Raw genomic sequence first — 276,164 nt, forward strand, 5'->3', positions numbered from 1 at the left:
CTTGCTAAGGTTATGGGAAGGAGAGCCACTGTCACTCCTGGACATGCAGCAGCCGGAGCAGGTGTTCCCATGCCTTGTCCATCTTCCACTACCTAGGACACCTTCCCATCCTCAAAATACTTCTAAATCTAATAGAAGTATGGTAGATTCAAAAATTAAATAAATAACCACTATTCAGAGTGAAAACAAGTAACAAATCCATTTAAGAATAATAAAGTTGTGTTCCTTCACTTGAACCCTGATCCCAGGAGGAGCTGATCCCATGCAGTTTTCCAGGTACCAGTGATAACTACAAAACTCAGCTGATGTTTGCAAAACAGCCTTTATTTTTTTTTCTTTTTGAGCATCAGTTCTTGGGAAGTAAAACCCACAGAAGGAGCTACAGAGTTCCCGTAAGTGGCCTCAGCTTGTTTTCACAAGCTGATCAAGGGAGAAGGGTGCGAAAGTGAAGGGACAGGAAACAGCTCCCAGTCACGTGGAGGCTGAGCACGGTCTATAAAAATCCTCAAAACAAGCACTGAAACTGAACTCTCCTTCTCTGACAACTTTGTACAGAGTGTAGCTTATGAGAGACTGCTGAAGTGACAACAATTGAATTGTGTGAGGTCAACTCTGCCCGTGAGCATCCTCCCCTTTGGAAGGGGACTCCTTGCAGTGTGTAAACATTTATTGTGTCAGTGACATCACAGAGAACATTTCCATCGATCCCAGTGCATCCTACTCAGCCCAAAATCATCTTCTCACACCTGGGAGGAGAACTATGACAGCTTATTTTGTTTAATCAGTGCTTTGCCTTTTAGTGGGAAATGGTTGTTTAAACCCTCATTCTTGGCTTTCCTCCCCACCCTTTTTTGTTTTTGTTTTGTTTTTTGGTTTTTTTTTTTTAATTTATTTTATTGGACAGAGAAGTGGGAAAACACAATATACAGAAAGCATTTGGCTGAGTTAACATTTTAACTTAGTGGAATTGAATGGTTGGAGTTAAAATACACATAGCAAGTGTTTCTGGTATTTCTTCTGGTTTTGTAGCAACTGTTGCAAGACTGTACAAATTGTTCACATTCTTTTGAAAATATACTGATTTCCAAAGGCAATAAACTCGTGACTGTTCAGCCAAATCCATCCCCAGGTATCACAAGATACCCTTGAAGTTACAGAGTGGATGGACTCGGCTGAAGAGCTGTAACTAATTAAAAAGAATCATTCCTTGTCCCTGCTTTGCATAGCTACCTAAAAATGTAAACATTAGGATCACGACAGGACCTGGTGGAAAAAAAATCACAATAGTTTATGACTTTAATTTCTGGTCTATCAGTGAAATCACCTTGGTAAGGACTTCTCTCTTTTTTAAAAGATGCATCAACTGAACAGGTTGAGCTGAGCTTTTTTGGGGCAGATTCATCTCAGGTACCTCTGGACTGCACACAGAAGGGAGTGAGAACCTGAGTGGTATCACCAGCACCATCAAACCCACCTGCACTGACCCCAGGACCACCATGGTCCTGCCCCAAGGGGTCCAAAGGCAAAAGCCACCTGCCCATGTCCACCTTGCCAGCTTGGAGGGGAAGAAAGTCACCTGGAGCAAGGGCAAAAGCCACTCTCTGGATGTTTGAGGAGAATTTGTCTTGCAGAGGGTCTTGCATCAGCTGCAGGTGCAAGTTCTGGGATGTGTCAGCAATTAGGGAGCAAACAAAGGTCGGTGAGGAGGGAAAGGAGGAGCAGGGCAGGAGGGTGAGTGCGGAAAGGGGGAACAGAGATCACTGGTGACCAGTGGGATGCACCAAACCCAGGAGCACAAGGAAACCACCTTCACCTGTCCACAGCCCCACTGCACAAACCACAATGTCCTTTGGTTGCTACTGGCCAGTTTTAGGTTCTTGTGTGGTTTTCCCAAAGATCCTTCAGCAGATGTCAGTGTATGAATGTGGGATTTTCTCTGGCTGGATCACAGAGCCTGCAGCTGGAAAAATAGAAGAAAAGTCCAGGACTTTTCCACCATTTCCCAGCAAAAGCTTTTTCACTCCCTCCTGTGTATTTTCTAGTCCAGTGAGGTCAGGTGGGGGTGGCACAGGGAGGGGGACAGGCACATCAATTGGGTCACTCACCAGTTTCCAACACACCAGTCTTAGACAAGGTTTTATCTTCTATATACTGAAAAAATTCCACTGCCACAAAACTCCCTTGGACAAACCTGCAGGATCTTCCACAACAGAGTTGGTAATGGAGTATCCCAGACCAGTCTCAGATTTCACATGAAATAGCTTAGTTTCTTCCAAGTGGCTTCCTTGTCATTCCTTCATCGACGAGGCGCTCTCTTTGCTCATGAGCCGGCTCCGGATGGCCATGCTGCTGTGCCTGGAAATCTGTTCCTGGAACTCTGAAGTCATGAAGAAATAGATGATGGGATCCAAGCAGCAGTCGAAGCTGGCGAGGCTCAGGCAGAAGGGCTGGGTGTAGAGCGTGATGGTGCTCAGGAAGCAGTCGGTGATGACATTCTCCTTCACCAACATGTAGAAGAAGAAGTTGATGTGGTAGGGAGCAAAACACACACAGAACACAATGGCACACATGGAAACCATCCTGAGGGCCTTCCTCCTCTCCCCGCTGTTTTCCTCTGGGATATGGAAGCCCCGGATGGAGTCTCTTGTTTTCCACGTGCAGAATAAGATGATGACGAGCGGGCCCACGAATCCCAGGAGCTCGGCGGCGCCGGTCATCAGCACCGTGCCCACCTTGCTGTCGATCGGCTTCACCTGCAGGTCTGCAAAGCAGCTGGTGGTGTTGGCACCCAGCCCGTGGCTCCTCATGATGGGGAAGGGCACGCAGAGGGCCCCCACGACCAGCCAGACCAGGGCGCTGATGGCCGCGTCGTAGCGGCGCTTCCAGCCCTTGGCTCGGAAGGGGTGGTACAGGAAGAAGTAGCGCTGGATGCTGATGCAGGTGAGGAAGCAGATGCTGGCGTACATGTTGAGGTACTTCAGGTAGAAGCAGAGCAAGCACAGGACATCCCCAAAGGGCCAGGTGTGGTTGATGTAGTAGTAGATGCGCAGGGGCAGTGACAGGACGTGGGCCAGGTCGGCCACGGCCAGGTTGATCATGAAGATGACGGCTTTGCTCTTCCTGCTGAGGAAGCGGCACAGGACCCACAGGGCAGCGCTGTTGGCCAGGAGCCCCGGGATGAAGATGAGGGTGTAGGTGGTGGCATAGAGGCTGCTCTTGAAGGTGATATCTTGACGGGAGCAGCTCTGGTTGCTCTGGCTCATGACTGGGCTGCTGGAAGAGGCTGTGGTGGTGTAGGGTGGGTGGGTCATTCCTGTGGAGACAAAAACGGGATGTGAAGGCAAAGGCTCTGCAGGAGTTGTCAGTGCTCAAGTCTGCATTTCCTATTTGGCTGTTCAGCACAAAACAGCCAAATAGGAAAGCAGAGGTTTGGGAATATTGTCTGCATGAAACATCCTGGAATCATGTTCAGAGTGCCCTGTCAGAGATCCCACTGCTCCTTCAGGCGTGGGAGACCATTCCTGGTGTGTCAGTCCCAGGAGCACAAGTGGAGCTGTGCCACACTGATCACAGAGCAGCAGGAGAAGCTGCCCGTCCTCTGGCCATCTCCTCAAGGTCTCAAGTGGTTTGGTCTCTGGAAGCAAGGTAGGAAAACATGGATGAAAGTGGCATATCCCAGTCTCCACCATGGTCATGGCCCAGTGCTCAGAGTGTGGAGCACTGAATCATGGAATGGTTTGGATTGGAAAGGACCTTCAAGCCCATCCAGTGCCACCCCCTGCCATGGGCAGGGACACCTTCCACTATCCCAAGCTGCTCCAAGTCCCATCCACCCTGGCCTTGAGACTTCCAGGGATATGTTGGGCTGTGTTTGGCATTATGTGGGGGACAGGCCTCCGAGCCCCTCAGAGGACCTCATGGACCCACTTTCTCTGGCATTACGGGCACAAATCACATGCAGAAGGGTAGCAGGGAGCGGACTTGGAAAATGTGACTGTTGTGAACACAGCCAGTGCTGCTGAAGTGTTCTGTTAATGTATTTAAGCTGATGGAACACACAGAGACCTGGTCACGCCACCAGCTTCTATTTCTCATCACCATGGCAGTCTCAGTCTGACTTTTTTTTCCGTCAGATAATTTTACTTTTTAGGTACTGCCAATTTCTGCCTCCCAGTCATCAGCAAAATGCCACGTGTTGAGCTGTTGGGCCACTTTTCTCTTGCCAGCTTTTGTAACCAGGACCAGTAAATTTGATAACTCGTCCTCAGCAAGGCAACACAGGCAGGAGTTGGGGTTTATTGGGGGTTTCCTCCCAGCGTTATCATTCTCATTACAGTGATTCCCTCCTATGTTGAATATAACGGTTGAAAATCAGCTTCATATGGCACTGCAGACACTGATTCACTCCACTGACTCATTTCCTGCGAGAGGCATTTGCCAGAAAAACTGTCTCTGTAGGTAGAAATTAGTAACTCCTACTCTGTTACTGAAGCTTTTTCCTTCGTGTTACCAAAAGAGTTGAGTTTAGAGCTCCTGGTGACACAGAGCACAAATTGCTGGGTTTTCAGCCTCTTAATCATTGTGGTGCTTACATTTGGCAGCTCATCCAGACTCTGTCCAGGCTGCCAGGGAAGGGTTGGGATTCAGCCCCCAAAACACCCAGACATGGCAAGGTCCCACATGGGACACGGGCAGAGAGCAGGGCCTTGGAACCCTGAACAGATTCTTGCATTTCTTTCTCAGCTTTTCTCTCACATTCCCACACCCCTCAAAAAGCAAGGTCTGTGTGTGTATCTCCTAAAACCTCAGCCTCAGCAGCTCCAGCTGCTCCGAGCATCAGGGAAGTGCTGCCTTTGGGAAGCTCTCTGGTTCATCCCCTTCCTTCCAATGCTGGATCCCGGGCCCTCAGAGCTGCTTTTGTCCCTCCAGCTCCATCCCAGTCCCCCTCCCCACACACAGCTCCGGGACAGGATGCTCTGCTCCCTGTTCCCCATCCCAGCACACCACAGCCTTGCTCCTGCCACGAGGCCAAAACAGGCCCAGGAGGACGGAAGAGGCTCGAAGTGTGACAGAAACACAGGAGATTCATCTGGCTCATGGATTTACCTCCCCTGAGAAGAAGCAATGGAGGCCTCCTGCTCTCCATCTGGGAGTTGTCAGGACAGGGAGTGAACAGGGGCTGGAGCTGTTCCTCCCCTCAGTGTGGGGGATGTGGGTTACACCCCATTTCCTGGGAGAGCTGTGAATTGCTGCTGCTCAGGAGGTTTCATCCCTTTCCAGCTGCTGTCCAGCTGGCCATGGCCTTGTCTCTGGTAAAAGCACACCCACTGCACCTTCTGTCCCTTCAGGTCACCTCTCCCTTTGCCAAGAAACCATTTTCCAAGTCCTCACGTGTCTATTTTTCCTTGGATATCAAAGCTGGAAGGTCTGGCTTGCTGCTCCTCCAGACACAGCTGGTGGGTGGCCATTAAAACCACACAGGATTAGGTACAACTGCAAAATGTTGTATTTTAAAGACACTTTTATAATTGATTATCTAATTAAATGCTGGCCAATGTGTGCTTGTTCTTCAGTCCAATGAGTGACAGCAGGCAATTTGCTTGTCAAGGTTCTTAAACACAGCTAGGCCTTATTTAGTCCCTTCCAACCCTGAATATTCTGTGATTCTGTGACTTAGGTCTCATGTGACACTAAGAGAAATTGGGGTGATGTGGTGAAGGTCTGCTGACTCAAACTGGGCTCTGACCAGAGGGTTTAGGGCAAACTCTGTGTCCAGCATGTGTTCCTGGAACACGAGGGTGATGCTGAGGGCACACACTCCATCCCGGAGCTCAGCTTGGCTTCCTGGTGGGATAAACCCTGCCCAGAGCATGGAGAACTTCCCCCTCATCCATCACCTCCCTCTGCTAATTGTCCACAAGGTGTCAGAGTTCATCCAAATCTCATTTCTTGGCTTCTCTAAGCTATTTTTCTCACCCCAAGTGTTGTCTGAGTGGCAGCAGTGGGACTCTCATGCGTCCACCTTGCCATCATTTGGGAGGAACCCAAACTGAAAATATCCAGTGTTGCTGAATAACTGATATTAGGGAAAAAAATACTCCTAGGAGTGGGCCTGGTTGCTGGTATCTTTTCTGATGATCTTTAAAGGTCTTTTCCAACCTAAATGATTGTGTGATTCAATTTGCAGGTAGAAGAATCCTGAAAAGCTGCACTTTGGTGGAGAGCATGGAGCTGTGGTGAACCTTGGAGCCAGGATGTTCCAAAACCCGTCCTGCAGATGATGTCCCAGCCCCACCATCCCAGCAGATCTAACTCAGAGACTGGGAACAGGAGGTGGATGCCCTGGAGTCAGAAAATCCCTCTCTGCATTAGGGAACTCAGGGTCTGAGCAGGGTGACCTGGCTGGCAGTGTGCACAATTAATACTTTACTACAATTAATATGCATGGGGTGGTGTCTGCTGGCTCATCAGCAGGGTCTTTCTGAGGATTAAGAGTTTCATTGCAAAACCATAAAAACATAATTAAGTTAATAATCTCTTTAATAAAAAGGCACCCAGACATGCACAGTGCACCACAAAATTACTGCATTTCCACCTTTCCTCTCACTTTGGCTCAGACTGAGACTTAATCCCACAGCAACCCCTTCTCTTCCCACTTGTGCACAAAAGCAGACACTTGAGATACCACTGAGGGTCCTAAAATTGCATCTCCAAAGTCCTCCACTGCATGGTGGGTGTGCAGCAGGGGCTGCAGAAAACTGAAATCTTCACTGGATTTCACCAGTGCTCATTTACATCCTGCAGAGACATGGCTCCCTCTGCAACATTGCTTTCAGAATATGAATTTCTAAAAAAAAACAGTATCAAATAGACACACTGAGATCCAACCACTATTTTTTTAATATTTTTGTGAGATTCTGCATCCCTGATGCTGTTGCAATAAGGATACAAGAAGTGAGCATGTTATTACTGGAGCTTTGGAAACTAAGCATAGCATTCCTAGGCAAAAGATGTTCATCTGGATAGGCTGAGAAGCACAGGGATGTCATTCCAGAGCCCTGGATCTGTCTGAGGTGCCCATCAGAGCCAGGTTAATTGATTGGATTGGGGCACAAACATCTCCACACTCTGCCCTCAATGCATGGCCGTGACGCTGAAGTGAAACCTCTGCGCTCAGAGTGGAACATTTTACAGTTAAAGGTGTTTTTTTGGGTTCTCTTTCACAGAAAAAGAGCAGGTCTGGGCTGTCTGCTGTATTTTCGTTTTGCAGCACTGGTGGAACTCTTTCCGGCAGCTCCAGCAGAGACAGCAACAGCCCACTCGAGGCTCTGGCTCCAGGCTGGGCAAGGGCTGTCCCACGGATGCACTTCCCTCGTGGATGGAATTCCCACAGCTGATGATGCTGGCACTGGAGCCAAAGTCCCTGCATTTTCACTTGACACCAAAAATATGCCCTTGAAAAGAACCCCACTGTCCCTGCACAGCTCCTGCCCCAGCCTGCTGAGGAATCCCCTCCTGCAGATCCCGACATCCTGACTCACCTTCTGTGAGATTCCCTCTTGATCCACCTGCAGAAATCCTGGATTCAGGGGCCACCCACTCTAAATCCTGCCTGTGAGCACCCCACGGGCTGTTTGCTGGGCTCCCAGCAGAGCTGAGCTGAGCTGAGCTGCTGGTGCAAATGAAAGCAAAGCCAGCAGAAAAGCACCTTTTACAAAGTACAGCTGGAAACCTGCAGACCATGAAGTCAAGTTTACAGCCTTCAGCCCATGAAGTTAAGTTTAAGACTTTCAGCCCATGAAGTTTAAAACCTTCAACCCATGAAGTTTAAAACCTTCAGCCCATAAAGTCAAGTTTTAATCCAGACTACAGCCTGAAGTAGGAATTAAAACCACCTCAGAATCCTCATTAGCAAATGCAAGTCCAAGCAATCCTGCTATTTTTGTCATCCTGTGTCCCCTCACTATTATCAATTTCCTCCTATTGCTGCTCACTCACAGAGCCTCAGATGGCACAAAGATGGGCAGCACATGGATTTTATTTTATGGCAATATAAATCTCTGTTGGAAAAAAACAGATTTGCGTTTTACCCTTACTGTCAAATATGACTTTAAAATAAAATACATTCCCAGAGGAATCAGGCAAGAGACAGAAATTATCCCTGATAATGACACTGGAGAACAGTTGGAGCACCGCTAATTGCCCACGCCTGACATTTGTTTTTGCAGGCGCAGCAGCCGCTGTTTGAACTCCTCCATGTGTTCACCCTGAGCAGTGGCACACAAGGAGAGCAGCGGCTGCAGCTGCTGCTGCAGGGCTCCAAGTGCCACAAATCTCCTCCTGGCAAGAGCCATCCCCTAAGGAAAAGCCTGAGGAAAGAAAGGGACGCTTCTGCAGGAAGCAGCACAGGCACAGTTCTAGATCTCAAAGAGAAAGTTTAGAGCAGCCTTACCTTGGCAGGCAGAGCCGTGCTCAGCGCAGCCGAGTGCTCAGGAGGAAGTGGAACGTCCCCTGCACCACTGTTTACACGAGCGAGGGGACCTGGGTGACATCACGAGGTGCCACAAAAGGTGCTGCTTTTGCCAGTGCTCGGCTGTGGCTCCAGCCCTGCTCCCAGCCCTGCCAGCTCAGTCCTGGTCAGCTGTCCCCACAATGACCCCAGAATGGGGTTACGTGCCTTTGTCCCAGGTGTCTTCTGTCCTGTAACTCTGCTGGGTTGGCTCGGCACCCACTGGGAAGATTCCAAGTGGAGTTGGGTGCAGGATACCCCTTCCTCCTCTCCAGCTCTTCCTCCCCTCCAACTCTTCTTCCCCTCCAACTCTTCTTCCCCTCCAACTCTTCCTCCCCTCCAGCTCTTCCTCCTCTCCAAGCACAGCTCTGAGCAGACCATGGAAACGCTCCCGAGGTTTCTGCCCGCTCCTGCCTGGCAGCTCAGCCCTGCTGTCCCCTCCTGCCCGTGGGGCTGAGGACCTGCTGGGTGCTCTGCTCCAGCTCAGTCTTCCTGCAGATGAGATCTGACTTCCCAATGGCTTTTTTTAGCACAGTGTGAGCCTTGCCTGACATTTCTCCTGAACTAAATAAGTCCCCAGCTCGGTTTACACTCACTGGATCTCCCTGCCAAGGGTGGCACTTCTGACATTGCTTCAAGGAATGGGCACAGATCCAGCCTCACCTTATCCCAGGGGATAAATACATGACTGGGGCTACAACTTTACCCCCTCAGAGGATCTCACTGGATTTTCAGAAAGCCACCAGGAATCTGCCCTGCTTTGCCTCTCTGGTATCTGGCTCTCAGCACTCGACTGTCACCAGATGAACTCTGCTCTGCTGTGGTCTGAGAGTGTGAAATCAAACATCACAGCAGCTCCTTCCTGACACGGGGACAATGTAAGTGTGGAGGTCTGACAGCTCAGAAACCTCAGAAACCCAAAACTGATGGCTCATCCAGGTAATTCCACATGAGCACCCCCTAAAGTGCTTTCTAGACAGTCTCGTTTCCGTCACTTATCAAAGGAGGTTGGTAGAAGTTGGGAGCTTGCCAGGTGTTTATTTTAAAATTATTTATATGGACCTTGTGAAAAGCAATAGTGAGGTTTTGGCCGGTGCTGCAGTGTTTATCAGCACGTCCTGTTTAGCTGATTTTTTTTTCCTCAGCAATGGAAACATATTTGTTGGAATTTATCCAATCACAAAATTGTCTTTCACATAAAATCACCGCACTCTGCAGCCTGGCAAGCTGAGAATTTGGGAACAGCAGTTCCCTGACTGACCCCACCAGCATCTGTGGAAAACAAACATTCACAGGATCACAGAATCATGGCATGGTTTGGAAGAGAAATGAATTTAAAGCTTATTTTGTTCCGCCCCCTGCCATGGCAGGGACACCTTCCACTGTCCCAGGTTGCTCCAAGCCCTGTCCAGCCTGGCCTTGGGCACTTCCAGGGATCCAGGAGCAGCCAGAGCTTCTCTGGGATCCTGTGCCAGGGCCTGCCCACCCTCATTATCAGCACTTCTGCAGATGCTCTTCTCTGCATGAATCTCCATCTAGGACAGGCTTGACTGATCTGAGCAAAAGCCACAATCCTTGTGAAAAAAGGAGAGGGAAAAGATGCAGCTGCTGTTCCTGCCTTTCCCCATGGCCATAAATTGCTCTGGTTTGGGGCAGGTTATTACATGAGAGTTTTAGGACCAAGTAGGAAATTTAAAAGTGCAACTCATTGCACCTGCAGAATATACTGCTGAATTTCTCCTTCCTTAAAGTACAGTTGCAGAGGACCTGAGCCCTGTTTACTGGGGTGGTTTATCAGTTATCCTGCAGACAAGGGCTCAGGAAGTGGCTTTTTCTGCTGATAAACCAGAACTGCCTAGAGATCTTGCAGACAGTTATGTTGGGTCCGATGGAATTTCCCTACAGAGCTCTTTGCCCTTATTCTGAGGGTAAAACTTTGGTTTGTGCAGCATAAAGGCTCTTCTTCCTCTTGGTTATGGCTTCCCAGAAATATTCATTACCATAATTACCTGGATTAAAGGAGAGCTTGGATCCTGCAAGGCCACCTGGACTTCGGTGCCACCATCATGTGACAGATAATTGAGCAATACCATGGTTTTTAACCCAAAAAAATAGCTCCAGCTTTGCCTGTCTACTGTGCAGATGCTGGGTTTGATGTACAACAATCCCAAATAGAAGTTTCCATGCCTTTTCCATGCTTCTGTTTCCTTCCCAAGTTTTCTTCCCAAATCCAAAATTAAGTGGCTGCTCTGTGGCTTTTTTGTGGTTTAGTCCATAGAACTGTAACTGTTTTTTTAGAGGTTTTCCACATCTATAAGGGGAGAAATCAAATAAGGAAAAACCCCTCCCATAAAACAGATTACAGCCCTTCAGTGGGAACCAGAGGAAAAGCAGCTGCATTTCTAAATTATTATTGAGATAGGTAATTTATGAAAATGTATTATTTAGTATATAGAAAACATTAATATAGTACATTGCATAGTATTATTAATATAGCAATATTCATAATAGTGCGTAATTATTAAAATTTTTCTAAAATCACAGAAACCCAGGAGGTTTGGATGTGAAGTGACCTCAAAGTCAATTCAGCTCCACCCCCTTACATGGGCAGGGACACCTTCCACTAGTCCAGGTTGCTCCAAGCCCCATTCAGCCTGGCCTTGGACACTTCCAGGATGGGGCATCCAATAAAGGATAATAATAATGGATGGAGCAGCCAATAAATAACATCAAGATTTAGATTTTATGTCAATTTTTTTTTTTTGTTGTTGTTGTCAAGTCAAGCCTTTGGAGTGTAGAAAAGCAAACATTCAACAAAAGATCACACCAAGAAATTTATATAAGTTTGGTCAAAAGCTGTACTCTGACAAGGGGAAAATAAATAATTGTATCCTGATTCAGTGATTCTTCCTATAGAGAATATAAAGTATTATTTCAAGGTGAATGAAATGTATATGTGGAGGTTAAACTACATAATAGTGTTGTTTACTTTAATATATCAGATAACAGAAAGAGGAACAGAGAATGACAAACATTTCAAAATTCTTCCCTTCTATTTCTGTTTTTTTCCTCAAACTGATAATAATTTTTTTTTTTTTCTTGCAACAAAGAGGAGCAGGAGGCACATGGAAAGTCAGAACGGGCTGTTCTGGGAGAAATAACTTCTAATTACCTGCATTTTCTGGCCACTGAAATATCATTGCTCATTAGTGCCCCTCTCTCTGCTGTTACAGAGCTTCAATTGCACCACGTCGTTAACGATTTCCTCTGCCCCCAGTACAGACACACACGTTCCTCCTGTCCAAAAGAGAGGCTGATTCTGTTCCAAAGGAGTGGATTTTTAATTCAAACCAGCTCTTTTCCTAACAGAGCTGCCCGGTAGCTGTGTCTCAGCCCATCCCTGTGTCCCATGACAGCCGTTCCCTCCCGTGGGCGCTCGGAATGGGGATAAGGAACGAGCTGAAAACACACACCAAGGGTTTCTACAGGAACCAAATATTCCCCCCTGACAGCAGAAAGAGAAAGGAGATCTTGGAATCCTGGTGGCCAAACCCTTGGAAGGTCGCCCTGGGTTTTATTCAGAGCAGCTTGAATCCCTGGAGCTGGAGGAGAGTCTGAGGAGCTTTTCCAGTGGGAGAGCCAGGGTTTGCCAGTGCTGGCCACAAGGATTTGCCCATCAGAACCATTGCTCTTTGTCAGAGTCATTTACTTCCTAAATTTGGGTTTTTAGCAGAAACTAAAAAGGAGAAAATGTGTCTTCGCCTCTAACCAACCAGAGCCTCTGAGAAGTATTTTCCATGCAGCTGATGCTAAAAATAATCATTAGTTTTCTTTGTTGAAACTTCTCCTTCATCCCTTGCAGCTCAGAATCCCTTGACAGACAGATTCCAGCAGCCTTTTTGGAGGTGATAAATGAACATTTTGAGGGAGAGGGACCTGGGGAGGAAGATGAACTCTTAGTTTTTCCTGTGGTAGTCTTAATTTCTTTGCCCAGTTTAATTTCTTTACAAAAGTTCTGTTCCCAAGGGGGTCTTTGTAGTGGTGAGTTGCCCTGGAGCAGCTGCCACAAGCTGGCACTTGAAATTCCTCTTCCTTACGTGCACAGGGAATTGAGTGCATTGTTTGTGATCCTTCTGGAGTTTATGCTAAAGCCATTGATCTCGTTTTCCTGGGGGAGAATCATCAGCACAATCTGGTGAGATCCAGCTAAATGTAAAGGTTATAATTTGTGAATTTAGAGCTTCCAGCAAAAAGAGCTACTGGTGTTGGAACATCAGCCTCAGGGAACCAACTCAGCCTGGAAGTATCTCCTGGAACTCTGTCACCTCTGACCCACAGGTGACTCACCCCTCTGTAGAGGCAGGACAAGTCTGAGAGTCATGGCACATCCCAAACCATCCTGGGATTCCATGATCCAAAAGCCAGTGTCCCAGATATTGTCTGTGACACTGATGCAGCCTCCCCACTGGAAGGCTGCAAAGAGAAGGGTGAGAATTTTCATGAGAACTGGAAGGCAAACCCAATTAACTCCGTGGGGAATTCCCGAGACCGGAAAACCCCCTCCCAAGAAATATGATCAACCCCAGTCATGTTCTTCATCACATTTTCTTCATGAGGCTCTGCTTCCCCTTTCACTTCGTCTGGAAACAGCACCAAAGACTCCAGCAAACAGAGAACTTGCTTGCATGTAAAATGAGAAGACTTTTAGATGAGATACTGGGGAGAAATCCTTCTCTGTGAGGCTGGGGAGGCCCAGGCCCAGGGTGCCCAGAGAAGCTGTGGCTGCCCCATCCCTGGAGCTGTCCAGGGCCAGGTTGGACTCATTGTTGTCAGGTTTTTCATGGAATCACAGAACTGTTTGGGCTGGAGGAGACCTTAAATCTCATCTCATTCCAACCTCCTGCCATGAGCAGGGACATCTTCCAGGTGTCCACCTAGACTAGGTTGCTCAAATCCCTGTCCAGCCTGGATTTGGAAGCAGTCATTGTCATGCAGGACACATGTGGGGTGTGTTACAAACATGAACACAGGCTTAGGCCTGGGTCTAACATATAAATCTGGTCAGAGAAAAAAATTAATTCTGCAGCATCAACAACTGACAGCAAGAAATCAACAGCAACAGTTGTGTCTCAGGTCTGCTCTGGGTGCTCCTGGCTGGGGAAGGACTCCAAGGAAAATGATTCCTGGGAGAAAACAGCCTCATGAGACCTTTCATCATTTCAATAAGATTAGAAAGACTGGCAGCACGTACAAATCACAAAGCTACGGCCCAGATTTCACTGGCTGATTGGAATAATGAAAAGCCACGAGATGGCTTTGCTTTATCTCTGCTTCCCAGGACTCTAAACAAGCAGGACAAGGTCCTGGAGCTGGTTTGATTTCCCTGCCCAACAGCAGAGGTGCAGTAATGTGTGCAGATGTTGATGGAACAGCTTGATTTTAGCTCTTCCTGAGAAACATTAGCTCAGCATCATCTGCTTGGGGGTTTTTGGCTTATAAAGCTCTTTTGTCAGCTCTTAGTCCTGCTCCAAGTGCCTGGATGGGTCTGGATTCTGCTGAAGCTGAGCCCCACCAGTCACAAACTCCAGCTTTTTACCCTCCAGAGCTACCACTGAAGACCTTCAGTTCAGCAAGTTCTCAGCAACAGCAAAGGAGAGCTGGGAAGGAGCTGTGCCATCCCACAAGGTGCATTTGTCTCCTGGAGCTGATGGGAGGAGCAGAGCAGGAGCCAGCAGCTCCTGGAGCCTTCTTCCCATTTTGGAACGCGCTGTCCTTCGCTCACATCCCACAAGGATGTAAATCCAGCTGAGTGTTGGAAAGGATGAGTAAGTCTTTTACTCTTACAGAGTTCCTTTGGATAGAGGAGTCAAGATTTCCTTGGCAGCCAAAATTCACTGGCCCTGTTGGATTTTGCTTCTTGTTTTGATGGTTTCTCCAGCAGCTCTGTGTTTAGGTTCACTCCTTGTTTCTATTTTCTCTTTCAAATCTGTCTTTCACTCCTCAGTTTTCTCTGACACCTGGGGAGGAAATGCAACACAATCATGTCTAAGCTGTGTTTGTACCATCCCAGTCTTGCAGAAAGAACCCTTCAGATTCTGGGATCAAACAACAGTTAAGCTACACTCTGTTTCTCCAGTGTTTTTCCTTAATGTTTTGCTTTTTAATTTCATTTTCTATCCATAACGTGGATTGCATTAAGCTACCATTTCCTTGGATAGTATTTCTGAACAGGGGGTATCAGTTGCTCTAAGGGACTTACTCTAAATGGATATTTTTAACCATGTTTTCCCAGATTCAGGAGTTGGAAGAAGAAATATTTGCTGCCTTTGAGTCAGTCTGAATTGATTTTCCCCCATATTCCAGCTGTAGTCAGAGAGGGAAAGCACAGCTTCCAGTTCCACTCCCCTTGAACCAGTACCACAACTTTACTGGGGCAAAATCCAAACCTTAACTGGCAAAATCCCTTTTTTTTTTAGGGGCATTTCCTGCAGACATATCCCACAAACAATTTGCAGTTTAGATGAGATACCTCCTCAAGGCACCAGATCCCTGGAGTCCTTCCTTCCTGGAAAAAACAAATATCCCACCAACTTCCAAAGGGTTTTCATTGGATTGCAACTCTCAAATCTTGCTGCTTTTAAATGAGAACCTCTGAGAATCCATTTGGAAGTTTGAGAAGAGGCATTTGGGATTGGGATAACTCCTCCACCTTTAAGATCTGTTGAGAAAATGGAGCACAGGGGAGGCTCCACATGGAGAACATCCCAGTGAGAAGTGAGGGAGAAAAACCATTCAGAATTGGCTTCTTAAATCAACTAATTTTAGACTAAAAGCAAAGTTCCTTCTTTCCCTTCCTCCCTGAAATCAGTGGAAAAATCCACAACAGTCCTATGATTCCCTCATAAATCAGGCCATAGATAATCCCAGTTAGCACTGGGCTCTCACTGGGAAATGATAATGATTTGTGAATTAAAACGGGACTTTTCCCTTTCTCATTTCAGGCTGAGTTATTGGGGTTTGGGTTTTTTGTTTGGGTCTGGTTTGGTTTTTTTGCTTGCTGAGTTTACATAAAACTTTGGGGTTGAGTTTTTTCCTGTCTTGTCTTCATAAGCAGAACCCAGGTGTTTCCCAGACTCGTCAGTAACTCTCAGGTTCCTCTTCCACCTCGATATCAGCCCCATCTCTGCTTTTCCCATGGTGTATCATCATTTTGTGTCTGGATAAAAAAACCTTTGTAGCCACCACTTGCAAACACTTTGTAGCCACCACGAGCAAACACCTCGTCTGGAAGAGCTGCAGCTCATAAATTCATTTTGCAATCATTTTATTCTGAGAATTCTTGTACAGGTGGAGGAGGAAAAAAAATTATGAAACTGCTGGTTTGTGGTCGAGACATCAGTGAAATTGTGTAACAGTGTCAAGATGCAAAGATCAGCTCTGCTAATTCCTTTTTCTTCCTTTCTTTCTAGCTGGAAGGAGAACTGAAGCCTGGAAGAAACACCGGGCAGTCGCTGGATCAGGGATTTTGAATTAGCCTCATTAGCATGCATTAATTAGATTTCTGCAGAGCCAGAGACAGCAGGCTTCAGGAAAACGATATCCTGCCTTTTGTCAGCAGCCTCACAGATGCCCCGGAGGAAGGGGAGCTGTGCCTTCCCTGGGGACAGCAGCTCCGGGGCAGGAGGGACATTCCAGAGGGAGCCCCAGAGGCTGAGCAGCTGCACCAGCTGGGGATGCTCAGGCTGCCCAGAAAGCAAGAAGTGCTGGAAGATGCTGCCGTGGGTGTAGGAAAGGGATAATCCTGTCCTGAGCAGTCCTGGGCTGGCAGGTGGCAGCAGGGACACGGTGTCACCAAGGCCCCTGAGCAGTGACAGACACAGGGTCAGGTGCAGGTGAAGTCAGGTGGAAGCTGCAGGCAGGAAATGCCCATTATTTGCTGAAAAGTTGTTTTTTCTCTTGCCAAAACCACCCTTCAGAATCCCAAGTCCTTTTTCCAGCTTCAGCCTCAGTGTCTGGGAGTGTCCTTGCTGAATGAAAGGTCACCAGGGAAGACAGCAAAGGATTCCCCATAGAGGTCTCCAAAGACAGCTTGGAGGGGAAAATGCTTTTTTCTAAACAAGAGAATAAGCTTGGGCAAAAGGCTGCTGAGACTGGCACAGGGGCCTGCCTGAATTCCCTGGGGTTTCCCATTCCTTCAGGAAATACTCCCTTTGGAGTGGCAAGCTGGGAATTCTGTCCCTTTATAGAAATTTGGCCGTTCCTCCCCACTGCTCATCCTGATGTGTTTGACTGGAGTGTGACTGCCTTGGCCAGAACCCAAGGGCTAATCCCACGGGATCCAAATCCCTGTGCTGCAGCACCTTGTGAACCTCAGAGTGCTCAGCACGGAGCAGGAGCTGCAGGAGCACACAGAGCAGGAGGTGTGGGGACATTTCTGCAGCTTTGTGGGCATTTCTGCAGCTCAGAGCCTGTTCTGGTTTCGTGCAGCTGTGGCTAAACTGTCATTAGCTCCCCGGTCTGTGGGCCACTGAGCTGTGACAGAAGTGTCTGTGCATTAGATAAAGATTCTGATTAATGATCTGAGCACCTCGTGGCCTTTCACAAGCTCAGCCTGCCCGGAAAGGCTGTGGGGTGAGCTCTGTTTCACAGATAGGACCAAGAAACAGCAAGGGCTAAGATATTTCTTAATTCTTCTTCTAATTCCTCATGTAGGGCTTGGTCCCTTTGTCCCCTGTCACTGCTGGTTTGGCTCTGCTTTGGAGCTGCCTGTCCTGATGAGAGCCCTCCCCGAGGCCATGGGCCAGACCACAGCCCCCAGAACATCCTCATGGATTTTAGGGTCTTTTAACCTTCCTGAAGACCACAGCAGTCCCAAATCCCTCCCTCTGGAGCAGCAGCAGGTTCTCAATCTGTTCTCTGCTCCATCCAGAGAGGGAAGCAGGGATGGATCCCAAGAGCTCTCCCAAACTTCAGTCCCTGGCCCCATCCCCAGGCACCTCCTGCCCTGGGCTTGGCGGAGCCCAGCTGGGACCTGCTGGAAGTCAAGGACCAGTCCTGGACCCACAGGACACATTCCCAGCCTGGAATCAGCACTCAGGGTGGTGGTGAGGAGAGGAAAGAGGCCTCAGTTGTGCAGATGAGACCTGGGTTTGCAGGAAAAGGAGGGAGGATTTTAGGGGGCTGCTGGAAGGAAGGAAGTTTGTGTGGGAGAGACTCTCCTTGTGGAAAACTCTGGAAGCTGTAGAGCTCCCCAGACCCCAGTCTGCAAACAGGGATAGTCAGCAGCTGTTCCATACAAACCTTTGCAACTTCAACACCCCTTAAAGGCCCTGAGCAGCCTCTCCTGGAGCTGCTCACAGCTCCACGTCCCCTTCCTTGCCTTGGGCACACTCAGCTCTGACCCTGCCTCCAGCACAGACCTTTCAGCATGTAATTTCCCTCTGGGATGAGCCCTTGGAGGCACATTTTAATTTATTTCCAGCTTGGGTTTTGATCCTGACTCCTGGGGGAAGTTTTGGGGTCTTGTTGTAGCCTTGTCTCCAATCCTGGCTCTGTTTCCTTTAATTCTGGAATTCCTGGCTGGACTCTGGCTGGGATTCCTGAGGGACTGAGCTGCCCCTCCAGGAGGGTTTCAGGGAGGGCTGGGGGTGTTCCCTGGGCTGGGGTTTTCCCTGGATCCCAGGTTCCTGCTCTTTTGGGATCAGCCACCCTCTTGCTCAGCCCAAGGCTGCCCCCAAATCCCTGAGGGTGCCTGGAGCTGCTGCCTCCCAAAGAAAGTGCTTGGAGCAAATAATGGATTCCAAGGCTGGTGTTAGAGGGGGAAATTTTAGGATTTGGAGTGGATGCAGGGCTTGACAAGGTGTTGGTGCTTCCCACGTGTTCCCAGGGAAAAGGAAAATATCTTAAGATTTCAGCTCCTCAATTTCCCTTTCCATGAGCTGCCAAAATCCTTTCAGGCTCTCTCCTGGCACATTTGGCATGAAAGTCAAAGCAGGGCCCCTTCTCCTTCAATCCAGAGCCTATTTTTTCCCCCCCCTTTTAAGCATGAAACCCCCAATAATGCAATGATGTGGCTCTCCCTTCTTCCCTGCCACCCATTTCTTGCTTCTCTGGAGTTCATCCCAAATACAACTGTATTTCCAGGGTAAATAATTTCTCTGACAATAATTTTTAGCTTCTTGGGTTGACTTGCTGTTTTAAGTTTATTTTTCAGCTCCAAGCTCTGCCTAAATAGACTTTCCCTTGCTGAAAATGTGCCTTCAGAGCAGGAAGGAACTTGACTTTGTGAAGATTTATGGTCCTTTTAACCTCATTATGGGACTATTTGTAACAATCAGCTTCAGTTCCACTTGAGATAGTAAAATTTCTGTAAGCCCTTGTTTGCCTCAGGCTGGAAGGTATCAGCTACTGAAAAGCAATGAAATGAAGGAGTTTATCCACATAAAACATTGCAAATGTGCTGTTAAAATCTGGATTCTGTCCTGAGTTTTTAATGCAGAAGTCTAAGAATGTGGAGTTGGGAATAAAATGGAGGTGGAGAAGAAATAGAAGAAAATGTTAATTGCTAAAAATACCAAAAGCAACCAAACAATCACAAAACCCCCTCTGCTTGAAGTAGTTTTAAATGAACTTTTAATGTTTCCTAGCTGAAATGGAAACAAGATGAAAAGGTGTAGGGAAAGAAAAGTTGTTATTAAGAGGATTTGAGAGGAGGAAAAGATGTTTTATTGAAAAAAGGAGCCTGATGAAATTTTGATACAAAGCACTTTCACCACTTTTGGTCTGACACTTTTCCATCCAACCTGAATTTATCTTAGCAGCAAATACAAACCTGAGGGGGTTTAAGTAAAGACTTCTCTCAGCACGTGCTTCATTTTCCCCTTTTTCCTTCTTCTCTGCAGCTGCTGGTTTATCTTTAATTAAAAATAGATTTAGAGGGGTGCTGATAATGGGTGCAGATAATGGGATGCTTTCCAACCCAGGAGAGTCCATGACACAACTCATTTCCCAGAATTTATCTGGAATATCCAATATCATTATCAATGCTTTCAATTTAGAATTAAATAACTTTCCAAATAGTGTGAAAGTGGTGAGGAGACAGAGGTATGTTCTGTAAACCTCAAGGGAGAAATAACTTTGCTTGGGCTGACAGTTTAACAGGTGTTTTTGGTGTGTTGGTTTGGGTTTAGTTTGTTGGTTTTTTTTGGGTTTTTTTTTGTAATTTTAACCACTTCTTTAAAGCTGCATCTGCTTTGAAGGTCAGAGTGTCCATGGGAAATGGGATGATTTTCAGGCTGTGTCTGCCTGGGATGCTCCTGATTTATTGTGGAATTATGAAGATAGCAAAAGTTTGGCTTTTTCATGCCCATAAACTGCTTATAATTGTTTGAAAAATCTGTTACAACAACCAAGGGAATTTGGATTCCCTTTGAGGGCAAGGACAGTCTGGATGAAGGGATTCATGAGGGGAATCACTAAAAACAGCACCTGTATTTTTAGGGTCTCACACTAATTCCCAGAATTTCTGCCTCTGGGATTGTGGCTCTGCTGTCTCAGTGCCAGGGGGTGACTCTGAATTGTGGCTTTGAAAGAATTTGATATCTGTGAGCAATTTCTCAGGGGAGGGGGGGATGGAAAATGGGCCCAGCTGGGCTTGTTCCACACCTGAGCCTCATCCTCAGGTCAGAACCAGATGGGGACAGCAGGAGAAGAGGAGTTTGTGTGATATGAGTGGTTAATAATTGGATTTAAGGTAGCTCTGGGTGGTTTTTTGTCTTCTGACCATCTTCCCGTGGATTCTCTCGGTGCCATTTGAGGGGAGGGTTTGCTCCACACCCTGAGGAAGTACAGCAGTGTTGTTGGGGGGAAATTTTCTTTCTGTAGGGATATTTTAGAGCTTATTTGGACAAACAGAGCTGCCTGGGGCAATAAACCCACATCAAACATTGTGCCAGGGAGTAGCTGGTGGTACAGGATGAGCTGAAGGGGTTTTCACCTCCACTTGGAGCTGCTTTGAAAGTTCCTTTTCTTGCCCAGAGCGTTTTCCTCTGGCTGTGGGATGGCAGCAGGTGCCTCAGCACTGCTTGTGCCAGGTCTTTGTGGGAATAATGGAAAGCAAACTTTGGCAGGCTGAAGGTGTTGGGTGTGTCCAGCCTGGAGGAGAGAAACTCCAGGGAGATCTCGGAGCCACTTCCAGTGCCTGAAAAAGCTCCAGGAGAGCTGGAGAGGGACTGGGGACAAAGGATGGAGGGACAGGACAAGGGGGAATGGCTCTAAGCTGAAGAAGGGCAGGGATGGATGGGATAATTGGGAAGGAATTCCTGCCTGTGAGGGGAACAAGGCCCTGGCACAGGGTGCCCAGAGCAGCTGTGGCTGTCCCATCCCTGGAAATGCCCAAGGGCAGGTTGGACAGGGCTTGGAGCATCCTGGGATAGGGGAAGGTGTCCCTGCCATGGCAGGGGGTGGGACTGGATGGGCTTTAAGGTCCCTTCATCCCAAACCATTCCAGGATTCTCTAATTCTAATCCTTTCCCTTGCAGTAGCTTGGAAGAGATAAAGCAAGGATTTATTCCCCCGTGCCTAAATCTCTCCCTTTCCCTTAGAAAAATGCGATCCATCCCTTATTTTCCCCCTTTAATTAATTTGTGCCCTTATCCCTGACACTGCTGAGCTTCCTCCTGGGGCTGTGGCTGTTTGAATCCCGGTAGGATTTGGGCAGGATTCCCTGGCAGATAACTCAGATCTGGCTGTGACTGACACTGCCTGCAGCTCAGGGCACTGCAGTGGCAAAAGCCATTCCTGGCACGGGAATAACAAACCTTTCATCAAAGGAATCTGTCAGTATGGAATAAAGAAGATGTCCCAGGGGAGCAGGACCCTCAAAGCAGCTGGAGAGGGAGAAATGTGAATCAATAGCAGAGGATTTGCAGCGTCTCAGGCTGCCTTGGATAAGCAGCTTTTGCATGAGCTGGTTTTGAAGAGCCCTCATGAATTTTTTTTTACTTATCTTCCCTCTACTTACAGGGCTCATGTGGATGCTTTTCCTACAAAATACCCTCAGGTTGTGATTTGTTGTTTTGGGGTTTTTTTCTGTCAGGGGATGAAAGCAGCTCTCTCTGCTGTGTTTTCCTGGTTCCTGTGAGCTCCAAGGAGATTTTTGTGTTCCACGGCTGCCCTCTGGTGCTCTCTAAACCCGGAGCAGGTCCCTGGCTGTCACTCAGCACATTTTCATAGGGATTTCATAGCCTGCAGCTACCGAGGGCTTGTTTCACGTTGCTTCTCTCGCGCCGTTACTGCATTTGAAAGTATAATTTAGGACTGTAATGGACATCCCCTAATGCAGACACTGTTTTGTTATAACAGATCTCTTTTTTTGCTAAAATGTGGTTTATTACAACTGCATTTGTGTTCTTCATTAAATGTCTCACAGTTTCTGCACCCCTTTCCTTCTGATTTAACATTTCTTTTTCATTTCTGTCTTTTTTTTATACATATAACACTTTTGTGATGCACTGAACTTCACACAGGAAAAAACCCCACAAGAAGTGGCCCTTTTCTTTAATTATGCAGCAATTAAAACTCTGTTCCCTAGAGTGGGATGATGCTTTTGGTCCAGAAAGCCAAGCAATCAAATTAAGGAATTTGGGAGTACCTTGGATTTGCCCTTTCAATGTGACTGAAATGAGAGGCAAAAAACCTGTGAAATTCAAGGCTTAGAAGTGACATTTTTGTCCCTGAGTGCACATCTTTACCTAACTGTGAATAAATAATATTTTTTCAGGAGAAGAGTGGGAAAATAAACTCTGTAAAGAGCATATTCCAGCTTTTCTAAGCCCCAGAGAAGAACTGATGGTGTGGATGGAATTATTTATCACTGGAGAAAGCTCTCCTTGTACTCAGAACCCAAATCATGACATGGGTAAAACTGAGGAGCATCCTTTGGACCTTCAGGGGTCAGACTTTTACAAAAAATGCCTTAAAAAAAGGAAAGCTCAGTGGGGTTTTGAGAGCTGTCCTTTGGGAAAGGGAGCAGGGATTTGTGTCTGCCTTGGGGAGAATCCTGAAAACCCCAGGATGTTGAAATCCAGGTCTCATCACAGCACTTTCCACCCTGAAAAGGTTAATTAATGAACCCAAGTCCTAATGACAGAGAGGGCAGAGCTCCCAGTCCCTCCCAGCCTGTGAAGTTTATTGACACAGAATTCCTGCAGCAGGAGAAGGACAGGGGACAAGGCACTTGTGCCTGCTGGGAATTGAGGCAAACAAAGCCCCAGTGCTCCCACAGAGCCCTGGCCACCTTCCAGACCCCTGGTGGGAAAAAATACCGATTGAAACTCGCCAAAACCTCCTTTCTGGCATTGCTGAAAGGGGTCTCAAACAGTCCTGGTTTCTAAGGTTTAATGTTAATTTCTTGTTTCAGTCTGTCATCTGTGAATTAAACGTGCTGCACTTTGGAGAACAGGGGTTTGGTTTGCAGCAAAGCACAGAACATATCCCTGAAAAATCCCTGCTTTTCCAGGGCTGGGAGTGGTGCCCCCCTCACCTGCAGACTGCAGGAGGTGGGGGGGTGGAAATCAGAATCTCCAAGTAATGGAATTATGACTTGTCACCTCCTGAAGCTTTTCTGAGCAGAACCAAGGATAAAATCCTTGGAGAGGGGAACTGGCAGGAGCCAGGGTGAGGGAGCAGCCCCTTCTCCCTGGAAACACCTCCCTGGATGCTGCTGAGTCTCAGAGAGCTGCAGGGAGATGAGTTTGGGTGGGAGTGGGGTGTCAGTCACTCCCTCACCCACCCTTGGCTGTCAGAGCTCTCCTGATGGATCCAGGAGATCCAGATGGATCCTGAGGAGTTTGGAGCTGGGACAGCTCTGGGGCTGCTCAGCAAGCAGGCCCAGGAAGTCTCCGGGAGAAGGATTATGCAGAAAATGGGATCTGGGGATGCTGCCTGGGCCCTGAGCGATTCCAGAGCAGCTCAGAGTAAATCAGCAGTTTCAAACTCGAGTAAATCAGCAGCTGCCCTCCCCAGCAATCTGCTCTGGGCAGTCTGGGCTCATTCAGTCTCATGAGCAGGGGTGTTGTAAACTCGTAGTAGCAGCAGTTCAGCAGAGTTCTGCTCGGCAGAGCTGTGCCAGGCTCTCACTGCCTCTGGCAATTATTTAGGGGTTGTGTCTGTGACAAGCAGTGATGGGAGGTTTCTGCCTGCCCCACAGCCCCCCAAAAGCAGCTGCTCTTTGCTGAGTTTTGGCACAGGCTCTGGTGTGTTTGTGATTCCTGCCCCGTTACCCCAGCACAGTCATTTCTGCAGCAGGGAGCAGGATGGGCTGCTGGGGTGTGGGTGCTTTTTGGGCTGAGAAATGTCTGTGTAGGAGGTGCCATTTTCAGCGACTCTGGCCCTGCAGCCTCTGCCCTTTGCGTGGTGCCTGGCAGAGGCAGTTTCAGCCTGTGATGGATGGGCTGACTATGGCAAAGTGACTCACGCTGGTTTAACTTATTTTGCATTTTATGCTTTGTTTAGGGTTTTTCTTCCCTATCTGTCCTACATCACCTTCCTCTTCTGCCCTGTTATATTTGTTTTCTAGCCAGCTCTGTCCTTCCCTCTAGTTCTTAGAGGTTTCCTTTTGATTTATGTCTTTATTTTTACCCTTCGTGTCTTTCCCCTGTTGTCTGCACATCCTCTTTTCATCTCTCTCTGTTATTCCTTGCATCCTTCATTCCCTTGGGATCACAGAAGGACTTTGAACTGTCTCCTTTATTTTTTAATTAGGTAAAGCCTTCAGCCCAGCTAAGCTGATCCCACCCTCTGATTTTCCCGTGGGGTATCACATTTAACTGGTAAAACCATGCTCAGGGTAGGCTGAGGAGATGTTTGGAGAGCAGCAGGTGCCAGGCAATATCCAGGTGGATTTCCAGGGGCAGGTGGATGCTGGAAAGGCAGAACCAGGGCTGCTCATACCTTTAAAAGTGCCCAGGGCTCTGTGAGCAGGCCCTGCCTGGAGTGGGTGACATCCCTGTGTCCCCAGGGCACAAACACAGATTTCTGATGAACTGTTTGTTGTGGTGTCTCCTGAGCCATCCCAGGGACATCAGGTGGAGGAGTGTGCTGAGTTATCCCTGAGCCCTGTACCAAGTATTTTAACCTCAGTTCTCTCTTGAAATGTGCACCAGAGCATCAAAGCCCAAAGAGAAACACTGAGAGTGCCTAGAAATCAAATTTGTGCTATTTTGAAATAATTTCAGAGCTTTTTGTCTCGAGCTCCAACACCAAATCCAAGGTGGCAGTGCTGGTTTGGCATCTCAAGACCAGGCAGGCTGAAGGTTGTGGCTGAATCAGAGGCCACCCAAAGTGACCCAGGGCACAGCTGGGTATTCACAGCCTCTCTCTCACCCCTGGGTTTTTGGAGGGGAAGAGCAACACTGTCCCTACTGTGAGAACCCCTGAGAACCCCTGTGCAGGTGCAGGGGGAGTTTGGCACCCCAGGTGTCCAAAAGGCAGGAATCTGCAGGCTCTGGGGTTCTGCTTTGGTTGTACAGCTCCGTGTCTGGGGGTTGTTGTTGTTTAAGGAAAATTGTCTGGATCACTTCCATGGTTTGGGAGAAACCTGGAATGTGGGGAAGGGCTGGGAGGGAGCCCTGAGCCTGCACTTGTGACAGCTCAGGGTCACTCAGCAGAGCCCCCCGAGGCTGCTCCATCCCTCTGGATTTGGGGATGGCTTCAGGAGGGGCTGTGCTGGGGTCACATCTGTCCTGTGGCACAGCTCTGAGGCCACTGCTGGGCTGTGCTCAAACCAAATGAATTTGGGCAGCCGTGTGGGTTGGTTTTCTTCTTTTCTGTGTATTTCTAAGCAAGCAGTACAAATTCCAGTCCTCCAATTAACAGAGAAAATCTAGATAATTTAAAGGGAAATCAGGTTTTTGTCAGCAATCTGCCCTGGCCTTTCCTCTGTCCATCAGTGTGACTACAAATGATAACTGCTTTAACATCAGGGACTACAGCAGCAAAGATTAATTAACAGTATTTCTGCAAGATTCCCTAGAAAATAAATCATCATTTGCTGTCTTGCCCTGCATCTTCACCAGAAAGGTTTCCATTTCTTCTCTTGCATTAGGAAGCACAAGTGCTAAGTGATGTGTGGATCTACAGGCAGTGGGAGCAGACCAAGAATTTGCAGCTCCCAAAAGGAAGGATTTTCACATTGGATTTTCACCTTAGAAGGGTTTTTACTTTTAGCCCAAGCTTAAAAAGAAGTTGTTCTTGGGTGTTTGGCAGCAGCTTTGCTGCAGAAGTCAGTAATCAGGCATTTAAATAATGCCCTTTCCCCTTTGCCAGCTTTTCCTGCTTAAAAAGAGTTGCTATGGGAATCCCAACTTGCCATAGGATTAGAGTTTGACTATGAATCAAGAAACAAAGGGAACTGGATGAAAAGTCTTTTTTATCTGAATACACATCTTCAGCAGTGATCACTTGTAATCAAAATTCCTGCCCGATTTCCTGCTGGAGAGCCCAGGCTGGCTGCAGGACAAGCAGAGCTCACAGAGGTGATTTTTGGTCGCTATGGAGCTGGGAATAAACAGCCTTTTCCTTAGGATGGCCTCCAAAACACCACTGGGGCTTGCTGGCTAACACACAGTTCAACCCCTGAATTATTTGCATCCCTTTGTGTTTCAATTCATCCTGGGTTTCCTTAGTTAAAATCTTGATTTTCATGTGGGGACGGAGCTTCCTTCCTTTTTCAGGAGCAGAAATCTGCACTTGCCACCAGCTTTTTAATTTTTTTTTTTTCCCCTGAGGAATTAAGTGGCAGCCTCTGAGCCCACTTGTTTTTAGCGGAATGTGGAATGTTGGGCTGCTGAGCTCCAGTGTTACAAAAATACCTGGGCAGGTGGAGGTTTGGGAGGAACAAAATTATTTAAAAAACAGTGTAATGACTAAGGAGGGAGGATTTTTTTTTTTCCCTGGTGTGAGACTGCAGCTGGGCTCTGCTGCTCCATGCAGAGCAAGATGTGACCTTGAGCTGCCCAATCTTCCTGGATGTGATAAACCCCCCTTAGGGGGCTTAGAGGGTGTTACAAAGCTGAGCCACAGCTTTCACCAGCTCCAGGAGGTGTCTGCAGGCTTCTCCCAGAGCCCAAAAATTAGCTGAATTCTTCCTGGGAATGCATCCTTCAAACTGGGACAGGCTCAGCTCATCCAGTGCGTGTCACTGATCCAGACAGACACCAGGCTCTGGCTCTGGGCTTTATCCAGAGCTTATTGCAAAAAGGAAAAAAAAGGTGGGGGGGTGGAAAAAGGAGTAAAAATATGCTTGATATGTTTTCCTAAGAGAGCACTGTGGAATAGGATCTTTCACTTCAAACCCTGCAAGGAAAGGAAGTAAATTTGATCTCTGCTCCTTGCCTAGAGCCCTTGGGCTGCTTTCTGGAGCAGTCAAGTGAGACAAAGCCAGGAAAAATAGATCCTGTTGAAGCCATTGGTCTCCCCCTGCTCCAGCTGCAAGTGCCTGTTCAGCCTCAGCAGAGGAGATTTTCCTGCTGGAGCTGTGAAACTGAGCTGGTTTTATGGGGAAGTGCTTTAAATCTCCCGTGTTATCCATTTCCCCCCCTGAAATACTGAGCAGAAGAGCAAAAGGGAAGAGCAGCCCAGGAGAGGTGTGAAAATCCTGCTGCTGGCAAAGTCCCTGTTTGCTGGCTGGGATTTCCTGTCTGGGGCAGGGACAGAGCTCTGGGGTGATCTCTGGAACCAGGTAAAGGTGCTGTTCTCACCTCTCAGGGTGAGGCAGCACTCAGGGAGCTCTGCAGGACTCAGGAGAGTGCACAGGCTGCTGCTTCCCTGGAGGGAAGCATTAGGCACATCCCCATGGGGCAGAGAATGTGCTCCCCTTATAGGATCCCAGGGGATTCATGGGGCCTCAAAGCCCACCCTGTTCCACGGGCAGAGACCCCTTCCACAGCCTGGGAGCAGCCAGGGAGCACCTTTGGCTGGGATTGGGGTTTTAGCAGCTCTCAGCTCTCAAACAGCTCCTGTCAGCGTGGAAACTCTTGGATTCTCCCTAAATACAGAGAGAGATGTAAAGGTTGCACAGAGCTCCCACACACGAGATGAGATGCTGAGCTCAAGGGGAATTCCAGCTCTTGCCCACTCCACACACCACAGGTTTCTCTGCCTAATCAGGATTTTTTCCATCTCTCTGCAATTTAGATCCACTCCTAGCACTGCCCTTGTACCAAGATGTCCTTTCTGAGCCGTGGTACTTCAGTGTGTCCTTTCCTGTGATATTCCCATGGCTGGCTGTCCTGCAGCACATTTCTTGGGGCCAGGCTCCGTGGGATCCCTGCCAACTCTAATCTGCAGCTCAAGTGACTTGGCACCCAATTCCCACAAAGCCCCTTGGCATCCTACACCTCCAAACACATCCCAGATACTCAGATTTATCTTTCCCTGATTAGGGCTCGTCTGTTGGGGAGTTTCTGCAGATGTTTCTTTATTTAAACTGTGCTGGATGAAGGGAAGGAAGGAGAGAGAGACCCCTGAGGAGGAAGGAGAGGTTTCACAGCATCCTTTACTCTGCAGCAACTCCAATGCCAGGAACACATGTCCAGTGCTCATAATTCTTTTTGTCTCATTTGTTCTTCCCTCCAAAAAAAAACCCCAAACAGGAATTCCCTGCTTCCTCCCTTCCTAATTAAATCTCCCTGCCTATAATCAAGGAGGTCTATCCATGTGGTCAAACGATGGTTGGATCAGCTCAGCAGGAAATTTGGTAGGAAAATTCAGCTTCAGCAGCTTAGCAGGGTTTATTTTTAGGGCCCGTGAGCTCGTTGAGCTCCGGGATGCAAAGTGCCAGACTCCCATTGTTGTCAGATGGCTCCTGTCCCACCAGGCTGGGTCAAACCTGTGACTCACAGGAGAGGGGGAATGGTTTTGCAAACCGCCTGGGATTTTTTTTTTCCTTCCCCCAGTCTCAGATGATGACGATAAAACCTCCAGTTTAAGACAATAAAACTTGTTTGCAGAACATGTTCCCAGCTTTTTCTGATTAAAAAAAGAAAAAAAAAGTCCTGTTTGTAATCAAACCCCCGCTGCAGTGTTTGAAAAGCACCTGAGGTTTTGGGGCTGGGGGCTCCTGCAGATGTTGGGGCTGCTCTGCTTGAGGCTGGCCAGGTGTGAGCCAAGCCCCGAATGGAAACAACAGGGCTGTGTGAGCTCAGCCCTGTTCCCTGGCCAGAAATCCTGGATTTATTAAACCTGGAGCTGTGCTGAGGCAGGATCAGGTTCAGGTGTGAGCTGCTGGGCACCTGGCCAGCTTGGCAAGGGGAGGTGACCCCTGTGGAAGACTCAGGTCTGTGAGTTATTTGGGGAGATTTATGATCTAATTCTGACACACAGCCTCCCTCCTCTCCCTCAGCCTTCATCCTTCCAAATCATGGAATTGTTTAGGTTGGAAAAGACACCTGAGGTTGAGTCCAACCATTAACCCAGCACGGCCATAAAGCATGCTCCCAAATCCTCACCCTCCTTCGCAGGACAAGCTACTCCTCCTAGAATCCCATGAATTAGTTCCTGGAAATGCTCATGGAGTTATCCTGGACTCCTTCCTGCTTCCCTTTCTGCCCTTGTGGCTCTTCCAGCACTGTGTGGGACACAGCACAGGCTGGGGTGCAGCAAGGATGTGATGCCAGGCCATCATCCTTAGGGATGGGAAAACCATACAGCATTTCTGGGAAGTTTTGGGAACAGACAAATGCAGGTGTGTTTTTCAAACCCTAAACACCCAAAGTGCTCTGCAGTTTTAATATCAGTCCCAGTCTGGCTCAAGGCTGTGGCAAGTCAAGGACTTCTCAGGAATTCAGGCACTTATTCTCACTGCTGGACAGGGGTTATCCTGGTTATTTTTTCCCTTTTTGCCTTGTGACTGATTCCCTCAATCTGCCCAGCTATGTCTACCAGGAATCCAGAGATAACTGTCCCGCCTCAGCTGCTGGCTCCCAATAACCAAAGGATGTTTTTAGCAGTATTTTTCATTTCTTTCCCAAGGGCACAGTGCTCTATTAGTGGAAAGACTCTGCTGTTGTGAGAGCTGGAGTGCAAACCCAAACAGGTTCAGCTGATGAAACAAAAATGGGAGAAAGGGGTAAAATCATGTGGGAATCACCCTTTAACTCTGATTTAAACCACGGGTCTCCAAGGATGAGGTGGCTTTGAAGGGCTGGTGGTGTCAGCCAGGCAGTTTCAATGTTCAGGAGTTGTATTTAGGACTTAATGTGGAAATAAAAGTCCAACTTCAGCACCCCCCTGGTGTTTGTCCTGGAGAAGGGCTCTGTGAGGCTGCAAAATTGGCTTAGAAGTTCTCTTTGTCCTCCCTCCATGGGCACCTTCTCTGTGCCAGCACAGGGATGGATGGGATAAAGCTGTTCCCAGGAACCTGGTTAATAGATCCAGGATATAAAAAAAACCCTAATTCTGGGGGAGGTGGTGGAAATTAGAATTCTGTTTCATTTTAATTTATTTTGCAGGGATCTGGGGGACAATGTGCCCTCGCAAGCAGGTGTTGTACAGCTCAAGGCAATACGGAGAGGAGAAGATGAGGCAGCCTCCCAAATCAATGTCATTGTCCTCCCCTCAAAAAACAGAAGGACAGATGTCCTGTGAGCCCTGGATTTAGAAAGTATCAATGAAGGAGTTGTGTTTAAAGGGGGAATTGGAGGATAAATATTTGGGAAGGAGTCGCTGTGGCAGGACAGTGTTTTACAGGTGTCTCCCCATCCTCAATCCTGTCTGTGATCCCTCACTGCTGTGCCAGTTTGGAATGATGAGGTAATAGATGGAAAAAGACAGGAATCTGAACTGCCAAAAAGTCACTTTTATGCCTAAATTATGACAAATTTCCCCAGTATTCTCCTTTCCCTTGGATCAGGATGTTTCCATCATCTGTGTCATCTCTCACAAGTGGGAATGGGGCTGGAAAATGCCAAATTATTCTCCTGAGTAACCCTGAGGGAAGGAGCTTTTCAAATGAAATCATTTGCAATGCAAAATCTGGAGGTGAGTGCAGGAATTTCAGTGGGATCCTCTGGGCCCCTGTCTGTGGCCTCCAGCTGTCCCCGTGCCAGGGGGAAAACAGCACCCCCGAGCCAGAAAGAGAAAATTCCTCCTCCAGGTATTCCAGGATGTGATTGTTGGACTCTAGGACTGAAATTTGTCCTTTAATAAACCTGAACCTTTTTCCTGCCCAAAGCTGAAAATGAGGCGAGGTCTCAAATCCCTTCCTGGGCCTGTCCAGTAGTTCCAGGCCAGGCTTAATCCAGGTTTTAAGAGGACTTTTTGGTCATGTGCTGGAAATTTGGGTTCTGATGGCTCCACAGTTGTGTGAGCAAATCTCAGCTCCACTGTGACCTGGAGCTCTGAGTGGTGCTGATCATGTTATAAATAATAGAATATCCCTGGAGCTGCACAGTCAACACCTGGCCCTGATGGGTTATGGCCTGGGCTTATCCCAGGAATTATTTTGGGGAGTTTTCTTTAGTCCAAGCTTTCAGTGTGTAATGGGCAGTTACAGAGCAGCCAGAATTCATCATGTTAATAGTGCCACAGTGCCACTAAAACAGGTTATTTTTTTTCTTTGTGTGACCTATGTAAAATTTGTAAATGATCTCCCAAGACTCTTTATCTGTGCAGCAGGAGATCTGAGACACCTCTTTCACAGCACTCTCCTCAGCTCTCTAATGCAGCTAATATTGATTTAGGACATAAAATAACACCTCCCCTGGGAATCAGCTGCTAATTCGGTGTCATCCATGAGGTTCTCAGACTCCCTGAGTGAGATTTCAACCCTCCCTGGTGCTGAGAGGGCTTTTATTCCATGGCACTTCCAGGGATAACACAAAAGGCCAGCTTTGGAAGCAGCACAGCCCTTCCAGTGGTCAAAAGATATTTTTAAGGTTAATTTTATTCTGCTAACAGTGTGTCATCCTGTGCAGGAAAGATGAGAACTTGGGGAAATATAAATTAAAATAGGTTCAGTGCAACTGCTTTGGTTTTTTTTGTTTTTTTTTTTTTCTTTTTTTTCTGTGTGTTGTGGCCAGGTAAGTGATCTCAGGAATGAGTTCCAAGAAAGTATTCCATGACTGCAGAGGTGATTTGGGTTAATGATGGAAGAAATGGGGGGATTTGTACAAACCACGTAAAAGGAAAGACCAGTTTCCATGCTGAGGGTTTCCAGGAAAATTTCCATGTGTGCTGGATGTACCCAGGATTTGAGAGGGCTACAGAGAAAGTGAAATTTAAATATTATTCCAGCTAACACTATGTATTTATGTAAGTCAGGGTAAATGAGAACACTCACACGTTCTGTTTTTGCAGAAAAAAACTTTCCTTTTTCATTATCCACACACATCCACAGAGATACAGAAAAGAGCAAACAGTGCAAAACATGGGCGTTGGTCACTTCTATACAATATTTACATTGCTCAAATCCCCCAGGCAGGGAAAAGCCAGCCCAGGGTTTTCTTAGGAACTGGACAGTTTTCTTGGAAAACATATGCCAAGTGATCACAAAAAGAAACCACCCCACTCCTTGCTTGTCCCAGTGATTTAGGGGTGTGAATGTCCTGGTGTTTTGTATGGAAATTAAATTTAAGAATTAAAATCAAGGACAGCCAGCAGTGTTAAATGTTAGTTTTAAGTGATGTTAAAGTGTTAGTTTGAAGTGATGTTTTCCAGAGGGAAAAAACAGGAACAGCTCCATGTTTTGTTGTGAAACGTGAACATTTTATAGGGCTTAAAATCACTGTCTTAAATCATGGAATGGTTTGGGTTGGAATTGGCCTTAAAGACCATGGGCAGGGACACCTGCCACTATCCCAGGTTGCTCCAAGCCCCATCCAGCCTGGCCTTGGACACTTCCACACGGGGAGTAACGAGCCTTTAAACACACCCAGGTCCTGACAGAGCAAACAGGAAAGGGAGAATATTCCCATGGTTGGAATCTGTACCCAGAGAAAAGGAGCTTTGAGCACTCTTGTGGGAAGCAAAGATGTTCTGGGTAGATCTTCCTCACTTGCTTGAACCTCCCACAAACCTGATTTTCTCCAAGTGGCATCTCCATGGTGCAGAATTTCAGGGAGGTGCAGGAGTTATGTACAAATGTCACAACAGGATGAGAGGGAATGTCCCCAAGTTGTGCCAGGGGAGGTTTAGATTGGATATCAGGAAAAATTCTTTCACAGAAAGGGTTGTCAAGCATTGAAACAGCAAAGTGGTGGAGAGTCCATCCCTGGAAGTGTTCAGAAAATGTGTGGATATGGCACTTGGGGACATTTGTGGTGAACATGGTAGGGCCAGGTTGATGGTTGGACTTGATCATCTTGGAGGTTTTTCCAACCTTAATTCCATGATTCTAGGGGTGATTTATGGTCCTTGGAGTGTCAGAGGATGTGCACACAGCTCAGACCAGCCTGGGCTCTGGGGTCAGCCTGGGGGAACATTCAGAAATAAAAATTACAGCTTTCCTGGAATTGCAGCAAAAACAAGGCTTGGGCTGCTAATCCATGGAGAACAACTCTGCCTCTTTCTTCAGTTAATGCTCAGCACCAAAACCTGCTTAGTGAAGTGAGGGCTGCTTTGTTCCTGTCCCCAAACCCTGCCCCAAGAGCTCTGTAGACACAGCAAAGCTTTGTGGTTGCCCCAAAGGACACTTTCACAGGACAATCTCCTGCCTGGACAGCAAACCATCCCACTGGGAATGGCATGGAATGTCACGGGGAGCTCTGCAGGGCCACAGCTCCTGAGGAGGCTGTCAGAGGTGCTGTGTCTCTCTGGCACAGGGAAATTCCTTCTGGGTCATCCATTTATTTTTGCTGGGTGAGGAGTGGAGCCTCCCTCCCTCATCCATGGAGAACTTCAGGGAGAACCACCAAAAAAACTTCCCAGGGTTAGCTTTAGAGGGATTTCAAGGCTGGATCCATGCAGGGAGCAGGGATAGGAGGAGCAGAGCCTGGCTGGCTGATGTGCATGTGCAGCACAGGGACTTTCCCTCCCTCTGGCTCATCCAAGAGCTAATCCATGACTTTTATACCTGATTTGTGCTGCCTCTTTGCCCTTGTGGTTCATAGATGTGGCTCTGGGTGGTTTGCACTGATTCTGTAAAGCCAGTGGAGATTTTCACAAGATTTACCCAAGACCTGGCACCTTTCACCCATTGTAGGTGCTGTGGTGGCACCAAGAGGAGCTTCCCTGGGACTGGAGAACAAAGCCCTGCTTCCCCCTGTGGATTGGCACAGAATTTCACAGGTGTGGGAATTCCAGGGTGGGTTTGGGCTGGGCAGAGGGCCCAGGAGCCTTTTGGAGCTGCAGCTCCTCCAGCTGGGCCATGGGTTGCAAAGCTGGTGAATGAATGTTGTGGGAGGACTGGGGAACGGGAACGGGGAGCTGGCTGGGAGCAAGGAAATCCATGATTAAAGTTTGTTTAGGATCTCTGGGTCCTGTCTCAGCCTCAGCTAAAGGCAGTGACTTTTAATTAATTTGATTTTGTTTTTAAACTTGAAGTTGTGGTGTTGTCTTTGCTGACAGCAGCCCTTTGTCAGGGGGAGGAACACTCAGCTGCCCCTCAGCCAGAAAAGCTGGGAATCCACTTTTCTGCCACCCTCTCCTCCCAGCCTGGCTTTGCTGTCATCTGAAAAATGACTTTTCCTCTCTCTCAATGCATAATTGGTTATTTATCCACAAACCATGGAGTGTGTACTCGGTGTACCTGACCTAGAAAAAACCAGATTAGTCAAGACCTGTCCCAGCAGATGTGAGTGTCAGTCATTATGTGATCTCCATATAATTTATGAGGTCTTAAATTACAAAATAATGGATCTTTTCAGTTGGCATTTTGGCACAGGATGATAGGATTACATTTTATGTGAGAGTATCCACCACAGCTCTTGCCCCATAAAACTGCAAACAGAAATTTGTAAGCATTGGCACTGGTTTGGCTTCCAAAAAGACACCCATTATGCTGGGATTACAGGCAGGCCATGGATGTGGGGCCTGGAGCTTGGCCAGTCCCAGGCAGTTCTTTCCCTCCTCTCTTCCACCATTTCCTTCAGAAGCCCAGACAGTGGTTTCTAGCCTGGATTTTTCTTTCTTCCCTTGGATTTTACCAGAGGAAGGCCTGTGGAGCACACCCAGAGCAGAAGGCACCTCAGGACTCTGGAAATGAGAGATTCTGCAGCCACCGGGCATGAGAACAGCCCTGTCCCACAAAGCTCCCAAACCCCACAACCTCTGGAATCTTCTTGCTTTGCAAGTGTAAAGCAGCAGCTTTAAATTAAGATTTCCAAGCTGGCAGTTGATGTTGCCTGCTGAGAGCAAGCTGAGTGTAAACAGGTTTCTCATCTCTGTAAATCTGAATTAAGCAGGGCTTTGCCTCAGAGAAGAGCATTTTCTTATGTTCCAAATAATTTTCTTGCAAGGAGGAAGATGTTTTTAGGCACAGGGTGGGATTCCTGGGGCTGTCCTGTGCAGGGCCAGGAGTTGGATTTCCATGATCCTCGTGGGTCACTTCCAGCTTGGGATGTTCTGTGGTTCTAAACGCACCCTCAGTTTTTTAGTGAATCCTTCTCATTCTCGTTCCTTCTCTCTCCCACCCCTAGAAATTAAGTTTGTTAATGAATTCTTCTTGCTCTTTTTGCTTCCCTCTCTCATCCCTAAAAAATGCAGCTTGTGTCTCATTAAGTCCAGTTCCTGGCAGGGTTTGGGATGGGGTGCTCCATTTCTCACAGAGTTTGGGGTGTGTCAGAGCTGCTGATGGTTCCCAACCCTCCTCTCTGCCATGGGGTGAAGGATTTGCTCCTTAGGGAGAACCTGCCTGTAGGGAAGCCTGGCAAATCCCTCTTTGCCTTTTTGATCCGAAGGGAACAGCTTCTCTGAAATGTACTCATTTCATGGCAAGGGTTGAGATGGGCTGAACAGCCAAAGGAAATATGGATTTTAAAATTCCCTGTGGAGAGTTTGGATGCAGTAGGAAAAGGGGCACAGGCAGGAAAAGGGATAAGGCACTGGTTAAATGGCAAATACTGCTGCTTCCTAAAGCCCAGCTCATCCCCTGGGCTGGAGGTGAACCTTTCCCAGCTGCTGACAAATTCCCTGCCATAGCCTATCCCTTGTCCTGCCACACTGACCTCATTCCACCAACTTTTTTCAATGAACTCTCCCTGTTTTCACATTCTTCTGCTCCAAAGTGCAATTGTCTGTGGATTTAATCTCCAGAAAAGCCTCCCAAGCCAGTCCTGTGTGCAAGTTTCCAGTAAATGTTGCTGTAACTCAGAGCTGAAATAGAGTATTTTGGCTGCTCTCATGTTCTCTGTGTATAATGAGTTGATCATATGCTTTTCTCCAGTAAGTGACATTTTAGGGCTGAAATAGAATCATTTTTGGGGTCTCTCAACCTTGGTTAGCCACTGACTTCTTTATTCAAAGTGAATGCAGTGCTAAATAAATATTCCCTTGGAAGCATTAACATTTTACAGCTGAATTCTTCTCACACTTAAACCTCTGTTGCTTTAAATGATCACATTTGAGGTCCTGCTCTGATATCTCATGAGGCTTCATCAGACAGACTTAAAATAGAGTTGAGTGGAAAACATCTGCTCAATTAATAATTTGTCTCTTTTTTTGGCAATAATTCCCTAGAAGTAGCTTTGCCATGGTAATGTAGCTAACAAGTTGTAACTTTATATTTTTTTCAAATGAAATTGTTCTCCTCATTTCTGTGTCTTACACTTAAGAATGAACCAGCCTGGGAAGGGCTGTAAAGCTTCAAACACGAGCCAAGAGCTGGAGAAAGGAACCAGGTGGTAAAATGCAACACATACAAATAATTAATTTTCCATATATTTCTGTAATCTATAAAAAGAAAGGTAATAAATTAATTGGAAAACAAGACAATATTGCTGTAACCAGCTAAGAAAAGAGTGCAGCAAATTGGTTTTTGAGTTACCTTGAGGCCCTAAAAATCCATTAAGCAATCACAGATCCTCCCTCAGTTGGGTGCTGTGACACCACTTGTCCATATTTCAGTGGGGTCAGCACTCCTGGGCTTCAGCTGCCTCAGCTTCTGGATGGGAGCTTTGCCCTTGGAAGAACTCTGGAGTTTCAGGCCCTTCTCCAGCTGACTTTACAGCCCAGCCCTTCCCAGAAATAGTCATTTAATCCCCTGGGATATAAAAGCCCAGGTGCAACAGATCATTAATGAGCTCTTTACTCCTCCCCAGATGTGGCATTAAAAGTAATCAAATAAATTAAATGACAGCTTAATCTGATAAAAATGAAACTTCATCTTTCAAAACTGTAACAATTATCTTTTTTTCTTATTATCTTTTCTGTCACCAAGCAACTCTTTTGCCTAATTGCTAAAAAATTATTTACACTTCAAAGCTCTCCATAAATTCCAGTCTCTAGGAAAACCAGGCTCTGCACTCTGGCAGTGGAGTAAGGAAAAGCCACAAGCTTTTATTATGCCTTTGTAAGCAAACATACATATTGTGGGAAGTTACTGAGTTAACATATGAGGATGAGGATGCACCTGCAGAAGGCAGAAATATTGGCAGTAATCTCTAAAAAAATGAAATTTTCTATTTCCCAACTGGTCCCATGTCAACTGCTGAGGGGGAAAAATGCCAAATGTTGGCATCTTCCGGTTAAAGAAGCTGTTCTGTTCCCTCCTGAGTTGATGCATGTGTTGTAGCCTATCCATAATCTCCAAAGGGAGATCCACTGGGATTTTCATACTTTGTGTTCACCTGTGGAACATGACGGGACCATCCCAGTGCGAGGATCCGTCGTCCCCCAGCAGCTTTTCTTCATTAACCCCACGTGTGAACCCCCATTTTCTGGAGCTGCTCTTTGCCACGTGGTGTTAATCAGGAGTTAATGGGGGGTGACTCCCTGTGTAAACATCTCCCTAGAAATGGGATTCAGATGTGGGATCTCCTCCGTTGGTGATGGCCTGGTCACTGATCTCATCCTGCGGCGCCGGCAGTGCCGTCTTTGTGAGCGGCATCTCTGTCTTGAAAAGAGAATCCATTTTGATCTGGGTTTTGATGTTGAAGGACTTCTGGAAGGACTCAGAGGTGAAGTAGTAGATGAAAGGGTCAAAGCAGCAGTTGAGGGTGGCGATGCACAACGTGATGGGATACATGGTCCTGGCAAACCTCTCCAGGGAGCAGTTGGCGATGGCCTGGGAGCGCACGAGCGCGTACAGGAACAGGATGGAGTTGTAGGGGACAAAGCACACGACAAAAATGGCCACGTGCACGATGATCATCTTCAGCACTTTCTCCTTGTTCGTCCCAATCTGGGACAGGGTGGCCGGCTTCCGTAAAGTCCGGAGAACCAGCGAGGAGCACGTGAGGTTGAGCAGCAGAGGGATGATGAATCCCACCACCTCAATAAATATGGTGATCTTGGACAGGTAGGTTTTCCAGATCCTTTTGGAGAACCCTTCAAAACAGGTGGTGCTGGTGTTGGACACATTGGTCGTGGAGAACAGCGAGGCCGAAATTCCGCCGCTGAGGACCAGGATCCAAACGCCGGCGCAAACGATGGCGGAATTCCTCCGGGTGCGGATGGTGCGGGAGCGGAAGGGATACACGATGGCCAGGAAGCGATCCACGCTGATGCAGGTGAGGAACAACATGCTCCCGTAGATGTTGGTGAGGAACGCCGTGCCTGAGATCTTGCACAGGCTGTCCCCGAAGGGCCAGTGCCTGTTGAAGTTGTAAAAAATCTTGAAGGGCAAAGTGAACACAAAAAGCAAGTCTGAAACCGCCAGGTTGGTCATGAAAATGGCCGTCTCGCTCCGCATCTTCATCCGGAAGAGGAAAACGAAGAGGGAGGCGCAGTTTGTGATCAAGCCAAGGATGAAGACCACGCTGTACACGGCTCCGTACAGGTTGTACTTGAAGGAATCATCTGTCAGGCAGGTATGGTTGTTGCTGTGGTTTCCCATGCCAAGGCTGGGATGGGCTTCCAAAGGTCTTCAAAGTCTACTTCAGTGACATCCATAAAATAAGGCAGGGAGCTCGTCCCTTCCCAAAGGAACACATTCCAAGGAGGTGGCTGGACTCCTTCCTACCACATCTCCCTCATGGATCCTTTCATCCTAAAGGAGACAGTGAGAGAGAACTGCCATCAGTCTTGAACCAAAGTGGTTGTGCAAGAGAAATTCCCAAATTAATGGATGTGCAAACAAAAGCAGGAATTAGTTTTCAAGCGAGTCTTTATAAATTCCACTATTATTGGGTTTTTTTTCCCAATTGGAGACGGAATTTACTGAATCTGGTCTTTTCTTTCCTTCCATCCCTCCCTCATCCTCCTGTTTGAAGGAAAGTGATTGTTCTGAGCAGCCAGGTCTATGGAAGGTGTCCCTGTCCATGGCAGGGGTTGGAACAAGAAGGGCGTTAAGGTCCTTTCCAACGCAAACAGTTCTGTGATAATTCAAACATTCCCCTTGGAAAGGTTTTTCTTTAGAATCTGAGATGTAATTGGCCCATTATGTTTGAAAAGAAATTTAACAGGATTAAACATCTGAAATTTTGCCCTAAACCTGTAAAGGAGGAGAAAAGCAGAAAGTTGTAGTGTTTGCTTAAACTGTGCACAATGGCAGGTTGGATTTTCAACCTTTTTGATGCAAAAATATTTTAAAAACCTACCAAAATCTATGATAAAGAAGAGCTGCTTTGCCTTTTTTCCTAAATGAAAATAGGAACATCCATACACATGTTTTCCAAAGTGGAAAACTGTTGTAGTTCAGAAATATTTACCAAAAACACTTCCCAAAGCCATGTTTCCTTTTTTTTTCCCTGCTTAAACACGTCTGCAAATATGGTATTACTTCCAAAAGGAATTTTTTTGCAAGTGTAAAACTTTCCCAAGAAAAATTTCTCTAAGCTGTACCAACAGCTGCTTTTCATTCCTACTCTTTGTCGAGGTTTGGAATGTGAAGTTTGGGAAATGTTATGGACTACGCTCTTATAACACTTTGTCCCAACTCAACAAGCTTTGGAGACACGTGAAGTTAGCATGTTTTTACTTGGACGTAGGTGCTTCCTGAACTCCCTGGATCATCTCTCCTGGCTATTTCAAGTATTTTTAATGCCTGTGAGAATAATCCCTTGGAAAGTCTCCTCGAGGAAAGTCCCTCTGGAGCAAGGAGGGTTTGTGAGCTGGATCATGAGCTCAGCACTTCTTGGAAATGGGGAGCAAAGTTGGGTCACGAAGGGAAAGACCTTTTCCTTACAAACTCCAGCCAACCAAATAAGGACTAGTTTGGAATCTCCTCGTAATCTAAGAAATTTAGAAGCTACAACTGGGAGTAGTTTGGAGGCGAAACCCTTGTGCAGAGTGGGATCCTTTCCAGAGTGAACTCCTGACAGAGGAGTTTCAGCTCCAAACCTGTCACTGAGTTGTGTTAAAGGTTGCAATGGCAACATATAAACAAATAAAATGGAAAACAAATCATGTTTTCGAGACAATTTGGGATGCAAATGATCAAAATCAGATGTTTTCCGTAGGTTTTCATCCTGGGAGTTCTCGCATGCAAGCTGACAGCCTTGCTGGTAAAATGGCAAGTGTTGGGAAAGCTGGGATAGCCACGGCTTTGCTGGGTGGAAGGGGCAAATTCCTCACCTGGGAATGCCTGGAGAACCACAGGATTCCCAAGATCTGGTGCTGTGACCCTGGGAGCAGGCAGCACCTCACGTTTGCACCTGGCATAGTGAGAAAGGAGGATGCCAAGATCTGCCTTCCCAGATGACTTCATCCTTTGGACATCCAAAAAGATGAACTGGAACTCGGAGGTCTCTCCTGTGGAGAAGGTTTTTCCTCCAAAATTCATGGGTAAATGAGCTTTATTGAGAAACAAGCTAAAAAACCAAAATCAAATATTTAAATTTATGGGAAGAACAGGAGCAAAATCTTAAATGTGGAATTGAACTCACTTTCTCTGGATCTGTGGTAAAAAGAAAAAAAAAAAAGGAAAGGTCTTGCCTGAAAGTCCAAATGCCTTTAAACAAGAGCAAAGTTGGATTGGAAAGCTCACATGAACTCCAACAGGAATAGCTGAGCTTTGGCTTAACCTTCAGCCTAAAGCAGTCAGTCCTTGGCTTGGAGCTCCCTCCCAGTGCAGACCCTCCCTGTTATCCCATCAGGAGTTTGTGTTCATGCTGGAATGTGACTCCCTGGGTGGGTGAACCCCAAGTGTCCCACACTCTCCTGGTCCAGGGTCCACTCTGGGTCCTGCTGGGGAGATCTCAGAGGGGTTGGGTGTCCTTGGGAACCTCACTCAGCCCGGGAGCCCAGCGGAAACCCCACTTTCCAACCTGGCCTGGATTTTGGCAGTTCCTCAAGAGCCAGGTTTGCAAGGTGCCTTTGGAACTCTCACCTTTGCTCCTGACCAAGTGCTGCCAGCAGCCTGGCCCAGATATTCCTCACACAGGAAAAAGGATGCTCCATCACCTGACTCTTTTCTCCCTGCTCTGCTCCAGACAGCCCCAAGGTCAAATCCCGTTTTTTCCAGTGTGTAATCTCTGGGAATTGCCTGCCAGCAATTGTCTAGTTAACTTATGGGCTTTAAAATACAGCCTGCCTTGTTTACCTATGGAACCCTGAGGTGTTTAAACAAGCTGACAAGTGGCTTTGAAACCCAGCCATGTGCTTTAAATTCTGTAGGACGAGTCCACAGATTGAGTTTTCCAAGTGTAAAATTCTCTTTCCTTCCTTTCCACTATGGATTAAAGCAGTGAGATGCTCTTCATGGACACCTCAGTCACCACTGTTGTTGCCTTGCTGGGAAAAAATAAAGCAATATATTTTTTAAAAACTAGTAAATACGGGATGACAAAAGTAGTGGGGGTTTTTTATATTTCAGGCAGGGCAAAGCTTTAAATCCTATATTTCAACAGGGGGCCAGTCCAGGAGGAGAGGAATGTAATGGAATAAACCTCCTGTTTAGTGTGATAAAATTCAGAACATTCTCTCTCCTAGCAGGGATGGTATCAGCAAACCTCCAGCAGCCATCCCTCACAAAACCCTGTAATTCAGAGAGAGATTCAGTAGAGTAGCTCCAGGCTTTGCTCTTTTATAGTACAAATATCCCATCCTCCATGGACTGAAAAGAGAGGAAAACTTGGTGTTACTTCCTATGGTGCCTGAGTATCCTGTTTACAATTCCTGTATTTCCTCCTCCCAGCACCCCAAGACACCTCCAAACTGCCAGACTGCAGCTCCATCCAGAGGAGCTGTTTGTTAGAACAGGAATTACTGCAGGGGAAAAAACAAATTTAAAATCAGCCCCTGTCATTCCATTATCCCATTCTTCCTCCTCCACACTGATCCTGTTCTCCACATGTGCAGCAAGCTGAGGTCAGAAAAACACCAGCGTGAAGTTTGGGGCTGGCATTTTTGGCATCATCACATTTTCTTTTAGTCATGTGAGATGTCAGATGAGTGGAACTTTATCGGTCTGGACGTGAAGGACGCCCTGTGTGTTCATCTGAACTCTGGGTTTGGGGAGTCTGGCACAGCCCTGATGGGAAAACCTTCCAGAGCTGAAGGATCTTTGCTGGATTGTCATGGTGTGTACTCAGGTTATCTCTTAAATCTTGAGAAACAAAGGTTTATAGGTAGAGAAGGCAAAACCTGCAGGACAGTGGGGTTTGGGGAGGTTTCTCTGGGTTTTATCCCAGGTCATGGCACCACTCCTTGTGTTTTGATAGGGTCTCAGCCCCCGGCATGGAAATAAATCGGGATTTTCCTGGGGCACAGCAAGAGCTTTATTTCTGCCTTCTCCTGACAAGAATTCCATTCACTCCAGGGTTTGCAGCTCCCTGCTCCTCACCCCGTTGCTACAACGCCTATGGGATGTGTAACTTACTCCCACCACGGAGCCCAGGGTTACAGCTTTACAACAAACTCAGCTCCGCAGCTTCTTGGCATTTATTTCCTTCCTTTGTTCCACTTTAATTAGGCAGAAGGTACAAATAAGGGGGTTTTTGTGGGGACATGTTTGGGGTTTTGGCAGATTTTTGCAGAGATGATAATTCTGTGTAAGCCTGTAGGACTTGGGTTCTTTCAGACTGGTGACTATAGATAAAATAAGATTAAACTGCAATTGTTTGAATAGATAAAATCAAAACTGTTATATGTTTTTTAAAAAAACAAAACCTTCTTCTATCTGAAAAACTGAACATCTCAGTTCCTGCGGTGGAATTTCCACTTAACTTCTACCTTCTTTTCTCAGTAAAAGTTGGTTTTGTTCAGGGAGAGCTCTGAGAGTGTGAACTGGCAGCAGCTTTAAGGACAAACCTCCGGTCTGGGGCAATCTGGTGGCTGATTTTTCCCTGCTGGAGGCTGCCAGGGCAGGAGCTGATGCTGCACAGCGATGCTGCCTCTGCTTTCCCAGCGCCAGCAGTGAGGGTTTATGGAAAGCTGGAGCAGGTGATGCTGGATCTGACTCCTCCAGAGGAAGGTGTAGGGATGGGAAATAGCTCGGGACACCAATTTTGGGGTTGGGCTTAGCTCGCTGAGTGGCTGTGAGTGCTCCATCCTCCCCGGAGCTCCTGGCAGATTCCCAGTTTTCTTCCCCGGTGCAGCAGGAGCGAGGGAAGGCCGGGATTAGAGGGTGGGAAGCGGAGCAGCTGCCCGTAAACAAAGCTCCATTGACGATCCGAAGCGCTGGGAAGGAGAAACGCTTTAATCTCTTTCATTTCCTAATCCTAAGTGATGTACTGGAGAACAGTGGGGAAAGAGCAGACACAAGTGGGACTTTGAAGTCCATGGAGGTTTGTGGAGCTTCAAAGGGCCATTCTTGCCCGGGGAATGGGGACGTTTGCGGGTGATTAGCCTAAAAAACAGGGCAGGAAGGCTCTTATTCATGGCTTTGACACTTATTGTGCTCAGTGTCACCGGACCTGACAGTCCCCAGCCCTTGCTGCGGCTCCTGTACCTGTGGGAAGCTGGGTTTGGGAGCGGCTCGCTTCAGTCAGGTTTCAGCAGCTGGTTTTTCAGAGAAAAACCCGAAACGTGGGGTCGCCTGGGGAGGCATGGCCTGTCTCAGAGCCGGGAGTGAGCGCAGGGATGGGGTGGGAGCCACCGGGCGCTGCTGTCCCTGCTCCGAGCTGGCCTTGGCTCCTGGGGACCCTCACAGCCCTCCGAGCTCATCAGCTCCTTTCTCTTGTGCACGAATGCAGCAGGACCCCATTTAATTCTTCTCCAGGATGGAGCAGGGAAGGAAACCTGAGCCTCTCAGCCCGAACCCTAAAGGCGCTCTCCTTTTCTCTTCCCTTTTTTTTTTTTTTTTTTTCTCTGTTTTAATTGCTCAGCACCGCCGTTGTCTCCTCACCGTCCTCTGAGACTTACAAAGCATTTCCTGCTCGTGGTGCCTTCTCTGGGCTGTATCTGTTTTGGATTGAGCTAATTAAAATGTTTCCTTCAGAAGAGATTCGCGAACTGCCTTACCCCATATTCAGCCACTGATCCTCGGGGCATGACTCTCCTTTTGTTTGCACTGAGAATGTCTCTCTCCATTTACATCACCCTTTAACCCTTGGCGTGCTCTGCCTTTCCCCATCCCCAGCAGCCCCCAGAGGGGCTGGGCCGCAGCCAGGAAACGATGGGATTCACCCCAAACTTCTCGGCGAAGTTTGCATTATTTAACACTTGTAAGAGCGGCTTTTTGCCCGGCCTTTGGTGCTGGAATGCTGCTTGTTTGGAGCCCCAGGGATTGCTGGATAATGGCAGTGCTGGCTTCAATAGAGAAGATTTAGATGCAAAGAAAAGCTGATGAAGTGCTGAAAAGCAAAGTTACCCTGTCTGACCAGGTTGTTTTCACCCAGGAATAATGTTTGCGGTAGAGGTTGCCGTGTCCTTGATGTAGCTCTGGTTCATTACAAAGTGCGGCTAAGGAAAAAAAAAAAAAAAAAAAAAAAAAAAAAAAAAAAAAAAAGGAAAAAAACCCCATAAAAAATAAGGGACTCCTGTTTCCCTAAGCCACTGGGGACTCCAACAACAGGCCTGGGTTTATTTGCTCACAGTTCCAAAAGGTTCCCAGTCAGCAGCCTGCCCAACAAGCTGCCTTTCTTCGCTTTCCCTGACACAATTTCCAGTGGTTCCTCGGCCATTCCTTGGCTTTTTGGCTCCTTGTTGCCTTTCCTCAGCTCCTCTGAGCCACGTGGAGCCCTCCTGTCACCCCATCCTCATCCCCTTGGGCTGGATCCTCTTCGCTCCCTTTGCTGAAATGGGAGAGCTGAACTTTCTCCTCCCATTGTCCAGAAATTATGGGCTTTTTTTTGCCTTGCCTTGCTCCAAGAAGGTGCCAGCACAGCAGCACAAACACCAATTTCACCCTGGCAAGGTGACCTGGTTGGAGGGGCTGGCTGGATTCCTTTGGGTGCTGGGCCAGTCTGTCCATGGGTCTGGACAAAATCCATGTTTGGGACCTTGAGGGATCTGTGCCCTGCATTTATTTACTGCAGGGGGTTGATATAACAGGGCTTTATTCTCTTAAATTGCTTTATCCTGAGGGGAAAAAGGGGAAATTTTGAGGATTGTAGAATCCCAGGAAGGTTTGGGTTGGAAGGGAACTTAAAGCCCATCCTGTTCCATCCCTGCCATGAGCAGAGACACCTTCCACCTCCAAGCCTTGTCCAACCTGGCTTTTTCTGTAAAGTGGTAAAATAACTAAGAAATTACTCCACAATGCAGAAATATCCCATCTCAGCTGGCCAGCAAAGCTTCTGCAGTGAAACTTCTTAGAAATCACATTTCTAACTATAAGATGAGGGCAAGGCAATGACATTTTGGCATCGTGCAAGGGCTGGATGCTGCTTTTCCTGCTAAATATGGTTATATCCATCTGTAAAACATGCTGGGGAGGAAGAGGGTGAGTTGTCTGCAGGTTCAAGAAAGGAAAATGGGAATATTATGAGAGGAAAAGAAGAGGTCTGTTGTGGCTGTGTCTTTGCAGCATCACAGGGTCTCTCAGCCTGATGAGCTCATGTTTTGACCAGAGAAAGGATCTGCCCTGCTGCCAGAACACACCTTTGTCTCGGGGCTCAGGGACTGATGAATGTTCCTTAATTTTACTTGCCAAGATAAAGAGATCTTCCTTTTCCTACCTACCAAACACATTACAAATAATCCAGCAAATTTTCCTGCAGCCAGGGTCAGCTCAGGCTGGTCTGGCTCCGGAGCAGGGTGGATCTTTACCCCCTTTATGGGGCTGCACTGGGAGCTAGTGCAGGAGGAAGCCTTGCAGAGCCACTGTCTGCTCTGGGAATAAAGAGCTCCTCTTTTCAGGGAGAGAATTTCCCTTCTGTGCAAAGTGGTGGCTCCCCTTCCCCAGGACTAAATCGGATCCTTATTTACGGAGGAGGAGCAACGTGTGGAGGAGCAGAGTGAGGCTCTGCACGCAGGCTTGACCTGGAAAGACCTACTGAGGGTGGCTGAGTGCTCCAGGAGCCATCCCCACCCTGCCCAGCCCGCGGGGACGGCTCCCTGCCGGCTCCTTTGGGATCCTGGAGCACTCTGCAGCCACACAGCCCAGCCATGGGGAAACAGAGCCCCAAATCCCAAATGTGCTGTAAGCAGGGCGAGGGGCAGCGGCACGGATGGATCATGGACATGGCATCCACCCAGATGGCTCCAAGTGCCACAATGACAGAATCCCAAATTGCTTTGCCACGTCCCCTCCAACAGGGCACCCTGTCCCCAGGACCTGGCCCAAGCTCTGGATAAAACTGCTTTAATTCCTGCTCCTGTGCTCCAGCCATGAGGTCACTGCTGGAGGACTGATCCATCTTCCAGCTGGGAGAGCATCCTCTCCCTGCCCAGGGAATGTTTCCATCCCTCCTCCTCAGCAAGCCCAGGTGCAGTTTTGTGCCTCATTGCAATGCCCTAAATGAAGCTGAGTGCAGACTGGGGCATTTCTTGTGTTTGTGTGGAGCTGAGCTCTTGACCCTGGAATTTGGAAGACATTGATTTTTATCAGTTGAGGAGGATTCTTATTTTTAGCCTCAAAGGATTCCAGTGAAATGTTTGTTCAGCCTCCTCTGTGTTTCAGGGCTTTCTTTTAAAATGCAGAGGCTTTGAACCCCCCAAAGTACCAGGGTTTCCTGCCTGTTTTGTTTTTAGGGAATGCTCCTAAGGACAAGAAGATGGAAAAGTACTACAAGGGGGGAATGTCCTTATCACCGAGCTGTGAACTTTGCACTTCCCATCCTCTGGATTTGGCTGTTCTGTTCCTATAGGGCAGCAATACAAAAACCACACACAATTGTCTCCTCTCAAACAATGATTTGGGAATGTCATTAAAACCTCCAAACTCTTCCTGCAAATTTTTCTTCCATGTGCTTATATTGTGTTAAATCCTCTCTCTTCCAAACAGCAGTATCTTTACATGATGTTGTTCATCGTTCATTTTACTTCAGACACCCTGGTTTTTTTAGAGCTGTATTTGAATTTTTCTCATTGAATTTTGCAGCTTTAAGGGAGTAGATTTTAGTAATGAATGGAGGCTGAAGCGAAAAATCAAATTTTTAAAGTTTTCAGTATAATATTTATAACTTAATTCCTAATTTTTTAATATAGTTTGTGGGAACCAGCCCTCCATTAAACGAAGGTGAATGCCACATTTCTATCCAACCCATTACAAGCCTAAAGTGTCTTTATGACACTGACTTCAAGTACAAAAGGAAGCTGTAACCAAGGGATCCTTTTCACAAACACGCAACAAACAACAGGGCAGAAAAGTCCTAAACTTGTCACCTGCAGTGCCACAACGAGAATCTCGATGGCAATGGAGAATTCCGCTGGGAGTCAGAACCATTTCCATGCAATCTGCAGGAGTAACTCGCACGGGAATTACTTTCCCAAAACTCGGAGCTCATCTTTCTGCCTTTAAGCAGCCATGGCAGGGCTGGAGCAGGAGGAAGGGGAGTCGCCAGCGCAGGGAAAACACCGCGGATCTCCAGTGAAACCCGGCGGGATTCATCCCCCGCATCCACCCGAGCCGCCAGACCCCCACCCGGAGCTGCCGTGGAATCCGGCCGCTTTTCCTGCCTCGGGAACGGGGGGAACTCACCGGCACCGCCACCATTCCCACGGCTCGGGGCTTCCTCGGGATCCCTCCCTGACAGTCCTTTGTGTCCCTGGCACACGAGCCGCGTTATTCCCACGCGGAAATCCCACTTTGTGCAAGTTCAGCCGCTCATCCTCAAACTCCGCGCCGGGTGGCAGCTGCCCGGCCTTTGTTCCGAGCGGGATCGGGGCTGCCGAGCGCTGCTGCCATCGTGTCTTGGCAAAACGGGACGCAAGAATGGGCCCAATGTCTGGGCAGGGGCTGTGGGCAGGGGGAACTCCTGGGGGTCTCCATAGGAAACGCTTTCCATTGGGCAGGGATGTGTTATTAGCGCCGGAGCCCGCCCCGCCCCGGCTCTCCGCTGGGTCCCTCTCGCGGGGCTCTATCCATGGATTCCCTTCCAGAGCCTCTCCCAGTTCGGAATTAGCAGCTTAAGGACAGCCCGACAATGAGCAGCGCGGATTTCCTGAGCAATTAGCCGGGGGACCCGGCCTGGGAGAGCGTGCCCGATGGGAGCGAGCAGGGAAAAGCTCCTCAAAGCTCGGATTTTCCTTCCCGCGGCCGTAATTGTTTTGCCTTCCAATTAAAAAAAAAAGTGAGGAGCGGAGGGGGGAGCGGGGAATGGGGAGAGCACTGGGTAAGATTAGGAAGCTGCAGAGCAAAGTTGGCCGTGGAAATAAAATAGCAAACATTTCCCTGGGCAGATTTAGAAAGGCGCTGTTTGTTAGGCTGGGGGTTGTTGTTTTGTTTTAAATCTTCTCAGAGGAGCTGACTGGAACAGAGCCTTGCCCCGAATCGCTGGGCTCCTGCTGGAAAGCCGGTCAGCTTTCCTTCTCCAGGGCCATAATTACAAATACTCAGAGAAGCGTGGCTGCGTCTGCCTGGGAGCTGCCCCCGAGAGCCGCGCGGTGAATCTGCCCAAAAACTGCTTCTTTCCCCCGCTTACCTTCGCTATCAGCCCTTCAGGTAGGGACGAGGCTCTTCTGGCAGCAGCAGCAAGGCGGCGGATGGTTCATTTTATTCCCTTTTCAGCCCTCTCTGCTTCCATAGGGCTGAAATGCCGGGGCTGCTGCTAAAGCCCAGCCTCCCCCCTAACGCGTCTCGCTCGCATTGTGTTTGTCTCTCCTCTTCCTCCGCTCTCCTTGGCTCTTCCCACAGGCAGCCAAGGCCAGTAAACAACTCATTGTGAAGCTGCGGTGGATGTAATTCCTTGGGCCGGTGGCCACCGTGGCTGAGTCGCCTCTGCAGCGCAGCCGGCTGCTGCCACAGGCTTTTATCCCTCCATGCAAATAACTTCCTGAATATCTCATGTAACAGCCCAGCAGCTCCGGGCTGCTCAGCCTCAGCCTCTGCGAGCCCCCGGCTTCAACGAAACGCAAAAACAGGAGCGTGGATTCGGAGCGAGAAGGGTGGCGGTGCAGATGTTTCCTGCTCCCGATGGGCAAAGGTCCATTTTTATTTGTTTAGTAAAAATAGAGGCAGGAAAATGTGGGGGAATGGTGGCGGCGTGGCCAAAGGCATCGCTGTCCCTGAGTGTGGGGTGGCAGAAGGCTCAGGATGGAAAACCCGCCAGTATCACCAGTAAATTTACACAGAAACCCAGTTTCGTGGCTGGTGGGCATTTTCAGGCGGCTCCATGGAAATGCTGATCCCTGGGGGGATGCGGCTGCTTTTGACACCCATTCACATGCGAGGGTGAGAGCACCCATTGACCAGCATTCGAAAGCTTTTTTTAGGGAAAGAAGGATATCGGGAGCTGGGTGCTCTGACACAGATTAGGATAAACTCAGTGAAACCCTTTCTCAGATTAACATCTTGAGTCTGAGCTTCAAAACTACCCGGGCTGGGCAAACCCATTAGAGAGGAGAGTGATGGACCCTTAAAGATTAAATGCAGCATAAATCTTAACCCAAAACTTCTGTGCCTCTTAGAGAATTTAGGCAGAATGTGGTGATTGTGCCAACTTTGCTGCTGCTGGAACGGACCCAGGCAGCTGTGCCTGGCTGGGATGTTTGCTTTCTCTCCGGAGTTATTGGTTTAATTAAACTCTCCTGACAAAAAGTCTTCAGCTGTTGGGAACTTGAAGGCCTGGGAGAACAACTCTTTAAAATGTTACAGGAGATTGGGAATGGGATTTATGCCCTTTGTGAAGTTCATCCTTCTAAACCACCGCAGTGATTCCAGCTTTGTATCCTTCCGTGGTTGCCATTAAATCCAGAAATTGTAGTGAGCAGGTTATTCAGTCACCACTTGGTTTAGGATTTTTTTTTCTTTTATAAGGAGCATTTTTTCTGCTACAGCCAGAACTAGAAGCTGGAAAAGTGCAATCTGGAGGTTGAGCCATAATGGTGTTCTCTAACCTGTAGAGATCACATAAAAACACGAAAATTCCAATTTTCTCCCTATGGAACATAACATTTTTGGTATTGATGAGAAAGAAAACATCCCCAGAGCAATATATTCCTGCTGCCCTCTAAGGCATTCAAAGTAATCCATGGATGTCTTTATCCCTCTCCTCCTAAATAGGCCAAATGTTGTGCTATCAACCCACTCTGTGTATTTTTATTTAAATAAATAAAGTACAAACATTTCCAACACAGTGCCCTTAAGAGAGGTTTATTTGCCAAACATGAAGAAAGGAGGAGGCTGCCTCTCTTCTTGGTTCCAGTTACAGGAGAGTGTTTGCTTTAAAATGGAAAAACAAGGAACAGACTCCTGGGCTCTTCATCTCTGCACAACCCGTTTGGTGTCCCCACCCTGATCCCATGGTGTTCGTCCTAGACTTGGGACAGGGTGGGATTTAGTGAACCTTCCTTGTTAAAACATTGGCAGGACATCAATAATCTGGAGTTATTTTGGAAAACAAGGGAAACTGGGCTGTTATCTTATTGTAAAGTGTGGCTGCTGAGAAGGCACAATGTTTGGAAGCAGAAGTTTTACCCCCCCCCCACTTTGCAGAATTTGCTGCCCGTGCACAGAAACCCCATGGAAATGACACTTCTGGGCTGTCTCTGGTTGTGTCAGTGCTGGAGTGGCTTTGGGACTGGGATGTGCAATTCCCATTGATTTCAGCCAGCCAGGAACACCTGAATTTATGGGATAATTTTGCCTGGAAAAGGAGCATATTGCATTTCCCGGTGATTAACACTTAATTATTCTGCTGTCAAACCTGCTGAGTATTTTCAGTCAATTGAGGCTTTCTTGTGCCAATTTTCCTACTTCAAGGCACTTAGGAGCCCTCCCAGGAGCCAAAGAGCAGAACCCAAATCCAGCTGGCATTTGAAGGCCACTGGAATGTACGTGACCAGGGCATTAATTTTGTTCCTTTATTGCTCCTTCCCTTCCTGCTCTTTCCTGCCCCAGCAGAACTCGTTTGTCATTTGGGCCTTAAATATTGCATGGCTTTGGTTCATCCTGAGGCTTCCATGGAGCCTTGCATCCACAGAATCCATGAACAGGCTGCTGTGGCACAAATGGAACATCCAGGGGTGGCTTGGTGGCATCTGAGTGGTTTAGGAACTCTGCCTGGGGAAGGGAGTACCCCCATGAACCCAAAATGTCAACTTTGTGCCTCAAATTGTTGTATTTGGAAATTTTTGCCTGTCTGCAATGCATTCACGATATCCTGTCTCGTTCTCTCATCCTGTGGCACAGCTTCTAAAGGTCTCACGCTTTCAAAGCATCAGCTTTAGGACCACAACTCCTGCAGAATAATGTTAAGTGTCTGGGTGACCCCAAAGGATCATTATTGGGGTGATTAAACCAACAGGTTTAATTGTGTTTGAACAGGGTGTTTCATTGAGGGTTTTTCTGGGAAAACTAAAGGAAAGGTCAGTAATAGTGGCATTTTTCTGGGAGAAAAGAGAAAAAACATCACTTTACAGAAACCAAGGTTGGTGGTGGAAAATATTTTAAAGGAAATTCCTGAACAGAACCAGGTTGGACAGGGCTTGGAGCAACCTGGGATAGTGGAAGGCATCCCTTCCCATGGCACGGGTGGGACTGGGTGAGATTTAAGCTCCCTCCAGCCCAAACCACTCCAAGATTCTGTGATTCTCTAACTCATTAACGCTGCAGAATTCCTAATGTTCCATGGTTTGTTAGGGCTTCCATTTGAAACCTTTTTTGAAAAGTTTTATAACACAGCAACCAAAAATCTCTTTGGAATCAAATGGAAGCACAAAGCACCATCTTTTCAGTTTTGGGGTTTTTTTTTAATAAGCATTTAGAAGAATTTTTAAATGATTTTAAGTGCTGTAGAGAGATGGAAGAGAAGAAAAACAAAAGGGAAGTGCTCATTTGAAGCTGTCCCCTTGCAATTTTAAAAAGGCCTCATTTAAAAATCTCGGTTTGTTTATTTACCAGCACTTAACGTTCCATTACTCTCCTATCCAACAGAACTTTTTGCCAATAGATGCCAGGATATTTCTTCTCCAAATGTTTAGACCTTTCTGTATTTAATGCACTTAAGCAAAGGCAGGATCATGAGCTGCTGAAATTGGGGAAAAGGTAAAATAAAAATTTGTGCTGTTTGCTGGGTCAGGTAAATCCAAGCCTCTGGTGGCACCAAGGGCTGGACTTGAATATCCCTCCAAACCTCCCATATTGTCCTCAGCCTTTGTTTTTATTTTATCCCAAATAAGCCAGGAAAGTCATCCCTGCAGACAGAGTCCTCTCCCTGTCTCCAGCACTGATTGCTCCTTTGCTTTCCATGTTCTGCAGGAATTTCATCTGGCTCTTCCAAGGCTCTCTAAGTAGTTTCAGAGCCTTTAATTCCTCTTGTTGATGGAGAAGGGATTCATTTTGCAGACTTCCCTCTCATTCTTCATCTTTCCCATAACATGGAGCAATTTTCAAGCACGACGACATCAAGCCCATGGTGTCTCCCTGCAGAAATCACATCCAGGAAAGAAATTCCTGGTTATTCTCTTCTGCAGAATGAGTTCAGAAACTCCCCATGTCTGTATTTTCTGTGGGATCTGGGCTTGTTTGCTCCTTTTCCCCAGCTCTGCTGGGACAGATCCCTGTGGGAATGGACACTGTTGTTTTGACAGGAGGATCCAGCTACTCCGAAATCTTATCCCTGGCAAAGGGAGCAGGTGTTTTCCAGCAGAGCCTGCCTGCTCCAGCTGGCCAGAGCCTGATTCCCAGGCTGTGACATCACTCCTGCCTGATGGTGCCCAAAGGGACACCAAAACACTTCCCTTGTTCTTCCCCTCCTGCAGAGCGGGGTTTTAATGAAAACTGGGAGAAGTGGAGTTGGTTTGTTGGGTTTTTTTCTGAATCCTGGTGACTGCTCCTATTCCAGACATGGCGGAGCCAGGGTTTTAGGCAGGGACAGTGGATTGGAAGGTGGTGCTGCCCGTGGCACAGGGGTTGAGCTGGGTGATCCTTGGGGTCCCTCCCAAGCCAAGCTGTCAGTGACAGCAGGAGGTCCCGTATCCACATTTCATCCCCCACAGCTCCCCTGGGCTGATGCTGTAGGATGGCTCTACCTGGAACATGACATCAGCAAGTGCTGCTGTTTTCCTAGAGGAAAATGAGGAGTTTTTTTCACAAAAAAAAAAAAAAAAAAAAAAAAAAAAAAAAAAAAAAACCAACAAAAAAAACAAAAAAAAAAAACAACAAAAAACCCCACAAAAACCTGGCAAATGTGGAGCGCCAGACTGGTGGGAAGAGCTACCGCAGGGCAGAAATGAAGGGAGAAGACACCAACAGAGGACATGCCCAGGGCTGGCTGCTGTTCCTAGGCAGAAATACAGAGGGAGGTTAAATTTCAGCAAATCCCAAGGACAAGAGAAATTTGGGAATTTATCCTGTGTTCTGACAGCAAAAACTCCCAGTTTAAGAGGGCTGGGAGCACCCCAAACAATCGAGGGCACAGCCAGGCAGGAGCACAATTCTGCTGGGCATGAATAGAAGGAAGAAGCAGCTGAATATCAGGAAACGTTTGGAACAATGCAGAGATTGGGCTTCGCTGGAGGCTCCCAAGGGAAGTGGTAAAAGCCACAAGGGCTGAATAATGGAAAACCAGACAAAACCATGGTGTGTATGTCATGGAGAGAAATCCTTCAGCACAGGCCTGGGGGATTGTCAGTCCTTAGGGAGCACAGCATTGCTGTTGTGTTAATAATGTCTTTAAGTTTGAGTCACAGATTGAAGAATCCTTGTGAAGGAGGGAGGTGGGGAGGCCCTGGCACAGATTGCTTGGAGAAGCTGTGGCTGCCCCATCCCTGGCAGTGTCCAAGGCCAGGCTGGAGCAACCTGGGACAGTGGCAGGTGTCCCTGCTGATGGCAAGGGGTGGGACTGAAGGAGCTTTAAGGTCCTTCCCACCCAAACCAGTCTGGGATTCTGTCTCTTAACCCCAAAAATGAGGCAGTGTGCAGCCCAGGGCTCATAGGGAGCTGTGTGATTGGGCCCAGCTGGGGTCAAATGCCCAAATTGTGCCTCACTTGTAGGACTTGGATTAGCAAAGCTCATTAGCAGAGCTAATCTTGCCCAGCCTGAGCTTTGCTGGTGCACAAACTCCCAGTGTTATGCAAATCCAAGCAGGTTTATTTGTGTTATGCCACCACTGCTTCACTCCCACTCTCCAGTTGTTGTTGGGACTTTGGCCTCCCCTCAGCCTCACTAATTGCAATTAAGCTTTTGGCAAAGCAGTCAAGGCTGTCTGCTCTGGGTTTGCTCCATATCCCTGAAAGATACAGATATGCATTTCCTTGGGAATGGCCCCAAAATGCCTCCAAAGTGCCCATCAGGGAGTCCTCACACCCCCCAACCCTGGTACAGCAGGACCTGACCTTCTTCCTCCCAACCCTCCCTTCTCCAGCCTGTAATAAACACTTGGCATCCACTGGAAGTCCAGCCTGAAGTTTAGATTCATCCCAAAGCTTGTAGTTCATGACCCAAAATTCCTGCCCAGGCTGACTTGTGTCCCACAGGATCTCCTGACAGGAGATGTGCATTTCTTCAGGACCACCAGGTTGGAAATGGAGCACCAAGCAAAGAAATCCAGGAGATAAACCAAATAAAAGCTGCTTTGCTAAAAATATTTTGACTCCTGAGGGAAGAAGAGCTTCTCCATGCCAGGGAAAGGCCTCCCTGTCCAGGAGCTCCCTAGATAAGGATGGAATTCCTTGTGTAACCTTTCCCTTTGTTACCAGAGCTTTGTTATAAAGAGGAAAGCAACCCCAACAGGGCAATGCCTCTATTTTTGTCCTTTTGCCTTTCCTCCTGATGTCCTTCCAAGCCTGGGGAAGGCACGGCTGCCCTGTCACCCCCCTGTAGCAACGGGGAGCAAAGACACACAGACCTCCTGGTTGCTCCAAAGAAGATCATTCATTGAAACAAACTGAGTCTTTTTATGCCCTAAACTTAACCAAACGTAACCAAATTTAACCAAATTTAACTGAAACAAGCACTCACTGGCTGCCTGCCACTGTGGTGTTGTTGTTTTTGTGTCCCTTTATCCAGTCAGATCTCTGTTCCTGTGGTGTCCACAGGTCTCCCATGGTGCCTCAGGTTTTTAGCTTTTATATTTTTCATGTATTTGTAATCCCGCAATTCTTTAGTGTATAACTCTAAACTCCATATAGAGTGTTAGCTACTGTCCTCCCCTTTTGGGCAGACACAACAATTCCTCTCCAGGTTGGCAATCAAGGACACCTTACTGCCTCAGGCTCCAAGAGATGGAAACAAAAGTTAATTGTGGGGAGCAAACTTGGGGTAGATGACTTCATTAACTGAAGCTGTAACTGGAAGATTAACCCCCAAAATGCACATGGACCAAACTTGTAAAAGTGTGAAAAGCTGTGACCCATCATCCATTTTTGGGTGTAGCCCCTCAGGGACTTTGTCTGCCTGAAATGTCCCTGAAGGCCCTTCAATAAATACAACTGCTTTTTATTCTCTTAATTTTGTCTGCCCTCTGCTTTTGGGTAGCCCCAAAAAGGCATCACCCCAACCAATGCACAAGGCAACCATCAGCCGACTGTCCAGCCCACAGCTGAATCCTTCCCAGAGTGCTTTCTGGTGAAGAACAGTGAAAAAGATCCTTATTCCTATTTCCCACACGTCCCCACTCTGGGGAACAGCTCTCCATGAAACGTGAGACCCTCTCTCATAATTCATGGGCTTCCCATTTTATCACCACTAAGTGACCAGGGAAGGACAACTGCACCTCCTGTGACTTGGAGCCAATACAGGATTTTCTCCTGGGTTCCTGTCTTCCCTCCTTCACTGTCTTGCTTTTCCTCTGGGAAAGGATTTACCTAAAGCAAGGATTTTACTCAACATGTAATAGTGGTTGTGTCGAATGAAGTGAATAGACTGAAGCAAATCAACCCCTCTAGCTTTACAGAGTCTGATTGAAGTCTTTCCTGCTGGTTTCTTGTTTCTGGCAATGCAATTTCATGAATTATTAATCATGCTGGACTCCCCAGGCCAAACTGGCTGTGGAATGGGAGATAATAGAATGATTTCTTGTTTATAACAGCACCTGCAGCCCAACTTCCATGGGACCTGCTGCCCTGGAGTGTGTCCTCTGGGCTTGAGGATCCTTCCATCCATCCCTTTCCCATCCCTGCCCTGTCACAGACACAGATCTGCTCACAAAGAAGAAATGTGGGAGGATTGTCCCTGTTTCCAGCTGGACAGTGACACAGCCATGGCCAAAGGTTTGCTGAGGCTTTGATGGAGCTACTCTGGATCTGTTGGAAGGGGCTTGGATTGACCTCATGCAGCCAAAAAGCCAAATGGCCCAATTCCAGACTTCTCCACCCTGGGCCTGCCTGTCCTGGGGAGGGTTGGGAAGGTCAGGGAAGTGCCTGGTGGGCTCCAAGAGGCCATGGCTGGTCCCCAGTTGGACTCAAGGTGGGTTTGGAACAGGATGGGATGCGGAGACCGCCAGGATGTGCTGAGTCCTGTCAGTGCTGTGAGCAGAGCTGAAGGCAGATCCCAGCCCAGGAGCCCCCCAGGAGCTGCAGATGGAGTTTCCTCACAGGGATGGAATCCAATGAGCTCCCAGTCAAGGCAGCACCTTCCAGCAGCTCCCACTCCATGCCTGGGGGCATCCAGCTCTGGCTGCTCTGGGATCCAGGACAGGAAGCACAAACCAGCACACCCAAAGGGAAGCACCAGAGGAATTCAGGGAGACAGAAAAAAACAGCCTGGAATATGTCCAGGTCCTTGTGGTGGTCACCCCATCTCCTGCAAAAGGACCATGAGTGGCCTTTGTCCCAGTGTTGTGTCTCCTGAGATAAGTGCAGGGAACTGGGACCAGTGCTTGAGGTGTTCCTGGGTGCTGGGCCAGCCCCAGCTCCAGCTCCAGCTCCAGCCTCAGCCCGTGCAGGGCAGTTTTCCACAGTGGCACAGAGAGGTTTTCCCTTGGGAGCTCTGGCAGTGGCTGCACTCAGCTGTAGCTCACAATCAGTGTTCCCATGAGAGCTCAAGGTGACTTTTCGGACCATTGCAAGCAGGTCCTATATTTATCCTAACCCTGACACATCTTTAAATAGCACGGACACATGGCAGGTCCCTGGTCAGAGAGTTCATCACTGCCAGCTTCCCTGAGCGGGGTCCCTTGGAGCACTTGGTAAAGGAGCAGATCCTCCCTAAACACGGATTTGATGCCACATTCTTCTGACCAGCAGGAATTGCCAGAGCCTCTCCCTTCTCTGTCAAGTCATTGTTACACCTCTTCTGCAAACATTCTTTCCCCTCTTTCTGTTCTCTTTAGCTTTCCCAAAACATCCCTCCTGCCATTGTCCAAAATCCTACTGAGCCTCTCACAAACTCCCAGAATCACTGAGGCTGGGAAAGCCCTCCAAGGCCATGGAATCCAACCTGTGCCTGATCCCCACTTGTCACCAGCCCAGAGCACTGAGTAACACCTTCAGGTGTTCCTTGGACACCTCCAGGGATGGGGACTCCAAACCTCCCTTCCAATGCTTCACAACCCTTTCCATGGAGAAATTCCTGCTGCTGTCCAACCTGAGCCCACCCTGGCCCAGCCTGAGGCCATTTCCTCTCCTCCTGTCCCTGTTCCCTGGGAGCAGAGCCTCCCCTGGCTGTCCCCTCCTGTCAGGGAGCTGTGCAGAGCCACAAGGTCCCCCCTGAGCCTCCTTTTCTCCAGCCCTGCCTTTGCCCAGCTCTGGAGTTAAACTTTCCCCTGGTTCCAGGAGAACACATGGTTTTGCTTAGCTCTGCCGAAGGAATTCCGAGCCGAAAGTCGAGGATGTGGCTCTGCCAAGGTAAAGTAACCTCTGCTGTGAACTTGGACAATCAAAGCTCGGCCCTGTTTGTTTTCCTACGTATGGATTTACCAGCTGCTGCTCTCTGACATTCCCTGATGTTTTCTTTTTCCCAATCCAGACGTCATTGCTGGGTTTGTCATCCCACATGCAGCGGGTAGCCAGGTATCCCACAAGGCTTCTCCTCCACCCAGGGATCCAGCAGGGAATCCCAATTTACTGTTTGGACCAAGTTTACTCTGAGGGGAACAGGTACAAGCAGCATTTTACACACTCAGCCCCCAGAAAAAGGCTTGCAGAAATCTTAATAGAAGCTGTGGAAAATGCCAGGTGATCCTGGAAAAACTGATGGGTATTTTATATTATTTTTTCTGAAATGTTTTCTTCGAGAAATTTATTTCCTTGGAGATTTCTGGGTTGGATTAGAGAAAAAAAGGGGAAACCTGACTGTAAAAGTGTGTATTTTCTCTTATGAGACATCTGACTATTCCTTGGGATTCATTTTGTTCTATTCTGAGGGAAACCTTCACACAAGGAGCACATCCTGGAGCTGTCACAACCACAGCTTGAAGCTTGTCATTGGCAGGTGGGCATTTTGTTCCCAAAGTTTGGGATAACTCCCAAAGGCTCCCTGGTTTGCTGTGTGTCTCTTGTCCTTTCCAGGGGATGGTGTCACTTTATCCACACCCACATCCATGGATTGGCCACACTGGGTAAGGACAACTGGCAACACTTTGTGTTGTTTGGGATTCAAACCAACAGTTCCCCACACACCTTACACTGAAAAATTGGGGTTTGAGCCTCGATTATTGGATTTGCACAGCCTGGGCAGAGCTCAGGTGTGGTAGGACCCCCTTGGAAAAGGATGAGAAAGATTTTATAAAAAATAATTGTGTTTTACAAAGCTGCCTTGACACAAATGAGGATTTGGGACCATTTTCTTGGCTTGTAGAAGTTGCTTCTACCAATGACAATGACTTCACACAGTGCCATTTATAATTTGTGTCCTACCTGGCATCTGAGAGAGCAGTAGAATTGATTTAGGCTGCAAACAGAGCCCTGTAAAGCTCAGAAATGCCACAGTTTCAGTTGTCTGCTGGATTTTTGCACCAGAAAATGTATTTTCTGTATATTTTCTCTGAATTTTCTTCCTATGGTTTTCTCCACAAGCTGCCACTCTATTTGGGTTCACAGGATGAGAAACAGAGCTTGAAAACCTTGCTAAGTCTTTGTAAAGAAAGTTTCTCCAGTTCAGAGCTTTTTATAACTTGCCAGGTGTCAAAGGGTTCCTCAAGTGACATCAGTGCAGATTCTTGGGTCAAGTTGAGAAAATGACATTTTGAATGAAATTTGGGAGCTGTTATCAGTGACCTTTAGAGTGCAGAGAAAAAGAGGTTTGAGATGTGGGTCCCAGCTCTCCCTGTTGATTTCAGTGACTGTTTGTGTCACTCCTGGAGATATCTGAACACATTAAAAACAAAGAGCACGTTCAGGATCCCTGTAGCCCCAGGGAAGCATTGGGAGCAGCCTGGCTGAGCCCAGCTCCTCACCTGGAAAACCTCAACCTGTGTTCCTGGCACGTGGCTTGTCTCAGTTCCAGAGATCCACAGGCAAAAAAAAAAAAAAAAAAATCATCTGGCACCAAGCCTGGTATAGCCTCAGGGCCAGAATCCAGGGAAAAGCATCTTCAGGGAGCAGAGCTGGGAAATGGAGCCTCTGAGGGAGTGGGATGTAATTCCCAGCTCCAGGCAGAGCTGCCTTCAGCCTGGCAGAAGCACAGGGGACAATGCCTGTGTCCCTGTTTTCTGAAGGGAGGTTGGAAATTGAGAATGGAGAAAGGAATTTTCTGCTCTGTTTTCTCCCAGGGAGAATTTCCTGGGGAAGAATCAGAGGGGAATCCTACACAAACCAGTACAAATGAGATCAAAACCCTACAGAATGAGCCATGGAACACAAATACAGCAAAATCTCTGCCCACCAGAGCTCCCCATGACATGACCAGGAGCAGATGGGCTGGTGGCTGCCCTTTGTCCCCAGGCTTTCCCTCAGCCCATATCCCTTTGGGTTTGTTTATTTGGGTGAGTTTTCCTTAATCTGGAAGGGTTCAGGAGCTATATTGAGCACTGAGGCTGCTCTGGCTCTGGGCTGAGCTCCACAAACACCCAGGGCATGGAGAAGTGGCCGGGCAAAGGCTCAGCCCTCCGACCTGATGGGTAAAAATAACCCGAGCAGAGTCTGGGAGATGAAAGCACCCACAGCACGTCCCCAAACACAAACCCTTTAATGAGGTCGAGCCACTGGGGCTGGCCCAACCATTTTAGGGGCTCTGGTGGCCAGGGTCCCCATGAATAGAGCACTTGTGGAAGGCCTCCTGTGCCACAAGAGGGGAGACGGCGCAGGGGAGAACAAGGCTCAATGAAAGCTTTTAGAAAGCTCTGCTTTTCCAGGCCACGTTTAACATTTAAACTGCTGCGAACTTGATACCTCTGCATTCAAACTCGTTTCATGACAGCAGCACACAGAAAAAGGGAGAAAAACCTGTTTGGCTTGATTTTCAGGTAAACTTAGACTTCTCCAGGAGCTTTTTTCCTGGCTTTTTATATTAGTGGAAGGCAGGTAATTGAACACATTTTTACAGGCTCGCAGCAGTGTCAGGGCTGCTCATGAGGAAGACACTGAGGGGCTGGAGCGAGTCCAGGGAAGGGAAGGGAGCTGGGAAGGGGCTGGAGCACCAGGAGGGGCTGAGGGAGTGGGGAAGGGGCTCAGCCTGAAGCAAAGGAGGCTCAGGGGGGACCTTGTGGCTCTGCACAGCTCCTGCCAGGAGGGGACAGCCGGGGGGGTCGGGGTCTGGTCCCAGGGAACAGGGACAGGAGGAGAGGGAACGGCCTCAAGTTGCATCAGGGAAGATTTAATTTGGATATTTGGGAAATTTCTTCATGGAAAGGGTGGTCAGGCATTGGAATGTTGGAATTGGAATAGGTTGACCATTGGAATAGGTTGACCAGGGAGTTACCATCCCTGGAAGAGTTAAAAAAATGTGTGGGTGTGCCACTTTGGGACGTGGTTTAGTAGCAAATTGGCAACTTTGGATTCACAGGTGGACTGGATGATCTGGTTCCTGGGAGATTTGTGTTCATTTGCATGTTTGCATTTGCAAACAGCCTTGTGTTAGAAATAAACACTGCAGATATTCCCAGTGCCATGATGAGGTCCTGGCCCTGCCAGGTGTTCCTGTGTCCCCTGGCAGTGCCACGGCTGGAGCTGAGGCAGCTCATCCTGTGCTAATTAACTGATGATAACGAAGCAGGGGAGGCTGTTCTGTGCCAGCCCTGCTGTGTTCCCACTCTGAGGGACTCTGTCCAGCCCAGGTGTCCCTGCAGAGGCAGGACAAGCTGTGAGCACCCCTGGAACTCACCCAGGAGCCCAGGTCACGTCCTGCAAACCCTTGGAGCCCACAGAGCTCTGGCAGCCTCCCCAGCTCCCAGAGTTTGTTGGGTGTTGCCATGGAGAGCAGGAGCTCTTCCTGCCTTTCCTCTGGCTGCTTTTCCAGCCCGTGCCGAGGGCAGGGAGCACAAACCATGCAGGGAGGCACGGAATGGCCGGAGAGAGAACAGGCTGTGCTGCTGTCCTCAACCAGCAGTGTCATCACCCACCTGCAGCCCACAGGTGCCTCCTTTGGGATGATAAATAGCCCTTGGTGGCTTTCCTGGATTAGTGGTGGGGTGTCCAGGTGTCTCAGAGCTGCCAGGGGCAGCCTGGAGCCTGTGGATGAGCAGGACATGCAGTGGAGACAAGAGGTGCTACCTGGCTTAATTTCCATGAATTGCTGTTGCCTGAGAAAAAGGGGAGATTCATGTTGGACATCAGAAGGAATTTCTCAATGGAAAAGGTGATCAGGAATTGGAAGGGGCTGCCCAGGGAGGTTTGGAGTCCCTGTCCCTGGTGTCCAAGGAAGGCCTGGATGTGGCACTCAGTGCTCTGGGCTGTGACAAGGTGGGGATTGGGCACAGCTTGGCCTTGGTGATCCTGGAGGGCTTTTCCAGCCTCAGTGATTCTGTGAAAGTTGGATTGGGCCCACAATGCCATGTGGATGCTCAGTAAATTCCTGCTCTCTTGGGCCAGGGGCGGTGGGAGATGTCACTTACTCATCCCTGCAAGTGTAGAAGTTCCAGCTTCCACTTTTTTCTGCAACAGGCAGTGGAAGGAGAGTAAAACCCTCCCTGCAGAGCTGCCAGGGGTTCTGCTGGGTTATTTCAGTCCTTGGACATGGTCAGGCAGGAGTTTGGCAAAGGAAGGACTGGAGCCAGGTGTAGCTGTGGCACCACAGGAGCATCCCTGAGCCTGATGCTGCTGGGATGAGATTCCGAGCAGCCTGAGAGGGGCTCTGGCAGGGAAATTTGGGAATGACTGAGGCAGGAGTGATGGAATGACGGGGAACAGCCCTTCCCTGACCTTGCTCCAGTGAAAGCCATGGATCAGGGGTTTAAATCAACCTGGTCTGGTTGAAGTTTCCCTGCCCACAGCAGGGAGCTGGAACGAGATGCTCTGGAAGGTCTCTTCCAGCCCTGGGGACCTGCAGCAGGGTGTGGAGGAGCAGGACACAGCCCAGGCTCCCTCATCCCAGCCTGAGGAGCTCCTGCTGCTCTTGGCAGCTCCCAGCTCTGCCAGGATTTTGGGAAGTGCTGGATCAGCTGGGGGTGGGACTCACCTGTGCTATAAATAGCTGTCCTCTGCCAGAGCAGCACTTGGGCTCAAAGTCAGCAAAACATTCCAGCACATGCTCACTCACACCCAGCCCTTAGCAGAAGTGGAGCATTTGCTTATTTTCAAGCCTGCACTTTTAAATTTTGGGGGCTGGAGTGGTGCTGCCATGGGATGGCCAAGCTGGATGTCAGTTATGATGGGTTTTGTTGACTACCTGGAGCTCCAGGGAATGCTGCCTTCAGCTCTAACACTTTAAAAGAGCAACAAATAGTCTAAAGCTGAATATATGGAAATAAACATTCCCACAAGTCATCTGCTGTTCATTTAAAGTCAAATCAATTCATTTTAATCCAAAAGCAGCAGAGCAGCTTTCAGCCTCTGAAGACCATTGAATATTACACTTGATATAATCAGCAAAAAGGATTGCAGGGCATGTTTTATTTCACCAAGAGCACTGAGTGCTTTGCCAAACGCTGTCTCCTGAGGGTCACTGCAAATGTGTTCTCCTGCTTTTCATACAATGTGATTGTGCAACTCTTTAACTATTCCTGCAATTCTAGCTTGGAGGCTTCTCTAATGCAAATGTGTATCTTGGTCTCACAGATTTACCTCCCCCTAAACAAATGAATTATGAACAACCTTCCTTACTGGGCCTGAAGGGGCTCCAGGAGAGCTGGAGAGGGACTTTCCCTGGAGGCACAGGACATGGGGGAAATGGCTTTAGGATGGAGAAAGTGAGATTTATGTGGGATATTGGGAAGAAGTTCTTGGCTGTGCAGATGGAGAGACCTTGGCACAGAGCAGCTGTGGCTGCCCCTGGATCCCTGGGAGTGTCCAAGGCCAGGCTGGACAGGGCTTGGAGCAGCCTGGGACAGTGGGAGGTGTTCCTGCCCATGGCAGGGGGTTTGTAATGAAAAATCTTTCAGGTCACTCCACATCCAAACCATTCCATGATTCCATAACCTCACATGTGCCATGCTGCCACAGGAGATTTTTACCTGAAACATGGGAACCAATCACTTCCCAGCAGAGAAGGTGCAAGGTGAGGAGCTCACCTAAATCCCTCAGACAAGCTGGACTGTGCCAAGCCTGTGTTAAATTAGATCAGGAAACAGCAAATGGGCTTTGCTTGCTTTACACCTTCATTTGCCTTTTCTTCTGCCTCACTTGAGGAAAGACCTTGGTGGGAAGCAGGAACATTGGGCAGCTGCCTCTGAGCCCTGGGTGTCTTTGCCATGTTTGATTCCCTGCAGCTGCTCAGGGTGAGTTCATTTATCTCCTTAAAGGAGGAATTCCTATTTTTCACAGGGTAATTAGCAACCTGATGGAAGCATGGAGAGAGCAGAAACCCAAATATTTGGGCAGAGCCATAAAGCACTTCCCAGAGCCGGCCCCGCAGCTGCAGCAAGCGCTGGTGGTTTTCGGCTAGATACATTTGTCCTAAGGGATAAATTGCTGGAATAGCTTGAAGGGAGCATTGCCTGGTGCTTGCACGTCACTGTTCAGGGCAGAGCTGCACTGACAACCACCAACGGGGCGCCCTGGCCACACTGAGCTGTTCCCAGTCAGTTGTTGTTGTCCTGGTGTTGGGTCCCTGTAGGAATGACGGATGTGGTGGAGCCGTGCCAGAACACAGCAGCTTGGCTGGGACCAGGGACAACCCTCTGGGGGCAGAGAGATCTCAGATTTTGGGTAGCTGCAGGTGTCTCCCCATGGATGTACTCCAGGGCTCCTCCTCTGGCACATGGATGCTCATCCTGCCCGCGGCAGCGGAGCAGGTGCCAGCCCAGTGCAGTGCCAGCTCGCGCACTCCAGATTTAATAAAGATCCATAGTGCTGCTGCTGCTGAAAAGTCTGAATCAGTCTAGTCCTGCTTGATCTCTCCCTCCCTTTCAGCCTTCCCAGCTAATAATGGGCACATGGAAGTGATTAACGGAGCCTCGTGCGGCTGTTCCTTGTTGTTTGTGCTCCCTCAACGTGAGCTTTATCTCCCAGCACGAGGGGGACGTGTTTGGCACGTTGGACCGGCCAGCTTTGCCAGCTGCAGGGAGAGCACCAGCTCCTCCCCGTGCCCCTGGAGCAGGGAATTTCTGATTTTCTCCTGGTGATAAATGTGTGGCTTTAACAACCAAGATAAGCTCAGTCTTTTCCTGCTCTGTGCAGTCTTTGTGTCGCTTCTCCTTTGCTGAGCAATGCCTGAGGTGGGATTCATCTTGAGCACATTCTTGTGGCCCTCCATGTCCTGCCACCCATCAGCAAGTCCAGGTGGATCCATGTCAAATGCCAAAATTGAGGATAGAGGGGGAAAATCAATGAAAACCTTAGAAAAACTTTCCATGTCTGTTAAGAAATCTCGTTTTCTTTGACACACATTTACTAGAAAGTTGGAGCTCAGCTCCATGTTCTGTCCAGCTGGCAGCCAGTTCACAAAGTCATCCAGAAATTGTTTGGAAACCCTGTTATTGACAACAGTAACCATTAACACACCCAATGAGCTAAAAAATAATGCACATATGGGTGAAAATAAATGCAGGGCATGCATCTATTTTGCAGAAATTAAAGGAAATTAAGAATCATGTAATCACAGAATGGTTTGGGTTGGAAGGCAACTTGTTCAGGGGTGGAACAAGAGCTCATCTTGTTCCACGCCTGGCCATGGGCAGGGACACCTTCCACTATCCCAAGTTGCTCCAAGCACTGTCCAAGCTGGCCTTGTTGGTGATGGTGAGGAATCCTGCCGTGAGGTTGGGTGGATCTCGCACAGTTTCAGATCTTGGTTAAGTTCTGCCAATCCTTTTCCTTTTCTACCTTCTTTTGACCCAACTTGCTCCAAACCCTTCTCAGCTGAAGAACAGCCCCCTGGAAGGGCTGCTGGCATGGCTGGATTTTCTTGGGCTTGTTTGCATAACTTTGGATGTGCTCTTTAGGTCTGGAGTGCTTGTTTTGATCTTTGTTTGAATAATACTTGGAGTGTTGATCCATGACGTGGTTTCCTACAGCCTCCAAAGAGGTACAAGATAATAAAAAAGATATTGTTTGGTTTAGGGGTTTCTTTAATTAATACTTTAATTTCTGTCTTTAACCCAGCGCTGCCAAAGCCACCACTAAACAGTGTCCCCAGGTGCCACACATCTTCTAAATATACAAAGGGCATTTTGTGGCAATTACAATATAACTTAAATGATTTGGTTTATCTTTCTTTGTGGCTGGAAGTCTTGGAGCTTTTGGGAATTTCTTAAATCCATTAATTTATGGGAAGAGCACCACTGAGTGATTGGGAGCTGGGGAAAATCCTCTCAATGTGAAAAGCCAAACCTAAATGCAGAGACTGAAACAAACGTTCATGTGCTGGCAAAACAAAATGGTTCTGTTTTCCTTTCTAATTCCTGCATTTCTGGGAAAGAAGTGAGGAATTGTCAGTTAATAATGCATTAAAATGGTAGCAGAGATTAAAGAACAGAATACCCAGGGCCATCACATCCATCCTCTCTCCCTGTTCTGGGCTTTCCACCTTGGAGTTGTGGAAACTCCCCATTTCCACCTCCATTTCCTTGGAGTCTAACCAAGCACAGCTTCACCTCATGGGAGTGTTCTGGGGGCTCTCCCTCCAGGGATGCACCTGCTAAGAAACACAAGGAAATCTGGTAGGACCCCCTAGTATGGGAAGAAGAGGTGACCCAGCTTCTCAGCACAAAAGGGAACACACGTTGTACAAAGAGACACGCAGGTGTGTGAGGACTAATGGGATCTCCCCACCAAAAACCCCTTTTCCTGTCTGTTGGACCACAAAACCCAGGCAGCAGAAACACCTGGTGCTCCAGGGGCCGTTTTTCAGGTTGATAAAACAGGAAAGGAGCAGTTGTGCCATGAAGACAACACAGCCCAGCAGCACCCAGGTCAGCACACACCTCTTCAGTTCCACTCCTTGTGCCAAATCGGCCTTAAAATGGGCTGAAGTTGTACTTTTGTTTGGAAATAATAAATGGCAGAGAAATGCACTCACCAGAGAGCTCTGGTCTGATCCCTGGGCTCTTCCACATGATCTGCCCTCATCCACAAAGTACAGCTGATGCCTTTGGAATATTCCCTTGGGATTGCCTGGAGTGCTCCTGTCCAAGGCAGAGCCATGGCTCATTTGCTGGGCCAGCAATGAGTCACAAAGATCCTTTCCACGAATAAAAAATTCCCAATTCTATATCAGCATAAGATTTAGTCCCTCTCCTTGCTCTGAGAGACTCTTTGACTGTTTGGAAGGAAGTGATCAGGTATTCTGGAAATTCAATTAATTCCCTGGGTCACAGGGTAGTCCTAAGACAAGGAGTTAAACTTGTTTCCTTTTCCCTTGTTTTTAAGCTCATTTTCATTGTGTCCAGAGCATAGCTGAGATAAGCTCTGCAGTAAACACACATCAGGACCACATTCTGCAAGGAAACATATTTTTGTCCTTTTTTTCCCCTTAAACCAGGGCTTTAACTGGATCCTTGTCTAATTCTCAAGGTCATTGTTAAATATTTTAAATACTTGGTGAAATGCCAAACTATTTTCATTGCCTGAAGTTTTCTCCTTGGAGAATGCTTGCAGACAAGGAAATGTGTCATCTTCAGCAGTTGTGTCAAAGAGAAACCTGCCTTGACAAGCATTTTTGTGACTCGGGAACTTGTTTTATTTATATTGAGTAGGGCTCAATATTTATATTATATAAAGTTTTATTTATATTGAGTAGGACCAAGTGTCTTGGCATGTATTTACTCACCAGCAGCAGCATTTAATTTAATTTTATGTATTTAATCTCTGCAGCAGGACTGTGGTTATTATAGGTTTTATTTATTAGGGAAAAATTGTTTTATTGCTGTGCTTTGTATTAAATCTAGGCTGAAACCATCACCAGGCTTTAGATGGGCCTGGATGAAGCAGGGGAAGGCCTGATGGCCCCTCCTGCTTAGGGCACATTCCCTCCCCAGGAACATCCACAGGGCTGGGGAAGGCAAATGGGACAAATGGAGAGAAAAGTGGATTTTTCCTTTCTTCACATCCAGTTGTGGGAAATCATTTTGCACTGAAAGCCTCCCCAGGCAGGGCAAGAGCTCCGTGGTGGTTTGGGTCAGGCCTAATCTACACTGGAATAATAATGGATGAGCAAGGTTGAGCCTTGCCACAGCTTGGTTTTCTCTTTTCCCAATTTTATCCTGGAAAAAAGGAATTAAGATCTTTCTGTGACACCCTTTCACCATCAGTTTCCTTGGAGAAGGAGCTGAAGGAGCTTAAATGAGGTTGGAGTTGCCACCAGGCCTGTGCTCTGGACTGAGTGTGGAGATTGATCAAAAAGGATGAATTTATGGTTGGTCTGATTGGGAATTCTGATTTGATTGGAGGAAGGAACAAACAGAACTTTCCAAAGTTGGATTATGAACAGGTAACACATTTGTGTTCCTTTTGTGAAAGCAAGGGAGAATTATCAGTCAGAAAAAAATATAACTGGACTAAACCCAGTCATTTTTATTTCCTTCCAAACCCTAATTTTGATTTCTGCAGGTGAAATTCCAAAGTCTCTGGAAGCATTGGGCATTATCCCTGTTACAGGGCTGGGCTGGGCTTCATTCCCCCTGGTTTTTCCATGAACAAAGCTGGTCAGGCATGGCACAGCTGCGCATGTGGCACTTGGGGACATGGGGCAGGGCTGGCTGAGGGAATGGTTGGACTTCATTATCTCAGAGGGCTTTTCCAGCTTAAATGATTCCATGAGCCTGGGCTGGGGTTTAGAGGGCAACGTGCCCCATCCTAATGGGCCACTGGCTGTGGGGACAATGTGGGGACAATTTTCTCCCAAGTGTGGACATTTCTGGTTGGCTCTGTGACAGTGAGAAGAGCACTGAGAGGGGCAGGACATGGTGTGGGTCTGACATCTGCCACTGTCACCAGCAGAGTGGCCTCTGATGAGGCAGGGAAGGGCTGCCTGGAGGTGTCTGTTCATAACTGAATAACAACAGCAATCATCTTGAGGGATTTAATGAAAAAGGTTACAAAACGTGGCTTGCTTTGTAGAGAAAACAAAGATCTTTTATTTTGCAACTAATTAATCCTTTCTTTCCCCCTTTGTGGCTTTTTTTCCCCTTCCCAGGAAAGAACAGAGTAGAAATTGGGATTAATTTCTTTAATTTCTTTGTCCTTAAGAAAAATTTAGGGAGACCATAATTCACATGAGCACATTCCATGGAGGGAGGAGAGAAGAGGGAGGGGAGAGGGTGAGATTCCCAAGACTTAGCAGGTGGAGCCATCACCCAGCCCCAGAGGAGGTTGGAGTGATGCTTTTTGGGGCTCTTGGCAGTTTTGGGGTATTGATGTGGCTACAAACTGGCACAGCTTTAGGAGAGAGGCAAAAGGTGATGACTAAAAACCTGACTGGATAAAAAACCTGACTGGATAAAAACCTGTCTGCCTAAAAACCTGACTGTATAAAAACCTGACTGGATAAAAACCTGTCTGCCTAAAAACCTGCTCTGACCAGCACTAGAGATGGTTCTGGGGAGGTGTCAGTGGGGATATTATTTCTTTATGATCTCTTCTCTGGCCCCCTCAATATTTGTTTTACACAGCTGCCTCCAACATCTGCTTTTCATCTCTGCTCTCTGTCCATGTAGGTATTCAAAAATGCCTTCTTCTTCCAGCTGCTTTCTGTGCCTCCTGTCTTGTCAATGAAATGTGCAGATAATTTAATTTAAAAATCACTTTAAAACAAGTTATTGAGTCTTTTAAACTCAGATTATTAAAGGAGTAATGTCAGCTGCCTTCCACACAACGGAAGATGGGAAAAAAGAGCAGAATGAGCCTGAAATTTCTCAGGAATCTGAAAGGAGGCTGAAGCCATTCTGTAGTTCAAATTTGAGGAGTTTTCCCACCTTTCTAGTGTATGGATTTTAAGTTGTTTCCCAACCCTTCCTCTGAGCACTTGGAGCAATCAGATCCCAAGCTGTGGTTCAGCTGTGGTGGAACCCAGGGTCCACCTCTGGATCATTGGGATTCCTGGGAGAGCAGCTCCCTGTGCCCACGCATCCAGCCCTGGTGTCAGAAATCCCAATTCCTCGGCTTTTGGCACCAATTAGCATGAAAATGTCTCCGTCCTGGCACGGCAGGTCCTGGCAGCTTCACCCCACTGGGAGGGGGGAGTTGCACGAGTGGGGGTTTGCAGTTATTCCATCTCACTTTCAGCCTGAAATGCTCTCCCTCCTCCCTCCTCCCCGGGACACGCGGGGTTGTTGCTCTTGGATTAAGGAGCTGCAGCTCCGAGGCTTTTCTCAAAAGCAAATACAACTTTTGACCTCAGTGAGGAGCAGATTTTGCCTGGATCCAAGGCTAGCAGCTCCATGAGGCTCCTGATGCCTCCTCCCTCTCATTCTCACTGCAGCCTCCTTGGAGAAAAACCTTTTTCTTCACAGAAAATCCCTCTGCTTTTGATGTTTTTCCCATTCTTTTTTATTTATCTCCTTGGGCAGAGCTCGCCCTTGGAATAACACCCCTCCACACTGCAGTACCTGTGTGTTCCTGGGGCTGAGCTTCTCCTGCATCTTGGATCAGCCACAGAACAGGCAAATCAGTGCATTTCCTCGTGTAGGTGATCAGCAGAGAGGTTTGTAGCCACAGGACTGAAAATTGTGCAGAAAATACTCCCAGGCTCAGGGAGGATGGTCTAAAGCATAACCCACCTTCCAGCCCAGAGGAGAAATGGGGTTTGTATCCCTTCCTTCTCCTTCTCCTTCTCCTTCTCTTTCTCCTCCTCCTCCTCCTCCTGTTTTTTTCTCCTCCTCTTCCTCAGAGTTATGACGGGCAAACAGTTCATCATAAGGAAAGGAGACTGGGAAAAAGCTGCCAAGTTATGGCTCTGATGTCTAAAAGGTATAGGGGATTTTAAGAAAAGTAACAAGGAGCAGAATTGGGGCCAGGTGGGATCAAGGTCTGCAAGCCCTGGAGGTCCCCAAACCAACCCTGAGTGGAGCCCTGAGGTCAGTGTCCACCTGGATTCACATCCCCTGGCTTTGTTTAGCAGAGGAAAATCTCCTGTGCTTCTGTGTTTTCCTCCATCTGAAAATGTAAACTATGGTAAAGTATCTGCTTATAGTGTGACCTCTTCACTTGAGTGGGGGTTCTGTTCTGGGGTGAATTCCAGCGAGCCATGGTGTTTACAAGGAAAATGCCTTTTTTTGGCATTCTCATGCCCATTAAAAATCCTTGGGGGAGAAGCTGTAGAGTTTTCATGGCTCACCCAGGGAACTTGAAAGAATAAATATTCCTACTCCACTGTTTTAAAAAATAAAAGAAAAAAGAAATTAACTGAAATCAGTTTTAAATAATTGTTTGGTACCTCCTGTGGTGATGCATCCGCTCTGAGTTTTAAACCAGGGAGGTGCTGGGTTTTCCACCCAAACTCAGGTTTGCAGCAAACAGGAACAAACTCAGCTCTGCCAGGGCTTGGAGCTGGCAAGAGGTCGGGTACCCCAGGTCACCATTTCTAAATTCCAGGAGGGATTTAGCCCGCTCTGGGGACAAGGCTGTGCTGGACAGACAAAACCCTTCCCGAAGGATTCTGGCTCCCCACCGTGGCAACAGCACGAGTTGGGCTGGGGAATGAGCCAGGGGAGGCAGCCCTGGGTGCTGAGGCTGGAGCTGCACGGGAAGGTGATGGATGGGGCTTGGAACAGCCTGCTCTAGTGGAAGGCAACCTGCCCATGCAGGGGTTTGGATTAGAAGGCCTTTAAAGCCCTTTCCAACAGAACCGTTCTGAGGTGGCCACTGGCAAGTGGGAGTCGCAGCCCCTGGGAGGTCCAACTGCTGTTCCAGGAGCTGCTTCTGCACAGGGCTGGGGGAAATGACAGTTCCTGTGAGGGACAGGCAGTCCCACACTTCCCCATGGTCACCCGGCTCTGTAAACAAACTTCCATGTGCCTGGAGACAGATCAGAGCCCGGGACTCCATCCCTCTGCTGCTCAGCACGCTCAGGGAAAAGCCAAGAGCAATAGATTTATGGAATCCAAACATCACAAATGCAATTTATTTACACTGCTGATGCCAAAAGGAGAAGCAGATGCTTCTGGTTTGGATGCCTGTCCAGCCTAATTTCAGGAAAACATGGGGGTCAGTGTGAGGGAAAGGAAGGTATCAAAACATTACTGTGTCACCCCCAGTTACAGTCCTGGTCCAGCTCTGTCCCACCCTCACAGCAGTGTGTGCCTGAACACAAAGCTCAGCTCTCCAGGAGCAGCCTCCAGAGCACACACAATCCCATTTTCCCTAATTCTGCTGTAAGAAATCCATCCAGGATGCCTGTGCAGGGTCAGAGGGCTGCAGAGCAGCGCAGGGCTCTGGCTGACTCGGTGTGGCAATGGCTTGTTCTGACTCAAACCATCCTGGGCACAAAGGAGTGGATAACCAGCCCCCGGGGGATTTACCTGGCAATTGCAGCGTGCAAGGGAGAGGTCCCAAAACAAGGTCTGAATAAAGGGGAATTGTGTGGCCACTGAAAGGTGTGTTGGGCAACCAGATGTGGAGCTGGCTGTGATCTCCTGTGCCCCCTTGTGGGATCACAGCCTGGTCCCTTGGAAGAGACCTTAAAGTTCATCCAGTGCCACCCCTGCCATGGGCAGGGACACCTTCCACTGTCCCAGGCTGCTCCAAGCCCCATCCAACCTGGCCTTGGACACTTCCAGGGATCCAGGGGCAGCCACAATTTCTTTGGGCACCCTGTGCCAGTGCCTCCTCACCCTCACAGGGAAGAATTCCTTCCCAATATCCATCTAACCCTGCCCTCCTCCATCCTAAAGGAGGATCCATTCCCCCTGTCCTGTGCCTGCCTTTCCCCCAAGTCTCCAGGCAGTGCCAGAACAAAGCCGGGCTTTCCTTCGGGCTGGTTTGGTCCGCCTCTCCCAGCAGAGGGCACGATGTGCAAGCGAGAGCGATCCTGGTGCTCCAGGAGCGATTCCAGGAATGATGCACAAACGGGAACAAGAGCCAAAAGCTCTCAGACGGGACGTGTCGGACACGGCGTGTGGTTGGGGTGGCCAGGGCCACTCACTGCTCCCAGCCGGGGCCAAACACCTTCTTGTGCTGTCGAGAGCGCTCGGTTTCGTTATTAAACACCCCTGGAGGTCCTTTAAGTGGCATTCGGAGAAACGGCTGTGGATTCGAGAAAATGGAGCCAGCATCTGTTAGAAGAAACCAAATTGCCCCTAATTTTCCGGAATTTTGATCTTGAAAGAGCAACATTTCCTGAGAACGTTCAATGTCTTTTAACATGATTTACTGCAGGGAGCAAACCCATCTCCTCCATTCAATTTGCTCTGTGGGTGGTGTGAGGTCTAAATCCAAGTGTTTGGATTATTGATGCTTCATCTCTAAAAATGACTAAGTTGTAGGAAAATACCTTCCTGTCCAAGTCTTTCCTTCTCCCTGGATTATTATCAAACTTTCTTTGAAAGAGGTTTCCCAGCAATAGTAGGAGAAAAATTCCCTTCTTGCCTTAATCATTAAGTAAGGTCAACATGCTGTGTAACCTCAGCTCTAATTTTAGGATTTTGGTCATTCCTATGACATGGGAATTTCCCTCTCATGGGCACCCTTACGTATCTGTTCCAAAAATTCTTTTATTTCACCTTTCTGCTTTCATGGTGCTGCTGCAGTGATGCAAGTCCTGGCTGACAGTCACTTACAAGCAGTGAAATCTAAATAACTTTTCTTCCAAGAGGCAAAGTTTACACAAATCCAATGTCCTGGGAGAACCTCTTGTGAGAGGGAAATGCCTTCCTTCAGCTGCCCCATGCCAGCTGTGCTCCCACTGGAATTCCCTTTTGCAGGGATGGGTGCATCTCCCTGCACCCCAGAAAAGGCTTTTGTGGTCCTGGAGAGGATGGGTTGGGGGTTTGGTGCAGGAAATAACTCCAAGATAAACACAGGTGGTCTGGAGAAACTGTGGCTGCCCCATCCCTGGAAGTGTCCACGGATGGACGGGGCTTGGAGAAACCTGGGATAGTGGAAGGTGTCCCTGGCCATGGCAGAGGGTGCATTAGATCCACCCTTTCCCACCCAAACCATTCCATGATTTTGTGATTCCCAGCTCTTGGCAAAGGCAGATTCTGAGCTCTTTTGCAGAGAATGGCCTGACCCCACAGCCACAGCTACATCAACCACCAGGAGCCAGCCAAAGCGACTCAGGGAATCATATCCAAGTGGAAAATAAAAATAGCTCATCTGCTTTAGCTGAACTGTACAAAAGCCTCTTTATTTCAAGGATTTGGAATCTTCAGATGAGGATGTGAACAAGGGGAATGGAGGGTCTGTCCTTGACTGTAAAGTGCTTTGGGTGTCCCAGCCATGCAGATCTTTCCAAGCCTGGTGTTCTGCCCCAGAATTTCCTTGTGGAGAGTCTCCTTCCCTTTCGTCCTGACCACTGCCACAAACCCCAGCTGCTCTCAGGGGGGACATTGGGCCATCAGAGAATCATCCAGGTTGAAGGGATCTCCAAGGTCACCGAGTCTAACCTGAGCTGTTCCATGTGCAGAGATGGCAACAGCCAAGGGAAAAGTCAAAGGCTGCTCATTCTCCTGGGAAATCACTTCCTCCCTTTCTGGGGGTGTGCACAGGGCAGCTCTTGGTCCTGAGGGACAGCAGGAAGGGCTTCCCCCCACAGCACCCATCAGCAGCACAGCAAAACCACCAGCAGCCCCTGGGTCTTCCCTGGTGGCTTTCTGCTCAGGGGCAACTCTTCCATTTATCAGTTTGATCATCCTGTGCAGGGTTTTGTTTCCTCTCCATCTGTAAAGGTGATCAGAAGTGGGGCTGAGGGGGACCAGCTGCCAGGAACTGCACCACAGCAAGACTGCTGTGAATCTGCTGAGATAGAGCAGGAGATAGAACAGCCCTGGTGTCACTGGGTTCTCTCTGTCCCTCTTAGCCAATCAAGCAGTCAAACGTGGTCTAAATGTTCACTATAAAAACCTTGCCAGTGTGGGCGGTAACAAAATAATCATCTCCTCTAGATCTCTCTAGCAGAACCTCAGCAAAAATACATAAATAATGTCCAGGTTTTAACAAAATGCATTTTTATTAATTACAACACTTCAAGTAACATTTCATCTCTCCTGGGAGTCTCTCACTTCAGGCTCCAGGAGCAAGAACAGCTTATCACAGTGCATCAAGTTATTAGGACATCCTTCCTGCTGACGGGATCAGCTTTGATTGGGAATGTTCATCCAAGGCTTTAATTGACTTGATTACATTCCTGCTCTGCTTTTACTGATTCCCAGCCCTTGGCAGAGCTTCCTTTTGAGTCTCCTGAGAAGCAAAGTCAGCACTCAGCACTTGCTGCTGGTGCTGCAGCCACGAGCTGGGGATGGCAGAAAGATCTGGGAATGGCACAACGATTTGGGAATGGCAGAATCATCTGGGGATGGCAGAATGATCTGGGGGTGGCAGAAAGATCTGAGGATGACATAATATCTGGCAGAAGTTCAGTCTCTCCTCACCACAGCTGTACCTGGAGGTCCCATGGGAATTCAGGAGGATTTGGAAGTGGCCATGGCCATGTGTGCGTTGGGCAGTGTCAGAGGTATCTGGAACACTTCATGCTTTGCTGATAAAACCCCAGAGTGTTGAGGAAATCCCAGGAATCACCAGCTGGGAACAGCTGTCACACATCCACCCAAGCTCCAGTGTGGTCAGAAGGACATTGGTGGCTGTGATCTTCCACACCACTGCCAGGGCAGGTGGGACAGCTCTGGTAATGCCAGCAAATCCCTCCCTGCCACTAAAGCCACAGCCATGGGATCACTGGAGTTGCCTCTGGATGCAGTACATGAAACCCTCCACACAGGGGAGTTCTCAAACTCCCTCTCCTAGGGCTGAAGCAAACAGCTGCATTCCAGCTTTCCACCCTTTTACTTCCGAAGAAGGATGTGAGTGAAGTTGTTGCCTGCTTTGCTGTGACAACCTCCCAAGAACAGCTCTGGGAATGTTCCAAGGTCTGGCATCTCAGCACAGCCATGTCCCAGGAACTCTCCAGGTGGGGCTGATGCCCTGAGCCCACCTTGGACATCTTGGTGCTTACCTTGTCTCTCCATCCCACCGGCAGAGCTTGGGGGTCACCTGAGTTAGGAATATTTTAGGACATAGATCCTTCAGTAAACAACTACACAACTCTTGGCTCAACAGATCCCTGAGAAAGCATTTAAGCACCCTTTTTATATAAAAAATAGTGGGGCTGATTTACAACCATGAAATGTCTTTCGTTTCACTTCTACAGTGAATTAAGTCTAAATAAACACACACCAGCTGTGGTGTCTTAATGCCAAGGGGCTCCTCAGCCCCAAACTCTTCTCAATAACAGCTGAACAGTACCAGGAATCAGGAAGATTTAAACTCCCTGATGGGCCTTGGTCCTGGTTATTGAACAGTTTCCAAATGGAATTGCGTTGAAGGGCCTTGTGTTGTTCCAGCATTCCCAGAAGGAACATCCTACTTGGATTTGAGTCTAGACCTGGGAGACATGCTGAAAAATATCTTGTAGTAGATGTAGACGTTGATAATCCTCAGCAGAATTCCCAGGATGTAGCTGAGGGACCTGAGCAGGTCCGCAGCCGGGCTGCAGAGCTGGAACAGGAGCCCCGAAGAGCCGCGGGAGGGAGCGGAGGCACCGCCGGCCCTCAGGTGATCATCCATGAGGAACAGGGCACACTCTGCGGCCACCAGCCCCCAGATCACCCTGGACACCCGCCTGGCGTTCCTGACTGTCCGCAGGGGCCGTGACTCCGAGGGCAGGAAGGTGATCATGTAGGCCTCCAAGGCCACACAGCTGAGCAGGACACAGCTCACGTGGGCGTTGGCCGTCAGCAGGATCCGCGCCACGGCCGAGGCCGCGGGAGAGACAGAGGCACCAAAACTCCCCAAAACCGCGTCAGAAACAAGGCTAAGCAAAACCAGGATGTCTGCCCGGGCCAGGCTGGAAATGAGGACTGCAGTGGACTTGGAGGAGACCTTGGCAGACTGCAGGAGGATCATGGTGTAGGTGCTGCCCAGCAGGCCCAGGAGGGTGCTGACAGCGTTGGAGGAAGACAGGACGAGGTATTGGATATACTTCAGTGCCAGGTATCTTCTGAGATCTTTCATGTGGTCTCTCTCCATTGAAATGCCAGTTAGGGAAGAATACCTGGAATACATATAAAGAAACCCCAGTGATTAAATGTAAAATTAGCAGGATGGATTCCAGGCAAATTATGAAGGACCTGCGCTTGCACAGGCACATTCTGGTGTCAAGAACTGCTTGGAGATGATGCCAGCTCAGGATCTGGGCTTGTATTTACACACTCATATCGCAAATAGGAATGAAGTTTGTAAAGTGCCTGGATATTTTTAGGTAGCAGCATAATTTTTGTAATCTTGCACTGAAGGGGTGTAACTGTGAATTATCCCTGTCCCTGAAAGGGAGGAGCCAGAAAATTATAAGCTGCAGTTCCTAGAAAATACTAAAATCATCTCCGAATTCAGTTCTAACAAATAAACAAGGAAATTGTTATCTAAATGAGAGAGATGAGATAAGGAAGAACAATGTGGGTTTCTCACAGATAAAGCAAATTGATTGAGCCCAGCTTCCTCCTGTATCAGGGTGATCAGGTGGGAACCAGCCAGTGTCCCATAGCTTGAATTTTCTCAAGAGTTTCAATATTGTTTCATGAGGTATTTTTAGGAAGGAGCAAGGTAAGAAATTGTGGGATCTCAGCACACCACTGTGGATGTGCAGAGACACCAGCCTTTCCCCGTGTCGGGGCAGAGACAACAGCGGACCCCGACAAGAAATGTGACCTAGGTGAAGCTGTGGTTAAGTCATACACAGCTGCATGGGAAATTGAGGGAAGGCTCTGTTCTCAGGAATTTGAGGAATGATGTGTCAAGTGGGGCTCTGCAGAGATCTCACATTTTGTGGTTTTCATGAACTGCAAGAAGGAACTCAGCAGAATTTAGGCCTTGGCTGAGGTGTGTGACCAGTTTTGAGAGCAACAGCTCAAAAAAGGTGTCACTGAAGAAGTTCCAAGGAGGCTGATCTTCAGAGATTGAGCCGAGTGTAACAATTCCATTTCCCTCCTATTGAACAATCATCTCCATATGTAAATTCCCAGAATTCTCAATGTCAGCACCTTGGAGCTGGCGTTACAGAGTTTTTCCAGTGCATTACCCAGCAGGTCTGGGTGCTTGCTTAAGTAATCACTTAATTTAATTTTGCTGGGATGATGGGAAGATGATAATCCCGAGTGATTCCCATGAAATGTACAGAGCCAGGTTTTTGAGACTGGGATTCCCATTGCTTGTAGAGACTTGACTGGTACCAGGTTGACTCATCTGAGATTCACATCTGCCTGTTCTCCTTTGTCTTTGAAATGTCTGATCCAACTTGCTGAAGGATTACTTTGGGGAAGAAGTAGGAAAAGATTTCTCCCTGTATTTCAGCTGACTCAGCTCATCCTACCCTCCCTTCCCACAGTGATTAAGTGGAAAACGATTCTGCATTTTGTGGCAAAAGCAAATGATCTTAGAGGTCTTCTCCAACCTTAATGACTTCATTATTGGTTTGGCCCTTTGTTTTGATACAGAGCACCAAAGCAATTCCAATCTAATGGAACAAACCCTGAACCCACAACATGGAACTCGTGCAAGTCCCCAGCTGCAAGAGGAGGAGAACCAAGCCATGACAAGTACAGCTGAATCCTGATTTATCTTCTTATCTTCAAACAAGTTACTCCTTTGAGAGGTACATTAAGGATCTCCTGTCATTATTTTTTTTCTTGCAACCTACTTCTGTGTAGATTTTCATGAATTATATTTTTGAGGAGATAAATCACGTGCCTTGATAAAGATCTTTGCTCATTTTAGGGTCTGAATTTACAGCAGATCTTATCTATATGGAGCATTTGAACTCAGAGCTTCTGGACTTTGGCTCCTACCTCGCCCCAGGGTTTGGTGATGAGTCCAAGGAGGAGCGTTAGAAATCCGGAACAGCCGGAGAAGCCAGGGGAGGTGCCCAGGGCAGAACCCTGAGGAGCTCAAAATGTTTCTCCCATCCTCTCTTCTTAAAACTTCAGCATTTTCCATAGCGCTGCCAGCATTTTCTGAACACCACAGTGTGCTTTGGGAAGGAGCTGGAGCTTCTGGCTGGAAGGTGCCTTCCTGCTTTCTGTTGGTGACAGCCAGAGGTGTCTGTCCCTTCATTCCACGGCTGCCCCTCGAGGCAGGGTTGCTGCCAGGGCTCCCTCCTGCTCCCTCCTCCTCTTCCAGACTATAATTTAGGGGTTAAAACTGTCATCCAGAATGCAGCAGAGCCAGGTTTGATTTCCTCCTTCGCCTCAGGGGTTTGAGATGTTTATCTCCTGTGGGTGGATGGGGATTGTCCTCGTGCCTCCCAAGGAATCTGGGCACAGTGTGAGAAAACAGGTGACACCCCTGGCCAAGGGTCGGGATCAGGAGCAGCCCCATGGATCACCACACAGGCATTTGCACATGTTTGATAGGGAAGAATCATCCCAGTTCCTGGCACTTGTTCCAAGTGCTGTTTGGATTCATCTGCTCCTGTGAATGAAGCAGAGCTGGGAGATGTTCCCAGGTGCTGGAGCTCCATCCATGGAGAGCTCCAGAGGCCCCTGGCAGAGTTTTGGCACTGCCAATGCACACCCTCCATGGGGACAGGGGCTGGGCTCTGGCAGGAGGAGGCAGGGAATGATGCCCACCCCACAAGGATGCTATGAGGGCACAGTCCCTGCTCCTGTCACCAAATCAGTGCCAAGAGCGCCCTGGGCACAGCCCTGGTCAGACACAGCCTCTGCACAGGTAAGAGAAAGGTAAAATTGGGTGAAGAGCTGGTGCAGGAAGAGAGCACAGGCAGGGGCTGAAGCCACACACTCCTCCTGTGTGGCTCACCTGAGCTCCCACTGCCAGGATCCCATCCATGGCTTCCTCAGGTGGGAAATCCCACCAGCCCACAAAGACATTTGGTGAGGAGAGAGCAAACCCTTCCCTCTGCCTGCACCTGGGCAGGTGGGATCACACCAGGTGTGGGAACAGGAGTGGGAAGCTGTTTCCTGAGTGTTTCCTGAATGGCCACACTCAGTGAAGGAGGAAACCTGAGCTTCACCCATTTATTTACAGTTTCCAAAGCAGCTCTTTTGGCCTGTGGTTCAGGTCACCCACAAGAGGATTCCTGCACATGGGCAGGGACACTTGGACAGTTTTTGGTCAGATGAAATCTAAGTTCAAGCTCACAGAAGGTTTCCTGGATGAGCACTTGGTATTTTCAGTGCACTATTTTTTTATTTCCACAGAAATCTTTCCTGACACACTTCCCAAATTCCAGATAATAATAACTACTCATTTGTCATAAATACATTGTTGTAGTCTCAGGGGTACCCAAAAATACCTCCTGCTCTTAAACAAGTAATTCCTTTCAAAATTCCTCCTGGAATGATGTCAAAGAATATAGAGAAGAGGAGAACAAATTAAAAAGGCAGATTAGCACTGAATATCCCAACTGTAATGAGGTGCTATTCCTTATTTGAAAAGGAAAAATACTTACATTTGCTGGAAGAAGCAGCCAGGGATAGTTTTCTGCATCCCTGCCCTCTGTGTGATGTCTCAGCGGAGCTGAAATGTGCCGTTTCCCTTGGAATGATTCCTGGTTTTTATACAGAGCGCCCCGTGTTCGGCTCCACGTCAGAGCTGGGGCCACGGGATTTGTTTTGCTGGGTGACTTCCTCCAGAGCTGGTTTCACAAGGATTACTCACTGGAAATCATGGTGCCCATTAACTTTCAGCTGTCTGGAAAAACTGATGGCCTGAGTGGAAAAGGAGTCCCAGACATTTCCTCACACACAGGCTGGAGCAGATCACAGGGAGCCATCCCGGGCTTGTCTGGGTGCTGCGTGGGCCAGCACAGGTTATCCTTGAGAAAAACCCTCTGAGCACAGGAAGGATGTCCCTGGCACGGCTGGACTGGGCTATCCCGGGATTGTTTGTGTTGGCGTTGCCTGGGATACCCAGGTTTGGTGCTGCTGACGCTGCACTCCCGCTCCTCACTGTTCTCCAGGGTCGGAGCCGAGTCCTTCCCTGTCTCAGGAAATTTCCTCCCGGCGCATCGGTGAGCAGCAGAGGGGCAGAGGAGCATCCCACAGGCACGGTGGGGAGCAGCCAAGGGACACAGCCCCAGCCACACACGGAGCACAGCTCCCACGCTGATCCCACACCTGCCCCCAGGACATGGAAGCAGGACATGGAAGGCAGTGACTCTGCCTCGGTTCTGATCAGCCAGGAGGGTTCACTGCTGCCCCACACCAGCCCTGCCATTCCCTCAGCGCTTCCTGAAGCCATGGAGAGCTGTGGAAGGATAAAGCAGCGTAAATTCCAGGTGCTGCAAAGGATGGTGCAGGGAAGGAAGCCCAGTGCTCTCCTCCTCACCTGGGGGGAACATCTGCCAAAGGCACCCTTGGAAATAGGCACTGGGCTGGGTGGCAATTAATGGAATTTGTGCTTGGATTTCGTGTGTAATTATTCATTTTTGTATTTGATTCTAAGGAGTGGATTTTGCCAGGGACTCTCCGTAGCAGTTCTGTGTTTTAAAACTTTTGCTATACTTCACAACTTCTATTATCTTTTAAAAGTCCTATTCTATTTCACAACTTCTGTTGGATTTGCTTATTTTTCTTGCCTGCCACGATGATACAACAGAACCAGCAGCTGCAAGAGCACAAATTCTGCAAACTGGCCTCACTTTTCTCAGCAGATCAAAATTTCACAATGATTTGGGGACAGATAAGATGAACCCACCATCTCCCAGGGCACCACCCTTTTGGTGAGAGCTTCCCCTGTGCCACCCACCCTGTGAAAACAGCAGGAAACTCCTTTTTGGGGGGAGGTGGGAGGCTGAGACGGGGGATCTGAGACAGGGGCCCTGGCTGTGCCCAGTTTCACCAGCCATGGGGAAGGTGCTGGAATCTTTAATCAGCTCAATCATTTCATCTATTCATCTTTACCTCCCCCATGGCTGGTCGCTCCTCCTTGAACCCCCCCAGTGCCTCCACAAACAGAACAAACAGAGCTTTCCCAATTAATTTCTGTTTGCTGGAAGCTGGTTCCCAGTATTTTTCCATAACCTGTTTATTTTGTGCTACACCTTTGTTTGAAGGCGGTGCCCTGCAGTGATTACAGTGCCCTTTACAGCTGAGAACTTTCTCTTCCTTTTTTTTTTTTTTTTTTTTTTTTTTTTTTTTTCCTCAGCTACTGAAGTTAATTAGCATTCAGGACTATGTAAGAAAATTTCAGTTTTCTTCTGTCTGAAGCCCTTCACTTTTGATCCATGAGGGTTTCCAGCACTTTTCCCTTGCCATCTCATAGAATCACAGAATAATGGAATCACAGAGTGCTCTGGGTTGGAAGGGAGTTTAAAGCTCATCTCATCCCAGCCATGGGCAGGGACAGCTTCCACTTTCCCAGATTGCTCCAAGCCCCATCCAGCCTGGCCTTGGACACTTCCAGGAATGGGGCAGACACAGCTGCTCTGGGTCCAGGGCAATGGCATCATCTGAATATTTTGTAATTTTAGGAAGTTTTTTAAACACACTTGAAGATTTCGAGGAAATTGAGGAAGGACAATTTTCTTTGCAAATAACTTTGCAGTTTGGTGCCACAAACCAGGTCCTGATTCCTGTTCCTTGGTGCTTATCCAGTTATCAAGTCCTGATGGTTCCATCCTGATCCCTGGGCTGATTGATGGCTCTGCTACTCACAGTCTGGGCTGCTCTTCTTATGGTTTACTTTGGTTTTATTTTCTCTTGGTTTGTTTGAGAAACCAGAACAGCTCCTGTCAGATCTTCGCCCAAGATATTCTGGTTTTCCCCTCATGAAGGGTCTCCTGCCTGGACATCTGACTTGACATCATTTCCCATCTTTATTTTCCTCAGAGAATGTGCATTTCTTCAGCACCTTTTGTGATTCCCCCCGAAGTTCTGCACAATTCCGACTCTCCCTCACCTGGGAGAGTTCAAGAAGCTCCTTTTCAAAGTCAAACCCAACTGAAAAATTGTCTCTTCTGGCTGGAAAAGGGAGAAGGAGAAGCCAGGTAAGTATTTGCAGGTGTGAGGAGGGGTTGGGTGACACTGGGCAGAGTGTGGAGGGCAGGAGTGACCTGTCACAGCTCCCATTGCCACAAAGCCACAGCCAAGGCTCCACTGGCAGCAGAGCAGCAGGAGGTTCCCAAAAGTGCTGAGCTGACCTCCATGCCCTTCCTGATGGGAAACCAGCAGATCCTGCCTACTGAAGAAGCAGGAACTGGCAAGGGTCGATTGTCCCTGCTGGCTCAGGTGTGGATGTGTGACCTGAGTGAACCCTGTCCCTCTCTCAAGAACATGAGTTTCCCTTTTTCACCTTTTGGAAGAGCTCATCAACAAAGGGAATAATCATCTCGCTTGTTTTATTGTCATTATTCTCCATTTTCAGGGTAGAAAAGGAAATTACCTTTTAATGAGAGCAAATGAGGGATAAAGCATTACTAATGGAATGTCTGTGCCTTGTAGAGAGCAATTCCAGACATAAAACAGGATTTCATCAGCCCCTTCTCAAGAGCTGGCAGGAAAGATTTCCTTACAGGGAGACAGGGACAAGGTTGATGGCACAATCTTTTCTATTAAGGTGTAGAATGGATCAAGATTACAGAAAAAGTGCATAAAGAAGCGGTGGTGATTCATGGAACTGGGGGGAAGGACTCAGTGCTAGACATTTAATGCAAATCTCAGTGTGCTCTGCCTTCCTCCTTCACTAATTCCCATTTCCAGTGCGGAACAAATCGTGGAACAGCACTTTGGGACACGCCCTTCTTATAGGAGCTGAGGTGGAAATTCCCACTGCTGCCCTTAGATGAAATTTCGGGAATAGCTTGAATAAGTTTGGAAGTTCTCAGCAGACAGCTCTTCTAAGGAATCGTGCAGGGAGGGCTGAGCCCCCTCAGGGCTCTCATCCTGCTCAGCTCAGCCCCTGCCTGCTCCAATCCCTCCCAGGAAATCCATGGAGCTCCTGGACTTGCCCTGTGCTGTGCCAGGGTCAGACCTTTGTGGGGTTTCTCTCTGCTCCTGTTGTGGTTTTACCTCAGTCTCTCACTCCTGTTCAAACTCTCCTGCTCAGATCAGTCTGATTCCAGTTAAACTCTGTGCTTTCCTTTGAGTCACAACATTCCACTGCTCAGCTCATCCCCAGGGATGAGGCTGGCAGGAATTTCCCTGGAAGCCACAGATTTCCTCCTTTTTTTGCTGAACTCATCCACCTTCCCCACCCTCACACTCCCCCCATCCTGGCAGGGCTGTCTCCATCCCCACCACAGACCCATAGCAGGAAATTATTTCCATACAGGGTTTTCCTCAGCCACAAATTTTGCCACTTTTACCATTCCAGTGCTCTCCTCCATCCCACCAGGAGGGAGCCAGAGGAAGTGTGGTGCTGGGATTAATCCAGGACGTGGTGCCAGGGCCACTTCCCCAAGGAGGTACCAGCCCAGAGGGGCTCAAGCAGAAGTGACATCTTCCCATGGCTCATCCAAAGCAGATTTACCTGGAGTAGGGTTTCTCCAATTTTTACACCATGTTGCAAAGTGAGAGCAGAGCAAACACTCATTGCAGTGGTGGGGGGTAAATTCAAAGTCATTGGAAAAGCCCAAAGGATCTTTTGGGATTGGAAAAGGACGGTGAAGGAATGGCTGGGGCATGTCAGGATTGGAGCAGGTGAAGCCTGTGCTGAGCAGGGATGTCTGAGAGCTCCCTCAGAGCCCAGCTGGGAATCCCAAACCACTAGGGACAGCTCCAGAGCCATGACCCATCTGCATCTGGATCATCAAACAAAGCAAACCCTTCCTCTACAGGGAGCTGAAAGCAGTGCATGAGGAATTACTGCTCACAGAAATCTCTCCTCTATGAATATTGGTTGTCTTCAGCTGGTGAGGACAAAGTTGTCAGAAAGAAAAAATTATTATTCCTTTAACACACAATTCTAGGAGCTATTTTGGGTGCTATTGTTGCATATAAGAATAAAAGAGGAAACAAATTCTGAGCTATATTCATGCAATTCCCATATCAGCAAATGTGTTTGCTTTGGACAGATGACAGGAATTAGGAAAATGTTTCCTAGTGGGACCACACAGATGGATAAAAATAACTGGTAGAAAACCACCTAATTAATAGAGTGACCCAAGTGTGCTGCTGCAAAATTTTGGGATATCTGAGCTGCCAACCTGGGAAAATCCTTTTGGATCATGAAAATCCTCAATTCCCTGCAAAGTCCAACTAGGATTGGGTTTTTTATGGCAAAGGCCAATTAGGGTTGAGAGCTGGGAGAGGTCCCAAAGAGCTGGGACAGCTTTAGCTCCTGTGGTCTGGGGGAATGGGAGGAAACAGAGGAAGATGTTGGTTTCTTCTCAAAGAAATTCTGGTCATCAGTGCAAGTTGGTATCAGGATTTCCGGGCCTTATCACTCGGCAGGTCGCAAACTCTGCTGCAGCTGATAAAAGATCTGGGGGCAGGGGGAGAGCCACATCTGTTAAACGGGGCATTGCCACACATTTTGGTGGGGTTTCTTAGGGCCTTGTGAGGGTTTTTCAGAAGAAACTGCCTTTCCCTGGCAGCTGAAGCTGCACAGATGTCACCTGTGTCCCCACAGACCCAAAGCAGTGCCAGTGGTCACCACCACAACCTGCACAGGGAAGGCTGAGGGTTTCCCAGCTTTCTGTAGCTTTTTTGGGATTTGTTCTTCCCTCTCTTTTGAAGAGAGCAGTGGGACATGGAAAATAGGACCTGTGAGCCACCTGCTGCTCCTGGCAGTGGCTGTGGAGAGCCAGAAGTTCTGGGGCTGCTCCACGGCAGGGTGAGCCAGGTGCTCGTGCTCACACAGCCCAATGGATTTGTTGGACCAGCAAATCCTTCCCAAATCTGTCTGGAAAACAAAAATAAAAGCTAAATACTGCTGCTCCTGTTCCATGGAGTCCTGCTGCACCTCAGGAAAAAGCACTTTGGGAAAAAATCAGAAGGAAAACACAGTATAGAAAGAATAATGGGAATAAAGCACAACTAAATAAATTACGAGGCAAGGCAATCCTCAGCTGAACTAATGGCTTGTGGTTCCTGCAGGGAAAGGTTGGGAGCTGGGAAAACAGCTGCCTGATGCTTTTATAATTCTGTTCCAATATTTAAAGGCAGGGATGAGAGACTGAAATTTGATTTTTGAAGCAATAGAGAGACTTGATTGTGGATGGATTAATTATAAGATAATGCAGAAATCAGTTGTCAGCCTGGAAGCTCAACAGAATCAGAGCTGATGTGACTCAGAGAGCCTCAGATGGCCAAAAAGGGCCAATTTTGGTGATGTAGGGTCTGCAGGGAGCTGGAGTCAGCCAGAATTCTGAGATCAGAGAGAGTTTGCACAGAAATCCTCATTCTGCCCAGAAGGGGCTGGGGTTGGGGTCAGTCCAAGGTCATTCCCAAGCCTGACCTTGCAAAGGCAGCAGGGTTTTGATGGACAGACAAACACAGACCAAACAGACAGAGGTGTGCTGAGGTGATTTATATCTGTGGGTCCTTAGACTGTGGCAAAATGGAAACAAAATCTCACAGAAATTATTTCAGGGAGCTCAAAGAAAGTTGGCAAAAGACCCAAATCCACCAGTGGCACTGACTGGAGTGAGCTGCACCTCTCTAACTCACAAAATGATGGCTCAGCAGCAGCACAAAGAGGAGTTTCAGGGGATTTTTGGCAATGGGTGATGAACACCAGGCTGTACCAGGTGGTAATTACAGGAATCCTTCATCTCCCTGCTTCTCAGCTCTTGGAAATCCATTGGAAAGGGTTAAAAAGTGGATCATTCCAACAGAATTGTGTCCCAGTTTTGCAAAATCTCCACTGATACCAGAGTTATTTATCACCCACCCCCATCAGAGTTTTTCTTTGCCAGCAGTATTTTTGTGTTTTACAGGATGTAAGAATGGATGCAAACAGCCAAGTCTTCTTTGGCCTTGAAACTGCCCAAACTCAGCCTTAATATGGTCATAAATCTTCAAGATAATATATTTATGTATAAATATTTGAGTTATTAATATTAAGTTATGCGTTTAATTGCTGGTTTGAACTGGAGATCAACACCCATGAATCACTTTTGGAATGTTGATCCCAGTCCTGACTGTCCCCAGCAGGGGCTGACAAGGGACACCAGCCTGGGCTGGGATTGTCCCCAGCCTCCACCACCTCCTGGAGCACCATTTGAGACATCACTGATCACAAGGGAGATGATCTTTTGTGTGATATAATTTTTATTTTTATTTTTTTTTTAGGAAGAAAGCTTTCTCACTGGCTGCCTTGGCTGCTCCCCTGTCCTTTCCTAACCCAGGTAAATATTCCATTTTAAAACCGATTCCTGGCATTTTATGGGCCTGGGCTGCACAGAGCAGTTGAATCATAGCAGAAAAAGAGTAAAAACCTTCTCCAGTGATCATTAAAAGCACCTGAAAGAGCCATTCTCAGCACATGAGATAAGAGCAGGAAGCATTTTTGCTTCCCAGAGGAAGCATTTCTGGGCTGATCAGGAGCTGATAGCTGGCCTGGCCTGAGAGCACGTCATGAAATCCAAGCAGAAAGGATGGGAGGTTGTGGAGCAAACAATGGGAGCAAAAGCAGCTCAGTGTGGTGGTGTAGGCTGGTACAGACCACACAACTGCTCGCTCTGATGGAAAATGTGAATTATTTTCAGGCAGATCGACTGGTGACATTCAGGAAATGAGAGGTGGTAACAATTAAAACCAAAACTTCGATTTCATAAAGATTTCTGGTGATATCTGCTGCAATCTGCTGTAGAAGCAGAGCTGCAGGAGGGCTGGAGACGGGCACTGCTGCTGTAGGAACATCTTTTCACAAATTCTTGGTACTTGGGGTGTCCTTATCTGCCCTCAACTCTGCACAAAGAGCCTGGTTAAGTCATCACTCATCAGGGGCTTTCTCTTTGCATTTTTCCTTTCAAGTCAACAAGAAAACAAAACAAAAAAAAAGCCCTCAAGATGAGAACCCGAGTGCTCAAAGAACAGGAAGTTTCTGACACTCTTTCCTGTGGTGTTTTTAACCAAACACTTTGCATATCTGATGCTCCAGATCCCTCAGTCTGGAGGGCTCAGTTCTTGTTGTCTCCAGTTCCCGTGCTGCAATTGCAAACCCTGCTCTTGAAGAAGGGAGAGTCCCTCAATTCCTTAATGAGGAATTCTTCAAAGAGGAACCAGTGTGTTGTTGCCACTGTGTGCTCCAATTTATTCTGCTCCAAAGTTGAATTTTTGGGTTGGCCTTGGCTGCCCTGACGTTTCCCTTGGCTGAAGAACCCGGGCGTGTCCAACCCCAGGTTCCATCCTTCCTTCTCCTTTCTCCAACAGCTTGATTAGGCTTTTCCCGTTTTACATTGGCTGGTTTTTTATTATGTCCCTCCAAGTTCTTATCTCTGTCCCCATTCATGCAGGCTCCATGTGATCCCTGTTTATTCCTTTGGGAATCAAAAGCCCAGGACTGAGCTCTCTTGTATTTCTGGGGTTCCCAGAAAAAGGAAGGAATGATGCATTTATTTATTATTTTATTATCTATATTACATTAAAGAATACTGAACTAAACTATGCTAAAGAATACAGAAAGGATACTTACAGAAGGCTAAAAGATACTAAAGAAAACTCGTGACTCTTTCTCCAGAGTCTGACACAGCTTGGCCCCAGTTGGCCAATAAGTCAAAAACAATTCACATGAAACCAATGAAACAATCACCTGTTGGATAAAGAATCTCTTACCACATTCCAAAGCAGCAAAACACAGGAGAAGCAAATGAGATAATATTGTTTTCCTTTTTATCTGAGGCTTCTCAGCTTCCCAGGAGAGAAATCCTGGCGAAGGGATTTTTCCAGAAAATGTGATGGTAACAGAGCTTCAAGGCTGCTCCAAGTGATCTCAGTCTGGACATGGGGCTTTCCCTGTCAGTCAGTAACAGAATCAACCTCGAGGTACTGATCATTTTATCACTCAAATACAGCCCAGAAATCCAGGAATATTATCCTAAAAATAAGTAAAATGGTACTTGCGCACATGGTCTTGGCTTGGCAGTGCTGGGTCATGGTTGGATAAATGACCTTCAGGGTCTTTTCCAACTTAAATCACTCTGTAATTCCAGTTCCCCTGGTGGTTAATGTGAAGTAGTAGAAAAATGAGGTTTCTCCTGGGAAGTTTTCTTGGCCTTGTGTTCCCCATATCTTCCCAGGGCAAAACTGTGAATGAGAAAGAGAGCACAGGTGCAAATAAAATAAAATGGGAATAATTAAAAGGTTAATCCCATTGCAAAGTATGTTTGGTCATCAAAGATTAATTATGGAGGTTTAATTGACCTGGTATTTCTTCTTAATAGCTTTTAAGGAAAATCTGACTTCCACATGGCTGTATCTCCACAATTAAAATGGAGCTGTTCAAATGCAAGGCAGGTTTTGCATCCTGATGGATTTTTCCTGAGAAAAGCCTTTGGCAGGTGCTGCAGTTTTATTCCAACACAAGATGTTGGACATGATCTCTGGGATTCTGTGGAAAATACTGAATGTGTGCTGTGTCCCAGATAATTCTCTGGCCATGCTCAAATCCCGAGCACCACTTCAATATCACAAGCTGCACTCAATAAATCCAGGCTCCAACTGTCACCCATGACAGTTGAATTTGGGGATCTTTGAACTCTTTTCCAAACTTACTTATTCTATGGTTCATTAATTCACATGAATTTGCCCCTCTGTTCAGATTTGGACAAATTTCCAAGAGCTACAAGCCCTAAAAATAATATTGATGCCAAAAATCCACTTACTTTCATGCTGTTTATTCCAATCCCTTTCCCAAAAGAGAATGCCAATTTGCACAGGCTATTTCTGGCTTTTCAGTTTACTTTCCAAAAGATTAAAGCAAAACTTATCTATGAGGAATTTTTGCCTTTGTGCTGTTGAGTTTTCTGGGGAAGTTTGTTTTCTCATCTTCCAGCAACAAAGTCTAGTGGATTTTGGTATGAGAGAACTCTGCTGTCAAAAAATGATCATCAGAGAGTTAAAATGTTACTTTTGTGTTTGAGAAAGGCTCCCAGTAGCCCCAGTTGGGAGGGTTAAAGTCACTGGTGGCTTGCAAGGACCCTCACACCCAGCTCCAGCCTGAGGGTCAATAATGTACCTTTTGGTCTGCCCCATTCTGAGAAAAATATTAGGATGAAAGGATAACTTGGAGAGGTTTATATAATACAGACTTCCCACTGATACTACAAAACCAGGAGAATTCATAGAATTTCCCAGCTCCTCATAAATAAATCATGAGGGATGGGGAAATGTTTTCAGGCTGTTTTTCCCTGACAATGCTTCATCTGAAAGGGACGCTGCAGATTCCCTGAGTGTTTTTTCTGTGATGGGACTTGTGAAATACCAGAGGCAGAACTCAAACCCAGCCCTATCTGCCCCATCTGCTGCAGCCCTCGTGTTCCACATACAAAACAGGAAGGGGAAGCAGCAATTGGCTCTATCAGAACAGCATCTCCAGTCAGAGTGGCTCTTTGTTCTCACAGGTTGAAAACTGTGAAAAAAAAACCCAACCAAGGAAATGCAGCTTTTCAACTCAGCAGTTCAAAGGTTTTTGATGATAATGGCTTTAACTTTTTCTGAGGTGACCTCAGACACTCAGGATGCTTTTCCTGGCACCCAGCACTTCTGGACTCGGAGGTGTCCCATGCCTGGTGGAGCCCATCCCATAATGACTCTGGAAGTGTACAAGTTCAAGCCTTCTCTTTCATAAAACCACATGTAGAGTGTGACCATCTGACTGCACATGGGCCAGTTCCTGCTGGGTCCTTCACCCACCAAACCACAGCAGAAGGATGGCTCAGGATCCTTGTTTGGAGGTTTGGCCTCACGAATTGTCCTTTGATTAAAACATCATTTCCAGAAGTTTTCTTTGGCAGAAGAACCTGACATGTCTGTCCTCTGTCCTGAAGATCCCTCCGAACCCAGTGTGGACCACTTTAGGGAGGAGTGGAAGTGCAGCTCCAGGAGCTGTGGCAGTGGGGACAGCCCTGTCCCTGTCCCCGCCCCGTGGCAGCTCCACTTCCCAGAAAAGGCCACACAAACTCTCCCTGTTGGGTTTTTGAGAGGAAACCCTGCCAGTGAAACAGAAACAATCAGTTATCCCTGGCGGATGCCTTTGGTGCTTCCTAGATTTGTCATCCATCTCCATCCCCACCTCTTTTTCTGGGGAGAAATCAGCGTCATTCTCCAAATGTTTGGGATAACAAGGGCTGAACGTGGTCCATGCACTCAGTCCTGGCAATAATTTATTTTATTGATCTCAGCAGAGCAAGGGCTTTATCCCAAAAAATGCTGACTGGAGACCATGCTGAAAGTGTCCAACTATCTCCCCATCTTCCCTCAGTCCTCTTTCCTCAGCAGCCACTCAAAAAGTTGAATTTGCAGCAGGATTTGATGGGCTGAGTGACAAGGGGTGAAGGTTTCCTTCACAGGAAGTTCCCCAGTTCTGGTTTCCCACAAAAAACAGGGAATAGAGAATTTTGTTGGCCTCATGGCTTGGAATGGAGCAGCTTCTCACAGCTGCCAGTGCGGGTCACTCATTAATATCAATCCCTAAAAACTAAGGGGAGATGGGGGCAGTGTTGGAAGTGTGACAACAACTCAGATTCCCTCTGTTGGAGCTGGGTGCTGATAACACCAAGGGTTTGACCTCTGGATAAGCCATTCGCTTAAAAGTTGGACTTGATGATCCTTGTGGGTCTCTTACAGCTCAGAATATTCTGTGATTCTGTGAATTCCCTGTGTTGAGTCCAGGGAATAAAGAGATCCAAGTTTAGGTGAGAACAAGGGGTGATCCCCTGGAGAAGCCACTCCCACTGGGGGAAAGGAGCTGATACAGCAAAGGGGTTCCACACCCTTGGCAAGCAGCAGAGATGACTTCTCCAAACAAGGGGAAGCAGAGGAGGAGGGATCCAAAGCCATCACCCAGCAGCTGCTGACAGCGCCGTTCCTCTGTGTGGTTTTGTGTCACCCAAGCAGTGACCCAGCCAGCCCGGGGCTGACCCTGCTCGGGGGATGGCCCTGACCCAGCACTTCCCGGGGCACAGCCCCCTGTTTCAGAATCACTGTGGGCTGCCGGCCTTCAGGGCACAGAATTTATTGCATTGAAAGGCCCTTCATATGCACTGACACTGGGGGGACACCTCCAAAGCTGCCCTTTCCTCTGCTTTCCCACCCCTGTGCAGTGGAAGCTCATCCCTGCTCCAGGGGCACTGTTCCAGTGCAGTGCCCTCATTAACCCCCACCAAGAGCTTTCCATCCTCCTTCCCTCTGTTTTTTTGGGGTTTTTTTTTTCCTTTCTGCTTTCCTCCTGTGCTTTATTCGATTCCAGGAGGGACATTCCTGGGATGATAACTGAAGCCATGTACATTCCAGGTGTGGCTGGCTGAGTCCAGCTGATCAGGACAGGCAGAGCATTCCCAGGTCTCCATGCCTGATTTCAGGCATCTCCACAATTCTGCTTTTCTGGAGAAATCCTGCAGCTGACATTGCCCCTGGGAGTTCCCTGCCAGTGTCACACAGCCCAGCCCTCTCCAAATATCTTGGGGCAAGTCTGAAGCTGGGACACCATCCTTATCCCACGAGATTCCAAGAGAAAGGAATTATTTGGGAAGTCACAGGAGAGGAAAGAGAATGCAACATTGTTAAGATGTTTGTTTCCTCACGAAACCCCACCTTTCTGCTCTCCCTGTCTTAAACAGCCAGAGTGGAAATTGCCAGTGCTGGAGGGATTTTTCATTCGCTCTGGGAAGTATTTAGGCTTTTAGGAAGTTGTCTGGAAGTCCTGCAGCAAAGAGATAAGCAGTGTGCTGGATCAGTGGCATTCAGGACACTTGAGGAAAGGCTCAAGTTTTGGAATCTGGTGCCATTGGAAACTTCCTGGAATCTGGCAGGAGTTGCAGGAATTTGGGGTCCAGGGGGAGAAGGCAATGGAGGATCAATCCATGCTAAGAGACAACCCTAAAGCATGGTCAGGCTCCTCCCAGATTTGGATGGTCCCAGACAGATTTCCAAAGCCTCATTTGTGTCTTTATTCCTTATCCCATTTTCTCTAGAAAGGGAATCAGAGGAGTTACAACCCGCAAATCAAATTGCTCTTATCAGACCTAAAGTGGATTGCTTTGCTGGGGTTTTCTTCACCCTCATTCCTCTGGGAATTAATCCAAGACTCCTTTTAGGAGTCCTCCCCTCCCCTTGCTCTCCTCTGGATCTCCTCACATGTTGATATATCAGGGAGGTACCGCAATCCTGCCACCCAAATTCCACGTGTCATCTTTGTCCCATCATGTCAGAGCTGCATTCTGAGCTCCTCCTGGATTCAGCATGGAAACCCTCCCCACCAAAACTCTGGCTGCAATTCCAGCACATCTGGAACAGCAGCAGCCTCCTCGATCCCACACCAACCACAGTCTGACTTTGCAACTAGAAATCTTCCTGTTCTTGAGAGTGAAAGGCAGAAAAGAAAAAGGAAGAGAAAAAAAAATATAAAGGAAAGAGAAAGAAAAGGACAAGGAACTGAGTGGCAAAAAGCAGAAGGAATGGCCAGAAAAGGCAGCAAAAAAAGCAGAAGAATGGCTGAATAACAGCAGAATGTGCACCACAATTAAAACAAACTCCAGAGGCAGCTCCCGGCACAGGAGATTGCAGGCAGTGCAAGGAATTGTCCAGTCTTGGAGGCTTTTGGACCTCCATCCTTGAAAAATCTTCAAAATCAGGTGGGACAAAGCCCTGAGCAGCCTGGCCTGGATCAACTGGAGTTGCACTGGAGATCTCCTGAAGTCCCCTCCAGCCTGAATCATCCCATGATCCTGCCATTTGACTGTTCCCAATATGCTGCCAAGCAGCTCTTGGGAGCTGGACAGGCTTCCTGGGCACAGGTGGGTGAGGAAGGGTGGGAAGCTCTTGGGAAGGGCACAGGGAAAAGGTGCATTTCCTTCTCACACACCTTCATTGTTCATGGAGAGCGAGGTCAAAGAGAAACTGTCACATCCACAGCACCGTGGCTTTGGAAAGTCCAAAAGCAGCCATAGGAATGGAGCTGGGGCAGGAAAAATGGCTGGGAATTCTCCCAGGAAGTCACACAACAGCAGCACCATGGGAGAGCTGTGCTGGTGTGGCTTCACAGCTTCACAGAAATGTGGGGTCACTGGAGCAGAGCTGGACAGGCTGAGCCTGGGGACATCAGCAAGGTGGGAGCCAGGGATGGCCATGAGGACACGGAGATGTCCACGAGGACAGTGACCCACGTGGTGGGTTCAGCAGGGCTGGCTTTAATCATGGAATGGTTTGGGTGGGAAGGGACCTTAAAGCCCATCCAGTGCCACCCCTGCCATGGGCAGGGACACCTTCCACTGGAGCAGGTTGCTCCAAGCCCTGTCCAACCCAGCCCTGGACACTTTCAGATGCTCCAGTGCCACTTGGAGCTGTTCCCACCATGCATAAAGGTTTCTTCTCCCAAAGGATTCCCCACTGCCTTGGAGAAGCCAAGAGCTGCTGGCTCCCACTACCCCCTGTGACCATCCACATTCCAGTCAAACCTGGGGATGGAGAATAGAGGAAATCCTTAACTCCTTGGCAAAAGGTGGGAACAGCATATTATACATCCTCAAAAGAAAGCCAATATAATAAATTTAAAATTCAGAGTGGGACAGCCAACACTTAAAATATTCAACATTTAGAAAAGTAACACTTCCTTTGATATAGCCATGGAGTTTGTTTGGTTTTGTTTGGGGGGTATTTTTTATTTTTGGTTTGGGTTGTTTTGGTTGGGTTTTTTTTATTTTTTTTTTTTTCTCGACAAAGCCACAGTTGTTTAAAAACAGATAGACAAATATAGAATATTTTGAGATGCTGGAAGAATGGAGATTCGTGAGAATTCGTGAGAATTCTGTTTTGCTTCTGTTGAGACCAACATCAAAAAGTCTCCTAAAAGCTATTTCGAAACAAGTTTGTTAACACTGATGTCAGAGGTGAGCTCCCTGCCAGTTACAAGCAGGAGTAAAAATACTCACAGAACTAACACAGGGAGGGGACCCCGCCAGTTCCCACCAGACCGGGGGGGGCTTGGGCACGGCTGGAAGCTTCCAAGTGCTGTTTCCTAGGAAGATGGGAAAACCCTGGAAAAGCTGACGGTTTCGGGATCCCGGTGGGGCCGGGGCGGGGCCGGGGGCGGGATCGGGGGCGCGCCCCGCTTTAAGAGCGGCGGGAGCGCGCCTGGTACAGATCAGCGCCCGCTCCGACCCGCAGCGCTCCGGTAAGGGCTGCACCGGGGCTGCATCGGGGCTGGGGGTCCCGGGGTGAGGGGTGGGGGGGCTTTGCTTCGGTGCCCCCGTCTGTGCCGTGTCCCGGTTTGAGCCGCTGGATTCTCCCCGGAGCGCAGCCGCGCCGCTAATGAGCTGCGGCGTTAATTAGCGGCCGCGATGATCGCTCCGTTCCTGTCCTGTGTCCCCGCGCCGTTCCCTCGCAGAGGGGGTCTGGGGCTTGTGAGAGGAGTTTGGTGCTTTGGGGCATTCCCGTCCCTCCCCAAACGGGGAATGCAGAGCCCGGAGCGTTCCTCGGGATGGGGATGTTTCGTGTTAGTGCTTGGAACGAACGACAGCAGCGGCTTTGTGCTTTTGGGTTGTGTAATTAAATTGAGTGTAATCTACTGGGGGCCAGAGATGCTCCGAGAGCTGGAGTGCCTCTGCTCTCGAGCCAGGCTGGCAGAGCTGGGGATGCTCGCCTGGAGAGAAGAAGGATCCAAGAAAACCTTAGAGCCCCTTCCAGAGCCTGAAGGAGTTCCAGAAGAGTTGGAGAGAGACTTGGGACAAGGCATGGAGGGACAGGGCATGGAGAATGGCTTCTCACTGCCAGGGGTAGATGGGATATTGGGAATAAATTCTTTCCTGTGAAAACCGGGCGCAGGGTGCACAGAGAAGCTGTGGCTGCCCCATCCCTGGCAGTGTCCACGGGACCTGGGATGGTGGAAGGTGTCCCTGCCCATGGCAGGGATGGAATGGGATGAGCTTTAATGCCCTTTCCAGCACAAACCAGTCTGTGACTCTATGACAAGCTATAAATTTATCTGTGCTGCATCAGACTGGGAGAATAGCAGTAGTTCAGGGTTTTGCTCCCTTTGGGAGCCTTTTCTCATCCACTGCGGTTCCCTTTCACCCCGTGAGCTGAATTCACCAGCACACAAATAAATGGCTCAGTGAACCATGACTGTACAAACAAAAAAGTGGCAGAAGCAATGTTTGTCTTCAATTCATGATGCAAATGTAAAGCCTCAGCTGGGAAATGCTCTTTTATGGGATTCTTGTTGATTTTTACAGATGCATTTCTGGGTGTGATATTCTCTCACACTTAAGCAGTTGGATTGTGAACATCAGTTTCCTTTTGGTTGCAAAACTCAAATTATGTTTAGAAATAAAATAGAAAACAAGTCTTGCTTGTTTTTTTGACAAATACCTCGAGTAGTTGTTTAAATTGTGGGCAGGTTGCTGGAGTGAAGGCCATAATGTAATAAAAGCATAACAGATCCTTGACACGTGGACTGGTGCCTTTGTTCAGGATTTCTAATGAACATCAGTGCCTCTACCCTCGGGTGGTGACAGTCCCCTCACTGACACCTGCTCAGCTTTCGCTTGTTTGTGCATTGCAGATAATCAAAGTATTCTTTTAAAAGAGTACAAACACCAAAATAGCTGAAATTTAACTGACACCTGGAAGCCTTGAGCATCCCAGAGCAGTTCTGAATTCTGACTTCAGTAAGTCCTGGGGGCAGACAGAGAATCTAATAATGCCAAGTTATTTGTATGGGTGAAAATATATTTATCAGCAATTTTGAGCATATTCATGGTACAGTTGTGGGTTCTCATGGCTGATCTTGACCCAGCTTCTGCTTTTGTTGTTGCTATGGTGTCCTGTTATTTCAGCTGGCTCTTGTCCTGAAGTTCTGGTCTCAAGCTGCAAGGGAAGTTCTGTGTTTGTGCCATTAGAAACTGAAAATCAATCAAAAAATAAAAAAGAGGATAATCAGGACTGAACAATTATTAGGGTCCAGGACCACTCCTCCTATTTTAAATTCCATAGTGCTGTTGTCACCTTCATTATCCCTCTCTGCTGTTTTGCTGAGTAGCTGCCTCAGTGTGTGAAGAGTTAAGAGATTTTTTGATAATTTAATGTCCTGATGTCTTGGTCTTGAGTGGCACCACAGGAGATTTAGATTGGATGTTAGGAAAAATTCCTTCACCAAAAGGCTCATCAAACCCTGGCACAGGCTGCCCAGGGAGGTGCTGGAGCCATCATATGCTCCAAAACGTACGGATGTGGCACTAGAAGACATGAATTAGTGGTGATCATGGTGGTGGTGCTTGATGGTTGGACTTGATGGTCTCAAGGGTCTTTTCCTTAAGGATTCCATGGTCCCATGATGTGATTCCATGACTCTGCCACATTTTGCCACTCATAACCAGTTGTTGGTACCTGGTGAAGAAAGGTGAATGTAGTGGGGATGGGTCAGATCCACACCCCTTCTCAGCTCTCTCCTGAGACAGATGACAGATTTCTCCTCTTACTTCCTCATAGATATTTATTTCCCTGTCCTGCTTTGCTTCACTTTCATTTCCCCCCCCAGGCCTGACACCATCCCCGGGGAGTTGGTGCCTCAGCCGGGCACCATGACAGCGCTGTCCCCCAACCTGTCGTGCCACCACCACTCCATCGACGACTTCCGCAACAGCGTCTACTCCACACTCTACTCCATGATCAGCATCATGGGCTTTGTGGGGAACGGCGTGGTGCTCTACGTGCTGATCCGCACGTACCGGCAGAAAACGGCCTTCCAGATCTACATGCTCAACCTGGCCCTGTCCGACTTCCTGTGCGTGCTCACCCTGCCCCTGCGCGTCATCTACTACGTGCACAAGGGCCACTGGTTCTTCAGCGACTTCCTGTGCCGCCTCTCGTCCTACGCGCTCTACGTCAACCTCTACTGCAGCATCTTCTTCATGACGGCCATGAGCTTCTTCCGCTGCATCGCCATCGTCTTCCCGGTCCGCAACATCAAGCTGGTGTCGGAGAAGAAGGCGAAGTTCCTGTGCGTTGGCATCTGGGTGTTCGTCACGCTGACGAGCGCGCCCTTCCTGCGGAACGGGACGTACCAGCTCGGCAACAAGACCAAGTGCTTCGAACCGCCGGAGAACTCCCAGAAGACAAACATGGTGGTGATCCTGGATTTGATCGCCCTCTTCGTGGGCTTCATCTTCCCCTTCGTCATCATCACCATCTGCTACACCATGATCATCCGCACGCTGCTGCGGAACTCGCTGCGGAAGAACGAGGCCAACCGCCGCAAGGCCGTGTGGATGATTGTCATCGTCACCGCCACGTTCCTGGTGAGCTTCACGCCGTACCACGTCCTGCGCACGGTGCACCTGCACACGCTGCGCCTGCGGGGCCCCGGCTGCGGGGACACCGTGTTCCTGCAGAAAGCTGTCATTGTCACCCTGCCCCTGGCAGCTGCCAACTGCTGCTTTGACCCCCTCCTCTATTTCTTCTCCGGGGGAAACTTCCGGCAGAGACTCACCACGCTGAGGAAGGCGTCCTCCTCCAGCTTGTCGCAAGCCTTCAGGAAAAAGATCTCCGTGAAGGACAAGGAGGAGGAACCCTTTGGAGAAACCCAGAGGGAGAATGGAAAGGCAGCTGTGGCTCCTTCGTAAGGAGGTTAAACTTTCCCCTCAGAGCTCTGGTGGGGGATGGAGATCTCTGAACTCTTCCAGAAGATGGGACGGAGGCTTTCAAGCCTTTGTAGCAGTTAAATAACTGTGGACAGCCGCTGGTTTGTGGTGGCAGAGCTGCTGCTGGGGCTGGGCAGCCCCTGGGACCCCCAGAGCCACGTGGGACAGAACAGCCACCACCAGCAAGCTGTGGAGCTGCTGCTGAACTCCCCAACCCCTTCCAAGGCTGTATTTGGGCATTTGCTTCGTTTCACAACTTTCCAAGAGCGTTAATTCCCCGAGCCAGCGGGAAATGTACACAAAGCTTGCGGCGCGTGGGGAGCTCCTGATGAACAGCGAGGGCAGAGTTTTCACTGCAGCTTCAAACAGCCGCCAAGTTATTTACACAGCGAGGCCAGGATAATTCCTGCCCTGCTCCCAGCTGCCTCTGGATTTTGGTTTTTATGATCATTATGTGTGTTTTAGGCTCCCAGGGCTGTGCCTGGGCTGCAAATCAGGATGGGCCTCTCTCTCACCCCACCAAGCAGCTCAGGAGGCTTTGGTGGGCAGCAGATTTGCCAGTGTTTTCCCAGTTTCTAGAAAAATCCATGGGATCAGTTGTAGAATTGCAGTATCCTACTGTGCAGGATAACTTAGGAATAAGGATAAGAGGGAACCTTGTTTCAGTGGGACTGGTCCTGAAGTGATGGCTGCAGGATTCAGAATATCACTCCAGTTTTTGGGGAAGTTTTAGGTAAAAGTGGAGCTCTGCATGCTTGGAGTCAGATTAGCCTTTCTCAACTATTGGCCAAGGGTGTTAAATTAATGATAAATATTTAAAAAAGCTCTCCAGGATGTTTGATTCTGTTCCAGAGTGTTCACCTCACCCACACCTGGCAGCAAAGAGGCAACATGAGACCCTTGGAAAGACTTTTAGGAAGAGCTGGAGATTCAAAATCTGAGTCTGGATGAGATGTGATGCTGAAAAAACATTGGGCTCTTTTTCTTCTGTAAAGAAAAACTTTAAACTCTTGGATAGAGGGAAATATTCCTGTACTTTTCCAGGGGATCTGCAGGAAGGTAGCTCCAGCTCTGCTGGAGCAGAGCCTGGCCGGAAATGTGCGACACATCCCGGCAGAAATAGAAATTCTTGTGGGATTAAACCTCGCTGGTCCTTCTCCAACTGAAAGTGTGTTTGGATATAGTATTTATGAAATTACTCGATGTTATCTTCAATAAAGAAAACAGTTTTAGTAGTGAAGAATAACAGTGAGCAAAAGGAGTTTGGCTTGGACAGGCATCTGCTGGAGAAATTATCTGTACAGATAATTGGAGTATGAATTCTCTCTTGGCACCACAGCCCTAGGTCAGCAAAAGGCACTTAAAAAGCCAAATTCACTTGCAGGATAAACGATGGATGTGAATTTCCAAGGAGATCTGAAATTCCTTTGTTAAATTTGAAGGATAAAGCAGGAGAGGGCTGAAAGCTGCTGCTGTAGAGTAGAGTTAGAGACCCCCATAAACGCCCAGGAGGGCAGAGTCAAGAGTTCAAGCCAGAACTGCAAATTGTTCAGGGAAAAAATGTGAATGAATTGGCTAAAACTAATTTTCAAGGGTCAGCACTGAGTATTCCACTTGTGTCTCCAGGCTTTAAAGGTATTGTAAAACTGTAAAAAATCCTCATGGGTTTTTATTTGGAATATGCAGAAATAACATGCCCATTCCTAAAGTTTAAAATATTGTACAGTAAAGCTAAGTGTTTATATATATATGTATATATTGCAAAGCATTTTTTTTTGTACCAGATGTATTTTTTAACCTTTTGCCCTTTTTATTTGAATGAGACAATGTTAATGGCAAAGGAAATGGCAGCTTTTTTCTTTTTATTTTCTTTTTTTTTGTGCAATAGGAATGCCTGTTTTAAAAAACTACTGAAAGCCAAACGAAAACATTGCAAGTGAAATTTTAATTACTGTTTTCGGTGGCTCATTTGAAAGTCTCTGTTACAGATTCTTCTTCTCTACAATAAAACTTTATTTGCACACAGCACCAGAGTGTAATATTTGCTTAATAATAATAATTTATAATGGTGGAATAAACACTAAGAGCAGCACAGATGTTGGTGAGATGCTGGGGAGTTATTTTGCTCCAGCCAGACTGGACTTTGCCATAGCCCAACCTCCTGGAGCTGCTGTCTGCGGAGCCAAAACACTTCTGAGGGTCTTGGTAGACCTTGCAGTGGTGGAGCAGTCCAACAAAAAGCAGCTGGAACCTGGATAAATTGGGATTTACAGACAGAAAATGCTTGGAAGACAGTTGGAGGGGCAGGGATGCTCCCGGTGAGGGGGATTTTTGTCTGTTCTGTGTGGTCACACATCACAAATGCACAGGAAAATCTGCTGGGAATATTTTCTCCTTGGAGTTCCCCAAAGCAGGTGCAGGGTCTGCAGGGGGGTGTTTGGTTATAAAGCTCCAGCCCAGAGGGGTGAGGAGGAATATATATATATATATATATATATATATAAAATTATATATTAATATTTATTATTTGCCACCAGCTCCGGGTGACAATGTCCCCGTGTGTGCCTTTGTGGACACAGCAAAGTGCCACCCTGGCAGCAAATCCCAGGCAGGTTCTGCTCAGGAATAGGAGCCTGGAGAGAAAGCTGTGCAGAGAAACAGGGATTGGTACTGGGATGGGGCAAGTGAGGAGTTGTGGTGGTTTTGGGGCTGTACACCGTGACAGGAGCTGGGAGTTGGGGACCAAGTGTCACTCTGGTGCCAGAGACACAGAAAAAACCGAAAGTGAGTGGGTTGGGTTTTTCCTTGAAACGGGGCTATTTTCTGCTGCAGTTTCTGGTCCAATGGTGTCCCCTAGTGCTGAGCCCTTCCCGGAGCCTGTGGCTGCCGAGGTTTCCTCTTTTCATTTAGTCCAGCCCCACTTGCTCTCCTGTCATTGTCCTGTTTCCTCTGGTGCTGACCCCTTCGATCATCCCCTCCCACCCCAGCCTGTGTTTTATTTCACAATCTTTGGGGTTTCCCTCTCTGCCTTCCTTTTGGATTTTCCTATTTTTCAGGATGGATGTTCCAGCTGGGAAGTACCTAGCCACAGAAGGACTCAGTACCCTCCTCCTGCCTTGGGCTCTAATTGCACCCTAGACTTTGCCTAAAAAACGCTGATTTTCCATAGGATGACTGTTCCAGTATGGACCTGCAGAGCTGCCACTGGGAGCTGGGGGTGAGTACAGCCCTTGGGCATCACCTCCCCGTGCCAGTTTGGCCTGGGTGTTTCTGGGAGGGTTATTTCTGACCAAAGCACTACAGCTGTGGGTGAAAAGCTCTGCAAGAAACTGGTTATCCGTGTGGGAAGGGAATGGTCCTGCCTGTCTCCCACCAAAGGAAAGGGAGCTGCCACACAGGCACAGCTGGGGAGTTCACAAATGGCACATGGGACATGCTCAGCCTAATTCCATAAACTGCTTTCCCATAAAACTCCTGCAGCATGTGAGAAGCCAGCAACCCTTCAGTTTAATGAGTAATAAAGTCCAAGCACTGGCAATAAAGAGAGATTTCCTCTCATTCCTGCTCCGAGCATGTTGCCTCCTGCCCCCCCCCCCCCCATCCCTGAGCATGAATTTTGGGGCTGGAGGGATCCAATCCATTCCCACTGCCTGGATTCCCCAGGGATCTGTGCACTGAGGAGCTCTGGCTCCCTTAAGCAGGAGTTAATTCTCAAGCTGAACCTTAAATTAGCATTTTTTGCCCAATTTCCACTGTGGTCTGACGTTAGGAGAGGGACTTCTCCCACATGGCAGGAAGGAGAACACCAGGCTCTTTATCCTTCTCCTACACAGGGTATGACCTGATTACCAGGGGAAAAAACTAAGGAGCAAAAATGAAGGAAAGCCCATCAGATTTTGAAATACCATCAGCACCAAAATCTCCTAGAAACATTCCTGAAAGCAATAAAATGTCTTAGAAACATTCCTGAAAGCAAACCTGAGGGATGAAAAGCCCAGCCTGATGCTTGGGGTTACAAATCCCTCTTGGGATCAGCAAGTTTGGGAACTCAACCCTGCTTCTCTCAAACTCTCAATTCCAGCCCTGCGAGGGGCTGAGCGTACAAACAACTCTGTGGAATATTTGCAGGCTTCACTGGAGGGGGAAATGTGCCTGTTTTGTTCTTCTCAGTGTGGTTTCTTACACTTCAGAGGAAAGCAGCAGCCCTGGGAGCAAAGCAAGAGCCCTTTGTTAGGTCAATAAATACATTCCTGATGGATCTTCACCAGGTTGGGAGGGATAGAAAGAACGAGGCAGCAAAACCCCACATTTCTGATCATTTATAAAAACTCCAAGTGCAGGACCACTGCTGCAGGTCTCTGCTGGGCAGGCAAAGACTAAGCAGAGTTTGGTTTGGGATTGGCCTCTTAAAATCCCTTTATTTGTGAGGAGCACAACTCCCTGGTGATCTGCTTGAGTTTCATTTCAGCAAGGTGAGGTCACTTGGGTTGTTCAGCCTGGAGAAGAGAGGACACAGGGGAGACTCCTCAGGAGCTGCATCTCCTCCAATCTCTGCTGCTTGTGACAGGGACAGGAGCCAGGGAACGGCTGGAGCTGTGTCAGGGGAGGGTTGGGCTGGATTTTAGGAAAAGGTTCTTCCTCCAGAGGGTGCTGGCACTGCCCAGGCCCCCAGGGCACAGCCCCAAGGCTGCCAGAGCTCCAGGAGGGTTTCGACAGCACTCCCAGGGAGGCACAGGGTGGGGTTTTTGGGGTATCTGTGCAGGGCCAGGAGCTGGACTCTGACCCTTGTGGGTCCCTTCCAGCTCAGGGTATTGTGTGACCCTGACAGGCTCCCCACAGTCCCTGAGCCCCCCAGTGACACCTGGAGGGCTCAAGGGCAAGAACCAGTGTCACCATGTCCCTGCTGCGGGGACACTCAGGACAGGAGTGTCACCATGCCCCTGCTGTGGGGACACTCAGGACAGGAGCGTCACCATGTCCCTGCTGCGGGGACACTCAGGACAGGAGTGTCACTGTGTCCATGCTGTGGGGACACTCAGGACAGGAGGTTCCTGCAGGTGTTTTGTCTGACCAGCCCAGAAGGGCTGACTCTGGCTCTGGGAGCAGTTATTGCAAAAGGCAGCCTGTGGCTGGACTGTTAGAATTGCATCTGTCCCAGGATCAGAGAGGCTTTATTTCCTTTCTGAGTAACCCTGAGACAGCCCCTTCTCTGTGCCCTGTCCTCCCCACGTTACTCATGGCAGGAAGCTGCTTACGTGAGTGAGGGTTGGAAAATGCTGCACTGCCCTTTCACCACGAATTTTCAAGGAAAAGGGAATGAAAATTCCCCCAAACTTGCCTTGAGCCGCTACCTCCTGTCAGCAGCATCTCCTCCCACACTCCCCACGTCCTCCATCACCCCGAAGCACCGTGCCAGAGGTTCACAGGACTCCAGAGCTGCTCTGGCTTCCTCCTCATTTCCCAGGTGGGAAGGGCAGGGCAGCAGCTTCCCTGCACACCTGGAGCAGCATCCTCACCTCTGGGGAAGGCTTGTGGTCCCCAGCTCCAGAGAAGAGACTGGAGCAGGGCTGAGAGCCCTCGGGGAGGGCAGCCAGCCCCAGAGCTGAGGTGGCCCAGGGCAGATTCCCGAGCTGTGCCCGAGGAATCCCAGGCTGGGCAGGACTCCAGGGGGGGCAGAGGCTGAGCTCAGGTGGATTTTCCTCTTGGGATGCAGTGTGATGAGTCCAGTCAGGGTTAATCATATCCTGTGGGAGGAAAAAGAGCCCTCAAGGATGTGAACTAATGAAACAGAGGTGCTGAGGAACGGATGTCAAAGCCCTGGGGGACAGTCCTGCACATCCTCAGCTCCTGGGGTAGATCCTCCTGGGATCTATCTGCTCAGATCCAAACTGTGCCACTAGCACCAGCTGATGGTCGAGTTTGCTGCCGCTGTAATTAAAACTAAAGCTAATCAATAGAATCTGTGGTTGTTCTGAGGGTCAGCAAATGTCCCTGGTGCATCTGCACATGGCAGAGGAGACTGGGCAGTGCTGAGCAGGAGCCTCCAGAGCCACAGAGAGTGGCACCAGTGATTCAACTCAAATTAAATGTCTAATTATGATAACTCTCTCCCATGGTGGGAATTCTGCTGGTGAAACAACCCCAGCAAAAAACCAATATTACACTGAGTTTATGTAAACTCAGGCACAGCCTCCACAGCTTCCAGAGAGGTGCCCGAGCTCGTGGCCTCCTCCAGCAGCACTGACCCCTCAGCAGAGCTGTATATTTTGATTTTTCCCTGTTTATTTCTACTGGATGTTCCTCTGAAACAACTGTGCTCCAACAAGGACTGCTGGAGGAGGAGGCAGATCTTACACTCCATACTCAGGGAGGGCACAATTCGTGGTTAAACTGACTCTGAGAAGGAAGGTGGGAAAAGTAGAAATATGGTTTATTAGCCATCAAATCTAGAAAAACAACACAGCCAGGAAAACACTGCCCTCCCATGAGCCAAGGAGAGTGATAATGAAAAGTTAAAGCTGAAGTTTCAACTCCAAATGTAATTCAGTTACAAGAAAAAATATGTAAATTATTCAGCCCCTGCTTTCCCTGGAAAATTGAAATTTCTACAAAATACCAGCTCTTTATCCAAACTACAAGGGTTGTGTCAATACAAACTGCGGGATTTGTAGGGAGAGGGAGGAGATTTGGGGCTGTTTGAGAAAATAGTAAATTGGGGAATATTTTTGTTTGTTTCTATTTCATGTTAAACTTCAGGGGCTTTTCTTTAAGTCCAGTGCAGCAACACCACAGGAGTGCATGACCTTTGCCATCCTAACTCACACAAACACGGTTTGGACTCCTTTTGGATGGAGGGATTTATATTTAAAGGCTGTTATTGATGGTTTTTGCTGGATTTTATGTAGAAATACATAAATAGGAAGACCAGGGGCAGCGGTGAAAAAACAACACTGAGCAAGACCCTGACGTTGGTGAGGCCTTTTCTGTCCCCTGTCCCAAAGCTAAAGGGGTCAGGGCCCCCTAAGGAGGCACTGACAGCATTTTATCCACCAGAAGGAGGATTTTAAAGCCCAGTAACCTTTGATAAGAGCAGGGATTACCAGAGCTCCTTGAGTGACACCGTGACAAAGGGCCAGCCCTGCTCATGTCCCACACGCGCTGCCCGGGGACGCTGCTGGCACCGTTGGGGGAGAAAAGATGAAGTAACAGCAAAGAGGGGAAGTGAAAAGGAGATTGCTTCATTTCTTGATGAAACAAGGGTCCTGTAGTTCTCTCAAAACATGTGTTTGTTTTTGGAGAAACTGCTGGAACAGACACCGAGGCCCCACGTGTCACTGGGGGAAGGATTTGGTGGCTCTGCAGGGTGAGCGGTCACAGGGGGCACTCACAGGTACAAATATTCCATGTCTGGAGGCTTTCCCTCGGCTCCAGTAGAAATGCTGAGCATGATTAAGACCAAAAAGAGTCATTCCTAGCTTTTTATTGAAGGAGGTGCTGCAAACACTTGGTCTCAGGAGGTGGGAATGGGGCAATGCCACTGCTGGGGTTCAGCCACCCCATCCCTCACCAAGGCAGAGGAACTCTGGCATCAGGGGTCCCAAATCCCTTCCTGGCACTCAGGAGCTGCTCACCTCCCTCTCACAGCTCTACCACAAATCTCTCCTCATCCTGTCATGCTTATCTCACTCCAGACAAGTGGGGATTCCTGACTGCCCTGGCAAGTGGGAAGTGACTTATTCCAGGTGTGTCAGTGAGGCAGAGGGGCAGGGGCTGATGCTGGAGCAGCAGGCCATTCTTCACCTCCTTTTCCAGCAGGAAAGTTCATCCTGAGCTCACCACCAGCTCAGGAAGAGCACCTGGTGGTCACCAGGAGCACTCCCTGCAGAGACAGCTTCAAGGCACATCCCAGAAAATGTCACCCTGCTTCCACCCCTCTTTATTCGTTCTGCTTTTCTCACAGTGATTGGAAATCCACTGCTGGAGCGTCACAGACAATCCCCACATCAATCCCCATGGATGAGCTCAGCTGGCAGCTGCTCCAGGCCCCATTTGCAGCCTCTGGAGCCACCAGCCCCTTTTCCAGAGCAGGGAAATGGCAAAGCCAGCACTCCTGGAGCAGAGCCTTTGGAAGGGCTCCCTGAAATTCCCCACTCCCAGCAGCCTCCAGCAGCAGGCACAGCAGCAGGGAAAGCAGTGAGGAGGATTTTTCACAGCAAGAGAAGATGGGGAAGGGGCCAGTTTGGGGTTTTTTTCTGCTTTCTCTCCTAAAGTGTCCTTGATAATTGCATTTGCAGGTTATCTGCCAGAGATCTGCTCTGCCAGCTGAGAAATGCTCCTTGTGCCACCACCTCCCATGGAATATCAGTGCTTGGACCTTCCCTCTGAGGGTGGGAAACCAGATCCATGCCAATCTCAAACTGGAGATCATTAGCCCCAAAGAAATAAGTAGATTTCAGTAATGGATACAACGTGGAGGTTTCCTGGAGGAGCCAATATTTGAATTCTTCACAGCTGCATCTCTGCCTTTTGCTGAGTGGGTTGGGTTTTTTTTTTCCTCTTTAGCCTGAAGTGCTCCCAAGTGCCTCGTGCCGTGTGGCTGCTTCTTATTTGCATCCCAGACCTGATTCGTAGCTCTGCACTGATATAAAATAGATAGAAATATAATATAAAATATTATATAAATATTTTATATAAATATAATATAAAATATTATAATATAAAATGATAGAAAATGCTCACTGGGGTGGGGAGAGTCCCTCCTGCAGTGCTGAGGACACTGGTCTGATGGGATGGGGAGCTGTGGCTGTTAAAGGAGACCCCAGCACAGAGCTGGGCCCCCAGGCCTCCATCAAGTGAAAAATAAAAAATAAAACAAAAAAAGGGAATGGAAACAATCACGAGGAATGGGCTTATTGTAGGAGAGAGCAAGTAAGAGAGGTTGTTTGGGGACAGGGAGGAAAATGCCAGATAGGAAAGAAATAGAGCTCTGAAGAGAGACAATGGAGAACGGGAGGGAAACAATTGGAGTCCCATGTGGACAGGGAGCAGGGAGATCAGGGAGCACGGGCAGCTTTTCCCAAAGGTGCTGCAGCTTCCAGCACTCTCAGCCCAGGGGTGGACACCAAACCTTCTGTGCACAGGGAAATTTTGGTGCCAATGTGAAGGGAAAAGGGTTTGCATGCCCTAAAAGTGAGGTGGGGGGAGTTAAAACAAGGGCAGCAGCCAGAAAAACAAGTGAACCTGTGGAAAGGTAGGAAACCTGCTCCAAGTGCCCAGCAGGAAGGAAGCAGCCCAAACAAAGGGATGAGCATCACATTACACCTGACACAGGAATATTTCAGGTTTTATCAGTCCTCCCCTGCTGAGGGTTCACCTGCAGCTCCCCTGGATGTGCCCTTCAGAACAAGTCAAAAAAGAGATCAGCATTTCAACAACTGAGCTCAGCCTTTTGTCTGATGGAAAAAAAATCAATTCCAAATGTGGAGATTTCAATACAGGCTGTAATTTTGTTACAATTCAGATTTATTCTGCTTGCTTTCTTTCCTTTTTTTTTTTTTTTTTTTTTGTCCTCCCCTCCTCTCCATTCTCCAGACATTGGCTCTGGTGCCTGTTCTGCTCTCCAAAGACCTTTCTCAGCTGAATTCCATGCAGGGAAATGAGCCCCTGCCCAGCCCAGGGAGTGAAATCCCCTCTTTGGGATAAAACCACAGGATTCAGGTGCTTCTGCAGCATCCTGGAAATGTTCTCTTCATGCAGAGCAGCAGGAAAGCACATCAGGGATGGTTTGTTAAACAGCTTCACTCTGATTTAGAAGAGCCTTAGAAAGGAACTTATTTTGGCTTCCTCCTTTCATCACCAGAGCAAGGACGAGCATCTCCAGCTCTAACATGTGTAAATGATGGTTGTTTTGATTTCCTTGGAACTGTGAGCACACTCCCAGGTGAGCAGACCTGACCCAGCCCTGGTGTGCCTGTGACCAGGTCAGCTGGAGAACTGTCCCTGAACCCACCTGGGAGCAGTTCTGCTCCTGCTCCTGAGCCTTCCCTTGCTGACACAGCTGCTGCGCCTTCCCTGGGCTCTGGGGGAGGCAGGATGGGCTCCATCCCACAAGGAGATCCTGTTTTCCCCAGCTGAATGTTCTGCTCTGGAGCAGAAGCCCCAGCGTTGCTTCCCAAGGGCTCTGCTTGGACCTGCCTGTTCCCAACAATCTCTTGAGGCACAGAGTTCTTCAGACTGTTTGGATTTGGGGTTTTTTTCTGTCTTGTTTGCTTCTTGGCTTGGGGCAAGAGTTATAGATTTATGGCTAAACAGAGCCAGTGGTTGGAACTGGACTGAAATGAGATGTTTGATTCCTATCAGGGCCCTTGCTGAATAAATTGAGGAGAAACGGAGCAGAAAGACCTTGCAGAAGGTGGGAGAGACCAGGCAGGTGCTCCACAGCCTTGTCCTCACATGGTGGTGACAGCAGCTCCAGACTGGGGCTGAGAGAAGTGAGGAACAACTTCCCTACTCCAGGTTTCTACCATTTACAGGTATCCAGTGGCAAGTTGGGAACTCCAGCCCTCCCTCCTGCACGGCAGAGGGATGAGGGCGAGCTCAGCTTTTCCTCCCTGCTCACAGAAAGATCTTCAGTGTTTTAATAAAATTAAAGGTTTTAATAAAATTAATGATTTTAGTTCCCTTTTCCAAAGAGCCCCTGTTGTGCTTGCAGCCTGCAGGATGGGGCAGAGGGAGGTGTGGAAGCAGCTCGAGGGCAGGACATGCAGTGTTTGCTCGTGGGCTCTGCCCCATAACGAGTGAAGGAATCATAAACCAGGTGTTCCCCTGCACTGAACTTCACCCCTCGCCACCTCCAGCAGCCATAAACACCAGCAGTGTTTGTTGTGGGCTGCAGAGGGCCTTTGGTTGGGCTTTTATGGTGACTTTGTGCCAGCAGGCTTGTGGATTCAGGGCTGATGTTCAGTGGGATTTTATGGGAGCAGGTCTGTGCCAGGAGTTCCTGGTTTGGAGTGAGGGTTCTTGAGGATTTCTGGGTCCTGCTTAGACAAAGAAGCACAGACAGCAAAATGTGGTGTCCACCTGCATCTGCATCCCCTGCCAGGCTTCCCTGCCTTCCGTGCTGGCCTCTCCATACTGATACAAACACCTGTATTTTCTTCTGCATATATCTCTTTTTTTGCTGTAAGGCAGCACCAGAACTGAAAACCACTGAGAGGTCAGAGAGTTCTGAGAATAGTTCTGAACCCAGAAGAAAATCTCCAAACTTGGTGTATTTTTTTTCAATTAAAATGACTCAATTTTAGTGACTGGTGACTGGTGCTGGTACCAGGGTCACCTGTTTGTTTAGTGGGTGTTTAATGACCCTAAAGCATTTCTGCTGGTGCTGATTTGCTTCTGTGGTTCAACATCAAAGAAGCAGCACTTGGATGGGGCTTGGAACAACCTGTGATAGTGGAAGGTGTCCCTGCCATTGGCAGGGGTGGAACTGGATGGGTTTTAAGGTCCCTTCCCACCCAAACCATCCTGGGATTCTGCGACTCCATGGAACAGGGATGAGGGCACCTGCAGAGGAGCAGGTGTGTGACCTTTGAGGAAAACCCCCTCTCCTGATGCCCTCCAGGCTTTTCCCACTGTGCTGCCCTCCAAACCCACAGCCCAGAGCGCTGGTTTGCTCCCTGTGGAGCAGATCCCACAGCTGCAGAAAACGCTGGGGGTGTGGAAGGAGCAATGCCAGCGCACACGGCTGCAGCATCTGCCCCAGCGCCGCTGTTTGCTCCTGCAGATCCCAGCACAGCTCCCTGCAAAGTGCTGCTCGAGGGAAGTTTGTTTGCCAGGCTGTCCTGGCCCGCTCCCTCCTGGAGTGCAGGCAGCAGGAGTTTGTGTGGAGCCAGGGAAAACCAAGGGAACGCGCTCCGAGTTCCAAGCCCGCGCTCGCAGCTCCCAGCGAAGGCGGGAGAGGGGAGGCTTTGCTGGACACGAGTTCAAATAACCAGAATCGTTATTATTGTAGTCCAAGGATGGAAAAACAAACATTTGTATTATGGGCTGGAGCTAAAACTCCAGGATGGCTGCTAATCCCCCTGATAAGTGGGGTGTTGGCGTGGAGGGGGGGTTTGCATCCAGGTTTTTGTTATTCAAGCTCCCCAACCCACGTTCAGACTGGGATATGTTGTAACTGCAATATTCCTCTTATCTTTCTTTTCTACCCTCTCTGTCAAAGGGTTTTCTTTCCATTTCTTTAATATTTTTCTTTCCCCCTGCCCCTTTATTTTTATTAACTCACCTAGGGCAGTTGAATCAGCAAATTAAAAAAATGATATTGCAATTCCAAATTTTCTAGTGGAAGAATGAGCATGCTTTTGGCACTGCCTCTTGCCATTGTTTTGTTAAGACAGACTCTCCTCAATTCCCCTCTTTTCCATTTTTTTTTCCATTTCAGAGCCTGCCGTTCCTTTATAAGCCCAGATTTTTTCCCATTTGTCCTCTCTTTCCTCCCTCCTGACTCATTTCCACTTCCCATTTCTTTTCTCTTTCCTTTTGCCAAGTGTTCTTTGATGTTATATTCTGCTATTTTTAATTCCTCTTTCTCAGGTCTGGATCCACCCCCAACCCAGTCCCCTCTTCCTCTCCAGACTGAAAGGACAGTCTGGGCAAAAATTTCCTCAAAATCCAACTTTTCCCCATCCAGTCGCTGCTGTGTGTGGAACCCGCTGTCCTCGCACGGTCCTTGTGGCTCTCCAGGAATTTCAAAATAGAGTTAAAGCTGCCCTCGGCCTTGTTCCATGTAATTCCTGACCCATTTAATCAGACCTTCCTCCCAGGCAGTTTGGTCACCGTGCTCCTCACGCCAAATATTCCTCCCGTGCGGCTTTTCCGTCTGGAACATCCCGCCTCTGCCTCCAGCCTCACCTCCCTTTCCAGCCCAGCTGTAAAAAACAGCTTTCCCTCACTGTCATGCTGGGTGTAGGCAGCAAACATTGGGTCATTTCTTTTCCATGGTGTGGGAATAGCTGTGGCACTTGGAATTTGAAGGGAGCCCTGGAGCCCGTGGGGTGCGGGCAGCTTTGAGATCTCTCATCCCGAGGCTCACTGGGAATGAGCTGTGATCCCAGAAGTTCCTCCACCACTTTGCTGGAATGACCTTGTGAGGATATAAGATCCATTTAAAATGGAAATTTAAGGAGAAAAAATTGATTTAAGGGAAAAGGATTTTTTTTGCACTGCATTATTACCTACAAAGGAATTCTTGTCCTTATCAAAGCTTATCGAAGCTGGGGGGTCCAGGAGCTTTCAGCGCAAAGAATGCTCAGCATTCCCTCCCAAGGACCTCCTTTATTCTGGATATCAGGCACAGGACATCACCACGGGGGATCACAGCCACCACTAGTCACAACTTGTGAGGTTTAGCTGGCGGTGGATAAATACCAAGCCTGGGAAGTCAAAACAGTCCTTGGATCTCTGCTTTCAGCAGCAAAGTTCATTTGGTGCAGAGTGCTGCAGATTTCCAAATCCCATCTGGTGGGTCACTTTCAGGAGATCACCCAAAAATTACCCCAAATATTTCACTTCAGAGTGAAATCCCCAGGGCACTGCAGATTAGGTAGAGCCTGTGGAGTTCTAAGATTCCTGAGATGGAGTGCTGAAGATTCCAGGAATTCTCTCCAAGGTGAAATTATTAACCAACTTTTTGTTCCTAAAGCAGGTCTGCACTCACTGAATCCTTTGCTGGTCTGGTCTTCCACCTTTCCTGAGGTGTTCCCAGACTTGAATGAGAGCTGGAATTAAAGAATCCCTTTTGGGATCATCAGTGAAATTCAGACTTTAATATCAGGGAAAAAAGCGTGGTGAGGCTCAAAACAAAGGAGCAGATGATTTTTCCCCTAAATCTTTGTCTGAAGGTTTCAATCTAGTTTATAGTCAAATTTATAGTTTCTTATCAACCATAAAAAAACATGGGATGTGCTGATCCAGACTATTCCACAGGGAAAAGAATCAGGCCAGGAGTCACACATATGCAGGAAAACTTGTGGAAGGGATAGAAAGAAGAATTTCAGTGCACAGATTTTACCAATTATCTTGTTAAGAGGAAAAAGTTTCTCCTGCCTGTTCCACCTGGAATTCGCTGTGGATTCAGATATAAAATTTTGCTTTTCAGATGCAACAGATTTTATGTTCTTTCACCATTTTCTCCCAATTAGAAGGGAATCTATTCATCACTTTATGGGCCTATATGAGTAAAATTAATGGTGAAGTTACTCTGAGAGTTGTTTTGGCCATTATTTAACAAGGTAACCTATTAATTGCTTAAAAATTCAGCAGCCACCACCTCTTCTGGCCTTTCTTACCAGGGCCTGATTGTTTAAAAAGATGGATGGGAATTTATTTTAGTCCTGTCCAGCACAGGGTGTTCATTCTGGCAAATGAACCCCTTCCAGCATTCTCCAGAGGGAAATTCTCTGACATTAAGGAACAATTTCTTCTATTCATCATAAAATTTTCAATATTCATTATGAACACATCTAAGATCAATCTGGGGGTAAACAGAAGCCCATTCATTTTAAAAGGTTAGTCTTTCTATGTCCATTATATAGATTATATATACACATTTATTATATTGCATATAAATGTCAAGTGTGACCTTTTTCTGCTGTGATCCACGGTTTAGTGGGGCTTGTATAAAAGCACAGCTGTCACATTTATTTTACATCCACATGGAGCTGAATTCCACACAGAATATCTCTGAAATCGCTGCTTTAAGCAAGTTTGAGAAACATTTTTTAAAAACACATTAATGGAAATATATTGGTGTAAACTGCCTGGTGGAAATAAGGTGTAGAGTGTAAGATTAATTGGTACATTATTTGCCGTGAAAAAAAATGGATGTGCCAGAGGGGCTCTGCAGCCCAGGAGGGTTTTTTTCAACCCCTGCCCTTGTTCCTCTTTGCAGCAGGGCTTGGGATGCTCCGAGGCTGAGCATGGGAATGGAGCTGCCTGTCAGGAGACACAGGATCATGGAATAACGGGAATATTCAGCTTGGAAAAGAGCCCCATGGAGTCCAACCACTCCCCAGCACTGCCAAGGCCACCACTAACCCACATCCCCAAGTGCCACATGCACAGGGGTCTGAAATCCCTGCAGGATGGGGTCTGACAGGGATCCTAAATCCCTGCAGGATGGGGTCTGACAGGGGTCTTAAATCCCTGCAGGATGGGGTCTGACAGGGATCTGAAATCCCTGCAGGATGGGGTCTGACAGGGATCCTAAATCCCTGCAGGATGGGGTATCCCTGCAGGATGGGGTCTGACAGGGATCCGAAATCCCTGCAGGATGGGGTCTCTGTGCAGGATGGGGTCTGACAGGGATCCGAAATCCCTGCAGGATGGGGTCTCTGTGCAGGATGGGTGGCCCCAACGCTCTCCATGAGGAAATTGTCCTTAATATCCAACTAAACCTCCCCTGGCACAACCAGCGATGAAACCTCTCCTTCCTCGTCTCTTTGCCCACTCAGTCGGGGTCGCCCCCTCACTTTCATGCTGTCACCATTAAAGTTTTTTGTGGTGTGACACAGTTTTAGGGTCAGGGACGTGCTGTGACCCCCAGATTGTGGGGTGCACTGCGCAAAGTGGGAAACCTCCCACTCACCCTTGTCGTGACGGGGGATGGAGACCAGAGACCCCCGAGGGGGCCGGGACACGGTTTGGTGACACAGGCGGAGCACTGGGGTGACAAACAGTGCCTGAGGGTGACACTGCCCAAGGGGGACAGACAGTGACCAGGGGACAGTGCCCGGGGTGACACTGCCCAAGGGGCACAGACAGTGACCAGGGGACAGTGCCCAGAGTGGCGGGCACTGTCCGGGGGGCACAGACAGTGACCAGGGGACAGTGCCCAGAGTGGCGGGCAGTGCCCGGGGGTGGCGGGCGGTGTCCTGCAGGGACAGACAGTGCCCAGACAGGTCGCCCGCCCCCAGGTGCCACCAGCCCGGGTCGCCCGCCCCCAGATGCCACCAGCCCGGCCCGCCGCGGCCGCCCCCCCGCGCAGCTTTCGGCGGGCGCGGTGTCCGGGAGCCGCGGATCTTCGCGGGCTGTGGTTGGCGCGCCCGCCCGCCCCCAGCCGGCGCGGCGCAGGCGCGGTGCGCGCATTCCGTGATGGCGGCGCGGGCGGGCGGCGGGCGCTGAGGCGGCGGAGCCCGCGGGGCACACGGTCAGTGCCGGGGGCAGCGCACGGGCACCGCCGGGGACCGCTCCCCGGGGCCCCTTCCCCGGGCTCCGCGGCTTCCCGGGGCGGCGGAGAGCGGCGGTGCCCAGCCGGGGCGCGGTGGGCAATGCCGGGAGCGGAGCCCCGCGGAGCGGAGGGCGGGAGGCGGCGCGGAGCCGGGCGGGGGCGGCTGGAGGGACAGGCGGGACCCTGGGGACGGGAAGGGTTTTCTGAGGCGGGGGACAGCCCGGGCTGTGGGACAGGTTGGGGGTGGACGTGGCGTAAGGGGCAGGTCGGGGCAGTATCCGAGGGGTTCCGATGTCCCGGGACATGGGGTGGGATGGGGTGAGCGGGATGGGATGGGGTAGGATGGGATGGGGTGCCCGGGGTGATCTGGAGTGCCCGAGGCGCACGGGGTGCCCGGGGTGCGGGGCAGGCAGGGTTCGAGGTGTCCGGGACAGACACCGGGCTCTGTCCGGGTGCGCTGCCCTACGGAGCGGGAGCATCCCCCCAGGAGACCCGGCGGGTTCGGGGACAGGGCTTCTGGGGAGCCGCTCCTAAAGGGACTCCCGGTGCTCGGAGAGCCGGGCCGGGCCGAGCGGGGGCTCCCGGCTGAGCCCGCCCGGATGGGGTTAATGCCAGCCCGCACGGCGGGTCGCGCTTCCCCCAGCCCTTTCCCGCTCGGATCCTCCTTCTCCTTCTTCCCCTTTCCTCTCCTTATCCTCCAGCTTCGTGGGGCAGGAGGGGCTGCGATGTGCAGTCGCACCCCCGGGTCCCCCCTGGCCGCCCCCCCGTGCTCCCTCCCCGGCCGCCGCTGCCTGCGAATGCCACGTAGCCTTGTAGTTGTTCCCCTTGGCTGCTCCGCAGCTCCGGTCCCAGACACCTCCCCCGCGTCCTCCTGGGCTCGGGGCAGGGGGAGGTCACTCCTGTCAGCCCCTGCCTGCCTGCTGACCATCTTTTGCCCTCCCCCTTCCCGCTGTGTCCCCCTCTCCGCCTTGGGGCAGCAGCAGTGGGGACCCCGCTGGGGTCGCTCTCTGTCCGCTCCGATTTATGTGTCTCACAAAGGGCTGGGGACTTCAGCAGCGGGTGCTTCCCCTCGGGGACAGTCCCCAGGGATTCTTTGCCCCCAGACTCAGCAGCCCCTCTGCCACCTCAAATCTGAAGTGTTTTGCGTGGTAATCTCCAAAAACAGGGCAATAATGCATTGCTGGCAGGTGTATTTGCTCCCTTCAGCAGCTCGCCCAGCTGGTTTCTGAGTTTCATTTCTGTTCAAAACTTGGTTGGAATGACGGAAATTTTCTGTAATTTGTAATTGAGGTGTCAGTTTCTGTCCATTCTGCTGCTACTTTGTCTTCTCTCTGTCCCGTGCTAGTTGATTTTTTTCACATTGGCAGCCCTTCCTTGCTTTCCCTGCTGCCTGATTGGGAATATTGACACACAGATAAGTTCCCCAACAGCCCGCTGCACGTATGGCTGTGGCCTGTGATTCCTGATGTTTTCCTAATGTATTTATCTTTACAACACTGCCTTCAATAGGGAAATACTGTCTCAGTCACAGATGGAAAGACTGAGGCACCGAAATATTTATGGCCCAAGGTCGCACAGGAAGTATGTGGTGAGGCAGGGAATTGAATCTAGGTTTCCTGAGCCTCAGATTAGCATTTGAACCAGGGAAGCATCCTCTCTGTATTTTAAGCCAATAAATTGACCTTGGAGTTAAGATCCAGTGTAGAAGAAAGTACTTTGTGTTTGGTTCAGTATCTGTGTAAGTAAGCACAGCCTGAGTTGCTTCCCACACTCGCATTCCTTCCCTTGGTTTATGTAATTTGTGAAAGAGGATAAGGTGGTAAAATAGGAAAGATGTTGACTTTCTCAGGGCTCAGTGTGTGATCATGGGTGTTGAAAAGCAGCCAGCTATTACACTCTCCTCTCTCTTCGGGCTTTTTACCTTCCTGTTTCCAAATCTTGGAAAGTTTTGGAGCGTTGTTGTTGTCTGGGAATCTTTTGTTCTCAGCTGGGATCAAATAAATCTCATTTTCTAGAGAGCTGAACCGATTCTCTGGATCCCAGATCTCTGTTTGGGATCCTTCACTGGGCAGCCTGTGGATAAACAGGGCTGGGACTGATGGCTCACACAGCTCCTGGAGCAAGCTCTTACAAGTTATTCACTCAGCTGTAGCTCAGGATTGTTGCAGCAAGTTTTTGGAAAACTTGGCTTCAGCTGGAATGAAGCAGCACTTTGACAGTGCAGTGGAATAATTTCAGTTCCTTCTGCACAAATACCACCTTGCCCTGCTCTTCTCTTGGGACAGCTGACTTTTGGTGGTTTTTTTGGTGGTGATTTTCTTCAGTGGTTTTGAGGAATTGGATGTTAGAATAGTTTAAAACAATAACTCCTGGGGGATTCACCTTGAGAGAGAATAAAGATAACTTTGTCTACACAAATCCATTTCCTTCCACAAGCCTTGATCACAAACTGCATCTCTCTTTGATGTTGCACTGACACCAAATCTGCATATAATTATTCTGTATAACTCTTTTCATGACCTTTTGGTTGTCATTTTTGGAGGTTGGCATTGGCATCCTGTTAACTGTGGGGCTTGTCCCACCCCTGCCAACAATTGTCATCTTTTATGGTTATTTTTAGGAAAGGTTTGGTGAGTCCTCAAAAAAACAATATTTCATATGGACTGTGCAGACAGGAAAAATTCCAGTATTCTGCTCCCGTTCTGCCTGGCCTTGGGTGAATTTCATGCAAATTAAATTTTATCTTTTAAGCTTGAAAAAGCAGCATTTTTATTTGGTGACTTGCCATTTCCACAATTGGGAAACTTGTCAGATTTAGAAGGAAATACGTGACTGGGAAGACATTCTTATAATATTGTTCATCAAAGTCAGGAGCTGCTATTAAATATTGTAAGAATTCTTTCCCTGGTTCCATATTTTCTTAATTTCCTGTCATGATTTCATTGAATCGCAGAAGAATTTTAAAATTATCTCTGAAAGCAGATGAAAAAAACCTCAATATTAGTAATCCTGCAACAGGCAAGAGGCTTGAGGGAAAAAAATTACATTTCTCACTTCTAATTTTGGTCTGTCTGAACTCTCAGTATTTAAACCTGGGGTTGCTCAAGGCTCTGGTCTCAAGGCTGGGGGATGTGGAGGCAGGAACCTGTGCATTTTTTCACCTGTTTTTAACACATTGTCATGAAGCTTCCCAAGGTCAAGATGGTTGGTTTTCAGCTGTTATCTTTGCTGCAAGCCAGACCTTCACTGAAAAGTTTTGGATTCCTGAGTGAGGAGCACACACTGAACTCTTTATTGCATTCTTGAAGAGCTTATTGTAAAAGCAGCGATAATTTATTCTTTCAGTGGTGCTAACACAATCCTGTCTGTGTATTGACCAGCACAGACAGACCACTGGCTCCCAGCCCTTGGGCCCTTTCAATCCTAATGTAAATCTCCCCTTGTTCCCAGGATCTTGATTGATGTGGAAAATGCCTCCCTTTGCCCAGGATTCACTCTTGAGGCCTGATGCTTTATATTCAATATTTTTCCAGTGTCTCATTTAAAGCAGCTCAGGAGGAACATTTGTTAGGTTGTGACTTCAGAAGCAGCTTCAGGTGATGTCATCAGTGTGACCTGAAGACAGTATCACCTTTTTGGTGGCAGTGACAATGGACTGCTGTGTGGGAGCTTCTCCAGGCAGCCTGAGGAGCCACCAGGACTCAGATTTCTTGGAGTGTTCCAGTAAAACTGCAGAACACTCTGCACCTGCCTGGGCCTTATCTTTAGAGACTCAGCAGGAATTTCCCCATGGAAGGGGTGGCCAGGCCTTGGCAGGGGCTGCCCAGGGAGATTTGGAGTGCCCATCCCTGCAGGTGTCCAAGGAAGGACTGGAGGTGGCACTCAGAGCTCTGGGCTGTGACAAGAGGTCTGGGGTTGGGCACAGGCTGGAATTGATGATCTTAGAGACCATTTCCAACTTTACTAGTTTTGTGAAGAACAACATTGGGGATTGACCGATGCCTGCAAAACCTTCCTGTGTCTGGAGGGCCAAAAGAGGGGGCTCAGTGTGCCCTAGGAAGTGTTTTAGTGCTGGATGCAGCCTGAGAAAGGTGGTGATTTTTACATTATTAAATACAACAACTGAAGTGGTTTAACAACTCCTGGAGCTGTTCATTTCCTTCTGCTGGAGCATCTTTAGTGGAGCAGTTTCTAGAATAAAGCTGTGCTGCCCTGTAACAGCAAACTGGGATTGCATTTCCAGCTTTTTGTACAATTTATGTCTTTTTATGTCCTTTAACAGAAGGGAAATGTGCTTGCCAATTTAAATTTGGGTATGTTTGGAACTTGATTTTTCTGTCTTTATTGCCATGCAGAGGAGTAGAACAGGTATAAAGTAGTTAACTAAATAAATCCAGTTATGTCCAAAGAACTCCCCAGTGGAGTTACCACTGCCTATCCCCTCCTGGCTCCTGCTGTTTCCATGGATCTCTGGTGTTCCCTGCAGCTTGTTTTTCTTTGGATTTCATGTTTGCCAAGGCACTAACATGAAAATGTGGGGTTTTTTGCCTGCAGAAAGAAGCTTGAGGACAGCACACATTGCTCACTCTGCAGCAGGCACTGGAACACTCACCAGGAGGAATTCCCAGTCAGGAGAGTGACAACGGTAATTGCACAGAATTTAAGATTCTCCCAGGTTTTATGATTTTTATTTTCTCATTAAATCTCTAAGTAACATTTTAAGTTGAAATGAATGTATTTGACAGACCTCTAAACTTAGGACTCTTTTTTTTCTGGAAGAAAGTTCTGGACAACTTCTTATCAAATGGAAAAAATGAATTAGGGAAGGAAGAACTGATTGAGTTCTTGAGGTGAGAAGAGTTTCAGGTTCCACAGGAACATTATTGATTTTGTAAGGTGGCAGCCTTATCTCTATTTTCACATTTCTTACTCTTTCTTCTCCCTTCACCCACTTAGCTGGAAGTTTTCTCTTGGAGAAGATTGCATAATTGGCTTTGGATAGAGAAAGTAAATTCTGTTTTTAGCCAAATGCATTTGCATTTCCTGTGTGGAGAGCAGCTGGAGTGGGTGACAGCATTCTGGTAGTGCCTTGCTCAGATCCTTTGGTTTTAGTTGGAGATCATGGAACTGGTCGGGTCAGGGAACTGATCTGCTGGAAAAGCAGAAGGGAATCTGTCAAAACCTTGGGAAGGAATGCTGGAAAGCAAAACATGATCAGCAAATGGATTTCATACAAGAGGTAAAAAGAAGTGATAATCATGCTGCATTCCTGGATCTGTACAGGTGTTGTGGAAGGAAAAGCATTTAACCAGGTTAAATCCAAGTTTATAAATTCAGATGAAGTTTTTTCATCTGTCCTTCCATGCCCTTTATTAAATAACTTCAGCATTAATTTCCTCCATGGGAATCAGTTGCTTTCAGTTCTGCTGAGTGAGGTATTAAAGTGCCCACTGATGTCACTGGGGTTTGTCATCTCCAGTCAGGAGTGAAGGCAGTTTGATGTTTGCGTGGGAGGAGTTTTATGCTCCTGGAGGACTTGCAAGATGTTCATGTTGGTTTTAAGCAGATCCTGCTTGAAAAAAGCTTTAATCCGGTCACCCAGGTGTGTATTTTTGTCCATTTCAGTGTGAGGGGTGAGAATTATTTAGAGGAACTATTCAGATTTGGAAGATAATTATGTAAACAGCCTTTTGGTGTATTGTGAATTGTCATTTTGCTTTTTAATGCCTGGATTTCTTAAAATGTAAACTTGGTAAAAACTTACATAAGCTATCATCATCCTTTAGGTTCTTTAAAACTGATAATTTCTACTTAGGCAGTTCCATAAAAATGTGATTCAGTGCCCAAACTTCCAGCAGGTTCATTGATTTGCAAATAAATATTCAGAGCTCAGGTCCAGAAAGGAATGATTTCAGTGTGTTGCCAGCCATCAGCTGAGCTGTGGCAGTGATTCTGTGCTGCTCCTGGCCCAGACTCAGGGAAGTGTTCCTGCTCCAGCCTCATGGGGATGATCTCACACTTGCATTTTTCCCTTGCATTTTCCATGAACTAAAAAAATGCACATGGTCTGATGCCATGGGACTGCTCAGCTGTGGTAATTGCAGTCATTTATTGGTGTGTTTTAGCCCTGGGTTTAAGCATAACCTGTTCTAACCAGCCTAATTTGACCCAGTGCTCAGCTAAAGTGTTACAGCCTCAACCTCTGGTGTTGTGCAAGGAAAAATCTGCAGCTGCTGCATCAAAATAATTCCTCCTTGCTCAGAGTTTGCTTAATCTGCTCCAATTTGGAGAAATCCTTTGCTTTTGCTGGGGTTTTCTGCTTGGTTTTGAAGTCCTGGCTTAGGAGGGTTGTTAAATGAGAGAGGCCTGTTTGTGCTGCATCCAACACTGGTGATCTGGAGACCAGAGCTGGTGGAAAACCAGCCTTTGCTTCCTTGGAGCCTGCAGAAACCAGGGAGCAAACTCCTGTTTGTTCCACCTGTGAAATGCTGGTTTTCCTACTGTTTTTTTGGATTAGGCAGCAGCTGACTGCTCTGAGCTGCCTCATGGCAGGAGCCTCTCCTGGAAATGGCCTGGTGGCTCTTGGTTTTCATGATTGCCCTCCCTGAGTGGAGTTTAAAGGAAATAAACCCGTGGAGATGCGGAATGGAAGCATTTGGGAAAGAGCTTTTGGATCACCTCTGTCTCATGCCAGCTGTGTGTGTCTGCCATCCCATAATGCTCCCAAATTCATGGAGGTATCCCCCAGCTCTGGCACCAAGAAGGGCTCAGTTTTGGTGCTTTTCTGGCTCAATCCCAGGGGGTTTCATCCAAGTTTGGACACACATGGCACAGGACAAAGCAGAGCAGCCCGGCTCAAGGTGCTCTTAAATTCCCCACTTTTCCTGGTCCTCACTGGAAGATTCTAAAAAAAGCTTTAAAAATACTTTAATATTTATTCCTTGCCATGAGCTGGGTGTTGCTGGCTGGAGGGAGGGACTGGGATGAACAAGGTGCTGTGGAATGATGTGTTCCTGTTGGAGGGAACGTGTCTGCACACACAACAGCCATTCCTTTGGGTTGCTTCCAGGCTTCCAAACAGAACTTTTCCCCTGGAATCTGGTAAATGGGCAGAACTTTTTTATTTTCAGGGAAAAAAGTTATAAAATGGCTTCAGTTTTACCTTCCACTTGAAGACAAATGTGTCCCATGGAGAATAGCTGTGCCCAGTTATGCAGATCCTTCTCCTGGATTTCAGAGCCTTGGGAGAGGGTGCAGCTCCCTGAAGGAACTTGCAGTTCCCAGCTGGCAAACCTTGGCACACTTGGAAACTCTTTGTTTCATCTGCCCAGCTCTGTGGTACTTCCAGGTGGGAATTCCAGCTGCCTTTTTGCTGACCAGTTCAGGCCCAGGAGAGAATTCCTGGCACAAACAAGGGCTTGTGCTCTGTCTTGTGCCTCTGGGCAGAAGTTTTTTGGATTTCTTTTCCATGGACTGTGGTGTCTGTTGCTTCCATAGCTTCCAAGTGATTTAGAGAACCATTTGGATATAGAATTTCCATAGTATATGGTTAGTGTGTAAATAAACTGGTTTGCTTCATAGCCTAAAAGAAACCAGAATAATGTGGTTTTAAATTTATTTTACACTTGGAAAATCATATTTAAAACAAGCCTATTGTTAAATTGCATGTAATAAAGGCTTTTTTATCTAAGCTTGAAAGTTTTTTCTTTATGTAGCATTAAGATATTAAAATGAGCACCTTGGCTTATTCCAGAAAGTGTCACCTTTGTAACAGGTGGAAAGAAAGATATTTTACATTTAATTCTTTTTTCTCTCTTTCTCTCCTTTTTTTTTCTTTTTTGTTTTTTTTTTGTAGCAACATTTTTGCAGCTAGAAAATTTCTGATCCCTTTATTTTTTAAGCTGAAATAAGAATGAAGCATCTTAATGGCTGAGTCCTTTGAGGTTCTCAGTTCTGAACATTTGTGGAAGCAGGATTGGGATTAGGACAGGAATAGGACCTTTCAGGAGCTCCTGGATTTTGGTTTATGGGACTGGTCACTTAGGTCACTTAGCACACAAATGCTCAGGATTCAACTCTGCTTGTCTGCCAGTAACAGAAAAGCCATAAAAGAACTAAAACAACAAAGGAAAATATTTATCTAAAAGTCATGTCATGTTTGCATTATAGAAACTGTTATTGCCAGTCTTACAGGTCTCCCAAATTAATAATTCTGAGGGCAGGCATGGCCTTAACGTGAGCATAATATTAAATAACAGCTCAAATCAAATGAATGCACCCTGGGCACTGACAGAGCTTTTCTGCCCAGCTCTTCCCAGCGGAATTTCTTTTGGGAAGAGCAGCGGGGAGTTGTGCAGCCTATGAAAAACGTGGGTGTAAGCCTGGAGGGTGGGCACTGGAATCCTGAGGGATGGAGTTTCAGGCTGGAAAACAATCCTGGAGTGCTGGGGAGCTGCAGGGGGAGGCTGCAGGGGACAATTGTGTGATGGCTTTCCTGGCACGCTCCCCCAGGAACCCGATCCTGAGCCAGGGTGAAAGGCGATCTCATCCCTCGGGGCAGAGCTCCCGGGGCCTGGCTGGGTTGGAGCTGCTGCTTCTGGGTGGTTTTAGGGATTTTGGTGTCTGGGAAGTGAGGGTTTCCATCCCAATCTTAGTCCTCCTCCAGGGAGAATTTTAGGAGGGTTGAGGTCTCGCGGTGACCTGAGAGATGAGTGTTAATAGTAAATTAAAAATCCTTCTGTAATCCAAGCAAACACTTGGAGCAGAGTGTGAGAGCCCTGTCCTGTGTGTGGAGCTGGGCTGGAATTTTGGTGAGATCAAATATGGGGTCTGTGACCCCATATTTAAGTATTTTCCTATTATATTAAAAATCTCTCTCCAGAAAGATCTCATACTGACTTTAAATGGGAGGAACACTGCAGACAGGCATGGATCAGCTTTATTCCACTGTCCAGAGAAGAAACCAAACACATTTCATAAACAGTGAAAAATAAGTTTATAACCCCAGACAGAAGCTGTCCCAAAGGCTGGATTTTCGTTACAGTAAGTGCTGGGTTTAAGATGACAAAGTTCCTACTCCAAGAAGCTTTCCTGGGGTCACAGACCTCACCTGGGTCAAAGCCACCCCTGGATCAGGCTCTGAATAGTCAAAATATTTGAGACCATTTCTTGGGTAAATAATGAGGGACATTTTCAGGTGAGCTCTCAGTATTCAGAATATTTGAGCCCATTTCTTGGGTAAATCATAAGGGACGTTTTCAGGCAGGCTCTCTCAACATGGAGAATATTTGAGCCCATTTGTAAATCATGAGGAACATTTTCAGGCAGGCTCTCAGTATTCAGAATATTTGAGCCCATTTCTTGGGTAAATCATGAGGAATATTTTCAGGCTCAAGGCTGTGTTGCCCTCCTGGCTGGAAGCCAAACTTCCCACAAGATGCTGTGGCCTAATTCCCTTGGGAGCCGTTAGAAATGATTTCCAGGATTTTAATCAAAACATGGATTTAGTGGGGAACAGATGACTTATGGAGCAGGGGTGGTCCCTGCAGAGCTCAGGTTGTAACTGAGCTTCTGTTAAATCTCTCCTTGCCTTAATCTTGCTCAAGGTAACCCCAGTCCATCCACAGGTCTCACGTGTGGTCCTGGGGCACAAATATTTCAGGAGTGGGATGGTACCTTCAGCACCTTGTTAATGCTGTTTATTGGAAACATTTGGGTGGGAGAGGGCAGCTTGGGTCTTATTTCCCCAATTTTTTCTGCTTTAGAACTGCGTGGGGCATATCTGGGTGTTTTAAGAGTCATAATTAAGGTTGGATCTTTTTGACAAGGTTATTCCTTAGCCTGAGGTTTGGGGTGGCTCTGTGGTTGTTCTTTTTAACAGCCTTTGGAGATGAGTGATGGAAAATTGATCTGATACTGGAGTGTAAAATACTCAGAGCTTCAGTTTGCAGGAGATCTGAATTCTAAGGCATGGCAGTAACAAATAATATTCTTTATCAGAGAACATGGGATTTCCCCCTGCTCAGAGAACATGTACTTTTATGTATTATATAATATTTATAATATTAATTAGTAATTCTATCAGTGTAAAAAGGTGTAAGTCAAGCTTTAGCTGTTTATACAATACTACTTTTAGTAAAGAGCAATATTAGAGTAGTTTACTTCCTGCAATAAGTGAAAATTTAGGATCAGGCTGACAGGTTGCATAAGGCACCGAACCTGGAAATCAGGAAGTCTCTGCTGAATTTCAGGCTCTCCTTCCTGGACACATTGTTCTTTCTAACTCAGGCATGCTATATTTAAAAAAAAAATAAAATAAATGAAGTTTCCATTTAAGTAATAAGCTCCTTGGAATAGGAACTTTGTCATTTTAAATCCAGCACTTACTGTAATGAAAATCCAGCCTTTGGGACAGCTTCTGTCTGGGGTTATAAACTTATTTTTCACTGTTTATGAAATGTGTTTGGTTTCTTCTCTGGACAGTGGAATAAAGCTGATCCATGCCTGTCTGCAGTGTTCCTCCCATTTAAAGTCAGTATGAGATCTTTCTGGAGAGAGATTTTTAATATAACAGGAAAATACTTTAATGTGAGACAACAGGAACTTTGAAACTTGCTAAATCTGTAATACTGCAACACATTTGCACAATAGATAACGTAACTAAAGGATACAATTCCAATGAAAAAGTTATTTTTATCAGTTTATTACATTTTTCTTCTTTTTTTTTTTTTAATATTGCAATTAAGAAATACACAGCCTCTTTGTTCTTCCATGTCCTGCAGTAAATACTGGCAAATTCATTGTCAGTGCCTAAAGAGAAACATGTCTGTAAACTGCAGATTGTAAATTTGTGGTGACTGCTCCAAAAACTCTTGATAAAACAGGAGTGATGTGTTTATCCAGGAAGATTCTTCTGGGCAGAACCTTTCTTCCAGATATTGCTGTGACAGTTTTGAAGTTGCTTCTCCTGTGTCATTGAAGTGGAAGTGACAGAGCTGACGTGGTGCCTCGTCCTGAGCTGCACGTTGGGAATGGCTAAAGGAGGCTCAGGAATGCTGGGAGTTCTGCCCAGGAATTTACAGAACATTTATGAAGTCATTATGGTTGGAAAAGCCCTCTAAGATCCCCAACTCCAACCGTTGGTCTGTAACTGCCCCTCTGCCCTGGAATTATTCATTATTCCCTTGGGATCCAAACCAGCAGAGACAGTTGGCTTGGGGACAAGGGCATGGGGTGGACTCGATGATCTTTAAGGTCCCTTCCAACCTAGTCATTCTGGGAATTCTGGGAATTTTAGCATTTCCAACTGTCTGGTGTGAATGATCCCTGATGTTTTCCAGACTTGGGGTGGGATGATCCCATATCAGCCAGCCCTCAGGAGCTCCCAGGGAGCTGCAGAGCAGTTTTCCATGGAATGTGAGCCAGAATCAGTGAGCACTGAGCGCTCCTTGGGGGCTGGCTGGGCTTCAGGCTGGAATTGGGCTGGAGTGAGGGGAGGCTGATGCTGGAGCCTTGCAGAGCTCAGCTGGAATTTGGGCTGGAGCAAAGGGAGGCTGGGCTGGAATTTGGGCTGGAGCAAAGGGAGGCTGATGCTGGAGCCTTGCAGAGCTCAGCTGGAATTTGGGCTGGAGCAAAGGGAGGCTGATGCTGGAGCCTTGCAGAGCTTGGCATTTTTGCTGCAGCAGGAAGTGAGGTCAGGCCCAGCTCTGTGGACAGGAATTGTTTGCTGCAAGGGCAGTCCTGGAGATTTTCTGTTTTTCTTAGAAGCTTTTGTAGGAGTGTTCCTGGAAAATGTTGCCTTCTTTTGAATATGGGAACAGGACCATGTTACATGAGGTTGTTGAATTAGTCCAGAACACATCTCATGACCCGTTTTTACAATATGGATTGGGTTTATTTCGTTTAAAATATGTTCTGTTGTGAAAAATTACTGTATTTCAGTTTTTTAGATGTTGAATAATCTTTGAATATAAAAGCTATTTAACTTAACTAACTCAAGCTATTTAACTTAGAAATGTGTTACCCACTACCACTTCTTCCACCTTCAGGTTTGTTGCTGAGATGATTAATGCAAATTATTTTAATTTTTTGTGGCTCTGTGGGCTGAATTCATCCCTCAGCTCAACCCAGGTTTGGGAATGACCTTTAGCTGATGTGTAATACAAACCACTGCAAAAAAATGAATCAGGCCAAAAGTGCCCTTGCAAAATGTAACCTTTCTAAATTTTAATCTGTTTCATTCCATACTGAGTCAAAAATCTTCAGGACAGGGTGACAAAGCTGTAGAGACACCTCTACAAGTTCTGCTATTGATTCATATTTAATGAGTCACTAAACTTCAGTTTATTTCTATAAATTACAAAATTTTCCTGGTCTTTAATGCTTCCAGATGGGATTTTTCTTGCTTATTTTTAGTCTAGAATGTAAAATTTAGTGTATTAGCTCATCTTTAATGTCAGTGCAGCTTGTGAATTCCCAGGACTGTACTTTTTTCCTTGTTTTCTTCTTTTCCCTGACCACTTGAATAGTTCCTGGGGATGATAAATCCCTCACTGCCAAGAACAGACCACAGCAAAAGCAGTTTGAGCTGCTCTTCCTGAGATTGGCTGGAATAAAGTGGCTTTAGGGACCAAGCAGCTCTTTGATGCAGTTCTCCCTGTGGCTGGGTCCATGAACAACCCCCCCAGCTGCATTTGCCTCTCATCCTGACTTGGTTTGGGGTAAATCCAAGGGTTTAGAGGAAGTCTGGAACCACTGACAGACTTTTAGGGATGATGTGAAATTTGGGAGTGTTGGTGGAGGAGAGGCTGGACCTGCCCTGGCCCCAGAACCCCCTGATTCCAGCTGTGGGCAGGAGGAACAGGGGAATTCTGCCCTGCTCAGGTGAGACCCCACCTGCAGAGCTGCTCCAGCCCTGGGCTCCCAGCACAGGAAAGACCTGGAGATGCTGCAGAGAGTCCAGAGGAGACCACAGAGCTGCTCCAAGGGCTGGAGCACCTCTGAAGCCAGGCTGGGAGTGCTGGGAGTGCTCACCTGGAGAGGAGAAGGCTCCAGAGCGACCCCAGAGCCCCTTCCAGTGCCTAAAGGGACTCCAGGAGAGCTGGAGAGGGACTTGGGACAAGGGGTGGAGGGGCAAGACACAGGGAATGGCTTCCACTGCCAGAGGGCAGGGCTGGATGGGATATTGGGAAGAAATTCCTGGCTGGGGAAGCCCTGGCACAGGGTGCCCAGAGAAGCTGTGGCTGCCCCTGGATCCCTGGAAACATTCAAGGCCAGGCTGGATGGAGCTTGGAGCAGCCTTGGGACCGTGGAAGGTGTTCCTGGCCGTGGCAGGGGTGACACTGGATGGACTTTAAGGTCCTTTTTAACCCAAACCATGCTGGATCCTGTGATGCCTGAGTGTGGATGGAGGTGGGTTCAGGAGCCTGGAGTCTCCTCTCTGCCCTGTGCTGGTTGCCCTCCACATTTCCCTGCGGAGCAGCCTTGCCCTGCAGGGAGAGCAGGACTGGATTCCCTGCTCCAGGCCAGCCGTGGGAGGGTGTTGGGAAATGGCTTTTCAAGATAGAGCTCTGTCTTTGTTTTGTTTTGCAGGAAATTGTGCTGAGTATGTAATAACTTTTCAGGAATTCTCTTTTTATTTACCCAAATACCACCTACTTCCTTGAGTGAAATGGAGACTTTGGAGAGGTGAATCCGTGGATTTATTTCCCTGGAAGAGTTTTACCTGTTGAAGTGGGGAGGGGTTGAGTCCCACATTCATTGACTGTGTTCCCTTGGAGTGCAGGGTGGTTTTGCTGCTCTTATCAGTGTTTTCAAGGAATGAAGCAGTTCTCAAAACCCAAAATAACTTGGTTTTTTTCCAGTTTGTCAGGATGTCCCTCTTTGTCCTCAGTGTTCTGCTACTTGCAGCCACCCCAGCCCAGCTGCACAGGGAAATATCAACGTTGTGAGCCAGGTGAAACTGCCCCAAAACCTCTTCAGATGGTTTTGTTCCTGTCAATACTTCTGTTTTCTCTGATCATATGGCCATTGCTACTAAGACACAAAATTGGCTATTTTTGGAGTTTATCCTTAACAGTTTAAAACCAATTATTTCCTGATACTCCAAATATTAAATTTTTCCTCAGAGAAATGAAGTTACAGCACTAAGCAAGCAGAAAGTGTTTGGAGGTGTCCATGTAAATTAAATCCTCCCTGTGTCATTAGGCAGGAGATGAAGGCTTCTAAAAACCACAGGGATGTTGGGGCTCTGCTCTGTAATTTGTCCTAAAGAGAGAATTAAAATCAGCCAAGGCAAGGGAAGAGCACAGAAACTCTGAACCTTTATTTGAAGTTGCAGAGGATGAGCACAGAAACTCTGAACCTTTATTTGAAGTTGCAGAGGATGAGCACAGAAACTGTGAACTTTTATTTGAAGTTGCAGAGGATGAGCACAGAAACCCTGAACCTTTATTTAAAGTTGCAGGTGCCTTTGGATCCTGTTTCAGAACACATTTTTCTGCAGCTGCTTATTTGGGGTAGTTGAATTTCAATGCAGACAGAGTTGCCCTTTGGTAAAGGGTTTTCCCCTTTATTTTAAGTTTTAATTTCTGTTTTCTTTGAGATTCAAGAAATTTATATGCAAATATAAAATAAAGAATTTTCATTTTGCTTGTGTACAGTGAATTCCTGTTACGACTTTTAAGGCTTAGATCCACCCTCAAAAAATGGGAGAGGTGTAGAGGAAGAAACCTTTGCCTGAATTTTACCGTTCCAGGCAGGGCTTTTTAAGTGGAATAGTTAAAATTTGCATCCTTGGCAGAGGCAATTCCAAACCTGACAAAAAGGAGATTATTTTATTCAGGAAATAAATACCATGCTCAGTGTATTTATTAAGTGTATTTAGGCCAAACCTGATGCAAATTTGATCTTTGAGGTCCTGTCCAGCCCTTGCACCTTGCAGTGATGTTTGGCTTCTTAAAGCTGTTACTGGAGCAGCCCTGGAGAAGAATTTCCTTGTGAAAGGAGCTGGGTTTGGGAAGTCTTGAGGAGTTTGTTGTGCTGCATTTTGTGGCTGTGTGATTGTATCTCTGATTTTGAGATGCTTTTGCAAAGGAGGAATGGGGGTTTTATCAGTGGATTCCACCAGCTCCTTTGCCTTGTCTTGATAACACAGGAAAAACCTTTGTAATCTCAGCTTTCTTGCAGATTTTTCTGTACAAAATCAGTTAAAAGCAGAAGAAATTATGTTATTTATATTTCTCCTACTGTTGCTAATCTGCTGGAAATACAGTCCCACAGGTACAGAATTAATCAGTTTTTGTCTTTTTTCTTCCCCAAAAATTGCCCTTTCCTTGCTGCTTGTGGAGAACTGAAGAAAGATTTGACACTTTGAAGCAGCCTGACTCAGTTCATGCACATATTTAGGGAGGTGTTTTGTGGTTTGCTTTTTATTTTAAAGGAATTGGACCCTCCTAACCACATTTTGCCTTCTGGTTTATGGGAGGTAATGGGAAAGGAGCAGGAAGTGTCAGCATTTCCTGTATCCTGTTATCTTGTGCTTTTTATGGATGCTGGATTAACTGTACACTGAAAATTCCCTACCATTGGGAGCTTGTAGCTTGATTTGCTCTAATTACTATAATTAATTTGTATCATGTGTATTTTGACTTGCTCTAATTACAGATTTTTCCCTGGAAGCTCACAACTCCGCAGCACTTTTCCATTCACATTTCCCCATGGTTGTCAGTCAAAAATTTTGGGACAAAGCAGGATTTTGTGTTGTCTCAAGCTTTGCTTTCACCCTGGCAGATTTTGTATTGGAGAAATTGCATGGTTTAGGGTTTTTTTGGTCATCACTAAAATGTAAATGTGGTGTGTGCATTATGTAGCCTAAAGCTCGGGGTCTGGAGTGGAAACAGTTTAGGAATTTGAAGTGCAAATTTAGGAATAAATTGCTGTATAAATGTAAATTCCTCTGCTGTGTAATTGCTGCACTGAGGTACCAATTCCAGCACTCGTGGCTGAATATTCCTGATAATTAAAGGGGAGAATTTTGGGAAAAGGACATTTATTGCTTACATGAAAAGAGTTAAAAGTGAGAAACAGGATAACATTGGACATTTGGGTGCACTGGGAGTTGACAGAGCCGAGTTTGTCAAACAAACAGGGAATGATTTAAAGAAGGGAGTGCTGGATCTGACCTCATCCCTGTTTTTTCTTGGAGCAGGTGGTTGAGGTGAGCAGGTGTCCATGAGTGATCCCAAGAAATGATGGCTGAGCAGCCGCCCCCCCTGGAAGCCACACCTCTGCTGAATGAAGTGCCACTTCTACCTCACATGGTCAACGGGGACAGCATCCAGCAGGCAAGTGAGCTGAACTGGGAGCACTGGGAGCAACTGGGATGGGGGCTCCACCAAAACCAGGCAGCTCTGCCACTGGTCTGAGAGCTGGGGAAGGATGAGGTTGTGAGCACTGACATCAGGAGTTAAACAGAAGTGGAGAGAGGAAAAAATCATTCAGCTCACAGGCAATGGACAGCTGTGAAAAAAGGGCTTTAAAATGGAGCTGCAAACTCCAAAAATCAGAGGAAAAACTGGGGGGTTAATAAAGGTTTTGAAGCTCTTGTGAAGTAATGAATAAAGATTAGCAAGGGATTGCAGAGGAAATCTATGACAGGAAAATGAAAGGAAAGACCTTGGCTTCCTGGTTTTAAGTGTCTTCATTAATAATTACAGTGCAGTGGTGAAACCTGAGTGTATTTACTTGAAACTTTAGAGCTTTGTTGGACACAACCCTTCAGAAGTCCCTGGTAGGGTTAAAAATACAGGTAAAAAGTGGCAGCAGAACAATTTTAAAGCCCAAGTCTGTGTAAGTTGTCAGTAAATGTGAATTTAGTGTTCAGCAGAAAGAGCTGAGTGCTTTGTACTGCAAATACTGGGAGCTCTTCCCATCCTTGAGGTCTGGCAGGCCATAAATGCTGAAAGTTTACATGAGATCTCCTTTAATTTGTCATTGCTGCAGATACAAAGGAGAAATCTGTGTTGTTTCAGTTGTATTCTTGGGAAAATGGGTTTTTTAAAGTAAAAAGTCCTTTTCCCTTTCTGCCTCAGACCCTGGGGGTGGAAGTACAATGAATATGTCTGGAAATGAGCAAAGTCTCCAAGATATATCTGAAGTTCTGGCAGTAGAAGGTGAAATTTCAGCCCTGCCCAGCTGGGAGGTGGCTCAGGTGGTTCAGGTTTCATGAGGAAAGGAGATCATGTAGATTTAGTTGGCTCCTGTCCCCAGAGCTGTGTGTGTGGGACATGGAGGTGACACTCACTGACATTTTTAGCACCTAGAGAGGACTTTGCAATCAGGTGAGATTAAAAAAAAAAAGGAAAATAATAGAGTTGCATTGTGGAGATGCATTTGAAGAGCAGCTTTGAAGTATAAATAGACTCTTTTAAAGAGAGTCTTGACTTAGAATCTTTATTAATGCAGAGGATTTTTAATTATTACTCCACCAGTGCTGTGGAGGACAGTGCTAATACTTAATTATTGTAGAGAGATTTGTTTCCAGAAACCAAACCTGTGTGTTTGGCCAGTGAATCCATTAGCTCCATTTCTTTTGAAGCAGAAGTTGGAAGTTTTCTGGAAGGGTTTCTGGATCCAAGAAGGTGTGAACAGGGCTGAAAGCAGAGCTGTGGCTGAGCAGCTCTGGCTGTGCCGGTGCCACCAGCCCTGCAGAGGTGCTCAGGACACCTGGAGGCGTTGGCAGCTCCTGGGCTCAGCACTCTCAGATCCACCCCTCAGCCCTGCTCCAGCTTCCTGGAAATGTTCCTTGTTGGAAGGTGCCTGGGAGTGCATTTGTTCATTAATTCCAGTGAGTCACTGCTCTGAGGCATGGCCTGAGCATTCCTGGCATTCCAGGCTCCCACTGTTGGGATCCTTCCCTCTGTTCTGAGCTGCTCCTGAGAGCTGGAGTTCATGGAGCCTGTGCTGAGGATGTGCCACCCTCAGAGGCTCTGAAGCTCTCAAACATTCCCTTTCTTGCTGAGTTTTGCCCTCAAAGATGAGCCTTTTCCTGAGGTCAGTCCCTGCCTGTGGAATCCTGGATCCACAGTAAATCTTTTTCCTGTTTCTTGTGCTCTGGCAAACCCCCAGCCCATTATTGTCAGTTTGCTTTAAACAATTGACACTACTTTGCTCCCTTTACCCCAAGAAATGTATTAGCATTGAAGTCATGCATTTTCCTGCAATCTGAAGTGACAAATCTGCATAAAATTCATTATTAATGCAAATTATGCCACGTTTAAAGGCATTCTCTGCCTTCTCTCACTCTCCTGGAACCATAATAAATGTTACTGAGTGCCTAAATGGCCTTTTCAGGGATTTTGGTGGCTTACATATATACAGAAACAAATCACCCACCCAAAGTAAAATTCTCCTGTACAAGGAGCATCAATTCTCCCCTACAAGGGAGATTATGAAAAATAAAATCAAAGATTAATACACCAATATGCAGAAGCTGCAAAAACAGTGTTAAATTTATCATTTATCCCTGGAGTCCTAGTGATGAGAACAGTGAAATTGGTGCCTGGGGAATTCAGGGAGCTCCAGCACTGAAAATGTGACAGCACAGAAAAATTCATTCATTCATTAATGTCACGTGTAGCTCATTTTATCAGGAATTAAATGACCAGGTGATTTATTCAGGTCTCATCTACCTGCTACAAATGTCACTCCATGAACAGTGTGAAAATACTTTATAAAATTTGAATGGAAGAAAATTGTACTGATTTTCACAGCTGCTTTAGCAAATACATTTTATTTCAGTTTTTACATCAGCTCCAGCTGTCACCAGGGTGGAATTTGAATTGTGTACCTGCAGTTCTTACCTGGCCAAACCCCCTTTTATTAAAGGATTAACTGTGGAATATCATAGATGTTACAGTAAAGTGCCAAAATTCCTGAGGCTGGGCAGGATGAGGGGAAGGTTTGGGATCCCAGCAGTGCCTGAGGAGTGATCCTGGCCCAGCTCCACGTGGATCTCTGTGCAAGAGGACCAAAGGGACCTGCAGGATGTCACTGGGACCTGGTTCCTTCCACAGGGAAAACTCACCTGGGCTCACAGGAGCTGCAGGGAAGGGGTGGTGGGAAAAGCCTGGAATGCAGTGTGAATCTCAGGTCATTATTGCCTCAGAAAAAGCAAAAAAATCAGTGTGAAATGTGAAATTAAAAGCTTATTTCATGTATATCAAGTGAGGCACTTCTGGGGAAAAAGATGAAAAATACAAGGATTTTATGTCAAAGTAGGACATTCTACCCATTTTCCTGTTTTACTCCAAGATTGCCAAAGCTCTGTTGTTGTTTGTCTCTAAAGAGAAGGAGTTTTCCCCCAGAGAATTTCTAAAATTTAAAAAGCCCCCAACCCCTCTTTTGTGTTTCGTTTCCTGCAGGTTATTCTTGTCCAGGTAAACCCAGGTGAAACATTTACAATTACAACTGAAGATGGACACATTCAGTGCATTCAAGGTAAAGGGAGGCTCAAGTCCTGAATCCAAATATTTTGGTTCTAGGGTTATTCCACTGCGTTTTTTCTGTGATGTCAGATGTGTTTTCTGCACTGGAATAAATCAGATTTTTCAGTTTGTGTCCAAGCACAAATGAGGCAGCACTGGGAAGCTGCCAGGATTCCCTGAATCCTGCAGATTTTCAGTCCCAAAAGATGGATTTGCAGTGATCCTTGACTAAGTGTCTTCCCAGGATCCTAACACGTGATTTCTATGCATTTATTAACAATAAGTTAAAGAACTTTAAGGGGAACTGGGACCTCCCTGTGCTGTGAGGTGGGGAATCATTGCTCCACTCTGTGCTTGCAAATTCCTTCTTGCCTTCTGGGTGAGTGACAGAAAACCTGAGTCAGGGCAAAATATCTCCTGTAAGTCAAGTTAAATTTATCAGCATTTGTCACCATTTTACATGATACTGTATAAAATGTGTCCATTCTGTTTTCATCAAATCCCCTATAGGAATACTTTCCTTGAGCTTAACATGAAAAATAATGCATTGAAAATTAATTTTTAAATTCCTTACATCAGCTTTACCCCAATACCTGCATTTGCCTTCAATACTACAGACTTTTAGCTGTCACATATTAAGAGCTAAAATTATTTATACAGATTTTTGTGCAATTAAAAATACCCTGTTGGCCAAAGCGTGGTGGCTGGAATAAAGCCAATAATCCAACAGAGAATGGGATGCAATCCCTGATGTTTCAGGCTCCAGGGTGAGCTCCCACCTTTGGCAAAAGGTGTCTCCAGCTGGCAAAAGCCTTGGTTGTTAAGCGGTGGCCCCTTGTCCTTGGCAGGTCCAGCTCATGTCCCTATGATGTCCCCAAACGGTTCCATGCCGCCGATCTTTGTGCCTCCCGGTTACGTATCTCAGGTACGTTCATTTCTCCTTCTCTTGCTGGGTGGTTTTGGGGGAAATTTTAATAATATTTTTATTATTTATTGCTGATTTTAGCTGGGAAAAAAGCTGTTTTTTCCATTGAACTTACCAACTGTTTCACTTTATTGTGGGCTCTGTCCCCTCTGTTGTTGAGTAATGTCTGATCCAGTTTCCAGGAATTTTTTAATCCTGCTCCCAGCAGTTAAAGACACTTTTAGTAACAAGGACAGCTCTGAATTGACTGTCTGAGCTCCATGAACAGGATCCACATGTTTATTTTTCATCAGTCCTGTTTGCAGGGTGAAGCTGGGTCATGTGAACAGTCCCAGCTGGCTGCAGGTTTTCTATTTGATATAAAATTTACCCGAGTTGTCAGTGCCCCTTTCTTGACCAGCCCTGATCTGAAATTCCAGCAAAGCAGCACTGCTGGAGCAGAGTGTGGTGGTGATGCAAACACTGATTCCAGTGATGTGTTTGGGAAATAAGCATTGCTCTGGGCTCTCCCAGCTTTGCTTTTCCACTCCCTTGGATTTTCCACTCCTGGGTGTTGTTCAGGTCAGACCTGCATGTTGTTACCAGAGATACTCCCAGTTCCCAGTTTGATTTATTTCTAAATTAACGTGTTTTAAATGGAAATAATCAAAACCAAATGTGGAAACTCATGTTGTAGTAATGTTGAAAATCAGGAGTGTTGTGAGTAGGTTTGAAACCTGTGAATTCTTGGGTTCTCCCTGCAGTTTCTTTTGCACACAGCTGCATTTTGGGCTTCTGCCATTCTTCAGCTCTGCAGACCTTGAGCAAAGATTCCCCCAGACAATTTCTGATCCCTGTGAAATGAATCCCTCAGTGCAAACAGTGGGCAAAGCCCTGGCAGCACTGAGCTGCTCAACCTGAAAACCACATTTATTTGTTCTGTGTTTGCTGTCACCTGAAACCAACAGGGTTGGGTTGTTTTCCCTTGGTTGTTGTGACAGGGATTGACAAGTTGGAAAGCGGCTTTAAATCAGAGCTTGAGTTACCTGGACTGCTCTTGTCAGATGAGGTGATAACTTTGTGCTCCCAGTGGCTGGAGGAGCCCAGGGCTGGTTCTCTTGGGTTCTGCCAAAGTGGAGTGAAATAATTCAAGAGTGAACAGGTTGTGGGCTCCCATCCCTGGAAGTGTTCCAGGACAGGCTGGATGGGGCTTGGGGCAGCCCCTGTGGAAGGGGTGGGATGAGATGAAGTTTAAGGTCTTTTCCTACCTAAACCATCCTGGGATTCTGTGATTGTTCTGCACTTTGGTGTGACTGACTGCCTCAAACTCCCCTTTATCCCAGCAGTACCTGCCTGGTTTCCAGTGGAATCCAGTCTGGTGTGCAAACCCTGCCTGTCAGGTTCTGGCTGTGAACCAGAGCAGGGAAATCCTTTGTTGAATGTACAATATCTGATGGGATTCTCTCTGGCCTCACAGTTGATTTCTCCCGTTTCCCTGCAGGTGGTGGAAGAAAATGGAGTTCGGAGAGTGGTGGTGGTGCCCCACTCGGGGGAATTCCATCCTTCCATGCATCCCCCTCCTCCTCCCCCTCCTCCCCACGTGCCCCATTACATGCACCACCCCCATGCCCTGCTCCCACCCCCCCCTCACCCCGTGTTCCCCGCCGTGCCCGGCACGGGAGAGCTCCCACCTCAGTTCATGCACCAGCACCCGCCACCACACGTGTTCCAGGAGCAAGGTGAGAGCCCAGCGTGTCCCCAAGCCCTGGGGACAGCCGGCCCTGCCTCCCCACGCATTAATAACACAGGGGTTGTGTTATTAACTTGGAGCACCCCTGTGGGTCAGGGATTCACCGGAGTCCCTGAGGACTCCCTGAGTGTGCAAAGTGTGGTTGTGTATCCTCTGATTTTTCAGTTTGGATCCTCTGTTTTCAAGGAATTATGCACATTTGTACCTGAGAAATGTTGTATTTTCCAGTGTTGTATTTTCCATGCATCCCTGCTTTTGCCACTGTAAATCCCACAGCAGTGACTCCTAAAACTCCTTTCCCTAAAACTCTGCCCTCTGAGTTTTGTCACAGCCTTGGTGTGAAGTTTATTGAAAATGAACTTAATTTGATATATGAATGTATTTTTTTTAGTCCAAATATGACTGAAAAGTGAACAAAAACAACCCCAAAAATGTTGTTATCCATAGTGGAGGGTGAAGTGCAGACCCACTCTAAAAACTGAACAAAGCAACAAATCACTGAAGAACTAGGGTTATGTTGAATTAAACCAAGCTCTAATCCTTATTTTATTTTCAAGATTTAAAACAGAAATTAGACTTCATAAGACTGTTCATTGTCTCTCAAGTTTAAATTGAGTAATTCGGTATTTTGACTCACTCTAGGCTAAAACAGCATTCAGGATGTGTTGGAAAAATTCTGTTGGGTCCTAAATTTGCTTAATTTTTCATAAATGTGTCTGTAGCAGGGAAGAAAGGCAGCTGTAAAGCAGGATCTGGAGCAGCTGACAGCAGAAAGGCCCAAAAAATTCAGTTTAAAAAGACCCCAAACTCCAAAATCCCTGCACTTCCAGACTGACAAAGCACAGGGAAGTTCCAGGGGCTGGGTTTTAGTGATTTTTTCCAGCTTGTAAATTCAGATGTCAAATAAATAATTCAGAATAATGAAGTCTTTTCTCCCTTCTTTGCAGAACCTCGTTCCCATGGGAGGACAAACTTCATCCAGAGGGATGAGAGGAGTCTCAAAATGCAGGAACACCTCAAGAAGAGGCTAAAGGACAGACAAGCCAGTGGTCACACCAACAATAAACTGAACAGCCCTCCCTCCTCACCACATAAAGTCCTTAATTCTTCCAATGCCACAATTCCCAATGGGAATGGAAAGGGCCAGCAAGGGGCAGTTGGAGCACTAAAGCAGAAGCAGATAGGAAAAGCAAAGGGCAGTCCAGAGGCAGAGATGGGAGGTAGGTGGCATGGACAGAGGAAATCTCAGTTGTTTTTTATAAATTCATTGCAAAACAGGGTCTGAAAAAGCTGAATTTATGAATTCATTTGGCTGTTCAGGATTAGAGAAAGCCTGAAATCCATTATGGTTAGGGGTTTTTTTGGTTTGTTTTTTTTTTTTTTTTTCCCTTGGGATTCTTTGGGTTAGGGGTTTTTTTGGTGGTTTTTTTTTTTTTTTTTTTTTTCTCTAGGAATCATTGGAATATCAAATTTTTTTTCATTTGATATATATCAGAGAAGGTCTTCAGGAAGATTTAATCTGAAACCTTTTTACTTCCCTGCCATTTCTGAGCCAGGACTGATCAATATTCCCAGTGAGGGTGACCTGTAGGTACTTCCAGAGCTTCTGATGTCAGAGTTTGTGGTACTTTTTGGTTAACCAGGAGCCATTTAAGCTTCAAAAAATAAGAAAATTGGAGCAGTTGTAGAAAGTGCTGTTTAATTAGTTCTGATTTCAGCTTTTTAATACCTTGTGGCTACTAAAAACTTTGTGCAGTGTCTTTGCTTTGCTTTGAGACAGTGTCAGGCTTCTTCCAAACTGGGAATGTTTTGCCATAGAAATTCCAGGAAAACACATCAGGCAGAGATAAGATCTTATTGTCATTTTTTTTAACACCTCTCATTTTTGGAGGAATGTTTTTATGTTGTCAAAGAAAACCTATTTCTGCTCCATTAGGAAAAGATCCCCTTTGTGCAGGATGTACTAAAAGGGTTTTTGTACCACTGTTGGTTTTGGATGGTTGGTGTTTCTGCCCCTCACGCAGCCAAAACAAACAGGGGAAATGAACTTTGCACAATAAGAACCATTGTTCAGGTCCTAATGAGGCCAACTCCATCTCGTGGTGGCCTTTTGGTAACAGCCTGGGTTGCTCTCAGGCTTTGGGATAATCTGGTTTGTGTTTAAATTGCAGAATCTGACACAGAATCCAGGAAATGTGATACTCACTTGAGCATTGGCAAGCCAGTTGTAAGTATTAGCCCTAAAATCCCATTATTTTCTGGGCCTGTGCTTCCTAGAAAATAACTTGTGTTTGATCAATCCCTTTTTCTTTGTTCTTAATGGTTTGATTTTTTTTAATAGAGAAGATAAATACAGTTTAGTTGTCAGAGTTCCTAGCTGGGAAAGGGCAACCATGCTGGAAATTCACTATTTCTCAGTTTGCCAGCCTGTAATCCCAGAATATTCCACTGCTGCAGTTTTCCAGTGTATGTGAGGGCTTTACCTTGCAAACCAGGGGCCTGCTAAAGTCTTGGGAGTTTGTTCACTCCTGGAACCATCCTATGCTCAGCAGAAAGGATTTAGGAGTGTTGAGGATAAAGTTTACACAAATAGATCCTCTTTTGATGTTATATTGAGAAACTGGAGCAAATATTTGAGTATTTAGAGACTTATTTAGGAAGTAGGAGTCTGGTGAGGGTAATTAAAATGTCTGTGTTTGATACTGAGCAAGTTTAATGAGCTCTTCTCTGCATTATCCACACAGCAAACAGGGGTTGTGTTCCTTTGCACCAGCTTTTGAGGGGTTTTTTGGTCCTTTAGTACTTTTTCCCTGCTGCTTCTGACATCTGTACTTTGAGCTACCCCAGGGCTGTGTTGCCTTGGGCAGAGAGAATTTGGAGTGTGGGAATTAAGCAGCTAAAAAAAAAAATCAGACAAGAAATGTTGAGTTTTACAAACAGAGCCTGTGCTGTCCCTAGGATCAGTGGCTGGATATTGTGTGAGGGAGCTGTCAGAAAATGACAATAAGGTGTCTGTGCCTAAATCTGATCTGGGGTCCTGCCCGAGACTCCCCAGCTGAACATTTGCTCCAAGTGAGTGATGGAAACGTTGAAGCAGGAATTTTCTCTTCCTGCCCCACTGTGGTGTTGGTTTGGTGTTGGAAGGGAAAGCCTTTAGAAATGAAAAGAGGAAATCATTGCAATCCAAAGAATGCTTCTATATTCCCACTCCAAAGGTGAAAGAATTCCTCCAGTGAGGAGCTTCCTAGGCCAATTAGCGACGCCATGTTATTGACTAATTAACCTTTTCTTGCAGAAAGCAAACTTACTTGCATTATTTATGCTTTTAATAGGTTTCTGATATACAAGCAAGATCAGCCGTTCTGTCCTGGAATCTCCCAGTTAGTTCACAGAATGGAGAGAGCCATAGTCATAGTCCAGCAGCATTTACATTTGAAGTAGCAATATCCAACAGTGGTAAAAATGGAAAATTTAAATCTGTCTATGTGTAAGTTTAGTTTCTTCCTTTAAGCACAATGTTTAAACCATTAACCAATCAGCAATCTCTCTATCAGGAGCTGTTTGTTGACTTGCAGACCTTCCTACTTCACATGAAATAAATTTTAAGTAATGTCACTAAAGAGTTATACATGGACAGTGGGAAACTTAAATGTGCACTACGTGGTTTTGCTTTTCAATGAGCTTTGAGCCCTGAGGTTTAAGGAAGAGCTGTAACTCTGCTTTCTGTTTGTTTTTGCCTTTTCACAGTGGGGAAGAATTAACAATTACACTTCCTGATCTCAGACCAGCCACTGATTATCATGCCAGGTATGCTGCTGGGAAGGAAATAAAGCTTTGGGGGATATGGGCATTGCAGGATTATTGTGGCTTCATGGAAAAGGGGTGATACAGACAGTTAAGGAATACTCTGAAAAAACACCATGCTGTGGACACTGGGTTTGCTATCTAAATTCCCATTTATCTTCTAACTTCATTAAAATCCCACCTCATTTCCTTCCCTACCACCTTCTCTGTCTCCTCAGATTCCTCAGTTACAAACTTTAAATTATTCTCTGCTGGTGTTTTTTTTAGAACAACACTCTGTAGATTGTTGTGGGCTGAAGTCAGTGGGAAATGAAATAATTTAGCCTTGAAATGGGATCTGAAGTCTGACTTGTCTGATTTTGGAGATGCTTGTCTGACTTGCAGCAGGGAAGTGCAAGCAGGGAAGTGGGAATGGGCTGGATGATCAGGAGTAAACGATCCTGACTGGAGGTGTTGGGCTGGCCAGGGAGAGAGCAGCTGCTAAAGAAACCAGGGGAACCAGAGTCACACTCAGTGCTGGGGCACTGGAGCAAGTGAGATTAAAAATTCCCTGCAGCAAAGTCCTGGAACAGTTCTGGGTGTGGGAGGTGTTGGGCACAGCTCCACCTGCACAGTGTTTTCCACAGAAAGTAGCTGGACTGCTGAAAACGTGAAACAATTCCTATGAAAACTGTGATTTTATTGTTTAATAACAATACAGTTGTTATTTTATGATTTGGCTTGTTTAGTGCCCATACTCCTGCACAAGTGTTGGCTGTATTTGAATTTTAAGGTGTTTTTAGTAAAAGGCTCATTTCCAGTCAGGTATCCTGTTGCCATTTTGGAACACTTGCCATAGTTTACTTCCCCTATCCCACAGGTATTTCAACACTAAAATATTTCCACTGTGACAGAGAGTAAAGACAGAGTAAATGAAGGGTGAGAAACAGGGATCTGGGGTCAGCAGTGAACCTGTGTGACCCCCACCCTGCAGCCACTGCTTGGGAATAAATCCCTGAAGCTGCCAGCTCTTCCCTCACATTTCCAGGTGCCAGTGCAACAGCCACATCATTAATTACCCTTTGTTTAGAGTTTCAGCAACCAGCAGTTCCATCAAAGAAACCATTTCAGAGCTGGTGAGCTTCACCACAGAGAGCTGTGAGCCAGACTGTCCAGCTGCCCCCAAACTGATAAACAGAACCAAAAACAGCCTGAGCTTGCAGTGGAAGGTAAGAACCTCACCTGGGGCTGAGTGCAGGGGAGCAGAGCACTCTGCTGGATTCCTGGGCAGTGGATTGAAATGAGCTTTGTCAGGAATTCAATGTGTGCTGTAGGTGTTGCCTTTTAAGTTGCTCAGTGAAGATTGATAATGAAATAATAATTACCTTTCTTTTTTTTTTTTTTGCAATGTTTGCTGAGTTTCTTGCCTGCAGCTTTAGTGTGACAGAAGTGGTAGCAGGGCTCTTCTGAGCTGGCAGAGAGGAAAAAATGGATTTTTATTTATTTATATCTTTGCTTGAGGTCCTGGATGATAAATATATGTGACTTAATGTTCTTTTAGTTATTCTGACCCGTTCAGACTACATTTCTTTGGATGGTTCTATAGATTCTCAGTTTTGATTTGACTTTTGAATATAACCACTATCTGTCAAGGCTTGTTGGTAGCTGTGTTTGCTTGGTTTTTGATGTTTTTCTTATGACCATGCTGAAAAATGGTTCCAGCTAAATGACTTCAGTGAAATTATTTGTAGAATCTGTGCTTAGAAAATTAAGTTCCCATTTCATGTGTCAGATGTTGCTTGTGTGAACCCTTAGATTGCACAGGCAGGTGGTGAGCACACAGAGCAAGGCATCAGGAAAAGAGCTCTAAGAATATCATTTGCTTCATTTATAAAATCAAAGAGTTTATACATTTATATTCTAAACTATCAGAACTAAAAAAGGTAGCACAGCAGCCTTGTATTAAAAGGCAGTTGGAGTTTATTCAATTTGTAAAAATATTTATAAAACACATTTACAACCACTTGATTTTAACTCTTCTTTTCATTGTTTCTTTATTTTCAGTCCTCAAATGACAATGGTTCCAAAATAACTAATTTTCTTTTAGAATGGGATGAGGTAAGAGCTTTTCTAGTACCAAAAAAAAAATCATAATGACATCTGTAGAGCAATTACACTTAAAAATACCCTTTGCTTAGGTACAGCAGCTATTTTGGTGCAACTGTCCTGACAATTTTAAAGAGACAAATGATCAGTGGGAGCGGACAGTGTAAAACTGCCTCATTTGTCATCCAGAGCATCAGCCATTCCTGTGTTCTCTTGAAATGCACAAGCATTTGGCATCTTTGGCTTGTGCCACAAATCTCCCTCAGCTCTTGAGCATCTTGCTGAGATGTAATGCAAAGGGATGAAAAACTTCCAGAATGTGTTTTGTTTTCAGCTCAATGGTTAATCACCATTTTGTCAAATCTCCAGTACCAAAAGTAATCAGATATCTCAGTCTGAATGTGGTTTATTCTTAAGACTGCTCAGAGTGACCATCAGCAGACTCAGGATGACCATGATACATTAAATTTTGCATTCTTGAGGCAATAGTAATAGTAATTGCTATTTTAATTATGTTAGATGAGTGAAATGACATTTCTCCTGGAAGTTGTCCCTGCCCATGGAACGAGATGAACTTTAAGGTCTCTCCCAACCCAAACCAGTCTGAGATTCTGGGATTTAGGAAGGTGTAGAGTGAGGAGGGTGACCTTGGCAGGGATCAGGGAGTGACTGGATCTCCCTGTTCTCCAGGGGAAGAATGGCCCCTTCAAGGAATGTTACTACGGGCACCTGAAGCAGTACAAGCTCACCAGACTCGCTCCCTCCACAAGATACTCCCTGAGACTGGCTGCTAAAAACGACATTGGAATGAGGTAACCAGGAGCCCAGGGGTACCAAATGCTGGATTTCCCCCTGGATTCCATCAGCTGCTGCTCACCCTTGTTCAAAATCTCCTCCCCAGTGGGTTCAGTGAGACGGTGACGTTCGGCACGGCCGGGGTGGTGCCACCAGCGCCGGCGCCACCCACGCTGCTGGAAGCAGGAGTGACCTGGATGGCCCTGGGATGGAGCCCTCCTGCAGGAGTGGCCTTGGATGACTCCCTCACCTACAGCCTGGACATGGAGGAAGAAGGTTCTGTAAGTGCTGGGCTTTTTGTGGAAATTTCCTTCATAGTACTGAAATAAAAATGAATTTTTTTTTACCTTCCGATAAATGGTCAGCAAGTATTGCATGGGATTGATGGCAGAGAGAGAAAGCATTGCATGGAATTCATGGCAGAGATAAAGTATTGTGTGCAGTTCGTGGCACAAAGTATTGTGTGTAATTCATGGCACAGAAATGAAGTTCAAATTAAAAATCATGTGATTTACCCGCTCTGGGTTTTGTTTCACCTTAAAAAAATCAGTGACTTTGCTCATCCTTCTTTTCCCTCCTTGCCAGGGCTATGGATTCCAGCCCCAGTACAATGGAGATGAGCTCTCATGCACTTTAAGAAACCTGAGGAGGAGTACATCCTATAAGTTCAGGGTTTGTGCCATAGTTTGTTCCTAATTTCATGTGTTTTCCTGGGCTTTGGCATTTTCCAGCAAGTTTTTCAGCTTCGTATGGAGACAGCAGGAATTCACCTGTTGTCCCAACAATTACCAGTTGTTAGAGCAGGTTTTGGTGAAGTAATAATACAAACCAGATTTTTTGCACCAGTTAATTTTGGTATAAATGGTTGTCTTTATTTTGGTTGGGTTTTTAATAGATATTTTTTAATCACCAGCATGTTTATCCTCATGTATTATCAACATATATTGCTGTCATTAAATAAACCATTTACTCTTTGTTCTGTTCACTCCTCCAACAGCTCTTTGCCTACAACAGTGAAGGAAAAAGCAGCCCCAGTGAGGTGGTGGAGCACAGCACCAAACCTGACAGACCCGGAGCCCCCAGCAAACCCATCGTGAAGGGCAAGATCCATCCCCACAGTGTGAGAGTCATGTGGGGTAGGTGCCTTGGGGTGTTCCAGTGCTGCTGGGGTGTGGACAGCCTCTCTCTAATTAAATGATGGGGAACTCAGGCTGATTATTTATCTGCAGGTATCGTTATTGCAGGAGGAATACTCAACCTTACCCAAAAATGGTTTGTTTTGGGGCTGTGGAAGCACACTGGTGTTGTTCATGCATTTCTGAGAAGCACTGTCCTAAACCCCTCTGTGGGTTTACTGTGATGTTTAAATAATTCCTATGTTCACTTAAAAAATAAGAGCTGATACCTGAAATTGGGAGTATTTTCCCAGTTTTCTCTTCCTGCCGTAATCATGATTAATAATAGGAGGAAAATTGCTCAGAAAAATGTATTGTGAACAATTAAGTACACTGGTTTCTCTTGCTGGTTGACTTTTCTGTTTGAATGAATATGAATATGTTCACTGAAAAAGCTGATAACAAAATAATGCCTTGATATTAAATCTTCTGTAACTTAAGGTGTTGATTTCTTTCAGAACCCCCCAAGGATAATGGAGGATCAGACATCTCTAAATACTTTCTGGAAATCTCCGAGGCATCAGTTGGTAAGGAATCACCTCTGGGTACTAATACAGTACTCAGTCTCCATCCCTGGAGGTATTTAATTCACAATTAGATGTGGGACATGGTTTAGACTTGGATTTTGGAGATCTTTTCCAACTTAAATGATGCTTTACTCCAGCAGTCACTTCTAATTTCACAGGTGTGTGTGTGTTGTACATGTTCTCTGTATAATTAATCATTTCAGATTGATTCTCTGCCTTGACCGCCTTAATAATTGTGTGATAGAATTTCCAGGTGGGATTTTAGAAAGGTTTGAAATGGTGAAGTGCTTTTCCTTCCCTCAGGAGGGAGGTGGGAGCCCATTTACAGCGGAGCCCAGCGGGAGCACGTCTGTGACCACCTCAGGCCTGGCACCTCCTACAGGCTGCGGGTGTCCTGTGCCAGTGAAGGTGGGGAGAGCCAGGTGAGCAGCACGAGGGGAAAGGTGCTTCTGTTCCATTTCTGTTCATGTTTTAGCAAAGTGCTTTGTGTCTGTGCTCTGCAATGACCTGTGTCCCTGGCAGGCCTCTGATGTCACGACTGTCACCACAGCAGCCGTTCCCCCCGGGCCCTGTCCTGCCCCAGCCCTGGTGGGCAAAGCCAAGCCTAAGGAAATCACTTTGCAGTGGGGTAAGCACTAGAGCTGGAGTAAAACACTGCTCTGATTTCAATCATCCTAATCAAAAATCTATAGAACTCTTCAGGGAAAACGAAAAATAAAAACGAAACTATAGAGATGCTGTCCATGGCCTTAGGGTTTTTTTGGGGTTGGGGTGGGGTTTTTGGTTTGTTTTGTGGGATTTTTTTAAGACCAAAGCTTCTGTGCACCTCTGGTAGGGTGATACAGTGAGACTGAAGCAGACATAAATATTTTCCAGTGAGAAAGCTTCCTGTCTGCCCATGACTGACACCTCCTTAGCAATTTTAAAATCTCCCCTTGTTTTATGTTATCTCAGTAAAAGAGATAAGCAAAAATTAATGAAGATGCACTGTTTAGTGAAGGAAACAGGGAAAATACATGAAAAAACCCCTGATGAAGGCCATCTTAAAACTAAGTATCAGTACCTGGGGGGGAAGCAAGCTTCATGAAGTGTTTCTGCTCAGACACATGACAAGAGCCTGCCCTAACTTAGGGAATTTAGAATTTTATAGGAGAATGCAATCTGTTTTTGTCTGCCAGGCCCCCCAGCTGTGGATGGAGGCTCTGAGATCACAGAGTACCTCCTGGAGATGGCCAGCTCGGAGCAGGACGAGCGCAGGGTGCTCTATCAGGGCCCAGCAGCTGAGTTTGGAGTGACCAACCTGCTCCCAGGGAGAAGCTACAGCTTCTGGCTGCGGGCAGGGAACAGAGTCGGGGTAAGCACTGCACTCACCACGTCTCACTGACACCACACAGGGCAGCAGTGAGGGTGCTGAGGGGCTGCTGTAGCCTGGGTGGTGTGAACCTCTTGGTGTTTGTGCCTTTGGAATTGTTGGATGTGTTACCCCGAGCTCAGGCTCTGCAGATGTGGTGGGAGCAGCATGGTGTGGAGAGGGGTGGGTGCCAGCCAAGCCAGGATGGGAGAAGCGTGAGATAAACCTTTGTGTCTTAAAAGTGTTTGTGAAACAGTGCCCAGCTGCTGCTGGAAGGCAGATCCTGGCTGGGGGAGGGAGGAGTTACAAAACCCTGGCAGTGGGAGGAGCTCAGATATCCTGTGGGAGCAGGGCCAGCTTCGAGTACCTGCAAGGAATCCGAAACTGAGCCCTGAGCTCTGCTGTTTACTTCCCTGTCAAGTTAAAAATAGTTTGTTTGCTTCACTTGCACATCAGTTCTTGCCCTGGTGCTGTTGCTGTGTTCATGCAGTGTTGTTTTCCTGCAGTTTGGCCCCCACTCTGAGAAGGCAGAGCTTTGCACTGCTCCAGGACCCCCTGAGCAGTGCTGCAAACCCCTGATAACCTGCAAAAGTGCAACTTGTGCTGTGGTTTCGTGGGAGGTAGGTGTTGATGGCTTCCAGTACCACCCAAATTAGTGTTTGGCTTTTAGAGTTGTAGTGACACATTTATGATAGACAGAAATTAGAGAAATAGTATGTGTAGAGGTGGAATATTTTAAGCCCATTTCTTTATAGACATCTGTCTTGGGTTTGTAGACTTTGGGAGTTACTAATTGCAGTCTTAACTGGACAAATTGGGTGGCATTTAATCCTCCTCATGGTGTGGTAATTGATATATAGTGAATTAATTCTTTTAAGTGGTAAGAGATTGTGGGACAGTCAGAATTCTGGTGTGAACTGCGGTGGTGTTACAGCCACGTGTCACCTTTTAATTTAAAATCCCTTGGAACAGTCCTCAGGTTTCAACCCCAGTGCTTACAAAGGTTGGATGTGATGATCTTGAAGGTGTTTTCCAACCTTTTTTGTGACTCTCACTCAGTGTCTCAGTGTGACAGAGCTCCCCCCTGGATTCTAGGGGTGTGTAAGTGCAAGAGCTGAGCAGAATTTCTCCCTCACCCTGCAGAGCCCAGCGTGCAACGGAGCAGAAATCACCGAGTACAGGCTGGACTGGGGCCAGGTGGAGGGGTCCATGCACATCATCTACACTGGCCCCTGCCAGAGCTATGAGGTCAAGGGGCTCACACCTGCAACCACCTATTACTGCAGAGTCCAGGTAGGAAAAGCTTTTTGGTGCCACTGGGCACTTGCAGTCTGGGGACAAACTCCAGCTAGAGAGGAATAAAGTCATGTGCTGTCACCTGCTCATGCAATTGAGAAGGTATTTGGGAAAAACACTTCCCTTGTCCCCCGGTCCCTCATTCCCTGAATCTGCAAGAATTTAGATCCAGCGTGCTTGACAGATGCTTTGCCCTGTTGACAAATTATTCAGGAGATTTTCCACTCTCTTCTACTTTGCTTTTGAGAACACACGGAAGGCTGTGAGAGCTGTGAGTGCCTGCTGGGAAGGCAGGGATTTGGTAAGCCCTGTGTGGTGTCTTTCAGGCTGTGAACGTGGCTGGGGCAGGGCTGTTTGGGGACACGGCCGTGGTGACCACGCCGCCGTCAGTGCCCGCAGCCGTGGCCGTGCTCCACTTACTTGAAGAGGATCAGGTGGAAATCTCCCCTCCTTTCTCCACGTGCCTTGCAATCCAGTGGGAAGAGCCCTGCTGCCACGGGGCAGAGATCACAGGGTACAACATCGAGTATGGGGAGAAGCAGCTGGTCACTGTGGGGAGAAACACAACCCATGTCCTTGAGAATCTGCTGCCTGACACCCTGTACAGGTAAGAATTATTCTGAAATCACATTTGTAGGATTTAAAAGTCCTTTGAGAGGGTAGTGCTTTAAATTTTTAGAGCAATTTTTCGTGCAGCTTACAGATTATTTGCCTAATTCACCCTGCAGCTCCAAAAAAACTCCTACAATTGTCATATCCAGAGTCCAGTCATGACATTGGCAGGAGTGAGATTGTGGTTGGTATTAAGGTTCACATTCTGTCTCAAAGCCAAGACTTTAAGGTTTCTGGGGTTAGAATTTTTCGTTGGGATGTTCACGTGTGTGATAAGAAGATGGATGGACAGGTAAGAGCAGAGCAGAGAATCCTGTGACCTCAGTCTTGGTTGAAGCTGAGTTCAGATTTAATTTCTAACTGCATCTTAATTGCTTTACTGTTTGGAGTTACACTCTGTACACCTTTTAACTCTTGCTTTGTTACCCAGCACTTTTTGTGACCATGTGGCCGCTCTCTCCCATCCCCAGGATCAGGGTACAGGCCATCAACAGCTTTGGAATTGGTCCTTTCAGTCATTCCATGAAAGCCAAAACCAAACCACTACCTCCTGACCCTCCCCACCTGGAATGTGTTGTCTTCAGCTACCAGAGCCTTAAACTGAAATGGGGAGAAGGGCCCAGCAGAGCTTTAATTCCCAACCCTACTCAGTTCAACCTGCAGATGGAGGACAGGTTTGGCAGGTGAGACCATTAAGGATCTTGTGATTTTACCACTTTATGTCAAATTTTTAATGTGTTTTATGTTTTTCTACCTTCTGTTTGCACCACTGAGTCATTTGAGCATCCTAGAGTTTGCCCTTTTGCAGTTTTGCATCCCATCTTTCAACCAGAAGTGCTGTCAATAACTTGCTGCTTGTAAACAGTAAATACTATTTAAAGAATAAATACCGTACCACCATCCTGTGCTGGCATGGTTATTTTTGACGTTCAAAAACAAAGTCAGGCCTGCATATAAGAAACGGGTTAGCCAGCTGTTCTTTAACAGGAAATTTCAATTTATTTTGGATATTCAAGGGTTGTTCTCTTGGTTCAGAGGAGTTGGGCTCTGCAGCCTCAGTGGGAAGAAAGCTGGGACACCCAGAATGCAGCACCACTTCTTTGTCCTTAACTTCTTTGTCCTTAAATCTGAGTGTTTCAGGTCTGATACTGCCCTAGACACTTGTGGCAGCTGGGTAACTGTGTGTGTTCTGTGTCCCCCAGGTTTGTGACAGTCTATAATGGTCCCTGTCACACCTACAAGGTGCAGAGGCTCAGCGAATCCACCACGTACCGTTTCCGCATCCAGGCGTACAACGACGCTGGGGAAGGAGCCTTCTCTGAGGTCTGCGCTTTCACCACCACCAAGTCTCCACCTGCACCTCTCAAAGGTGAGCTGGCACTGCCCTGGCAACTGCTGCAAGGCACTGGTGGGCAGGATTGGATGCTACAAGCTGACCCTCGGCCAACCTTTGCAGGGACAGAGACAGAAACTCGCTCTGAGGGGCTTTGGGTGGGAGGGAGAAGGGCTCTTTTGTTGTAATCACTTTGTGCACTGCAGCTCTTCCACCCTGAACTGAGCATTCCTACCTTTGCTCAGCTGGAAAGGCATTTTGCAGGGTTATCCACTGAAGTTACAGCAGTGTGTAGGCAAATGAGGGCAGAGTTAATTCCTCTGATCTTCACTTTTTAATATGGACATTAAAGGTCATCATTAAAGTCACTGTGAAGGTCAGAGTGCTGCGTGCCTGCAGCAATACTGATTGACTGGAGCATGGTTAGAACATAATTTCAGCTCTGCACATGGGCAGAATGTCAGTTCTGTAGTGACTTGAAAGTGCTGCTCCTCCTTACAAACATGGTCTCACCCTGGCAGCTCAAAAAGACCAACAAGTATAACCTACACATAGCAGTGATCATATTTTAAGCTCATGTCATCAAATGAAAGAAAAAGAAAGAAACTAATCTTAATTGCTTTAAGTTATTGGAATGAGTTGCCTCTAATCATGACAGCTGTACATTTGTAGAGACCATTGTTCTTTTTCTAAAACACCAACAAATCACTCTATTTTCCAGCACCCAAAGTGATTCAGCTGGAAGAAAACACTTTTGAAATCACATGGGAGCCTCTACAGCCGATGAAAGGAGATTCCATTGTTTACATCCTTCAGCTTGCTGCTGGCAGAGAGTTTGATCAGGTACCTTTTATGTAGCATCAGGAATGTGAGGGGTTTTTCCTGGGAAAAATTATTACCAAAGAAAGGTGTGCATATTTCTTATGGAAGGTGTCCCTGCCCATGGCAGAGGGTGGAATGAGATGGGCTTTAAGGTCTCTTCCAACCCAAACCATGCTGTGATTCCATGATTTGAAGGTTGAAATTATGTCTGGGGAGATGACAGGGAGACTTTTCATTTCAGAAAGTGTGAAGTGGGTGAGCACTGATTTATCCCTTGATTCTTGATTCTTAATCCTGATGGTCTGTGGTACCACTGCCTCTGTTAATCAGAGATTCCACTTTGCTGGAGGAGCTCTAAGGAAGAAAATGCAGGATGATTTTTCTTGTCCTTTCTGAGCCTCCCAGCCCAGGTGAGGCCTTAGTGTGTGGGCATGGCAGGAAACTTCAATGAATCATGAATTGTCCAGAGATTTAAGCTGTGATTTTACAAAGCTGGGGAGAGGAGGGCAACTCCAGGCTGTGCCCAGCGCCTCCCACCCCCCTGGAGCAGTACAGGCAGCTCCAGGTGCCGGTGCTGAGTGCAGTGCTCCTGACTGAAGCTGCTCCTGTCCCCTGCCAGGTGTACAAGGGCCCCGAGCCGTGCTTCCGGCTGCCGGCCGCGCAGACGAACTGTGAGTACCGCGCGCGCGTCTGCGCCGGCCGCCAGTGCCACGACCTGCCGGGCTGCCCGGAGCTCTGCGGCCCCTACAGCCCCAGCACCGTGTTCTGCTGCCAGCGCCGGGAGCCGGGCCCCGCCGCGGCCCCGGCGGGCGCGGAGCTGGTGCAGAGCGGGAAGCGGCTGCGCGAGGAGCGCGCCATCGCCATCGCGCTGCTCTGCGGCTTCGCCGTGGTCGCCATCCTCTTCGCCGTGGTCATCCAGTACTTCGTCATCAAGTAGGGCAGAGCTGGCCCCGCTCGGCTGTCTGTACAGAGCTCTCTGGGGTATTTATGGGTAGTTCAATGAAATCCTAGCTGGGAACCCCTCGCTCCGTGCGTTCCCGCTCCTGCTGCTGGCTGCCGGCGAGGCTGGCTCGGCAGATCCTTTCCAAATGCTGGACACAGATTTCCTGTAGAAAGGGTGATCCTGGGGCCTCTGCAATCAGGGTGAGCTGTTAGAGAACAGCAATCAGCTGCCTTACGGTGCGCACTGGGGGGTGTGTGCGCGCTCCTCCTCTCTCCCCATCCCAGCCAGTTGGAGAGGGAAGGCATTGCTAGAACAGTCCTTTGCCAGCACCACCAGAGCAGCGGGAGGCGATGGCTGCTCCATCGAGTTTCGCTGTAGTCTGATATCCATGAAATCCAGCAGCACAAGTGCTTTGAGCTTAGAGCAGAACTGCAGAGCCTACTAGAGCATACCACATTTACTAGACTGTAGAAGGAAAGCAGAATATTGACTTAGTGATATTACTACTTTACAGTTATTTTAATACTTGGGATTCAGTAATAATCATTTCAAGTGTTGGAGTAGAGGGTGCCAGGGTTTTTTAGGGTTTTAATCCAAACCAATGCCAGCAGGACGTGGCGCTCGGCCGGGATGCCCAGGAAAGGCTCTGCCCGGAATGTTCCTGCTGTCCTGAGCAGCTTTGGCCCAATCCACATTTCACTCTCAGTGCCTGAGAGAAAAGTAATTCCCTGTGCAGCGTGCTCAGAACAGCACAGGAGTTGTCTTTAAGGAGAAAGAGTGCATTTATGATAAATGTTACACTATTTGGCTCAAACTGAGCAAATGTTTTTGTACTATTATTAACCTAAAAAATAAAAAGTTCAGCCTGCTTTGGGTGCCCTTCTAACTTAACCCCAACGAGCAAATTGTACGTGAGAGAACTCTTTTTAGATAACGTTTATACAATGTTTTAAACTTGCTATCCCAGTGGTAGCAGCTTCACATTCCATGGTTTTCCTGTTGGGAATGTTCAGCCTGCTATGAACTTGTCTGAAACTCGTCCTGGTCGGCTGGGGGATATTTTTGTGGACACTGTGCACTACATTTGACTGTTGTGTTCCATCTGCTTGTGAATCCCTGAGGAGGAGCCTGGCAGCTCCTGGCTCCGTTAGATCAAAGCTTTTGAAAGCTGGAACTCACAAATTTCCAGTGTTTCAGGATGGGTCTTGCCAACAGCATTTGGAACATGCCACAGAACGGTAGATTTAGGGTCTTTTGCAAAGTCTGTGGCTCCACTTCAGCCATCAGAACGATGCACTTGTGGGTGGGAGGGTGGATGTGACAGAGCTACAGGCGATGTGTTTCCAGTAATTAATTAATCACTTTTAAGGGTCTTTCTCCTACAGCAGTTGAGGAATAACGTTGTGTTAGAGTTTGAGGCATTGTGTTGTATTTCAGATGTGGAAAACCTAAATTATGACCTAGTATCACTTAATCCTCTTCACAGTAGATCGATGGTGCAATCTGAAATTAATCTTTTCAAAACGTACTCTTCATTTTTGTACTCTATTTATTTTGATTAAAAGTCCTGGAAAGAAAAAAAATGTATGTTTGAATGTATTGTTCTACTTGTAGCAGAACTTTAAGTTAATCATTTATTATATCATAGAAATCTCTCCCTCCAGTGTCAGAGTTTTATACAGATATTAGTCTCTAGTTTGCAGAAGAGTTTACAATCTGTCTTTATTTTCCTCATAGTCTCCCTTTAGCAGATAAACTGCCTGCAGCAAATCTCCATTGCCAAAGGGTTCTTTTTTAACTCCTTAGAACCAACTTGTAGAGGTTTATTTGGCAATAATAGTCCTGAAATTAGGATTGCAGAGTAAATACTAACAAGTCACCACTGCTAAAAAATGAAATCGAATCCTTTTGTGATTGCCACAAAATGCTCATATTTCCAGAAAATATCTGGGATTTCTACTGCAATACGGATTTTCCATCAGCTGTTGTCCATTCCAGAAGGATGTACCCTCGTGGCATTAAAGTATTTTAGGTATCTTCGGTTTTCTTGTATTGTCATTTTTGAGGTATCTCAAACGTATGTTAAAGCTGCCATGCATTGTATTACTAAATTGTAACTATCAAATAGATAATATATTTAATACAGCCAATAAATAATACAAATGTATTCAAATTTGACTCCGAGCTCCTGTGGTTTTGTGGGATTGAGTCTCACTTGTGTCATGTGTAATTTACGGGAAGGGAACATGCTGAATGTCATTAAGAGCTGAATTAACTTGGGACCCTTGGAATGTCACTTCCATTTCTCCTCCTTCGGCAGGAAGGACCTGCAGTTCCCAGGTGAGATAGAAGAGTTCTTTGATACTGGAAATTGAATCATTTGGGGCTGATTGCGAATTTTCCATCATTTTGTGTTGACTCAGGTCTTTTCCCCCTTAAGCTCTTCCCCAGCATTTGCTGCTGAGTGCGGAATTCCTCCTGATGGTGCCTTAATGATCTGATAAAGATAAGACGGGAAAGGCTTTATTTGACCATCATTCCCAAAGAGGCAGCTGGACACTCAGCCTGGGTAAACTTTCCACTTGAGGAATGATCAGGGGTGAGGAGCTGGAAAACGCTGGGCTGGAGGAGGCAAGGGGAGTGGGGGTCAGCATGAGGGAATCCCAAGGGAAGGCTCTGGGAAGCTGGAAGCACAGGGCCAAAGGGAGCAGGGACACCCAGCAGCAGGATCTGCCCTCACAGTCCTTCGAATTCCTCCAGAGCCCAGGAAGGGGATTCTAGCAGAAATGAGAGGGGGATCAACTACAAAACAAATCTCCTCCTCCTCCTCAGAGCTTGGCTCTTTGGAGCTCTTATTCTCCCAAGGGCTGCCCAAATGCCAGAGTTTTGTGGAGCCAAATAGTGTGGGATTAGTGCTGGAAAGGTCAGAGCTGAGCACAGGCACTGCATTGTCCAGCAAATCCCAGATCTGACGTTAAGGAGATTCCTGCTGCCCTTTCCAAGAGGCAGAAGCTCTGGCTGGGGTTCTTGCAGATTTGGATACCTTCCAACAAGAAAAGCTGTCCTTGTGCCAGGGCTCTGCGTGGCTGCGCCCTGAACACCTCAACAAATCTTGTCTGGGAAGAAATTCCCAGTGAAATTTCATAGAATGATGGAATGGGTTGGGTTGGGAGGGACCTTAAAGCTTGTTCCACTCCCTGGCAGACAGGGACACCTTCCCCTATCCCAGGTTGCTCCAAGCCCCATCCATCCTGGCCTTGAACACTTCCAGAGATTTAAAATTTATGGGATTTAAATCCTGCACCCTGAGTGGAGCCACGTGCCCAGGCTGTGCTCCTGATTTCTCCAACAGATGATTCCCAGCTGGCCGGCAGCTCCCGGGATGAACGACCGCGGCAGACGGAGGAGCCGGCACCCGGCCAGGACACCCCATGACCCCATTTCCTGTTTTCCAGCACTGAAAACAACCCCAGTCCCTGAGCAGAGGGGAAGGGTGGCTGCTCTTCCATTGGGCCAGCTGTGGTGCCCATGGAATGTGTCTTTTTGAGTTTATCCTGAAGAAAAGGAGGCTCTGGAGGGACCGTGCGGCTCTGCACAGCTCCCTGACAGCGGGGACAGCCAGGGGAGGCTCTGCTCCCAGGGAACAGGGACAGGAGGAGAGGAAATGGCCTCAAGCTGTGCCAGGGGAGGGTTAGGTTGGAAATCAGCAGGAATTTCTTCATGGAAAAGGTTGTTAAACATCGGAACTGCCCAGGGAGGTTTGGAGTCCCCATCCCTGGAGGTGTCCAGGGAAGGACTGCAGGTGGCACTTGGTGCTCTGGGCTGGTGACAACGTGGGGATCAGGCACAGCTTGGACTCCGTGGTCTTGGAGGGCTTCTCCAACCCCATAATTCCCAGCATGGCTGTGCCCCACGGGAGTGTCCATGGGGAGAAGCATCCACGGCCAGGAAGGCGTTTGTGGCCCTGGGGACAGGTGGCTGCCCCGTGGGAACTGCCTCTCCCTGCCTTCTCCTGCTGCTTTCCTCACAGAAATCCTGCAAGAATCTCCTGGTTGTGCTTCCCAGTGTGGAAAGTCACCTGTGGTGAGTGGAGAAGGTGGCACAGAGGGAGCAGAAGAGTCCTGCACTGGGTTTAGGGATAAATCCCGAGCCCTGTGGAAGTGGGGAATCAAACCATCATTTTCTTTCCTGCCTCAGGAATAAACACCATGGCAGCCCACAGCTCCATGTGCTGAGCTCCAGCCTGATCCCAGCCCGTGGAAGAGCTGCTCCCCCCTTTCTTAAAACAAGGAAAGAAAAGTGGGCTTAGTTTCTTGTCTAAGGTCAGTGTCTGGAATTCCTCCTCCCTCCGTCCCTCCTCCCAGGATGTTTTTGTGTAACACACTCTGACTCATGGAAGTCAAATGACTTGGCCTGGGAGCTGCCTCAGCGCAGCATTCTGGCACAGGGATCCCGTGCCGGCCCCTTGTGCTGGGTGAGGGTTTTCCCGGAGCCATGGGGCTGCCCCTGCTCCCCAGGCTGATCCCAAAGCCAGGCAGGGCTGGGATGTGTCTCCAGCCAGGCTGGGATGTGATCCGGGTGCTGCACGCCTGCCTGGGGGTGCACGGGGAGCAGCAGAGCTGCTGGAATGTTCCACAGGGCGGATCGGAGGGAGCAGCTCTTGGTTTGTCCCTGTCTCTGAGGAGCTGGGATGGGAGTCCCCAGCACATCCTCCTCCTCCAGACCTGGCTGCACTCGGACCATCCTGGGTTATAACACATTGCAACTGCTTCTGGAACCTTCCTGATCGCCTGCCTGACAAAATCACAACAAAACTTTATTTTTGGTTCTGTTTTGCCTCAGAAAGTGAGAAACTCTGACAAAACTCACATGGAATGTGCTCTACGTGGCTTCCAAATCCAGTCAGCTGCCATGAAAACCAGCTTTAAAAAGCTTTTAAGTGGAACCCGTTATTTTCAGAACAGTGGGAACACACTGTCATTTTTAGTTACTCCTGGGATTGCTAGCACTTTAAAAAGTGGCTTCAGAGCTATTAACGAAACAACAAAACATCTCCTCCTGCATCACCTTAGTGCAGATGCAGGGCACTGGGCTGTCTGCAGCAGGGGAAGTGGGAAAACAGTCACTTGAATCCAGCAGATTTGGTCTGTGCATCAGTTGGCCTACATGAATATTTACAGTAAAGTGAATTTCTGCTCTGACAGGCCGCATCTCCATGGCAATCCCGCTAGGCCGCGTCTCCACGGCAACCACGCTAGGCCGCGTCTCCATAGCAACGCCGCCCTCCCGGCCGCCGTAGCCGCGCCCCTTGTGTCACATGACCGGAAACGATGGAGGCGACGAAGATGGCGTCTCCCAAGAGCGCCCCTAAAGACGCGCAGGTACCGCGGGGCCCAGGGGCGTCCGGGCGGGACCGGGGGGCACCGGGGGCTCGGGGGGCTGAGCGGTGCCTGTGTCCCCCCCGCAGGTGATGGCGCAGATCCTCAAGGACATGGGCATCACCGAGTACGAGCCGCGCGTCATCAACCAGATGCTGGAGTTCGCCTACAGTAAGCGGGGCCGGGCGGGAAGTGCGCGGGGAAGGCTCGGGTGGGGCAGGGAAGTGTTGTGTGGGGCAGGGAATGTTGCCTGGAGCAGGGAATGTTGCCTGGAGCAGGGAGTGCTCTGTGAGCCCGTGTTTCCGCGGGGGCTCCCCTGTCAGACTCGGTGACCGCGGAGATCTCTTCCAGCTGTAATTCTGTGACTCTTTAATCACAGAATCACAAACCCAGGATGCTTTGGGCAGGGGCACCTTCCAGTATCCCAGGGAGCTCCAAGCGTGTCCAGCCTGGCCTTGGACACTCCCAGGGACGCAGGGGCAGCCACAGCTGCTCTGGCAGGGAGGAATTCCTCCAGTTTTCCCATGGGCGCTGCCCTCGGGCAGGTTGAGCAGTGCCCGCAGAGTTTTCAGTGCCAGCCGGGCGAGGCCAGGATGGGGCTGGGGAGTTTTCCATGAAAGCCAGAGCCCGTTTCTCCCAGGATACGTCACCACCATCCTGGAGGACGCCAAGATCTACTCGAGCCACGCCAAGAAGTCGAGCGTGGACGCGGACGACGTGCGCCTGGCGATCCAGTGCCGCACGGACCAGTCCTTCACATCGCCCCCGCCCCGCGACGTGAGCGACCGCCGGGGACACGGGGGGACACGGGGCTGGCACAGGGACATGGGGCTGGCACAGGGACATGGGGCTGGCCAAGGACACGGGGGGGACATGGGGCTGGCACAGGGACATGGGGCTGGCCAAGGACACGGGGGGGACACGGGGCTGGCACAGGATCGAGGCTGTCACTGGGACACGGGCTGGGCAGGGACACGGGGTGGCACCGGGACGTGGGAATGAGGCCGGGACACAGGGATGTCCCAGTGGACACAGAGTTCTGACCAGACACACGGATGTGGCTGGGACACAGGGATGAGACCTGGACACACGGATGTGGCTGGGACACACAGATGTGGCTGGGACACGGGGGTGTCGCCAGGAAACGGGGATGTCACTGGGATGAGGCCAGGACATGGGGATGTTAATGGGACACAGGGATGAGGCTGGGACACGGACCAGGACATGGGGGTGAGGCCGGGACACAGGGATCTGACTGGACACAGGGATGTCACTGGGATACAGGAGTGTGACCAGACACAGGGATGTGGTTGGGACACTGAGATATCACTGAGACATGGGGGTGTGACCAGCCACAGGGATGTCAGTGGGACATGGGAATGTCACCAGGACACGGGGATGTGACCAGACATGGGGGTGTGACCAGGACACTGGGATGTGTCCAGGATATGGGGATGAGGCCACGACACAGGGACCTGACCGGACACAGGGATGTCACTGAGAAGGTGCAGGGGTGTGACCAGACACAGGGATGTCAGTGGGACACTGGGATGTCACCAGGACACGGGGGTGTGACCAGAACACTGGGATGTGTCCAGAACATGGGGATGAGGCTGGGACACAGGGATCTGACTGGACACAGGGATGTCTCTGGGCCACAGGGGTGCGACCAGACACCGGGATGTCAGTGGGACATGGGGATGTGACCAGGCCACGGGGATGTGACCAGACACCAGGGCACAGGGGTGTGACCAGCCGCGGGTGTGGCCGTGTCCCTGCAGTTCCTGCTGGACATCGCCCGCCAGAAGAACCAGACGCCGCTGCCGCTGATCAAGCCGTACTCGGGCCCGCGGCTGCCGCCCGACAGGTACTGCCTGACCGCCCCCAACTACCGCCTGAAGTCCCTGCAGAAGAAGGTGAGGATTGCTCAGGGGTCGGGGATCACCCCTGGGGGGGTGGGAGTGGTGTCAGATTGCAGTTTTCCACAGCTCTGAAGGGCGGGGGTGAATATTGGCCTGTGCGTGCCAGCTCGGAGGTCTCCAGGCTGGATTTGCAATTTGTTGTTGGTTGATTTTAAATGGAAATTTTGAAATGTGGGAAATTTTAAAATATGGGAAAATGTCAGGTATGGGAATATTGTAGTGTTAATGAAATACTGCAGAATGCCACACTCACTGAGGCTGGAAAAGACCTCCAGGATCATCAAATCCAGCCTGTGCCAGAGCACTGAGTGCTGTTTCCAATCGTTCCCTGGACACCTCCAGGGATGGGGACTCCCAACACCTCCCTGGGCAGCCCCTTCCAATGCCTGCCCACCCTTTCCCTGAAGAAATTCCTCCTCATGTCCAGGAGGAGCTGTCAGGTTTAATGTCAGCTTGTCAGAGGCACAGACCAGGCTTTGGTGTAGGTATTAAAGAGTATTTTTGACTTCTACCTCAGTTGTTTCTGCTTTAGAAGGAGAATATTTCCTTTGCTGGGAAGCCCTGAATGCCTCATTGTGGGGGGGCTTTCCTGTTTATTCCAGGCCATTCCCTGATTCCCTGTTTCTCTCCCCACAGGTCTCCTCCACAGCAGGCAGGATCACAGTCCCTCGCCTGAGCGTGGGCGCCGTGAGCAGCAGGCCCAGCACTCCCACTTTGGGTAGGAAACAGCTCCACAGGGGATTCCCACCTTCATTTTAGGAAGGAAAAATAAAGAGGAATAATTTAAAACACTTTTCAGCCCCTGAGGAAATGTCAGGGACTGCCTGACCTTATATTGTTAGACAGCATCAGAAAGTTAATTTCATAAATTATCTTTATTATTACAATAACATTTAAATGTAAATGCATTACAGATGTTCTGTATTTGTGATAAGTTCTTTATTTAAGGGAATATTCAAGAACTTTACTTAAATTTAGGGTTGTTTTCCTCAATATCAGTATGATGCTGAATTAAATAGCACATTTTTAAAAGGATCTTTAATTTTTAGGGCATAGCTTTAAATTTTATGTGTGTTTATAGTCTGGAATTCCATAGGGCTGGGTCAAATGTAGGAAAATGAGCAAATGTGCAGCTCTGCCTAGAAATCTGACTCCACCAGGTGTCCTGGTGTTCCTGTGCATTCCCACTGTGCCTAATAACAGGTTCCACTTGGGAGGGAGTTTCAGGAGTGTTTGTGGGTTTATTTTGATTTATGTGGTGGGTTTGTGTGGAATCCAGGCACCCCCTCGGCCCAGACCGTGTCGGTGTCAGCCAAGGTGGGAGCGCCGGTGTCGCTGGCGGGGCAGCGCTTCACGGTCCAGATCCCGTCCTCGCAGCCCGCTGGGAAGTCAGGTACTGCTGGGGCTGGGAACAGGGATAACCACACTGCCACAGCCTGCCTGGGCTGGCAGGGAGAAGCTCATCCATTCCCACTCCCTGCCATGGACAGAGACACCTTCCACGCTGCTCCAAGCTGGCCTGGAACACTTCCAGGGATGGGGCAGCTACGCTGCTCTGGCCAAGCTGATGGGGGAATTTCTCCCCCTGTCCTTCATCCCAGGAACTTCCAGTGTTAATTCCTGTTCCCAGCACAGTGGCAGCCAGAGCATGGCCATCCTGAGCAGCTCCCTCCCACCCTGGCTCCTGTTTCCCTCTCCCCCTTGTGTCCTCACCTGTCCCCCCAGACTTTCCCCATCCTCCCTCTTGGGATGAACAGGGATTGCTCCAAGCTTTCAGTGACCCCTTTCCTCGATTCCCACAGCCACTCCCACCACTCCCACGGTGCAGAACGTCCTGATCAACCCATCCCTGATCGGCCCCAAGAACATCCTGATCACCACCAACATGGTCCCGCCCGGCGCCGCCGACCCCAACCCGCTCAAGAGGAAACACGAGGACGACGACGACTACGACGCCTTGTGAGGGCCCAGGGCCCTGCCGTGGGGTGCAGGGGGCCCTTCCCAAGGGATTCAGGGAGCCTTTCCCGTGGGATTCGTGCAGCCTTTCCTGTGGGATTCACAGAGCCCTGCCCATGGCATTCACACGGACTCCAGAGGGTGGGAATGGGCAGGAAGGCCCCGTTTGGGCCTTGGGAGTGTGGAAATAAAGTGCAGAGTGTTTGTAACCCGGCCTTGGTGTCTTGTGCACACACCTGGGGGAGGGGGCAGGGGGTTCTCTCTATATTTTCTATATGTTTTCTATTTTAAAATGTATTTTTATATTAATTTTTATATAATTTATATATGCACACGTGTATACGTATATTGTTTTTGTATATGTTTCATATATATGTGTGTATATATGTGTAATATATTTATCATATACACACACATGTAATTGCCCTGTACACTCAAAACTCACACTTTTTAATATGTATACATTTACCTATACACATACATATTTATATGTTAATGTATATATGTATGTGTGCACATGTAAAATATATATATAGTGTGCAGACTACACCGTAGTTAATTATACATACACAGAAACACTCATATATAAATTATGTTTTATGTATCTAAAATAAACAATGCCATAATCCTGTGCTATATAATGTACAACACATATATTTTATGTCATCATATATAACATATAAATACCTTTTGGGATAATCTAATAGGGCCTAAGCCCTCAGAACTTCCATGCTCGTTTAAATCACTTGGAAATATTTTACAGCTCTCAGGACCTTCATAGACTTGGAAAGCAGGGAGAGTGAGGGGGGGATTTTGGGAAGGAATTCTGTGAGGGGGCAAGACCCTGGCACAGGGTGTCTGTGCTCTGTGGCTGCCCCATTCCTGCAAGTGTCCAAGGCCAGCTTGGACAGAGCTTGGAGCAGCCTGGGCTGGTGGATGATCCTTAAGGCCCCTTCCAACCCAGACCATCCTGGGATTCCCTAAGCTGGCAGAGACTTTGTCCAACAGGAAAATAAAGAGGATTCTCAGGTCAGGGAAACTGCTGCCCCAATCCCACAGCCCTGTGCATGTCCCAAGGAACAGCTGGGTCACACCCCTTGGCAGAAGAAGAAAAATAAATTTAATAAAATTTACGTTTATCACCTTTTCTTCCTGCTGAGACTCATAACTTAGGGCTGAGGGCAAGAAAAAGCAGCAAGAACTTGTTTGGGGTGTCTGGACAGAAAGACCTGAACAGGTCTCAGTGACAGCACCTCCTGGCCTGGTTTTAAGACCAAATTTAAGTGCAGAGAGCCCAGGGGAGGCTGAGGGGGTGTTGTACACAATAATTCCAACTCCGAGCCATGTTTCTTTAGTAACTCCTTTATTAAAATCACAAACCAGAGTTAAAATTCCTACATTATTCACATAAGTCAAGTTTCTAAGTTCATTGAATAAAGACAGTCCAGAGGCCAAAGGGGCCAGAAAGCCTGAGCAGTTCAGAGCTGCTGCTTTAAGACTTCAGCCAGGGCCTTCTCACTCCATGGCTCTCCCAGGGCAGCTGGAAAAGTTCCTTCAGGCTCCATGGGAAGAGGCAGGAGCAGAACTCCAGTGCAGAGGCAAAGCTCTCTCAGGATTTCAGGTGAAACCGTACCCAGCGTTCACAGCTCAGCAGGAGGGAGGGAGCTGGGAACACCCACCTGGAAAATCACCTCCATTCACTCCAGGAATTCCAGAGGAAAGATTCCTACCCCCCACCTGGCCCCAACACACAAATATTTACAGAGACATAACAAAGAAAGGAGCAGCTTGACTCCCTTGCTGAGGGCAGGAGCTGCTGCTCCAGCAGGAGAATCCAACTCCCTCAAAAATCACCAGGAATGTGGCCTAAAGGGACGGGAAAGCTCCGGGTCAGGTAAACTACTCCTTGATGGGGGTGCAGCCTGAGAAGAAGCTGATGTTGCTGCTCAGCATCCTCTTCTTCCTCCTCCCAAAGGGGTTCTGGTTCTCCTGGGACTCCTCATCCCTCCCAAACAGGGAGGCAGCAGTGCTGGGAATCTTCAGGAGCACCTCCTGCTCTGTCATGTCGTGCAGGACCTGTGGGAAAGCAAGGGACAATCTTTGGAGTTAGTCACAGCTGAGGTGACCCACCAGAGGCAGCAGGACACCAAGCACCAGGCCAGCCTCAAGAGTGGCTATTCTTACTCAAGTCAGGAAAAAGACAAATTTTTTGACAAAATACCAAGATCCAGCAGGGAGAGACAGCAGTTGGAATAGGTGGGTTCCCACGGGATAAGGGAATTTGTTTAGCTGAGGTGAAATGAGATGTGGCAGGTCAGAGAGGTCACTCTGAACATGGACAGACAGAATTTTGTCCTGCAAACTCCTCACTTCCCCCCTCTCCTTGCTGAAGGTGCTGCAGGAAAACGTGACAAGCTCATGGCATCATTTCAGTGTGGGAACTTAAGAATTCAGCACCTTCTTGACTACCACACGAGCTGCCTGGAGCTGTGCAGAGTTTTCCAGCAGCAGCTTCTCCTCTGGAGTGATTTCCCCCCAAGACCCCTCATTCAGCAGCTCTGCTGTCCCCTGGGAATACCTTGGTGGTTGGAATGGCACACACGGGCTGGAAGAAGCTGTCTTCTGCTTTCACCTCCGTGGGGTCTTCCAGCTTCAAGGACCCCTCTGAGTCCCTTTTGTTCTCCTCGTATGTTGTGGTTTCCTGAGGGGCAGCAGAGGGTGAAGCTCCTGCAGAACATCCATCCCTGCCCTTCCCACCACAGCCCCCTGCTCTCCAGCTGGGAAGTTTTCCTCAGTACAGGATGCTGCAGCTCAGACTAGGCCTCCATAAAATAGGCAATAATTAGAGCACTATGGGATGTCCCTGCTCCACATCTCTGAGATCCAAGAGCAAAATTCCCACTAGGAACACCAGTTTCTGATGGACCTTCCTGCTGCTACAAGCTCCTCCCCCAAACCATCCCTTCCGTTCTTAAAAAGAAATCTGGGAATGAGTCAGGATTTTGTGTTGTCTGAAGCCAAAGACAAAATTTTAATTTACTGAGTCCAAAAGGAAAATTGAAACTGTTTATCCTCGGATTTGTGGATGAGAAGTGGGAACATGAAAATCTTTGCTGTGAATCTCCAAAATTCTGTCCTGAAAGGCAGAGTCTGGTCCTGCAGTGGAAAATTTTCCTCAGTTACCAGAGAGGCACTAATTAGTGACATTCACAGAGTTTCAGCAAAGTGCACGTGCTCTGCCTGGACAAACTATGCTCATGTGGGAATTATCCCTTCATCCAGCTTTGCTCCTGCCCAAATGCAGCCCCTGTGCCCCCCAGAGCCAGCAGCACTCACCAGGCCCCGCTCCCTGTTCCTGCACTTGGCTGCGGCGCAGCTGCAGCCGTCGGTGCATCCCAACTTCTGCTTCCTGCAGCCACACTGCCTGTTCCCACAGTGGCCCTTGCACGAGCACTGTGGAGGAGGCAAGGGGGAACAATGGCCAGGATGCTCCTGGAATGCTCCAGGTCCTGCCAGCAGTGACATCTCAAGGACAGGAACACCCCCATGCTGCCCCTTGTCGCATTTTGCCGCCATTTCGCATTTTGCTACATCCCAGAATAATTTTCTTCCTAATATCCAGAATAAAATCCTTCCACCTACAGATCCATCTTCAGGATCTACAGAAGTACCTTCAGTTACTCAGTGCCTGACTTGAGGTTATGCCAAAGGATCCCAGTTTCTGTGCCACACTTCCACAAGAAGAGGGAGTCCCCAGCCCAAAAGCCTCAGGAATTTTCTGAGCCAGAGGCTGAAGCTCCAGACTGACACAGAGAGATGGAAGCTGAGGCTCTGTCAGGACTGGAAGCTGCAGGTTCCCAAAGAAACGGGGATCCACAACAGGCCATCTTTTTTTTATTTGTTTTTTTTCCCCTAAAGTTGGCTCTCTGGATGAATGTGGCTGCTGTTGGGGCTGTTCCTAAAGCAGAGGCCAGCTCAGACACAGGCAGCAGGACAGAACATGGGAGAAGGTGACTTGGACAGGGAAAACCCGTCCAGGAAGGTCTTGCTGACTGCAGACAACCTTTGCTGTGTCTCTGGGAATGCCCCAAATATCCCCAAGCACCCAAATAACCCATTCCTGCCACTTTGAGAGCAGTGGAGACACCACACCTCCCAACTCCATACCCAACCCCTGCACACAGCAAGTGATTCCCTAACAGACACAGGATCAAGGGCAGCTGGATCTTACCCCCATGAGGTTTTTCTTGCTTCCTCTGCCTGCTTTCCCTGGAAGCCAGTCAGAATCCTCCAGCTCCCCAGGGTCAGAGAGCAGCTCCTCCACATCCACCTCGGGGCTGGGTGCTCGGGGCTTGGCTGTCGTCTGCCGGCGGCACTTGGGCTGCAACACAGGAGCACGAGGGGTCAGGCCACCAAAAATCAGCTAGATTTCATTCATAATATTAATAATGATTACATTTTAGGAAGGTTTTATTAGGGTTTTCAGAGTCCCTCACAGCCAAGAAAGTTGTGGAGTGAGGGAAGGAAAAAAAGATCCAATTATCAGGATTGAAAATTCAATCAATTTAAACTATTGATGACAAATCTTCTGAAGGCTGAGTTGTTGACATATCACATGACAAAAAACAAGTGTCACACACTCCTGTCCAAAGAATTTTGAATTATTTCTTCCTCCTAGCACTAAGATTTGGCTCTATGCAAAGCAGCAAAGTTTGCTGTGAAACATGTGCCTTGCTCCATAATTTAGACTGGGAATGCTACAGAAAAACAATCTGGATTGTGAAGGAGGATACAGAGTCAGATCTACAATGAAGAAACAGGTTTGGGGGTTTGTTTGCTTTTTTCTTTTTTAACCAAAAAAACTAACAAAGTATTTGAGTCTTCTGGAAAGGACTGAAGGGGCCACTTCAATGAGCAGAACAAGTGCCTGGTAAAAGCAGCTTAGGAGAAAGAAAACCACATTATCAATAGCCAAGATTAACTCTGGCAAAGAATTCAGGTGCAACACAAACTGAGCAGCCTCTTTCTTACTTTGGGTGGAACATAATCAAAAGAAGAGTCTGGAGACTCAGGTAGCCTTTGCTGGATGTGCCGGATCTTCTGGCCACTGGCAACTTGGAGGAGCAGCAGTTTCTGTCAAAAGGGACAAGAATTAGCTCTGCAAAATCCATCAAACCCACGTGCCACGAGGCTCTGGTGTCTGTGCAAGGCTCTACCTGTTTCAGAGTGTCATTTTCCCGGAGGAGTTCCTGGTTCTTTTCACAGATCTCCCTCATTTTTTCCAGCTCTTCCTCCTGTTTGCAGGACAAGAGGAAATTTGTTTCATTGGAGATAAATAAGAGAAAATGCCCCAGGGTTATTCCAGCCTGCACAGCAACCACCCCATGCAGGCTTCTGCACAGGGAAAACACAATCCTTCTAATTCCAGGTATCCCAAAGGATCCCAGCCTCCCCCAGCACACCCAGCCTCTGCACCTGGAACCTCAGTCGCTCCTGCAGTTGTTTCTCCTGCTCGTTCAGGGAATCTTCCAATCTCTTCTCTGCTGCTTCTTTCTGCTGGAATTGGCTGAGCAGGTACAGAACCTAAAAGCAAGTTGGAATAAACAGGGGTGAATTGCTGAAAGGAGCACTTGGCGTCAAAGTCCAGGTTCAGGGAAATTTCCTGTCACTTCCAGCACAATTCTACCCTGATCCATCTGAAAAGTGATCCTGTGCTCAGGTGTAACCTCCTCATTTAAAGCAGGAGGAAAGTTACTGAATAAACCAATTTACACAGGATAAATACAGAGATTTCTTTGGCTTTGAATGAACCATCTGCAAAAATCCAACAAAATTTGAGCTGATATTCAGCACCAGCTTCATTTCAGCACATCCCCCTTTGCCTTTCTTTCTGAGCAGACCTGGAGATCAGACTCCAAGATTTCCATGAGCTGTGATTCACCTTTTCCTGGTGTTGCTGTTCCTGCACCAAAATCTGATTTTGGAACTCTGCCTCCATCTCTGCCATGTGGTTTCTCTCTTCCATCAGCATCTTCTGCACATCAGAGCAGCTGGCCTGGCTCTGCTGCAGGCCGCTCTGCAGTTTGCTCTCCTGCACTTTGGAGGAGACCAGCTGGAAAACAAGAGCAAGGCATGGCTTGGGACAGGGATTCCCTGCTGGGACAGGTGCTGCAGTGTGGAGGAGAAGCATCCCTGTACTTCCATCCACCCCAGGAACTGGACCAGCCCTCAGCACCAAGGAAACCAGAGATTCAGAGGCAGGCACTGTGGAAGTGCAAACCAGGGAGCTGAGGGTCTTGTTCACAGCTCTGAATTCACCTCCCTTCCTGCAGCACTTGGAGTATTTTCCTTTTCACCTTTCTCCTTTGATTTCCAAGCACCAGGGAGCAACAGGTAATTTTGTCCTTCAGTTGCTCTTTCCCTGATCCCATAATTCCCCAATTTCTCTTTTTCCCATCTCAACACCAATTCCACTGCTTCCCCTGACCTCAGCCAGCACTGCCCTTGTTTCCCCGCTTGTTCAGGAAGTACTTTAGTTACTTTTTCTTCTCTTCCACTTCTGAAATTTGCTTTTTCCCTTTCCCATGCAAGCATTTAGCTGGTATCTCCAGACCCTCATCTATTCCACTCTCCTCTTCCCTGCTTTTCAGATTTCACTGCCCCATAGAGATTACTCTAATCCAAACTTGAGAGGGGAATAAACCTCATCCACTACAAGAAGGCTCCATTCAAATTCCTTTGGTCATTTCCTGTTATTTGTGGCTAAGCAGACTTACAGCCTTTGTTTTCAGGGCTAAAAGAGGAAAATCCAGGGTTTACCTCTCCCAGGAGATACTTCAGAGCACATTTGGCCTCCAGGATGGTGGCAATGCTGTCCCAGCGCTGCTTGGCCCGATCTCCATTGTCTGCATCCAGGAGTTTCTGCTGCAGATCTGCTATCTGGGCACTCCTGGGATTGGAATCATGGAAAATCCATGGATTTGGGGTTACAACACAGGAGAAAACCAGGGCTGGTTTCTGGGCTAGTATGACTGTTCCCAGAATATTAAGTAAAATGGTATAAATTGGGAATTTTGCTGCTCAGTAGAGCACCTGGAGCCTGCAGTGCTTCCCTGGGGAGTTTGGCCTCCACTCCACATTGCCAAATAAAAGTGGAGGTTTTTCCCCCCAGAGGTGCTACCTAACAGCCCAAAACACCCAGTCTAAGTTCCTGAGTATTTTCCTGACATTTTGGAAACACTCCAGCCAGGAAAACCCACTGAAAGGGGTTTGGGGGTTTCACCTCCTGAAAAGCCATTTCCAACTTGTTTGGTTGCTTGGCCAATACCAAAAACCACTCCTCCACATCTTCCACCATTTGTTATAAATCCCTCTGATGGATGGGGTGTTGGGACCAAATTCCTTCCTGAAGTGTCCTTTGGACCCCAAGAACTGGAAATTCTTGGTTCCGTAAAATTGGATTTTTTGCATCAAATTTGGCTTTTTTGGCTTTGAACAAAACAAAGACAAAACTTCAGATATCACTCCCTATCATCCTGTGTATAAAGATGCAGATTCTTGATGTAATTACATCTCAGTCCTGTTTTCAGTTACAATTTACCACGGGGCATGTTTTTCATCTGTGGAGACAGAGCTTGGCCAACCATTCCATCAAACACCAAAGGTTGTCCGTGGAGCATTGGAAGGCTTTCTTTGCTGACACCCAGTGTAAATATGATTATAGACCATAGATGCAGAGGAAAAATGTTCATCCATCAGTATGAATCAGACTGTAAAGATGATTTTGAACTTGGGAGCTTTAGAAAAAGATTTTCAGCATCTGTATTTTTACCCCAATTTGCTTTAGCAGTGGCTCTAAAGCAATTAGATGGGTTAGGGGGCTGCTTAAGGAAGCAGACCAAAGCAACTTCTCTTTCACTGAGTGAAAAAGCTTTCCCTCATCACTCCAGTGTCACTCAGTGTGTTTTACATCCTCCTCCACCTCCCAGAGAGCTGGGATGGAAATGAGGGAAAAGGCAGAGGCAAGGCTGTGTGGGTGAGCCTTGTGGCAGTGCCTCACCTGAGCTCCATCTCTGTTTGCAGGCTCTCAATCTGCTTGGAGACAGAGAGATCCGTGTCCAGGGCCTGCAGGTCAGCCAGGCAGTAGGTGCGCCTCTGGAAGCACAGCACACAGGGATGCAGGGCAGGGACAGGGGAGGAAATCACACATTTACAGATATTCCAGCTAGGAAAGCCTCCAGGCATCTCCCCACAGCTTCAGTTGCATTGCTCCTCCCCAAAAGTTTGTGCTAAGGGGAGTGAGCCACTCACATCCCTCTGAATCCCTGAGGATGGAAAAGCTCTCCCAGAACTTGAGTTCAACACTGATGGATCATCCATGTCCCCAAGTGCCACACCCAGATGGTTTTTGGACACTTCCAGGGATGGTGATTCCACCACTTCGATGGGCAGCCCGTTCCAAAGCCTGACTGCCCTTTCAGGGAAAAAAATTCCCCAAATTCCATTAAGTAACAAGTTCCTTCAGCACCTCTTGTCCCTGACAGGTCAGAGGATACAAATATTAACCCTTTCTCTCAGAAAAGGTGGGATCCATGCCTGAAGGAACAGGTCAAGTAGGAGAGAGAAGAATGAATCCAGTATTGCTGAACAGCCAGAGGAGTGGGCTGGGAAAAGAGGAATTTCTTCTTACCCGGAGCTTTGGAGGGGGGTTTTCTCCAGCATCTTTCTTCTCTTGCAGCTGAAGGAGCTCTTTTGCAAGGATTTTCCTGTCCTCCAGCAGGTCTGCCAGGTGTCTTCGAGCCTCCTCAGTGCTGACAAGAACCTCAACTTCATTTGCAAGCCAGCTCTGGAAAAATAACCCCCAAAATCTAGTGGTTGAGCTCAACTGCAGGACTGAATCCTTCTGAATAATCCCATTGCAATTCCCTGGTCCTGCTGCTGTGCTCCAGCCACCAAGACCAGCAGCACCCACCCCAAATCCCAGTTTGCCCACTGTAGGGATGCAAAATGCTGTTACCCACTTTGACTCGTGCAGCAATTCCTTCCATGCCCCGATTTTGGGTCTCCTTCCGTTTCTCTGCCACCTCCTTCTGCCTCTGCAGGGCATCCTTGAGGCGTTTGTTGGCAGCTGCTGCCTGGAAAAGATTCCACAAGGAGCTGAGCAGGGACTGCAAATCACCTGCTACAGCTGGAAACACCAGAGATTCCCAGCCCAGGGCAAACACTGGGACAGTGACAGCACAAGGTCAATAAATCTCAGATTATTCTGGTTTAACTCAAGGAGTCCTGCCCTGGATTTATTTCCTTTGCTGCCATTCCTCCTTTAAAGGAAAACTCCTTTTAGGCCTGAAGGGAGAAGAAAACACCCAAAACGAGGAGTTAAAGATTAATTTCTTTTACAAAGCCATCCTGAAAGGATTTTGAACTGCAACCTTGTAGATCCACCACCCAAACTCATTTCCCACTTCCCACCTTGGGCATCTGCATGGATTTGCCACAGGAGCCTGGGACCCAGAGTCACTGGCACCCAGAGCCACCTGGCCTTTAAGGAGCAAATTGAACTGGGATCCCTCAAAAGCAGAAATGGGGATTTATCTACAGAGAGAAATTTTTTTTTCCAGCCTCTAAACATCCTTCCAGAGGTTTCTGTGTATCCTGTTCCTTCCTCCAGCCCCACTTGGCAGACCTTGGGGGTTGGTTGGGATTTCCAGGAGGTGCTGGCTCCTCACCTCCTCTGTTTTGCGCCGCAGGACGTTGGCCTGTTTCTGGAAATCCCTCTCCAGCTTGAGGAGCTCATACTGTCTCTTACGGTCCTGCAAGGAGAAACAGCAGGAAAAGTCACATTTTTCATTACAAAGGAAAGGTTGCACCCCCAAAATTCCAGCTGGAGCACCCCAAGGCATTGAGGGGCAGGAATTGCTGTGACACCGAACTCCAGATGTTTGCTGGCCATTGCACTCAGCCACCACAAGCAGCTGGATTCTGTAGAACCAACATTTCTTTGGAAGTTTAAAAACCTCCCATGCTGAGGCCAAATCCTACAAGTGTAAATCCTTCAAATATTGACTATTTTTGCTTTCTGCTTTAAAGCAGAGTCACAGCTGTGGCAAGAGCTTGAGGATCTCCAGCCACAAACAAGTCCAAGTGGTGAGAAGTGGCAGCCACATGAGCCAAGCTTCTCTTCAAAGCATTCCCAGCTCTTCTAAGATACTTCCCAGTTAAAGAAACCTTCAGGCAGCACTTTGGAGGGAGGAATAGTGTGAAGGGCACGTTTGCTCACCTTTTCTTTCAGCTGGATCACCTCCTTGTCCTTCTGCTGCTTCCACTGCCTGAATTTCTCGGTGTCTTCTTTCATCTGACGCATCAGCTGCACCCTTTGCTGCTTCATTTCCTGAAAAACACCAGTGGCTGGAAGAATTACCCAGGATTTACATCCCAAAGAGATTCAACCTCCATTCCCCCCTGTTCCTGCCAGGTGTGGGGTGTGGCAGGTGAGAAATCTTGCTGTGCTCCCACTCAGGACACTTTCAAAGTGCTAAAATACAGGGGCTTTTTAGGCATAAAAGGAAGACAAATGCAGGCACAATTTAGGGAAATCAAAGAGAAAATAAATTATTTGATTGAGGCAATAAATTAGACATGCCAGAAGATACTTTAGACTTATTTTCCTCCCAGATCTCACTAGTCACCTGGCTATTGTGGCCAAATAGCCACAGGAATCTTGCCAAAAACTGCTATTTTCAGTCTGACTAAACACTAATGCACTAAAAGTGGATTCCTGTTTGGGATTCCTGTCAGGGAGCTGCTTTGCCCACACTGGCTCAAGTCAGAGGTGCTTGCTGGTTACCCTGATCTCCTGGTTCAGTTTGGACACCGTGTGCTCTGTGGATTCCTTCAGCTTCAAGAGCTTGGATTGCTCATTCAGCTTTCTCTTGAGCTCACTGATTTGTGCTTCCAGCTCCTGGAGCCTTTTCCGGCGCCGCTCGCTCAGCCTGGAGAGAAACAACAGCAAATCCAAATGTCACCTCTCTCACCTCTGCTGCTGCTGAAAGCTACTTTCCAGCTCCTGGCACATTAAAGGGACACTTTTACACCAAAAAAGAGCTTTTACAGATGATGGAAGTGCAAGACATTGGGTTTTCAGACACACTACAGCCCCCAGAGCTGCAGGCAGAGCCCTCTTACTTGGCCTGGTTGATGTCCTTCTTTGCCATTTGCAGAGCAAGGACCAACTCCTCCTTTTCCTTCTGCAAGTTGCTGACCTCTAATTCCAGATCCCTGATATTGGTCTAGCAAGGACAAGAAGAAGAAATCTCCAAATAAAATTCTTTTCAATAAAATTCTCCTCCCTTCCCTCTCCAGGCAGGAATTGGGGAAAACAAACTGACCAAGGAGGATTTCAGCTTTACCTGGTACTGGGACTGAATGGGTCCAAGCTGAGTATCATTTTGAGACATTTTTTTGGCCAGGGCCTCTTTCAGAGTCAGGGCTTTGTTGAGCTCCAGCAGCTCCCTGGAGAGCTGTGCCTGGCGCAGGGCGTGTTGGGTGCTGAAGTCAGAGGCTCTCTTGGATTCCTGGCCCGCTTCTGCTTCCTGCAGGAGACACAGCCGTGAGGAGAGGCCAATCCAGAGCTCCTGAATTACATTATCTCTGTTTCTACAGAGCACTTCAGATTCATTTTTATGTAAAAAAAAATCAGATATTCAGAAATGAGAATAGGTTCTTGACTGTGAACACATTGAGTTTGAAACAGCACAGACAAGGGTGATGATTTATCAAGCATTTGGGTTAGAAAATGAGCAGGAGGGAGCAGATAAAAGTGATGAGGAGATAAAACCATGCCCCAGTGAGGTGTGCACTGCTGAGCCCCTCACTTACACCTGGAGAATGCTGTTCAGAGTTTGGCAGCTCTGCAGCATCTTCTGTGATGGCAGCGTTTTCACTCTGGTGGACAGAGAAAGAAAATTTCGGTGAAAAGGGAAATATGAAATAAAATGAAGGAAATAACAGTCTGTTGGCACATTATGGCAAAGCACAACGTGATTCTCCTCTGGCCAGGACCTCTCTGGAAAGAGACCATCATCCTCCTCCTCAAGGAGTGGGAGGAAACTCCTCCTTTTCTAGTTGGAAAAGCCATTCCTTGAAATCTTCCCTGAACTCCAGCACTGGAGAGAACACGAAGAGGAGGAGAACAGAGGAATGTCCAGTGAGACAAAAGCCTGGAAGCTTCTACTTAACAATTTCAGACCCCAGGAATGTCCAGTGAGGCAGAACTGAAATTCCTCCATTAGACAAAAGCCTGGAAGCTTCTACTTAACAATTTCAGACCCCTGCAATTTACATTGTCCATAAAAATCACCAAGTTTGGAGCACTCCATCCATTTTAGGGACAGGAAATCCATGCCAAGCTCCTGTATCAGGTTTTCCCATGTAGACTCCTCCTTCCCTTCCCCCCAGGAGCAGCACAAGTGGCCTTTCTGCAGCATTACAGCACGGCAGGACAGTTTTGAAGTGGATCTCAAGAGTCATTTCACACTTTTAATTGCTGGACTCCTTGAGGGAAGCTGTTGGAGTGGAATCCCAGATTTCCTGGGATTGTTGTCACAACCCTCCCCTCCCTGGGCTCAGCCTTACCTGCAGCTCAGCCAGCACCTGCTGCAGGTTCCGGATCACCTCCACATTTTCCTTTAACTCCTCATCTTCCACAGTCTCCACCAGCTTCTGCAGATCCAACTTGCACCTGCAAACATGGGAACAAGTCCATAAGGAGTTTGTGCCAGGGAAGAACAACTTTCCCCACTCAGCCTCTGAATTAATTCTGGATGAACAAACCCCAGCTGGTTTGATCCAGTTTATGCCACTGAAAACACTGAATTCCCAAGGACATTATCCCAGGAGAAGGATGTGGGGACACTTACACAGCGTGGTGCTGGAGCTGCTCTAGTTTTGCATTCATCTTCTCATTTTCTTGCTCTGTCTAGAGAAATCAGAATTATATTGAATTGTAGAAGATAAGAAGCCAGAATCAGCTGATAATTTGCAGTAAAAGATTGGCAGTGTGAAAATCAATGCACTGAAAGATCTTTCCTGGTCAGGGCCACCAGCCTGGATTTCACAGCATTTTTTCTGGGATAGACACTGCAGGCAATATGAAAAAAGCAGGATGAGGAAGGGAGAGCACAAGTGCTATTTAAAATATTAAAACAAAATATTTAAAGTATCAAAAAAGCTGAAAGATTCAGGTCTCCTTTTTCCAAAAGGAAACTAAAGACCAACAGATTCAGGCAGGTTTTTTGTTCTGGCTGATTTGGAATCAACGTGAAAGGAACATTTAAGAGAAATTCTCAATTTGTCATAAATACAGGAGCTGCTGGTGATTCACTCCCAGCAATTTAGAGCTCTCCTGGGATAACTGAACTTACCAGGATGATCCTCTCCAGCATCTGTGCTGTTTGCCCAGCAGCCTCACTCAGGCCCTGGCTCAGCTTCTGGTTCTCCTCCTGCAGGGATTGGTTCTTCTCCATCAGGGATTGGAGGCTCTCTGAGGGGGCCAAACCACTGCAAGAGCAAGGAGCAGCTGGGTGTGAGTTTGGGCTTTGGGACAGCACTGAAGTTACCTCTAAAATTATTATTATTCCCTAAAAAATTTAAAATAAATAGTCCAGAATGGCTTGGGAGGAAAGGATCTTAAAGCTCCTTCAGCCCCACCCCACCATGGGCAGGAACACCTTCCACAGACCAGGCTGCTCCAGGGTCTGTCCAAGCCCTGGACACTTCCAGAATGCAGGAAAAACCTCCAAACAGAGGTTGTGAACTCCATGTTCTTGGTTTTGGAACATCCCCAGAACACAGCACCTGCACAGTCCAACTCTGTCCCAGATTTTGTGCTTTTAAGGATAACGTGGGTGGAACTGCCCCACATTTAGGGGTAGAGGGGTGAGGGGAACAGGGATGGATGGGTCTCAGAGACAGGAATTTATCCTGAGGTGTTTCCTGCTTCCTCTTCTACTTCATGCAACAGATTTTTTCATTTATGAGGTGTTTGCTACAAAACTAAATATCCCAGGGAATTCCAGCAAGGATGACAAAAAGAGGGGCAAAAAAAGCAACCAATTTGTTCTCCCCTCACTCCACAGCACTGCCCAGAGCTAAGAGATCAGGAACTTCTCTGGAGTGTGATAAATACACATCCAGAGGACATTAAATAACAAATCTTACTTGAGAGCCACAGGCAGGGTCCCTCCATGGGCCTGGAGCAGCAACACCTGGAGCTGCTGGACCTGCAAAGACAAATAATTATTGTTTGTAAATGTAACAGCTCCACGGATCCTTGGTCTTCCTGACTCCTCTGCTCCAAAATTCCCCTTTTATCACTGCCTGGGGAAAGGAGTGGTGTTGTTACAATACTTCAAGTTATTATTCCTCAAATAAAAGGTTCTTCACTACCCTCTGGGGTCACCCCAGGGAAAACCCTTCCCTTCTGCCATGCTGGGCACAGGCAGGAGATGTCAGGAAGGCACCAAACCATCTCTGTGTTTTTAATTGTGCCTGTAGCTCACCAGGCAATGATTTGTTGGGTGGAAGGGAAATTTAAATTACACCAGCACCACCACTTTTCTCTGGCTGCAGGAAAACAAGAAATATCCACACATCCCCTTCCCAGCCAGCTCCAGAGACAGAGCAATGCACGTTAGGGATGTTTTGCATTTTTTGTGAGGTTCTGCCTTCCTTTGGGGTTTGCTGAGGGGTTCCCCCAGTACCTGCTGCTTCAGCTGGTGCAGCTCAGCTGCCTGGGGGTCCACGTTGACAATGGGTTTGTTTTTGATCTTCCTGGCCCTGTCAGCATAACGCAGAGTGTTCAGGGTCTCCTCCAGGTTGGAATCCGCCGGGCTCACGCAGGCAATCATCAGCGTGTGGCTGTTCCCACCCAGGGAGTCTGGGAAGGAAAAGAAACAATGTCAAAGCTGTCAGAGCAACAGTGGCAGGGAAATGCCATGAGTGCATCCCCAAAATGCAGATTAGACAGCTGGATTTTGGTGCCACTCACTATTTTCTCCTCTGCACACTCAGTTCTGGTTTAAAGTGGGTTTTTGAAAACCAAAGTCAGGGTTTGAAACCAAAGGATTCACCCCAGAAGCCTCAGTTGTTGCCCTAATAAATAATTTTATTAGGGCATTTCTTGCCTGGTTCTTTCAGGTTTTCCCCTCCCAACAAGATCTCCATGAATATCCAGAATTTTATCCTATTTAAGGAATTTTTGGCTAAGAACAGATCACAAACTGCATGGTTTGTATAAAACCCTTTGGTTTTATACAAACTGGCTCTTAAAGCTACTGATCAGAAAAAAAGCCAGGGGCCCCAGCCCAAAAAATCCAGCCCAATCCAGGTTTTAATGAGGTACTTTCAGACATGGAAAACACTGAAGAGCATTTGTACCAAATTATGTAATTACCATAAAAACCCCAGTAATTTAATTACTAAAGCTGTACCCAAATTAAAGGGTAACTTAAATAAAATGCATTGAAAGACAAATCCCAGCTACTGAAAAATAAAGACCAGATATTCAGACTAAGAAAACAAATCCCAGGGAAAGCACAGAGAGCTGGAGCTTCATTCTGGCTGTGACATCACCCAGGGAGTTGCTATAATTAAGGTACAATAATAGATCTCTGCTCCCAGACTTCTCCTCTTCCTTCTCCCCATCAAAAATAGCCCCTGAATTTGTCTTGTTTCCTCCTGTCACAAAAGTGCAAGAGAGCAGGACTTGTTTTGAGCTAATCTCACTGCATTGCAACCTAAAATAAGAGTCCAGGAAAGGCTTGGCTTCAATGAGGAATTAAACAAACAAATCCCTTTGCAGCAGCAGCTCTGAGCAGGGAGGTTTTCTCCTGCTTTGTTATTTAAAAAATACCTTCAAGTTTAGGTTTTGTCATCATCTTCTCTCACCTTGCAGCAGCCTGGTCAGCTTGGAGTCTCTGTAGGGGACAAACCCTCCCTTTTTATTCTCATCTCCCAGAGCACTGATGACATTCCCCAGGCACAGGAGGCCTCTGTTGATGTTGATTCCTGCAGACAAAGCTCACAGTGAGCACAGCCACCTCAACAGCTCCAAACTCCTCATTTCCTGCCCTTATTAAAACTTTAACAAGCTTTAAAAAAAGAAAATTAAAGGGTTGAAGTAGTTTTGCTCTTTTATTAAGTCCCAAGTGAGAAGAAACCCAAACTCCACCAGTCCCAGCCCAGAGACCTTCTTTGAGTCTGTCTCCCTCAGCCTTGGTCTTCTTTTGTCTCTCAGAGCCAGCAAGGTCCACCAGGTGCAGCTTGCAGTGAAAACTGCAGTTCCTAGGGCAGAAAGAAACTGTTTTACTCTCCCAGGAAGAAAAGGAGCAGCCCAGGAGCTGAAAATTCAGAGAGCCAAAACCTGAACTGCCTTGAGAAGCACAGCTCAGGGCCAGGATGAGGAAATTTTGGCAAAGTAGCTCTCATCAGCTGCACAATGACACTCACTTGTCATTTTTCTTCTTCTGGTCGATGCAGATGGTGAAGATGGCGTGGGATCTGGAGGACTGGGAATTCATGGCCGTGGATCCCACAGTTCTGGAGTTGTTCCCCTGCTCCAGGCAGGACACAGTCTCTTGGGCACAGGTGACATTTCTTTCTGTCAACCCCACAATCTGTAGCCAGGAAGGAAACATTGTTTATCCTCTGCTTCCTCTTTGTCCCACCTGTGATCAGAAAAATCTCCCTCCACCTCAGGCTGTGCCAGCCCATTCCCAAGAATCACTCCAGCCAGGGGGCTGGAATGGAAACTCCCAGGAAAAACTGGTTCTGAATTTCACTTCAGGAACATGGAATCCCATCATGATGCTGTTCCTAAACACCCCCCAGGTTCCTCTGCCTGCTCCAGAGCCAGCTGGCTCTGGAATGGAGCCTGAGCTCCTCAGGGCTCCAGGGACAAATCCATGGATATCCTGGGCCAAGCTGGGAGCTGTGCCAGTCACAGGAAGGGGATTTGTGTGAATAAAGTACTGCAGAGGCAGCTCCCAGGGACACACCAGAGAGGGGATGAGCAGGAGGGACTGGTTGTGCTCCTTGGCAAGCTGTGCTTTCCCTGAGCATCCCACACCCTGGATCTCTCTGTGCTGCTCCCAATACATGGATGATCCCCATCCCACTGCTTCAGGGATGACAGAAACTCCCACACAAATCCCTTTTTCAGTCCCCAGCCCTGCCACCCCTCCCCAGCAGGGCAGACCTTGATGCCTTCCTTGGGGTCCTCCCGGATGTTGATGGGGGAGCGCTCTCGGGAGGGGCACAGCAGGTCCAGGATGTCCTCGTTGTAAATCTGGAGGCACCAGAGGAGCAGCTCAGAGTTACCAGCCAAATTAGGGCTAATTTAGCATCACATTTTACTCATTTCACCTTCAGGGAAAGACACCTTGGACCAGAAAGGACTAACAAAACCTCCTGGGGTCTTAGGGGTTGATTTAACCAACATCTGTTACCTGAAGGAGGTGACCTCAAAGCTCCCTTTATTCCTAACTTGATAAAAACCAAACTTTTACCTCCAAATAAGAAACTTTGAGGACGAAGTCCCAATCCTGCCTTTGCTGCTGCTCTTCAAAGAGCAGCTTGATGACCCTGGGGATGACCCCCACGCTGGGCTCATGCTCCTGGTTGGCAGTGTAGGTGCCTCCCATGGAATAGGTTTTCCCTGATCCCGTCTGTCCGTAGGCCAAGACAGTGGCATTGTATCCTGAGGGAACAAAGGACACCGGGGTGAGTCACACGGAGACTGAAAGCTGCATTTTTGAAAACCACCCTTGCAGAAAATCCTCAGTTTACACCAGCTTTAAGCATAGATCACAGTCAGGAACACCGAGGGCGGGGAAAAAAAGGCAATGAAAACTTCCTAAAGCACAGGTAATATGGTTATTTCAGCTCTTTGTGAAGACTCGATGTTTTATTAGAGCTAAACAGAAGCACAGCACAAAAATCTCTGCCATCCCAGCAACACTGCAGCATCCTGGAACAGGATGTTTATCAATTCATTGTCTTATTCTTAAGCAGGGAGAGGGACATTTTATAATGGCTGTCAGGACAAGGGAATGGCTTCCCACTGCCAGAGGAATATTGGGAAGGAATTGATCCCTGTGAGGGCGGGGAGGCCCAGGGAAGCCGTGGCTGCCCTGGATCCCTGGAAGTGCCCAAGGCCAGGTTGGACAGGGCTTGGAGCAACCTGGCACAGTGGAAGGTGTCCCTGCCATGGCAGGGGTGGCACTGGATGGGCTTTAAGGTCCCTTTTAACCCAAACTCCTCTGGCATTCCACAAAAACTGCCACAGAGAACACACCCGCCCCGTTCTGCGGAGAGAACCGGGCTCCAAACGGGCAAAATCCGGGACAAACCTTTGAAGATGCCTCGGACCAGAGGCGACACCGCCGTGTTGAAAACCTCCTCCTGCTCCGCGGACGGGTCGAACACGTAGTCGTAGGTGAAGGCTTTGTCATTGCCCACCACGACCTGCGGGCGAGAGGCACGGGGCAGCGCTGGGAGCGGCGCCCGGGCTGCGGGACCCCCGGGACCCCCCGAGGCTCACCTGCGGCTCGCCGGGCACGAAGGACAGGCACGTCCGGCAGCCCTCGCTGCTCTCCTTGGGCACCAGCGGCCGGCAGCGCAGCGCCACGCGCACCGGGATGCCCTTCTCGTCCTCCCGCACCATCACCAGCCTGCGGGACACGAGCGCCGTGAGGTGGGACGGGACACGGAGCGGGGCTCCCCTCGGGCCTGCCCGGGCTGGGGGGGGGAGCGGGCGGGGAGCGGCCTCAGCGGAGCTCTGGGATGGAGGGGGGGGTGCGGCGGCCCTGCCGGGGCTCGGGGATGGAGCAGAAGCCCCGGGGTGGGTGCGGGGCTGGAGCGGGGGCGGAGCGGGCCCGGCCTGGCCCTGCCCGGTGTCGCGGGGCGGCCGCGGGACTGACCTGGAACCGCCGCTGCCCGTTCCAATGGCGGCGCCGCAACGGCCACTGTTCAAACCGGGCCGCGCGCCGCCACGGCCAATCACCGGCAGGGACGTCCGGCGGGGCCACGCCGCAGCCAATCGCGGGGCCGTGCGTCGCCGAGAGGCGGGGCGACAGCCAATCGCAGCCCGGTGCGTCAAACAGGGGTGGGGTCAACCGAGGGTGGGGACGGGACCGCGCGAGGGGCGGAGCGGGACCAATCGCGTGCGGGTGCGTCAGGCAGGGGGCGGATCTCAGGGCAGATCTCGGCCAATCGCAGCGCCGTGCGTCGCGCTCGGGGCGCGGCGGAGCGGCAGCATGGAGGGCCGGGTGCCCTACGACGACTTCCCGGTGGTTTTCCTGCCGCCCTACGAGAGCCCGCCCGCCTGGGTGCCGCCGCACGAGGTCAGCCCGGGACGGGGGGAGCGGGGGCACGTCCCGGGGGCGGCGGCGGCGGCCGTGGGGCCCCGCCGGGCGGGGGAGCCCGGCCCGGCCCCGGCTGAGCCGCCGCGCGTCCCCCGCAGCGCGTGTACCACCCCGACTACAACAACGAGCTCACGCAGTTCCTGCCCCGCACCATCGTCCTCAAGAAGCCGCCCGGAGCGCAGGTGAGGCGGGCGGCGCCGGCCCGGCGCTCCTGGGCGCGGTGTCGCGTTCCTGGAGCGTTTCCTGACAAAAAAGGCGCTGGGATCGCGATATTCCCGACTGGCAGCGTCCTGGCACGGGGAACTGCCGTGACAGGAGTGGGGCGGGCAGGGTGGCAGATGCCAGGGCGGTGGGCAAGGGGAGGGGTTGTTCCTGATGTGGTGTGTTGGGATGTAGAGCTGCTGGAGGATGGAGCGGGTCCCCTCAGGTGTTCCCGGGAGCAGGAATTGGGAGAGAGGACCTGGCGCTGCTGCCTGGCTGAGCACCGCAGCAGCCGGGCCTTGGATCCCTCCGGTAGGCAGAGCAGGGAGGAGGGCCCTGGGGAACTGGAAGAGCCCTGGACAGGGAGAAGAGTCCTGGGGAATGGAAGGAGAACTGGGCCAAGGGAAGGGTTCTGGTGACTGCATTTCCCTGCTGGCTTTTCCCACAGCTGGGCTTCAACATCCGGGGAGGAAAAGCCTCGCAGTTGGGAATCTTCATCTCCAAGGTGTGTCCGTCCTTGTGCCGTTCCCGCCCGGATCCTGCCTGTGCCGCTGGGAGCAGCTGAGCCCCAGGCAGGCTCTGGCTGCCTCAGAACATCCTGCACACTCCCTGGTCCTTCCCAGCCCCTGGAATTGCTCCCCGGGGCAGTGTGGGAGGGGAGCTGTGGGAGATCCCCTGCTGCCATCCCTGCTCTCCCTTCCCAGGTGATTCCCGACTCGGATGCTCATAGGGCTGGGCTGCAGGAGGGGGACCAGGTGCTCTCAGTGAACGATGTGGATTTCCAGGACATTGAGCACAGCAAGGTGAGCTCTGGGATGGGGAATCCACATCCTTGCAGCCTCTCAGCCCAGCACAGAACCCATGGAATATTCTTTCCTTATTTTCCAGGCCGTGGAGATCCTGAAGACGGCGCGGGAGATCACGATGCGCGTCCGGTACTTCCCTTACAGTGAGTGCCCAGTGCTGGGATGCTCCTTGGGAAGCATAAATCCTGCCATAAATCCCTGTCCATTCCATCCCACTTTAGCAGCCCAAGGTCACTGACTGTTGATTTGGGATCAGGCACCACGTCAGGATAATGAGGCCTGGCTTTGTCAGCCCATGTAGGAAAACTCGGAGAGCAGGAAGGTGGGATGGTTGGGAATGGAAAAGTTAATTTAAAGCTCATGACTTTCAGCTAATTATCCTTGAATAACATAGGAACGAGGTCTGGCACAAGTGCAAATGGTGGATATCCCTCCCTAAGGATGTTTGAGTTGTGAGTGAAGGGAAGGGCTGGGTAAACTCCCAGTTTCTGCTTCTGCACCCATAAATTTCCAAGATTTAAGGGATAAAAAAAGGGAGAAGTCAAGCCAAACAAGGATTCTTCATAGAATGGAAAGTGGCCATTAAGAAGAAAAGAAAAGGAGTTAAGAGCAGAGGGGATTTTGAACCAATAATTTCAAACAAACATTTTGTTCTAAATGCCCTGAAATCACTTGAAGTGACTGGTGGGAGTGCACTTTTAAAGCCAGAGGGTCTCAAACACTGCCTCCACTAGGGAATGTGTGTTTTCCTGAACATTTTGGGTGATTCCCCCAGCCATCCTCTCCTTGTCCCTCCCTCCCAGATTACCAGCGGCAGAAGGAACGGACAGTTCACTAACGGGGAGCTTCATCCTGCCAAAACCTCTCCACTCCTTCTTCCCAACGTCTGAGATGACTCCTCACGTTTCAGCTTTCCCTGGAGGCACCACTGGCCTGCACAGGATCGGCTCTTTCCCACGTGGGGAGATGCCAAGGGGCTCATTTGGCTGGAAGGTGGATGGGGATTGAGGCTGTGCTCCTGGGAATGGGTGTTGGGAAAAGCTGGTGTGAAGTAGGTCCTGGGGGGCAGCTGCTCCAGCAGGATCCAGATTTTAGCAAGACTTAATTTAAGTGAGTTCTGGGCTGGTTCTGGATCCCCTGGTTCTTGAGCATTCCTGAGCAGAGCACAGGCATTGTCCTCCAGGAAATTCACCTGTTCCACTCTCTTGTGCCATGGAATTTTCATTCTCCTCTGTCCCACCTCCGCTCTGCGTTGCTGGGAACTCCAGGAGTAAAATCCAGCCCCAATCCATGCACAGCTCTGGCTGTTTGTGCCTCTTTGCTGATAAAACCCCCACAATACAGGACTGAGATGTTTGGAAATGTTAATTACCAAGGAAATTATCAGCAAATCTAGGGAAAAATGCCTGGTGGGATCACATTGTAATGGCTTCAGGACAGCCCTGGCTCTGACCTTCTCTTCCTTGTGGTGTTTTCCACTTTTTCTCTAAAAACAATCAATAAATCAAGTACAGCAGCCTGAATTCAGCTTCTTCCCACTCAGGAAATCTGTGGACATTGGGATGTACCCACCATGAGCACCATTCCCAGGAAATGCTGGGACAGGGCTCAGCTCCAGTCACCCTTGCAGCCTGCAGGAGAAAATTTGGGATCTGTAGCTGTTTCAGGGGCTTTTTCCACTGACTCTACTGGAAATCAGCCCCTGACTCACTGGAGTGTGTTGCAGCACTGCTGGGAAGGAGCAAGGCAGGATAGTGGCTGTGGTGGCACCAGCAGAACTTCAGGAGCAGGGCAGGACACTGAGCCAGGCTGGGAACGAGGAAAAGACACTGGAAAAGAGATCTTCACTCTGAATTTAAAATTAGTTTTTCCACCAGGGGAAGGAACATCCTGGAAGCCCCTGCAACATCTGGGAAAGGGAAGGAGACCTCTTGTATCAGCATTCTGGTTTCCCACAATCTCTGTGTTCCGTAGGGAAGGAGCTGCAGATAAAATTTCAAGGTTGAATTTGTCCTTCCTGCTTCAGAGCATTCCCTGGCAGGAGCTCCAGGAAGGTCTCCCCTGCCCGGGGCAGCTCCTCCCAGGGAATGACTCAGGTGTTTTCCTGCTGACCTGGCTGACAGGAAAGAGTGGATTCTTTCCCAAGGCACATTCATGTTTGGGGTATGTTAATTAGCAAAGCATTAAGCCCACCAGAGTGCATTTCATCCTCCAGAACTCAAGCAGTTACTGATTCCTGGTGGGAAAACAACAGCTCCAGCAACACTGGATTTTTTTAGTGACACAAAACTGAGCTGAGAGGCACAAATTCATAAAATCATGGACTGGTTTGGGTGGGAATGATCATCCAGTGCCTGGACAGGGAGGGCAGGGACACCTCCCACTATCCCTGGTTGCTCCCAGCTCTGTCCAACCTGACCTTGGACACTTGCAGGGATGAAGGGAGCACTGCCAGGGGCTCAGGCTGCAGGGAAGCAGCACTGGCAGAGTCCTGCAGGTCTTTCTGGAGCAGCAGGATCAGTCCCAGGTGTGTTGCAGGGCAGGGCTCACCTGAGGGCTCCAGGAACCCTGAGCTCCTGGCTCCATTCAGAGTCACCTTTGGATCCACAGGGTCCTGTTGTTATCCCAAATGGGGATCCTTCCCAAGCTTTGGTAACCTCCCCCAGGGCTGAGATCACTGAAGCACGTCCAGCCCTAACCCTCAACGGCAATTCCACCCACAAGTCACCTGTCCTTCCAACACCTGGACATCACTTCCACCTCATTGGCTGCTCAGTTTCTTGGATTAAATCTCATTTTTTGCTGAGCAGGCTTGAAAGTAACAAAGATCAAACGCAAGAAGAGATCTCCTGAGAACATTGTTACATATTCCACATTTTGCAACATCAGCAAAGTCCTTTCTCCTCCTCCATCCTTTTTCCCTCCCTTCTCTGTCCCTCCTTCTCCCATTCCTCCACCTCTTGTCCCTCCTCCTCCCACCCTTCTTCCTCCTCTATCCCTCCTCCTCTTCATGCCACCTGCTCCATCCTTCCTCCTCTTCCTCCATTTCTCCTTGTCTTCCTCCTTCTCCTCCATCCCTGCTCAGGACAGGAATATCACACCTGGGAGCAAACCCCTCTTCCCCACAGGTTGGTGTGGCAGCAGGAGAGCGCAGTGTTGGTGAAATAACTTTATTTATTTAGTGATACACTGTGGCTGTGTCACACAGTCCTTACTCAGAGTTACAGTCACACTTACTCGCTACAGCTACAAGACAGCGGGGCCGGACACACGGCAGGAACACATCCAGAAAAACAGTGGGAAGGGAACTATTGGATTCCACTAATTACCCCCCGCCCCTAATTGGGGTCTCCCCCCTCCCGCCCCGGTCCGTGAAACAACACGAAGGGACAGCAGAGCTGCCTGTGAGGAGGGACAGCAACACCTGTTCTACAGACACGGACACCGACACCAGCGACTCCCACCAGGGGCTATGTACAGGGAACGGGGACGGGATCACATCCCAGCTTCCTCCTGCTCGCCCCAGGGGAGGCGACTCTGGGCACCCCAGTGAGCTGCTGCCAGGCCAGGGCTGTCCCTTCCCCTCCTCAGGTGACACACGGTGTCAGGGACCGAGGGACACCCTGCCAAGGGAGGGGAAGGAGTGCCACTGACCCCCCCGCTGTGGTGACGCTGTGGTCACTGTCCTACCACAGCGTGCTCTGTGTCACACGGGCCAGGTGGGGAAAGGACAGCGGAATTCTCCTCTCTGCCAACGGACAAACCAGCTTTCTATGGACCCAAAACCCCAGGAAATCTCTGAAAAGCTCTGTGAATGAATTCAAAATCAGGGGCTGGGGGAAAGGGGGCAGTTCCCAACCTCCAATGTTGGGGAGTGACACCAGAATTCCCTTCAGCAGCATCCAATCTTCCAATCCTCCACCCACTGTGACAGGAATCCCCTGCCACTGCTCCCCTCGGCTTTGGCAAAGATCAAAACTCCCCCAGGAGTGAATTGGCTGCTGGTCCCACCCCAGAGCTCTGCTCCAAGGGCAGAGGTAATGGGAATGATTCCATCAAGCAGCAACCTGGGAATGAGAGCGGAATGTTGCCCTTCTCTCTGCTGTGGCTCTCCTGCTCCACATGAAGCAGCTTCCATGACAAAGAACAGGAGAATGGAGATCAGGGAAGGAGCCTGAGGAGCATCCATGACTCCCAGGGCAGGTATTGCCCCTGCAGTGATGGATTCCAGGTCACTGTTTGCTTCCAGAATCCCTGAGGATCTCTCCCCACCCAGCCTCAGGCTGCAAAGCCTCCGTTCCCTCGTCCTCCCCCACGTCTGCAGCCAACACTCACCAACATCCTCTGGATGGGAAGAGATTCCAGCAGGCTCTGGGATGTCCCTGCCACACAAACAGGAGCAACAAGGCCAAAGCTCTCAGAGTCTGGGGCTTTCCAGGGCCTGTGTGACTGGAGGGGCAAAACTGGGAAGTGGTGAGCAAGAGTTAGCCAGGGTCATCCACAGAAAGGAGAAACCAGGGAGCTCACGGGGTGTGTGCCCTGCGGGAAGCAAAGCCTGGGAACCTGCAGAGTCCAAAAAGGCAAGTCCAAGTGACTGGTTTAAGTTTAAGGAGCAGCCTTTTACCAGAGGAAGTGGGGATGCAGGACAGAGGGCTGGAGAAGGCAGGGGGAGGATGCAAGGCAGGAGGGAAGGCAGAAAACCCACCCCACCAAAGCTTCATTTTTGTCTTCCCTAACTCGGCAGCTTTTCCATGGCATTCACAAGATACATCTGAGCAGGGAGGCTCCAGGTGGGAACAGGGGGAGACAGGGAGGAAGAGAGAGAGAGAGAGAGAGAGAAAGAGAAATAGAGAGAGAAGAGAGTGTGAAGGGCACCGTGGTGCCAAAGTGCAACAACATAAAAAAATAAACTCAAAAAGACAGGACACTCATTCTGCACTCAGGGCTCAAACCATGCAGTGAGAGGGGCGGCCAGGGCTGCTCCCCACCAGCACCCAGGGGTTCATTTGCTCGCTTGGGGATGGTTTGGCAGCCCCGGGGGGCGATGAGCGCGATGTTCTCCCGAGCCCGTGCGGCTGGGGCTGTTAGCAGGAGCACCCGCTCTCCGTCACTGGCTGCTCGGGGGGCTTCTCTAGTTTGATGTCAATCACTGCAGGGACAGTCAAGGAATCACCTAGGACAGGATGTGGAAGGGCTGTTTGGGGTCTCTCTCCATGGCCTGCCTGCACAGGCAAAGGCAGGTACATGGTGAGACCTTTCAGAGGACGGACAAAAAGAGTAACAAGCTCTGGTGTTCTAAAGCTGTGGAAATTCCAGCCTCAGTTCGAGTGGAGAAGCAAAACTTGTGCTGGCCATTAGTTGTGTATATTTATACCTGGCCCACAAACAGAGTCATACAATCCCAGGGTGGCTTGGGTTGCAGGGGACCTTAAAGATCACTCAGTGCCACCCCCTGCCATGGGCAGCATGGCAGGGACACCTTCCACTGTTGCAGGTTGTTCCAAGCCCCATCCAACCTGGCCTTGGACACTTCCAGGGATCCAGGACAGCCACAGCTTCTCTGGGTAATCTGCCAGGGCCTTCCCATCCTCACAGGGAAGGATTCCTTCCCAATATCCCATCTAACCCTGCCCTGTGGCAGTGGGAAGCCATTCTCCCTTGTCCTGTCACCCCAAGCCACTGTAAATATTCCCTTTCTATTTTTCTTTTTGGCTTCATCAAGTCCTAATTAGGTCACCCCAAAGCTTTTCTCCTCAAGCCTGAACAATCCCAATTGTCCCAACCTTTCCTCATGGCAGAGCTGCTCCATCCCTCTGCTCACACTCCAACAGCTCCGTGCCCTGCTTCAGCCACATCCCTGCAAAACCCCAGCAAGGCTCATCCCCACAATGTGCCAAAGAAAGTCAGTAAGCCAAATTTAACACCAGATAATTGCCCAATTCCATAGGAAACAAGGATACTGTCTTCTTTGCTCTTCTCTGGTGTGCTGTCCATCCCAGGTAAGGCAGCAGCCACACGGCGGAAAAGCTGGAAAGCAGCAAGAGAGAAGCTCAAGGCTTGTCAGAAACAAGTTCCTGTTAGAAACATTGTTTTACAGCAGGACTGTGAGCCTGAGTTGCACAAACTCCTTAAGTGGGTACTTTAGCAGGCAGAGCAGTGATTAAAAATGCCATGAGAATTGTATGTAGGAAATGTAACAGGTTTTAAAGAACTTATATTAAAGAACTTATTCAATGCCTACAAAAAACCAGTTTTATTTCACCTGTTCCTGCTTGAAGACAATGTGGAATTAATTAGTAACATTCTTCCAGGGATTCATGGAATTCCCTCCTGCACTTACTAAACATCATTTACCACGTTCAGCCTCTGCTTGTGCACACAGGGTGCACATTTGGGGATTTCTGATCACTCAGCTGGCACTGAATATTCCTCTGTGGAACAACAGAGCTTTTAGAGCCCAGCCCTTCAGATCAGTCCTGCTGCCAAAGAGCCATTCCTCAGCAGAACTGCTGGTTCCAGGGAGCTGCACTTACACTGGGAAGGGCTATGCTATCCCCAGAAAACCTGGAAAATGGGTTTGCATCATTCCTCAGCCAATGTTTGGAGAGCTTGCCCTGCTGTCCTCACACAGTGCAGACACTGCCAGGCTGCTGAACTCTGCTGCATCAAACCCCAGAGCAATTCCTGCTGCTCTGATTTCCCTCCTCAGCCACCCCCAAAGGGTGTTCCTTGCAAAACCAAGGTCCCAGTGAGGTGCTGGTGTTCGCAGCCTTCAAATCCCAGCTCTCCTCATGAACACCCGCTGGGCAAAGAAGGCAACAGGAGTCAAAATCCACCACTAAAGTGGGTTCAATCCAGAACAGCCACAAAAACTGAGCCCAAAAGCCTCCCAACCCCACTGTGGGGTTGTACCAAGCTGCTGGTGTGCAGCAAACCCCTGAGGATGTTTCCCAATTTCCTCCAGAGCTCACAGCTCCTTATTCCAAGCTCTGTCATATCCAGAACAATCCCTGAACCAGTGGAGAGGGGAATCACAAGTAAGAGGCAAAGGGCACAAGCAGAAATCTGAGAAATTCTGCTTAAAACAAAAATTTAAAGGTTATTTTGCTGTTTGGTTGATCAAACACTGGCACCTGGAGTCAGCTTTGGGCAGCCTGCTCTGAGCAGGAGAGCTGTAAGGGATGATTTCCAGAGATCCCTTCCAACCTCAATTCCTGTAAAATATTTCAAGATTCTCTGTCTGGCAAACAGAAGGAGGAACTTCTACTCCAGTGCATCAGCAGAAACAGTTCTCCCCACTGATGTCAGCAGTGATTTCAGCAAACAGTGCATTGACTGTGAACCAAACCAAACCAAATTCCAGCTGACTGGCTGCACAAAACAATGATTTTTCCCCTTTCCCATCCCTCAGCACATTCTGGAGTGAGTCCTCCTTTGTTTCAAGGTTTAGCTTTGACAGAGAATCATTGACTCAACAGGAAAGGAGCTTGCACTACACAAACCAAGAAACATCTCAGGGGCTGGAGAGGAAATTCCTGCAGGATTAAAATCCACCCTGGAGCAGCCCCAGAGCAGTGAGATCCCTGCATGGTAACACAGCCTGGATGTACCTGTTTCACATTGTAGCCAGTCTTTGCACTGGTCTCAATGAACATCACATTCAGCTCTTTGGCTCTCTGTTCCCCTTCCTCTGTGGTGATTTGCCTGCACAAAGGTGGAAAACAGACACAAGGAACAGAAGAAGAGTTAGAGATGGCTGGCAGTGAGCTGCTGCTCCCCCTCCAAGAGGGTACACCCCACCTCAGGACCCTGGAGGCTTCAGCACCCCCAGGTCTTCCAGCTGGGAGTGAAACCACCTCAGGGAACCCCTGGAGCTGTGGCAGATGAGCAGCACAGGATGAAGCCTGTGCAGAACACCTGAGCCTCATCCACAGCATTCCAGGCAAGGAAAAATCCCCACATCAAGACAGGGGGGTTTCAAAATCTAAGAGGCAATGTTGTGAGGTGACACAAAGATTCCAGAAAGGCTCCAGCAGCAGGGACAGTGCAGCAGCTTGGGGACAAGCACCTGGAATTGCCCCTCTGTGTCCCATTAAGTCCTACTTTAGCACTGCTTTCAACACACAGCACATTCAGCTCCTGGGCTTCTCCCTCACCCTCCTCTACAGAAACTTGTCTCCAGTAATGAGAACAAATCACAGAACAGAAAAACCAAACAAAAGCAAAAGAGTCCAAAAATAAGAGAATGAAAACTGCAGGGAGAAAGAAAAAAAACAACACAAAAACCCCAGCCAACTGAAGCAACATTGAGTGGAATGAAAAGCTTACCAGGCTGCACTGAACAGGAACAGGGCTATTTTTAGTGCTGCTTTTTGGCCTCAGAACTTGCCTCATCTCTGGTTTTTATCAGAGGATGAATGGCTTCCCTGTATTCTGCCTCAAAAAAACCTGTCACCTTTGTGACACCAAAGGTGGCTTTGTCCAGCCTTTACAGGCCCAGAATTCCAGCCTCACCCAACCCCAAGGTCCTTTGAAAAGAAAGGCAAGGCAGCTCCTGTTACTGACACCTGGATATTCCCTTCCCCATCATCCCAAATTCCAGCCCACACCAGGACTACTGTCACATTCAGCTGCCAAAATCAGAATTTCCAGTGCTGCATGAACTTCAGCTGTAGCTGCTTCAAACTATTTTCTGGTATTTTTAATTCTTCCAGCAGTGCCAGGCCAGCTGTTGTGCACATCAGGAAATACACCAAGGCTGAAATGATCCCATGGCCTTTCTAGTTTCACATGAAACTGGATTTCAGAGGAATTGGAAATGCCAGGTTATTCAGTCAGGGAGCTGCAGTTATTCCCAGCTCCCACCAGGGCATGGGAGAGGCTCAGTGGTCAAAATCCAGAGCTGGCTCAGGGACAGCATCTTGGATTTTGCTTTTGTGAACAATTTCAGGGACAGATCATGAGTTCACCACACATGGAATTCTTAACCAAAATGAACTGTACATGTTTTTATTGTATTCCTGAAGCTCTGAGCACCAAGATTTAGGAATATTTCCCAAGTGCAAGGCATGGAGCACCTCAAAAGGCTTCCCAGTGAAGTGGGAAAAGCCAAATGGAATTATCCCTGCTTTCCCTGCTGGGCATGAAAACTAAAAACCTGCAGGGCAAACAGCCAGGGATGCTGGGGATGTTGGGACATAAAACCACCAGAATGACAGGAGAAACTCCACATCACAACATGTCCTGAAGGGATGTGTAACTGCAGGAGTGAGCAAAGCAGGGGGTAGAACTAAAAATGTGGGAATGTCCCACAATGGAACACTCAGATCACTCTGCTCATCATCCCAAGAAACAGAGTAAACTGATATTCAAATAAAAGCCAAGATTTTGCTGAGAAAACATTAATTTCACCTATAAATTGTTCTCCTTTGATCGAGAAAATCTTGTGAACAGCCAAAGTACAAGAACTTGACTTTTTAAGGCTTTGTTTTGCTGTGAGATCTAAGTGTTTCCCAGTTCTACCTTCCTGAGGTGATCTTCTGTGCATCAGACCAAAATCCCGCTGTGGCTTCAAGCCCTCACACATCCCCTGACACCCAAAGCCCACATTTCTGGGATGTGTGAGGGTTGGAACTGCCTGGTTCACTCCACCTTCCCTTTGCCAACTTCTGGCATCACCCATTAAAATAAAAACCTTCCCTTATCTACACTGCTCCTGAAACCCTCCTAAGGAACAAAAATCTCTGAAAACATTCAACAAAATTATTGTGAAATCAACAATCCAGAGAAGGATTTGAAATAGGAACATAAAGTAAAGCCTGTGCTCTTCTAAGAGCCCACTACATTGATTATTTTGGTTGACATGCTGTAGAATTAAGAGTTTTAAAGCAAAATGCTTTATGGCACCTCCCAAAACATTAATCTGTGTCATTTTAGGAGTCTAATCAAATTCGTGGGTCTCTCTTTGGGGGAATTTTGGATTTTGCTAATTGGGTTTCCTTTCACACATTCACAAACTCAGTGTATTTTATGTATGACATGAAATTTATACTCAGAGAATTTTAGATCAATCCTACAAAAGTTTGTGCTGCTTCTTAATGAGGAGAAATTGTGCCATGAACTTCCAGCTGCATGTGCAGAGAGAGTGAGAGAAATTAGTGGAAAACAGTGAAATTCAGCTGATTTCCTTGCTTTTACAGGCAGCTTTTAGCCTTTACCTCAGTGTGAAGAGGAAAATCAGACAAAATACCCTACTGAGATAATGGTGCAGAGCCACTTAAGCAATTTTTTCAGGTGGGTTTGTTTTAAACCATTTGTTGGACAGCAAAGGGAGTAACTTTTGCTGAAACCAGAAATGAGAATTTCCTGACAAGCAAACGATGTTGTGTTTAAAACTAAGCCTTGTTTTAAGGCCAGACTGGTCCCAGTCCCTGGCTCTGGGCCCCAGTGTCCCCCATTACCTCTTGTCTGCCAGGTCGGTTTTGTTCCCCACCAACATGATGATGACATCACTGCCTCGCTCTGTCCTGACGTCATCGATCCACTTGGAAGTTTGCTGGAAAGAATTCAAGTCTGCAGGGAAGAATGAAATAGCAAAGCTGAGGAGAAAACTCCTTTATGACAGGGAAAATGCTTCACTTGTACTCAGGTGCTTCTCTAAACCTCCCCACCCCACATCAATTATTTCCCACCCAGATGGAAAGACAAGGAAGGGGTGAAAACATTTTGATTTTAATGATATTTTTGCAGAACTTGTGGTTGTAACTTCTCAGTTCTGCTCGTGTGGGGTGTTTCTACCGAGGACACAGCAGAGGAGCAGTGCCCTGAGCCGCCAGCAGGCCCCACTCACTTGTGATGTCATAGACCACGACGGCGATGGTGGAGTCGCGGATGTAGCTGGGGATGAGGCTGCGGAACCGCTCCTGCCCCGCCGTGTCCCAGAGCTGCAGCCGCACCTGCTGGGGCCAGCCCGGCCCACAGGGAGAGGAGAGAGCAGGAAAACCCTTTAGGGAAAAGGCCACTTTCCACACCCAACTGCAGCAGCTGAGGTGAGCTTGTCAGCTCGCCCCAAATCCAACCCCAGCAGAGCTGTTGCTTGGATCTGTGTATAAAGTGCTAAATTCCCTCCTTTGCTTGCCCAGAGATCCTGCTACTCCCAAATATCTCTAGGATTTGGCTCCCACCTCACTGCTGGGGGTAGCCAACAGTACAGCACTGATCTCCCAGGGTTATGGATGGGATCTCCACAGGACTCATAGCCTGGAGCTATGATCAAAGCTTTTGGGGCAATTCCCACAGGACAGACACCAGACAGGAAAACAGCATCCAACCTCCAGCATGGAGCATCCATGTGATGGCAGTGGGGATTTTCATGTGATATGGAAGCAATGATAACTTAAATTGCAGCAGAAATGAAAGCAAGTGTTACCCACTGCAGGGTTCAGGTGGTGCAAAGGGCATTGGGTTCTGCCTTCCAGAACAGCACAGGAGTCACAAAAATGCTGGAAGAGTTTGACCCCAAGTACAAACTGTTATTATTATATATTATATATGACAGCTCCCTGGTCTGGCTGAACCAGCATTGCTCAAAAACTCCCCAAACACTCCAAACAAAAAGCTTTCCATGCTGGAAGTCCTTTTCCTCTGCCCCACAGTCCCTAAAAACAGGATTGCTCCTCATTCCCAACAGTTTTCTGGAGGCACCCACTGGTTCCCAGTTTACAGCCACAAATAATCCCAGCAGGGAGGCAGAGCACTGGTTAATGAAGCAGCTCATCAAGGAAAAAGCAGCTTCTTCAGGACCAATCACTGGTTGTTTAGAAGAGGAAGAGAATCTGATAGAGCACAGGCCTGCAGTCAGATTCAAAACAACATCTTATCTCCATCAGGGAATGTGGAGCTGATGCCCTGGGGCTTAAGGAAGATTAGGGTTTATAGTTAAAGCAATTAGCTCTTGCTTCATTTTGACGGCAGACTTGATTACAGAAGCAGAAGTCAGGGCTCTTCTCTATGCCAGGAAACTCAAGGTGACAAAGTGGGAGCACCTGGGCAGTGTCACAGCAGAGCTGGAGGATCAGGCTGAACCCAACAGCGACTTCCTAAGCTTCCACACCCTCCCAGGACAGTGCTGTCACACTGGAATATTGCCCATGAACATTCACCCAGGTGGTGACTGAACCACCCCAAACCTTCAGACTCACAGCAAAAGGCAACTGGAGGAAGCACCACAGAGCTGGCCCAGGTAATTTGTTTAATTTGTTAAATTTATTTAATTTTATAAATTTGTTTAATTTGTAATTTGTGCAGAGTAAAGTTATTTGAGGAAAGGTCTCCAGTGAGCAGGTACTACACAGACACCCCTGAAATGACCCAGGTTTGCTGCATTTCTACAAGCCCAGGTTTTAGAAGAGAAACTACAAATAACCACTGTGGGACATCAGGAATGAGCCCAGCCCCCCCCAGGAACAACTTTCAGGAGGGGCCTGAGCTGAGCATGGACTCCCCTCATGGATTTCTCCACCTACATTTTGGGATGTCCAGCACATCAACAATAACTAAACAAATTCACTGTGCCCCCAGAAGTACCTGAGCATGTCCCTTCTGCAACATGAGAAAACTTTAAACCTCTCAGTTACTAAGAACTGTGAAAAAATTTGTTTAATTTGTAATTTGTGCAGAGTAAAGTTATTTGAGGAAAGGTCTCCAGTGAGCAGGTACCACACAGACACCCCTGAAATGACCCAGGTTTGCTGCATTTCTACAAGCCCAGGTTTTAGAAGGGAAAATACAACCAACCACTGTGGGACACCAAGAATGAGCCCAGCCCCCCCTAGGAACAACTTTCAGGAGGGGCCTGAGCTGAGCATGGACTCCCCTCATGGATTTCTCCACCTGCATTTTGGGATGTCCAGCACATCAACAATAACTAAACAAATTCATTGTGCCCCCAGAAGTACCTGAGCATGTCCCTTCTGCAACATGAGAAAACTTTAAACCTCTCAGTTACTAAGAACTGTGAAAAAATGAAATTATCTGCAAAGATCAGCCTGTTACTGAAGAATTATGAGATCAGCTGTCACTTAATTTCTTCTGACATGGCTGGGAGCTGTCAAGAGCAGCTTGGACCGGCAAAATGTTTCCAGCTGCTTGGATAAACTGCATCCTGTACCTGCACAGTGGGAAAAATGATGGCAAGCTGTGCATCCTGCCCAGCTGCCTCAGCACAGGCCACCACCTGCACATCTCTGTGCTCCCCAAACAGGTCAATCTGACATCATTTGCACCAGTCCAGGAATTCCCAGGACTTCTTTGGGAGAAATACCAAGAAATTATTTGCCCTGAATAGTGAGGATAAATCACAGCCTATTATTTGTTAAGTACTTCAGCCTAGCAGAGCAAAACAAATGCCTGGTCCTCACTCTAAACTTGTTTGTAACAGAATAAAGCTGGGCCAGAGCTTTTCCACCTGTGCTGTTTTCTTTACTGAAATTTATATAAATCCTGATACTGTAGATTAACAAAACCCCCACCAGATCAAGTGGAATCAATAACAAGGAGTTACAATGAAATAATTCCCTTCATAACTTCCTATCTTGTATTAAAACATTCATGTCAAGTTACAGAGAATTTCCCTCTAAGCTTGTTTGTTCTTTAGAAATTGTGGTTGCTCCATCTCTCCTCTTTCAAAAGCTCTCTTGTGAGTCTCCAGGTCTCTTTTCTAACAAAATGAGAATCTTGAATCCTCCTAAGTCACTCCACAGCTTCTGTTTAAAAGGGTCCTGTTTTGTTTTACCTACTCTGACAATGTTCCTTTGCTTTGGCACCTGAAGCTGCTACTTGTATAACCTCTCTCAGTACCCAGAAATTAAAAAGAAAAATCATTTTGAAGTTAGAAAAAGAAAAAAAAAAAGAAAAAAACCCAAACCAAAACAAAACAGAAAAACAGTAAAGCTTTCCAAAGGCTACCAACAACCAGCACAGACACAGGAATTCCTTCCCAATCCCTGCCAACACCCACAGGTGGCTGATGGGCTATTTTAGCTCTTTTTGGGTACCACCACCACTTCCAGAGCAAGATATGTGTTAAAAGCAACATCCCTGCAGAGCCTGGGCTCGATACCTACTTGTAATGTCAAAGACAATGAGAGCCACAGCAGAGTCACGGATGGAGCTGGGAATGAGGAACCTCTCCTGGCCGGCTGTGTCCCACAGCTGCAGCCTGATCTGGGAAATGGAAAAGTGCAGGGGAAGGGGAAGGGGAACAGCAGGAAAATGGAGAACAAAACCAAAACTCAAGTGAAATCAAAATAAATAAATAAATAAATAAATAAATAAAGTTGCGAAGCAAAACTAAGGCAACAAAAGGAAAGTTCAAATGGAACAGAAATGTGAAGAGAGGCAGCGACACTTCCCGAGCTCTGGGAACATCCCTCCCTCCACACACCCAGGAATATCTCACACATTCCAACACCAGAAACTGGGAAAGCCCTAGATCCCTCCTCATGGCACCAGCTAACAAGGGAAATGCACAGCCAGGCCTCAGGGATCCTGCCAGAACAGCCACACAAGCAGCTGGCCAGATGTGGGACTCCTGACCCTAAGGATCACCTCAGCCCAGCCTGGATTATCCCACTGGGAAACCAGAGGTGGTGGAACCCCCAAGAACAACTACCCTGCAGGCTGACTTCTCCTGCACTGCAATCCAACAAGCCTGGGAAGATGTGGACACACAGAGAAGGAGGAACTGCTCAGTCTGTCAGGAATGAGGGGAACTGTCACATGGATGTGGCTGCTGACAGCCAGGACTGAGGATGGGGCTTCACGTGGCTCCAGCTCATGTAATGCCACACATCCCAGCACTGGGAATGTCACACAGCTGCCCTTCCTGGGAGATGGTTTTAAAGAACTAAATTCCACATGTATTTCATGGAACCCCAGAATGGTTTGGGTTGGATGGGATCTTAAAGCTCATCTCATTGCACCCCTGCCATGGCAGGGACACCTTCCACTACCCCAGCTTGCTCCAAGCCCTGTCCAACCCGGCCATGGACGCTTCCAGGGATGAGGATCCCTTCTGCTAGCTTTTGCTGCAAGGCCATATCAAATCCACCAAAGCACACATCCCAGCTGGAGGCTCAGCATGCCTCATTTCCAGCCCAGAAATCAAAGCCTATTGCAAAATCTAGCATTAACCACATCTGAGAAACTATTCCAGTGTCTGAATTTTCTCAGCTTGTTTGCTTGTATTTCTTCCTCCTCTTATCTACACTCCACACCTCTGTTATCTGAACAGGCTTTATGGGCTCTGTGTACCACTTACATAACCAGGAAAGCTCACAGCATTCCAACACTGGGAGGAAAATAGGATTTTCTGGATAGCAGAGCAGCAGGTGAATGACATCCTGACTTGCACAACCATGAGAAACTCACATCACTACAACAGCACACAGGCATCCACAGGTGTCCAGCAGCATTCCCAGGATCCTTGTCTTAAACAAAGGTTAAGGAAGGGCTTTTCTAAGAGGGAATCATTGCTAAAATGGCAGAGAAATTCTCAGGAAATTCAGCACACACAATGGGAGGAGACTTCTTTGGAATCAGCAGGCCCAAAGCTCCACACAGGAGTGTTCCCTGCTCTCCACAGCTCTGTCACACTCTTCACACAGCAGTAAAATGGGAAAAAGGCAAATACTGGCAAAACACGAGCAAACCCACAAATACTGAGAGGAAATCCAGGAGAAGGGCATGAGAGGTCTCTGTGCAAACAGGAATCTCATGCAGGCTAAATCCCAAATTGCTTTACTGCAGTAGGCCAGAGCTGTGTTACCACAAGAACTTCCTAGGAGAAGGAACGAGGTCTAATAATGAAGGACTTCAAAGACTTGGAACACCAACTCCTTGGCTTTTTATTGGCTTCAGGAGCTGCACTGCATGAGCCACGTGGGTCCTTTCCACCTCACAATATTCTGTGGTACCTGAGGTCTGCTCAGCCCTTTTCATCCAGGCAATCCCAGAGGCAGAGCTGCACATTCAGGGAGCAAACTGCACCTAAAGCAGGTCCACACAAGAGGCAGCACATTCCCTGGGATGTGGCCATTACCTGGCCCAAATTTTCCATGGAAGATTTTGACTTCCTGATGGAGGTATCAGATCTTGTACCAGTGATGGGATTCAGCCAAGGCTGGTTCTCTGGAGGCTGCTGGGGGATTCCAGCAGCTGCTGGAGGAAGGGTCAGGGGAAAGAGCCCTCCCAGCCCTGCCCCACTCACCGTGCGGTCCTCCAGGTACATTGTTTTGGACAGGAAATCAATTCCAATGGTTGCCTGGAAAGAGGAGAAGCATTAGGAGCTGTGACTTGCCTTCCAGTATCCCCTTGCTGCACAAACTCTCAAAAATGTTCACAAACTTGTTATGAAGCTGGTGAAGTGGTTTGCCTTCAATTGCCTTCAACTGAAGTGATAAAAACAAAGCTATCTGGGGATCTGCACCAGCTGCATTTCACAGCATTCCTCAACACTTCTCAGCTCCACAAGAACCTCTGAGTCTGGATTTTAACCTCAGACTCAAGATTCCTGTATCTCCACACAGATTGTATCTGAGCTGGCAGCTCCTTCTGGCCTGCCCCAATTCAGTCTGGTAAGAATTATCTTGTTAGAAATACCCAAAAGGTAGAACAAACAAGATCTATAAAATATGGGCAGCTGAAAGCTAAAAAGGCATGTTTATCCAGGCCTTTCCACTTCAGAATGTGCTTCCCTTCCAGCGACATTCAGCAGCTTCATTTCCCAGGCAGGTCTGCATCCACTCCCATTCCCATTGCTACAGCAATTCCAGCACAAAGGCATTTAAAATAATGCACTAAGTTAGGTGCACTCCCAGGCACTTCAATCAAGGAGCTGTCCCAGCTCATCAGAACTGCAGGAAAAAGGAGAGAGCTCCTGATGTATCAGATTCTAGTGTTTTAGGCACATTATCCCCACTCTTAACACTCACAGCTGAATGTGTACCACTGAACAATTGTAAAGAGCAACACAGTCAGTTTTGGGAGGGAGAATTTATTTCTGGGAGGTCTATTTTCCAACCAGGCCATGGTTTATGACAACTACAATAAACAATAAAGAAATCTATGAGAGCATCTTACAAGAGTCAGGAAAAGAAAGGAAGAACAGAAGAAAAAGCACAGGAAGCACAAGAGAATCCACTTTCAGTGAGTGACTTGTCCTCAACTTCAAATCACCCCAATCTAACCCAGTAACTCTTCCAGGCTGAATTAAAAGATAAAGCCCTAATCTCATCTGCTTTACAGATATTTGATATTCCCATGAAATACTTCTGAGTGCCTTTGATGCTATTAATTCTTCCCCAAACCTTCAGGCCTCTTACACATCTTCTGCTTTTCATCTGCAGCCTCTTCATCCCCACCCCCCTCTTTGCCTGCCAAGACTTCCCTGGCTTTTCCTATCTTTAGTCCTTTAGTCAAAAAATAGTAATAAAAAAATTGAGAGACAGAATATACCAAGCTGACTTCTGGCAGATCCATCTACACACTCCAGACTCAACTATCCTGACTGAAATGGAAGCTCTAAAGATAACAGAGACTAGGAATGTCAGAATATGTTGGGTTTTTATTCATTCTCCATTTCCTGAGGCTCCCATATTCAGCATCAGAAATCCTGACCATAAAACAACATTCTCCCCATTTTCCCCAAGGCTTCTCACAGGATCTATCCCACATCCAAAGGGGATCTAAACCTTGCTCCCTTTCTGGACACTGCACTTCCTGACACCACTTTGATTTACCATTTTACAGCCCATCTTAACCTATTATCTGATCTTGAACTGACATCTCATGGAGAAATGGGCTCCCAGGCATCAATTTGAACAGCAGGGCATGGATTCATTAATATAAATATATTAAAAAAGCAAATAAATACTATCACATACCTGGTAAGTATTGTCAAAACTGTCATACATAAACCTGGTGATCAGGGAGGTCTTCCCAACTACAAGAGAAGAGAAAAATTACTTTCAAGCAGCACTGGGGAAAAAAAAAAATAGCTCTGCTTTGGGAGTGGCACTGATCTGACAGCAGCTGCCAATCTCAGGCCATTCCAGCTACACCTTCCTGGGAAACAGCCAGCTGGAAATTTCAGTCCCAAAATGACAGAGGCAGATCAATCTCTGCAGGTCCAAATTTCATCATGGAGATAACCTGGCCCTCAAAGCAGGTGTGTTGATAACAAGGAACCGCTTGTTTGCTTTGGGCAAGCAATAAATCTGCTTTGTTACCCTGTTCTGCTCCTTATGTAATCCCCAAGTCTGGGGCATAAACATCAAAACAAAGCAGGTGATATCCCAGATGCTGTTCTGCTGCCTCTGGCTGCGTGGAAAAGCAATATTCCACACTCCCATCCTTCCTTTGTAACAAGATTTTAGATACAGAGCAAACTCTGGTGGTTTGTTTCAAAACTTTAAATTTACATCTCCAAATATCATCGAGAGACAAGGTGCAGAACTGATAAGAAGTGAAAAACAAAGATAAAGCTCCAATTCTGGCTCAGGAAGCTGGAGGAAGCCAAGAAAAATTCAAAAGACATGGATAGAAGAGGAAAGAGGAATAAATTGCCTAAAAAGGTTGAGAAATTAGGAACATTGGAGAGGGCTAAAAACAGCTTAGACAAACGTCTATCAGCAGCAATGTCAATCCTGCATTGGAAAGGCTGGGAAATCAGAAAACTTCTGGAAATCCCTCCAAGACCTCAAACTCCCGACTCGAGGAGTAGGTGAGAAGCAATAACCCCACGATGATTTGGGTCGGAAGGGACCTTAAAGCTCATCCAGTTCCACCCCTGCCGTGGGCAGGGACACCTTCCACGGCCCAGGCGGCTCCCAGCCCTGTCCAACGGGCCTTGGACACTCCCAGCGAGAAAACACCACGATCCCGAGGAAAACACACACCTCATCCACCTATTCCCAGGGAAGGGGCACAAAAGGGAGGCCATTTGAGGCAAAACAAAACCCCGGCGGCTGCGAGCGAGGGCGGCAGGGAGGCCGCGGCCAGGGGGGCAGCGCCGCCGCCGGGAGCCCCCGCAGCTCCGGGGCCGCCTCCCCTCACGGGCTGCGGGCGCACTGCGGGCCCGGGAGGGCGGAACGGAGCCCCGGCCGACGGAAAGGCCCGGGAACGGAGCCTCAGCCGATGGGAAGGGCCGGGAATGGGGCCCCAGCCGATGGGAAGGGCCGGGAACGGAGCCCCGGTCGATGGGAAAGGCCGGGAATGCAGCCCCAGGCCCCGCCGGCCCCGCCCGCGGAGGCCTCAGGCCGGGCCGCCCCTCCCCGAACCGCGTCCCCCACCCCGGGCACGGCCCCGCAAGGCCCCGGGCGCTGCCCCCGCCCCGCCGGCCCCTCCCGGTCCCACCCGGGCCCGGCCCGGCGCTCACCGCTCTGCTCGCCCAGGAAGACGAGCTTGAACTTCCTGAGCGGGTTCCCGAAGTCGCCGCCGCTGCCGGGCGCGGACATGGCGGCGCGGGGGGGCCGAGCGGGAGCCGTGATGGGGACAAGGAGACAGCGCCGAGCGCCCCGGTACCACCGCCCCGCGCGTCACCTCCGCCGCGTCACCGCCGGCCCGCCCCGCGGGGAGGCGCGTCGCCACGGCGACCGGAGGAGGGACGCGGCCATGGCAACGGCGAGGGCCGGGCTGCCGGGGAGGGCGGTTGCTATGGCGACGGGAGGGGGTTGCTATGGTGATGGGGAGGGCGGTTGCCGTGGAGACCGGGCGGCCTCCGGGGCGAGGATGCTGCGGCGTGTAGCGGGATGTGCCCAGGCTGTAGCGGGGGTGTTGTAGTGGGATTGGAGCCGGGTGTAGCTTGGCTGGAGCCCTCTGTAGCGGGGATGGTTGTAGCAGGATGGGTCTGCCTGTGCCGGGATTGGACCGTAGGATAGATCCTGCGGCTGTAGCAGGATGCATCCAGCCGTACCTTGGATGGGCCCGGCTGTACCAGGGATGGGCTCGGTCGGGAGTGGCTGCACCAGGTCCTGCAGCACTTCGTCCTCCCCTCCCCTGCACGAAGGCAGCGTCTGTTCCCCCCAGCACAACACAGAGCCTGCACCGGGCCACCGGGTGGGTTTATTGGTATCAATGTCACAGAGCTGTGCACAACATGTCACGGGCAGGTGACAGCCACGCGGGTGACGCGCTCGGTTGGGGCCATTGCATCCCGCCCTGTCCCTGTCCCTGTGCTGGTACCCATGGGAACAGGGAGCACCGTGGGGCTTTGCAGCGTGGCGGGCCCAGGAGGAGCTGCAGCAGCTCTCACCACCACTACCAGGGCTTGGAGTGGGTGAGGAGGCGAAACCTATGGGGACTGTGAGGGGCTGAGGGAGCTGTGCCAGGTGTGGCACAGTGGGGACACTACAGGTGGCTGCGTCCCAGACTGGGGCATGGGGGCTGGCAGCTTAGCTCTCCTCTTTCTCAGCTTCCTCCTTCTCATCTTCATCATCCTTCTCTCCCTTGAGCTTCTGGCGAGCAAATTCCTCTATGACAATGTCCTCCTCACTGGAAGGGAGAGCAGAGCACAGTGAGCCCACAGGAGGAGGAGAAACTCCTGCTGAGCCCAAACCCTGCTCCTGGTGGGGGCAGCACAGTGGTCACCCCGGCCCTGTCACCCCACTCAGAACAGGTCACCATGAGGCACAGCCTGGCCCCAGCACACAAACCCAGGCCCCATCACTGTGAGCCTGCCTGACCCAAGGAGCTTGGCCTGCAGCTTCTGCTGGTTTTTCACACAATATTTTGCATTTCCAAGGGAAAACAAGGAAAGGAAAACAAAGAGCTGTGTTACCTCCTTAAGAAAGGCAAGCAGCAAGTGCCAGCAAGGGAGAGCACAAAGTGAAAAGTGGGGGAGAAAACAGAAAAAAAAAAAAAGAGTCAGCAAAAGAGATTCCAAATGCTTGGGAATGTGAAATTATTTGGCAAAACCTACATGGAGCCATGGTGGATACAGACCAAGAGATTTCCTCTTTGGAAGTTTAAGTGTTCTCACGGGGCTGGGAAAGGGATGGTGTAAAAGGGATAAGTATGAAAGCCTGGATTGCAGCCTGATTTTCCAGGCCCCAAAGCCCAGTGCTCACGTCCTGCTGCAGGCTGTAACCAGACATAAAACCTTTGGCAGGGCCATGGCTGTCAGGAATGGGTTTGGCACTGCAGCTTCCCAGAGGGAAGAAGTCCCAGCTGTGGCTTCGGCTGGAAGAAGCTGATTTGGGAGAAGAGGTCTCTGGTGCTGGGGAATGTGCAGGGACACAGGGAGGTAGCTTCCAGCAGCCCAGGGAACTCTGTGTGGGGACCAAGACCATGGAGACATCTTGTCCAGTGATGGCACTTGTGGCTGGAAGACACTTCCAGCTGCTTCTGAGGGACAGGGCAAGGCCTGGGCTTGCAGCTGCTGTGGCTGCAGCAAAGGGAATTGTCAAATAAGCCCTGGGAGTTTGCAGAACACATCCCAGTCCCAGGATTTGGTCTCTCCTGCTGCCTCTGAGAGTGGCTGCTGTGACACAGGCTCAGGGCTTTGAGACCTGGCTGGTTTAATCCAAGGATGTGACCTCAAGCTGGGATGTCACATCCATCTGTGATGGATCTGTGTGGTTTGTGTGTTAGAGGGAACATCTCTTTACCTTGGCTTAGCTGTATTCCAGTGATAAGCACAGGGAGAAAGGGATGGGGAGAGAAAAGAGAAAAGGTTAATACAGAAAGGACATTTCAACTGACAGCTCTCCTCAATGCTTGGGTGTTTTCCTGGAAAGAGGGGACAGTGGGAAGGGTGGTGTAGGGAGGACATCTCCCACCCTGCTCCAGGACACAGGATGGGTGCAGCACAGCTGGACAGCTATGCCCATCCCATGGGAAAACTGCTTCAACCCTGCTCCAGGACAGCTGTGCCCATACCACAGAGGGCACAGCAGGGCCCTTGGCACTGGGGCAGCTGCACCAGAGCTGTTTTCACCAGCTCCCCCCTGAACCAGAAGTGCCTCTTTCCCGCTGATTTTCAGCAGCATCCCACACACAACTCACAGTCATCAGGCTTCGGGTGCATGAGGATGACGGGCATCTCCACCCCAACATCACTGGAAGGAAAAGCAGCTCTGTCAAGGATCCTGCCCAGCACAGCCCCACTCTCAGCCCCACAGACAGCTCCCCTTACCTGGCAGTGAGATCCCCCAGGATGCTGTGGCAGCAGGAGAGAAGGGACAGAAATGAGCCAAGGCAGAGGAGGGGAGGTGTTAGACTCTGCTTTATACTGAGGTGGAAGATGGTCGATAATAGGGGTGGTGGGGTGGGGGTCAGAGAGCAGCCCAGTGACCCCAGGGGAGCAGGGCAGGGATGAGGGGGCCCGTGGTGTGAGTGCCCTCTCATTTCCCTGGGGTACCAACCCCCCAGCACAGCCCGAGCTGATGACCCCTGATTGCCCTGCCCACAGAGCCTCACCCTCCTCGGGACACCACCAGGTTGACCTTCACTTTGTAGGACACCAGGATGCCCAGCACCTCCTTGTCTATGCCAGGTCTCAGGCTAGGAAAAAGGCAGAGGGGGACAGTGAGAGGGCAGTGCTGCCTGCAGACCCCATCCACTCCCCCCATGGCAGTGCCAGGGTTTATTTGTGTCCTGCAACATGTGGGGTGCACTGGGGTTTAGCAGGGGAGAAGAGCAGGAGAAGAGAGGGGAGGGCACTTGGGTGAAGCCACAGAGAAGCTTCTGGAGGCCCCTACCAGCCCTGCAGAGGGATTCGGGAGCTTTGAACAACATTGGAATTGGGAAGCTACATCTCTCCTACAGAATGGAGAGGTGACAATGTCACAAAATCCTTACATTTTTCCAGCTGGATGGGGTGGGCTCAGGGGCCTTTGGTGGGAGCCCAGAGCAGGGGGAAGTGGGGAAAGGCATGGTGGGGAGCAGGGGGAGCCCACACAGCTCTCACATGGTGGTGGAGGCCAGGTTGGTGTCCTCGTGCTTGAGTTTGCCATCGAGAGCGAGGCCTCGCTTCTGGCGGTTCGACGAGAGCAGGGGGGTCACCGAGTACGTTTTGGAGAAGGTGGAATTGGCAGCCACAGTCTCACTGGAAGGGTTGGAGAGAAGAGCTCAGAGCCAGCCCCAGCCTGGGGGTGCTCAGCATCACTGCAGGCACCTGTGCAGGGCCAGCCCTGCCCTCCCCATGCAGCAGCTGGGCCATTTCCTCCTTTCGTTCCCTCCTCTCTTTCACCTCTACAACCACTTCTTTTTTCTCCCCACCACCTTTTCTCTCTCCCTCCTCGTTCTCAGAAGGGCAGAGGCTGTGTCTGGCCTCAAAAATGCAAAGTGAGGAGCTGAAGAAGCCTGGGAGCAGTTGTGCATCTTCCCCAGGGACCTTCCCAGCCACCACCGGCTTGTGCTGGTGGGATGTGGTCCACAGCCTTCCCTGTCCTCTGCTTCCTCTGCACCTGCTCTTCTAACCCAGACATTTTTGCTGCTTGGTGTAAAACTGTCACATCCTCTGCCCCCATCCTCTCCCATCCTCCTCCTCTTCCTCATTTCTCTTCCTCCCTCTCAGAAATGCCACTTCACCTCCGGCCCCTCATCCCTTACTTTATCTCCTCGGTGCACACAGTCTTCGTGTATTTATCCAGGGAATACAGGACCACGTCTGTGATCTGATCCACTGGGGACAGACAAGGGGGAGCCGTGTTGGTGACGTAGCAGGGGCTCATGGTCCCCATCTCTGTCAGTGATGGGTGCTGGGACGTGTCCCTTCTTTCCCTCTCTCACCTGAGATCTTAATTTTTTTCACAACCTTGTTGGTGGTGTTGTTGATGTTGACGGTCACATTGATGGGTTCTCCGTGGTAGTAGATCTGCGAGGGGAAGAGGCTCAGTGATGTGACCAGAAATCCTGATCCCCATCCCTGGCAGAGGGGACAATGTCCCTACTGACCTCCCTGTCCAGGGAAGCTTCGAGGTGCAGAGGCTTGTCTGACATCATGAACTGCCGGGTGGTCTCGGCTCTCGGGGCCGGTCCCGTCTGCAGCGGGGCAAACTGCACCTTGCGGATGATGAGGCGCACGGAGTTCCTGTGGGGACACAGGTGGCACCCCGAGTGTCCCCACAGCATCAACAAGGGGTCACAAGGACTCTTTGGGGACTTCACAGTGTCTCTAGCCAAAGGGTGAGAGTTTCACCTGGCTCTTAGCATGTGACACAGGGACCAATGCCCCAATTTCAGGCAGAGTTCCCCATCCAAGCATGGCACAGGCTGAAAGAAGCCCCTCAGCCTGATCCCTAAGACGGTCACCCCAAAAAGATCCTGTGGTTTAGTTTTAAGGCCAAAAGGGGAGAAAGGGATCCCCTGAAAATACCTCTTGTGAATTTTCTCCTCCAGATTTTCAGCACAAAATCCTTTGACCTCGAAGTCCACTCCACAGGCCTGGGGGAACATACGTGGTCACTGAGCAGGAGGGGCTCACAGCTGCCTGAGCTTTAGGTTCCTTGTCTTCCTTCCTTCCTCCACTGCATTCCCAGAGATCCTGGCACTGACTCCAGCCATCCTCCCTGCCCACCCCTCACCCCATGGGCCATGAGAATCAATTCTCATTTTTAGCACCTCACAACTCAACCCCTTCCCAGGGAGGATGGTCCAGGGGACACAGGCTGGGGAGAGCAGCTCACCTTTCCCACATCATCTGGCCCAGGCTGGAGGGTGATGGAGCAGGGCAGGTTGGTGGCAATCTGGGCAGAGCAGGGAAAGAGAGAAAAAAGAGAAAAAAGGGCATGTTCAGCTGAGCCCTGGTGACACCATGGAGCCACATGGCTGGGAGGGGCTGAGCAGCCCCTACCTCGAAGGTGAAGGGGTAGGCGTTCTCCCCGAGCTTCTTCATCAGCTTCTCCTGCAGAGGAGTGAGGGTTTTGGGGGCCTGGTCTGGCACGGGTGGGTACAGTTGGGTGGTCAGCACGTAGATGTCCTTCCTGAAGGTCAGGCCGATCACGTCAAGGTCATCGCGGCCGTAGCGGAAGGCGCAGGTCAGCGTCACATACACTGAGCCAGGCAGGACAGGGACGAGGGCAGGGAGGCAGGGAAGGCACAGGGGGTGAATAAAGAGGCAAGACAAGCTGTTCAAAAACTCTTCAGCAGAAATGAGACTTCCTCAGATACTAAATATGAGCAGGATCCCTCATGTCCTTTGCTGCATGGCCCTGATGGACAACGAGCTGTAGGTGACACTGAGCAGCTTTAACCTGAGCACAGCCCCAGGCTGCTGCTGAGCTTTGGGCTGGTTCCACCCCCTCCCCTCACGCTGTATTTCTGTATCAATACCTTTCCTGTCCTTTAGGTACTCTGGGTCGATCAGGCAGACACCATCTGCAAACAAGCAAAAGGAGAACGACTGGTGAGCTCAGCTGCCTGGAAAGATCTTTGCTAAAACACAGCTTTTGAAACCCAAATAATCCTTTGCAGCTGGAAGTGCGAAGAGAATGAGAGGAGCTGCTACCAAGGGGGATGGTGATGCCTCCTCCAGCAGCGTGGCTGGGTAGTTTTGCGAAGGGACTTTATCCCTTTGCCCACAGTTTTTCCCAAGGATATTTGCAGGAAAACATGATATTTGCTCCTCCAGAGCTGCTCCTCCTGCTCTACCAGCAGCCTGCAACTCTGGGGCTGGCCTCCCCAGCGTGTACTTCCCTCTCAGTGCTGGACACAGCCCCACTCACCTACAGATTCCACTGAATCCACGTTATCCACATAGTCTCTCTTCCCCAGGTAGAGAGAAAGCTGGAAGCAGCACATGGGGAAAGGGAGGAAAGGAAGCAAGTTAATGTTTGCCACGGAATTGGCCCAAATTTCGAAGCCCTGAATTGTGTCATGGGGTTTGTCACCAGGCTGGACCAGAATCACCTTGAAGGGGTCATATCAAGGTATTTTTTAACTTCTGTTTTGAAAAGCCAGTCCTGCAGGGTCATTGTGGCAGGTCCAGGAATCAATCAGATTTCAAAGGGAAGGCAGACCCAGCCTGGATCCTGTGGGCAGATCCAGCCCAGCCTAAACCTTGGGCTGGCCACACAAGGGGACAGGGGACAGGGCACAGAGCCTCACCTTGCTATTGGGGCTGGTCTTCTTGAAAACCCTGTGAAGAAAACAGAGACGGATATTTGGGAATGCCTTGGACAAGGCTGGGTGGGGCACAGGGAGATGATGGGCTGCCCTACAAATGTGCTGCACCACCAAGAGCCACAACAGGGTGTCCAGTTCCTGGGGAATTCCATATCTTGCAAATTCAGGGCCAAACCCACGCTGTGTGGCTACTCCAGGTGTGCTCCTGAGCTCAGGGTGACCATGGAGGAGTGGGGGGATTCTGTGTCTTAAGGGCAAGTGAGAAAGGCCAACACAGGTCTGCATGGCAGCTCCATGGGAGCTCACATTCCAGCCCCTGGGAGAAGCAGCTGGGTTGAGCTGGAGTCTCACTTTCCCCCTCTGCTCCTGCCCTGCTCCATCCCAATTCCAGGTAAATAAATCAATAAAGATACTTACTTTGATCCGTCTGCCATTTTAACTCAGCGCAGGAATGTCCACGAGGAAATCTGTGGGGAGAAACAGGGAAAGCACTGGATGAGGTGGTGGGAAGGGGCAACTCCAGCCATGGCCACCATCCAACATCCTGCAGAGCCCCCAGGATTTGGTGCTGCCGCCTTTGCAGAGCTTGAGAGCTCCAGGTTTGGCTTTGGGGCAGCACATGGGAGCTGAGCCAGCTCTTTGTTCCTGGCCAAAAAGGTGATGAAGTGAGAGAGTGTTGCTCCAGAAAAGAGGAAGCACAGGGGTGATTTCCAGTGGATCAGGTTCAAGACTGGGAAAGGCAAGAAAGTGAACAAAAGGCCTTATAGATTCTCAATTTTAATAGTTTTTCCTGTCTGCTGGAAATTGGCTGTCATGGCTCAGAGGTAGCAATGGGCTTGTTTTGTCCTGTCACTCACAGGAAGGTGAGGAAAACACAGGGAGAAAGGTCAAGGCAAGCTGAACTGCCCCATGGAAAGAGGGGTCTCAGGGCACAGGATCCCTCCAGTCCCAACCCGCTATTCTGGGAGTGGGGCTGGAGCTGCCCAGCCCTGCCCAAGCTCTGCTGGCTCAAGCCCATGTCCAGAAGGAACCTGTAAAGATCCCACTGATCACCAGCTGATTCTCCGGGATATTAAATGGGATGAGCTCAGCCTCTTAGGGATAGGCAGCTCTGACATGAGCACAGCTTAAGCCCGGGCAGGATTTTAAGCCCCAGGGGCACGTGGACAGTGTTGCCTCTGAACACAACCTCAGGAAAGCTGGTGAGAGAGAAGAAATGGCCATGGGAGTGAGGGGATGATTCTCTTCCCCACTGGAAGACAAGAGATTAGTGCCAAGCTCAGGATCTTTGAGGTCCTTGGGTGCTGTGGGATGTGAAGTCTGGGAATCCTCACAGGGTGAGAAGATGCAAAGGGAGTGGGAGCAGAGTCTGGCTCCCTCCAGACCCCAGGAATTGGGGATGAGGCAATAAAAGGTGAAGGGGAGCTGAACTCCTGCTCTGCATCTCCCAAGCCCCAAAGAGGGAACTCAGACCCACCCTGGCTTGGCTCAGCTGTCCCATGCCACTACCCAACCCCTCCACTGTGTCCTTTGGCCACACTGGAATCCTTTTTGTCCACATTTCCCCCATTTCTCAGCTGTAAAACCACCCTCCTTCCAGCCACAACCCAGCACCAGTGCCCTTGCTCTGTTTTCCAAACCCTCAGAACCCTGAATCCGTGGCAGAGCCCGGGCAGCAGAGCAGGCAGCACTCACCTGGCAGGTGGATAGACAGACAGACAGACGCTCTCCTCTTCCTCTCCCAGCAACTCCCAGTGCCACGCAGTCACTACAGGCTGCTCCCAGTGCTGCAGCTTCTTATATCCCCCCTGGCTGTCCCTCCCCTGGCATCTGATCTCGCCCACTCAGCCTTGGCCGGGGCTGTGGGGGGGCTGTGTGTCTGTGAGTGCTCCTGGAGAGGGACTTGAGGGAAGAATCCTATTAGTTGATTAATTGGGGAGACGCTTCATGAGTAAGAGTGGGCTATAAATACATCTCTTGCTGGAGCCCTGGGAAAGCAGCTTAGAGGGATTGGCAAAGAGGGCTTAGGAGCAAGGTGATGGTAATTGAGGTGGAAGCTCTGCTCCTGGTGGGAAGGAGTGTGGATTCCCACAGGGGCTCTCTGCAGCTGCTCCCATGGCAAGGGGAGATGGGATGGGTCTGGGCATGGGGTTGGATGGAGATGGCAGAGGAGGGACCAGCCTGGAGTTCTCCCTCACCTTCCTGGCTAGATAATAGAAGGATGGAGGCACAAGCAGCTTCCTGCATGGCCAAGGTGCCCATGAGGTTGCTCACCTAGAGGTGACCTGCCATGGCCCAGGGCACGGAGGACACCCTCCCCACGGGGACACTGCTGTACAAGATGATGGGGTGAAGGCAGGATTCACCCTCCCTGAACCAAGAGGGAAGGACCAGCCACCCCTGGTGGGTGGGACGCAGAGCTGCCACTGTCCCCAGCACAGCCTGCCCAGCCCAGCATCATTTCATAACTCCAGGCTGGCCTCGCCAGACCCAATTAGTGCATCATTAACTCCAGGTTTGCTGCAGCAAAGAGGAGACTGTGGAAAGCCCAGAGTGGCTCTACCTTATGGCTGCCAGGCAAGCAGAATTCCCACTGCAGCCCTGTCCCAGCCACAGCCATTGTGTGGGATACCCCCCACGGGACTGGCTCTAGGGGTGGGGCACAAAGACATCCCAGGGCAGCTACAAACTGCTCCAGCAAGGCTCCACTCACCCTCCTCACCTCCAGCACCACTCAAGCTCTTCCTTTGAGGCTGCACTCAGTTCTGGCTCAACCCTCAGAGCTGAGCACTGGGATCAGGATATCCCTGTAGGAGCTGTGCCTCCTCCAGGCCTCTGCATCAGCTCAACAACATTTATCACCTGGGTACCAACTCCTCCCAAACACAGGTCACCTGCTCCCCCATGGCCACTGGGAGCTGCCATGCCATGCCATGCCATGCCATGCCATGCCATGCCATGCCATGCCATGCCATGCCATGCCATGCCATGCCATGCCTAAACAAAGCAAATACAGAATAGCAAGACCTTGTTACATCAACAGACACCAGTAAAAGAAAAACACAGTTGTGAGCAAACAAACCTTTTTCAACAGTAAAGAATCTAAACAGAAGGGCATGCTTTACTGGGGATTACATCTGCCATGCCATGCCCAGCCCAGCCCAGCCCAGCCCAGCCCAGCCCAGCAGCCCCACTGCCAGGGCTTTAGCTGCCAGCACACGTTCCCCAGGGCCGAGACTTGTGATCTCTTTAATTGCACACAGGAGAGCTGCTTAGGTTCCAGATTAACTGGTGCTATTTCTGCCACAGTCAGGGGAACACGTGAACTGTGACCTTCACACTGGCAGGTGAAAGAGGAGGAGGAAGAGGAGGAGGAAGAGGAGGCAGCCCCATTTGGACACCCTCAGCCTGGCCAGGGCCCCCAGCTCTGTGCCTGGGGCACCTAATCCTGAGCTTTGTTTGTGGCTCTTTGTTACGCTCTTAATGAAAGCCCTGTGACTGGGGCCACTCACTGGCTCTGCAGGGTCTGCACAGTGTGGTGAGGGGGAGAGCAGGGCTCACTTTGGGTCCCTTCAGCTCAGCCTAATCCCAGCTGGGTGGCTTCAGCCTCCCCATTATCTGGGGAGCAGACAATTCCCCTTCCCAAAACAGTGAGGAGATGGACAGAGCCCACATCCCTTCCCACGCTCTCCTTGTGCTCCAAACCAAGCACTGGGGAAGGAAACAGAGTTCAAAATAATCAGGAGATTAAAGAGGCTTCTTCCTTTTTCCTGTGTAATGACTGGCCAGAGGTTCCTCTCATCTCCTCATCCCACCATCCCTCCAGGTAAAGTCACTGTGTGAAGCACTGCTCAAGCAGCCACTTCCAGAGGGGCAGGACACCAGCGGGCGTGGGGCTGGTGGAGCGTGGTGGCTTCACCCCTCTGTCCCAATGGCCAGTGCTGCCTTCCCAGGGAAGGGCCATGGGTCTTCCTGCATCCACAGCCTCTGGAGGGAGCCTTGGTGCAGTTGGAGCCCCCAGGTGAGCCAACATTGCCTTCCCAACCTCACCTGTGCCCAGGTGCTGGCTGAGCTGCCAGGTGCCTCTGGCTCGGTCCCAGCTCTGCCTCTGGCACTGCACACCACAGCCACCTTACATAAACACTCACAGCAGGCACTGCTGATTTCCCAAAGCCCTTCAGAGCTCCTGGGCTTTCTCCCCTGATCCGGATTAAGCGGCGTGGATGTCATTAATCAGGAGACAGGCACCTCCACGCCTGCCAGGAATTACTGCCGTGCTGTTAAGTAACAGGATGGAGCAGCACTGCTGGGGCTCCAGCAGGATGGGTGTCTCCAGCCCCACACAAACCTGCCACTTCTGTCTGTCCCCACGGCAGGGACTGGGCAGAGTTGCACCCTCTGCTGTGTGACCAGAACACCAGCCCAAAATAAACCAGGCAGCCCAACTTCTCACTGGCCCAGCCACAGGTTCCTCTCAAGGCTGGGAAGGCAGGAGGAAGCCTCACAGGGGGTTTTGGCACTTCTGGGCTGGGGCAGGAGGTGGGGGGAACAGTCCCTTAGCACTGGCCCAGGGCTGCAGGGATGTGCAGTGGTGCCAAGGGTGGGGAACAGTCAGGAGCGTGGCTTGGCACAGAGCTCCATCCTCATCCTCCTCCAGAAAGAATCTGCTTCTCCATCTATCTCCTGAGCAGCTCTGGAGCTGCCAGGCACTTGGACAGCAGACAGTGACTGCTGCTCATCTGTAATTAATTGCTGTTAATCACCCTGGCAGCTCGAGCCACCACACGCGTGTGGGCCCGCTCGAGCCGCCAGGCCACGAGGAGTAAAATCTCTGGGGCTGCACCCAGGACCTGCGGCACTGCCCAAACCCTGTCCTGCTGGGAAAAGTTCCCATCCTTCCTGACCCCTTCCAGGGAGCCCCTGAACCCTAATTCCCTCCCTGCTGCAGGCAGGGCACACACAGTGGGTGCCCGGTGGCACAGCTCCGTCTCTCTCTGCCAAGGGCAGAGCTCGGCCCCAGCGCAGGTCCCCAGGAGTGGGCAGCTCAAGCCCTGCCCCAAACATATTTCAGGGGCTTTCTGCCATCCTGCACCACTGGCAGTGCCTTGTCCCAGCGTTCTTCCCATCCCTCATCCCCGGGGAGGATGTGCGGGGAGCAGGTGGAGGCAGAGCGCGCTGCGGGACTGTCCCCGCTGTCCCCGCCGTGCCGAGCCCCCGTGGCCGCTGCCTGGCCCCGGTAGCGGGGCTGGAGGAGGAGCGAGGAGGCCGCTCCGGGGCTGGGGAGAGCGGGGCGCGCAGAAGAGGAAGAGCGCGGCCGCCGAGCGAGCGGCACCGAGCGGGGCCGGCCTGAGGGACGGGGACCGAGGGCATCGCGGTGGGCACTGCGTGACCCCGATCTCCGCCCCGATGGGCAGCGTTGGGGGCAGGGGGCCGCTGTGACACACGGGGGAAGCCCAGCAGCATCACGGCCCCGCTCCCGCTCGGCTGAACCCCAAAAGCTCAGCTCGCTGCTCACAGCACCCCACAGGAGCCACGGGAGCCCCGCACGGCGGCTGTGAGGCACGGTGAGTGTGTGGGGTGAGGTCGGACCCCTGGGTGCCACCGGCATGGCCTGTCCTCGCCGCACACCACGGCAGGATGGTGGCCCAGGGCCGCTTTTCCTGGGACTCCCCCAACAGGAGAGATTTGCTCGCTGATCTGCCCCCGTGTTCCCTGCAGGCTGGAGCCTCCGCGATGAGGATCATCCGGACCCCCAGCCTCCCCCAGCTGCCCCCCGGGTGCTCCTGCCACGCTGCCCGGCCGCAGGGCACCCTGTCCCCATGAGCATCACCTCGGTGGCTCCCTGTCACCCGCCGGGACCTGCAGCCAGCACCACGCTCGGGTACCGGGGACCCGGTGTCCCCACGCCACCCCCTCCTTCCCCCTCCCCAGCAGCCCCTGCTGAGCTGGATGCGGCGCTGGGACGGGGACACGGCCCTGCAGGATGGCGGCAGCGCGGTGGTACCACCGCGACATCAGCCAGGTGGTGGCCGAGGAGCTGCTGGCCAAGGCTGGGCGGGACGGCTCCTTCCTGGTGCGGGACAGCGAGTCGGTGAAGGGGGCATATGCCCTGTGCCTCCTGTGAGTCCCTGCCCCGCCTCTGCCTGTGGCGTCTGTGCCTTTGTCCCCTGCCTGCCTCCCTCTGTGCCTCTCCCGGCTCCAGGCACCGCCAAAACCTCATGGAAGAGCTGCAGGGATGTGGGTGGGGTGGGCGGGGTGGCAGCTCCCTGGCACCGGGGTTTAAGTGATCCTCGGGTTGGGAGCAGGATGAAGGTTGGGCTCACAGCCCTGCCCAGCACCATGGCTGCTGAATGGGCAACCCCAAATCCAGGGCACACTGAGCTGTTTCGGGCTGCCTGCTGGCCTGTGAGCATCTCCCATGCTGGGGATTTGGGGCTACAGCCCCCAACATGGGGCCTCTTGCCATCCCCACACCTGAAACCAGGTGCACAGCCCCTGAGAGCACTGCTGCCTGCCCCCTTCCTGCTCTGCACCCTTGCTGCTCTGCACCCTTCCTGCTCTGCACCCTTCCTGCCTGCTTGTCACATGTCTGTGCGGGCAGGTTTGGCAGGATGCACCCCCCTTTCCTTCACTGGCCCGGCTCTTTGTGTGGGACAAATTGCAAATTAGGGCACTGGGGTGCGGGGCACGAGCCAGAGTGCAGGCTGGTGGCACAGGATGGAGGCGCGGGCAGGGATGTGCACTGGCCCCACAGACAGCATGGCAAAGGCTCTGCCTGGCCCAAAGCCAGGGCACTGTGGGGTGAATAAGCCCACAGTGAGTGCTGTGGGTAGCCCAGTGAGTGCTGTGGGGAGCCCAGTGAGTGCTGGAGCAGTCACGGCTGTCCCAGGCTGTCTGGGAGCAGGGGGACACTGCACATCCTCCCGCAGGCTCTGAGCTGAGGGTGATGATTTATTTCTAGAGATGCTGGCTCAGCTCCTCTCCCTGCAGAGGAGATGGGGTGTTTGTCTCAGGGCTGGGCCCCCCAGCGCTGCCACAGGGCAGCAGAATGGGGCCCTCAACTGCTCTCTGCAGGTTCCAGAGGCACGTCTACACCTACCGCATCCTCCCCGATGATGAGGGGCTGCTCTCCGTGCAGGTGGGTGCACCCCCTGGCCTGGGCGGTGCCTCGGAGCTGGCTGTGTGCAGGATGCAGCTGTGCAGGGCTCGGGGTGCTCGTCCCCCTCCCCGGGGAGGTGGCACCAGCCTGTGGTTTGTTTTCTGTGCGAGCTGCAGGATGCGGGCGCTTTGCAGCCACTCCAGCTCGGGGCCGTCAGAGGCTCCCCCCGCACAGCATCCCGACACTGTCCCTTCCTGCCACGCACCCTGTCACAGCCTGCCCACGCAGAGCCAGCCCCATGGTGCCTGTCCCCATGTTCCCTCAGGGTTTCTCCTGGTACCCAGCTCTCTGCAGCTGCCCTTTCAGCCCCCTAAAAAGAGCATCCTGGGTGCCCACAGGGAGAATCCCTGTCTGCTGAAGGAGGCTGATGTCTCCATGCCACTCACCCCTTGGGTCCGGTGTCCAGCTGGCCCTTCCAACTCACCACGGGCACATTTTGAGGGACAGACCCACCGGACTCAGCAGGCTGGGGCTGCCCTGGCAGAGGAGGGGATGTGATGGTGCTTCCCCCGCTCTGCCTCCCCAGACCATCCAGGGCATCCAAGCCAAGTGTTTCCGCACCCTCCCCGACCTGATCGGCGCCTACCAGCAACCCAACAACGGGCTGGTGACCCCCCTGCTGCATCCCGTGCACCGCCCGCGGCCGGACGAGGACTCGGGTGAGCCGGGGAGGGGCCGGGGGCTGTGCCAGGCTGGCAGCGGGGACGGTCCCGCTGAGCTGGTGACTCTGCCCACAGACGGGGAGGATGCCCGAGGCTGGGGGCACACGGTGCCGTGTCCCGGCGCTCCCCCCTCCAGCCGGACCCACATCCCGCAGCAGCTGCACCAGAGGCTGCAGGAGCAGGTGCACAGCAGGTAACGCGCCCCTGCCCACCCCGGCCGATGGGATGGTGATGCCCAGGGGGGATCTTCATGTCCGCCCCTCTCCCAGCCCGGCCAGTGACTTCATGGGCTTCATGGCCGAGTACCTGACCCACCACGTGCACGACCTGGAGGCTCTGTGCCACGGGCAGCCGCAGCTGCGGCACCTCAGCACCGCGCTCGCCACTGCCTGCCGGGCACTGCACAGGTCGGTGGCCTGGGGACGGTGGGACCCACCTTGTGTGTCGCTGAGTGTCGCGCCAAGGCACGGGAAACGCCCACACCGCCCCTCTCCCGTTCTCCCCTCCCCTGCAGTGAGATCGACTTCACGCTGGCGGGTCTGGAGACCCTGGCCAGGGTGTTCGACCCCCCTGTGTCCCCTCGCAGCCCGGCCAGGGAGCAGGTGAGTGCCCCCACAGCCCCCAGGGGCACATCTTGTGGTGCAGCCCAGACCCACAGCGAGGAATCCACCGGTCCAGTGCCACCGTGCTGCTCCAAAATTATCCATCCTCCCCTTCAGGGTTTCCTGAGCAGCGACCCAGACCTGGAGCTGCTCCTCAACAAGATCTCCACTGTCAACCACCTCCTCTCTTCACTGGAGAAGAAGGTGCCTGACCCCAGTCATGGTGCAGGAGGAGACACAGCTCCCCCTCCCCTAAATTAACCCCTCTGCCACCCCAAGCTCTGGTAGCAGCGCAGCCCAGGGCTCCCAGTTGTCCTGGTGCCCCCAGCACACTGCCTGTCTCTCTGGCAGGTGCTGAAGTCACTGCAGGAGACAGTGACAAGGCACAACCTGGCACTGCCCAGCGTGGCCATGGCCCCCCTGCCAGCTGCCAGGCCCCTGGCCGTGCAGAACTTCGAGGTGAGGCTGGGGACATGGAGGGACCCCGGTGTCACTGCTGGGCAGGGCAGGCATGGGGACAACTCCAGAGCCACGTGTCCGTGTGCAGGTGAAGGCGGGCAAGTCCCAGCGTGCGGCCCTGAAGGTGGACGTGGAGTCGGGGACAGTGACCGTCACCAAGCGGGGCAGCGGCTCCGCGGAGGAGGTGATCCCACAGGATAAAAGTGAGGGGCTGCTGCGCTCCTGCTGCCTGCCAGCGGCATTCTTTGGGGCTCTAGAGTTCCCTGCCATAGGCCTGAGGCCACAGGGACGGGTCACATGCCCTGTCACACCCCAGCTCCTGTCCCACACTGCCCCGTGGTGGGAGGTGGGGGCCACCATGCCCCCCTGACCCCCATCATTCAGTCCTGCAGCTGATCAAGTACCAGAGTGTGCAGAGCAAGGTGAGGCTGGTGTGTGCCCGCGAGAACCAGAAGAGCCTGAGCAGGGACTTCATCTTCCCCAACGCGCGGGTGAGCGGCACTGCCATGCCCACGGCGTGTCCTGGGGGAATATGGGAAACAGCAAATCAGTGGTCTGGGGACTGTGACCACCTCTGCAAGCTGGCTCCTGTGCCTGGGGGTGATGTCCACCTGATCCTGGGGTGCTGTCCCCCCCTCTCTCTGAGACACCCTCACCATCCTGCAGAAGCGAGAGGCTTTTTGCCAGCTGCTGCAGCTGATGAAGATCCAGCATTCCAACCTGGACGAGCCTGAGATCATCTCGGTGTATGTCGGGACGTGGAACATGGGTAAGGGGCCAGGAGAAGGTGGCCTTGTCCTGGGAGGCTGCTGTGGCTCTTTGTGAGCCTGGCTGGGTTTGGGGAGGTGTCTCAGGAAACCTCAAGTCCGAGCTGGTTGTCAGTTTGAGGAGGAGGCTGGAGAAGAATCAATCTGACTGCCGTGGGCTTTGTCTGTCCTGTGGCAATCCACTCACTTGGAGGCTGCTGGGGACACAGAGGAACAGGGATATGATGAGGGTTTTGGGCTAGCAGCAGTCTGGGATGCACATGGCTGATCCACGGGGCTGGCACGCTGCTTCCCACCACAGCAGCTCCTGGAGATGGGCAGAGCGGTGCCGGAGAGGAGCTGGGGAGCGTGGCACGTCCCTTCTGTGTGACCCATGTCCCTGCCCGCAGGCAGCACGCCCCCACCCCGCTCCCTCGCCTCCTGGCTGACCTCGAGGGGCTTGGGGCGCACGCAGGACGAGACCACGGCCTGCATCCCCCACGACATCTACGTCATCGGCACCCAGGAGAACTCCCTGGGCGACCGCGAGTGGGTCGAGTTCCTCTGCGCCTCCCTCAAGACCCTCATGGCCATCGACTACCGAGTGGTAACGGCGGGCACAGCCAGGCCCTGGCAGCCTGGGGGGCTGGCTACCAGCAGCCATCGCCCCACAGCTCCTACTCCAACCCCCCTCCCCAAATCAGCCCAGGGAACACCCTGTGCCCCACAGACTCCCTGAGTGCTGTCCCCAGGAGTCAGGGGCACACTGACCTACCTGTGTGTCCAGCCCCATCCTCCTGGCCGTGGGGCAGGATGGGGGACAGTCCCTGTCCCACCACAGGTGGCCCTGCAGTGCCTGTGGAGCATCAAGATGGTGGTGCTGGTGAAGCCGGAGCACCAGCGGCGCATCAGCCACGTCCACACCTCCAGCGTGAAAACCGGGATCGCCAACACACTGGGTAGGGAGGGGATGGGGCTGAGAGGTGACCCCGAGGGAGGGGACAGCCTGAGGGAGAGCACAGGACCTCTGGGCTCCCCCAGAGCTCAGTGGTGACACATCTCTGCAGGGAACAAGGGAGCTGTGGGCGTTTCCTTCCTTTTCAACGGGACCTCCTTCGGCTTTGTCAACTGCCACCTGGCCTCTGGCAGCGAGAAGACCCACAGGTGATGCAGGGATGGGGAGGGTGGGGCTGCCACGGGGCAGGTGGGTGTCTCAGGGGGCTGGAGGAGCCCTGAGGAGCTGTGGGGCTGCCCCTGTCCCCAGCTGGCGGGAAGAGAATGAGAGCGAGGTGTCCCTGGGTGGCTCATAGGGTGCTGCTGTCCCCCTGCAGGCGTAACCAGAACTACAGTGACATCCTGCACTCCCTGGCCCTGGGGGACAAACGTCTGGGGGGCTTCGACCTCACCCTGCGCTTCACCCACCTCTTCTGGTTCGGGGACCTCAACTACCGCCTGGACATGGACGTGCAGGTGGGAGCCTGCAGGTGCCAGCCTGGGGACAGCGGGAGGAGAGGAGTCCAGGGGGTCACTGTCCCTTCCCTGGCACAGGACATCCTCAGCCACATTGTCAAGAAGGAGTTTCAAGCCCTCCTAGCTGTTGACCAGCTCAACCTGGAGCGGGAGAAGAACAAGGTGTTCCTGCGGTTCAGTGAGTGTGGGGACAAGGGCGCTGTTCCTTCTGATGAGACAGCAGCCCCAGGGTCCCCAGAGCCCTCCTCGTGTCACCCCCAGCCCTCAAGGTCCCCTCTCCTGGCACAGCTCTGCACGAGGTGCTGAGAGCCTGGGGGACCTTGGTGTGCACCAGGCAAGGGGTGCCAGCCATGGGTGTGAGCCTCCTGTGGGGACCATGACACCCCATGGGGACAGGCAGGGACCATGGTCCCCATGCCACCTGCGTGTCCTGATTCCAGGTGAGGGTGACATCTCCTTCCCTCCCACGTACCGGTACGAGCGGGGCACCCGGGACACCTACGTGTGGCAGAAGTCCAAGCCCACGGGGGTGAGTTCCAGAGGCCTCCCTCCAAGCAGGACACCTCTGGGGACAGGGACAGCACAGTGCTGAGGGGGCTGCGTGGTGATGCTCAGTCGCCACAGCTCCATCAACCTATCCCCTACCAAAACAGGGTCTGGGTAGGATGGAACTCACTTTTTGGGGTGCTGGGATGCTCTTCTGGGCAGGGGGACCCAGACCTGAGAGGTCACAGAACCAGCTGCTTTTCCCTTTTTTTTCTAGATGCGGATCAATGTCCCCTCGTGGTGTGACCGCATCCTGTGGAAGTCGCACCCAGAGACCCACATGGTGTGTAACTCCTACGGTGAGTGAGACCCTCGGGACACAGCAGCCAGGGGTGACCAGTGCTGCCCAGGAGCCCAGGGCTCTGGGACCCTCCCCAAGCTGTCCCTCCTGCCATCTAGGCTGCACTGATGACATCGTGACCAGTGACCACTCGCCTGTCTTTGCCACCTTTGAGGTGGGGGTGACGTCGCAGTTTGTGCCCAAGGAGGGTAAGGGCTGGGGTCTGTCACCCCTCGGGTGGGTTTGGGGTGAGCCCTGGCACACCCTGACCTGCCAGGACCTGCCTGCAGCTCCCGGCTCCGGCCCCGAGGCACTGGCCTGCATCGAGTGGGAGAGCATCGAGGTGATCCTGAAAACCACAAGTCACAGCAAGTGCTACATCGAGTTCCACTCCTACTGCCTGGAGGGTGAGGGGGTGCCTGAGGTGCTGGGGGTGGCTGTGGGGGTGACCTAGCCTGGCTGGAGCTGTGTGCCCCTCTGTCCCCCGCAGAGGTGCAGCGGAGCGGGGAGAACACCTTCCAGAACTGTGACATCCCTGGGTTCCTCAAGCTGGGCTGGTCCTCCAAGCATCTGCCTGTGGTGCGTAGCCTGGAGCATCCTCATCCCCATCCCTGCAGCAACCTCATCCTCATCCCCATCCCCATCCCTGCCCTGATCCCCATCCCTGCCTCTGGCTCTGTACCCTGAGCCCCAAGAGGAGCTGCAGCTGTCACCAACCCCCAGGACAGAGCCTCCCCATCCCCCCTACCCCGTGGCAGCCCCCCAAGCCCCCCCTCTCTGTGCACAGCTGAACCCCATCCTGCCTGACCTGGAGTACCTGGGGGACCAGCACCTGCTCCTCAGCATCAAGGGCGTGGAGAGCTGCGAGTCCTACGGTACGTGGGGATGGTGACACTGGGGCTACCGTGGTGGCAGGGGGGTGCCAATCACAGCCCCCCCAGGTTGCAGCCTGCTGGGTGTGAGGTTGGTAGCTGGAGCTTGGCAGGAGGGACCCTGGCACCCACCCTGCTCCGGGTGCTGCTGCTCACGGGGGGCTCCCGTGTCCCTCGAGCCCCGGGGGTGACGCTGTGCCCGCAGGCGAGTGCTGCCTCGCCCTGAGGTCAGCGATCGGCAGCACGGCCCAGCAGTTCGAGACGTTCCTGTTCCACCGTGGCGAGGAGACGGGCTCCGTGCGCGGCTGGATGCGGGTCCGTGTCCCACGGGGCCGGAGCGGCACCCGCGAGAGGCTCTATGGTAACGCAGCCCCCTCCCGCTGCCCGGGGCTCGGGGACATCCCGGGCCACGCTGCCCTCTGTCCCCCGGCCGTGGGGTGAGGCCAGACCTCGCTGCCTTTGCAGAGTGGATCAGCTTTGAGGAGGAGGAGGATGCTGAGCCGGCAGCAGAGCCCCCGACGTGCCCCAAGCCACCCCCGCAGCGCCTCAGGTAGCCCGGGTGGGCTCGGCCGTGCCGGAGCCCCGGAGCGGGGGGATGCTGAGCCCTTTCCCTCTCTGCGATTCGCAGGAGCCGCCCCCGCAGCCTGCCGGAGCCGGCCACCGGCTACACCAACCCCGCTTACTTCATCTTCGAGGGAGTGCCCAACGCGTGGCTCCCGGCCCCCGGAGAAGCCCCCGAGAAGCAAGGAGAGAGCCCGGCCGGGGGCCAGCGGTGCCGGAGCCCCGCCGGACCGCGGGTCCCCATGCCCTCAGAGGAGGAGCCGTGGTGTGGCTGGCCCCGCTGTGGGCCACCGAGCCCGTCCCGTGGGCACCCACTGAGCCCCGCCAGAGCGGACAAGAGACCCAAGTCGGCCGTCCTGAGCAGGGACGCGCCGGGGCTGGGCGACTGCTCGCTGTATGTGGCCACTCACCTGAGCCAGCTGGAGCAGGTGCCACCGCAGTGCAGGGGGGACAGGCAGGAGCTGCCACTGCGCCAGACCCACCACCTGGAGGTGCCGCGGCCCCTCGGGAAGCGGGGAGCGCTCGGTGCCTTGGACCCGGAGGCTCAGCCTGCTCCGCCCGCCGACCCGCAGCCTGCCAGGATGTAGCGACAGCTGTGGCCGGCCCCGACACCCCGCTGCCCTCGGCTCAGCTCCCTCCTGCCCAGCCCTGCTCAGACGGTGCTCCCGGAGGACTTTCCCTCCAGCACAGCTCCCCAGGCTGCTGCGCTGCTTCCCTTTGCTCTCACTATCCAGAATAAAGCGTCAGGGACTGGGTGCGTGTTTGCACACCTGCTTCTGAAAACGGGCAAAGAGAAAAAGTGGGGAAAACACCAAGGCTTTGCCCCCCAGCTCTCCCCATCCCATGGGAACCCTGCGCACCCCTCGAGGCTGCCCTTGCCCATCGCAAAGCTGGCGGCTGTCACAGCCCTTGACCCCCCCCCGCTCTGCTCTGGGACACCCCCAAAAAACGCAGGGACACGCCGATCCGGTCGTGTCCTGGCTGTGCGACACGCGAGGTGGCCCCGGTTTGGGGAACTCGATGCCCGGGCTGGCCTCAAGGTGGCAGTGGCCACCTTTGTCCTCAGGATCGCCCCGCAGGGCTGGGGGCCAGCGGAACAGCGCCGCGGGACCCCGGGGGACAGCGGGACAGGAGGGCTGTCCTGGGGCGGGCGGGGGGCCACGGGCCCCAGGGATGGGGGCTGTGACCCTCGTGGCTGAGGGACTGTGGTGTCCATGAGAGAGGGGCCGTGGTCGCCATGGGCGGAGGGACACAGCCCATGGGTGAGGGACTATGGACCTTGTGGTCGAGTGACCACGGTCCCCATGGGTGGAGGGATGTGGTCGCCATGGGCGGGGGGACACGGTGCCCATGGATGAGGGGATATGCCCTCGTGGTTGAGGAGCCTTTCCTTTTCCTGAGGAAAGGGCTGTGACCGCATGGGAGAGGCCACCATGCCCCTCGCAGGTGTCCCAAAGCCTGCGAGGGCAACAGAGGGATGAGAGCGCAGTGGGGCTGAGCCCTGCGGCAGCTCCTGCCTCCGCCTCTGCCCGCCTCCAGCCCTGCCTTCCCTGGGCACTTTGCTCCCGGCCGCGGGAAGCAGGAGCGGGCACGCTCGGCACGGCAGGGCACGGCCAGGGCAGCCTCTGCATGTCCGGCATGGCCCCGTCCCGCGTGGGGAACAGGCTCTCCCCGTGGGGGCCCCACTCCTGAGAGCCGCCCAGGTCTGCAGGTGAGCCGGGACAGCCCTGTTTGGTGACAGCCGGGAGGGACAGCCCTGCCATGGTCACGCGGTCCCAGCTGGGCTCCGGGGACAGAGGTGGCACCTGCAGGGTGCCTGGGTGCAGGGTGGGGGTCAGCCAGTTCTCACCAGCCCTCCACCACCCCCAAATCCCTCTGTATCTCCTCCTCTCTAACATGCCACCTCCTTCCTCTGTCACTGAGGGCCTTCATCCTTCCCAGTGTGTCCCCCTCCTCTCCTTCATCCTCCTCTCCATCCCCCAAATCTGTCTCATCATGAGTTGAAGGTGCCCTGGTGCTGCTGTGGCTCAGCCCGACACCAGGGGCCCCTGCTCACTCCCAGGGAGGTGGGGACAGGGCCAGCCCAGCAAGGGTGGAAGAGAACCCTCACCCCCACCCTGCCCAGGGTCACCTCGGGGCAGGGGATGGGGTGGACAGCGAGGGAAACGCCCGACCCTGCTGGTGTCCCCGGGGAGGTGTCCCGGCAGAGCGTGCCTTGGCTGCTCTTCCAGGCCAAGGGAAGGATTGGAATTGGGCCACATCCCCTTGTGCCGGGGCTTTGGCTGCACCAGCCACGTGGCGATTAGGGACAAGGGTCCTTCTGCAGGATGTTTTGCATAATTTCTCCTTGTTTTGCAATTTCCAAGGGCTTAGGCGAGGAGAAAAGCCCTGCTTTTCCCATGCTCCAGCAGCAGCCGGTCCCAGGCTCACCCATCCCTTGGCAGCTGCTCCAAAATCTGCTCTCATCTCCCCTCTCCGAGCTCCTGCCTGCTGCTCCATGGTCCCCAGCACCACGATGTCCATCCTGTCCCACCAGCAGGACTTTGGCTCCAGGGCAGACTCTGTTATGGTGTTTCCCACTCCTCCATTTCACTGGAGCCTTTCCAGCACCTCCCTGAATCCCCAGGACTGGGGGAAACCTCAGATCCCACCAGGACTGGTGCTGCCAGCGGGGCCAAAGGACAGTTCTGGCTGGGAAGCTCTGCAGGACTAGGAGCCAGGGAAAAGCTGCCAGCCCTGTGGCCAAGGGCATCATGTGCCCTCAACATGTGCCACATGGCTGGCCCCTGCCCCTTCCCACTGGCCCATGGCTACTGCTGCCTTCTCCAGGACCCCCCTTGCTGCTTCCTGGGGAAAACCAGGGACCACTCCAAAGACACCATCCCTGGGGGATGTCCCTGCCATGGACAAGGGGTTCTGCAGCGTTCCTTGTACATCCACAAAATGGGCAGAGCAAGAGCATCACCTCTTCCTGCAACACCTTCCATCTCCCTGCAGCACCTTCCATCTCCCTGCTCCAAGTCCTTTCCCTGCAGCACCTTCCATCTCCTGCTCCACATCCTTCCCCTGCAGTGCCTTCCATCTCCTGCTCCAATAATCAGTCCCAACCCTTGGCTCACACCTCAATCTCTCCTCAAAGCCCACAGCCAAGGATAGTTTTGCTAGGAATGTCAGCAAGAAATAGGAATGGAGCTAGTGGTGATGTGTCCTCAGGCTAGACTGATGTGATCCAGTAATTTCAATCACTGATTTTGGTCGTGACTAAGATGGGGAAGCAAGAAACCTGTTAAAATATAACTTCCCAAATGTCATCTTCTTCTGCATGTCTATAGTTTGGTGGTTATCCTCAAAGGAATGTGCTTGGGAATGGTTAAATCCCACTCCTGACTGTGCTCAGGCTGCGTCAGCTGCCAGAGACGGGTGCCTGTGCTCTCCTCTGTGCGGTCCACAGCTGCTCAGGATTTTTCCTCATGCATTTTTTATACTTGATCATTAACTTTTATGTACTGTCTTGTTCATATCTTAATTGGTTGGTGACCTGTGTCATGGACACTGATCCTGCAGCGGCTCTGCTCTGGTCAGGCTCAAGGCTTTGAGTTCCCTTGCACTCAGAGGTTGAAGAGGACACAAAATCTCCTGGTCCCTCATGTCCCCAGCAGCTTGGGGACATGTGGCTGCCAGGCCAGGACACCACTGACACCTCGTTTGCAAGCTCAGGTTTTCCTACCACCTGTTTTCCCTCCTGGTTCTGAGAAAACAAACCAAGTTCTCCCCACTGTTAATGTTTGATCAGGACCTGCCTGTTGCTCTCTGAACTCATCCCTGCAATAAAGGCGGGAGCTGTGGCGGGCCAGGAGCCACAGGGTGTTGGATGTGGGCCCGGAGCTCAGCCCGCAACTCAAACAGAGCCCCGGGAGCAGGGCTGGAGGGGCCCCCGCTGTCCCATCTGCCTGCTGAGTCATTTATGAGCATCTCTGTCAACCCCAGGTATCTCTCCAGGCAGGGCGTGGCAGGGATGATCCCACAGAGACACCTCAAAGGTATTCCTGCTGGGAGAAGGCTGCACATCCTCAGGGCAAAGGGAAACAGGAGGGGGATGATGAGGGAACCAAGGGATGAAGGAATCTGAGAAGTTGTGTCCTTCCACCTTGCAGCACCAGCTCCAGCTAAAGTGCATCCCTGAGCTCTGAGTCCTCCCCTGTCCTGGTGCCCCTCATCCCCCAGATGAGCTCTAGACAAAAGGAATTGGAGATGCTCCTGCATTCCCTCCATCAAACATGGTTTTGGCTACACCCTGATCTCTGCCAGCAGCACAGCAGCTCCTGCTCCCGGGTTACTCATCCAAGAACCCATCCTGCGTTGGAGGAATCATTTCACCAGGAATGGTGGAGGGCGTGGAGGGGTCAAGGCCCAGGCAGCCCTCATTGATCCTTTGCTGGACACCACAGTGGTGTCCTTCCTTTTCCCTCGAGAAGAGAGTTCTGAACCTTGACAGCTTATTCTCATCCCGACTTCCCAGGAGCTCACAGATCCCAGCCTTTGATCCCAGCACAGCCAGGAGGGTCCTGCCTGCCTTGTGAGCTTGCTCTGCCTTGAGCTGGGACTCGGCTCCAGCAGCTCCTCTCCACAGGGCTCAGCTCATCCTTCCCTACGGACAACACCCGGCAGCCAGCGGCTGCTTCTCTCTCCAGGGACACTCTCTCCCAAAGGCTCCTTTAACAGCCCCCCCAGGATTTCTCTGGGCCACAGCATTCCCCCAGACAAGCCTTTTTTCTCTTCCCGCCTTTCTTCTCCCAAGGAGCCCTCCGGGAGCAGCGGCATTGTCAGGATGGTGCCAATTAGGCTGAGGCAGCTTCCAAGAGGCTGCGCCGGCCCCGGCCGGGGGCTGCTGGTGCTCATCAGGGTCTCATTGTTCGGCGGCCGTGGGGCTGTGCCCGGCGGGGCCGGCGCGGGGCTCTGTCCCCGGCCAGGGCTCTGTCCCCGGCCAGAGCTCTGTCCCCGGCGCGGGGCTCTGTCCCCTGCGAGGGCTCTGTCCCCTGCGAGGGCTCTGTCCCCTGCGAGGGCTCTGTCCCCGGCGCGGGGCTCTGTCCCCTGCGCGGGGCTCTGTCCCCGGCTCGCTCCCGGCTCCGCACAGCGCGGCCGTCCCTGCGCCGGCTCAAAGGGGTGATTAAAGGGTGATTCATGGGTGTCAGCGCAGGGGCTGCGGAGGGGAGGATTTGCCGAGCCCGCTCCCCCCGCCCCCCACGCGCGAGTTGAGAAAAACCAGAGAACCATCAAAGTGGCCGGAGCTCCTGGAGGGGGAGAAAATCTGGCAGCTTTGGCTCCTTTCCACGCTTTGTGCCTGACAATGGTCGGGATCAGTGACTAGTGTGCTTTTATGAACTGCTCCCTAGGTCTGGCTGGCACACCATGGCCACTCCGGTGAGGATGTTCCCAGTTTCCCTGTGGACACCGACGCCGGCTCCCTGGCCAGGAGGGAACACCACAGCAGCACCCGAGGCTAAGTGTGTCTTCAACGAAGAGTTCAAGTTCATCCTGCTGCCCATCTCCTACAGCATCGTCTTCGTGGTGGGGCTGCCCCTCAACTCCTGGGCCCTGTGGATGTTCATCTCCAGGATGAGGCCCTGGAATGCCACCACCACCTACATGGTGAACCTGGCCCTCTCGGACACGCTCTACGTCCTGTCCCTGCCCACCCTGGTCTATTATTACGCTGACCGCAACAATTGGCCCTTCGGCACAGGGCTGTGCAAGATCGTGCGGTTCCTCTTCTACGCCAACCTCTACAGCAGCATCCTCTTCCTCACCTGCATCAGCGTGCACCGCTACATGGGCATCTGCCACCCCATCCGCTCCCTCAAGTGGGTGAAGACCAAGCACGCCCGCATCATCTGCGTGGCCGCCTGGCTCGTGGTCATCATCTGCCTCATCCCCAACCTCATCTTCGTCACCACCAGCTCCAAGGGCAACACCACCCTGTGCCACGACACCACCAAGCCCGAGGAGTTCGACCACTACGTGCACTACAGCTCCTCCATCATGGCCCTGCTCTTCGGGGTGCCCTTCCTGGTCATCGTCCTGTGCTACTGCCTGATGGCCAAGCGGCTCTGCAAGTCCAGCTTCTCCAGCCCCAGCCTCCGCATGCCCTCCTACAAGAGGCGCTCCATCAGAATGATCATCGTGGTGCTCGCCGTCTTCGCCATCTGCTTCGTGCCCTTCCACATCACCCGCACCCTCTACTACACCTCCCGCTATTTCCAGGCCGACTGCCGGACCCTCAACATCATCAACTTCAGCTACAAGATCACGCGGCCGCTGGCCAGCATCAACAGCTGCCTCGACCCCATCCTGTACTTCATGGCTGGGGACAAGTACCGGGGCCGGCTGCGCCGCGGGGCCGCCCAGCGCCTCCGGCCCATGCCCACGCTGGACCTGGCCCTGGTGTCACCCTTCGCAGACAGCATCACGGCTGACAGCCACATCGCCAGTGTCACCAGCGGGGCCGGGGCCGCACGCAGCGGAGGCGGGTGCTGAGGGGGTTCCACAGCCTCAGCCCTGGGCTCCAGGAGCTGCAGCCCCTCCATGTGGGCATTCCCAAATCCCCAAACCTGAGCTGTCCCTGCCCAGCCCTGCAGGGCTGAGGGCTGGAGGCCCCAGTTTGGTCCCAGCCCTGCCCTCTGAGACCATGGGAAGAGGCTGCTGGTGCTGGTCAGGGCAGGAGAGCCGCCGGGCACTCATGGGAATGGGAAGGACACTGAGGAGGCTGTTTTGGGGCAGCAGGCTGGTGTTCCATCCCTGGTACTCCTGGGGACAAGTGGGGCTGACAAGTCACTAAAGAGAAAGGACACAAGTCACTAAAGAGAAAGGACACTGGTGCTTCCCTGGGCAGGCACAGCTCTTCCAGGTGACTCAGTGGTGACATGCAGGGACCAGACTGAACCTGGGGACAGAGCCCACACTGGGCGGGTTCTCAGAGATGTCCCTGTCACACTGCTGGCCTTGGCAGAGGGGGAGGGACATGGCCTGGGCCACTTGCTGCCCATATATTGCCCCCCAATAAAGCCCCTTCCCCTCTCTATGCTCAGGCCTGTTTCTCCCTGCAGCATAAGGAAGAGGGACAAGACAATCATCTTCACCCCAGAGAAAATCCACTGGGGCAGGTCTGGAGGGATGAGCCAGAGCTCCCGTGGTGACAGGAAGGTTCTTGGGAATTTCCCTTTATGGGTGTTTGCTCCTCAAATGTTTACCCAGCCCTTTTGTTTGACCAAGTGCCTGCGCAGAGCAGCGCGCTGAGATTGGTATCAGTGCTGTTGACTCTCCCACGCCAGCCTGGCAGGAATGGGACAGGGACAGGGCTGTCCCCATTCCAAGAATCCCAGGAGTCCCTGCAAGTCCTTGTCCCCATCAGTCCCTGCAAGTCCTTCCAGCACATGCCTAAGAAAGGGGTGCACAGAGTGTCACTGGGGTGTCACACCCAGCCACCACACCAGTCACACACAGAGCCACGTCCCACAAGAACTGCCCAGTGGAAGGAGATGGCTCCAGGGATGGCCCATCCCAGCCCCACATCCCTGTCCCACCCAGAGAGAACCTCACTCACTACTGAGCCAAGAGCAGAGAGCAGGAGACATCCCTCCCGAGCCCAGTTAAACCAGTAAGAGCCGCCCCTCACCTCCCATTATATCCAACGTGGCTCAGGTGCACCTGGGAGCTGCTTGGCTGCACCTGAGTGGTGCAAGGGCCCTGCCAAACACTGCTCCAGCTGGAGGTGGGACTGCTAGGGAGGGGGATACGCTGCGTGGCAAGGGTATCCAGAAGGGCAGTGCAGGGGTACTGCCACCGTGCTGCCAATCCCAACCTCTGGAACACACACAGACAGGCACTGGGAGGTTCAAAATCTGTATTGGGTATGGAGATGGCAGGAAAGGCTCATCTGGGGCCACATGGTCCTGGTTCAGGCCACATCCACAGGTCCCCAAGTCCAGGAGAGTGACCCTCCCACCCCAGCATAGGCTGTGCCCCAGGCTGGCCCCTCTGGTCATCAGGATGCCACCCCACAAACCCCATGTCAATCTGTCCTCCCATGACACCCCTCCCTCAGCTTGTGGTGACCTGGTTATTCCAGGGGGACCGTGCCCATGGCTGGCCCCAGCCCCACACCAGCCCCTTGCAGGGAACAGCTGTGTCACCCACAGCCCCCCAAACCCCTTGCAAGGGGGAGCCTTTCCCAATCCTCCCCTCGCTTCCCCCTTTCCTCCCACCTCCCCCTCAGTTTGGAGGAGCAGAAGGCCAGAGTAGGGACTGTCCCCTGCATGTCCCCCATGCCAGGCTCGCTGAAACTCCCCCTGCAAGAGCCCTCATGAGCCAGGAGGGGGCCGGTGCTGGCGGCACTCAGAGGATGTGCAGCTCGTCTGACTCGGACAGCCCGTACTTGGTCTTGTTCTCGTTGAAGAGCTTGAGCAGGGCACGGATGTAGAGCTCGTGGTACCGATCCACCAACTCCCTGCTCGGGTTCTCCACCTTGGGCACCGCCAGCGGCTCCCCCACTGCCGGCAGGGGACAGGGTCAGCCTGGTGGCCGCATGCTCGGCTCGGTGGGGACACAACCCAGGAGGTGCCTTCCAGCACCACCCGCTGCGGAGTGTCCCCTCACCCCCAGCCCCAGCGCTCACCCACGGTGGTGATGGGTCTGGCGTAGGGCAGGAAGCCGCGGGACCGGCTGGAGGTGAGGCCGCGGCCGTAGAAGAGGCAGGGAGCGAAGCCGATCATCTTCTGGAAGCGCCGCTGGATGCTCCTCATCCAGGAGCCCTCCTCAAAGACCACCTGGCGGAAGAGGTCGTTCTCCCCAAAGGAGAAAGAGGGGACGAGGAAGGCCCTGAGGAGGGGACACGGTGGGTGGTGACGGGGCGCTGGGCACCGCCGGGACCCTCGGGGGTGGCAGCGCTGGTGACCCAGCCGTGACCCACCCGTGGCGCAGGGCCATGCGGACGAAGCCCTTGCGGTTCTTGAGGATGAGCGTGGTGACGCCGGGCCGGCAGGACAGCGACTCGGCCGCGCCGCCGATGACGATGGCCACCGCGTTGCCGGTGCCTTTCTGCGACAGCAGGTACCCGATGGCGCGGCGGGTCACCGGGAACAGCCCTGCGGCGGGACGGAGCACCGGGGCTGTCGCACTGCAGTGCCCGGCCACCCGACAGGGACCGCCGAGGGTCCCCCCGAGCGACGGCACCTGGCGGGACCAGGGCAAGGACAGGGCAAGGGCTCCCTCTGCTGCGGGCAGGGAGCGGTGAGGGCAGCGTGGGGACAGCGAGGGCGGAGGGTACACGCCGGGTGTAGACAAGGAGCGGGCAAGGCGGAGGAGCGGCCCCGACAGGGTGTAGGCAAAGTGCGGGCAGGGTGCGAGCAAGGTGAAGGTGCAGCTCAGGCAGGGTGTGGGTGAGGTGTGGGCAAGCTGCGAGGTGAAGCTGTCGCTCAGGCACAACGCGAGCAGAGCAGCGTCCCTGCCCTGCCTCCTCCCGGGAGCACCATCCCTCCCGTGCTTCAGGAGGGATCAGGAGCTGGGCCGGGCAGGCACCGCTCACCCCCACTCATCAGGTACTCCCGAAACACAGGCAGGCGGAAATTTCCGGCCAGCGTGGTGAGGAAGGAGCGGATGCCCGGGAAGAGCTCCTCAAAGCCCGTGGAGCCAGTGATGAAGTTGCAGAAGGCGCCGACGCAGAGGATGCCGTGGGGGTGCGAGCCGATGATGTAGTTGTGGCTGGGGGACAGGTCGTGGGTCTTCACCAGCTGCGGGGACAAAAGGAGTCACGGGAACGTGACGGTGGCACCTCCTTTTGGGTGGTCCCAGCCCGTCCCGGGGCCGTACCTTCACCGGGAAATAATCCCGAAAGTGCTTCCACACGGTCCATCGCCGCAGGCACGACAGCCTCCTGCCACCTGCAAAGCCGGGAGGGGCCCCAGGAGATGATGCCCAGCCCAGCTCAGTCCAGCCCAGCCCAGCGGGCAGCAGGATCCAAGGGAAATGCTCCCCGCGGACCCGCTGCATCCCTCTTCCCACCGTGGTGCTGATGATGGGGGACAGGAGGGAAGGAGCAGGGGGGATGTGGTGCTCCCCAAATTCTGGGAAGTCCCTGGAGAAAGGGGGACCCCACCCCCATCCTGCTGCAAAGCTGGAAGAGCAGGGACACAGCCACCACACCTTTCTCCGGCGTGTCCCAGTCGAAGATGATCCAGGCCAGGTAGAGCACGGGGATGAGCCAGAGGCTGGTGAAGAGCAGGTAGATGAGGAGCAGGAGGCTGACGATTCCTGCGGGAGCCGGGCAGGGGGTGAGCGGCTGTGTGGCCCCCCGGGACCCCCCGCAGCCCCCTACTCACTCACCCAGCAGCAGGAAGCTGAGCACCCACTGCAGCACGGCCAGCAGTTGGAGTGCAGAGCCGATGTCGCGTTTCGAGGGCCAGGGCACGGCCAGCAGCGTCCTCAGGGCAGTCTGGATGCTGGCCCGGCTGCCTGTGGAGAGGGGGGCACGACCCCCGCCCAAAACAGCACGGCTCGTAGGCGGGCGGTGTCACCGGGCTGCCGGGGGGCACCCAGGGGCACCAGCGGGAGGTGGGATGGGAAGGAGGAGCAGCTGGGGGAGGAGGGATGGGATGTGGCGGGTGGAATGGAGGAGGCTCATCTCCAGGAAGCTCTGGACCATGCCAGGAGGTAGCCCTGGGCAATCAGGGCTGTCCCCAGAGCGGGGAGCACTGGGCACCCCAAGCCCAAAAGCTCCGTGCACCAGCAGGGCCGAAAGCAGTGGCACATCCTGCTCCATGCCCGTTCCCAAGGGCCAGGACCATTCTGTGCCCTCCTTGGTGTGGTCAGACTCACGGGGGATTTGGGGATTTCTCAGCTGGCGCAGCAGGGAGGCACCACCCCCAGCAAGTGCCAAGGCCAGCAGCAAGGCCAAGCCAGGGTGGCTGGAGGTGGCTGTCCCAGTCTGTCCCCACAGGGACACGCCGCTGGCAGCACAGCCACTCCACTCCCCCTGCCACCCCTTCCCTCCAGCCGATCTTGGTGAACCATTAACCTCCCCGGGCTGGGAGCCAGGATCCAAACTCCAAGCCTGGCCCCATCCTTGCCTCATCCCTGCTCCCTAAAACGGGCTGGAGGAGCCGGGCCTGCCAGCACAGTGCTCCTGGCCAAAGGTCCCCATGTTGAGACCACCCCAGAGAGCCACCCCAGCATCACAAAAGCCTTGTATTCTTGGGAAAACAATCCCAAATCTGCTTGCTGGCCAGAGAGACAATCAGGGGGACACAGGAGCAGCCCTGTCCCTGTGGCTGCCCAAGCCAGGGACCCCTGGATCAGAGGAGAACACCAACCCCTGGCTCAGGAAGCTGGCGGAGGTTCAGCTCTTCCCAACTCAATCCAAACCAGGAATGGGACAAGTGAAATAAATTAAACACTGGAGCCATCTCTGGGACATAGGAGATTTTTCCAGTGGGAAATTTTTGTCTTTTTCTCGCATGCAGCACACTGGGCTCTGGGTGACCCCTTCTACCCACCACACATCTCCAAAATCCCAGCCACCTGCAGAACCCAGTGTCTTTTCCCCAGCGAAGACACAGAGCTCTTCTCAGCAAACTTGTGCCCACCAAACAGTTGCTTTTTAATTTTCCTAGCTCCTATTCCAAAAACCCCATGAATGTCCACACCACAGACACAGAGAACCCTCCAGGGCTCTGCTGCCAGCCCCATCCACAGCAACAGGAACCTTTGCAAACCCAACATTTGGAATTTGCAGGAGGATCTTATGTGTAACATTCCCAAAGCCATCCAAAATTTCATCCCTGTGGAGCAACAGCACGTTTTCCTGTGGAGTTATTCTATAATTGCTCCCAACACCCCTTTTCTCCTCAGCACTCCCAAGCAAGCAGACACGGGAGACAACCACCAGCTCCTCGCATTGCTGGAGAGCCAGGAACCATCCCAACCCTTTTTGGGAATCTCTTACCACTGAGATTTTGGGAGCAGGCTGCTATGATGGTTTTCATGGTGGCAGGAGCTCTGTGGTGCTGTGGGTGGAAAGGTGAGTTTGGCAATCAGAGGGCGCCGGGTTGTGTGTCCAGAGCCTTTAACCAGGTGACCAGAGGGACTCCGGCCCTGCTGAGGGGAGGGGACCTGCTCCAGCTGGGATTAGCAGCATGGAGAGCAACTGGTGGTCCCTGGAAGGGTCATACAGAGGGTGAGGCACTGTGGCTGTGCTGGGAGGTTGCTGTTCCTTGGAAAGTCCCGGCTGCCGGTGCTGGCAGGTGCTGAATTCCTCTGGGAATGCTGCATCCCCCTGGGAATGGTACCGTCCATGCTGGGGGAATGTCACAAACACTGCCATGTGACAGTCCCAGAGCCACCCAAAAATATCACCCTGAAGCTCCACAGCCACCAGACCATTCCTGCTGCTCCCAGCCCTGGGATGGGCACTCTGCCTCCTGCCCAGGGAGCCTGGAGCACTGCTTGGAAAGATTTGAGGGGAAAAATGACAAGAATTGGGAATAGGAGCAGCAGGGAGTCAGCACTGAGGTGGGGCTTCAGGCCAACAGGCCAAGGAACTGGGAGAACCCACAGGGAATAAATCCCTGAAGCTACTCCTCAGGATCCAGCTGTCCAGAGGTGTTCCTAGGAAGTGCTGGCTAACATCAGTGTAGGAGAGGGATGAACACACCCATAGGATCATGGTGGGGATGTAATAAATGTTTCCTGGGAGATCTGGAACCCACAAATCCCTGCTGTGAATTGTAGGGACTCAGTACCTGGGAGGAAGGACCACAGTCCCTGCAGGCTTCCTGGGTGTGGATCAGTTCCGAGGACAGGGATTGCTGCATGGAAAACACCTCAACTCCAGCTGTGCCCAAATCCACCTTCAGGAAGGTGGAAAACCACCAAATTTCTACAGAATCCCACTCTCCCAGGGTAAGAAAGCACCATGGAGGTGACACTGCTCCAGGTGACACAAAGTGCCAGCCGTGCTTTGCTTTTCCATCCCAGTATTTCACCAGGTTTGGAACAAGTCCATCCACAGCTACCAGCCCATACTGGGCACCTCCAGAGCTTCCAGCTGTGATTCCTCACCTTCCTACACACACCTGCTCTGTGCCAGCTCAGTCCTCTTCTCCCTCATTCAGGAATGGTGCCTGAGGGATTCAGATTTCCCCTTTTCAGGGATTTTACTAGTGGGTTTCAAGACACACTACTTTGTCTTGGAATATGGCACCGTTTGTCCCAGTTCTGTCCCTTGTGGGCTCCATGAGAGCATCTGGGGCTCACCCCCTGGAAAAGCTCGGGATGAAGAGCAAGAGAATTTCATGGCAAGAACCAGACAGCACGAAGAGAGTTTATTTTGCTTAAAATAAAGAGGAAAAAAAAATAAATATATCCACCCACAATACAAAGAGCAGTTTCCAAATCCATGGAGCTCCCCTTGGAGGCTGCCTCCGCCTGGGAGGGCAGAGGGAGCCTGACCCTCATGGAGCTGCCCCTCAGAGCTCTGGGGCACCCCCCAGCATGACCAGTGCCCCCAGTCTGACATGGAATGCTCACCAAAGCAAGGGGGTCACTGTCCTCCTGCCATCCTGTGCCCTGTCCATCCAGGGAATTCCCGGATGCTCCACCTATGTACACTGTATTCCCTTCTCCCTCTCCAGGTTGTTCTCCCAGGATCTCCAGGCCCTGCTGGCAGCCAGAGCATCAGCCCATGTTGTGCCTGTTGCCGTAGCCCCGGGGGTGTGTGTCCTTCCAGTCATCCCAGTCACGAGCTTTCCGAAGAGCTTCCTCATCATCCTCCTCTTCCTCTGTCTCCTGCTGCTGCTTCTGCACCTCCTCATCACTTGCACCTGCTGGAGGAGAAGGACAGGAGGAGATCCAGGTTCTCCAAAGCCCTGCTGGGAGCTGGGCTTGCCAGACAGCAGGAGGGAGAACCTTGGAATGGGCTGGGTTGGAAGGGATCTTAGAGCCCATCCAGTGCCACCAGCAACACCCTCCACAATCCCAGATTGTTCCAAGCCCTGTCCAACCTGGCCTTGGACACACCAAGCACAGTCTAACCCAGTTGTTTTCCTAATAAAGCTTAGATTCTTCCATAGTCAGGGGTGTTCCACACCCTGCACACATCCTGGTTCACCCATCCCCTCAAGAGGCTTCCCAAACCCCCAGTTCCCATCTCTGTTCCATACCTGGAACCCTCTGTGGGGTGGACACAATTCCCTGCTTCCGGCGCTGCTCGTACCAGTCATCCACAGTCATGGTGGGCAGCCCGGGATAGCCAGCTCCAAACACCCTGGAGAGGGACGAAAACAGCCAAAACCAGGCAATGAAATCCCCTGGAAAGAGCAGGAACACAGGCAAGAGGCACAGGGCTATTCCATGATCCAATCTGTGCTAAGGATGTAAGGATGTCATAAGGCAGGCTTGAGGGGTTACCCAATTGTGGCCTTCCTGTGCTTGAGGGAAAGATGGAAAGGGCCTGGAGTGGCAGGACACAGGGAATGGCTTCCCACTGCCAGAGGGCAGGGTTAGATGGGATATTGGGAAGGAATTCTCCCCTGTGGGGGTGGGGAGGTCCTGGCAGAGGGTGCCCAGAGAAGCTGTGGCTGCCCCTGGATCCCTGGAAGTGTCCAAGGCCAGGCTGGACAGGGCTTGGAACAACCTGGGATAGGGGAAGGTGGCCCCAGGACACCACTGGGAAGTGAAGCAGATACATGGAAAGTTCAGCATAAATCATGTGCCAAGCATGACAGGAATTTTGGTTTCTCTTCCATTCTGTGCTTTAGGTGCCAAAATTCCTTCATGGATTTCAGGGTGCCACCAACTCAAGTGCAGACATGAAGGTGCTACCTGGGTTTCTGCACTTGATGGAGTATTTTAGGCTTGACATGACAGCACTGCCCCAAAGTGTGTTTGGATCATCCCAATCCATACCTGGCCTGAGCAGCATCCCGGGTGAGGATGAAGGGTTTCACCGGAGTTCTGCCTGGCCGGGAAGGGCCACGGGGACCTGCTGGAGCCTGGGGATGCAAACAACAGTCACCAGGGAGTGGAGAGGATCAGAATTCTCCCTCTGCTTCCCATCCTGAAGTTATTAAAGGTCTTGTAGAGGAGAAACACCTCAGCTGTCAGAGCAATGCCCCAGGATGGAGAATCCAGGCCTGAATTTGGTTTAAATCAGGAATTCCAACTGTGCCTGTGCAGGAATCACTTCCTGTGCCTCTGTGCCACCTGCTGGGGTCAAATCAGAGCTTCCAGGGCTGAGCTCAGAGCAGAGCAGGAAATATTGTTTATTGTTCCAGTGGAACATTCTGAGCCCATCATTCCATGGCATCTCCAGGACACCTTGGAGGAGCTGAGTCCTGCAGTGCCAAAACATGACCCCCCTAAACCAGCCCTGCCAGGAGGCTGTGCCAGCACATCAGGATTTCTGTTCCCAGCAGACATCCCAGGTCACAGAAATCCTGGACACAACGTTCTGCACGGGGATTGCAGGTCTGTGGGAATGTTCTGTCATTCCAAATGGGCTGATAACACCTGGACAGGCTGCAGACCAGGAGTGGAGGCTTGACAGAAACCACAAGGGTCTTATTTTAATTTCCAAACCCAACTGCTCTTCAGAACTAAGGATCTGCAGAAAAGTCTTTGCACAGCCTAGTTCAGCTCTGATGTTCCAAGCTGCAGCATTCCACAGGCTGGGACTGTGGGGTAAGTGTGGCAGCAGAGCCCATCCCAAAACTCAGAATTCAGAATGAAGGAAAGCCCATCAGCTCATGCTGTGATCGAGCTCAATTCCAACTGGGAAGTCACTGAATAAAACTCTGAATGCCTCTGGGATTCATTCCCTCATGCCCTGGATCCCAGGAGAGCTCTCTCACCTGCCTGGCTGCATCCCTGCTCTTCAGGATCACCAGCTCCTGGTCGATGCTCTCCATCTCCTCCAGGCTGGTGGCGATCCACTTCTGGATCTGGAGGATGTAAAATTCCCGGATCTGATCCTCATCTGCTGTCCCGCTCTCCACGGAGCTGCTCATGGAGGCCAATTTGTTCTCCAGCTCCTTCTTCTGTTTGTACCTGGCTCAAACACAGCAAAATCACATCATGGAATCATTTTTCTCCAGCACAGCCCAGCCCTGGGGTCTTCACCAGCCTTTTTAAGAGGATCAACCAAATTTCATGGAAGTTTTGCTGGTTCCTGTTGGAATTTCAGCCTCTCCTGTCTGTTAAAAGCAGCTGTAAAATGACATTTAATTCAGAGGGGCCTCAATGATTTTATTCTCCTCCTAAACACTGAGGAATCCTTGGAAATTTAAGTTTTCCTGGTAAAATTAGGCAGGACTGGGAACATCAGTCTACTGGAGAAAGCAGGACTGAGAAAATCAATGGAATGGCTGGTTAGGCTTGATTCCATGTCACACAAACAGAATAAAATGCTTTTCCAACTTCTGCCTCAGGTGGTTTTTGTGTGCAGGCATTGTTTTTTAAATATAATTTTGGCTTTTTGGACTTTTTGACTTATTCGGAAGTTAGTTATTAAAGGGAACTCCCTATATAATAAACTTCCAGGGTAAATTTATTTTTACTTTTTCAGGAATTAGCTGTTAAAGGGGAAACTGCTCATATCAAACACTTCCAAGCTAAATCCTTGTGTCCTCCTTCCCTCAGTTATTGTCACCTGAAGAATGAACAATACGAGCCAAGAAACCTTTGGGAGATGAGAGGACAAGGAGCTTAAAGAAGTAATTCTAAAAAAGAATCCCTTCCCAATTAGAATATAAATCATATTTTTCTATGCTTTTCTACACAATTCCAGCAAGTCCAGCCCAGTTTGGACCTGCCAGTGCTGCCACAATGAGCAACTCAGTGGCCAAAATCCCAACCAAAGCATCAAAGGCACCAACAACCTTTTTTGCAAGCTCTAATGAACACACTGGTAGGAAACTTCCAGTCTGGAAGTCTTTGTACTGCCAGCAGTGATTAAAGAACTAATTGCAAGATTAATTATGAAAGATTAAAGAGCTAATTTTAAGTTTTTGAGCAGTTTTTCCTCAGAGACCAGAAACTGGAGACACAAATGTCCCTCCCCAGCCCCACCCATTAAACAGCGAGCTGCATCTCTTCAAATGAGCATTTTATGATCAAATTATTCCAATGGCCAGGGAAGCTCTTCCCTGTCCAACCCTGCACTGCCTCAGGCTCCTGCTCCACCCAGAGTGATTCCCAAAGCCCTTCCCAGTGCACGGAGCCCACCTTTCAATTTTGGCTTTCCTGTTCATGGCCATGGCCACCAGGTTGGGCTGGGTGGGGTCCTGGGGGGCCGAGGGGCTCCCGGTTTCCTCCTCCCTGGAGGTGCCGGGGGGCAGCTGGAAAGATCCCAGCCCGTAGTTCCTGCAGAGCTTCAGGAAGCGCAGGAAGTGCTCCCGGGCACTCTCCAGGTGCTCCCTTCTCCTGCTCAGGTCCACCTGCTTCAGCGTCAGGGCTCCCAGCAGCGCCGGCAGCAGCATGAACTTCAGGTCAGCTGAGGCGATCTCCTCCAGCTCCTCGTTCTCACTGCGAGGGAGAGAGCAGGGAAAAGGAATGGAGATGGAAAAGGGCTGGAGTCACCCTGGGAGGGGCGGCTGAGGGAGCTGGGGGGCTCAGCCTGGAGAAAAGGAGGCTCAGGAGGGATGGGAGGTTCACGGCCACTCCAGTGTCTGCTCTGCACAGGAGAGAGGCCCCAGGCTCCCTTCCTGCTGGAATGGCTGCCTGGCCTGGGAGAAATCAGATCCTTCCCTGTGAGGGTGGGGAGGCTCTGGAATGGATTTCCCAGCAGAGCTGTGGCTGCCCCATCCCTGGAAGTGTCCAAGTCCAGGCTGGATGGGGCTTGGAGCAACCTGGGATGAGGAAGGTGTCCCTACCCATGGCAGGGGCTGGAACAAGATGGGCTTTAAGGTCCTTTCTGCCAAACCATCCAAGAATTCCATGATTCCAAGGGATGGAGAGCTGCTTCCCGCCCGAACCCCCACGGCCCCTGCCAGAACTGACCTTCCAGCTGCACCCAAAACCCCTCAGGCTGCCGCTGCTTCCCCTCAGACCTTATGGCTCTTACTCACCCCTGGTTGTCCCTGTCCCTCAGCTGAAGATCCCCACACGGACAATCCCTGTTTAGGTTTGTCATCCTTAGAGCACCACGCCGCTGCTGAACACCCCGGGAATAAAGGAGAACAGAGAGGGAAGGGTTTTTCCTTAAATACAGGCGTTTACTCATGTGTGTGCCTTGTGGTGTGACGGTGCACGGGCCAACCACCCCAAAGGTCACAGCAACATCCCCCAAATATTCCCAGCAGTGCAGGCTGGACAGGGCTTGGAGCACCCTGGGGTAGGAGCAGGCTCCCTGCTGATGCCAGGAGGTGGAACTGGGTGAGATTTAAGGCTCCTTCGACCCAAACAATTCCAGGATTCCCTGAATTCTGTGAGATGTCACAGCTGAGCCCACCCTGGGCTTTCTGCTCCTCCTAGCTCAGCCCTGTGAGCAGCACAAGGAAAAACAAATGCAGGCTCCCATCCACATTCCAGTGGGAGCAGCACTCCAGGGCTGTGCAGAAGAAATGACCCAACATATCCTTGAACTTTTGGAGCCATCCTTCCTCCAAAATACTTAATTACCAACGGTTTGTTGCTCATATTATCCTCCTGGAATTAGTTATGCAGCATCCCTCAATGAATAAGGGAATAAAAGGAAAAATAAATAAATCAGCGTTTTAACAGCAAAATCAAAAGAACCCATGAATATCACTCGCCTTCCTCCCGACTTTATTGTTTGCACAAGTCTGACCAGCAACAAATAACCACGTTCACACCAACGTTACTCCCTTAAAACCCCCGGGGACAAGCACAGGGATCATCTCCACCGCATCCATCCTCTGGCTCCCGGTTCCTGGGGGATGCTCCCGGCCCTGCAGATCCCACATCCCTGCTAATTCCAGGTGTGGGCCCGGATTCCAGCAGCCCCCGCTGAGAGCGTTGTCACAGAGCTGTCACCCCCTGCCAGCCTGACCCTTTGCACTCTCCAGCTAATTCCGGCGCCTTCCCATTTCCCGCAGGATTCCGGCGGCACAGTGGCCCCTCCAGTCTTTTCCCAGCTCTGCCCTGTCGGGCTTGGAGTCAAGGAGGGAGAGGAGGAGTGAATTCTGCATATTCAGCACTTGACCCTGCCTTTTCCCAGGCAGAAATTCCAACGGGACCTCTCTAGGAGGGATCCCGACAGCTCCCCTGGGCATTCCTTGCTATTGTGGCTCCTCTCCTTTCCCCCAGGCGATGTGTGTTTGTAGTTACCAAATGCAAATCCCATTTCCCACCCTCCTGGCTGGAGTTCTCACTCCACAAGATCCTTCCCGGCTTTTTTTTCCCTCTCACCAGCTCGTTTTGCAATGCTCGGCGGAGTATCTCGCCCCTCCCGTTGTCACCTCCCCGTGATCTGGGATGCGCTGGGAGGCGGATGGAGGGAAGGCATTGAGGCAATCCTGATTTAGTACCTGCAGCCGGCTGGACGCAGAAACTGCGGCTGTTGTGCAGCCCGGCAGCCGAAACTCCTTTTTCTGGGCAATGCCGGGCACCGACCCCTAATTGCATTCTGAAAGGAAAACTCGAGATAGCTTTTGGCCTTGGGCAGCTGCGGATTTCCAGGCGCTCTCGGAAGGGAGCTGGCAGCAGGCAGAGCCCGTCAGTGGCATTAAGAGCTGATAACTCCTGGCACTCCCCGAGCTGGGGCTCGACTCCCAGCCCTGCATCCTCTCCAGCCACCTCTGATTCCTCCCCTGCTCGCACAGAAACCTGGAGCACATTAAGGGGAGGGGATGTTTTACAAGGAAAGCTCGTGCATTGATTCCGTGACCCAGCAGAGACCATTAAAAGTGACGGAATGGATGTGGAAATGAGTAATCGTCCAGCTGGGCTCGGGCTGAGCGCCGCCAACTCCAGTCAATGGGAACCAAAAATAAAGCGGAGATGCTGGAGCCTCCAGGCAATGCTGGGAGCTGCAGGAATCCATCCCAGGATTCCCATCCCATTTACCTGTCCTCCTGGTGCTGTGGAGTCCCTCCAGCACCTGTTTGGACTCATCCTTTCTCTCCAAAGGCTGCACCAGCAGGAATCTCATCCCATCCAAGCACTCGGCCAGATTTTGTGCTTTGGGAAATGTGGGAGCCCCCATCCCTGGCTCCCCTTGCTGTTCACACACACCCTTGGCTCATCCAGCCCACATTCCCAAGGATAAGAAAACAGCCCTGGACTGCCACAACTTCCAGCACCAGCCCTGAATCCCAGACAGACAGTTCCCAGGCAGACAGAGACCTGAGGAAGGAGGGGATAAAACAGGAGCTGAGGAAGGCAGGGATCTGTAATTAAAGGCAAAGCTGGGCCAGTGAGAAGCAGAAAGAGATTAAAGTGAGCTGGTCCTCAGGTGTGTGAAAGGAAATGTATGGACATGGGGCTTTATGGACACAAGGCTCTCCTTACAGCCTCTTTCTCCAGGACCAGCTCGGAAGGACATGCAGGAAAGACTGTCCTAGAAAACAAGGCACAGAGAGTTATAACATTTATTTAAAAACACACACTGGAATCCCACTTACATTAAGTACAGAAAATAAAGGTTATTTCTTGCTTCCCCAAGGCCCTGGAGTTGTGTCTCTTCTCCAGGCCAGAATTCCAAAGGGTATCCTAAGGGTGGAAGGAGTGAGCTGAAGACTTCAGTGGGCCAGAAGGAGGGGCAGGAAGGACAAGCCATGAGAATTTCATGTATTGGGTGTGCTCCCACCTCTGACATGGGGGCAGAAGCTACAGTGATGCCATGGCTGGGTTGTTAACACACAGTCAGGGGTGGGTTTGCCAGGCTGCCCAGTTTTGGCAGCCCCCAGGAGCTCTCCTCTCCCTGATGTCTCTGCCTTCAACAAGAGCAGCACCATCTCCCTGCAAATATCTCCACTGTGGTGCTGCAAAGGGCCCTGGAGCAGTGTTCTCCCTGAGGAGAAGCACCCTGGATTAGCCCACAGCAGAATCCTGTTCCCAAAGGATGCCCATGACCCCCTCACCCGAAGCAGCAGCGTTCCATCCCTGCAGCTTTCTCCCAGTCCCATCCATCTATCCCCCTTCCATCTATCACTCCTGGCTTTCAGGCAGCTGTCAGAATCCTCCTGCAAAGGGACAATGGCAGCCCAGGGTCTCCGTTCCCTCTGGAGAAAGGGGTCTGTGGAGTGATCAATGGCTTTTCCCAGCTGGAGACAAAGGGCTGGCCCGGCTGCAGGAGGGCAGCTCTTTGTCCTGCCCCGAGGTCTGGGTTGGAAGGGATCGAAGGCTTCCCAAAATCTCTCAGTCTGAGGCTTTCCATGAGAGACCAGGCTTCCTGCACAGCCTCCTCCTTGCTGGGGGCATCCCTTGGGATGGGCTCCTGGTGTCCAGCCGTGCCTGGTGGGTGCCAGCAGAGGTTCTCCTCCTCATTTGCAGACGTGTCTCTCCAGGCTGCGCCGGCAGCGCCTGCACACCACGGAGCAGCACCAGCGGTAGCGGCAGTGGCAGCGCTCCTGCACCTCCTCCGTGTAGGTGTTGTAGCCACGGCCACAGCACAGCAGGTCACAGCTGTCACTGCCCACAGAGCTCCTGTTGCACGGCCTGTGGAGAGATGTGGGACCTGGGGACCTGCCCTCCCCAGCCCTGGCCTCTCCCAGAGTTGGTGTGCTCAGAGGAGGCAGCAGGATTATGGAATCATGGAATGGTTGGGTTGGAAGGGATCTTAAAGATCCCCCTGTGCCACTCCTGCCATGGGCAGGGACACCTTCCACCAGCCCAGGCTGCTCCAAGCCCTGTTCAGCCTGGCCTTGGGCACTTCCAGGGATCCAGGGGCAGCCACAGCTTTTCTGGGCACCCTGTGCTAGGGTCTCTCCACCCTCACAGGGAAGAATTCCTTCCCAATATCCCAACTAACCCTGTCAGTGGAAAACCATTCCCCTTTGTCCTGTCCCGCCATCCCTTGTCCCAAATCCCTCTCCAGCTCTCATGGAGCCCCTTTAGGCACTGGAAGGGTCTCTGAGCTCTCCCTTGAGCCTCCTCCTCTCCAGGTGAGCACCCCCAGCTCTCCCAGCCAGGCTCCAGAGCAGAGAGGCTCCAGCCCTAGGAGCATCTCCATGGCCATCTCTTGTTGAACAAGTCCCTGTGTGTCTTGTGTTGGGGGCCCCAGACCTGGATGCAGCAGTGCAGGAGGGGTCTCACAAGACAGGGATTCAGGGATTCAGAGATCTGCTGCAGGCTCACCCCAGCCCAGCCACATCAGCTGCCCAGGACACTCAAAGCCAGCAGAACAGGCACTCCTGCAATCAGAGGCTGAGTGCTCCCTACCTGTCCTGTGTCCCCAGAGAGCCCAGCTGGGGGTTTGGGGTGCAGTAGTCAGGAGAGTTGATGAGGTAAACCAGATCCATCTCTGTCACTGGCCTGGCATCCCCTTCCTTGGGGATCAGCTGCTTCCTGGGCCCCACGAGCCGATGGCTCACCTTGAGGGCTGCCAGGTACCTGGATTTGAGGTCAGAGGCGATTTCACCCAGGTCTGGCAGCCCTTTCCAGCAGGTCTTCACTGAGCAGGAGCCTGACACCCCGTGGCATTTACACCTGGTATCCAGGGAGTCACTGAGCACCTGCAGAGAAAGAGGTGAGTTTGCTCTCTCCTGGTACTACCCAGAGATTGACTCCCAAGGGCACCCATGGGAGTTTCAAGGCATGAAAGGGCTCAGAGCTGAATATACGGGGGCAATCAGGGGCTCAGCCCTGCTTCAATCCCTTCTGATAAGACCCTGATCATTGGGGAACTTCCAGAGGAGCTGACAGTGGGGCTGGAGGCTTCCCCACCTGGGGAACAGGAGTGGATGGAAGCACAAAGATGGGATGGGCTGGGGAGCCCAGCTGGACTGGGGCAGGATGAGCTCTGTTTCCAGTGAGAAGGGTGCAAAGAAGCACTGGGAGCACTGGTGTGAAATATCAGCTGACTGGGGGTACTGGTGTGAAGTGTCAGGTGTGCTGGTTGTGGAAAGGGTATGGGATGTCTGGGGGTGGGCAGCAGTGTGTGCGGGGGTGTGTCTGCTAAGACACTTTTAAAGCGTTTTTTTGCCCCCTGATGTTCAGGACATCGCAAAAACCTCTCTGGCATCTGCTGCATTACATTAGTGACCTCTGCTCCTGCTGTGCTGGCTCCATCTATCCCAGGGGGCTCGGACCCACCGTGTGAGTCCCAGGGGGCTCCTACACCCCATCCCAGACCGCAGCAGCCCTGGCGGGCTCCATATCCCCCATCCCACCCCGCAGCCCCGGGGGTCCCGCACCCACCGCCCGCCCCACGGCTCCGTTGTGCCGGTTCACGGCGCGGAGCCCGGGCGTGCCCCCGGTGCCGGCTCTGGCCGAGCCGTCGGTGAAGGCGGCTCCGAGCTGCAGCCCGTGGCTCAGGTTGTCGCCGCAGCCGCCCCAGCGGGAGCCGGGCGCGGGGGGCTCGGCGGGCCCGGGGCCGCAGGAGCACAGCGGGAGCTCTCCGGAGGCGCAGGAGCGGGCGATGCCCTGCGCCGCGGCCGCCGCTGCCAGGGCGTGCACGAAGGCGGCTTCCCGTGTTCCTGCGGAGAAAACAGGGATGTTTCGTTCCTCGCTGCCCAGACAGACTCCTCTCTCGCACATCTCTCAGTGCAAGGAGGTTCTTTATTTCGTCTTGCAGCAGGATATACACAAGGCCTCTCAAGTTTTGTGTTTTAACCTGTGGTCCCTGGGTTACACTGACCGCATCCCCACCTCTTCCCCGGCTTTTTTGGAGCCTCTGGTCTTCATTCAAACAGCCTGGCAGCTGTTTGAAGTGGAAGTCGCCGTCTGTCACCTCCCCCAGACGGAACTTGCACAGGATTAACACCACGTAAAGGCAGGATATTTCCCCCAAAACAGAAACCCAAGGCAGGACGCGCTGCCAGCCCGGGACGCTCCCGGGGCAGAGCGGACCGGGCGGGAGGAGCATCCCTTACCTGTGAGCAGGTCGGGGCCGAAGCTGGGGGCACGCTGGATGGAGGAGCAGTTCCAGCGCATGTCTGCGAAGCTCTGCTGGCACAGCGCCTGGGTCCGCCGGGCAGCCCGGACGATGCCGGGCATCACCTCCAGGTGCCGGCGGCACAGCTGCAGCAGCTCCGGCACCAGCAGCCGGCAGTGCTGGCTCTCGTTCCAGGACACCCCGCTGCCCGCCAGCCCGCTGTGGGGAGACCTGGGGGTCACTGGGGGGGCCGCAGCTCCCCGAGGGACCGCCAAGAGGGGCTCTGGAAGGGGAGATCCCCTACTCACAGCCACTGGATGGCTGCGGAGAGCCCCAGCTGGCACAGCAGCGCGGTGGCAGCGGCGGCGGGGCGGCCCATGGCCGGGAATGGGGCTGGGATGGGGACAGGGACTGGGATGGAGCTGGAATGGGGTCTGGGAGCTGGGATGGGGCCGGGACAGGGACTGGGATGGGGCGTGGGACTGGGACACGGATTGGGAGCAGGGCCGCTCGGCCCCACCGCCCCTTTTATAGCAGCGGGTCCTGCCCCCCGGGGAGGGGAACAAAGGCGGTTTCGGTGCCATTCACAGGGTTAGGGACAAGGAGGGGCTGGAGGGAGGCCAGCTGTCATCAGCAGTGACCGTCCCCAAACTGCACCTGGGAGGGGGTTGAGGGATGAGCCGCTGCAGGATGTTCCCCCCAGCACTGCCAAGGCCACTGCTGACCGTGTCCCCAAAGTGCCACATCCACATGGATTTTAAGTCACTGCAGGGCTATGACTCCACCTGGCTGCCCTTTCCATGAGAATTTTTCCCTAATATCCAACTAAACCTCCCCTGGCACAGCTGGAAGCTGTGTCCTTCTGTGCTGTCCCTCGTCCCCTGGGAACAGATCCCAACCCCCCTGGCTGCACCCTCCTTTAGGGTCAGCACAGGCTCATGATTTCTATTTCTTCTTCTGCCATGGCAGGGCACCAGGGCTGGCTCGTGCCTGTCACAAGGTGCATTTCTCGGGATCTCTCTCTCCTACAAGCACAAAACCAAAAGTGCTTCCTGGAGCCCGTGAGGAACCAGGTGGGCCGGGATTTCCCACAGTGGGAGCTGACATTTGACACAAGCCCAGCTGACCTCAGGTTTTGGAAAGGGTGACAGGTTGAAACCCACTTTTTAGGCTTTCACTTTCTCCCTGGCTGTGCCACTTCCTCTCTTTCTGGAAGGTGCTTTTCCTTGACAGAACCAAACTGGGGGGTGGTTGCCATCCCCCTTGTGACCTCTCACCTTGACAGGACATGCCTGGATGGTTGATTATTGTCCCCTTGTGACCTTCCTTTGACTTGGGATCACGTGCACTGAAACCAGGACACAAGGCTTGAGTCATTGTCCTTCCCAAACCATTCCCTTGGGATGCAAAGGCCCACTGTGCTGGAGCAATGGCCCTTGAGGAAGGGTCTCAGGTCACTCCCAAATCCCCCACCGAGTCACAAGGGGATTGTTTAAAGGGCAGAGAGAAAAGGAGGAGCACAGGCATGACCCCTAAACACCAAACCTGATGTTTGGGATTCTGTCCCTTGTGGCTTCCAGCTCAACTCCTCCTCAGGGTGTGGATGGTCTTGTTTTGGGACCTGGAGGATCTCCAGGAGTTTGGTTGGCAGCTGGGAAGGCACCTGAGCTCCCAGGGGGTTCTGAAGCCGTGAGAATGGTCAGGAAAAGCTGCTGGAGAGCTGGAATGAAGGGAGGAACCACTCCAGGATGGAGGGAATTCCCTTCACAGGAGCTGTGATCAGCACCAGGACAGGGGGGCTTAGTCCCAGCCCATCCCTTCCTTTGAGGTGGGAGCTCCCCCTGGGAACTGGGCAGTGGAAGCAATGCCAGCACAGGGAACCCATGTCACCGATGTCACAAGCTGCCACCTCCCACCAGAGGTATTTTTACCAATCCCTCTTCACAGGAAAGTTTTGCAATGACTGAGTAGTAGGAAAAACACAAACCCTTCCTTTTAAAGCAAAGCCAGCCCTCCTTTGAACGTCAATTCCTCTTTTTAGCTCAATCCTTGGAACAAGCAGACCATGAGTGCTAAAAATACCCCTTCCTTCCCCTTCCAAACTGGGCTGGTGGGGGGCAGGAGGGGATTCCCAACCCAGGAGAGGCTTCCCTTCCCCAGCTGGGGCTTCACTGCTGGGGGGAGACCAAAGGAGCCGGGAGAACATTGGGAAAGGTCCCGTCCCATCCCTGGGAACACAGGGAGGGGACAGCTCTAGGAGGGGCTAAAGGGGCACAGCTGGTGCTGGCTCAGAGCTCCTGGGGTGAGGCTTTAGTGGAGGAACAGCAAAGAGTTGTCCTGGAGGGCCAAAGGTTGATGTTCCTCACTCCTGGGACCCAGGGGCCAAAGCAAAACCTGTGAGTGGATTGTGACCCTTGTGAGCACGCAGGGTCCCCATGCACTGTCCCAGCTCCCAATGTCCCTGACTCCGGGTTCAGCAGGGGCAGATCCAGGGACCTCCCAGGGGTTTCCCTGCCATCAAAGTGTCCCCTCAGGCCCCGGTGACCTCGGTTCCCCACCCCAGCCTCACCTACCGGCCGAGCCTGCGAGGAGCCACATCCCTTTGCGCGCATGGAGGCTGTGCCAGTGCGGTGACAGTGACGCAGGGGGTGGTGGCACGTGGTCATGTGGCACTGGCGGTCCAGCTCCTGCCACAGCCCAGGGACTGGGGATGAGCTTCCTGCTGCTGGTGGACACTGGCAGCACCCTGTCCCCTCTGGAGGCTGGGGACAGTGGGACGGTCACCCTGGGTGGCAGGAGCCCTTCCTGCCACGGAGCTCAGCTTCCCTTCAGGGAAACCATCCCCTTCCTCTTTCCAGAGAGCACGAGAACAGGCTGGGGGTGGCAGGGACCTGCTCCTGCAGAGCCACCTCCCAGTGCCACCTGTCCCCACAGCGTCCCAAACCTGGGAGCAGGGACAGCGGATCTGCATGGGGACAAACACAGGGTGGCACGTCCCTGTGACAGCTTCCCTGTGCCCACGGCAGTGTCCCCGTGTGGGCAGCCCTGGCACAGCTGGGAGGGAGGATCCAGCTGCAGAACATGTGGCACATCTGTCCCCCCAGCCCGGGGAGGTGACGCTGCAGAGGCAGCAGGGACCCGGGGGGACACGTTCCACATCTGCCACACCCCGAGGCACCTCGGAATGGAGGTCCCAGCCCGGCCAGAGCCCCTGGAGAGGAGGAAAAGTGTCATGAACAACACGCCCGGCCTCCCCCAGGGCTGGGAAGGGCTGCCAGGGGAGCTGTGCCAGTCACGGAGCCGCTGTGGCAGGGAGGGATAATGGGAAGCAGCCCTACGGATGGGAGGGACACAGGGTGGTGTCCTGGAGGTGCCACCAGCCTCTTGTCCCATCCCAAAGCCACAGAGAAAGCGCCACATTCACCAGGAGAACACCCCAGGCAGCCAGGACACGGCACCAGGATGGGCCTGGATGAGATCAAAAGGATTTGGGAATGGGAGCTGCAGAAATATCAGGCAAAATAAAAGAAATGGTACCTCCAGCAGCCCTCTGGAAGGGCATGTACCCTCAGCTGGGTGAAAGGACTCCTTATCTTCCTTATCTTAACAGAACTGGGGAGATTTAGGTTAATTTGGGCTCTGTCTGAACACAGAGGAAGAGAAATGCTCTCCTCTCCTCGCTCTGCCCAGCGGGGATGGCCTGAGGAGGGAAATCTGCCAGGCACTTCCCAGGATATCCTTCAGCTCCTGCAGCAGATGAAACTCTGGATCATGAAAAAAAAAAGGCCAAAAAAAAAAAAAAGAGGGAAAAGGGAAAAAAAAAAAGAAGAAAAAGGGGAAAAGCAAAACTGCTGTAATTGAAGTGAGTTGAGGGAAGGTAATTTCCGCCTGGGTTAGTGAAACAGCTCGGTGGAAATTTTTGATAAAATCTATTCTTCTTTGAAAATGCAGATCCAGTGAAATGTGAAGGCTTTCCACTGGAAAGAATGAGTTTTGCTGGATTTCTCAACCAGTTCTCTAGAAAATTTGTCAATGGTCACAACATTTTAATCACTGCTGCTTTTTTTGTCAGACCAAAATTTACACTCCTGCCGCCTTCCAGCCTGACACGAAAATGCAACGTTTTTGGCATCGCCGCTTTATTTGTTCAAAATTTAATATTCTACAGATCTTTTGCCCTCCTTCTGGATCAAGAAAACACTGGAAATGCCAAGACATGCCTGGGATAGGGAAACCATTTCCCCTAAAGCACGGGAAGCTCCGGATGAGGAGCAGTGCAGAACTCAGCACAGAGCCCGGGTTTCTCTCGGCCTCGTGCTGGTTCTGGGGACACAAACGTGGTTTAGTGCCACCTCATTGTCCCACCCTGGGCCAGCACAGGCTTACCTCATGTCCTGCTCCTGGCCAAGCTGTTCCTGGGGCTGGAAGAAGGGGGCATTGCCCTCAGATTCAATTCTTGGCAAATCCATGTGGGCACAGCTTGGAATCCCGTTTTTCTTTGAGGCAGGAAAGCACACAGACATCAATAATGGTGATAACCCAACACCATTGCCCTGGCTCATTTTCCACACCCTCACAGCCCCTCCTCAGCCTGGGAAATTCTCCCACTTCCCCCCTTACCCTGGGCTTTACAGAACCCTTAGAGCTGGAAAAATCCTCTGAGATCAAGTCCAGTTATTTGGGAGCTTTTTCTGTGGGGCAAACCCAGCCCCAGGATTCTCTCCCCACTATTTTTAGTGCATTTCCCAGCAGATGTTTCAATCCCCAGAGAAACTTCAGCATCAGCAGCCGCTGTCCCCAAATGCCACTGCCCTGAAGGGGTCAACCCCCGCCAGCTGCTGCTCCGCGGGGACACGACACTGGATAAACACGGCTGGGGACACTCAGGATGCCCGAGGCAGCGCCTGGCACCGAGTGCCGGCAGCACATGGTGTCCCTGAGCACCCGGTGGCACGCGGTGTCCCCGCCCGGCCCCAGTGTCCCCGCCCGGCCCCGGCTCCGAGCTTAACGCTGGTGGGAGCAGCAGCACAAAGCCAGGGCATCTCCCGGTGACACAGCCTGGGAAGGGTTAAACGAGGAGCAGAGGCCACAAAAATGCAGCAGAAACACCCAGTGAAGGCACTCAGGGCCCTGAAGTGTCCCTGCCATGTCACCGAGCGCTGGGGCAGGAGGCTGGCACGGCATCACCCAGCTGCTGTCCCAGCACTGGAAAAGCAAATCCTGCCCCAGGGACAGTCTGAACTCACCTGGGGACACTGGGGAAGCAGGTCCCTGCCCCAGGGTGCTCAGGTGTCACCCAAGGACAGGGGACAGTGCTGGGGAGAAGCCCCAGGTGGGCACAGCAGGTCCTGGGACACTCCATGCCCAGAGCCCAGCTGGCTGTGACTCCCCAGGGACATCAGCTGGGGACAGCACTGGGGATGGAGCCAGGGAGCACCGGGATGGGAGCGGACAAGGGAGGTGGTGGCTGTGGCACAGGGACTTCTGTGACCTGACAGGGACACGGGGCTCCAAGGGGAATGGGGTGTGGGAGCAGGAGATCCAGCAAACAGCAGCCCTGGAGCAGGAGGCTGGGCTCCCTCCTGCCCCCAAGGTCCTGCAGGGTGGTGACACACAGTGACAGGCTCCCCTGCCACAGACACTCGCTGTGACAGGGCACAGAGCTCTGCATCAGAGGGAAACTGAGGCAGGGCTGGAAATGTGGGGGCCACCAAAGTCACCGGGGGGCCTGGAGCTGTATGCCCAGCAAAGGACAGGAAGCTGAAGCCCTGACATATTTTACAGCAAAAATGCCCTTTTTGCTTCCCAGTAAAACCATTATAAGCTAGAAAGAAAAAAAAAAATTTAAAAAAGGAAGAAAATGAAGCAATTGGGATTTTAAGTAACTTCCGAACCCTTTTGCTCACACAGCTCCAACCCACCAGGTGTGTGGAGGTGACTGGGTCCAGCTGGGGACTTCCAAGGTGGAACCAAATGGATGTGAAATGTTAAAGGTTTCACTGCAGCCTCAGTTTTGTATTTCCTGGAGCTGTTCCAGCCCCTCAGGTGCTCCTACTCTGCCCTGGGAAGCTGGACAGGTCACTAAAGGGAGAGATGGACACCACCACACTGTGACAATCCCACTTAACACCTCCTCCTGCTGTCTTGCCAAGCCCCTGGATCATTCCTGGCTTTGGGGGTGCTCAGAGGGTGCCAAATCCACCCAGGACCACAACTCAGGCAGCACTTACCTCATGCTGGGACCAGCTGTGTCTGCCACCATCACCTCGGGGGTCCTGGCGCTGAGGGTGGGACATCTTGTGCCAGCCAGGGACAGCACAGACCCCCCACTTCTCCCATTCCCACCATCCCAGCAGGGGAGGACAGGGTGGAATTCCTCCCAGCAAGGAAAGGCAGCAGAGAGGTGGGCAGGGTCCCACAGAAACCCCCTCCCCATCCCGGCACTGAGAGCCACCACCAAGAACCATTCCCATTCCCTCCTGCTTCAGGAGCAGCAGCAGGGCATTAGCAGAGCTATTAAACCTTCTTAAAGGGGCTGCTGGGCTAGCTGGGAAAAGCCAGGTGGCCCCAATGGAGACAATTCCCGTCCAGCTGAGTGTGATGTGGAGGAAGGGGGGTGCTCAGTGCAGCCAGGGCTTGGTTTCCTGTGCTGAGAGATGGGAATGCATGCTGGCACCCCAAATTCCAGGTTTAATTTCTGGCAGGGATCAGAGAGGACAGGGAATGTCCCTTCTGGAGAAGGGGAGGTGGCTCAGAGCCCAGCACCCACCAGGCTCCTTCACAAATCACGCAGGTACCAGCGAGACTTCAACCACAATAATATTATTAATATTAATATTATTAATAATAATTAGAGTTCTGACCGATGGCTGCAGCTCTGGGCTACACTTTGGTGATGCTGTCAGGTGGCCTCTCCTCGGCTGGCCCCTGTCCTTTGGGATGGGGCTGGGACACTCCCACCCTGTTGCTCTCAAGTCCCGCACATCCCGGAGCCTTCCGCCCTTTCCTCAGGAGGCAGAAAACCCAGACAACAAGGAGGGAAAGGCCCATCAGGGCCACCAGCAGAGCCAGGGAGGCAGTGCCCTTGGCTTGGGGACAGATCCACTTGGGAGTGCTGGTGATCCTGGCTGAGATATTCCGGCCGTGCTCCTGGAAGACACAGCGGGCCTGGCGCAGGTCCGGCACGGCCACGCCGGCCGCACGCAGCGCGTCCAGCCAGCCCAGAGAGCAGCAGCTCCAGGGGTTCCCAGCCACAGACACGGCCCTCAGGCTGTGGGACCAGCTCCCCACTGTTCCCAAGGCCTGCAGGTTGTTATTCCGAACGTCCAGGCTCTCCAGAGGGGAGCAGGAAAGCCCTGTGGGCAGCAGGCTCAGGTGGTTGCCCGACAGGTCCAGCACCCGCAGCGTGCCCAGGCAGGGCAGCGCTGCCTCGTCCATCTGGTTGTCCCTCAGAGAGAGCTCCTGCAAGGACAGCTCCAACCCTGCCAGCGTTCCCGTGGGCATGGACAAGTCCCTGTTTCCTGACAGGTCCAGGGAGAGCAGTGGGGTCCCGCTGAAGGTGCGGGGCTGCAGCCTGGAGATGTTGTTCTTGGACAGGCTCAGGTGCTTCAAGTGAGGCACGTTGTAGAAGGGGGTGCAGGTGTCTCTGGGGGCTGATGTGTGAGAATCCCCTTGGAAATCCCTTCCCTGGTCACTCCCCTGGCTCTCACAAGGCTGGAGGCTGTTGGAGCCCAGATCCATGGATTCCAGATGGGGCAGGGAATCGAAGAACCAGCGTGGCAGCACACGGAGTGCGTTGCTGTGGAGGTCCAGCGAGCGCACAGACAGCTCCATGCCATTGGTGACAGATTCCCTGGCCACGTCCTGGAGACAGTTCCTTGCCAGGCTGAGGCTGTGCAGGGAGCCCAGGCTGTGGAAAAAGGAAAATGGGAACAGCTCCAGGCGGTTATTGCTGAGATCCAGGTCAGCCACGTGTGTCAGAGTGGCCACGGGACGCACGGTCCTGTTGAACCTCTGCATCTCCTTGTAGGGCACGATGACCTCCCTGGGATAGGGTGAGCCTGGGAGCAGGGAAGAGATGAGGTTGTTGGAGAGGTTTAAGTGTGTGAGATCATGGGCTCTGGGGAGCTCTGGGAAAGAGAGGAGTCTGTTATGGCTCAAGTCGAGCACTCGGAGCAGGTAGGGCTCCGCTCCCTCCTCCTCGGAGAAGAGCTCCAGGGTGTTGTGGCTGAGGTTTAAAATTTGCAGCTGCGTGAGGCTGAAGCCAGAGATACAGTGGAGGGAATTCAAAGCCAAGTTCAGCACCTCCAGCTCTTCCAGAGGCTCAAAAGCTCCCTCCTGGATCTCCATGATGTAGTTGCTGCTGAGGTCGAGCTGGCGCAGCCGCGGTGAGTTCCGGAAGGTTCCTGCCAGCAGCTTGGTCATCGTGTTCCCGGAGAGATCCAGCACCCTCAGGCTGGTGAGGTTGTTGATGTACCAGCTGGCCATGTGGCTCTCCAGGTTATTCACAGACAGGTCCAGGACCTCTATATTCCTGAGCAGATGGAAAGCTTCCCCGTTAGCCAAGTAATTCCGGTCCAGGTGGTTTGATCCCAGGAGGAGCGAGCGCAGCCGAGGCAGCTCAGCCAGGGCGGCGGCTGACACGGATTCCAGCTGGTTGAAGCACACATCCAGGTACTCCAGCTGCCCAAATCCTGGCATGTTGCTGCCTGACAGGTTTTGGATGAAGTTGTTGGAGAGTTCAAGGTACTTAATTCCTTGGCCAAGCTCCTTGGGAAATTTCTGCAGGCCAACTCCTTTGCAAGACACCTTCGTGGGGCTCTGTGGAGAGACAGGAGACGTGTGAATGAGGGGGGGCTACAGGCCAGCTGCTGTCCAAGATGGGCATGAGAAGTGGGAATGAGCACTGCTCCCCCTTCCCCAGCCCAGCTGGTCCAGAGCATCCCTGTTTAGGCAGAGGAAGGGTGCTGTGTAGGCTCCACCTTTCCTCTCACTCCAGTTTCCTGTGGAGTTAGGAACCTGGATGGGGAGCAGCTGATTCTTTTCTGGGGAGACAGAAACCGGCTGATCCCTGTCCAGGCTCCCAACTGCCTCACTGGAATCCCTGCCCTCCATCCTCTCAGCACCTCAGGCACAGCAGGGATGTGGGAGCAGCTGGATGCCAGGGACCACCTCACAGGAAACCAGCTCCAAGGCAGGAAAACAGAGGAAAAGCTGGGAAAGTTAAAGAGATGGAGGCTGGAGGGAGGTGAGAGCCACAGGGAAGAGATCCAGGGCGATGCTGGCAGCACCAGCCACGCTGCTGGAGCCATCCCAGCCCAGGTGCTCCTTGGAAAACAGCCTTACCTGCTGGCACAGCGGGGAGCTGGGCCTGGTCTCGGGGCTAGCCCGGGCTCTGAGGATGGACGGGAGCAGGCAGAGCAGGAACCATCCCCGTGCAGCCCAGAGCATGTTGGGCTGCGGGCGCTGCCAGCCCCGTCCCGCTCCTGCGGCGTCGCTGGCAGGCTGGGCAGGAGCCAGGCTCTGTATAAATAGGCTTCAGGATGGGATGGGGGAAGGAGATAAGGCATGTGGGTGTTCGTAGCACGGAAGTGGGAAAAGACAGACATCAGCTCGCAGAGGGGGAAAAACGGCACAAAGCCATAGGGAAGGGAAAGAGAAACGGCAGGATGGGGAGGAGGGAGCACAGGTGACCGCTGTGACATCAAATGCCAGGAGGCAGAGGGGGCACGTAGGAAAGCTGAGAGGGTTTGGGGGAGTTTCCCTGTGCCAGGGACAGGATCTGCTAGCTCCCGGGACACCAGGGACAGCTGGCGAGGGCTCTGCAGCCATCCTGAGCCAGGGACAGCTCCTGGTTGTGGCATCGCCTGACTGTCACACCCAGGCAGTGACGGTCCCTCCCCATCCCAAGGCAGCCCAGCCGGGGGGACTCTGTCAGGAAACAACAGCTTCCCAGGGCTCACCGCCCCTTCCCAGGGGATGTGCAGAGCTGGAATCCCCCCCTCCTCCTCCTGTCCCTCCCCAGGGCTCTGCGGCGTGCGGGCTCCCCGCTGTCACAGCCCGTGTCCCCACTGGGCTGCCGGGTCAGCTCCTCGCGCAGGGCAGGAACACAAGGGAACTGTCCCTGCGGCAGCGCCAGGTGGGATCTGTGCGCCCGGAGCTGTGCCCCACCCACAGGGACATTTTTTTGGTGATGGTATCTCCGTGTCCTTGTGCCACCTAGTGCTGACACACTCCTTGGGGGCACGCCCCTCACGCTTCACGGGGCACTCTCCAAAATGCAGAGTTTGGGGTTTTTTTTTGCCTCAGAGTGGCTAATTGCATGTGAAGGAGCAACTCAGGCTACTGAAAGGCTGTCCAAGGATGTGAAGTTTCAGCCACAGAGCTCATGCTGTAATCCTGGATGTGTCTGGCAGGAAAAAAATAATATATAGACATAAAATACATAAATAAATAAATAGAGATTATTTATATATGTATACACACAGAGAGAGTTACACAACTGAGTTACCCCTCACCCTCTGACAGTCGGCGTGGTGGGGGACACTTTGTCACCTCAGGATGTGACTCAGCCTTGAGCTGGCTGTCCCCAGCATCCAGGTCAGGCAGGACAGCGGTGACAGGCCAGGGACAGCGTTTTGGGCTGATGCCCCGCGGTGCCGGGGCTGGAGGCAGCAGCGAGCACAGAGCACATCTGTGCAGATGTGAGCTCCTGCCAGGGAAACACCGACCTCTGGATGACCCCCGGGCCCTCCCAAAAACAGAACCGGCACATCCAGCCCTGCCACACCCAGGGAAGCCCGGCCTGTCCCCTGCACCCCAACTGCTGGACATGACTCTGCACGGTGACACAGCCCCTGTCAGCAGCTGAAAAGTCCCTGATTTGGATCAGGGACTTCTGCAGAGAATCCCAGGGCATTTGCATCCCAAGGCTGTGAACTCCCTTTGTGGGAGCGCCGGGTGTGGATCAGACCCGGCAAGCACCGAGAGGCTTCTCTTGGATTGTGATAAAGGCAGAGTGAACCACATGGCCTGAACAGAGAGAGGTCTGCTCTGAAACCAGCCACCCTGTGCTTCTTGGCCTTCCTGCCCTCCATGCTGGCTCCAGCAGATCTGTTGGAGAGATTCCCTGCTCCTCCCGAGGCTTTTGTGGGAGCAGTCTCCAAAGGATGTGAGGAACGAGCAGCAGGACTGAGGTGTGGAGGGAGCAGGGACAGCACCACCTGCCCAGGTCACATCCCTGCTGTGGGTGACGGGTTCCCACCTGGCTGTTTGGGAGCAGGATACCTGGTTATCCAAGTCCATCGGATCTGCCCTTCCTTCCCTGCATTCCCAGGGCATTGGGAAGGTGACTCCTGATCCCAGCGAGGGGACAGTGCCTCTCCCATCCCTGAAGGACCAAGCTGTCCCCTCACAAAGCACAGCCAACACTCTGCTGTGGCTGTACAGACCTTCCACGGGAGCTCCTGGTGTGGCTGGGGAGGGACATCCCACCAGGAACACTGAGAGCAGGAAAAAGCTGTGTTTGCCAAGGCCACCTGCAGCCAGCTCCAATTCCACGTCTCCAACCCACACTTTGGTTAGTGTGAGCACCAGAAAAAGCCTGTTAACACATTCCATGAAGGAATTGCTCCCTCCTGCCCTCCTCCTGCACCCCAAGCACACACCAGGAAGAACTTCCATGCAGGGATTGCTGTCTCCTGCTTTCCTCCAACATCCCGAGCACACACCACAGGGGACAGCAACACTCTGGCCTTTTACAGAGCAAAGGGATTCTCCCTCTGCCTCCCCCTGCCCACAGCCATGGAGCACATCCCAGATCCTGCCAGCGGGGGACAAGGAATGCAAACTCCATCCCGGGTTCTCCCAACCCCCCCGTTATTTATGGCTGCCCCCAGCCTTGCTGCTCAGGCCTGTTCTAAAGCAATCCTGTTAACGATTTGCTTCATGTTCTCACTGTACACAGTTGTCCCGCTTCATTCTTGTCACAGGAACATGTCCCTCTTAATCCATTTGAAAGGAAAGAAAACCACAAAGCCCAGTGAAGAGCCCCCAAGGCTCTTGCCCATCCCACATGTCGAGGCTGAAGGGAGGAGAAGCCACTAAAAAGCCAGAGCAGCCCATTTGTCACGCAGTTGTTTCCCGAAGTGCACGGCTCCTGTGAATAGCGAGGCCGCGGCCAACGCCGCTGCCCCGAGGAATTTTTGTCTCCCAATAACTGCAACACTTGGCAAGGGACATCACTCGCTAGGGCTGGAGCCAGGAATGCTCCAGGCAGGGCGGACCCTCTGAGGCCACAGCACAGCGCTGGGACACGTCCCTCCCACACCCTGCAGGTGACCATGAGCCACCTCTGCGTGGAGCCAGCACCAAGACCACGGAATCACAGGACTGGGCTGGGAGGGATCTTATGGAACAAGCAGTTCCACACCCTGCCATGGACAAGGACAGCTTCCACTAGTCCAGATTGCTCCAAGTCCCATCCAGCCTGGCCTTGGACACTTCCAGGGATCCAGGGGCAGTCACAGCTTCTCTGAGCACCCTGTGCCAGCACCTCAGCACCATCACAGGGAAAGATTCCTTCCCAATATCCCATCTATCCCTGCCCTCTGGCAGTGGGGAGACATTCCCCCTTGTCCTGCCACTCCAGGCCCTTGTCCTAAGCCCCTCTCCAGCTGTCCTGGAGCCCTCTGAGGCACTGAGGTCCCCAAAACCTTCCCTGCTCCAAGCTGAAGATGTCACTTCAGGATTTGTCCCATTTCTACACAAGCTGCAACTTCACTCCCCTCCTGAAAGCACAAACAGGCTGTGGAAAGAAACACAACCCCAACCAAGCTGAACAAGTGTGAGCCAAGGGCTGAGACAACAGAGCAATTTGTGCCTCTTATGGTTCAGAGCATCTTATGGCTTTAGGTCTCCCCAGCTGAGGGGAGGTAACGGGACAGAGTTGCTCAAGAAGCCAAAAGAAACAATAGTGTCCCAGCTCCTCTATTAGTCACCAGAAATCAAGTTATGACTAGACTCAGCAGGGCTCAGAGAAAAGAAAAAGTGGTGACTTCATGCTGGACCGGATTTTAAAATCCCATTTTTTTCCTTTGCTAAAGTCTCCATCACCACTTATTTTAGGTAGAAGGGTGCCAAAAGGAAAGGGGTGGGGGGAGGAAGGCTAAAAACCACATCTAAAAGCAGGACAGTTGCTATAAAAACAGAAAAGAAATTCCTGTTTGAATATTTTATTCTTAAACATAACAAACTTCCTCCGAGTGTTGTCACAAGTACTTGTGGCTGCTCTACGTGGCTCGGTGAAGCCTGTAGAAATGTGTTCTGGTTTGCAAAATATTAATTAAAAAGAACAAAACAAACCTCCCTCCCCCAAAAAAAACCAAACCAAAAAAAAAAAACAAAAAAAAAAAAAAAACAAAACCAAAATACCCCAACCCAACTCAACTTGCTGTAACAGCAGCAGTACTTGAAGGCAGCCCCCGCTGGGGCAAGGTTACCTCTGGGGTAAGGGCAGGAGCTGAAAGGAGCAGAGGCCTGGACCCGGGAATCGGCGTTTTCTTTGGGATTTGGTGGTTTCTGGAATGTGGAGGCAGTTTCCTATCTGCTAAGCCTGCTCTAGTTATTCCTCTTCCTCTCGCACTTCCTGCTTTTGCTTCCAAGCTCTAGGTCGAGGCACTTTTTCTCCTCCTCCTGAGGACGAATGTAAACACCACTGACCCTGTCTCACGCACCTCCCCTCGCCCCCCAGCCCTTCCAGCTCCCCCTGGGAAGGCAGGAAGCCAGAACCCCCTTCCTGGCTGTCGTTAGCATGCACATGCAGGAGCCTGGCTGGGATTTTGGGACAGGAGTCCATGTCCTCCCGCTCCCACCTGGGATGCTCTTGCCAGTGCCAACATCCGAGCAGAGCCCCCAGCTCTCCCAGCAAGCCTTGTGTGAAGGTCACAGAGCAGAGTATCAGTGCAGTAATACTTGAAATACTGAGACAAGGCACACCCAACAGCCTTTCCTCCTCACAACGCTCTCCCCACCAGCTTTTTGGTTTGATCCGAGTCTCCCCGCGAGTCACAGAGGACAATTGTGCTTCCTGCATTCACATATAGGAATAAATAGCTCTGGATCAGTTTCCTTTATGGCCGGATTACAGAACCCCTGAAATACTGATACGCTTTATGAACAGCAGCACTGGGCAGTTCCGTGGGTGTCCTTGGCCACGCCAAGTTCCTCTCTAGGATGCGGGAGCATCTCCCAGGCGGATGGCCCCAAAGAAAGTCGTGTGCTTGCTCATGTTGATGGAGATGTCAGCGTGGACCATCTTCACGGCGATCTTCTGCCTGGCCTTGAGCAGGCACACCCCGGCCGTGTAGCAGGTGTTGAAGTTGGTCTTGCCGGTCTCGATGCTCCGAGTGCATTGCAGAAAGGGCTTCTCGTCCACCACCACCTCGTAGCTGGCAAAATCGGTGAAGTTGATGTAGTAGACCTGGTGTGAAGCAGGGAGAAGAAAGGGGTCAGGGAGGGGGTTGGGGTGTGGGGAGCAAGTGCAGCGTCCTGGGGGTGTGTGCAGCCCCTGCTGGCCCCAGCACCTGCACTCACAGGTGACTTGTGCGAGGCAGGGAGAGCCCCAAACCAACCAGGAACCTCCTTTATTCGCTTCAGACTGACCCAAGCATGCAAAAACCCCTGAATCCACGTGCCTAAGGCTGAGCTATCATCCTGCTTATTCCAGGGAAGTGGCACACCTGCACAGAGCCATGCAGGACCCCCTGCGTGCTACAACAGCTCCTCACCCCACACACAGACACACACATTCCACTGAAGGCCTCTTGCACTTACCTGGCCAGTCCTGCTTCCTGGTGCCAGGAGCCTCCTTTAGTGGTGACATCAGAACTGCCCTAAGGTGGCCTGGGAGCTGCCTCCTGGGTAACTGGACTCGGTGCTTGCACAGGCAAGAGCTATTACAGGGAAAAGGCTCTCCCAACCTCCACAGCTTGGAAGGAAATCACCTCACAGTGCTTCTACTGATTGAACTCCCTGACTTCTTCCAAGGCCCTGTGACTCTACTCGTCCTTACTTAACCCTCTCCTACACTCTGATTCCAAAGAGCTGTGGAGGAAGACCTGTCCAAGGAGAAGTCAGTCTCAGGGAGCTGCTTCTTCCTGAGAAAGGAAATCCAGCCCTTTTGGAGGCAGGAGCTGCCTGAACACTGAATCCCTTTTTTTTCCTTGATGGACCACAAACGATGAGGCTTCACTGGTCCAACACTGTGGCCAGCAATCAGCATCAAGCACTTGGGAAACAATTATACTTTGGCCCATGTGGAGTTATATTTTCTGTCCCCATCCAAACTGGACACCAATTGGTGTCACCAATTCCATGGAAGAGCACCTGACACCTGTGGTCTACTTCATCCCAGAGCTGGTTCTGGGGAGGAGCTACATGGAGCAGGGGGAGGCAAAAGGAGTCACCTGGGCTGGAATCTGGCCAAACCACCTGGGCTGGCAGTCCTGTGCTTCCAGAGTGACACAGCTCCAAAATAACCACAAACAACCAGAGTTTGTGTCTTTTAAAGCACTAAGCTCAGCGTCCTGCCTGCAGGGAGGTTTGGAAGAGTCGGGACATGGATAAATGGAGGGATAACCCCGGGACTGGCAGGCGTGGGGTGTGCTTTCAGTGACTAATGCCTGGAGGGCGGTGTCCTGGCGGTGACAGGGGTGTGACACTCCTCCCCACACCCCTCCTGAGCCGCAGCGGTTACAGCTCCACACCAGCTGCTGGCATTTGGCTGTTGTCTGGAGCCCTCTCGTGGTTCATGCAAGGCTTCCACCGGAACACAAGAATAGGAGGAGTTAGCCTAGGACCGTACTCACTTCTACCTGACTATAGATGAAGTATGTGCCGTCCACCAGTACCTCCAGCTCCCCACTGCGGGCATGCAGCTTAAACACCTTGGGGTTCAGAGTGATGCGAGACCAGTCATTGAGGACTCCACCTGAAAGATCTCAGTATGAGAAAACGGCGGTCACTCAGTACCCGTCAGGAGGAAAAGCGCAGGAGCAACACAAACACAGTCACAGCATGACAGGGAGCAGGGAATCCACAGGGGGATCCCAGGATTACACACCAGGGAGTGGGAGCAGGGACTCCTCTCTAGCTCTAGGCACACCATGGGGTCGCCTGTCCCTCCAACCCTCTGTGTTCTCTCCCCCTCAAAACCCAGTGCAGAGGCTGCTGTGCTCCTAGGGCTGCACATGCACCCGCCTGCTCCTGACCCTGCAGCTGAGCTTGTTTGATCCCTGTTCCCTACTGTGTCCATGGGAATGGTCATCACAGAAACATCATGGAATGGTTTGGGTGGGAAGGGACCTTAAAACTCATCCCATTCCACCCCCTGTCATGAGCAGGGAGAGAGCTTCCACTAGCCCAGGTTGCTCCAAGCCCTGTCCACCCTGGACTTGGGCACTTCCAGGGATCCAGGGGCAGCCACAGCTTCTCTGGGCACTCTGTGCCAGGGCCTGCCCACCCTCACAGGGAAGGACTTCTTCCCAATCTCGCATCTAAACCTATCTTCTTTCAGCTTAAAGCCATTCCATCTTGTCCTGTCACTCCAGGCCCTTGTCCAAAATCCCTCTCCAGCTCTCTTGAAGTCCCTTTAGGCACTGGAAGGGGCTCCCTGGAGCTTTGTCTTCTCCAGGCAAATGGAGGCCAAGCTTTGGGTCACGTTATTGATTTTAATTCTGGTGTTCCTTGACTTCACCATTCCTGACTTTGTAATTGGGATAATTATAACAAAACCTTTGCCTTTACAACTCCTAAGCTTTTTAAAAGCCAGAATAACAACAAAGTGGGAAATTCCATCATATCTCACAACACAGTCACCCCTAACTGGGGTCCCTCTATATAGGGATTTATGGATCCACCACCCAGTCCTTTGGGATTACTGGGATAACCTAGGGACAGACATTGCTGTGAGTCCCACACTGAGCCACTCTCTGTGGGTGCTTCAGTTTGTCAAATCCCACTCTTTTCCTCCCAGTCTCCATCTGCCCCTCCTCTCCCTGCTGGATGGGCCTTTTACTTAAGAGCTGGACTCGATGATCCTTGTGGGTCCCTTCCAACTAAGAATATTCTGTGCATCAGCTGGAGCTCGCCAGGCTGGCAGCTGGACAGCATTCCTGGCTCCCAGCTCTGGATTGTTCCTGAGCAGCAGGGAAGGACACTCACAGGGCATTCCCGCTCTTAGAGAGCAGCTCCCTCTGGAAACCCTCAGCATCCCCACTAATGAAGGGATAATTGCTTTCTGAACGTAAGCAAACAGCAGCTTTTCCCTCACATTGTTCCTGGGAGCGGGCGGTTTCCTTTTCATTTTGGGGAGCTGCAAGCACAAATCCCTATCCATGAGAAATTCCAGCTGCCACTGCTCACAGGGAAAGCTGTCTTCCCACAGAAGCAGTGGCCAGCCCTCCTCATCCCACGTGTGAGGCAGGAATTCATGGACAGGGATCCTGCAGCCCCTTCCTGCTGCCTCCACCCTCAGGAGTCCCTCCCAGTCTGGGACTGGGCTAAGGATGGATGGATGTGGTCCCTGGGGAACTGCACGTGGGGACTCAGTGAGGGGACAAGCCAGCTCCTCTCCAGCACAGCCAGAACAGGGAGGCAGGAGGTGATGAATGAGCCCCAGCTGTTGGCAGGGAGAGCAGGAACTTGAGGAGAATTTGGATGGGGATCTGGGAAGGAGGAGGGAGAGCAAGGAGCTGCCTGTGGATGGGAAGTGGCTCAGCAGGATGTGGGATTAAAGGCTGTTGGTGGGGACAGAGGTGCTCAGGGAAGAGCTGGTGGCTGGACAACACCTCTGTGTCCTCTCACCACTGGGTCTTCCCTGCCTTAAATTCCTGGGAAACTGGAGGAAAATGGGCAAGGGGGGAAGAGACAGGACAAGGATCCACTGAGGGCTTAAAATAGAATGGGGGAAAAAAAAGGCCTGGTCATGGAGGGGCTGGGGAGGCACAAGATGTGCCTGGAGGTCAGGGGGAAGGAGATCCAGTGGGACAGAGCTACTGGGGTGTGCAGGGCAGGGATAATCTGGGAGATAAACAGGAGCTCTGGGGAAACGGAGGTGGAGATTCCACACAAGACTCTTCTTGGGGGTCTGGGCAGGGGTATTGGAGGGCTGAGGTGGGCAGGGATCATCCTGGAGCTGTGTCATGGGATGAACTGGGATCCAGGAACTCTAGGGGTGCAGGAGGGGCTCTTCCCAGTACCCACAATTATCAAGAGATCCTTACCATTCTTCACTTGGATTGCTGAGCCTTGGCCTTGGAGATGGACCACAGCTGGCTGCAAGGGAGAGCACAGGGATGGAGGATTAACGGGAAGTACCGTGCCAGTCCACAAAAATGCCCCCCAAAGGTGGGTTTTTCCATGGAAAGATCAACCCACCTGGATGTCTCTGGAACTGGCCTTGTCTGTGGCACCTGCAAAAGGCAATTCCAAATCATTGAAGAGGAAGGTTGAGTGAAAAATCCCAAAAATAAAACTTCTTTTATCCCAAAATAACCCTTAAACCCTCTTATAAATAACTATTTTCACTCCAAAATAACCCTGAAGCCCCATATAAATTTCTTTTTTTACTCCATAATAACTACGAAAACCTCTGCTTTAACAGGAGGAGGGATATGGGGTGCAGGTAATATTAAAATATATAAAACAGAAATATTAAATATAAAAAAAAATTTTAAAACATACAAGGAAGAAAAAGACCCATCCTATATTTCCCTAGTTTATTCCTGGAATTTCTGTCCAACCATCAAAATTCTTTATTATTCAACAGTTTTCCACTAGAAGGAAAAATTGCACAACCCATTCCCTGATCCACAGCAGGAATAAAACCTCTTGGCTGCCAAGATGCCAAGTTTCCCTCTGCAGGTCATCCATTCCACTCCCTTCCCTAGGAGCCAAATCCTAATTAGGGAGGAGATGCCCATGGCAGCACAGCACGGAGCTGAGGGACTCCCGCTGCTCCTGGCCATCCAGAGCCATGGAATCCCAAAAACTCAGCATGGATTGGGCCGGAAGGAACCTTAAAGCCCACCAAGCAACACTCCTACCACGGCAGGAACTCCTTCCATAGGTTGCTCCAAGCCCTGTCCCACACGGCCCAGGGCACCCCAGTCCTGCTCCAGGCCCTTGTGCCATCGCATTGGGGCACTCCGGTGACATCTCTGGTGACACCTCCGGCATTCCCGCCCGTCCAGCCGGAGCAGAGGGCACGGATGGATCCTTACCTGAGGGGCCCTGCACGCCGGGTGGTCCCTGAGGGCCCGGCGGGCCAGGGGGGCCGGGCGGGCCCATGACGGTGGTGCCTGGAATTCCGGGGATGCCGGGAATGCCGGGGGGACCCTGCGGCCCGGGAGGCCCTGGTGGCCCTTGGGGACCGTTGGGCCCTGGAGGACCAGCCTTTTTACCTGGAAAACACAAGGACAGGCGTCACCAGGGCTGTGGGGTGGGCTTGGAACTGCAGGAAGTGGGAGGTTGGGGATGGATCACTCCTGGCCCAGGATAGCTGGGTGGGTGTCCTACGGCTCCACAGCACGAGGACAATGCTGCCAGCAGGGCAGGACCAGGTCACCACCCTGCAGGCTCCTTCCTGTTGGGAATTACACTGAAATGAGGCACGGGGACTCTCTGGGGCCTCTCAGGGGATGGAGGCTCAGGGGGCTCTTCCCACAGCTCTGGTCACAGCTCTGGTCACTCTGATCTCGGCATGGGGTCAGTCCTCAAGTCCCATGCCCTGAGGCTGGTCACATCCCTACGGACCCGGGATGATCTCTGGATGCAGTCAGGATGCTCCCACAGCACGTTCCAATGCACCCAGCCATGGCTGGGCTGTTCTGGTCCACATGAACTACTCTGCAGTTACTCCGTTTGCTGGGTTTCCATGGAAAACAGGGATAATCTTTCCTACCTGCTGCACATTAGGATTGGGAGGTGATCCCCATGGCCTGGTCTCCTCCAGAGGGCAGTTCAGAGCTGAGCTCCAGCTCTTCCCCAGTGTTGCTGGAGGAGCCCCTGTGCTGCTTGTGCCTCAAAATAATTCAATATTTTGGGCTTTGGATGGAGGGAGGGCCTTGGGAAGGACTAACCCCATCCAGGGGATGGAAACACCGGGGAATTGTTACAATCACAGATCCCAGACTGGTTTGGGTTGGATAGGACCTTAAAGCCCATCCAGTCCCACACCCCTGCCATGGGCAGGGACACCTTCCACCATCTGAGGTTGCTCCAAGCCCTGTCCAGACTGGCCTTGGACACTTCCAGGGATGAGGCAGCCACAGTTTCCCTGGACAACCTGTCCCAGTATTTTACCAGCCTCGTGGTAAAAACCTTCTTCCCTACCATGATCCTCAAACACTTCACAAGTCCCAAGGAGGAGAAATGACATAACCACATCAGGAATGACTCCTACACACAGAGAGTGGGATGAAAAAAACTCTGCGGGGAAAGTCTGGTTCCCGCTCTCCTGATTTTCCATGTTCCTGACAAAAATGATGTTCTTTTGATGTAGTTTTTTAAATGCCTCTTTGGAACAGCTTTTCTGCCAAGGAACATAAACAGAGCAAAATCTCTTCAATTACTGCCACAAGGTCCCCAGTAGGACAGAATTAAACTCGTATTTAGATGACAGCAGCAGTTGGGATATGAAATTATAGTTGTTGGAATAGTTTCTGAGTACATTTATGTACTTGTTTCTCTACTAATATCCATCCTTGTAATGGACAGAAGCATGAGGAAAAATCCATCTGTTTTAGCACAGGACTGGGAATCTCTGGATGGTCACTAGCCAGGAGCAAGGGCACAAGGACATCAGGGTGGGACAACTGTGGGCATAATTTAAATGTGTAGAAACTGAAGTTAAAGTAAGCAGGGGTGAGTAAAGCCACACTGGCATCCTACAAAAAGTGGGAAAAGGCTTCAGGGAACAAATCTCCACAGCAATATTTCTCTCCAAATCAGCAGCCATGACTTCCTACCTGAGCTGGCCACAATCCAGACCTCCTCTAATCCAGTACTGCTCGTCAGGATGATGCCCTGCTTCGGAAATGATCACCTTGAACCACACCCGTTTTCCTAGCAACAAACTCCTCTCACTGACATCCCTCCAATCCAGGCCATCCCAAGGGAGGATTGCAGACAGGGAGTTGGGAATGCTGCTGCTGTCACTCCAGGCTTCCCTTCCCAAGAGGGATGCACATCACAGCTGGTTTAACTCATCTGCCTCCAAAATCTGCTCTGCTACTCAGGGAGCTGCTGCTTGAGCAGTGAGACAATCACTCATCTCAGCCACACATTTCTGTGCCTTTCCCTCCTTCAAGGAATTTCAACCACTTCTCTGCATTAACAAACCTCACAAGACAAAAGATATTCCATTTATTATCTGATAGCTCCCTTGTCAGGTCTCCAAGGAGGGTCCCAGCACCCAAATCCCAGCCTGCCAAGTCTCCCATGTCCATATCCACGGGCTCCGAAACTCAGAGCAGGCAGAAGCAGGGAGTTCTCCATAATCCTCACTCATCAAACAATGAACTGGAACTCTAAAAAGAATTAAATGTGACAATACCATAAAATTAAGCTATTTTATACAGCTGTATGCAATCCAGCTCCACAAGATCCCCCTGCCCCTCTGGAATTGCTCCGGAGGCTGCAGCCATCAGTTGTTATTTGTTGGGCTGATTGGATGTATGTTGAGCTTTGTTAGGACAAACTTCTCCAACATAAAATTTTACGCTGCTTCTCGGAGTAAATACAAATAAAATTGCTAAGTGTGGCCTGTTCCCACCTCTCAGCTGTGGCTCTGGAGTTTGCATCCAAAGATTAAAGCCATTTGATGTGCTGCTGCAGTAGTGCAGACATGGAAAACGCGACTGCTCGGATTCCTGGACTCACTTAAACTCTAGGAAGTAAATGTGGGACCCTACGTGTGGGACCATTAGTGTTCCCAGCAGTCCTACAGAAACAAGGATGGCATCAGGAACCCCCCAAACAGGGCTGTCTGAATAACCCAAATCCCAACAAACCACTGCAAACTGCCTGAGGAACATCACGAAATCCACAAAACCTTGAGGGCTGAGCAACACCCAGAAGGGGCTCACAAAATGATAATTTGTAGGTTAAAACAAGGAAAAGTGGAATGCAAAGTGTGTTCATGCTGAGTTTGGTGGGTCTGAAGGAGAATCCAAGCTGCAAGTTGGAAGGATTGGGATGAAAGCCAAGGCTGGCAAACAGCAACAGCTCCTGGTATGTGGTACTGACTCAACTTTTCAACTGGAGAATCTTCAGGATTACTTCTGTACAACACAATTAACTTCTTTCAGTGTTTAAGGAAGTTTTAAGGGGTGCTTGCGGGTGTTATTCCAGTCTTTCCTGGAGAGGGAAGCTGCCATTGGTTTCTCCTTCCTGTTGGCTGAAGAGAATTCACAAAGCACAGAAAGGCAAATTCAGTTAAAACTCAAACTTACCCTTTTTCTTGTTTTTCACTGAACTTGGACCTACAAAGGGGGGAAAAAGAAAGAAAATTAGTGAAATTCAGGGATTATTTAATCAGAGAAAATCCCTATTGCCATTTTATTTTCCAAGTGGACAATGGATGTATTTGTGGCCCATGCAGCAGCACAGGAATGGTCTCAGCTGAGACCAGTAACCCAAATTTCAGAGGACCACAGAGTGGTTGGGGTTTGAAGGGACCTTTAAAGATCATCTGGTCCAATCCCCTGCTGACTCCTTGTGAGCCAAGTTGTTTAAAAATAAGAATAAAACACTAAAAAAACACAAAAGCAAAGAATTATTCTGAACTGGCTGTTTGAAACAATGGGAACCCAAACCTCCCGAGCATGGAGAGAAAATATTTACAGTGAAGCTGAGAAATGACAGGACTTTGTGAGCAGAAGCTGAAGTGTGAAACATGTTCCTCTGCTTCCCCAAGAATTCATCATGTATGGGAATTAACTGCAAAAATCCCCAAATACTCCCTTGCTATTCATCAGGGAAATCCCTCTAAAACCTGGGATTTAGCACAGCAATGACTGAAATCACCTTTAACTGAGATAAAATTATAAGCAATTGAAAGTAATGAGGTTGCTTTGAGTCTGAGGGGGTGGGGAAAGGTAAATTCCCAACAGAAAAGCCATTTCCCCATGGATAGGTAGAGGAAGGAGAGGAAAAGCACCGAAGAAATTACCCATCAACCTTACTGATACCTTTCCAACAGAAATATTGATTTTCCCACATTGTGCTGTTGGGTCACGGGACAATGATGCTATAATCTACAAAAGGCATTATCTATAAAAGACATTATCTATAAATGGGAGCTAATATAATTTATATAATTTAAGGGAGAAATTCCTCCCTGCGAGGGTCTGGCACAGGCTGCTCAGAGAAGCTGTGGCTGCCCCAAACCCTGAAGTGTCCAAGGCCAGGGTGAACAGGGCTTGGAGCAACCTGGAATAGTAGAAGGTGTCCCTGCCCATGGGGATGAATGAGCTTTAAGGTCCTTCCATCTAAATGATAATTTCTGCTAATTCCCTATTTTTAATAATATTTTTATACTATTTTTTTATAAAATCCACAGGTTGGACAACACATGGATTCCTAACGACGCCATCCCAGTATACCACTAGGAAGCCACACCAAATTGCAAAACCCTTCAGGCTGGACAACCAGGCTCCTGATTCTGCACTTCTGAGCCCCACCAGTCCTCATTGTAGCCATCAGCCACTGAACAACATTAGAAGAGGAAAAAAAAATCCCATTTAAAGATCCCAGCCCATCCCAACCCAGCGAGACGCGAGCGGCTGTGCCTCGGCAGCCCTCGGAGTCACGAGAGTTTATTTCATGTTCCATAGATCCCACCATTAGCACCAGAACCAGAGTGAAAGTACAAATAGCTGTGGCCAGCCAGACACATTTGGGCTGGCTGGATCCAATTAGCTTCAAAGATGACTGGGAGGAATGAGAACCACATGGGATGTCAATGTTCGCAGTCTATATTACAACACACGCATCTGTTCCAGGCACGACAGAGAGAGATGTTATGGATCTGCAAGTGGAGCTTTCGACAGACACAAAAGTATTCCTGACACGAGGGGGGGAAAAAAACCCAGGATTATTAAGCTTGGGAGCTTCTGAGTCTCTCTGGGGTTTGCATCTGTTCGCCTCCCGAGAGCAGGGGGGGATTGTTTAATTGGAGCGCAGAGCTGAAGCTTCTGATACAGCAAAATTTCCCTTAGTTCGGCTCAAAATGGGATGTTCGTGAGCTACTGCTCCATTTAGGCTAAAATGGTAATAAATTACTGAGTCTAAGCTAAGTGCCATCTAAATTTCAGATGAATATTCCTCTCAGGTGGTGAGGCATTGAGGCATAAGGCTTGAAAACTTGGCTTGATGGACGTCCCAACATTGATGAGCAGAGGAGAAAAATGGCAATTAGAAAATCCTTTCTGCCAGGGTTTTCAGAGGTCACAACCCAATATTTAAACATTAAACTTGTTAAAATATTTTAAAATACTTTTCAAAATATTTAAGCTTGTTAAATGCAGTGGTTGAACACACAAATAATATCAATATAATATAATGGATACTCCATCCCCTGTAAGTATCCAAGGCCAGGTTGGATGGGGCTTGGAGCTACCTGGGACAGGGGAAGGTGTCCCTGCCCATGGCAGGGCAATGAGGTCAGTGTTAAGGTCCTTCCCACTCAAACCAGTCTGGGATTCCATGATATATCTGACCCACTGGCTACCTCTCAATTAATGGTTAAATACCTACAGGTTATACAAACCATTTATTTACTGTACCTTCATGCAGGCCTTGATTCCAAGGATGGCCTAAGAGAAAACTCTCTTAGGTTTTTTTTGGGTGATTTTTTCCACTCCAAGATGTGGAACATAGGTGTATCCACTCTGTTCCTTCACTGTCCACGAGTATGAAAAACCAAATTACAGGCTATCTTCTATTGCTCCAGAGTCTACAGACCTGCCACCTTCAAGGAGAAGGAAACTCGATTGACTTGAAGAACTTCTGACTGATCACCATCTCCCACATCTGATTTCAGGGACTTTGCCATGCTGCAGTTGAGGATTTATTCCAGTCCTGATGGGACCTGAGAGAACCCAACCTCTCAGCTGTTCCCTGGCACGTCTTTTCCCTTCTTTATAGTGTGCAACTTTATGAGTGCACCTTTCTGCTCCTCATGAATCCCTTTCCATATCCATCAGGAATGTCCCAGAGATCCAGGTGGTCCCAGCTGCCAGGACTGGATGTGACAGCCACCCAACCCAAGTTATTCTTCCTCACTTCTGTCCTTCTTCCCACTAACCCCACTTCTCCCTTTCCACATGCTGCCTGTTCTCCTTTGAGGACAAACCAGGTCCAGACCTCGGGAAGTCCATCCCCTTCTACTTTTCCTATCTTTCAACTGGAATTAAATATATGTTTAAACTCTGATCCCTCCTTGAAGGAGTTGTCAGCTCTGTTCACCCCCTTGTTTAGGGGGAGGGAAGTTGGCCAGAACTGTTAATACAGAAATGGACTGGGAGAGCAGGACAGGCTGGATGGCTTTGAAGGATAATAAGCATGGAATGAGATTCAGTCATACAAAATATACAGTCCTATAAAAAAAAAAAAAAAAATATATATATATATATATATATGGGAAATAATAAAGTGTTCTGGTGGATGCTGGAGGACACCTGCACGTGCTCAGCTGCTGCTGCTCAGCCAGGCAAGGTAGAAACACAATCCTAAAATGGGAATAACTCTGGAAAACATGGGGAAAATCCTGCTGCCACTTAGTGAAGGGTTGAGGAAATCCTGGGAACAGTGAAGTCAATCCTGATCATCTGATATGGAAAGGTGAATTGAAATGAGAGGAATTCCACAGAAAGGCTCCTGGAAAGGGCAAGAAGTGGGCAAGTGAGCTTGCTTTGAGGGCCACCAGCACTGGGAAAGGGGTAAAGCACCACTGGGAAAAGAAGGAGAAGATCTGGAGGGCTTCAAGATCAGTGCTGGCACATCCAAACTGCTACCCAAGACCATGGAGCTGGGAATTAGAAGACTTCCAAGGAGAAGCACAGGTCTTGTGGGGATTTTCTGGCTCAGAGTGAGCCCTCCTGTGTCAGAGGTCATGGCTGCAGTCTCTCTAAAGCCTGCCATTCCCTCTGGAGTGTTACTTTTGGTAATATTTTTGCCTAACCACCAAAGCCATTGCTACTGAAGCTGCTGCTGGAAACATTGCAGCTACCTGATCTGCTCCTACCACAGACACTCCCTTTCCCTGGATCTCCGGTAGGAAAAGCCCCTGACTCTGCTGCAGTAACTCAGACCAGCTGAATTCCTCATCACAGAACAGGATTCCCCCAGGAAAGATGGGAGCAGGACTGCTGCATGCTGGACACCCTGGCTGTGAGCAGCACTCCAGAGCTGGACCCCTCCAAAAGCTGATTTTTCACAACTGCCGGGAAAATATAACAGGAGGACATGAGAAAAGGAGGGAATGGCAAGCCTGCAGGAGGGGTAAACCTAGAGGGAAAGGCACAAGCAGGAAAGAAGTCTCTACATGATGACAAAAGACCTCAACCCAGACAGAGCCACCACAAGTGGAAGGCTCCAAACCATTCCAAGGCTCTCTAAACAATTCCAAGCCCCTTCTAGCAGAAGCACTTTGGGTTCAGGTGCAAACATCTCGCTTGAAGCTGAGGGAAACCCTTGCAAGAGATGAGTTTTTGTTGTGCAAACCCTCAGCTGTGGCCCAGCCAGCAGCAGAAGACATCTCCCCACGCTTCAGGGAGCAGGTTCCAGCCCCAGCTCCTGCAGCCATACCATCTGCTGGATCAATTCCAAGGCCTTCAGAAAAATCCCAGATGGTGATGCAACTCAAGGATATTACATGTGACATGTTTGCTCTCAGCAAGATTAATAGAGTTGACTTTGCCCCCCCTCCAATCTCTCTTTCTGCACGCTACACACTGCTATGATTTACTCTAAATACAGAAATATCCCAAACTTCTTTAGGACATCTGCTGATATAAATAGGATATTAAAAAGCCCCTGCATTCCCTTATTAGCTGTGTGTGTGGATTAACAAGAAATAGTTTAAATTCCTGCCAAACAGTTCCAACTGGTTTTATGGATGGGAACAGATCTTTGTAATTATGCTGATTTTATATCAAACCTATAAAAGGTTGACCATTATAGGAATCAGCCAAACAAAGGATACACCTAAAGAGGTGCTGAATGTGCTGGAATTCCCCATTGCCAAGAGCAGAAAAAAGCCATGGAATGCCACAACTATGTTTTAGCAGCATCATTTGATTCAGGACACGACACCAAGTGATGTCTTTAAGGTGTTCATGCAGTTTGGGAAAGGTACCTGGCAGCAGCCACCAGTTTTGGGTATCCATCCATCCATCCATCCATCCATCCATCCATCCATCCATCCATCCATCCGAAACTGTGCCAACCTGTTTTCAGCATTCATTGGGAATTATCAATCCTTCTCCTATTTCCTAGCACTGAGTTACTATGGAACATCCTCAATCTTCTTCCCTAAGGGTGACACTGGCTGGGGACATGTAAGAACAGGTAGTTCAACTGAAGCACCTCTGTTTCCATCTCTTCTCCACCCTGGGAGATGAGAGGATGGAGGTACTGAGGAATTATCCTCATCCCAGGTTACAGATTAGAGATAAAATTACAGTGATTAATGACATGTCAGTGTCATTCAGAAACACCACATCACTTCTCACTCTTCCATAAAATAAACATTAATCATTAAGTCATAGAATCATGGAATGGTTTGGGCTGGAAGGACCTTAAAGCCCATCCAGTCCCACCCCCTGCCTTGGGCAGGGACACCTCCCACTAGCCCAGGTTGCTCCAAGCCCTGTCCCACCTGGCCTTGGACACTTCCCAGGATGGGGCAGCCACAGCTTCACTGAAATAAATTGCAGCCCCTCACCAACCACACGGAAAAGAATTCCCTCCACATGTCCAAAAATTGCCCCTCTTTCAGTTTGCAGCCATTTCTCATTGTCCTGTCACTACCATTCCTGATGATGAGTCCCCCTCTGGCCTCCTTGTAGATCCTTTCAAACACTGGAAGTGGTGGGGTCCCCACCCCTGGAGGTGTCCAAGGAGGGCCTGGATGTGGCACTCAGTGCCCTGGGTTGGTGACAAGGTGGGGATCAGTCACAGCTGGGATTGGATGATCTTGGAGGGCTTTTCCAGCCTCAAGAACGCTGGGTTAAGTCCTAACCATCAACCAACCCGTCTATCCCTATCTGACCAACAGCAAAGGTGGGAAGAGCAGCTTGGGTGTTCCCTGAGATTCCAGGTGATGATGAACCTCCTGCCATCCTGGATGTCACTTTTCCCAATTAACAAGAAACCTCCAGAACTCAGAGCTGCCTTTCCAGCACTGGTGCAGTGACATTCACTTTATTCTCATGGGCAGAAGAAATGTAAAGCTTTTCAAATATTTTTAAATGTGGGGTTATTAATGCCAGATTCCAGTGGATTGGGGAAAACTCTCAACACATGCCTAATCTAGAACATGTGGTTTCGGGGGAGGTTTGGAACCAATATGTTTTCAACATTTTCAGGAAATTTGGTCTATCCAGATGAAAGTTTCTTGGACCCTACTGAACTATCAGTCAGTGATACAAACACTGAAACAAGAGGAATATTTTCCCTGAAAAAGAAAGTGCTTCTTTACCAACTCCAGAGAAAGCAATGGGTCTGCTGAAGAGTTTTGGGATTATTGCTGCAGAATATTTAAAGAATACGATAAATGATAAATCTAGGAAAACATCCCAGAAGTAAATCACATCCTGTGCTACTCCAGAATTCTGGCATATCTTCCCAGGGTGGCTTTTTGATGAGGAAGGGAGATCCTCTCCTGAGAGTGGAGGAAAAGTGCTGCCCACACTTAGAGAAACCCAAGCCAGGGGTGTGAACTAGAACTAACTTCAACAAATCTGAATACAGAGAATATGTTTGGTAAGGGAATGGGGAGGGAATTCATGACACAAAGTAGGGGAAGGATGAAACAGCACTGTGGGATGTGTGAGTCCCTAGGACAGAGCCCAGGGCATCCCAGCTTTCCTCAGCCACCACTTTTCCTTCTCTCCCTGCTTTTGTTTCAACCTTGTTTTAAAACTCCTTAAAATTCATGTGTGAACACAGCCACCCTTAATGGTCTTTGCCTGGTTCACTTTAAATTGAGACGCTCCACAACAGCACCCCACACGCCAGCATTCCCTCCCTGTCCTTCATCCAGCGGGGTCTCAGTCCCATGCCATTCCCAGAGTCACCAGAGGGCCATCCCAGCCTGCTCCACCTGACAGCACAAGCCCTGAATTTCAGGAGTCTTTGCTTTGTGTTGCCCTGTCCCACTGTGGAGTGGGAGGCTGCTGAGTCCCCAGAAACAGCTTGGGGGCAGTGACACTTGTGACCCCCCCAGCTCTGTGCTGGACTGCCCTAGCCCAAAGCCAGTCTCCACCAGCCTGGGAGATCAAGGACAGTTTGCAGCTCATTTTGGACTCTTCTGAGGCACTCCCTTGGCTCCATCCAATTTTTGAGGCAATTCTTCATCTCTTTGATGGACTTCTCATGTGCCTCCAGGGGAAGTGTCCTGCACTGAGGTCACTCCTGGGGCTGCCTGGCCACAGGGTGTGAGAAGAGCTCGTGCCCCAGCACCAAGGGCTGGGGATCATCTCTCATGTGGTGGCTTAGGGATGAGAGTGGCCTTTGCTGCCTCCCTGCTCCTCTCCTCACATTCCACCAAAGGACAAACCTCCATCCATGTGTCATCCAGATGAGCAGATGCTGCTCCAGGAGCTCCATGGATCATTAGCCTGCTCCCTCCCCATTCCTCTGATCCCAAACACCAGCCCCCAGCTCAAGCTCATCGGGCTGAAAACAAATGGAGGGAAGTCACAGCTCACCCCTGGAATCCCTGGAGAGACACGAGATGCCAGAGAGCCACAATCTCTCTTCTCAAACAGCTTCAGACCACGTAAGATCTCATCAGGAACAGGGGTTTTTTTTGCTGCTGAAAGTTTTTTTTTTTTTTCTCCTGCCAGTACTCAAGAGATTTTTGCTTGGCTTGACAAAACCCAGGACTCCTTGGGGAATCATTTGGTGAAGCTCCTAAGGGCAGTTCAACTCAAATTTACAGATAATGCCAATAGTGGCAGTAGGTTGTGATGTAGTTTACCCTGGTCTTTAATCACATTCAAGGGAAAAAAGTCTGATTACTGCAGATGATCAGAACCAAAGTGTGAACAGGAGACAGACCTAAGGGACAACGACTCATCAACCTGATTTTTGCTCCAGGTAAAGGTCAAAAGGAAAGGACAAAAGGAGCAGGATGATTCAGTTGTGCTCAGGCATTCCACAGGTTTTTCCACCTTCAGAAGGAAGGTGGGACTCAAAGGGCACCAGGTGCTGTCTGAAGGGAGGTGCTGGAGCAGGTAGAGCCCCACCAGCCCTGTGTCCTTCCTAAGGGCTTTTTGGCATGCAGAAAAATACAGGTGCAGAATTGTAGGAGACCCAGGATGGAACAGCACTTGTCCTTTAGAGGTCTGTCACCTCTGCTGATGTCACCTCTGTCACAGTGCTGGTCCCATTTAGGAGGAGAGGCTGGATCCAGTCACCTCTTGGGGTTCTCTCCACCCTACAACCTCAACTCTGCTCTCCAAGAGCCAGAGCTCAGCTGAAAATCCCTCCTCACTTCCTTGAGCAAGGCAGAGGTGTCCCTGCTCACTGCAATGGGAATTTCCAAGGCTTTACGGGACACAAGGAACAACCAAGGTGATTTACCTCCTCCACCCTATCCAGATCCACTGTGGGATCAGTGGCAAGGCACCAGGACAAGCTGCTGGTACCAGAAGGCTCTAAAAAAACAGCTCCAGCCTCTGAGTAGGTGCAAGAACACCACAGCACAAATGTGGTCACGAGCAAAGACAAAATCCTGCTCCCAATTAACTCCAGAGCCACTGTTGCTGGCAAAATCCTCTTGCACTGCCTGCTCAGAAACACAAAAAGCCAATCAAACAGAAATCTCCGCCCTCCTCAGCTCTGCTCCCACATCACCAGTCCCAGCCAAGTTCCTGGGGTTCACACCAGAACCTGTGGCCATCATATTTCATTTTCCACCCTCTGGCTGGCTCTGGGAGGAGGATGTGATGTGCCTTTTGTTTCCCTTCAGGCATTTCAGCTGGATTCCAAGCGCAGAGCTGACAAAGAACATTCCCAGTTCTAATTCGAGGATCCCAAGGCTTTTTTTGGCTGCTGGCTGGAGTCACCAGGGTGATTTTCTATCCACCACTGC

The 276,164-nt window shown here is 50.4% G+C and overlaps 16 protein-coding genes across 24 annotated transcripts in view; 6 read left to right on the forward strand and 10 right to left on the reverse strand.

Moving 5' to 3' along the window:
• Positions 1-303: 303 nt before the first annotated feature.
• Positions 304-47,742, reverse strand: LOC121363235 (putative P2Y purinoceptor 10). Of its 2 annotated transcripts, none has more exons than XM_041485394.1 (2): positions 47,628-47,742; positions 304-3,313 (listed from the first exon to the last, which is right to left on the reverse strand). In XM_041485394.1, the coding sequence occupies exon 2, from the start codon at positions 3,309-3,311 to the stop codon at positions 2,289-2,291; it is 1,023 nt and encodes a 340-aa protein (XP_041341328.1). In that variant the 5' UTR covers positions 3,312-3,313; positions 47,628-47,742; the 3' UTR covers positions 304-2,288. The 2 variants fall into 2 exon arrangements, with proteins under 2 accessions (XP_041341328.1, XP_041341327.1); XM_041485393.1 differs by lacking the exon at positions 47,628-47,742 and adding an exon at positions 8,453-9,121.
• On the reverse strand, positions 34,457-48,981 carry LPAR4 (lysophosphatidic acid receptor 4). 3 transcript variants are annotated; one of them, XM_041485390.1, is made up of 2 exons: positions 48,571-48,981; positions 34,457-38,651 (listed from the first exon to the last, which is right to left on the reverse strand). In XM_041485390.1, exon 2 carries the CDS (start codon positions 38,496-38,498, stop codon positions 37,452-37,454), a length of 1,047 nt encoding a protein of 348 aa, XP_041341324.1. In that variant the 5' UTR covers positions 38,499-38,651; positions 48,571-48,981; the 3' UTR covers positions 34,457-37,451. The 3 variants fall into 3 exon arrangements, with proteins under 3 accessions (XP_041341324.1, XP_041341325.1, XP_041341326.1); XM_041485391.1 differs by lacking the exon at positions 48,571-48,981 and adding an exon at positions 47,628-47,761; XM_041485392.1 differs by lacking the exon at positions 48,571-48,981 and adding an exon at positions 40,178-40,386.
• Positions 48,982-94,976: 45,995 nt separating this feature from the next.
• CYSLTR1 (cysteinyl leukotriene receptor 1) lies at positions 94,977-100,474 on the forward strand. Of its 2 annotated transcripts, XM_041485431.1 has the most exons (3): positions 95,558-95,604; positions 96,393-96,498; positions 97,368-100,474. In XM_041485431.1, the coding sequence occupies exon 3, from the start codon at positions 97,411-97,413 to the stop codon at positions 98,449-98,451; it is 1,041 nt and encodes a 346-aa protein (XP_041341365.1). In that variant the 5' UTR covers positions 95,558-95,604; positions 96,393-96,498; positions 97,368-97,410; the 3' UTR covers positions 98,452-100,474. The 2 variants fall into 2 exon arrangements, with proteins under 2 accessions (XP_041341364.1, XP_041341365.1); XM_041485430.1 differs by lacking the exons at positions 95,558-95,604; positions 96,393-96,498 and adding an exon at positions 94,977-95,003.
• A 14,123-nt stretch (positions 100,475-114,597) lies between these two features.
• On the forward strand, positions 114,598-153,742 carry LOC121363083 (fibronectin type-III domain-containing protein 3a-like). Its single transcript, XM_041485170.1, has 27 exons — positions 114,598-114,673; positions 119,249-119,339; positions 130,902-131,037; positions 134,116-134,191; positions 135,027-135,103; positions 136,584-136,821; positions 137,780-138,052; positions 139,004-139,059; positions 140,165-140,319; positions 140,580-140,639; positions 141,706-141,844; positions 142,680-142,733; positions 143,412-143,533; positions 143,623-143,797; positions 144,102-144,188; positions 144,514-144,652; positions 145,150-145,218; positions 145,522-145,640; positions 145,741-145,846; positions 146,397-146,572; positions 147,076-147,189; positions 147,713-147,862; positions 148,192-148,472; positions 148,948-149,160; positions 149,680-149,846; positions 150,532-150,653; positions 151,252-153,742. Exons 3-27 carry the CDS (start codon positions 130,942-130,944, stop codon positions 151,567-151,569), a joined length of 3,582 nt encoding a protein of 1,193 aa, XP_041341104.1. The 5' UTR covers positions 114,598-114,673; positions 119,249-119,339; positions 130,902-130,941; the 3' UTR covers positions 151,570-153,742.
• A 3,127-nt stretch (positions 153,743-156,869) lies between these two features.
• On the forward strand, positions 156,870-161,040 carry TAF9B (TATA-box binding protein associated factor 9b). The gene is made up of 7 exons (XM_041485381.1): positions 156,870-156,956; positions 157,043-157,124; positions 157,594-157,730; positions 158,735-158,869; positions 159,512-159,593; positions 160,155-160,268; positions 160,678-161,040. The coding sequence occupies exons 1-7, from the start codon at positions 156,906-156,908 to the stop codon at positions 160,836-160,838; spliced, it is 762 nt and encodes a 253-aa protein (XP_041341315.1). The 5' UTR covers positions 156,870-156,905; the 3' UTR covers positions 160,839-161,040.
• A 1,137-nt stretch (positions 161,041-162,177) lies between these two features.
• KIF4A (kinesin family member 4A) lies at positions 162,178-179,813 on the reverse strand. Its single transcript, XM_041485208.1, has 31 exons — positions 179,809-179,813; positions 179,430-179,559; positions 179,239-179,353; positions 178,396-178,586; positions 178,086-178,175; positions 177,338-177,504; positions 177,078-177,172; positions 176,777-176,896; positions 175,591-175,766; positions 175,049-175,110; positions 174,253-174,388; positions 173,749-173,807; positions 173,465-173,570; positions 172,709-172,774; positions 172,240-172,422; positions 172,016-172,119; positions 171,678-171,822; positions 171,111-171,221; positions 170,560-170,643; positions 169,852-169,965; positions 169,521-169,676; positions 168,891-168,985; positions 167,651-167,780; positions 166,773-166,943; positions 166,307-166,414; positions 166,048-166,125; positions 165,863-165,964; positions 165,063-165,212; positions 164,168-164,284; positions 163,410-163,532; positions 162,178-162,907 (listed from the first exon to the last, which is right to left on the reverse strand). Exons 2-31 carry the CDS (start codon positions 179,550-179,552, stop codon positions 162,731-162,733), a joined length of 3,654 nt encoding a protein of 1,217 aa, XP_041341142.1. The 5' UTR covers positions 179,553-179,559; positions 179,809-179,813; the 3' UTR covers positions 162,178-162,730.
• A 305-nt stretch (positions 179,814-180,118) lies between these two features.
• Positions 180,119-182,778, forward strand: PDZD11 (PDZ domain containing 11). The gene is made up of 6 exons (XM_041485148.1): positions 180,119-180,231; positions 180,351-180,434; positions 180,902-180,958; positions 181,158-181,256; positions 181,342-181,402; positions 182,063-182,778. The coding sequence occupies exons 1-6, from the start codon at positions 180,145-180,147 to the stop codon at positions 182,095-182,097; spliced, it is 423 nt and encodes a 140-aa protein (XP_041341082.1). The 5' UTR covers positions 180,119-180,144; the 3' UTR covers positions 182,098-182,778.
• Positions 182,779-184,415: 1,637 nt separating this feature from the next.
• RAB41 (RAB41, member RAS oncogene family) lies at positions 184,416-200,888 on the reverse strand. Of its 5 annotated transcripts, none has more exons than XR_005956631.1 (9): positions 200,695-200,857; positions 199,202-199,260; positions 197,527-197,580; positions 192,109-192,214; positions 191,720-191,831; positions 188,870-188,963; positions 187,220-187,286; positions 185,965-186,408; positions 184,416-185,822 (listed from the first exon to the last, which is right to left on the reverse strand). XR_005956631.1 is itself a non-coding variant. In XM_041485168.1 (9 exons), the coding sequence occupies exons 2-9, from the start codon at positions 199,225-199,227 to the stop codon at positions 186,344-186,346; spliced, it is 624 nt and encodes a 207-aa protein (XP_041341102.1). In that variant the 5' UTR covers positions 199,228-199,260; positions 200,695-200,829; the 3' UTR covers positions 184,416-186,343. The 5 variants fall into 5 exon arrangements, 3 of the variants coding, with proteins under 3 accessions (XP_041341102.1, XP_041341101.1, XP_041341100.1); XR_005956630.1 differs by having other exon boundaries at positions 184,416-185,471; positions 185,595-186,408; XM_041485168.1 differs by adding an exon at positions 195,383-195,482 and having other exon boundaries at positions 184,416-186,408; positions 200,695-200,829.
• Positions 200,889-201,709: 821 nt separating this feature from the next.
• ARR3 (arrestin 3) lies at positions 201,710-207,817 on the reverse strand. The gene is made up of 17 exons (XM_041485211.1): positions 207,801-207,817; positions 207,366-207,396; positions 206,984-207,044; positions 206,592-206,636; positions 206,113-206,312; positions 205,946-206,005; positions 205,636-205,703; positions 205,215-205,350; positions 205,050-205,134; positions 204,870-204,942; positions 204,226-204,363; positions 203,736-203,819; positions 203,452-203,475; positions 203,322-203,374; positions 202,925-202,934; positions 202,096-202,098; positions 201,710-201,809 (listed from the first exon to the last, which is right to left on the reverse strand). The coding sequence occupies exons 1-17, from the start codon at positions 207,815-207,817 to the stop codon at positions 201,710-201,712; spliced, it is 1,188 nt and encodes a 395-aa protein (XP_041341145.1).
• A 4,913-nt stretch (positions 207,818-212,730) lies between these two features.
• On the forward strand, positions 212,731-221,476 carry LOC121363076 (phosphatidylinositol 3,4,5-trisphosphate 5-phosphatase 2-like). The gene is made up of 26 exons (XM_041485149.1): positions 212,731-212,947; positions 213,102-213,503; positions 214,458-214,521; positions 215,069-215,201; positions 215,280-215,397; positions 215,474-215,611; positions 215,719-215,806; positions 215,924-216,010; positions 216,158-216,265; positions 216,354-216,468; positions 216,650-216,756; positions 216,932-217,034; positions 217,422-217,618; positions 217,853-217,970; positions 218,079-218,175; positions 218,343-218,481; positions 218,560-218,659; positions 218,922-219,010; positions 219,245-219,326; positions 219,427-219,516; positions 219,598-219,714; positions 219,798-219,886; positions 220,095-220,182; positions 220,385-220,540; positions 220,645-220,729; positions 220,808-221,476. Exons 2-26 carry the CDS (start codon positions 213,367-213,369, stop codon positions 221,325-221,327), a joined length of 3,165 nt encoding a protein of 1,054 aa, XP_041341083.1. The 5' UTR covers positions 212,731-212,947; positions 213,102-213,366; the 3' UTR covers positions 221,328-221,476.
• Positions 221,477-225,929: 4,453 nt separating this feature from the next.
• Positions 225,930-227,274, forward strand: P2RY4 (pyrimidinergic receptor P2Y4). Its single transcript, XM_041485364.1, has one exon. It carries the CDS (start codon positions 226,150-226,152, stop codon positions 227,272-227,274), a length of 1,125 nt encoding a protein of 374 aa, XP_041341298.1. The 5' UTR covers positions 225,930-226,149.
• A 1,349-nt stretch (positions 227,275-228,623) lies between these two features.
• On the reverse strand, positions 228,624-233,004 carry LOC121363220 (diacylglycerol O-acyltransferase 2-like). The gene is made up of 8 exons (XM_041485365.1): positions 232,736-233,004; positions 231,118-231,246; positions 230,938-231,045; positions 230,605-230,675; positions 230,321-230,525; positions 229,706-229,880; positions 229,412-229,614; positions 228,624-229,286 (listed from the first exon to the last, which is right to left on the reverse strand). Exons 1-8 carry the CDS (start codon positions 232,773-232,775, stop codon positions 229,132-229,134), a joined length of 1,086 nt encoding a protein of 361 aa, XP_041341299.1. The 5' UTR covers positions 232,776-233,004; the 3' UTR covers positions 228,624-229,131.
• Positions 233,005-234,098: 1,094 nt separating this feature from the next.
• IGBP1 (immunoglobulin binding protein 1) lies at positions 234,099-238,918 on the reverse strand. The gene is made up of 6 exons (XM_041485323.1): positions 238,854-238,918; positions 238,012-238,311; positions 236,640-236,835; positions 235,696-235,781; positions 234,951-235,054; positions 234,099-234,611 (listed from the first exon to the last, which is right to left on the reverse strand). The coding sequence occupies exons 1-6, from the start codon at positions 238,916-238,918 to the stop codon at positions 234,466-234,468; spliced, it is 897 nt and encodes a 298-aa protein (XP_041341257.1). The 3' UTR covers positions 234,099-234,465.
• Positions 238,919-241,348: 2,430 nt separating this feature from the next.
• LOC121363084 (protein Wnt-11b-2-like) lies at positions 241,349-249,211 on the reverse strand. Its single transcript, XM_041485171.1, has 8 exons — positions 249,170-249,211; positions 247,357-247,545; positions 246,329-246,503; positions 246,061-246,131; positions 244,782-245,002; positions 244,108-244,385; positions 243,130-243,422; positions 241,349-242,406 (listed from the first exon to the last, which is right to left on the reverse strand). The coding sequence occupies exons 5-8, from the start codon at positions 244,903-244,905 to the stop codon at positions 242,232-242,234; spliced, it is 870 nt and encodes a 289-aa protein (XP_041341105.1). The 5' UTR covers positions 244,906-245,002; positions 246,061-246,131; positions 246,329-246,503; positions 247,357-247,545; positions 249,170-249,211; the 3' UTR covers positions 241,349-242,231.
• A 2,436-nt stretch (positions 249,212-251,647) lies between these two features.
• On the reverse strand, positions 251,648-254,916 carry LOC121363088 (transforming growth factor beta activator LRRC32-like). The gene is made up of 2 exons (XM_041485176.1): positions 254,129-254,916; positions 251,648-253,603 (listed from the first exon to the last, which is right to left on the reverse strand). The coding sequence occupies exons 1-2, from the start codon at positions 254,231-254,233 to the stop codon at positions 251,666-251,668; spliced, it is 2,043 nt and encodes a 680-aa protein (XP_041341110.1). The 5' UTR covers positions 254,234-254,916; the 3' UTR covers positions 251,648-251,665.
• Positions 254,917-257,999: 3,083 nt separating this feature from the next.
• EDA (ectodysplasin A) overlaps positions 258,000-276,164 on the reverse strand; it is a 62,840-nt gene continuing 44,675 nt past the window's right edge. The window contains exons 4-9 of the mRNA XM_041485324.1: positions 267,295-267,324; positions 264,064-264,243; positions 263,219-263,253; positions 263,065-263,116; positions 260,656-260,771; positions 258,000-259,262 (exon numbers count right to left, since the gene is read on the reverse strand). Coding sequence (XP_041341258.1) covers positions 259,011-259,262; positions 260,656-260,771; positions 263,065-263,116; positions 263,219-263,253; positions 264,064-264,243; positions 267,295-267,324 — 665 coding nt within the window. The 3' untranslated portion in view covers positions 258,000-259,010. The remainder of the gene's footprint in view (positions 259,263-260,655; positions 260,772-263,064; positions 263,117-263,218; positions 263,254-264,063; positions 264,244-267,294; positions 267,325-276,164) is intronic.

This window comes from Pyrgilauda ruficollis, unplaced genomic scaffold, assembly GCF_017590135.1.
Source record: "Pyrgilauda ruficollis isolate IOZ18807 unplaced genomic scaffold, ASM1759013v1 scaffold7, whole genome shotgun sequence".
Taxonomy (NCBI): domain Eukaryota; kingdom Metazoa; phylum Chordata; class Aves; order Passeriformes; family Passeridae; genus Pyrgilauda; species Pyrgilauda ruficollis.

Excerpts from the sequence above, each read along its gene's own strand:
- LOC121363235 (XM_041485394.1), bottom strand. The coding sequence starts at position 3,311 with ATGACCCACCCACCCTACACCACCACAGCCTCTTCCAGCAGCCCAGTC.
- LPAR4 (XM_041485390.1), bottom strand. The coding sequence starts at position 38,498 with ATGGGAAACCACAGCAACAACCATACCTGCCTGACAGATGATTCCTTC.
- CYSLTR1 (XM_041485430.1), top strand. The coding sequence starts at position 97,411 with ATGACAGCGCTGTCCCCCAACCTGTCGTGCCACCACCACTCCATCGAC.
- LOC121363083 (XM_041485170.1), top strand. The coding sequence starts at position 130,942 with ATGATGGCTGAGCAGCCGCCCCCCCTGGAAGCCACACCTCTGCTGAAT. Across the intron at positions 136,822-137,779 it reads ACACGTGTTCCAGGAGCAAG|AACCTCGTTCCCATGGGAGG; the intron begins GTGAGAGCCCAG and ends CCTTCTTTGCAG. Across the intron at positions 148,473-148,947 it reads CTGCCTGACACCCTGTACAG|GATCAGGGTACAGGCCATCA; the intron begins GTAAGAATTATT and ends TCCCATCCCCAG.
- TAF9B (XM_041485381.1), top strand. The coding sequence starts at position 156,906 with ATGGAGGCGACGAAGATGGCGTCTCCCAAGAGCGCCCCTAAAGACGCG. Across the intron at positions 157,731-158,734 it reads CATCGCCCCCGCCCCGCGAC|TTCCTGCTGGACATCGCCCG; the intron begins GTGAGCGACCGC and ends GTGTCCCTGCAG. Across the intron at positions 158,870-159,511 it reads TGAAGTCCCTGCAGAAGAAG|GTCTCCTCCACAGCAGGCAG; the intron begins GTGAGGATTGCT and ends CTCTCCCCACAG.
- KIF4A (XM_041485208.1), bottom strand. The coding sequence starts at position 179,552 with ATGGTGCGGGAGGACGAGAAGGGCATCCCGGTGCGCGTGGCGCTGCGC. Across the intron at positions 167,781-168,890 it reads CAAACAGAGATGGAGCTCAG|GAGTGCCCAGATAGCAGATC; the intron begins GTGAGGCACTGC and ends TTCCAATCCCAG. Across the intron at positions 162,908-163,409 it reads GTGCCATTCCAACCACCAAG|GTCCTGCACGACATGACAGA; the intron begins GTATTCCCAGGG and ends GCTTTCCCACAG.
- PDZD11 (XM_041485148.1), top strand. The coding sequence starts at position 180,145 with ATGGAGGGCCGGGTGCCCTACGACGACTTCCCGGTGGTTTTCCTGCCG. Across the intron at positions 180,435-180,901 it reads AGAAGCCGCCCGGAGCGCAG|CTGGGCTTCAACATCCGGGG; the intron begins GTGAGGCGGGCG and ends CTTTTCCCACAG. Across the intron at positions 181,403-182,062 it reads CGTCCGGTACTTCCCTTACA|ATTACCAGCGGCAGAAGGAA; the intron begins GTGAGTGCCCAG and ends CCTCCCTCCCAG.
- RAB41 (XM_041485166.1), bottom strand. The coding sequence starts at position 200,773 with ATGTCCGCGCCCGGCAGCGGCGGCGACTTCGGGAACCCGCTCAGGAAG. Across the intron at positions 199,261-200,694 it reads CTTCCTGGGCGAGCAGAGCG|TTGGGAAGACCTCCCTGATC; the intron begins GTGAGCGCCGGG and ends CTTCTCTTGTAG. Across the intron at positions 186,409-187,219 it reads AGAGAAGAGCAAAGAAGACA|TGATTGACATCAAACTAGAG; the intron begins GTATCCTTGTTT and ends CTGTCCCTGCAG.
- ARR3 (XM_041485211.1), bottom strand. Across the intron at positions 205,351-205,635 it reads GAGGAGAAAATTCACAAGAG|GAACTCCGTGCGCCTCATCA; the intron begins GTATTTTCAGGG and ends GTGTCCCCACAG. Across the intron at positions 204,364-204,869 it reads GTGTGCACCGAGGAGATAAA|TGAGACTGTGGCTGCCAATT; the intron begins GTAAGGGATGAG and ends CAACCCTTCCAG.
- LOC121363076 (XM_041485149.1), top strand. The coding sequence starts at position 213,367 with ATGGCGGCAGCGCGGTGGTACCACCGCGACATCAGCCAGGTGGTGGCC. Across the intron at positions 215,612-215,718 it reads GCCTGCCGGGCACTGCACAG|TGAGATCGACTTCACGCTGG; the intron begins GTCGGTGGCCTG and ends CCTCCCCTGCAG. Across the intron at positions 219,011-219,244 it reads AGAAGTCCAAGCCCACGGGG|ATGCGGATCAATGTCCCCTC; the intron begins GTGAGTTCCAGA and ends TTTTTTTTCTAG.
- P2RY4 (XM_041485364.1), top strand. The coding sequence starts at position 226,150 with ATGGCCACTCCGGTGAGGATGTTCCCAGTTTCCCTGTGGACACCGACG.
- LOC121363220 (XM_041485365.1), bottom strand. The coding sequence starts at position 232,775 with ATGAAAACCATCATAGCAGCCTGCTCCCAAAATCTCAGTG. Across the intron at positions 230,676-230,937 it reads CTGGGACACGCCGGAGAAAG|GTGGCAGGAGGCTGTCGTGC; the intron begins GTGTGGTGGCTG and ends CCGGCTTTGCAG. Across the intron at positions 229,615-229,705 it reads CGCATGGCCCTGCGCCACGG|GGCCTTCCTCGTCCCCTCTT; the intron begins GTGGGTCACGGC and ends TCCCCTCCTCAG.
- IGBP1 (XM_041485323.1), bottom strand. The coding sequence starts at position 238,918 with ATGACAAACCTAAACAGGGATTGTCCGTGTGGGGATCTTCAGCTGAGG. Across the intron at positions 236,836-238,011 it reads AGGAAAGCCAAAATTGAAAG|GTACAAACAGAAGAAGGAGC; the intron begins GTGGGCTCCGTG and ends TGTTTGAGCCAG. Across the intron at positions 235,782-236,639 it reads GCAGGGATGCAGCCAGGCAG|GCTCCAGCAGGTCCCCGTGG; the intron begins GTGAGAGAGCTC and ends TTGCATCCCCAG.
- LOC121363084 (XM_041485171.1), bottom strand. The coding sequence starts at position 244,905 with ATGCCCGGCATCGTCCGGGCTGCCCGGCGGACCCAGGCGCTGTGCCAG. Across the intron at positions 244,386-244,781 it reads CGGCCCCGACCTGCTCACAG|GAACACGGGAAGCCGCCTTC; the intron begins GTAAGGGATGCT and ends TTTTCTCCGCAG. Across the intron at positions 242,407-243,129 it reads TCTCTGGGGACACAGGACAG|GCCGTGCAACAGGAGCTCTG; the intron begins GTAGGGAGCACT and ends ATCTCTCCACAG.
- LOC121363088 (XM_041485176.1), bottom strand. The coding sequence starts at position 254,233 with ATGCTCTGGGCTGCACGGGGATGGTTCCTGCTCTGCCTGCTCCCGTCC. Across the intron at positions 253,604-254,128 it reads GCTCCCCGCTGTGCCAGCAG|AGCCCCACGAAGGTGTCTTG; the intron begins GTAAGGCTGTTT and ends GTCTCTCCACAG.